Source organism: Hypomesus nipponensis, chromosome 19 (genome assembly GCF_054491055.1).
Source record: "Hypomesus nipponensis isolate SF chromosome 19, ASM5449105v1, whole genome shotgun sequence".
NCBI classification, from domain to species: domain Eukaryota; kingdom Metazoa; phylum Chordata; class Actinopteri; order Osmeriformes; family Osmeridae; genus Hypomesus; species Hypomesus nipponensis.
Genome location: NC_140379.1, coordinates 14,479,904 through 14,764,448, shown reverse-complemented (window position 1 = coordinate 14,764,448; position 284,545 = coordinate 14,479,904). Strand labels below are relative to the sequence as shown.

Below are 284,545 nucleotides of genomic sequence, written 5' to 3'. Positions count from 1 at the left end.
ACATGGAGGTTGGGATGGAGGAGGTGCCAGGGAAATATGACAGTTCTCACTTGCTCTGATGTCTGCCCCCACGCCTGAGCCCTGAGAGAGATAGAGAGATCACTCTGCCACAGACAGAGTGGGCTGGACGCTCCTAGACAGAGCTCTGTTAAAACGTGATTAGGGTGACTGTCAGCAGTGAGGAGTGCTCAAAAAGATTCCCTGAACAGAAAGGAGAAAGAGAGAGAGAAGGGAGAGGGAGAGAGGAGATGGGAGAGATAACGAGAGAACACTAAAGACAGTAAGTTGTGGGCGGTCAGGTAGGTCCTGTAAGTGTTGGGGTGAAAGGTGACGCTGGTCGGACTGCAAGTTGCACCTGACCGCATGTGAAGAAAAATCCTGACATGACTGTGCTCAATTTGAGTGAGTGTAAAAGGGTCCAGATGGTCTTGGGGCATTTACAGAAGCAGGCAAGTTCTCCTGTGACAGGCAATGTACGTGTGTACGTGTGTTTGTGTGTGTGTGTGTGTGTGTGTGTGTAGAGAGAGAGAGTGAAGTGAGAGTTGTGTGGATTTCAAGATAAAAGGGGTGAAAAGAAATCCAGACAGTATCATACAATGACTACGTTTCTGTACAGGGAATAAATCTTCGTTTTTATTATAAAAAATGTTTTGAAGAAAAACAGAAAGGTATTAAATATTACATCGTCATCTATAATACAAGCAGATTCCACAATCTCCAAAGACAGAACAACATTCTAAACCATGTGCCTGGGAGATGAGAAATGATACACGTACACATATCTACCTCTAAGTTAAAGAGATGGACAGGAGAGATGGGCATGCAGGAAGATCACAGGACATGAGAGGTCTGACTGAGACCTGACCAACTGGACTAACCTCTCATCTTCTCCACTGACTCCCCCGCCTCCACATCTCCAAGTTCTCCACGCACGCTTAGATAACAGCCCCTACCCCAGCCCTCCTGACTAGACTGCAGGCATTGGTTCCTGGAAAGGACTTCTGATGACGCATGTCTGCCTAAGGTTACTTCCTGGTGTCTAATCTGTAAGATCTGGTACAGGGTCAGTCCCACAGGCCAAGCAGGCCTTCTCTCTGTACATCCTGACAGATAGACAGGTCCAGGGGAGGGATACAATCTCCTAACTAGCCCCAGCCATCACCACAGCACAGCACGGAGATGCACAAGACACATGGAGCACACGCTATGACGAGTCAGAGAGTGAAAAACACATGAAGCATTTTACAAAGAGGGTAAACATGACGTTTTTTTTCATTCCATGCAGATATTCAGGATTATACTCACAATAACAGTTTTAGAATACGAGGGAGTCCCTCTATCCACACCCACGAGAGCACCAACAATCATAGAGATCACAGAACACAGAGAAGAGGGTGATTACAAACATCAAGGGATCTGAGGTGGACTAGACACCTCCTTCTTTGTCTCTCACTGAGGGGACATCTGTGCACTCTGACACACAATGGACTGTACACCCAACAACATACAAAACCGGAATCGAACCACAATAACTTAAAGTCATTTCAAACCGACAAATGCTTTGAGATTTAGGAATGAGTGGAGAGCATCCTGTTCATGGCTTGTTGACCAATACAAAAACATGTAAACAAATAACATTGCAATGAATATCTGAAGTTCTGCTAGAGTAGGGATTGTTGTCTGGATGTTTGCAGTTCTGAGATGCTGGAGATTGCTTTGGCTAGTGGAGCCTTCAAGTGCTCCTCACCCCTGATATATCGTTCTTTTTAGGATGAGAATGAGATCCTTCTCTTCTGCTCACGTAGATCATCCAAATGAGACTGCATCTGTCAAGTAGTCCAGGAAAAAACAGGACTGACAACAGACCCACAGTTCTCCTGTGCATCTAAATGACCGAGAATCAGTTCAAAACCAACAGTTTCCTCATTGGTCCAGCAGAGCATCTGTATTACTGTAACATCCATACAAAATGTACAGGGTGGCTGCTGGGAAATGCAGTCCTCTAACTTCAGGGCTTGTTGCCAGTGCAGGACTTGCAACACTGCTGTCCGTAGAACTTGTGGTTACAAACTCCATGCTGAGGGACCAGGTGACACCAGCTGAAGAGGTCAACACAAGACGTCTCATCTGGGGGAGTAAACACATCCAGGTTGGCAGTTAGTAACAGGGTGAGTAACAGGGTGAGTAACAGGGTGAGTAACAGGGTGAGTAGCAGGGTGAGTAGCAGGGTGAGTAACAGGGTGAGTAACAGGGTGAGTAACAGGGTGAGTAGCAGGGTGAGTAGCAGGGTGAGTAACAGGGTGAGTAGCAGGGTAAGTAACAGTGTGAGTAGCAGGGTGAGTAACAGGGTGAGTAACAGTGTGAGTAACAGGGTGAGTAGCAGGGTGAGTAGCAGGGTGAGTAGCAGGGTGAGTAACAGGGTGAGTAACAGTGTGAGTAACAGGGTGAGTAACAGTGTGAGTAGCAGGGTGAGTAGCAGGGTGAGTAGCAGGGTGAGTAGCGGGTGAATAGCAGGGTGAATAGCAGGGTGAAGTTGGCATAGTACCAGGGACCAAGCCAACAGAGCCAGGCCAAACCTGGGGGCTGTCACCACCAACTCTATGCTGACCTTGTGCATGTTCATTTTTAAACCAACACTCTATTTGGTCAAATAAACAATTTCTAATCCTAAATGCTGTTTATGCTCATACAAAAGAGAAAACTGTCACTCTAATTTCACTTGTAAAGAAGTTTACCTTTACGTGTTGGGCCAAGGCCGGGGCCAGGAGCCAGTGCAGAGCCAGGGCGAGGGCCAGGACCAGGGACCAGACCAGAGCCAGAGCGAGGGCCCGGGATGGGGCCAGGGGCTGGGCAGAAGTGTGTGTTGCAGGCCCTGGAGGTGACTGGTCTCTGGTGGGGTAGACATCCTGCCGATGGACGACCCTGACGCAGACACTGGATAGAGCGAGCTTGCACCCCTCCACCACACGACACAGAACACTGAGACAGAGAGAGAGAGACACAGAGAGAGACAGAGAGAGAGAGAGAGAGAGACACAGAGAGAGACACAGAGAGAGACAGAGAGAGAGAGAGAGAGAGAGAGAGAGAGAGACACAGAGAGAGAGAGAGAGAGAGAGAGAGAGAGAGAGAGAGAGAGAGAGACAGAGAGAGAGAGAGAGAGAGAGAGAGAGAGAGAGAGAGAGAGAGAGAGAGAGAGAGAGAGAGAGAGAAAATAAGGACGAAAAAATGGAGAATGAGGGATAGTTAGAGAGAGGTAGCGAGTGATAGTGAGAGATATGAAGGAATGAAGGGAACGGATGGAAAGGGGGGGTGGCGAGGGGGGAGGGGCGGTGGAAAATATCAAAGATTAAACAAAGACTCCATCATGAGGGCACATAGCATGTCAACTGCCTCTAGCCATGTCTATATGCATACCAATATCACAGAGGGCATATCAAGAGGATTCAGACATCAGACTTTAAGAGTCTGCCTTTATACACTCATACATTAGACATCGACAAGGATACGGTGCCTCTAGGCCTGAAAACACACAGACAAGCTGTTAGCCCACATCTACTTCAAACTGCTGTTGAACTAACTCAAATACGAAAGAGATCGATCCTGGGCAAAATGACTCCTTTCCGTGTTTTCCCCCTTGTGTTTGAAATAAGACTGACATGATGGACACATGACGTAGACATGAGGAATAGAATTAGAGCCACCCCAAAGCCCCTGACAACACTGTGTTGGTTAGATGTGTGCAAGTGGTTGTCCAGCAGCTAGAGAGGTCTACCTGTTGCCAGGGGGATGAGTACCAGCCCAGGACCACGGTGGAGGGGGTTCTCCCAGGCAGGAGCCTCGGATCTGGGCAGGCTCCCCTGGAGCACGACTGCTGGAGCTCCAGCGGGGGCTTGGCCAGGTTTCTGCATCTCCGCATGGGGAACTCCACGTGCCCCCCCTGGGGGTCTTGCTCCCCGCAGCGCAGCTCCCGACGCTGCACCCCCGATCCACAGGACCTGGAGCACTGGGGGGAGGGGGGGGGCGGTTAAACTGGGTTAGACTGGGTCACTCCCAAAATGACAACATTTTACATTAAGGTAACATTAACAACCATGAAGCTGCATGGTAAAAAACATTGAAGTTACATAAGAACGGCTATATGGCTGAATGCTGTGAACGCAAGCATGACAGGTACCTATTTGCATCAGTAATCCAGTCTTTCCAGACAAGACAAAACCTTCTTGTTGATGCATGACAGGAAGAGGTCACACTTCAGTCATCCCAGCCCCGACAAACATCACACTGCTTAATACTACAGTGCCAGTACTAGACTTGAGTTTCAACCAGAGTTTTCTCTGAGACAGTATCCAGGGAATGTTTCTGTATGTGCTTCCACTGTTCCCCAGGCCATTAGAGAAAAGGAACAACGTGACAACATCAAGGGTCGCCACCGTGCTGAACGCCGCAAGGTCACCCCGTGTCTATCTCCATGGCAACAGGGATGAAGTGCAAAACGAATGAAGCTTCTCATCTGTAGTCATGTATTTGGTATTCAGACGTCGCATTAGCACTCTGAAGGCTGCATGTGTGCGAGTGGGTGCGTGTGTGAATGAGACAGAGAGAAACCGAGTGAGAGATGGAAAAAGAGAGAGTCTGTCAATTTCAAAAGCATCGACTGAGTATGTGAGCGTGCGTGTGTGTGCATATGGGCGTTTGTGTGTGCATTTGTGTTATGTGCTTTTGGGCTTGTGTGTGTGTGTGTGTGTGTGTATTTAGGTGCATGTGTGTGTGGCTCCTACCTCTCCCCAGGCGGTGGTGACCCACTGCAGACGGTCGTTCCGGGGACAGCGTCTGAGGACACAGGTCTCCTGAGCCTTGGGCCTCTGGTGGAGTCTGCACATGCTGTCTGGAACCACCACAGCCTTGGCCCCTGGGTCAGTACTTCTGCAGAACACACTCCGCTTCCTCATGCCACGACCACACGACTTGGAGCACTGACAACAGCAGGCATGAGAGGAGGATTGGAATGTTGTGTTAAGTTTGTTCTTGAGATACTTTTGGGGCTTTTTTGAATGGATATTAGTCTGATTGTGATTTGAAATATTTGACCGTCAACTGTAGAGCCTTTAGTGATTGGCCTTTTATGAAAAGGATTAGAGTGAACGTGTGAGAGGAAGCTGTGACACTCCTCCTGAGACTACGTGGTCAGTGTGACTAATCTCTCTGTCTCTGAGGACGTTGGTCTAAATTTATGAACAACTGTAACTGTGAATTTTTCATTACTGAGTGGATCATGATATTCCGTCATCATACATTATACAAATGTCTTCGTGTCTATGTGTGGGCAGGGATTTTGCAGATCCCTACATTTCCAAAAGAGGGCAGCAAAGTTTTTTTTGGAATTCAACAACCCTTCGACAACAAAGTGTTTTTTAAATGAGTCTCCAAAAACACTCTGGTCCTATTAGTGTACTTGTGAGTGTGTGCACCAACGTATGTCTACATTTATGTGTGTGCATGTGCATGTGTGTGCATGTGTGGATGTGAGTCCACATGCGTGCGTGAGACCCACCTGTGACCAGGCCCCCGTGCTCCACTCTGGGGGGCAGGTGTGGGTGTGGCAGGGCTGGACCTGGGCGGGAGCAATCACCGGGCACAGGGACAGAGCCACGGGCTCCTCCCGCTGGTAGGTGACCTTCCTCAGGCAGCGCAGGTGACGCGTCTGCTGCCCGCCTCCACAGGTGCGGCTGCACGGGCCCCATTCCTCCGTCGTCCAGCTGTGGAGGTAGAAGAGAAGGACTAAAGGAAACCTGCGTTGACACACACATTACATTTAGTCATTTAGCAGACGCTCTTATCCAGAGCGACTTACAGTAAGTACAGGGACATTCCCCCCGAGGCAAGTAGGGTGAAGTGCCTTGCCCAAGGACACAAAGTCATTTGGCACAGCGGGGAATCGATCCAGCAACCTTCTGATTACTAACCCGACTCCCTCACCGCTCAGCCATCTGACTCCCCCTGACATTCACACACTCACACACTCAAACACTGTCATTACGGAGGGGACTCCATGGGAGACTGAAGCGTGAACCTGCTTTTCCGAGCGGAGACGCGTGCGTGAGTTTGACACGCACGCCCATGCGCACGCACACCCAAAATGCACACTCGGTGAGTCTGGAGTGCGGAGTCAGCAGGAAGCCGGGGCCAATCAGTGGTGAGATGCAGCAGCTGTGTATTTAGCAGACCTCTCTCATCAGCGTATGAACCACATGACAGAGCCCCTCATCAGTACCTAAACCACACGTCTCCAGAAGCTCCTCCGTGGATTCTTGGAAACAAACACACACCCATCAGTCCTAAACACACCCCTGGCACTGGGTCTTCAGGACTGCCAGCTTATGATGTATACACACACTTATGCAAACACAAAAACACACACATATGTATTCATGCATATAAAGGCAAACAGTGTATTTTCCGCAAGTGTTCTCCAAGGTTACTTTCCACCTTGAACAAAGTGCATGTGAGAATAGACACATCCAAACCATAGAATAACCCACACATACCATAGTCTAACAAGGGCTCCAGATTTACCGTTTCTACACATGCTTCAGCCAACCCTAACGCACACACACACACACACACACCCTCAAGGTGAGCAGATGTGAGCTGGCTAGACAAGGCGGTCTACTGTGATGTCATTGTAGCCTTAAGGACCGGTCCAACCCGGATGAGCCTATGACCCGGGCTATGACCTTGCTCCTGACCTTCACCCTGAGCCCTGCTCTACTGGCCTGCTCTGGTCTGCCTGTGGGGAGAGAGATTTCTCCTCTCTCCTCTCCTTTTGTCTTGTCTTCTCCGTCACCTCTCTCCTCTCATTTCTTTTCCTTTCCAATCTTCTCCTCACCTCTCTCCTCCCTCCTCTCATCGCCACTCCTCTTCACCTCTCCTCTCTCCTCTCTCCTCTACCCTGGCCTGGTTGGGACTGCAGCTCTTGTATCTCTGAATCACTTTTCCCCTCTGATGAAAGCAGGCTGGGTCTGAAATAGCTCCTGTCCCTGCCTGTGGACCACAAAGAGATTACTGCAAATGACTGGTCTGGTAACCACACGTCCCCAAGGATGGACAAGAGGCCCGGTCCAGTTCCAAAAGGTCGGTACCGCCCATCCATTCCATTTGCCCTTCTCCTCAACCTGGGTCGGGATGAAAACCAAACACACTCATTCTCCATCAGACCAGCAGACAAATGACTGAGGAGACTAAACTGCAATTAGGGTGGGGAGAGACATGACCCATCGAGCTAAAGCACCGGTTTGAATTACTGTGCCACATTTCTTCTCTGCCACTGTATAAATAACAATATGTCATTGGAGAGAGGCTGAGCTGCTACTGTGCTTGACCGCAAACCAATGTTGAGCATTGCTGTTATTTGTATCTCTGCAATCTTTCAATAACTTGCATATTTCTAGACATGTAATTAAGGAAAAAATGTTTTGGGATATTGAGAAACTTAAGATATGTTTTCCATTCTTTGCAACAGTTGTTTGTTTTGGGGTAGAAACTGTGAAAATGTCAACAAACTTGTGAAAATTGTTTTTTTTTAGTTGGTTGACCAACACTAACTCTATCTCTATCTGTATGTCTCTCTCTTACTCTTACTCTCTGTCTCTCTCTGTCTCTCTGTCTCTCTGTCTCTCTGTCTCTCTGTCTCTCTCTCTTTCTCTTTCTCTCTCTCTCTCTCTCTCTCTCTCTCTCTCTCTCTCTCTCTCTCTCTCTCTCTCTCTCTCTCTTTGCAGGCACTTCTAAGTGACTACACAGATGTAGTCTACCTAGAGGACACAGCCACTCAATTCAACAAAAAAAAAGCTAGGATGGACCGAGAGAGACAGAAAAAAGATGAATAGAAAGAGATAGACAAATGATACATCCTTTTAACACTGTTTTGTTAACTCTAAAACATCCCCCAAAGGTAAAGCTACAAACGAACAAAGACACCATCTATAAACATTTTCAAACTAAGTCAATGAAGGTTTTAGTTCTGTAATGTTCCTATGAACGCATCTAAACTGCCCAATGGAATAGTATATGTTCTCTTTCTGTTTCACTTTTTTTCCTGCTTCGACCAAGACATGAAGAAGATTTCAAAATCTTTGAGTTACAGCTCTTTCCAACATACATATCTAAACATCAATAACTCAAACAAATAATATACCATAGGCACTCCGTTTATGATCCCCCCCCAAAATGCATCATTTTAGGAAGATACATCGGAAGCCATGTACTTAGAGTAATGTTTCATGTTGTTGTAAGTTGGAATATGATTTTGTGGTCTGAGTGACACCAGGACAATAGGAGGGTGAGAAACCACCACATTTCTCCACGTGGTGACTTTCAGGACTGGCAGACAGGGAAGGCTGTTGTGGTGGGTCTGAGTTGGATGTCTCTGGACTAGGTCTCCGAATCTGTCTCAGGGTGTGGATCAGGGTCTAAAGCTGGGACTGAGGCTGGGACTGAGGCTGGGACTGAGAGGGGATTCCTGGCTGGCTAGACTGATCTAGCCCCTTGGGGATCCAGACTCCCTCGATAATAAAACATGGAGAGACCTGTCAGCACTGCAGATATTTGCTGGAAAGATAAGCAGAAGCCTTTTTACATTACCCCCCCCCCCTCTCTTCCCTCTCCTCCCTTTCCCTGTTCTGGTTTTTGAAAGCCTGCCGAGGTACATTCTGGAAGTCTTTGTAAAAACGATTTTTTACTCCCTTGACTCTCTTTTCTTTCCTTCTGAACATCCATAAATCCACACAGTTAATCAGTTGGGGAAACAGGCTTGACTATTTTCAGCAGCCTGCTCCAAATGAACCAGGGTTCTTCTCAAAATCTAATGTCTGTGATGTCATCAACCTGGACTATACCACTTCCTCGACAGCACACAGGGGAGGTCATTACCCGCCCTGATGCTTAAACCTTTCACTCAGATAACAGATATGGTACAACCCACACTAGCCTTCTCAGATGGTGGGAACCTGTCAAAGCTCCGATGTCACTAAGTCTGTGGGGGTGGGGGGAGGGGGAGCTGATGGTATCTAGACTGGGGGAGGGGGGGGGGTCTGATGGTATCTAGACTGGGGGAGGGGGGGTGTGAGGGTGTTACCTCATCCTCACAGAGGAGGCCCAGTCTGGGTCTGGGCTCCTAGTTCACTCTGCCGTATCTAAGCCCTGTCGTGGGGTGTGATGTCATTAGCGTGGGGCAAGGGTAGCCTAGCGTGGAGGAGGACCACGTCAGCTGTGGTTAGTCCCCTGAGCCAAAGGGTTCAGATCAACGCGCACCAGCTCTTGGTTTACGTACCTGAGGGACGCGAGGAGTGACAAACACCAACACAGCTTACAGTAAACAACGACATCCGCAACACAGAGAGTGAACAACATCAACGCATTATGACACACGACAACGGGACTAGCGGTAACTAAAGAAACAAGGTGACCCCCTACGCCCTGCAGACCTTGTGTGCTTTCTAGGTTTGTTATCGAACAACCAGTCAAGAGAGAGTGAGAAGGGGGAGGGCTGGGAACAAGGGAGCAAACTTCAAAGGAGCTGTCATGCTGTCCTCAGAGTCCAGCTTCCTCCCCTGCTGCCATCAGTCACCAGCTCTGATTTCCTGAAGACGTGGGGGCTCAGACAGTGTAGACAGACACCAACAAGGAGAGGGTGACAGGCAGACAGGGAGAGAGAGACATTTGTCAAATCTGTGTCGCTGTGTGTGTGTGTGTGTGTGTGTGTGTGTCTGGGAACCCCCAGCGCCTGGTTCCTGGCTGTCCCTTTGTAACCGGCAGCCTCGTAAATCAGACTGGCTCTCTCTGAGGAGCAGAATGCTCAGCCACAGGAGCAGAACTCCCTCTCGGCTCAAGCCTTGCTCTGACAGGCTCCCTGCCTGTCCCCTGCTCGGTGACTGATACAAGTCTGATTGGACTGTTCTGACTGTGGGTCACAGTTGACATTGTTGACAGATAGAGGAAAGAATGGCTCCTGCTTGATAGCCCACCACAGAAAGAGTAGGAGAGGAGACTGTGTTGTGTGCTGGCCCAGTTGAAGCTGTGGGTTTGAGCTGGGGCCAGGGTTGGGAATACCCCATCTGCCTGGCTGTGTGGACTGGGTCTGGGCCTGGGCCTGGCTGGGCTTGGCTGGGTCTGGCCGGGCCTGTCTGGAGGTCATGCTAATCCTGTTTGTTTTGGGAGATGGAGGGAGTGTAGTGAGAGACATGGGGCATTGGAGAGGGTGGGGGTCTGAGTGGCAAATAACCCCCTCAAACGCACACACAAACACACACACACACAAACACACATATAGTGACTTACTAGGCCGGGCAAGGCTGTGTGTTGCAGAGGTGAGAGCCAAGCACTGGTCTGATCTGGGGGTTACAAAGTGTTGAGTTGACCTGTGTCTTCTGGTCCTGCAAACAGATGGCCTTGGTCGATATACGACCTGAGGAGAGAAAGAAAGAAAGAGAGAGAGAGAGAGACAGAGAGAGAGAGAGAGAGAGAGAGAGAGAGACAGAGAGAGAGAGAGAGAGAGAGAGAGAGAGAGAGAGAGAGAGAGAGAGAGAAAACATTCTTATCAGTTTAGCATATCTCGCAAGCAGTGAAAAGGTTGTACAAAGCCTGCAGTCTTGTCCTGTGTTCCTGTGTGAGCCACATGGGAGGTCAGAGGGCTGGGCTGTGGTCTGAATGAAACAGTGCAAGTCTGCAGATACTGATCTCTGCTGTGAGAGTCTGTCATAGCCCGCTCTGGTCTGTCTACTGGCTACTGTCGCCAGACCCTACTGAGACAGGGAGGGGAAACACTGATCAGACACACACGTAGAGACACAGACACACACACACACACACACACACACACACAGGGAGAGGTTCATTCAGTGACACACACTGCTGAGTGAATAGGATGGAGAACTCAGTGGGAACGGTCAGGACCAAAGAACACTGTGCTAGCCTTTCACTGCCTCTGACAAAGGTGCTTTTGATTAACCTCAACACACTTCCCTCCCTCCCACCCACCCACCCAGACCCCGCCCCCCCCCCCCATACACACACACACACACACACAGATGCAAACGGATGGACGTGCAGCCGTCCGCACACACAGGCAAACATACACACACCCACACACTGAACAAACTGAGGCTCCAGGTGGACTCCCCCTGTGCCTCGATCTCTGCCATGTGAACAGATACACACGCACACTCCTTCACCTTGTTACCCCCCCTCCCCCTGCCCCCTCCCCCTGCCCCCTCCCCCCTCACTCACCTCCGGCGCAGGGGGCGGAGCAGTCGGAGCGCACCACCCCCCAGGTGTAGTTGGGCTTCCTCTCGCTGCGGGTCAGGGTGTACTCCCACACCACGCCCGGATTCTTCCCCTGCAGCAGGATCTGGAGGGCAGAGGAAGGACCTCGTCAGCATGTGTGCTTGTGTGTGTGTGTGTGTGTGTGTGTGTGTGGGGGTGGGGGTACGGATGTCTCTGTGTGTGTGCTTGCATGTTCATGTTCTTGAGGACATGAGCACGTCTCCTGTGAGAAGGGAGTGGGAAACCGGATGTGCTTGACTGAGCACATGAAATCAGGAGGTTGGGATTGGGGGTGAGGGCGGTGGAGGCGGGGTGAGGGCGGTGGAGGTGGGGGGACAGCAGTAGCTTGGTCCTGGTGCCCCCTGCGTTGTGTTGGCAGCCTGGGTCCTGGGTCAGGGAACACAGGCTGGACTGACTGGACTCTAATGGAGAGGAACTCTGTGGCCACATGAAGCACCTCTTTGTTCTCGTTCAGACTTGGCCTGAATGAGCCATGCCACTTTTTCGGGTCACTTTATAAACTGCCAAAACCCCAAAGGGTTTGTTTTGACAATTGAGGAGAGCAGGGACAATAAATGAATAGATGTAGTCTAAGCATAGAAACCGTTGGAAAGTTGTTAGTCCGTTCAGGGCTGCCTTTCACGGTTTCTCTTTTCCACATCCTCTTTGACTAAACTGTTCCCTTCACTTCCAGGGGCAGTGCTGGCAGCGGTTGACCATGTACGTAAATCGTTCAAAAGTAAACACATCAAAGACACTCTGGTCACTGGAGGCTTTGCTATTGAATCTGTCCGGGATCCAGGGCTGGACCACATCAGCCCTGAGCGAACTGCAGGTGAGGTCATCCATGCTGTAGTCCCAGAAACCAGGCCTGAGGCCTGGGACACACAGAGACATCAGCTGGGATGGGTCACCAGTCTAGATCAGGTCAGAGGAACCCAGCAGGAAGGGGAGTCCTAGACCATATATATATATATATATATATATATATATATCTGTCTGTCCCACCAGCACCCACAATGCAATGGCCTGTCATGTTCTTGTACAGTTTGGAAAGCTTTGAGTGGCGCTGCGGCTCAGAGGAGCAGATGGTGTGGATGTGAGAGCCTGCTGTGTGGAGGATGGAACTCCCAGACACAGCTGGACCAGAGAATTACTAGAATACGACTACTTAAGAGACGACGGAGAGAAATAGACAGACGCACTGACAGATCAGACAGATAGGTAAAGAGAGAGAGAGAGACCGAGAGAGAGAGAGACAGAGAGAGAGCGAGATCATGTAATTTGTGATAGTTATAAACGCCAGTCCTCAGTTAAACTCCAGAGTTTCCATGTAGATCTACAGCCTGCTGGAAGTGAGCCACGAGCCGCTGTGCCGTGCTGCACGCTAGCCTGAACCTGTCCACGGCACAGCCCACATCTCCTGGCTCCGCTCCAGGAGGGGGCTCCACAGACTAACCCAGCCATCTGGAGGCCAGCAGCCCGCATCAGCCCCGACGAGACCTCCCTTATGGGGATTGCCCTCAGAAGCCCTGGCCTCCCCCAGACCTCCTCCCACCTCCCAGCCGGTGCGTGGCCAGACCAACCTCCCTGACCCTGATTCAGCCAGCACCGCACCCACCCCGGGACAGCCACTGATTGTGCTCGGATGATGGTGCCTGGAAATCCAGGGCTGTTGATGTATTCATGGTGAGCCTGGTTACGACCGTCATCAGGCCAAGCGACGCTATCAAAATAAATCACCCCTGTTGCACCAGTCCAACATGGTACTGTCTCCGGTTGAGGATGCTGTAGCACCCCTCCTTTCTTCTCAACACTTCCAGGGCTCAGGGATGATGAATGACGGCGTTTGCAGACGGGCCCGCAGACCTGCGGCATCACCTGCCGCTGCACGCCACGAGCGGCAGCTCTGGACTGGACTGACCCTGGCCAGCGTCGCCACAAGAATGTCAACACGGAGGAATAATCCCCAGCTCTTTCTCCTCAGAAACCCACAGAGGTTAGCGCCCTGTGTTATGTCTGGTCTCTCCCCCCAGGCCCTCTCCTCCGATTTGTCTCTCCACCTCCCTCTCCCCCTGTTCTCCTCCTCTCTGCTCCCAGCCCCCCCTCGAGCTGCAGCGCAGACGCCCGGTCACAATGTGTCCTTCCACTCTTCAACGTTTGCTTTCCTAAAGCCTTCCAGCTCGAGACGGTAGATGGGTTGAGCTTCCTCCCCCGGTCTCTACCACAGTGTGGGGATCTTTCCACAGACTCAAGGGGAGCACCAGGCTGCTTCACGCCCTTCTGCTGCTTGTTTTAATTTGGAAGGAACTGCTTTCTATCGAGCTAAGTCTCTGTGTTCCCCTGATCCCAGCCTCTCTCAGACCCATAGAGTTCAATGGCAGAATTCTTAATCTTTTAATCCGCCCCCCCCCTTCTCTCTCTCTCTCTCTCTCTCTCTCTCTCTCCCTCTCTCTCTCTCTGTTTGTCTTTCTCTATCTTTCTCTTCTTTTTGTAATTACGTGGCATACTTAGAGAGATTAGGCCATCTCATCTGTGAATCATGGTCGTGCAACAGCTGAGTGCTGGAGAGCAGGCTTGTGACTCTGAGACTGGCAGGCAGGGTCAGGATCCAGTATGTTTCAGAATAGAGCCCAAGCACAATGACAACACAGTGCACAGAAATATGAAAAGCATGCCGAGACTATAGGGCCATGTCGGGGTACTCTAACACGACTGGGTTTAGTCGAAAAAGTTCCAGAAAAAGTGGTTTGGTACACTAAACCTCCAATCATGCAAGACAGTTAAAGCTTATAGCAACCACAAACAATACTCGAACCAATCATTTGTACATCATGAGAAAAAGACGACCTATAAACAACAACATTTTTTGGGGGGGGATAACTCGGAAACTCTCGTTTGGTAGATGGCTAACAGAAAGAGTGGTGACTGAGGAGGCATTCCACAGCTTCCTGTGTGACACCCCACCGTATTTATGCTCCTCAGCCCTGCTTCAGCTGCTCTCTGTAGTTCAGGTGTGGCTTGAGGGCTGGGAGGGGGGGGGGGGGGCAAACTTAGCTTTGAAACACCCCCCTCCCCCCCCTCCATCCTAAGTGGATGTTCTTTGTGCGACCTTCACCTGGCGAACCTCTGTTTTCCTCACATGGGGGTCGGAGGTCAAGTGGAAAAACAGAGCTACTCTTCACACAGCTATGCTGCAGGGGACATGGAACACCAAGGGAGACGTTTGTACACACTAAAGACGGACGCTGATGTTTGGAACGAGTCGTTTTCCAAATGTGTGAGGTACAGTATGTGAGATTCTGGCAGTCCAACAAGCTGAAACGCTCGTGCATTATGTGTTACATTACATCGTTTCTTGCATTAGTGTGCCTCCGTTTAAATCATGTAAGGACTTGCCTTCACCTCAAAGCTTTGACTTCTAACACACTAACAGTAATGAAGAGGTGTGTGCATCCAATGCTTACAGTATATCATGTCTTTATGTATTCTGGCCCTTACAAACACTGTTTACAGACCAGACTGAATGGGAAACATAAAGGACTGGGAACAGTACACTTCCCATATAGCCCACAGATACTGAGTGAGCTGTGTCTGTTCACGGTAAGTTGTTTGGGATAAAAGTGTCGGTTAAGTCTTTGTTATTACACATGCAAAACACCCGTAGAGGGGAAAAGTGGGACACCCTAGCATCTCTCTCTCTTTCATTCATCCCCTAAACTAACATCTCACTGAGCTTTTGCTCTCTCTCTCCCCCCCTCTCTCTCTCTCTCTCTCTCTCTCTCTCTGTCTCTCTCTCTCCCCCTCTCTCTCCCCCTCTCTCTCCCTCTATTGAAGTTAAAGCCGCTGGCCCAGTTTCAGATAAACCACCGGTATGTGCAGAATCCTGTTCTTTCCTCACATGAAGTGCACAGATCTGGAAGTTCAAAGCGCACGGCGAGCCGTTTGAACCCCCCGAACCTCTTTATTATGGAGATGAAAGCTACCACCCGACAACACCAGAACCAGAACACAATTAATCCTCTACTGCGGAGTTAGCCTCCGCTCTGTTCTAGCCCTCATAGGTGCCGTTCCACAGTTTATTCCTCTCCCCTCCTCTCCCCTGGACTAGGAGGAAGGGAGGGAGGGAGAGAGGGAGAGAGGGAGAGAACAGGGGTGGCAGTGAATGAAAAAAGGAGGGGCGGTCGAGAGGTCGGAAAAGAGAAAAAGAGGGTGGTGGAGTGAGGTAGTGAGTGAGAGGGGAAGAGAGGGAGGAGGACAGGGACAGATGCAGGGAGCCTCGTGGTGGAGTGCGGTGCCTTGCCAGGGCCATGTCACGGCCTGGAGCGCACGTCAGCGCACAGCGGCTTACTTCAAACACCAGGCTCTCATTAGTGGGACCAGCGGCGTACAAGCTCTCTGGGCGGTTGAACGTGCGTTGGTAGTCGAACACTGTCCCGCCAAAGTGGAACTTTCCGGGCCAGTCCACAGTCCAGTCGCCGGTCAGGAAGTACTTCCTCTTGAGCGAGCGCACAGCCAGGTAGGAGGTGGAGATCTCCATTTCCTGGATGTGGATGCTGCGTGCCCCAGCTGGGATGGTCACCATGGGGTAGTACTCTGTGGGGGAGGAGGGGAGGGGGGGGTGGGGGGGGGGGGTACATCAGTCAACTTCAGAGGAGTGATGACTTAGCTTTTTTGAGTCAATGTCGACACTCACATTTCAGTAGCACCTGCTTCACAGAACAGGGGTTCATTAGAGAGAACAGTACCTTTTGAAGGACACGTTTTTGAAAACATCCTGTATAGCTATGTACATACACACACACACACACGCGCACACCTCATACACATGCACTCCTCTGAGCCTCCATCTGTGCAGTGCCCCAGTGTTTGCTCGTGTTTGTGCCTGTGTGTGTGTGTGTGTGTGTGTGTGTGTGTGTGTGTGTGTGTGTGTGTGAACGAGACATGGGACATGGTGAATTCTCTAGCAGATGCCACAGAGGAACAGACTGACCCTCCCTCTAGACAACTGATTCACTATCACAACCTGTCTGGAGCTACTTTTCCAGATTACAGGCTGTGTGTGTGTGTGTGTGTGTGTGTGTGTGTGTGTGTGTGTGTGTGTGTGTGTGTGTGTGTGTGTGTGTGTGTGTGTGTGTGTGCGTGTGCGCGTGTGTGTGTGCGTCGCAAATGTGCCGTGCCCTACCGTTGGCCCTATGCTGGAGGATGTAATGTCCCTTATAGAACTTGCAGGTGGAGTTGTCTCCCTTGCACACGCCACAGGCATCCAGAGAGGCCCTGGAGCCCAGCACCTGGTCACAGCCCACAGACTGCAGGAGGAGAACAGCAGCTTCAACATGGTCCTGGACTGGCTCTCACAGAGTGAGACGAAGAGAGCAGGGAGGCTAAGCCCTAAGACTGGGGTTTCCTTATATACGGGTTCTGTGTGCCCTCGATTTGATTCAAATCATTTCAATTCAATTCACTTTAATAAACTCAAAGGAAATTGTTCAGGTAATTTTGTGTACACAGTTATCAAATACGTTTTTTTTTTTTTTTACACAGATAAAAGAATATACACATCAGCAGCACTTAAATATCAAAACAATGTAAAGCTATTTACTCTGGAATCTATTCTCAGATAGAATAAATGTACCCGTTAAGATATGGAAAACACAAAAGCTTTGACCACTGAGACACTGGGAACCCTCTGTTGAGATAAGCTTACCTCACACACTCCCTCAATGCACACACCCTCCCTGTGGTTGGAACAGGAAGTGCCGTCCTTGACCTTACTGGACATGGCAAAGAAGAAGTCAAAGTCCTCAGCGATGCAGTAGAGCTTGCACACGTCCTCTTCTGGAGGGAGAGAACAGACCAGAGGGAGAGTCAACATGGAACATGGAACTATCCCAACTGTCACCAACAGTAATATCTACCTGATGGAGCATTGTGGGATTTGCATCCAGTATTAAATAATGAACCATGTGATCATATGCCAGCCCTCTTCTTTGATCTTTTTTTTTTGTTGAGACTTGAAACGGCACAAAAGCATTTGGTTTTCTTTGCCCATGATTGAGACCCATATTCATACATCAGATCCGATCATTTCTGTCAATGTCTAAGGGCATTGTTGGAATGACAAGTTGAAGTGATTGAAACCCAGAGGGTTTTCTCCAAAAACGGCTGTAAGTTTGTAGTTTTCTATCTGCTCCCCCCCCAGACGGAGGGGTTAAGCCTACTCTTCACCTCCAGGTACCTCCTACTGGTCTCATAAACGGTGCCATGACCTCACACATTCACTGGCCTGTGTGTGACCTGCAGCCTCCCCACGCTCAAGGTCTGAGGGAGAGAGGACGGTTGTGGAAAGAGAACAGAGATCCCAAGGTAGAAAGACACAGAGAGTGAGAGAGAGGGAGAGAGAGAGAGAGAGAGAGAGAGAGAGAGAGAGAGAGAGAGAGAGAGAGAGAGAGAGAGAGAGAGAGTGTAGGAGGAAGAAAGAGAGATGGACATGGCCCAGAGGAAATACAAGTTTCTGCAATCCTCTTATGAAGGGAGGTGAGATAGCGTTGGCCCTCTGCCACAGAAGACTGGCCAAGATCTGTACTATGTATCCTCATTAATCAGAGGATTAACACACGTACAAACTCTTTCACACAAACGCATACACAAATCTCTCCCTCTCTTTCTCCACCCTCTCTCTTTCTTTAACGGACTCCCCCCCCCCTCTCTCTGGCTCCCCCCTCCACCATTAACACCACCACCCCCCCCATCTGTCTTAATCCAGCCCTGAGGGCTTGCTTTATAATCTGTATCTGTTCTGAGGAAGAGTGCAGGTGGCGACATGTCTCTACATTAGACTGGCTCAATTCATTCACAGTTCTCCCAGCAGCAAAGAGATCTGCCAACTGCGCAGGCACACACACACACACACATTCACACATTCACGGGCACTCACATACACACTCACGCACCCACCCACACAAAAGTGAGCCGTTTAACAACACAGGCAAAACACTGTTTCCAAACCAATCTAAAGGTGAGTTAGCAGAGAGAACATATTAGAGCAGTGTGAGTTCAAACGGGACTAAATCTCGTTATCCTTCTGATTAATCTGCAGTGTTAATCACATGCACCTTTTAACGAGCTGAAGAACCTGGAGTGCTTTAATACAGGTTCAACTTTATAAAGTTACTCTTAAACTTTGGAATGTGCCAGAAACGTTCCTGTTGAGGCCAAAAAGCATGCAGAGGCGAAGCACCAACCGCACTCTAACACATCAAGGCCTGCACATATTTAAGGGTGCCCTGTCCCCCTATTCATCCTTGGCATGGTCTTCCCCTGTCTCTGCCCCGCGATTTCTTATGACGGCGAGCGATAGAAAGAGCTGAGTCCATCCTGTACCTTCTACTTTGGTGTAGGGCTTCCACTTGTAGTACCATCCTCTGAAGGGTTTACTGTTGTACTCGGCACACTGCTGGGTCCGGAAGTCCACGGCTCCGGAGGGGCACGGCCTGCTGTTGCACAGCTGGTTCAGACGAGGCGAGCCCTGGCAGAACCTGCCGTTGTGCTGAGGCCTGGAGGGAGGAAGAACAGCCAGTTAGCACATGGTGAGGGCTGGCAGGCTGATGCAGAGTCATAACCAAACTCAAACAGATTGCAAACTCACGACTAATATCGTGAACTTGTAAAATAAAAGTATGCATTTGTATAATTAAATTAGAGAGTGAGGAGAGCAACTGACCCATTTTCTTGTGTCATATAACCTGTCTTTCGAAAGAAAATCATTATTTACATAACTAGTTATAGTGATTTGTGCACATTGCTCTATTTTAGTTTTTTTACAAGATTTTCTTTAAACAGTGAAGGCAACGAATACAAACAGATAGAATGAAAAACTGAGGGGAGAGCCAGTCCACTGCCATTAAAACATGGACCACAGCTTTTTCCATCACAGCCACATGAAGAGTGGACCTATGTTCTAAGGGTAAAACTACACTACCCACGTGCCCCTGCTGTGAGCCTCCAGTCCAGCCTACAGCAAAGCCCAGTCAGAGGGTCTGTGTAAAGAGGAACTTTTACTGCTGCCTAACCACAGAACAAATTATGCTCTGCTAGACTCTTCCTGCTGCCTGGATGTGTGTGTGTGTGTGTGTGTGTGTGCAAATGTAGGTGCGTGTGTGTATACGTGTGTGTGTGTGTGTGTTAGAATGAGATATCTAAATGCCTTCATGATACATTCCAGTAACCTTGAATCCTGCAAAACAAGCCCATTAGTAAAAACCTGATCTAAACGTGTCATCAAGTAAGATACAACACTCACAAACGCTAGTGACAAATGTTTGGCAAGCTCCCAGTCTAAGCATACATAGCAATGTTGCCCTAGACACTGTAGAGTATGCGGGGTGGCCTAACAAACTCATACCAGTGATTCCTAAACAGCCACCCACTGAGAAAATGGACTGAAGCTATTTACGATGTTAACCACCACCATACTACTTGTGTATTGTGTGTCAACTGCAAAGCATTGTTTTGTGCGTTCCTTGTGTGGTACCCTGTGAATTAACCCTGTGTGTCACCCTGTGAATTATCCCTGTGTTACCCTGTGAATTAACCCTGTGTTACCCTGTGAATTAACCCTGTGTGTTACCCTGTGAATTAACCCTGTTACCCTGTGAATTAACCCTGTGTTACCCTGTGAATTAACCCTGTGTTACCCTGTGAATTAACCCTGTGTTACCCTGTGAATTAACCCTGTGTGTTACCCTGTGAATTAACCCTGTGTGTTACCCTGTGAATTAACCCTGTTACCCTGTGAATTAACTCTGTGTGTTACCCTAGGAACCCTATTTGTCTATTACTATTACCCTATTACTATTTGTCTCCAGTCCTGTGGTCAACCTTATGTGTTAACCGGTTTTATTTTTATTGTCATTTTGATTTAGTTTTGCCTGCTGTAAGGCTTCAATTTCCCCAAGGGGATAAAAAAAAAGCACATATTGTATTCAAAGCAGCACACACATTCCATATCTGGGACTGTTAATTAGGATGTGAACCATCATAGAAACCTACTATAGATGCTGAGTCACAGGGTTAATTATATTTATTGTTGATGTTTTTGTTTTGTTTTTGTCTTTTAGATTATTGTGTTTGGTTTAGGTTAAGATGATCATTTTTATTATATCTTCTCTCTGAAATAAACACAAAAATGTGTTTAGTTTAGCGTTAAAGAAAATAACATGATCATTTGGGATGATTTTGTTTTTTTTTAACACGGCGAAAAGTGCCTTCGCCCAGAGAAGTAGTCTAAGCCCTCAGCACTCCTGGTGAATGGAAGTGACCCGGGGACTCCAAGTAAAGGTGCCTGTCTGAAGCTGTTGTTTGGAGATGGACATGCCTTTGTGTGGAGGGATCTGTCCCTGAGTCTCCGGACAGATCCTATTAGTGCTGGGGTCTGGAGAGATGCTGGCGCATATGTTAGACTGCTTACAGAGACAGCAGGGGAGCTGGCGCAGGGACCCAGCAGGCTTCAGCTCCTCTGTCCCAGCAGACAGAACCTGCACCAGCCCACCCCCTGACTCAGCTGGCTGCTCGCTTCTATGCCGAGAGACCTTCTACCGTGAAAGGTCACATGGTCGGAGTGAAAAAGCCAGGAGGAGTGTGTGTGTCCTCGTTGAGAAATGTGTAAAAGGCAAGTTCAGTTCTTTTCTCGGATTCTTGTCCGTTTTAGTTCTGTTGAAGCAGAACTAAACGCCTCGTCTCTCTAGGCAGATCTTGTGTAGGGCCGATCCCAGAGGCAAGGTAAATCTGCCAGGACAGAGATGAGGCCAAACTTCAGCAGGCTAGGGGTCAGGCTGGAGGTCATCCTGTCTGGATTGTCCTCTTAGTCACTTGTCGTCGTCCCCCTCACCCCCCCCTCCATGGACTCCCATGCGCCACCATTGCATGCAACCTTCTGATTTCTTTGTTTTCCCCTTCATCTTTCCTTACCTCACCCAAAGGCTCTCATCAGCCCCCTATCCCATTTTCTTTCTTAAACACACACACGCATGCACGCACGCACACACACACGCACACACACACACACACACACACACACAATGAGCCTTCTTTGCTGACCTTCCAGGTGCCCCAGACCTCCCTGTAGTCAGGCTAGCGTTACTGCCTGTGTCTGATAGCAAACCTGATAGCGTGGCAGGCACTCACACTGCTGCGCCCTCACCTATAATTCTTTTAGAGTACCTCCATGGGTCTCAACCCCCATATACCAGCTTTATGGCCTGTCAGGGGCAGCCTGGGACGGGCTAGCTCGTCTGGTCATCCCCCCTCCATCCCAGAGTGGCTTCTCTTCACTCTACTAGTCAGTCAACACGACGAAGGCACCTGTCTTGTTTGTGTTGTGATTGTTGCTCCTGTTGTCAATAGAGAACATGGACGGAAGAGGACGTACTTATCACTGAAAAATAAATGTCCTTCATAATCTGTCCTGTTTTGTTTAGTGTTTTTTTGCGGGGGTTTAGAGAGGACACCCTCCACTCTCCTCTTCACCCTACGGGAGTGTGAGCCTGAGAGTTTAAACAAGAGGCCAGATTAAGGGTAATCCATCCTCAGAACCTCAGATTACAGCAAGAGGGGGCCAGCCAAAATAATCTGACAGATTGTGAGGAGAAAAAAAACACCGTTCTATTCACACGCATCTGACCTAAAAAGTGGAGCATGGAGAAATTGAGGGAGTTCACTAGAAACACCATGTGTTGGAAGAGAACAGCGATCGAATCCAGTAGAATCCAGGAATCTGTCTGCAGTGTATAATCATGTCTCTAAATATGGGTCATCTCCAATATCCTGTCGTGCTGAAATCTTAGCTTTGGAGGTAAGGAGGTAGGCAGGTGAGGAACCTCACCCTGTCTTGGACAAGGATCGTAGAGATAACCAGGAGATCTTGTGTAATCCAGACAGTTCCTTGGCCCTAACCACTGTAATACTGTTTGAACTAATGTATTGAGCAATCCTACAGGGCAAGGCGTGCAACGGTTCCCCAAAGTCTCTGAGAGCGTTTCGACGAGGGCTTATTCAATACCTTTAATGCAATCAAAGTCAGCTGACTGGTCTTGGTTGAGATCCAGGAGTCTAATCCTATGTTGTTGTACTCTGGCCTGAGCCCCAGCCAGAGGCTAGAGCTGCTAGCTCCTGGCTAAGTCACCTGTCTGTCAGTCCCACTCCCTCTATTGTCTGGCTCCCTGTGTGAAGCTCCAGGGCTTGTCCTTGAAGACATTAACCTCCCCCACTCCCTCTGCCTCTTAATCTCTCATTAATCCACAGGTGAGGGGGTCGATCCCATCTGACCGCCAGCGAGCACTCAGATCAATCACACTTGCTGTGTAAACACCTGAAGGCTACCTCCCTCACTTCTCAATCCCATTTTTGAAAAGCCCTGCGAGGATCGACCTCCACAGTCGTCCAGGCAACGCGAGACGTGGCTCTCGGTGTTCTGGGATGGTGTGCAGAGCTGGTGTCTGCTTGTCAGACAGACTGGCTGGCTGACCAGCTGAATGATGAGAGTGGTTAACAGGCTGACAGCTCGTTGGCCAGCAGCACGCTCAGGTGCTTCCACACAACAGGGACCTCTTGTGTGTGTGTGTGTGTTTGTATGTGTGTGTGTGTGTGTGTGTAGGTGTATGTGCGTGTGCTTACCTGGGGCTGGAGCAGGAGCGCTCTCTGTGCATAACCCCTCCTCCACAGGTCCTAGAGCAGGCTGACCACTCGGACCATCCAGACCACTGACCGTGGACCGCCCTGGGGCCGTGGTCCCCATGCTGCACACACTGGCCCCGACGACACCACTGGAGCAGGAAGGGGGGACAGGAGCGAGAGAGGCGCAGAGAGAGAGAGAGAGAGAGAGAGAGAGAGAGAGAGAGAGAGAGAGAGAGAGAGAGAGAGACATTGAGACAAACAGAAAGACAGAAAGACAGAGAGAAAGAGGCACACGCCAATACATGAAGACACCCACAGAGGAGGAGAGGGGCAGAGAGAATGGAGCAACATTAGTATCTGTGGTGAGATCCTTGGCTGGGGCCAGCCTTCAGGTTCCTGAGGTTCCTGGTTTGGGTGAATGCCTGAAACACACACCTGGGAAATGAAACCCACACTCACACACTGCAGCACACCTGGAGGACTAGGCTCATCTGGGATAAACCACACTCACACACACACACTCACACACTCACACACACACACACACACACTAACTCGCACACACACACGTGAGCAAGCTGCAGCACACCTGGGCCAAAACCACAAACATCACCACCTTTCTCTCTCACTCAATATCATCTTACACAGCGGAAAAAGAATAGGAGCCTTGTCTTCTCGCGGGACATTCAACAATGCACGAAACACTCTGCAGGTGTGTGTGTGTTTCTTTGAGTGTTTTGGTGGGTGAACCTGTCTTATATATGTAACTGTTTGCAAGTGTGTTTTGGATGTTTCACAGAACTACTGTTTCAACCACATGTATGAGTCAATTTATAACTCCCAAAAAAGGACAATGCATGGTCAACAGTACGAATATTGGATTCACTAATGAATCAATAAAGCCGTCAAACTGGGGACATGTCACTCACCGTGTCTGGCCCACAGCTCGTGCCCTCGGCGGCGGGCATGAACTTGGTCTCACACCTGTGCCCTGTCCGGTGACACCACAGGGACTTGCAGATGTCCTGCACAAAACCAAACACAGCACACCAACATGTCACCAACACAGGCTTGGCAGAGGCCCTTGACACAAACAAAGCCATTTAGGTCTAATGGACGACGCCTGGTACGAGCCAGATACACAGCGACAGGCTGTACAACAAGAACCTGGCACCCGGTGCCTCTCTCCCCGTCCTCACACCCCGCCGCCATGGTTACAGACAATAAGCTCCGCCTATCTACCCTGTCAGACCTAATCACTGGATTCTCCCAATGAACCGGGCTATTTTTGCATCTTTTCTTTCCCCCTCACAATGCAGTGGTGAGAGAGCGGCGGGGGCGAGGGGTGGGGGGGCGAGGGGTGCGGGGGCGAGGGGCTGGGTGCCTGGCAGAGAGGATGGAGCGCTGCCACTGTGGCACACTGCCCGGCTGCATCTGGCAGACGCACACCGAGCGGCAGAGACAGAGAAGGGGTGGCAAGCGATGCCGCGGCCCCTGTGCTAATCTGCCTCTCCCGGACCGGGCCAGCGGGCCACCGTCGTACGAGCCGACGGCTAATTAGCTCCGACCCCCCCACCCGCACTCCTCCTCCACTCCGTGTGAAACGGCTCTCTACAGAGGCCCGCCAGGGACAAAATAACACGACTGCACAAAACAGCCCCAAATCCTTGTTAATGAACATGTGACGTAAATCTGCTATAGAGGTCGATGGTAAAGGGATTGAACAAGAACTTCAAGAGTTCAGGAGCAGACAAATAGCACATAGGGGCATGTACAATGGAGTTGGCTACAGCATGAACATCCTACAGACTCCGCTGATTTCCCAGCACAACCGCCATTCCACGAGCTCAGTCCTTCATTCACAGATGATTTACATGTGAATGCCTGTTGCGTTGAATGTGCTTATAGCACAGGCTTACAGAGGCCCACATAATTAGCTAAGCTTTGCTCAGGTCACTTCATTCTCTAGGTGGGACGGGTTTATATTTGGTTAATGTGAGGTTAAATATGGCGGTAAGAGATGTAGAATCTCGACAAAGATTGTGTAGATTAAATCCCTGAATTAACGATGTCCTGATTGTAATTTGACTTGCACCCTGCCAAGCTACATGCAGTGTGTTGGTAGACTAAGTGGAGTTATTTAGAGGGATTAGGCCTTGCTATGCCATGGACTTCTCTCTATAGACCTCTCTCTCTCTCTTCATGCACCCGTCTCTCTCTCTCTCTCTCTCTCTCTCTCTCTCTCTCTCTCTCTCTCTCTCTCTCTCTCTCTGAAAACCTTACATCTTGGTGGTTAAGAAATATTCTGAGGAACCTGACCAAACAACAACAAGGAAGAGCCCACCCGACGTGGTTGCTGTGTGTAGAACCTACCTTGACAAAGTCCAGGTTGCAGAGTTTGGCCTTGGAGCCAAACTGCCACTTGCACTGTGTGTCTGCGTTGTAGAGCTGGCCGGGTAACTGCTCAGGGTACTTGTACTGGCCCATCTGCCTGGGCTCATCCACCAGACAGGACGCCTGGGCAGTCCTGATGGAGAACACACACACACACACACACAGAGCCATTGTTATAGCTAGGACTATCTAGAAACTGAACCCAGATGAACAGTCTGTTAAGTCATCCTTCGCCGACATTGCAGTCTGTTGTTAGAATTCAACTTGTATTAATTCATCCGTTGTCAATTTCCAACTGCCAGAAAGCCGAGTTACTGAAATGCCTTTGGCGTTTGGGCATATTATGACAGTGTGGGAAGAACAACAACAAGAGTAACTGAATCTGTAGTATGCCAGTCTAGATGTGCGTGCGTGTGTGTCCTACCCCAGGAAGCGGCTGAGGTACTGGCGGCTGCAGGGGGACCAGGAAAACACCCCGTTGTTTCCTGCCAGGGTGGGGGACATGATGTTCCCCTCAGCCTTCCGACAAGGGTTACCCTCCCCATCGTGGATCATTCCAAAACTGGGGGGGTCAAAACAATTGTGAGAGGAGTGGTGGAGAGACGTGAGGGGAGGAAAGAGGCAGTTTAACCATTAGTTAATGTTTTGCTTCAGGTGGGAAGTTGTAAAAAGAAAATGATGCTAAGACAGGCACTGGAGTGTGATGAACTGAACTCTCTGTAGAATGGATTTCTAATTGTCTCTGTCTTTCTCACTATGTCTTTCTCTAAACAGTAGGGCAATTGCCATGCTTAAGTTAACAGGGAGAGGCTGAATCCTTCTATAGTACAACACTGAGTATCAGCAGTTCAGTAAGGCTACGTCATCTGTTTTCAAACGCTATCTCCCTAATTTGTGATGATGAATGGTTTTTGGCCCAAAAGCAATTTTAAGCCATTTTAGAACAACAAAACTGTTCTGGGCACGCTTTGTATGAATTTGACAAAACTGATTAAGCTATTAAACATGGCAGGTATTCTGACATCTACCCAGCTCAAAGACAGGTTGTTTCCAGTTTGTGTTGAGAGAGTGCCAGACATACAAAGAACTCTACCACAACATTCAGTTGACACCATCTCTTATCTCGATGGAAACGTGTAAACATAAACACCGCCTCTGGCCATTATTTCTATGCTTTCTCACACAAACTGTCACGAAGCGCACGAGGTTTGGGGGTTCGCGTAATGCTATTGTTTCAACCCTATGATGTATTTCTTTGTCTTTGTTATGGAACCCATCGTTGTTTCTCCGGGCTCTACGCTGGTATACAAGATCCAGAACTGGTAGCAGCAGAGACGCTGATGAAGCTGTACTTGTCGAGCATGTACTACCACCGTCTTACTAGTTGTACACTACTTGCGTACTATTCGTTGTGACGTTAGTGTGCTACTTGGGAACGGCCGTACTTGTGTCCTGACTCGTGGGCGATGGTGAAGGCCAGACCCAGGCCTGTGTCCTCGTTGATGGTACAGCTGCGGTATTTACTACACATCCCACTGATAGGAGCGAAACCTGCAGCCGGAGAGGAAGAGACAGAGACGGGAGGGAGGGAGGGAGGGAGGGAGGGAGGGAGGGAGGGAGGGAGGGAGGGAGGGAGGGAGGGAGGGAGGGAGGGAGGGAGGGAGGGAGGGAGGGAGGGAGGGAGGGAGGGAGGGAGGGAGGGAGGGAGGGAGGGAGGGAGGGAGGGAGGGAGGGAGGGAGGGAGGGAGGGAGGGAGGGAATGGGGGAAGACAGAGGGAGGCAAAAGGGATGGAGGGAGAAGGGAGGACAGAGTTAGAGATTGATAAAAGGGGAGAAATAGATAGGGAAGAATAGAGAGAAACAGAGAGAGAGAAAGAGAAAGAAAGAGAGAGAGAGAGAGAGAGAGAGAGAGAGAGAGAGAGAGAGAGAGAGAAAGAGAGAGAGAGAGAAATACATAAATAGATTGATCAGAGTTTCTAAATGGTGTGGGACATGCACAGCCACAGGCAGAACCAAAGCATATGAATGTATTTTCGTTTCAGTGCAGTCTAATACGAACAACCTTAGACATGCAAAATCGTCCCAGCGAGAGTGCAGTGAAACTGCTGTTACATCGCTGTTAATGCACTCTTTACTGTTCAAATACTCCTCTGAGAGCATGAAAGCTATGGAGCTGAGTTACAAAGAGCATATTGACATCAAGGCTTCTCTCTTTCATATCCCAGCCCACACATCCCTAAAGCTCATAGCTGTGGTTTGGCAGCTTTCTGATGAATTAATTACAGTTGGCTTAAGCAGTTGCAGTTTCAAGTGCTCTGACAATTCTGACAATCCTAAGTGTGTGTGTGTGTGTTTGTGTGTGGGCACCAGCGTGCGCTAGAGGGGGATTTCCCCCTTGATGAAGTTCCCTGCTCCAGGGTAAAGCCTTGCCCACCCTAGAAGTGACCTCGTGATCAGTGGTCCACTCGAATCACCTGACCCCCTCCCCACCTCCCTGCTTTCCCTGAACATCCTACCCCCTGCCTCCTCTCCCAACCCCCCCCTCCCATCCCCCTCTGCCAGTTCCCATCTGTCTCCCCTTCTCCATCACCTGAGGGAGTTCATCTCTTCTCTGCAGGTACGGATACCTGAGGCTTAACCTTAGAGGAGTGAGTTCTAAATAATACCGACGCTGCCACCACCGTGAGTTATTTTTTCAAAACGAAAGCTAGCTAGCTTTAGTTAGCTTCCGTTACCTAGCAACCTAGCATAATACTTGTAGCAATGCTACTACCTGCTAGTGTTACTTGTTAGCCTCCTAATTGTACATTTTGAAGCCATACTATAGCGTTTGTCATATCGTTTTTGTCTATCGGAAAATAGTCGGTTGGAATGTTCAGAATCGCATATGTGTGACGGTACTCTGTGGGGCCCGCTTTCGAACGATCACATATACGTGACGCTACTAATCAACGGGTTAAACTGTCATGGCCGTCGTGAGGGCCCTCCTTCACCGTGGTCCCCAGTGAGGACTCACCCAGGGTGTCGCAGGGCTCATTCTTCCAGGAGCAGATGTCCAGGCCGGTCAGCAGCACGGCGTGGTCGTGGCGCTTTCCGTTTTTTCCCATCAGCCCCGACTGCCACTGGCAGAAACTGTTCAATGACTGGTCAGCGTGGTGGTTGATGGACAGACCGATCTGGGGAGAGAGAGAAAGAGAGAGAGAGATCAGACACACATTGAGATGTGAGGTAAAGGACGCTTCACTTCTGGAGTGGCACTCACCGGGTCTTGTTCCAGGAGCAGCAGGCTCACGACCACAATGTTGATGTCCGACCCGATGGTGCCGTCTTTGAAGAGGCTGGATACCTGAAACAGCAGGAAGCACATGACATCCACGTTCCTGTTCTTCATTTACTGACTTCCTCCTCCCCCTCTCCTCCCCCTCTCCTCCCCTCCTCCCCTCCCCTCTCCTAGCCTAACCTCCTCCTCCCCCTCTCCTCCCCCTCTCCTCCTCTCCTCCCCTCCCCTCTCCTAGCCTCCTCCTCCCCCTCTCCTCCCCTCCTCCCCTCCCCTCTCCTAGCCTAACCTCCTCCTCCCCCTCTCCTCCCCCTCTCCTCCCCTCCTCCCCTCCCCTCTCCTAGCCTAACCTCCTCCTCCCCCTCTCCTCCCCCTCTCCTCCCCCCCTCCTCCCAGCCCATCTCCTCTGCTCACCATGTTCATGACGGTCAGGACATAGGTGGTGACGTTCTCTCTGCCGTGTTTCTCCAGCATCTTCCTGTCGGCGACCACCAGAGTCTCCACGTTCAGCCCCCCCGGCTGGCTGCTGCCGCTGGACGGGATGGGCGATCGCTTCGTCCTGCCTGCCGGCCCAAACTCATCAGGCATGAGCAGCTGATCGTCAGCAGGGGGCTTGGGAGTGTCTGTAGATCGAGACAGGAGAATAGGGAAAGGGCGATGGGAGAAAGAAAAATAGATAAAATGACAGAGAAAGAGAGAGGGGGGGGGACAGGGAGAGAGAGACAGAAAGAGAAAACAGACATTATTATTTTGGTTTGAGGCTGAAATGACCTCTGGTTTTCCTGGGTTGTGGGCCTGATAAGAGCACAGGCAGGGCAGTCGATGACAGATCAGGAAGCACTCCTTCTCATCCACTCTGCAGGTGGCTGTGCAGGCCTGGGAGCAGAGGACCCAGAGGCTACAGTACTATCTCCACATGAACACAACAACACATGAAGTACATCACCACAAGAGCTTTGGACGTCATTCTCATTTTACAGTACAAGGGTCAACAAGTTATTCTCAGGTACAATGTAATACGTCTCTGTAGAAGGTATGTTTACTGTTAAGTAAATAGTGCCTTTAAAGCAAAAGTGGTTTATGAACAGTGACTTACAGCTAGGTAAAGAGGAAGTTTCCTTACATACATTGCTTGCGGCGCCCACAGAAGTGTTGCCTCTGCAGTTTCCCGTGCTGGTAGTCATGGTGACGGTGGTGATGATGGTGCTGGTGCTGGTACGGGTTGCCAGGTTTGGAGCTGTGCTGGGAAGGGTTGCCACCATGGACTAGGTGTTCAGCAGAGCGCTTGTAGATGACGTGCGGGTGGTGGCCACTGGGGGCGCTGTAGTTGTGCTCTGCTGCCATGTGCTGAGGCAGAGGAGCGATGAAGAACTCCTCATCAGATAGACGGATCAGACCGGACTGGAAAACACATAAATGACAAATCGTAAAAAATCATCCTGCAGTTATATATGTTTCCCAACAATCTGTCATGACCAGAGAACACACAAAGCACTTATTGGACTGCACAAGTGACAAAATGAGTCGTCTTTCAATTTCTGTTGCAGACCTCCACTGTTCAGTTGCAAGACAGACCCACTTCCCTAGTACTGGGACTGAACAGCGTTGTCTTGGAGGGCCTGGTTGTGTCTGCTGAGTATGAAAGCTATGCTGAGGCAGCTGTTATGGAGGGCTGAATTCCTGACCAGTGGTTCACCTCATCACCAACACCTAGCCGCACACAACTCTCCGCACCCCCCCCCTCCCGTAAAAAAAAAGAAAACAACAAAAAAACAGATGTACCCCAGGCTGCACAGGGAACCAGCCAGTAACCACACACATAGGGCCTCAAAGTAGCGTAGAGAGTAGCTCGACCAACTAAGACTAGCATAGCTCCTGTTGTACTTAAATCCGTTTATAAAATTATTGCTTTTTTTGTTTTCATTGTGAACTGTGAGTACCCTGAGGTCTTGTGTGGCATGTTCAGCCTCAACCTGTTTTATTAGAGGCAATAAAACAACGGAGAATGAGAAGCAATCAAGATGATTACCACGTACTGTGTACAAGGCACACCCTAAGCCGGACGACTCGAAACGTCCTCTCGGTGGGTTCAACCAACGCATTTCTGAGCCATCTGTCACCACGTCTTAGACCCTCTCATGACATTAGCAGACATACGGTACAGCATTAAGCCACAGCCCTCTTGTCCAGAACTCATCAGGGTTAACATGATCCGAACGCAGAGTGCGGACACTGCGAGCGCCATTCTCGAGCGGCTGAACCACCTATGTGTCACCATGTTGTTTCTCCACCTTTCTCAGCCTGGTTCTCCCATGGTTGAGTGAGCCTTCCCTCCAGTCTCAGACCCTGTGTGTGATGCTAGCCTGGACTGCTGAACTTTACACATTCCGTCTGCCCATGGAATTCACCCTAATCAACCACGTCCCCCTCTAAAGCCATCCCAAATAGCTGTGCATTCAATCATATATACATACACACAGTCATGACATGCACACACACGCGCGGGCACAAACACACACATATCCACACACACTCACAAGGCCCCCGCATGCCATTCTTTCTGTATGACACCCACCTTCATAACTGTGAAACACTGTCTGTATATATGTGTATGTGTGTGTGTGTGTGTGTGTGTGTGTGTGTGTGTGTGTGTGTGTATGTATGTGTGTATGCATGTGTGCATCCCAGCTCCTCCCTTCCCGCCCCTGCCCACACCACTCTCTCCCTGAGAGTAGCAGGTGGCAAAGTAAACACAGGCAGCACAAAGGCTGGGCCAGGCTGAGGCTCTTGTTGTGAAAACAGTAGCAGCGCCTGGCCGACTGCCATCAACCTCCACCAGGACCAGCCAGCCCACCATCCATCCCCCCATCCAGCCCTCCCCCAGCCCGACCCTGGACCCCCAGCCTCCCTCACTCAGGACTAGCAGAGGGGGGAGAGGGTTGATGTCTTGGTGTGGACACTGGTATCGGGTGATGCTGGTGATCTTCCCACTCATTAATGTTAAGGACTAAAGACATGACCTGGCACAGAAAACACTTGCTCGGCAACCCTCTCTCCTTCTCAAGGCCCTCCATCTCTATACACCTCCCCACAACAACTCTCTCTTTCACCTCCATCTCCCTCCCTTTCTCTATCCCCTTCCCACCCCTCCATCTCTCTCCATCTAATTTCATTTCTCACAAACCTCTTTCAACTCTCCAACTCTCTCTGTCTTCTCCTATGCCTTCATCTCCCACCCACCCACCCTCCCTCCATTTCGCTCTCTCTTTCTCTCTTTGTCTTTCTCTCTCTCTCTCTCTCTCTCTCTCTCTCTCTCTCTCTCTTCTCTCTCTCTCTCTATCTCTCTCTCTCTCTCTCTCTCTCTCTCTCTCTCTCTCTCCCTCTCTCCCTCTCTCCTTCTCTCCTGTCCGTCGGTCTACCTCGTATCGTCCGCTCCCTCCCAGGGTGGATCAAAGTCCCTGCTCCAGCCCAGCAGCTCCTGTCAGAGCCGGCCCTTCCTCCATCCAGCAGCCCTCCCTCCCTCCCTCCCCACAGTGATAGTAATGGGCTGTAATGGGCTGAGCCTGGGTCCGTGTCAGCCTTCCTCGGTCACCGTGGGGCGCGGAGGAGCTGCTGTGGTGAGGCGCTGGATGGCTTGTTTTGTTTTCTTCCTTCTCATTACAGTCTCAATACATACAGAGTTTCCCACTTTGAGATGGGGATATCTAGTTTAGCTGAGTAGTAGGGCGCAAACACTCTCACACACACACACACATGTACACGTACACACCATCTACTGAATCTCTTTTTCTCACTCTCGACATACTGTATATTACACTTCATTTGCCCACATGTGTTCCATTTGTCCCGGCGACAAACCAACCTTTACTATAAAATCTGAACTGTTCTTTCCCAGCCAGCAAGTCAGCCAGCAAGTCAGCCAGACAGCCAGCCAGCCAGCTGGGAGCAGATGGAGCTGCCTTTGCTTGATAATGGGAGGAAATGGATTCCATGTGCAGGGAAGTGGGGTGTCTCTCTATCCTCTCCACAGTGTGGATGTCTGTGAGAGAATGGGTGAAAAATGGCCAGACTGCTGAATTGAAGTGCTGTACTGTACTGCAGCCTCATGTTCTGTCCTCACAACACCAGACACATACTACATAAAGATCCTCCATAGTCCTAGCCTAATGATGTTCTGATGTGTGTGGTTGGATTCATTTTCAAAGGCCATTTAACACCACATCACCATGATCAAACAGCAGACGTTCTTTCATTAGATGTTCAGTGCAAAGGTGCTGTTGATGTCTGACACCTTCAGTTGAAAGAGATTCAGGGTTGTTGAAGTGCATTTATTATCAGTTCTCATGTTAACATGGTGGATGTTTCAAAGGGAGGTCCTCTCGGGTCTCCACTCTGATTGGCTCAGGTGGCAGACCTTTAGTTATCTCCTCAGATTTGCACTTGGCGTTGTCTAGATTAAAGGGACGTGTTTTCTCTTAAACACCAGTTGGTTTCCAAACACACTGCCAACCGCACACCCATACGCACGTGATCAAACCATCTCACACACATGCACATGCAAAGTCTCATTTTCAAATACACCAACGCCATTATCATTAGCAAATGCCAGGACATTGTGAGTCTCAGTCTGCAATTTCCAAGCCCAGTATTCTGCGTGTCTGGATGCTAGTGAGCTAATTCACAAACTACTCACCGCAGTCTTTCCTACACAGGCCTCAACCTCATGCTAACTGCTTTCATGTGGTTCCTTGGTCCTGAGAACACATAACTACAAAAGTCAACCAAGCATGTATGTGAGCACTGTGGCTATAAGGGAAACAATTTATTGCTTGTTCCTTGGGATTTGTAGAAAAGGAAAAACATAATTAACTTGTCTTTGTGTAAACTGTAGCTCTTTTCTCTTCCTTTTAAGGCTCCCAACCATCATATTATATTCTAAATTAGTAAGTGCTTACATGCTGTTAAGGGTAGGAGAGACTTGTGAGAAACCCCAAGCTGGTGATTACAAAGCTCTAAAACACATCTGCACTTCTGCTCAGCAGACAGACAGTTCTGTTACCACAGTGTGAAAGAGAGAGGAGAGGAGTGGAGAGGAGAGGAGAGGGGTATCACGTATTGCTTTAGGTCTCAGACTCTTTAATAGAGAGAGAAAACAGCAGCAGAAATGACAATACTGGACAGTGCTGACTGGGTGCCATGTCTCCCATCCAGCTGGCCTGTACACACAGAGAAAAATGACACAAAAAAGTGTCCATACATCATAGTGTCATCGTCACCCACCAAGCCATTATTTAATTCCTAAAGAGAGCATTCAGTCTGGAAGGTCTCTGAACGCCTCCACATCCCTGACACCGGCAGGTCAACTAATATGTATGGGTTCTCCTCCGCAAAGCGACGACCACTTCAGCTTCTCAACGCCCCCCCATTAGTCTGGAGTGAAAACGGCCCAGCATAGTTCTAGGGGAGAGCAGTGGGAGTCTAGTCCCCCCCCCTCCCCCCCAACCCCCTCTCCCACTGGCACCTAGCAGAGGGTACTATATCACTGTCACCGCTCAGACCACCAGGGAATTGCCGGCGGCGGGGGGCGATTGTGAAGCTCCCCCCCCCTTGGTTCCTATGTGGCATACCGGGAGGGAGCAACGCTGAGGGGAAGAAGAGGTGGCAGCGTATCTGCTGAGGGACGCACAGCACAGCCATTCCAATCTGTCTGCCTCGGCTGGAAGCAGACAGGTACAAATGGTCCAGGAGTTGGCTGAGGATCCCTCATCCGTGTCATTTCTGCCCCCGGTGTTCACTAAAGTAAGCCCTTCCTGCACTGTGTCTACCGTCTGCACTGTTCATAGGCCGTGCAGAGGCCTGGTCACCCTTCTAGCCTGGTTTAGACTGCAGGAGTTAAAGCTCCGCAAGGTGCCAGGGTGTTATGGTACCAGGGTGTTAGGGTACCAGGGTGTTAGGGTACCAGGGTGTTAGGGTACCAGGGTGTTATGGTACCAGGGTGTTAGGGTACCAGGGTGTTATGGTACCAGGGTGTTAGGGTACCAGGGTGTTAGGGTACCAGGGTGTTATGGTACCAGGGTGTTAGGGTACCCGGGTGTTAAGGGACAATGGTGTTAGGGTACCAGAGTTTTAGGGGAGCAGGGTGTTAGGGTAACAAGGTGTTCGGGGACCAGGCTGTTAGGGTACCAGGGTGTTAGGCTGGAAGGGTGTTAGAGTACGAGGGTGTTAGGGTACCAAGGTGTTAGAGTACCAGGGTGTTAAAGTGTCCCAGGACGTTGGGTGGTTTTAGGGTCCAGGAGAGAGTCCATGTCTACATGTCTCAGACTGGGCAGGTAATCAAAGCCTGGTCACTACAGTCACTCATTAAGCTGTAAAACATCCCATCCAACACCAAGACAGGAAATGGATGAGGGCCGTTTTTTTCACACACAGAGCAGCATTGGCAGATAGTGTCATTAGACCAGTGTGAGTCAGTGATAGAGTATGGCTGTGTGTGAATGTGTATTACAACTGCTGCCCCACGGTGCTACTCCGCACACCACTGTGTCAACGACGGCAGTCAGACAACAGTCAAGGCCAACAGCTCGCTGTGAGGTGTCTGGAGGGCAGAGACCGGGGGGACAGACGGAGCTGGGGGGTATCTTCACACAGACACATTCGTATGTGGGGGGAGGGGTCATTAAAAGACCCCTACTACACATCCAAACAAAGTGAATTACCCCTCTAATTATGAGGTCTGGTAAAGTGCATGACAGGAGTGGTGGGAAGGAGCTCCGCTCAGCACTCTCAGCCTCTCAGCCTCTCAGCCTCTCAGCCTTTCAGCCTCTCAGCCTCTCAGTCTCTCAGTCTCTCAGCCTCTCAGCCTCTCAGCCTTTCAGCCTCTCAGCCTCTCAGCCTCCCAGTCTCTCAGCCTCTCAGTCTCTCAGCCTTTCAGCCTCTCAGCCTCTCAGCCTCCCAGTCTCTCAGCCTCTCAGTCTCTCAGTCTCTCAGTCTCTCAGCCTCTCAGCCTCTCAGCCTCTCAGCCTTTCAGCCTCTCAGCCTCTCAGTCTCTCAGTCTCTCAGTCTCTCAGCCTCTCAGCCTCTCAGCCTCTCAGTCTCTCAGCCTCTCAGTCTCTCAGCCTCTCAGCCTCTCAGCCTCTCAGTCTCTCAGCCTCTCAGCCTCTCAGCCTCTCAGTCTCTCAGCCTCTCAGTCTCTCAGCCTCTCAGCCTCTCAGTCTCTCAGTCTCAAACAACAACCAAGAACACCTTGACCAAACTCTATGTGAAGCCTTGGTAGAAATGGACATGATTGATGGTCCTCGTGTAGTTTCTAGAATCCTTCACAGACCACTACCCTTCTTCTACTCATTGGTTATCTAAACCATTGGAACTTATAACATTGATTGATGGCTGAAGCTGACCAGTTGATCTTGGATCAAACGTATTTTTCCCCTGGGTATTACGTCAACACAGAGAAGTGTCACTGTGACTCAACACTGGGTGAGGTCCAGGGTGCAGGTCATGGTCAGCCTGGCTGGTCATGACTGGACACACTGAGGTACTCTTCGACAGATCAATAAGAAAGACCCTCTGGACAGGCAGGCCAACAGTAGTGGTTACCACTATTCACATGCAAACAATGCACCAGGCCAGGGAGGGAATGTGAGATTGTAAGAAGAAGGAAGGAATGAAGTACATATAGGCCAGTCTTATGGAGGTGGAGGATAGTCATCTCAGTTTGTGAGTGGATTCAAACTATATGTATTTGTGTGTGTATATATGTGTGTCTGTGTGTATGCAGGTTGTCTTGCCCTGTGTACAGTATGTCTTTGGTAAATCTTCCCCTTGAACCATGGGGAACTGTGGGAGGTCAAGGTGAGCTCCATCATCTTCTCTTGTGTCTCTGAAAGTCTGAGAGATCAGCTCTGGACTTGCCCTGCAGGGCAGTTGCCAGAGAGGTGCTTGACTCCTGTGACCCCTGGGCAGAAGAATGCAGAGAAACAAGTCGTTTCGAGTCGGTCGAATACAAAAGGGAGGGTTCAAAGTGATGGGCCTTCAGTGGTTTTTTGTAAACACCTTGTTGTTCTACACAGTAGGTGTTCATGGACCCTCAGACTCCCTTTCCAGATGATCTGAAATGTAGTTTATTCAAGGCTTTTGAAAGCTATGAAACGTTCCCTCCCTTTCCGTGCCTCTCCGCCTTTCATACCAGATGACTGAATTAAATGAGAGTCCGATCCATGCAGAACGACAGTCCTCATTACTGAAGCTCTGTAATTACAGAAATACCACGTTAAATTATTCAGGATTTGCAGAGCAAATCCGGCCTTGTCCCCTGCTCTTAATACACCCTCCGCCTGTTCTTGTTTTAAACACCAGAATCCCCTTCCATCTGTCAGGCCATGATACTTTCTAACTATAGTGAAGATGGCTGGAGGTCTGGGGTCTTACCACAGGGTGTTGGATCAGACTTTAATAAAGTGTTAATTGATTTCTAGTAAATTAAATCAATTCATGGGTTGAAAGGAAAGGCCCTGTAATGATGTCCTGGTGCTTCTCTAATCCCTGGCCCTCCGTGGCTCTCTATCTGTTCGTTAAAAAAATAAAATAAAAACGGTGTAAATCAAACGTCCTCATGCAAGAAGAGAGGCAGACAGGAAGACGACTATGGCCAACTGTGTGTATGTGTGTGTTGTTTTAGAATTTTTGGAGTGTGTGTGTCTGTGTATGTGTGTGTGTGTGTGAAAGAGAGAGAGACGCAGCAGAAAGGTCCTCTGCACTTTCACAAAGACAGACTCCATCTTCTAGAGGCCTCCTTAAAGAGCACCTACCTCCCTCTGGCCTGCCACTCCAAACTGTGAATTAACATTCTTCCTGTGGGACAAAACCTCTGCTCTCACCCAGATACACTGGCCAGGCTGCCCTGCTCTCCCCTGGCCCCTCTGGCTCTCCCCTGGCCCCTCTGGCTCTCCCCTGGCCCCTCTGGCTCTCCCCTGGCCCCTCTGGCTCTCCCCTGGCCCCTCTGGCTCTCCCCTGGCCCCTCTGGCTCTCCCCTGGCCCCCTGGTTGTCCCCTAGTCTTCTAGGTCTACCCAACCCCTCCAGCCCTCAAGCTATTCCGGTGGCCTTGTGGCCATCCCCTATCTGGTATACCCCTATGTGGTTCCCCGAGGACTCCCACAGAACCCTGTCTCTCATTCGATGTCACTCCTTCTATCGCCCTCGCTTCTGTTACTTCAACCATCCCCCTCCTCATCGCTCCAGAAACTAGAGTGTGTTTGGGATCACGGGATGAATGGCCTCTCATATGTACTTAATCCAAATCTCCTACTCAAGACCCAGATGACAAGTCGGGGTTAAAATCCGGGTTGCTAGCTTTACACAGTAATACACCACTCTGTCTGTCACGGACAGACAGGGAAGGAAAGAGGGAATAAGAGAGGAAAGATCCATTTTCAAACAAACAAAAAATTCTTCTTTTGATCTCGTTGAAGGGTTAAACGTTTGCTTCGCGGTGTTTCCACCCCCCCATCTGAGATCCCAAAACACAGCCCACTCCCCCCGTGGACTCTAGCGGGGCAAGCAAGCCTCTGCCTACGGCCCTCAGGTCATCCGCAGAAAAAAAAGAAAAGGAAAATGAACAAAATGAGTGGGAGGGGGAAAACACAGATCAAAGGCCTCCCCGGTCTATTCAAATGCAATTGCCCCCCAATCACATTGTGCTGCCGCTGCGTTTGAAAGAATGGGTCAGTGGTGCTGCATTGTTAGGAAGCTACCTCTAATGAATGGAACAATGCAGAGATTAGTCCTGCCGGCCGAGCGGCTGAAACTTCACCGCAGGTTTAATTGCAGGGAACAAGAGAGACGAAGAAGCAGGGCAAACAAGGGACAAAAGAGCAAGAGAAGGTGCACGGTGTCAGTGCCATCAACCTGCTCCAACACTGTTACGTCCACACTTCCAGAAGAAGAGAGGACGTTGGCTGTATGATAGTGCATCGTGAAGCAGACCGTGTCTGAGACTCACCAGACCCGAGCAGGTGGATATAGCTGCAGAGGAGGCTGACAGGTTGCGTATGAATCCCTGGTAGAGGCAGCCGTGGATGTCTGCGTCCTGCGTCACCGTGGCGATGCCCTCTGACCCCAGGGTCTGTACCGTGAAGCCCTCGGCCACCACCTTGGAGGGCTGCAGGTCCAGGTGCATGTCCCTGCCCCAGGCTGTCAGGCGGTAGTGGACGGGACCCTCCGGCAGCTGAAGCGACCTGCGACGGCGCCCCCGTCTGGCCACGTCATGGGTCACGTAGGCTCCCCCGGCATCCACCTCGATGGGAGTCACAAACACGAAGTCTGGTCGTCGTCAGAGAGGACAAGGTTGAATTAACCAAACGCATGCATTGGAGACCTGGAGGTTTACTTGTTTACATTTCTGTTTACATTTCTGTTGGCTGAGCATGTATAAACAAGCACGTTGAGGTGTCTTTTTTGTTTGTAGGTTTTTCAGCTCTACAATGTGGACCTGTAAGTCAGACAACTGCATGAGATTTGTTTTTATCATGCTATTATTATGGATTTATAGGCTATGGCTATGGGGCCCTTCACTGCCATTTCTATAATGTTTCAACTCTTGTCTTTCTTATAATATAGGCATTGCTTTCGTTTCCATCAAAACTGCCATTCAATCATTTGAAAACACCCATACTCATAAACAGTATGAGGCGCCACGTAATAGGAACGCCTAGAAATAAATCGGGATATTTTCCCACTCTGTCCCATCCCCTTTCCCACCGGTAAATCAAAGCGTGTAAGCTAAATCATAGGCTCGCCCCCGTTCAGTCTGGGAAGCTACAATAGGGAATCCCTCCCTACCGGCAGTGTGTGCGCGTGGCTGATATTCTAGCCCCAGATGGGAGACCCGACGGTACGGTAGAGCAGGCGCACTGGTGACCGGTCCGAAATTCTGACCTAACCCAAAGACCTTCTTTCCAGTATTCCCTACTTAATATAACATGGACATTTTGGCACTGAGAGTTGGACTCAACATGTTTGGATTATAAAGTTGGAAGGCATGTTAACTATCTAAACCATATCCCTGGATATCAGGGATATGTTTAAAGATAGGATGTCGTATACTGACCTTGATTCAGTCCATTGAGGTCGCTAAAAGTGGCCGAAACAGAGTGCTTGGAATGTGAGCAGTAAATGTGCAGCGTCTGAAAAAAAAATTACAGGTAGCAACAAGTTAACGCCACACATGCATAGGAAGAAGATGCAGAGCTAGGCTAACAAAATGAATCAAAACCAGACGAAATTGGCACCTACCTTAAGGGTATTCCAGACCCATAACGTGGAAAGCAATTTCACTGACGTGCAGCTGACGAGTGGGATAGGCAAAGTCCATATCAAGAGAAAGAGGCAATCCATGCTGGCAAGTTACCTCCACCGTTACCTCCTGAGAAAGCGCAAAAGCAATAACCTGTTGCGGCAACGCATAATGCAATTGACAGTCATTGCTAGCTGCTTGCTGTGCTTTTATTTTGAGTTTGGATGCAAGTGTAGTCCTTCGGGGCCATGGGTCGGTGACTGCACGGACAAAGCGCACTCAAGCGTCTGTCTGCAGGTAGCAGACCGGCGGATTGCAGCGCGCACTCTGCCGCTCTGCGAGTGGCGAGCAGACAGAGGGGCTGGAGTGGCACCGCGGTGCCGACGAGAAACCGGCCAATGAGCTGACAGCATCAGATGAGCGCAGAGACTCTCTCAATACTTCGTCCCAATACTGGCTTTTAGTGAGTCACAAACAATCCTGCACTACCTCCTCAGCGTTGTTTTTTTTTTTAACGAACGAAAATCGATCGTATTTTAAATTGTATGGATACGACATGAGTTTTAAAAGCGTAGTATTACAACAGTTGCACAAACGAATCATATTTCAAAGCTATTTAGTACCAGTGTGGCGGTACGGTTAAATTATAGGATGTCCAGTTGAACTGCACCCACCAATATCATGCCTTGGAATAAGAATAAATCTATAACATAGAGATGAACAGCACTTTTTGCTTGAACACCTTGCCTGCACTTGATACCTACCTCAAACGTCCTAACTTCACTGTACAGTCCAAGGCTCCCCCTCCACACACACACAAACACACACACACACACACACACCTAAAAGTGTCCAATCCACCCGTCCACACTCATATAAACACACACACACGTTCAAGCCTGCAAACTCCCACTATGTCGAGCAGAAGAAAGAGGAGAGTGTGACACAACCGTTGGTTCCAAACATCAAACTGCTTGTGCTTCAGAGCTCTAATGGGCTCTGTCTTATAGACTGCTTCTGTATACAAGTGCTGAGGAATACGTTTGGACATTAGCTCAACCCTGTAGTTTGAAGGTTTGCCAATAACATATCAGTTGCATATAATTGTGTATTTGTACAATACATTTGAACAAACTGCGTCAAACAATAAGCAAGTGAAAACAAAGTTTGAGCTAATTGTCTAGATTTCGGTATCTCACGTTCGTTAAAGCCTGATTTGCGTGACAACATGGTATTTGCTTTTGCTGTAGGCTCAGTATAAATGTGTCTTCACCAGGTAGCTACCCCCCTCCCCCTCCCGGACCCAAGTCAGTCAGGAAGGAGGACAGCATGTAGGCACATCAGTGTGTTTGTTTACCAGATGGTTCTTGTTTACCAATATTAACCTTCTCTCTCTCCCTGTCTCTCTCTCTCTCTCTCTTTGTATCTCTCATCTCATTTTCCCCCCTTTCTATTTAGACATGACAATGCCGCAGATGGTAAAAAACTAAAAGAACAGTACACCGCACCACTCAGCTCTGTTGACAGATATCGAGTTTATATATACGACATGCTAAGCCAACTGTCCTAAACGTCGCCGGGAAACATTGACCATCCTGACTTTGTTCACTGGTGCTTGTCGGTTTGGGGCTTGGCTGTTTGTTAGTTCTGTTGTTTGTTTCTAGACAGCCATACCCAGGCTTCCTGTAGATGCTTGTGAGTAGGGTGGTCTGACCAAGAGGAACGGGTGAAATCCCGGCAGGATCATAGCACGATCTTTTGAGATGCGATTTGACAAGTGTCAAAGTGACAACGTTGGATGTGGTTCGAATTCAACCCTGAAACCTTAAGGTGGGAGTGTGTTCAACAATTTAACACCTTGATTCAAATTTGAACCCAAGGCGTCACCCTAACCTGAACCACGATTCATCTACCACAATCCCTTCCATTCCTAACATCCCACCTCCCTTTCTCTTCTCTTTCTCTCCCTCCCTTTCATTTTCCTCTCCCATTTCCTTCCTTTCCGTTTTCTGACTCTATCTTTCTTTCCTCTCCCTCCTTCTCCCACTGTCTGGTCCTGATTTGTAGGCCACGGTTCCTTGTAATTTTCCTGCTGGTCATATCTGCAGGGTTTTTGAGGTGGATTGTAGCTATTTTGTTTGAGATTATTTTGGGCGATGTTGGTTGCCACTGTGGCAGGCACATGTTAGCCTGTCACTCACTGCTCGTCCTTTCGTCCATGGAAGCGTTTATCATCCCAAGCTGTTTGTCCCAGACGCATGTCTCTATTGCTGTCTCACAATACCAAGCTCATACCTTTAACCTGTCTTTCTTTTACAAGGATTGACACCATCATCATGACACAAAACGGAAATGGATTCCAACCATGGGTGAGAATGAAAATACTATCTTCAACTTAAAAGCACAGAAGGTGGAGGGAGAGAAGGAACTAAGTACATTGTCGTCGTCCCCCACCTCCCATACACACACACACCTCTCCATCCTGCACTGCCATTCTTTAACTTTGATCTCCATGTGATTATAGCCTTTCACCAACGTCATCATTCTCCAAGCAGATGTCTGGAGAGAGAAATGGACCATTTCCTTCTGAATCAGCAGCTGATGTGAGTGTCTCTGTCTTCTGTGATTTCAAACAGCTCTGGTCTGATGTGCTGACCGCCCACTCAGGGCTTTGTCACTTACCAATAACATCATGACAGGTCTGGATAAACAAAACAGACTTACCCAACTTCAAGTTAAAGTAAATCATAGATCACACTGAAGTACAAGGAACCGAGGGCTTTCTGAAGGCATGGTGCAGCCAGTTCCTATGTGGGATGTAATGGGGTCAGATGGCTGAGCGGGTAGGGAGTTGGGCTATTAATCAAAAGGTTGCCGGTTTGATTCCAGGCCATGCAAAATTACGTTGTGTCCTTGGGCAAGGCACTTCACTCTACTCGCCTCGGGGAGAATGTCCCTGTATTTACTGTAAGTCGCTCTGGATGAAAACGTCTACTAAATGTCTGCATCATGAAAGATGAGCAGTGAATGGGGACAGGGACCCTACTGTAGTTCTTAACATAACCTCTGGATGAACATTACTGAGTCTGTTCAACAGATCAAGTGTACCTTTTCACCTTTTGGTTACTCATGATCCTTTTCAAACTGTGACCCTGTCTCCTACCTCCTGTTAGAATGCTCGATCTCAGGAGGAGAGGTAAGAAACAGCAGGAGATCGAGGAGATGTATGGGGTTCAAGAGAGCTGGCTTTAGTGGGACAGCTTTTTAAGGCTAGTTCACTCTTTCTGTCTGTCTCTAATTTTCCTCTCTCTGGACTATGGCAAGCTTGTGGCTTCAGTGGTCACAGTAGCTCAACTATGGACGTTTTCTACTTCTGTGAACTTGACAGGGAGATAACTGCCCAATGTTTTAATACACTGTTTAATTCCCATTAGCTACGGTCTGGTGGTAGGGCTTTGCCCTGGATCTTACTGCTCATGTGGCTGACCCCCCCCCCCTCACACACACACACACGCACACACATACACACAGTCACAAACACACATACACTGATCCCCACTGGCAGGCATGTCTCTTCCCACAAACCTTACAATTCCCTCTCCACTCTGTCAGCCTTGGTTGGAAAACGTACCTATGAGCACGTATGAAGACATCTTTCCTATGCTTCTGTAGTGAATTTGAAACTGGCAGCAATGGGTTATAGGATTTTCTCTCTCCATAGGATTTTCTATGATGATTCTGTGAGATAGGCGGTGTGGTTTAGGTCCTGAAACCACAGTCATGGTCTATTGTTAATTCCTGGCTGAGAAGAATGAAATATTTACACTGAGGCATGTCACCATTTCGAAACTAATCCCATCATAACCATGATTTAAAGATGGTTTATTGATGACTCAGAAACATACTGTAGTGCTTCTGTTCAGTTGTTGGCCTCAGTGAGATTCCCTGTACTCCAATGACGCACACATGCATTGAAAAGCACACTAAAACTCCCATGCACACACAAACGTTTGATGCTGCAATCCCATTTGCGATTGAGGCTTTCTACTGCTGTTTGAACCTTCACTGCTCTGTGAAAAAAAACTCAATAACAGGGTTTAAATAGATAATGAATGTTTAACTTCTATTGATAGCTTGATAAATGGAATACAGTGTGAAAACATGATTGAACTTGTCCAGACAGACATAAGAGGAGACATTCAACTGGGAAAGAGTAAAATAACTAACATGTCTTTAAACATCAACCAGCCAATCAGTCAGTCATCCAGTCAGCCAGCCAGCCAGCCAGCTAGCCAGCTTGATAGCTAGCCGTCTGACCAGCCTGCGTGCACTGACCACAACTTGCCTTTAAAGCCCATTTATTAACTCTTTTCTTTTTTTTAAAGGAGGAAGTTGGCAGGCACATGGTTACCCTAGCCGCTCCAATTACCCATAGTACAATAGGATTTTTTGACCCAGTTCAGTTGAGCTGTGGAGCACCTTTTCTACTTCCTGAATAGAGCAGCATTACCTCAGTGTTTGCCCTGAGTGCGGCAGAGAATGACAGTGTGTGTGTTTGTTGCTGTCAACCGGGCGCCCGACTGCCCCAGAGACCTGCTGACTCTGGTTCTCTCTAACTCTCATGCTCACTTTCTTATTCTCATTCTTTCTATGTCTTTCTGTCTTTTTCTCTCCCTCTCCCCTCTCTTTCTATCTCACTCTGTCTTTTTGATTGCTGTCTTACTCTCACTCTCTTGCTCTCGCTCTCTCTCTTACTCCCTCAAGCGTACTGTGCTACGTCATCTGAACAGCCGTGGCTGAGGGATGGTGGGCGAGACAGTTCTGTTGTGGACCAGAGGCAAGCCACTGCACCTGAAAAAGCTGCTCCACTCGTTACTCTAACAGACATACTGAAGGAAGGAAATACACCGGGTTTTAAAAACAGTGAAAAACTTATTTTTTGTATCACTCAGTCTCAACATTTCTCCACACAAGTCCTCCCCTTGGCTCAGTCACCGTCCCACGCTTTATTTATTTACTTTTATGCACTATTATACCCTGGAAGCAGCCGCGTTAATGTACTTTCAGATGATGTATTTTTTTCACCTCCTCTGTTAATGCAGAGAGGTCGGAGAAGACAAATGCTGTGGTGACAACAGAGTGAACAAGACTGGTGGAAATGTTTAAGGGAGGAGGGTAAATGTTTAAGGGAGGAGGGTGATGGAGAGACTGGTAAAGGAGTGAATGAGGAGGAGATCATGGTGAGTAAAAGATGGGATGTTAGCCTTAACCCAGGGTCCCCTCTGATGTCTAGCCCAGTCTAGCTCCTCCCTGGCCTGCCCTAAAGGGCACTGTGTTTTACTGCGGTGCCTGGAGAGCAGTCTCCCAGCTATGTCCTGCTCTGTGGACATGTATGCATTATATATATATATATATATATATATATATATATATATTATATATATATATATATATATCTATAGCATCTACATCTATACTTCCCTCGTCTATAAAGCAGGGGCTGGACGTTTATTTGCTTTTAACAAGAGTCCCTTTGACCTGCCGTGTTTGTATATACAGCGAGATAAGAGGATATAACATTTAAAAAAAGGCCATGAAAAGGCCATGATTCAGCGCTACAGACCGTTCCAGTGTCAGGCTTCAGTCGTTACATTATTGAGAGGAGAGGAGGGGAAGGAGACAGAAGGACTTAAGATAAAAGTGAGAGAGGAACGCGTGGGTGACAGTCTGCGAAACAGAGAGAATAAGAGGGGAAGAGAGAGAGACAGGAGGGAGAGATAAATAGAGGGGAGAAGAAAAGAAGAAGTTTCCCTCAGTGAGTCACTTCAGAACTAATTGAATAATGAGGGCCATGAGTTCCAGACTGGTCTCTGCTCTGCAACGACGTGCCAACATGCACCTCTCACCCACCGTCATAACCGCCTGTGCCACATGGCTGTGCCTACTGTTGGGTCCCACAGGCCCTGACCACACTGCCTGCCCAGGGAGGGCACTCCTGCCTGCCCAGGGACGGCACTCCTGCCTGCCCAGGGAGGGCACTCCTGCCTGGGGGACGTGACTGGGCAGAGGCCCCTCTCAGGCTAGCGGAGGAGGTGAATGTTAGTCTGTCACTGTCCATCATAATCTTTTCTGAATGGTACAAGTACAATTATGGAAATGATACGATTAAAGGTATGAGCTACTGTATGTAAGTGATTTACGTCAATGAGAGACTCTCTATGAAGATAGCTTAATGCTATCACTTTGGACATTCAGGACTCATTGACACTGCTTAAACTGACATGGGAATGTTGATATTCATCTGACGTGGGAATGTTAAGATTCAACTGACATTGGAATGCCTGTTTCCATGATGCGTGTTACCAGAGTAAGAGGACAAGCAGAAAGCAGCTCTGATCAGAAACCATCTTGAGGAGGACAGAGGGAGGGAACCTGGTCAGTCAGTGACCACAGCTTCTCCACCACTATCCTCTCTGTCTTCCCTCCTCTCTCTCTCTCTCTCTCTCTCTCTCTCTCTCTCTCTCTCTCTCTCTCTCTCTCTCTCTCTCTCTCTCTCTCTCTCTCTCTCTCTCTCTCTCTCTCTCTCTCTCTCTGTCTGTCTATTTCTCTCTCTCTCTCTCTCTCTGTCTGTCTCTCTGTCTCTCTGTCTCTGTCTGTCGTTCTGTCTCTCTGTCTCTCTCTCTCTCCCGCTCAAGCCAGATGGACAGAATAAATTACAGCACAGCGACATGGTAAACATCTCCTGTATAAATACAGAAGGAGAGGAAAAACACAAGGTTTCGAGACCAAGGAAGACATATTGGCTCTTCATATTGGTCTCTTCTGTATTTTTAGCCACGTCTCATCCACTGATCTCAGTCAATCTGTGGCTTCTCTCCTCAGATGACGTTGTGGAAAGATTGCCTGTGATGTATTTATAACTGTACATCGCTTGTGCGTAAAGCTCTTTGTAAAACATAGAAGGGAAGGGAATGCATATTCTAAGTAACACTATGGATGGAACGCTGCAAACTGGAAGGTAGCAGCTAGAAAAAGGCTCAGCAGTGGGACGAGTCTTGCTGTGTTGCCGGTTGATCCCGGTGCAGACTGTTGGTCCACCCTACGGCAGAGAGAGAGAGGGTCTGTGAGGCCACGATCAAGTCCTGTCATTCCGGTTCTTTCCACTTGAGTGTGAGGGCCTGTTTGATGGTCAGTATCAAAGCCCCAGTTCTCCTAGGTGTGAAGTTCACTGACCTCTCCAGCATAAAGCAGGGGCCCTGTGCAGAGGCTTTCCTTCCTGGCCCCTCAGGACCCTATTGTTTGGGGGCAAAGCCTGGAAAGACTGCCTTGTCTCTGGGCTCCACAGCAACACAATGGGGGAAGACCAACTCCTGACCCTGACTCGACAAGGGCACTACACTCCATTAATGTGTTGTTGGTTTCCTGGCTTTTCACATTGTATTGACTCATTAAGCTTACACAGACATTGTTTGTGTGTGTGTGTCTGCATGGGTGTCCCTGTGTGTGTGTGTGTGTCTGCATGGGTGTCCCTGTGTGTGTGTGTGTGTGTGTGTGTGTGTGTGTGTGTGTGTGTGTGTGTGTGTGTGTGTGTGTGTGTGATTAATGTATGTAGATCAACAGACAAGAAAGAAAGATAAACAGCAGGGGCCCACTTATGAAGTGATCTGAAGTAGTGAGATCATTAGGTTCCAGATTTTAGTAGCCTCATCATCTCTCTCTCTCTCTCTCTCTCTCTCTCTCTCTCTCTCTCTCTCTCTCTCTCTCTCTCTCTCTCTCTCTCTCTCTCTCTCTCTCTCTCTCTCTCTCTCTCTCTCTCTCTCTCTCTCTCTCTCTCTCTCTCTCTCTCTCTCTCTCTCTCTCTCTCTCTCTCTCTCTCTCTCTCTCTCTCTCTCTCTCTCTCTCTCTCTCGGTTTATTGTTAGACTGAGGTTCACTCAGGACTGGCACAACGAACTAGGAAGATCATGACAGACTGCATCGACATGCAACAAGTTATATCAATCAATACTGATTTAATCAGTGGAGGGGGGGGGGAGCAGAGGGGTATAACCTATTCTCCTGTGTTCATCATGGCATGTGTCTCAGGGCTTCAATGTGTGACAGAAATAAACAGTGTTCTCCACTTGCACCGTGACACCCCTATCAAACAAGGAGTCTACTGGCAGAGCTGGCATGGAAATTCTAAGTCATTGAAAACACCAACAGTACTAGGTTCCAGATCAGTGGTTCTTAACCCTGTTCTCAGGGAAGCCCTGTCCTGCATGTTATAGATGTTTCTTGGCTCCAACACACCTGATTCAAATGCATGCTCGTTACCAGGCTTCTACAGAGCTAGATAATGGCCTATTTATTTGAATCAGGTATGTTGCAGGACAGGGTTTCCCTGAGGACAGGATGAAGAACCACTGTTCTATATGGTGTCTTTCTGAGATCTAGACTGATGTAAATAGCACCTGTCAGTGAAGGAAAAAAGCAGCTTACAATACTGCACTGCTGACTGCCTCAGACAGGTATCCCATTAAAAAGGCAAGGGCAAGGGCAAGACAAAGACTGGACACAAAACAGGAACCTAAATACATAGGACCAAACAAGACACAGGTGGACACGATAACACTAACGAGAGCATAACACCACAGCAATCAACAAGACAGGTGAAGACAATGACACAGGGATGCAGGGCAAAACAACACAAAACAAGGGGGCAAGGCTGTGGCCATGACAGTCGTCAAATAATACTAATGTTGGGGACACACCACAAGATGAGAATCCCCATGTCACCATAGGAGACTATTGACAGAAAGTTAGTTAAGCGACACAGCAGTTAAATCAGCTTTTGCTGAAGAAGAGGTAACACAACTCTACAATAGCTGTTTGGGGGGTGACTAAACTTCCTGTAAAAATGCAACTATTCTTTTGCTACATTAAACCACAGAGCTTCAATCCAAACCCAGGGTAACATTTCCTCAGGGAGACTCTGTGTCACAACGTGCAGGTAAATAGATGAGACAGTGAAGCAGCATAGTAGCCTCTCTCTCTCTCTCTCTCTCTCTCTCTCTCTCTCTCTCTCTCTCTCTCTCTCTCTCTCTCTCTTCCCTCTCCCCCCCCCCGCCCACCCTCCTTTTGAAGTCTTGCATCTAAACACAGTGAAAAACCACAACAACAACAGCATCAACAACACCATCTATGACCTCATCAAGATCCTCCCTCTTGCATGAGTCATCCTCCTGGGTCTGACACTGGTTTCCCAGTGATCCGTCACAATGAGGACAATTGGTTCAGATCCCACCGACAGGACACTCTGACCCGCTGCCAAGTTGTCATCACGTGGGCTCCCTGGTCGCTCGTGGCTGAAGCCCTGGAAGTCCAAAGCAGGGCTCTTGTTTGCGATTTTCCGCCCTGATTGGTGAGAATGAGCGTCCACTTTGTTGAATTCTGTCAGCTGGCCTGGGAGCTCTCTCTCTCACTTGTTTTTCTCTCTCTCTCACTCCCTCTCTTTCCCCCTCTCTCTCTCTCTGTGTCTCTCTCTCTCTCTTTCAAACCCTCTTTCTCTCTTTTCCTCTCTCTCATTTGGGTGTCACTGAAGTTTTCTTAGGAGACAATTCATACTACACACTGAAATGTAGACAAGACATCACTTCCCTCTGAAGTCTTGTTTACAAGCTGAGGACACACACGTCCCAGTGGGATGATCAGATACAGTACCATCACACCTCTGACCAACCAGTCATCAGAAATATCTTGCTATCAGAGCCAAATAGATGGCTCCATTAGACCAAGAAGGTGTTCTGGGGGGCCAGTGGATGGTTGTAGTGACATACAACGACATGGTGATATTTATTGTCACCTTTGAACTGGTCTCGGGTGTGTTGTGATTGGTCGATGGCAGGTGTGTAGAAGAAGTGATGGGCCAACACTCGTTCAGTGTTTGGTTTTGAAGAGAAATGTGCATTGTGGTGTGTTCTACATCTCCTGAACCTCAGTTACATCAAACTCCACTACTCTAACCCTAACCAAGATGGAGGACTACTGGGACGACCACCTCCTCTGACCAAATTTGTCATGGTGCTTGAACAGGGAGTATTTACCAACCAGGAGGCTTGCCTTTCCATCCGAGTCCTTCCTGTCTACAAAACCAGAGACTGCAGCAAGCCTCATATCATTCATGTTTCACAACATGTCCAGTCTTGATGTGTATGAAGATAATCAACACATAAAGGCTTAGGGGAACACAGTTATTTTTTAAGAAAACCGTGAAGGTTTGAGTCTCACTGTAACCTAAGTATTTTTTGACTTGGTTAGCATGACAGATTATTTAATGTAAAACTAGAAACCAATTGTTTACCTATTTCTACCTGTGTATTGTTAATAGAATGTATTGTTTCTGGTTTATGGGAGAATACCATTGTGCTGCAATACCTTGACCTCAGGTTGCAAAGTAAATTGATTTTCAAAGTATAATAATCTTTTAATCCACAATGTCTTTGGCCTCTAATTACAATACACAACCTTCCAAAACTGGTATCAAATGGTATTAGAGTGGATTCTAATAAGTCAGGGTTGCTCTGCAGAATACAGACACTCTCTCATACACTGAAACACAAATAGCTGACATGCATATTGTGAAACAGACACCAAATAAATCTTTCTCTCTCTCTCACATACACACACTAATACACTGTTCAGTACTTTTATTTCCTCTTTGTTGTTTCTCAGGAGAGTAAGGTCCTCCCAGACACTGTACATACAGTATAATGGCTCCTATTGTTTGAAGTCAGCTCTGCATTTTGTGTATGTTTCCAAGTGCATGTCAGCTTTGCGTGTTTACACGTATGGGAGAGTTTCTAAATTCATGAAAAAGAAACATGAACTCCACAAACCATCCATTGAATGTGTGAATTTCGATGGCTGCCAGGACACTCTTTGATAAGACAATCCTGTGTTTTGGTATCAATATCTCCATGTTCCAACACAGCCCAAAATATACCCTCCAAGGTAAGACTACTCTGCAGGTCAAAGGTCAAGCATCTCTCTAGAAGTATCCACGTTCAACCCAATCATCCCAATGAATCCTCATAAAATGCCAGATGAATTTGAAGAGAGACGGTAATGAGAGATCAACTTTGACCAGACCGGAGTAGACGATCTTCACTTAATCATTTCCCAGAAGGTTCCTCCACAGACAGCCTCCTAAAGAGGCCTTGGTCCTCATAAATGACTTAGCATTCTCAGACAGGATCTGATAGCAGATCCACACATCACACATTAACTCTCACACACATCCACACAAGCAGGAGCATGAGAACAATTTGAGAGGGTTTGAAGATCAGTTGAAGATGGGAATGTCTGGCCTGCTGGGTTTGAAAATGCAGTGGAGAGGATGGATATCGAGAGAAAGTGAGGACATAAAGAGCGAGAGAGATATATTTCAAGACATATTAAAGGGCAGTAATCCACTGAGCCTGCTGTCAGTCAACAGATAACAACTGGAGAGATTCGGAATTGATTCCCTCTGACTCCGGGTGTGTGTGTGTGTGTGTGTTTCTGTGTGCATATGTGAGTGTCTGTGATGAGAGGACTTAGATTTCTGCCTCCATCTTCAGTTCCTGTGAAAGCATGACTACTTGCTAGCCAATGCCACCCTGTGGCAAAGACGAAGTACTGCAGTAACAACACAGATGCAACAGGGATTGTGATGAGGGAAGAGCTGCTCATTTGCATACCGTGTTTCACCTTTATCAGCTCAGAAGGAAGCATTCACTGATGCCCACCATGCCAGACCCTGTGGTTAGCTCAGACTAGCCAGTCAGCCAGACAGACACCCAGACAAGACAGGCAACCAGATAGGCAGGCAGACATAGAGACAGGCAGGCATAGAGACAGGCAGCCAGGCAGACATAGAGACAGGCAGGCATAGAGACAGGCAGGCAGGCAGGCATAGAGACAGGCAGGCATAGAGACAGGCAGGCATAGAGACAGGCAGGCATAGAGACAGGCAGGCAGGGAATCCCTCAGCCCCCTGCTGACCTCACAGTGCTCCTGCCACAGTAAATCAGACAGGGCAGCTTGACTGCTACACTCCCACTAGGAGGTTCAGAATGCTACTTCAAAGGCCTCCACATCTGCTACCATGGGAAGGTCGTGCTGGTCAAAGTGGTCGGTGTTTCCTCTCTCTCTCTCTCTCTCTCTCTCTCTCTCTCTCTCTCTCTCTCTCTCTCTCTCTCTCTCTCTCTCTCTCTCTCTCTCTCTCTCTCTCTCTCTCTCTCTCTCTCTCTCTCTCTCTCTCTCTCTCTCTCTCTCTCTCTCTCTCTCTCTCTCTCTCTCTCTCTCTCTCTCTCTCTCTCTCTCTCTCTCTCTCTCTCTCTCTCTCTCTCTCTCTCTCTCTCTCTCTCTCTCTCTCTCTCTCTCTCTCTCTCTCTCTCTCTCTCTCTCTCTCTCTCTCTCTCTGTGGACACAAAGGTATCTGATTCCTTGCTGTATGGTGGAACACAAACCCGAGCAGACTCCCAGGTGAACTGGGGCCACAGGCAGCAGCTGAGCGGCCGCTCCACTGCCAGCAACATCCCATCAGCCAGCACCTCAGCTCATCTGACCGAGCAGGGTCTGGGCTCCAGGCTCAAATCTAACAGCAGTTCTCGTGCTGTGGAATTGCACTGGGGAGCTCCGACCACAACAGTACCTTTAGGGTCGTCGGGAGTATTTCAGGAGAGGCTGTGTCAGCTGCGTTGGTGATGTTGGGCTCTGGCCACCACAGTCATGCTTTAGAGGTCCACGTTGTCCAACGTGTGTCCTTCCCACCCCGGTCCCACATCCTCCCAGCCTCAGCTCAGACACAGGAGGGTAGCACGTGTCCCTCCCTGGGCTCTGCTCTCTGTCTGGCCCAGCTCCGGCCCTGCCCTTCCCCTCCAGCTCCCCCTGCCGTGTCCCCTGGTGTGTGAACAGGGTTTCTCTCTGACAGGCCCAGGGGCCTTGGTGGGCCACTGCCTGAACCTCCTCCTTCGCTGCTGAAACCATCCCAAACTCCACAGGATGTTGAGGAGCTGCTTCCTTCCTCACCCTTCCTCTGCACATGTGCAGAAAGCATTACCCATATTTCCCTTCTCCCGGGCTCAGGAGGAGGGAGGATGGGGTTTTACCTCGGAAAGGTGGCTGGGGGCTGTCTGGGACGAGGCCAGAGAAGGAACGAAGGGAGAGTGAGAAGGAGAGTGAGAGAGAGCGATTAAGGGGGGGCGGACTTGTCAGGATTCAGCATGGTGGGAAGGGAGGGAGGGAGGGAGGGAGGGAGGGAGGGAGGGAGGGAGGGAGGGAGGGAGGGAGGGAGGGAGGGAGGGAGGGAGGGAGGGAGGGAGGGAGGGAGGGAGGGAGGGAGGGAGGGAGGGAGGGAGGGAGGGAGGGAGGGAGGGAGGGAGGGAGGGAGGGATCATGTTCTAGTATATTCATCTCCGTCCACCTAAATCTCTTAAATGTCTGGGAGTCTGGGGAGTGTGAATGAGAGTATGTGTTAACCTTGTCATTAATCTCGCACACTCCCTTCACAAACGCTGACCGTTCAGCACGCATGCACGCACACACACACACTCCCTTCTCTTCTAGACTCCTTCCTTGCTATTGCTGCCGGCAGTGTTCCTCTCTGCTGGTTCAGGGTGAGTCTGATTCAGAGAGACATCAGAGAAGACACCATGTCCCGTGAGTGACATGTCTGCCTGGAAAAAGAGCTCCCCTTCACAGGTTGCCAACCAGGAGGGCTGCTCAGGAACCAGGTTCCCGCAGCGCCAACCAGGAACAGCAAGGTAGCAGAGACGGTTCAGGCACAACGCCGGCTTCTGACAACATCAAGGCCCTTGAGAAGTCCAGCAAACAATGCAGTCATTGTACCCCCACATTTTCTCTGCGTGAGGTACGCCACTTTACAGCGCCTGTCAATGAGTGTGCTGGGAGAGGAAAGTGTTGATAGTCATTTGGATATTAGGATTAGGAGTGGTGAGTGAGGGCGTTACAAGCTCTGTGCACCTTGGGTTGGGCTCCGCCCTCTCTTGACAGGAGACACTGAGCTGAGTCGGGACTTGTTCAGCATCCCGCACGGGCGGAGAGTCACTTCTTTCCCAAACGTCAGGGATTGTTAACCCCCTGAAAGGGCCCTACTGTTGTGTTCCTCAGTGTTGCCACAGCCAGCGCAGGCTGTGCCCAGTGGGATGGGACTAATCACGGCTCATATGTGTAACAGAGGCCTAACGTTATCTTTCAGGGTGGGTGTTTTGGGAACTTGTTCAAATGGACTGAAATGGACTAGTCTATGCATCATCTCACCTCAAACGAAACGTTGCTGCTTGAGGACCAAGCTTTTGATCAGAAGACGTTCTCAGAAATTGTTTTCTTGTTACGCTCGCTGTGTTTGTTCATGAATCATGCTCCCTCGGTCCTGGAGGAGTTGGATTACACTGTCAGGTCAGGACAGCCAAAGAAGCAGAAGAGACAGGGAGACAAAAAGAAAGTGCTGGAAGGGGGGACAGAGAGAAAGAGGAGAGGGAGAGAGACCAGGAGAAAGAGAGAGAGAGAGAGAGAGAGACTGAGAGACCGAGAGACCAAAATAGAAAGAAAAGAGAGAAAAGGAGAAAAAGACAGTTAGAAAAAGAAAAAAATAGATAGTTTCATGGCCACATATCCCACATCCACAACACACTTGTCAGCACAACAATACATCTGGCAGAATTCCCTCAGGCTTTGAGCAGCTTCTGTCTCAGCCCCAGCCCCAGGCTTGGCCACGCCAAGAACAGCCTGCCGCCAGCTCTTTCACATCCAACATCCTGGATTATATCCTGGAAAAGCAGACGACAAATCAGTCCGGACAAGGAGGCAAACATTATAATTTTAATCTTAACGTCTCACTGGTAGTTTATCTTTATTGTTTGACGTGTGTGTCTGAAGAGAAGTAATTGGCTACTATGAATTGGAGTCATGTTTTGTGGAATGATGTTGCCACTCAATGGAAGGTTCTGGTATTGCTTCTTTTAATGGGTATGTTCTGGGACCATATCAAACAAAGAAAGCCTCACCCAAACCAACTAGCCTTAAGGCAGAAGCCCATCTTCTGTCCCCATAGAAGATGGGGGTGTCATCGTTCAAATTCTACAAAGCACCACCAGGTGGTAGCATTGAGCCAAACAGCAAAACCAGAGACATCTGGATTCATCCGTAGGAAAATAAGTAGTTCTTTACTTTCTTATTGTTAGAAAAACATCTTGATCATCGACTCAGACTTATTTGTGTTAGAATGTGAAATGTAAAAATAGGTTAGCTTTACCATCATGCTTTTATCTCCATAACGCCCACCTTCTTTTACCACACAAACGCCCACATCCCCCCACTGGTCTAATAACAAAACCAAACAGCTCTAGCTGTCATTCTAGACTGTAATGACACTCTTAACAAGATGACAATGGAGCAGCTCAACAACTTCACTTCCCCCTTCAAGCCTTCCACCCCCACCACCTCCAGGAAGCCCTCAGACATGGCGGCGGCCGCTCCCTTGTCCCTGTGCTCTCTGCTGGGCATCCCTGAGAACACGGCCGTGCTCCTGGGCTCCCCAGCCAACTGGAGAAGCACGACTTCACCAGAGGCTGATACTGAACCGTGGCCGGCACGGCTGGCACCTGGGCAGCTGACTCTGCCCACAGGTGGGGGAGAGGGGGGAGAGGGGTCTGCTGGCTGGGGTCTGGGCGCTGGCAGCAGTCATGACCGCCCCCTCTCTCTCTCTCCGCCTGGGATGCTTTCAAGAGAGACGGGGCCCACCGCTGCAGAAGACAAGCGGAGATAGACCGCAACGGTTGCTGGTGACCATTTTGTACGAGATATCGGTGCTCTTCTTGGTGTCTCTCTAAGTCATCGCCACCTCCTACTCCTGCCTGAGGAGGAAGCTGAAGAGGAAGGTGAGGAGGAAGCTGAAGAGGAAGGTGAGGAGGAAGGTGAGGAGGAAGGTGAGGAGGAAGGTGAGGAGGAAGGTGAGGAGGAAGGCTCGGTTCTGCGGGACAGGATGACGAGGATTGTCAAAAGAATCGTCCTCGTCTTCATGTTGATCTGGGCTCCTGTGCACGTGGGTGAGTGTGCTGAAGGTGGGCATCACCCTTCTCAAGGACTCGAGCCCCAATCTGGCAGCTACCCTGGAGGGCATCAAGAACAGGGTGGAGCTCTTTACCTACAGTAACACGTTCATCAGCGCAGGTGCTGACCCCTTTCTGTATGCGTTGGCTTTCCAGAGTACCTGGCTCAACCTGGCTCCAGACAGAAGCCATCTGTGGAGCGTCCTGTGCCAGCCACCCCTGTGCCAGCCACCCCTGTGCTGGTCTCTGGAGTTAAGTCGAATGTCAGAAGCAGAAATATTGTTGGTGGCTCAAACACATCAGAGCAGTAAACCATGATAGTAAAAAAAGGTAACGGTTGTGTTACATAGGGTTCACCTACAAATGTACACAATTTCAATCGTTTGTTAAATAAACATTGCATTCAAGTTTGATGTTACAGACACCAACTTTGATGAGTTAATATTACTGTCATGTGTACATGGACATGGGGAGTCAGGTGGCTGAGCGGTTAGGGAATCGGGCTTGTTATCTGAAGGTTGCCAGTTTGATTCCCGGCCGTGCAAAATGACGTTGTGTCCTTGGGTATGCACTTCACCCTACTTGCCTCGGAGAAATGTCCCTGTACTCACTGTAAGTCGCTCTGGATAAGAGTGTCTACTAAATGTGAATGTAATGTAGTCTACACAGCATTGAACTCCTGAGCAAGAGTTGTGGCTGTGGCGACGTTGAGTTGGTAGGCAGGGTAACAATCAACACTGACGTGTTTTAGGTTCATAGGAAACAAGAACAATGATTATCAGCAAAGGCAATGAGGAAAGAAATATTTAGTGAATCAAAAAGGGTGCGAGACATTATCAGTTGTTTGGAAGCATGTGCTGAGGAATCAATGTTTGGACTTGACAATGGACAACTTGGATTTAATTCCAGAACTAAAACAATGACCTATTGGTCTAATGGTTACTCATGGCTCTTTTAAACACCAAATGAATCCACTGCTCTTTAACCCAGTGGCCCAGATCCAGCTGACGGTCCAGAGCACCCAGGTTGTCTGTAAACACAACAGTCCAGTTGGGACTTTAAGCATATTGGCCATTAAACAAGTCTTTATGACCGCCTACAAAAAAGACACACTCTGGCTTGAATGCACTGTTAAGTTTTATGTGTGTTCTTTAAGAGAAAACATTACAGGTTTTACAGAGAAGCAGGGGTGGAGAAGGTTGGGGGGAGGGGGGGGGGGGCAGTCAGATTTGATTTATACTTTGGACAGTGCATTCCAGAGGACGCTGGCTTTGCTGTCTGGTCAGTGCATCAAATAAAACAAGATCCCAGCCTCTCCGGTGAAGCAGTAAGCTACATCCTTCACAGACTCTTTCTCTCTTCCCTAAAGGATGTGTGTGTGTGTGTGTGTGTGTGTGTGTGTGTGTGTGTGTGTGTGTGTGTGTGTGTGTAGACATATCAATATACATCTATAAGTAATGTATAGACATATATTCACCCTGAGGGTCGACACACACACGCACACCTTAAAAAGTGTAGCGAAGAAACTACCAATACTACTGCTGGTCTTGACGTCTCCTGCATATTCTGAACATGATACAATGATTAGATCATCATAAGTCATTCAACAGTTTTCATCTCTCGACTTTATTTCTGTTGAAGTGCTGAGTTTACAAAATAGAACGCCTTGCTAAATGAAACATAGTGTACACTGTCGAGGCAGCCATCACAGTAAGAGTAATGAGGGCCAGGCACGCTCAGATAAACCGCCAACAAACACATCAGCAACACCAAGTCATCTGGTAATGCTACCATAAGCGTTCTGAAGTTTCAATGCAAGTCCTATATTATTACATTAGGAAGTTGGATGCTAATGTATGCAAGCTTACGGGAAGTAAAGTTATGAACGTACACTCACAGCAACATAAGGTAAGAGGAATAATAGGATGGACTCGGAACTCCATGTTTGAACTTTCCACAGTTACACATAGGTGTGATGCAAGTCTGCTCACTTACTGCATGATTCTGAAAACGTGTCTGAGGAAATTGTAGATAACACTTTTATGCCTAACACCTCTTATTTTTTTCATAAAACACTTTTGACACAAACAAAAAGGTTCTAACAATGCCCACAAAACCAATCTTTGCTAGCTGTTATTGTCATGCTGTATAATCTCCATGCAAGGACCCTGGGCCCAGTTCAAAGGACACATTAGCACTAAGGATTACATGTACAACAGTACAGGGGCTACTGCTGATTGTACTCTTCGTCAAAGCTAACTAGACTAGTTCGACTAGTTCAAGACAAGGCATTATTTCCCAGGTCAAGTTGCCACAGATCTATGATCAGCTGGTTCCCTAAAATCATTGTTGGACAATGGATGATTGACTACTTTGGGTCGAGTAGGTGGTAAGAGATTTGTGCTCAGAGGTTGTCCAGATATTGTCCTGGGGTCATTCTATGGTCGCAAGGTGGTTGTTCTGGAGTCACTGTCCTGGGTGGGGTTTAGCTGACGGAGCAGGGGGTCACTGTCCTGGGTGGGGTTTAACTGACAGAGCAGGGGTCACTGCCCTGGGTGGGGTTTATCTGACGGAGCGCGGGTCACTATCCTGGGTGGGGTTTAGCTGACGGAGCACGGGTCACTATCCTGGGTGGGGTTTAGCTGACGGAGCAGGGGTCATCCTTGCTGGGCTTGACGTCTCCCTGCAGCAGCTGGATCATGACAGCCTTGGTCAGGTAGCTGGATGTGCCGCGCTTCCCCACCGCTGGAGTCTTGTAGAAGGCCTCCATGTCCGCCTGCACACAGCAACATGTCAGCAACACTGACCACACTTGAAAGGGGATCCTGGTTTCCCAGACAACACATTGAGACGGAATGGGAGAAGGAACATGTTGTGAAGATCAGCTCGTCATTTCACCTTAAGGCATGGAAATACTGATGGAAATCCAGATTGATGGAAATTATAAGCTTCCATCTAAAAATGCTCTTTGAAAATTAGCTATAGACAGAAATATGAGCTTCACATGTTGCCTCAACATGTATGTATTAAGTATTATTTTTGTAAGTAATATAATGAATGTCAAAACCTGCAAATAGAGAAGGTTCTATCGGTCAGTTCTAACGATTGATGTGAAGCTCAGTATATCTGAAGGAGACCGACAAACAGACAGACATCTTCCTGTTTCACCGCGGACCAGATAAGATCACCTGTATCTCCTTCGCATCCAGGCGGTTGCTGTCCTTCTGAAAATCGCTGAAGGCATCCTTCACCAGGGAGTCCAGGACCACCTCCTCCTGGAACTCCAGCTCGGGGTTCCTCTCCAGCACGATGGACACCACCATGAGAAGCTGTCCCAGAGGAGACACGGTGACACACGCTCGTCACAGAGCAGACTACGTTTTCTCCATGTCCCTCACACGCAAACACGCAGATGCCAGTGAAGGTGTCCCCTGGGTGTCCCCCTACCTCGACGATGATCTGCCTGTACTCGGGCAGCACGATGTTCTTCAGCGTGTCCTCCACCAGGAGAGAGAAGTTCATCTCATACATGGTCATGTCAGACAGGGTGGGCTGCTGCAGAACACAAACACCAAAGCAGACGGCAGGAACTAAATAAGGCTTGTCGATACACTTCCCAGAGACACGCCGTGATTTACAGAACAGTACGTATTTCACATCTTGGATATGAGAACACTCAATAACTCAACATCCATCCCCCGCCCGTGTCAAACCCCCCTGAGAGGTTGAACGAGCTCAGACCAGTTCCGAGGGGGTCGGCACAGCTGGAGGTTGGGATGGCTGAGTGGGGGTCCAGGTGGCGGGGTCAGCTGACCTGAGGCAGGTGAAGGCCGGCCACCAGGATGCCGTTGGGAGTCCTCTCCAGGATCTGCCACACGCGGTCGTAGAAGCCCAGGGGGGTCCTGTTCAGAGAGCCGTCGATCTGACGTCTGTGCAGCCAGCACCTGACTCACACACCAGGGGGACGCCACGGAGGTGAGGAACACACACTGCCACAACGCACCACACCGTGCCAGCGAGAGCGTGTGTGTGACCGTTTGTGTGTGATTGAGTAGGTGTGTGTGAGGATGTGGGTATGAGTGATTGCGTATGTGTATGCATGTGAGAATGCTTGTGTGTATGACTGGGTATGTGTATGAATCTGTGTGTGTGTGTATGATTGGGTATGTGTATGAATCTGTGTGTGTGTGTGTGTGTGTGTATGACTGGGTATGTGTATGAATCTCTGTGTGTGTATGACTGGGTATGTGTATGAATCTGTGTGTGTGTGTGTGTGTGTGTGTAAGACTGGGTATGTGTATAAATCTGTGTGTGTGTGTGTACCTTCTTGTGTGTTGCGGCTGCAGGACATCCAGCAGCAGTTGTTTGATGTCGCTGGGGGACATCTGGTAGATGTCCTGGGGGGCATGTCCCCTGCTCGGATCTCCAGCTCGTGCTTCATGGCTTGGACGATCCAACTGACGCCAGGAACACACACAGTTGTAATCATGAGGGGTTCATTGAGCAAACCCTTTTGAATCCGAAATGAAACGTACAGAGCCGGAATTGAACCTGCAACCTCTGTTGATATATTTCAATACCACACTGAGGACCACTTGCTCCACCCTGTACCATCAAAAACACAACTCACCCCTCCTTCTATCCCCCCCCCCCCACCACCCTCCCAAGGACTCCCTGCTCCCTCCACCCGTGTTCCCAGGGAGTCCCCATCACCCCCCACTCCCGGCCCTGCATACCCGATGCGGATCTTGAGCATGCCGCTGAAGAGCTCGGGGTTGTTGGAGATGATCCAGCCGATGTGGATGACCAGCTCCTGCTGCAGCACGGCCTCCCGCTCCCCCCCGGAGGGCAGCACCTGCTGTAGATGATGCCCTTGATCACTCCCGGGGACAGGGGGTTGGAGATCACCTCCTCCTCGTGGCCAAACAGACCCAGCGTCACCTGGCGCACACGCGTGCGCACGCACACACACACACACACACGCACACACACACACACACGAGAAAAAAGACCCACCCCCCATGTGCCATCAGATTTAGCTCAGTGCTCTGTGTGTGTGTGTTTGTGGGTTTTTTACTTGAATTGTTGAGGGAAGTGACTAGCATCTGATCATGAGTGTACTTGTAAGTCTCTAACCCAACACAAACATGAAACTACTTTTACAACTCCTTCATGTAATAAATACTTTTATATGATCTAAATAAAATGTTGGTGCTTTTATTTTCCCCAAACACAAGATACTCAGGCCTTCTACACTATACTGTAAATAGTTCCCCCTCTCTATATCTGCAGATGAACGAGTTGGGCAGTAGAAAATGTAGTTCACCGATAAGAATAGGAGGACTGCATATATTAACAACAGTGCTACATTTCCTGAGAAAGATACTGTCATGCTAATAATTCAAACTAAACAAAATCTAAGTTAGATCTTCTACCCATATTCCTATTGTATGCACTAGGACACCGTACTTCTTAAAAAATATATATATAAAAAAAAAAACTACATTTTTTCATCTTGTCTGAGTCAGAGGTCCCTCCAGAATGCAATATATATGCAGATTCACACATAGAGCCACTCCAGAGGAATGAATAGCCTCAAACTTGCCAGAAGGGAGAGATGTGGATATGTGTTTTTATATTTCCTCTTCTTCTTTCACTGCCCCTTTCTTCTTTTCAAAGTCCTTCTCTTAAGGGAAAACCCCTCTCTTTATGAAACTCTGACGACATATACAAAACCTATTTCCACTTAAGCATAGCTTAGGTAATGTGAGCATGAATACATGTGTAGGTGTGTACAGTGGTCAGTGTGTTGGAGGGTCAGTCCACACCACAACAACTGGCACAAGGAGTCAGAGGATGGAGGTTACCATGGCAATGCATTTAGAAGCCTTGCTACAGAAATGGCTAGCCACACACACAGGGATGTTAGCATGACACAAGTCATACACAACACACCTGACAAAGCTGCACTCACAGGACTAACAAAAGAGCTCATTTAACGTTTTTCAAGTTCTAAATTCCTCCAAATATTTCCACCTGATTCATTGATAATCACTAAAATAAATCATTCGAATGCAGTTCGAAATGTGTCAGATACTGAATCAAGAAAACCAACATGGATGGTGGAAACTATGATTTAGGCCCCCAACTTGCGTGTTGACTTACCTGCTTGCCATGCACTAACACACTAGTTATGCTTGGGGCCAAGCTGTCCACTAGCTTTGTTAAGACACTGGCAGTGAGGCGCACAACAGACCTGGTGGACAAAAACACACATAGATCTTTAATTAAGTCACAGCTGTGAACTTCCTGTTATGGTGAGATGATTGCCTATGAGCCTTCATGGACTCAAGACCTTTAAAAGGAGCTCGTCCAGAGTAGACCATTAACCAACACGCTACTATTTCTGCTGCGGAACCCAGAGTGGCTTGCAGTGCTGACAGTGTGACTGGTGGAACTGAAAAGGGTTTATGACAGGGACAGTGCATGCCACTGTCATGTCCTTATACATTATTATACCCAGCAAAACTATGAGTACTGTGAGTGCAGTGTTAATGAGTGTTTACGAGGGACTGCACTGAAGGTGCCATAAAAACGGGCAGACTGATAAAACCTGCAGATGCTGCCTCTCTGTGGAATCTAAACACGGTATTAGCATTCAAGAGGGCCAGCCAGCCTATCAGGAATAAAGCCCACGTAAACATTCTGTCTTTAAGAATTCGGCTCTCGCTCCACACATTGTTTCCAGACTTGGGCAATTCATTATAAGTATTAGGTGTCTGTTTGGTTGGATTAGGGGGAGAGGGAATTGGAAAGGGAATGGGAGGGTAAAGGGTTTGTGTGGTGGAGACTTTATTGAGCAGAAATATTTGAATGTTAATGATTCTGGGGTATAATATGATTTGGAGCAGGTGTACATGAACTATCTCTGCTTGTTGGGATCCTTTGAGTTCTGGAATCCTGTCACCAACTTGGCGGCACAACCTAAACATAACACATGGACTAGGTCACCATGGAAATAATCGTAACCTATATCATGACGCAGACTGGCCTAAACTATATCATAAGTACTGTTTATACAACTGCTACTCACACGGCTCCAGTAAATAACCATAGTTATGAAAATCAGGAGAGGTATTTGTAATAGCTACAATTTTAATCTGACAACCTGCCAACAACAATGTTCTGTTAACCAACCACCATCACAACAGCAACCAACACCAAGGAGGACAAGGACAACAGGAAGTGAGGTCAAGGAGCGTGTGTGACTCAGAGCAGCCTTAGAGAACAGTCAACAGGGCTGTCAATGAAGCACCACTCAGGATTAAGGGAGAAAACGCTGGAAGACCAGGCTGTACATACAGTCCACCTCGCCAGCCTGGCTGCCCCGCGTGCCTGCCTGCCTGACTGGCTGACTATCTGGCCAGCTGCTCTCCTGACTGCCTGGCTACCTTACTGGTTGACAGGCTGGCTACTTTGCTGGCTGGCAGACTGGCAGCCAGGCTGACAGGCTGGCTAGCTCTACTCATGCAGAGGCCTGGGCCTTTTCAAGCCTGTTACCTGCTTGCCATGGACCAACGTAGTGGTGATATGGGGGGCAATAGAACTGGCAACCTTCTTGATGATGGCCGCAGTATAGCGCACTGCCATCCTATGAGACCAGCAGTGTGAGCGAGGATGCACGTTTCATGTCACAGTACAGTGTTAGCAGTGTGGGAGGTTGTGGTAAATGTGAGTACAGGACAAACAGGAGAGAACAGGTAGGAGACCGTTAGAATATAGGACTGTTAGACCACTGGGGATACAGAACTACTGTGAGTCTGGAGTGAGAGGAGGGCTTTGTGGAGTAAGAGGCATGCGGGTCGGTGAGGTGTCTGACCAAAGCTTTCTGCTTCCTGCTCTTCTGTAGATCCTCTCCAGCTCATCCCTCAGGTTCTCTGGAAACACACACAAACACAAATACATTAATCATTGGAATAAATCAATAATTCACTGATGTTTCTGAAGAGAATCATCTATGATGTGTGTGTGTGTGTATATGTGTGTATATGTGTGTGTGCGCATCAATGTTTGTCCATTTTATTTACCGTCCTTGGTAAAGAAGTCAGGCCCCTCCTTGCTCAGGAGAATACTGGCCAGCTGAGCCTGACTGGCAAGGCAATCACACTCCTGTAAGAGCACAGCAACGTGGTTACACACACACACACACACACACACACACACACATTTACATATGTACACACCCACACACACGCACACAACCCACACACACACCCGTCATTGGGCTGGACTCACGTAGAACTTCTTGAGGACCTCGGAGGTGGGCTTGTTCTGCCACTCGGGCACGTCTATCTCGGGCTGCTGCTCCAGGTCTGAGGCGTTGGGCGTGCTCATCTGACGCTTCACCTTGGAGTGCTTGGGCAGCTCCAGCTCCTCGAAGCTCTTGAACTCTGGGATCCTGAGAAGCAGAGAGAAGCAGAGCAGCTCCTTTAACCGGGTCCAGGATAGATCTCCAATGAGCGATCTGAAGAAGGCCTTGTGACAGGGACCCTTAGACACAGATGGAAATGGTCTGGGCTCTTGGTCTAGCTGGCCCTGGGGGGAGGCAGGTCTTACTCAGACTCGTTGACCCTCAGGAAGTCCAGCTGCTCCACCACGGCTCCTGATATCAGCGTCTGGTGGGACCGGGCGACAGGTCACACATTAACATTGGGTTCACTTAGCAGACCAAAGATGTCCAAACATACAGCAGAGGAGGTATCCCTTTCACCTAGGATCGTGCATCGTACAGTGCAGCAAAACTGACAACATATCTTTAGTCCAACATCAATCAATTTGTGGGTGCAGTTTTTCGCCAGACAGTGGACCAAGGAATACAGATTAGGATAGATGAAATAAATAAAAAAAATAAGTAAAAAAAAGACGCACGACACAAATAGAGACAGGAAACTGAAGAACCCGGTCCAGGTATGTAACACACAGCAGACCAGTGGAGCTGTATGACTGCTGGTGTCGTTTAGAAGACCTAGGGAGGCATTCTGGGTATCAAGGTGTTAAAAACAGGTGATGTGGTTTTCCCAGGAAAGCTCCCTGGGGGAGATGTAGTCAGAAGAATGTGCTGGGCAGGACACTTCACCAATATCAATGAGACCATGAAAGGGTTTCTCCTGCTTCCATACTGCTCGTGAGCTGAATACTGACAATTCAAATCTGGAAATGTCACTGCTTCACATTACCCTGCAGAGACCATCGGAAGATATATTCAAATGGAATAGTGTGCTAGTGTAAAGTGATGCTCCCAACCTGCAGTCTGTCCACGTGAACTTTGACCCCTCCGATGTTGCCCTTCTTGAAGGAGGCCAGCATGTCCAGCACTGGGTTGAAACGGCTCCCTCTAGTGGTGGGAGGCAGAGGGCATTTTTACTGACTGCAATCATTAATCCACACAATAAGGCCCCTTACAGGTATTGAACAGTTTAATATGTAATTCTATTGAATTCTCCGGTAAGTTGAAAGGTAAGTGATTGGAATGCATTTAAAACGTGTTCTTTAGGAACGGATCAATACTGGTGTGCTGAAGCTAACTGCAAGGACAGAGTGATATAAATGAGCCTTATTAAATTGGCATCAGCACACACAACACTTGCATTGATGAGCAATACACTCTACTACAACAAGAGAGAGAGAGATTAAGAAAGACAGAGAGTGACAGTGAGAGAGAGAGGCTTGCACGGTGCTGTCTGAACACAACCCTCTCCGTGATATCATGAGAGCTGCTGTAAAGAGTCTGACCTCACACAGGACACCTCAAGTGTATATTGTTTGTCACAGTGTGTTAAGTGTGTTAATGAGTGTGGGTCTGCGTGTTTGTGTGTGATAAAGAGTGTGTGTGTGTGTGTGTGTGCGCAAGAGATCTTGTGCTTGTAGGCGTGAGGGACAGCAGCAGACGTTACTTGATGTTGTCCTCTCGGATGAGAACCAGGAAGAGGGGACGTCCCTGCATCTTCCAGCACTGCTTGATGAACTGCAGGGCGTTCTACACTCCAGAGAGGCCAAAACACTCCGTTAGCAACGCTCCGTTGGCAACACTCCGTTGGCAACACTCCGTTAGCAACACTCCGTTAGCAACACTCCTGCTTGCGTGGCCTTTTCACCGTGAGGCCGTATAACGTAGACGTTACGCGATACGACATTTAGGCAGTTTGAAAGGAACAAACGGTATCAGGAGAGGGGGGGAGGAGGAGTGGACAAACAGAGCCGCAGCAGGATGTGAGGTCACCGGCTCACCTTGATGTCATCGATAAGCAGCATGACGTCCTGAGACAGGTAGAAGTCACTGAGATCAAAGACGATTGGGTAGCACACAACTGTCTTCCCTAGGATACGATAGATCTGCAGGTAGACACACACACACACACACAGAGAGCGTTACCTGAGCGGCAGAGCTGAGATGGATGGCCTTGAGGTAGCCACGTATACATTATCCTGGGCAGGACATAAAACATCCCATCGATCCTGAGAGGGCAGCAACGGGCATCTCACACACTCCTGAAGAGACACACACACACGACACTACTACACACTCTCTCCACCTCTCATCTTACACACAAGCACACACTCTGCTACTGCACTCAACCCCCCCCCCCCCCTCCCTCTCTCTCTCATCTCAAACAGAAACACACATTCGGTTACTACACTCAAACGCTCTCCATCTCTCCCTCTTCACTTACACAAACACACAGACACACACACACACACACACACACGGGATCATAATGCCCCCTGGCAGTTCACCTTATTCCATCAGGGCACATAAATCTCTCATCCCAATAGCGTTTCAGCATTGGGTTCGGACAAGTGATTGATTTATCTGCGGACGATGTGGCTTTTGTTTGAGAGCACGCTGGGCCTCGTCTCCCGTGTGGGGACGAGTCATCCTGAGGAGACCCACAAGGGAAGGAACGGCCCGTCGGGTCTTGGTCCGGCTCCGGGCCAGACTCCAGCAGTGCCCTTGAACAGCTGCCGCCCGCCTCTCACATTCCCAGAGTTGGGCCGGGAGATATGCTAATGAGCGGGTGGGCGCCGTTGTACGATTGGCCCACTTGACCCTGTAGGGGTGGAGAGAGGGGAGCCCTCACCTTGCAGGTCCCAATGCAGCCCACCGGTCTCTCCGGACGCCCACTCAAACCCAGCTTGTTGTTGATGGCCAGGAAACGGTAGGCCTGGGGGAGACACACACACGCACCAACATTCAAATATATATCAGGTTTGGGTTTTTTATGTTTATCCAAGCCGGATAAATAAACAAACATGTATGGAGTTTTTGTTTACATACACAATATCCTTCCGGGCTCTGGTTAACACACAGATACACACTCTCAAGACGGAATGTTAGAGCAGTTAGCGATCAGGTGGCATGGTATAGAGGAGTCCTGGTCCAGGCCGGGTGAGTTCTGTGTCGGGGCTGGAACACCCTGCACCTGCTGGAACACCCTGCACCTGCTGGAACACCCTGCACCTGCTGGAACACCCTGCACCTGCTCTCGCGGCTCCCTCTGGTGATCCACATCCACGGCACCACAGTCAGGGGATGCGCCAGTCATGAACCTGCTCTGTACCGCCATCTGAAAACACCCTGGAGCGTCATGCTTATTACACTGGCAAAATGTACTGGCTGTTGTGTGGGTAGCAACCCCCCCCCCCCCCACACACACACACACACACCCTCCCTCCCCCTCCTCTCTCCAGAGTAACTGTGGATGGACTCAGAGAGGTTTGAACTCAGTACACCTCCCTACTCTCACCAGCAAACACACCACCAGCCTGCGAGCCTCTCCAGCAGCAGCGAAGCTGTGGAAAACCACTCAGTGCAGTGCCCGCCTCAGTGTGTTTGTGTGTGCACACCCGTACCATTCCACCAATCTATCCAATCAGAAGTTCCGGATGAATAAAACAGCAGACAAGATGGTCTCTGCAGGGACTCTGCCTACTGGCTGCTCTGTCTCACCACCCCCCTGTCAGCCCCCCTGCCACCACTAGGTGGAGCTCTGCCACTCCAGAGAACTCCGTCTCCCCGTGGAAAGAAACATAATATATTGACATAAACAGAAAACTTCCAAATGATAGAGGATACACCAATTAAATGAATATTATGGTAATAGCTTAAAATACAGAGTTGACATAAAAGAGGGACATTAATTCTGAATTAAGTAGCGTAGCAAATCCTGGGGCCCCTGGCCAGTCTGTGTGTATGGTGAGAGCTGTTGGGTGGACCTCTGTGCCTACATCTCCGCACCACCAGAATACCAATGAAGAAGAACACAAGTGGCCGTCCTAAAAGGCTCCCATTCAGCCGATGCCAGCGTGTCCGCCGAGGGGACCGGCCCCAGGGACGCCTGCACCCCCCCACTTCCTGAATGAAACTGAGCTGAGCTGCCCGCCCCGTCCTCCTGGGCAGTCCAGTCACGGCCTGCGCTCAAACCGCCAGGACCGCTCTGAGTCCGGTTGGCTTGCGTGGCTCTGCGCCAAAGAAAGAGCGAGGAGACTGAGGAGAAGAGTGGGGCAGGAGGCCGAGAAGGAGGCGAAGATCCACAAGAATGGGATGGAAGGAGAAGGGAGGAGAGAGAGAAGAGGAAAAATGTGGAGGAGAAAGTGGAGGAGAGGGAAAGGATGAACATAAAGCGTAGGACAGAGAGAGAAACAAAGAGAGAGCTGGATCAAATGTAGGCGAGAGAGTGAGTGAATGCGTAGGAGAGAGAGTGAGGAGGAGGAGAGTCATCAGTTGTCATTGCCTGGTAGAGGCTAATGGAACCTATTTTTGTGTTGCGGTGCAGCGCCACCCGGGTGGAGTTAAATAACAGGTTGCTGGACGTAATTGCCACTCTCCTGTTGTTGAGTAGCTGCTGCAAACACAATCACGAGGAGGAGAGGGATGAGGCGAGAAAACAAACGCAGCCCATATCCAAACCCTCTCAACCATAAAAAGTGCACTCTTCTGCCTGTTTTGCTGTGTACAATCTCAGAGACACAGTCATCTCAACACACACACACACACACATAAATACATACCATCCACAGAATAGGACACAGACATACACTCAACCCATGTTCATGAGCGGTGTTTTCAGTGGAGATGGAGCTTCACGTGGTTCGACAGCGCGGAACAGAGCTAGCTCTCCTCTGAATCACCTCACATCTGAACAGAGCACCGGAACATGGAAACACTGCACGCTATACGTACTATGGATACCATGCAGTACACATCTACCGTTTGCCAGAGGAATTGATTTGTTTGGGCTCGCGGTCGATCGATCAATTGATCAGTTTGACGGGTCAGTTCATCAATCACATGGCACGAAGCACAAACTCACTCGGACTGACTGACTCCAGATGGATGTGGTCATGGATCTGGGATATCTTGCAGGGCTGACAGGTAGACCAGCAGAACAGGACACAGGTCATCAACCTGATTGCCCAGTGTTTTGGTGGGCTCCTCTGTCTGGTGTGCATGCAGGTCCTTGGTACAGGGTCTGCTTTCAACTGGAACATTCCTCATCTACTGCACGTGCTCTCTGGACCCAATGTAGGATGTTGTGGTGTGTTAACCAAGCTCAACAGCCAACACAAATCCCTAACCTAACTGATGTGTGTAAGCGTGTGTGTCAGGGTCCATCTCATAGCCTTACTGGTGTGTGTGTGTTAGGGTGTGGTTGTGTGTGTGTGTGTGTGTGTGTGTTAGGGTGTATGTTAGAGGGTGTGTGTGTTAGGGTGTGTGTGTGTGTGTTAGGGTGTGTGTGTGTGTTAGAGTATGTGTGTTAGAGTGTGTGTGTGTGTGTGTGTTAGGGTGTGTGTGTGTTAGAGTGTGTGTGTGTGTGTTAGGGTGTGTGTGTGTTAGAGTGTGATTGTTAGGGTGTGTGTGTGTGTGTGTGTGTGTGTGTTATGGTGTGTGTGTATGTGTGTGTTATGGTCCACTCCTCACCTTGACCAGCTCTTTCTGGGGCCAGATCTGAATTGGCTCCACCTGCTGAGGGGTCTGGGTCTGGATCCCATAGGTGTTGAGAAACACCTGCAGTCTGAGACACACACACACACAGAACATCCGTTACAGCCACACACAAACACAGCCATTCGAAAACATACATTTATCGAGGAGAGCATGTCATGGTTCTTAAGGAACCCCTGTATGACCTGTCTGTCTGGGAGGGTTCCTGCTGCCAGGTGAAGCAGAGGCTACAGTAGCAGTACAGCCATGGGTTAACGGCTAGGGATGACCTGCCATATGCACTGATCACACACGCAGGCTAACAATGTTCAGCAGGCCAGTTGACCTGCTTAACCTATCCACACACACATACACACAAGCATATTTCCAGTCATCTCTCTCCATTTTCCTCTGTCTACCCCCTTTTGCCCTCTCCCTCCCAAACACAGGCATGGTGTCAGGGGGAAATGAGGCCACTGAGTGATAATGTCTGTGCTCTGGCCCAACACTTAATGTGCACGCTGCAATTACACCACAGACAAGCACAGAAGAGAAGGATGAAAATAACTGGCTTCATTGCCTGCAACAGTGACACACACACCCGCATGTACTTATGTACAAACACACACATGCATCAGTTTTCTCGGAGAGACAAACAGCTGCCGGTAATCATTGAGCGTCTCATATTTCCGGGAACATACATACCTCTGACTCTCTGCAACCAGAGCCACGTGGATCACCACATCGTTCTCTATGGGACCCTGAAAGCCAGAGAGAAACAGACAGAGGGTGCGTGAAGGAGAGGAAACAACACTGGAAAATGCAGTCGACTGCTGAGAGAACTGAGAAAGAAGCAGGTGGAGATACATGATTGTTCATCCAGCTTCGTTGCTGCAATATCTCGCAGTTACAATGGTTCCACTTGTAAATGACAGCTTTGAATACGTGATGAAGGACAGGGATACAGGGATAGAAGGTAGAGTCAGTGCTGTGAGGGAGAAGGGACAGAAGGAGAGAGACACAGAGAGAGAAAGATGCAAGGGAGAGAGTGAGTCAAAGAGAGAGAAAATGAAAGAGAGACAAATAAACAGGGAGAGAGATGGAGAGAAAGTTAGAGAGAGAGAGAGAGAGAGAGAGAGAGAGACAGACACAGAGACAGAGAGACAGAGAGAGAGAGAGAGAGAGAGAGAGAGAGAGACAGACACAGAGACAGAGAGACAGAGAGAGAGAGAGAGAGAATTAAGAGGGGAGAATTGGAGAGGAACTATAGGCGTTACACAAAGAGTAATGAATGTATGAGTATGAAGTCAGCCTCACCCTAGCCTGTCATTACAGCAGAGGAGTGATGGAGTACAGGAGTGATGTTGGACTGCTTCTAACGGTCTGTACGGGGCAGCAGGAGCAGAACCCCTGCCTGCTCTAACAGCATCCAGCAAGCCTTCCCCATGCTCAGCACAACATATATAAGGAGCATGTGTGCGCGACAATGACACGCCCGCTATTAAAGCCATTATTCCCTTCTCATCAGGGAAAGCTCGGTGGTAAGAAAGGTCAACAGGTGAGCGCTTTCAGATGATCTTCTTTGAGTGTGCATCTGCGCTGATCTGATTAGCACCACCGGCGGGGTCCAGGGCGCACTCTCGGCTGGCATCTGGTTTGTTGGGGGCGGGGAGAGCGCCCCTGGGGGGGAACCGTCGAGAGATAAGTGATTTGTAAACAGAGCGAATCCCATCCTGGGAGTGTCTATGACAGAACTGCTGCACATGGACGGGGAGCAAGAACATCTCCCACACAGAGAGAGATAGAGGTAGAGAGAGCGAGCAGTTTGAGCGTGTAGTAGCAGAACTGACAAGAAGAAGATACATATTTATTATGGAGATGGGGGGGGGGGGCAAACAGAGTGGGGGTGCAAAAACAAGAGAGAGAAAAAGTAAGCGAGCGTGAGGGGGGGGGGGGTGGCGGCGGGGCATAAGGAGGGAGAGAGGCAGAGATGGGGGGAGCTGTTCATCAGAGGACGAGCTGTTTCTTTCCTATAGCTCCACAGGAAGCCAGACGGTGAAGGCAGAGCCGAGCGGGCCGGGAGCCATTTTGTTTTGAGAGAAAAGAGCGGATTTAATGCAGCACTCTCATTATCATCAATCAGACGAGATGAGGGAGGAAGAAGAGGGGAGAGGGAGAGGGGGACAAAGAGGCCAATGAAGAAAGAAAAAGAGAGGGAGGGTGAGAGGGCGAGACAGCCAGTAAGAGAGATATCTGAAGAGAGGAAGAGAAGAGAGAGAGAGAGAGAGAGAGAGAGAGAGAGAGAGAGAGAGAGAGAGAGAGAGAGAGAGAGAGAGAGAGAGAGAGAGAGAGAGAGAGAGAGAGAGAGAGAGGACTTCTGATTAATTATGAGCAGAAGCTTCCAAATCACTGCGCCGGAAATCAGCAATTAGCATACCGCTACAAAAATACAAAGGAGTCATTTAAAAAGGGAAAGGCATACATCTGGAGATGACTCCCATGTTTGATCTTCCTCTATCTAACACTCTCTATCTCTCTCATTCCCCAGCTCACCACTATTTTTCCCTCTCCCTATAGACAGAAGGACAGGTGCTTTTTTAATCAGTAGAATAAAAATGTCCTTATCCTTCTATGCAGAATGTATGGTGGAACCTTCTAGACTGGTCTTTGTAGATGTTACGGTGTTCTGCTGGCCCACCACCAGAGAGGATATATCATCCACTCCTCGACCCTGCCCCAGACCCCCTGCCTGATCTCTCACACACACACACACACACAGAGAGAGAGAGAGAGAGAACATCTATTCTACAGTATGTGCCTCGGCTACAGTCTCTCTATATTTCCTATCTGGCTAATGACAGTGTCTGTGCTTTGATAGTGTGTGTACAGACCTGAGGCTCTACTCTGTGAAGGAGGGCTGAAATATCAATATTGACTTCCTCCTCTGTTATGCTACAGAGGACGGAACAACATGTATAAATAGACAACAGCCCAAGCTGTCACACACTACCTCCCGAATGATAATACATTCTCTCGAGGCCTCCTCAAGTCAGACAGGAACGATGCATATAACGAATGAGTCTAAAGAGCAAAGGAAGGCGAAAAGGAGAAAGGAAGTAGATTGCATCACATATCTCTCATACTTAAGCGAGGTAGGATAAGCAATTTGCATCTCAGGCACGGCTTGCGTGCCTACTTGTAGAAATAGCTTAGCTAAATTTGACAAACTGGAAACCTATTTGCAAAACAAGCTTAGTCAGGGAGTCCCAGGCTACACGACGGAGAAATGAATTGCATCTCCGCTTCATTTGAGACTCTCTCAAATTAAATGCGGTGGAATGTGACACAGTATTGCAAATGAAAGAAACAGTATTCTCCCCCCATTTTCTCCCCTTCTCCTTCCCTCTCTCTCTCTCTGTCTCTTCTGTTTCCCTCATGTGTCTCTCTCTCTCTGTCTGTTCCTCAGTCTCATCACATCAACCCAAGCATCATCTGCATACAGATTGGGACATACCCTCCAAGCTGTAGAGAGAGCAGGAGACCTTAACCAGACAACAGGCCTAATGCTCCACCGACTAACGGCAGCAGACATATAGAAACCTGCAGGAAGAGTGAACACAGTGGAAGACAACATGACAACAGGGTTCAGAACATCCTGTACACTACAGCCCACTCAGGTGAAGGAATCGCCTCAACATTTCTGGCACAGCTGTGATGTTTAAAAGACAGACTTACAAAACATCAGCAACTTACCATCTTTAAGGTACAATAACTATTGTAGAGCGTATGGAAGCTTGTTTATAATTTTGTACAACCACACTTCCAGAACCATCCATTCAACAACCAATCATGGGGAACTGCAAACAATGAAACTGTCTGCAAATGTTCGGCTTGCGACAGGCCCCGCCTCACAATATTAATCGCTTGTCTTTAACGATGGGGGGGAATAAATAATAACGTGAAATGTTTATGTCTCCAAATAAAACACAAATGTCGGAGTGGTACCGCAGGTCCTTCCTTCCTGCTGCTGTGAGCCTATATAACCAGCACTGCTCTACACACACAAACACACAGGACTCAACCACTCTAAATAACTCATGACACTTAAAGTGCAAACTACTGTGCCATATTTATATTTGGTCTCCATATGCAACTGGTGTTATCTTTTTGTAGATTTTTTTTATAACATCTCATACTTACTTGAAAATTGTATTTCCCCATTGTGGGACGAATAAAGGTATACCTTATCTTATCTTATACGAAAAAACAACTGGTAGATCTAACTACATTCAGTACAACAGTAGCAGTACATTTAATGCAGTCACAAAGTAAGAATGCAAGAATAACACTCAATGTTTTTTTTCCTCTGACGCACAGCGATTCCTGAGGACATGAGTGTGTGTGTGTGTGTGTTTGTGTTAGCAGTGACCCAGTCCTGGTTCCTGCTGTGTGTCTGTCTTCTCCTGTCTGCTGACCTGGGATAACACACTCAAGGTTACACCCACCCACTGGGGGGCAGGACACAAGCCCACAGCTCACAGACACACACACACACACACAGACACACACGGACACACACTCTGTCCGTCTCTCTCTTTCTCCCCTCTACTAAATTATCGCCGCAAAAAAACCAAACAAAAACCAAACGTCAAGACAGAGTATGTCAAAGCAGAACACACATGGCCATCCTAGCACTCACACACACACACCACATTATGATACGAGATAGTCTAGATTGCGAAATGAGTTACACATCCTGGGAACACGTAACCGCTGACTTGGTTTGGTGGCCCTGCACCCCTCCAGACCCCAGACCCTCAGAGAGGCAGAGAAGATTGGCAGAGTGGTCATTGAGCGAGTGGAGTAAGGGCTCCCGAGGAGACTGTTGGGTGAAATTGGGATCCTGACTGAGAGGATACACTTCAGCCAGAAATCCTTCCAACACACACGTCTCTCACAATGAAAAAAGAAATCAATTGATATAGTACGCTGAGCCCTATGAAACCTGCAGCAGCCTCTGGATTGTCAAACCTGCTCTGTTTGATATAATTCCCATAGAGGTTGGGCAGGGGGAGACAGGAGGGGGGACTGGGGACTGGGAGAGATAAGCAGGGAGATTACGGAGAGCAGTGGAGCCAGCCAGCCCCCTCCCCCCCCCCCCCCCCCCCCCCCCCTCTTGCTCACCGTCTCTCTCTCCCTCCCTCTCGTGAGACACCGAGGCTGAGTCACGAAGCAGACCAGACCAGGCCAGGACAGACCAGACCACGGAAGACACACACACACACAATCTACGTGAATACATGACCACACATACACACAAAGGGCGCCCTCTGAACATAAACATGATGCTAGATCAGATTAAAACATTCAGGTGTTAACTACATAAACACTAATATATGCACACCAGTGCGCCCTTGTCACCAACAACACAGCATGGATCTCTGTGTGTGTGTGTGTATATGTTTCTATCTAGCAGGAGGTGAACCTAGCGAGCACCTGACTTTGGATACAGAATACCAATGACAACCAAGCCGGGCGATCAGCATACAGGTTCGTCTCTCTCTCTCTCTCTCTCTCTCTCTCTCTCTCTCTCTCTCTCTCTCTCTCGCTCTCTCGCTCTCTCGCTCTCTCGCTCTCTCGCTCTCTAGCTCTCTCTCTGAGACTGGAGGAGAGGCAGGGATGCGCACAAACACACATACGACACATACACACACAACCTTTCCCTCTCATCAGAGGTTGTTAATGTGGCTTTGGCTCAGGGGAGCAGTCTACGGAGATTGTTTTTGAAATGCATTTTTTAAGTGGCTAGATGGTCTATTCCTGTCGTGGGGGAGCGGGCGGGAGGGGCGGGGAGGGAAAGGAGAGAGAGAGGCGCCTGGCCCCTGGGGGGATCAGGTCACCGCTCGCCCGTTTCAGGGCTCTTCCTGTCAGGCTGGCCAGGGCCTCAGAGCCGGCCTGTCACCAGACCTGGCCAGACGATGATGATTATTTATCAGTGGATGCAGGACAGGCAATCTGAATAAAGCCTCCCATCTGTGAGGAAGACAGGGTGACTCAGGAAACAAACATGGCTTCCTCACTCCCTCCTCTCCAAACCTCTCTCCTCTCCCTTTTCACTTTATCTCTTCTAATTACCCTCCCTCCGGACTGTCTGTCGCTGCTACTGTGCTAGCCATTTGAAGTCCTCTCACCCAAAGACCTTATCGGGGCTGCTTGGATGATTGACAGCTCGTTGTAGGCGTTGCACTGGGAAGAGTTTACATTAACCTTGTTTTTTTGCATACTTACATACACTGCGCGCACGCACATACACACAAACCTGATTGTAAAGACTGTTGGCTTTCTGCTGCTAGATGGATGTCTATGCTGAGGAACTACAGTCTGACCATGGACATTTAGCCCCTGAATTAATGCGTGTGTGAGTGAGTGAGTGTAAGGACAGCTTGTATTGGTAGCCAATTTAGTCAAGTGTAGCAAGACATCTTGCGTGTATGCAACTGTAAATCGCTCTGGATAAGAGCGTCTGCTAAAAAATGACTAAATGTAACTGCATGCATAATGCATCCATGTGCATTGATGCTGTAACCATATGGCCACTGCCTCCTCCTGTGTGTCTTCAGTTGGGTTTGTGTATGAAGTGTGTTCTGAAGCTCCCCCGGGTGTGTTTGATATGACTCGCAATGCCAGCCCCCTGCTGTTCGGAGCCTAGCCAGCGCATCGCCTCTCATGTGGAACGAACCGACGTCGAGGAAGCATTCAATCCCCTCTCTGATAATGGCTGCCTAATAGATGGGTGCTGTAAGCCTGCCTGGTAAACACAGTCAGCTGGATCTAATGTCAAGTTAATGTATTTATCCACACACACATTCACACAGCGCATCAGTGCGTCAGTGGAGCGACGTTTTGAATGAGGAACACGTGAGCTTAGCGGTTGTTCCTGGAATGATGCACGACCCTGTGCAATACGATGATCGTATTCATTGACAGGGCAGGTTAACTCTTCCAGGAATACCATCAGCCCAGCATGGTGACATTCTTCACCACACAGAACAGTACCATGTATCAGTTGAATTGTATATTATTCAAAGTTTGTCCCCGGGCCACCACTGCACTTTGTCACATTGAACACACACCATAGAAAATGTAGGCCAAATCCTACCATTCCTGCTCAATTCTGCGGAATATTCTATATAATCTAATAATCTAAACAGAGCCTAAAGCCATTATTGGCTTTTTTACGAGCTCAGCGTTCTAACGCTGGAACGCACACACAGACTACAGTGCGCGGGACTAAAGCAGAGGGTCATCCCCGTAGTGTGGAGACGGGGGCTCCGTGTGTTGGGCTCTATGTGCCGGCGCTGGGAGCAGCCAGGAGGACACAGGGCAGAGCAGCCGCCTGCAGGAGGCTGCAGGGAGCAGCCAGGAGGACACAGGGCAGAGCAGCCGCCTGCAGGAGGCTGCAGGGAGCAGCCAGGAGGACACAGGGCAGAGCAGCCGCCTGCAGGAAGCTGCAGGGAGCAGCCAGGAGAGACGTGGGCAGGGCAGGCGTCAAGCCTTAATGCAATGTGAAGTCTAAACATGCCCCCCCCACACACACACAGACCTGCAGGAGCAGTGCTGACACACAGCCAGCCAGGCAGACAGACCCGAGGCTGCACAGACCATCCTGGTGACCCTCTGTTTCATACACGCCTCGCCCCCCCTCCTCATACACTCTCCATCCTCCCCTCCTTTCCCCTGTCCTCCCCTACACTCTCCCTCCTCCCCCTCCTCTCTCCCTCCTCCTGCCCCCCTCGTGTATGTTATGCAAGTCTCTTCCCATCTCTGCTGTGCTCCACAACTACCATCTCCTGGCACAGGGAGCAGAGGAAGAGAGAGTGAAAAATAGAAATATATATATATATTAAAAGAGAGAGAGAGAGAGAGAGAGAGAGAGAGAGAGAGAGAGAGAGAGAGAGAGAGAGAGAGAGAGAGAGAGAGAGAGAGAGAGAGAGAGAGAGAGAGAGAGAGAGAGAGAGAGAGAGAGAGAGAGAGAGAGAGAGAGAGAGAGAGAGAGAGAGAGAGAGAGAGAGAGAGAGAGAGAGAGACAGAGAGACAGAGAGACAGAGAGACAGAGAGACAGAGAGACAGAGAGAGACAGAGAGTAAGAGTAAGAGAGAGACATACAGACAGACAGACAGACAGACATGAGTAAGGTTCAACCAGTGAACAGAGCGGGATCATCATGAATAAAGCAGTGAGCCAGTGTTTTCACTTAGATGATTCACACAGGACAAGAGCAAAACCGAAGGTAAATTATGTACATTCATGATCTCTCTGTCTTTGCTTCACAATACACTACGCCTCTCTTCCTCTCTGCCACCCCCCTCATTCATTTTTTGTTTCATGACCCGAAGATTCTCAGTTGCAGGTAATAACAATGCATTGCCAAAAATCACTCTTATTCACGCGTGAATGGACCAAAGAGGGTCAGGTGGTGGTGGATGTGTCACCTGATTGGAGTATCTCATGCTGACATTGCGCTGGTCCTGGCGAGGGACGTAGCGGTGGATGGGGTCAATGTCCTTAGGGCTGATCAGCTCATCCACTGGACACACAGACACAGAGAGCTCAGGTCAGTTTACAAACACAGTCATGTGACAGACAAGACGGAGAGACAGACAGTAGGGTGGTAGACAGACAGACAGACAGACATACATACAGACAGTAGGGTGGTAGACAGACAGACAGACAGACAGACAGACAGACAGACAGTAGGGTGGTAGACAGACAGACAGACAGACAGACAGACAGTAGGGTAGTAGACAGACAGACAGACAGACAGACAGGCAGGCCTGCAGAGGAAGACAGACAGACAGAGAGTGGGTTGGCGTGGGGTACCCAGCAGTCTGGCGATGTTGTAGAGCGCCTGGCCCCACAGGAACAGCATCCCGTCACGGCCCGAGTTGCTAGGGAAACGCTTCTGGCTCCCGTGCTTCTTCTGCTCCGCCTCCACAAAGTCAGCGGGAACGTGGTAGTACTTAGGGATCACCGCATGGCCTGCCATCACACACACACAACACCAGGAATCATGTGGGGGGATCACAGTCGAGCCCTAGCTAGATAACGAGTGGACACGGCAAGTCCACACACACACCACCAACACACACACACAAAGAGAGACCACGCGGCCAACCAAGGAGCTGTGCCTTCTGTTCACTGAAAGTGAACCGTTACCCAGAGCTACCCACTGGCTTCAGACAACACAGGCTGAGCAGACCTGGAGAGGTTTACAAAGCAGCCTGGACGGCCGGGCCGCTCCACACAGCTCTGTCATGAGACAGCTATGCTGCTCAGGATGTACGGGCGTCAGTGGAGCTGCCACACAGTGTGGGGATTGCTATTCTAAGAGTAATGAGATAATAACAGTTGTCACCATTCACCTGAGAAACAAGCTGTAAAGGAGCCTGATGTGACACACTGAGTGCGTTTGAGGAGAACAGTAGGTAGTCATTAAGTGGTTTGTCAGTGTGACTGTGTGTCTTTGTGTGGGGGAACGTTTTTGTAGGCGTGTGGCGGTATAGTGCGTATTTTGTAATACACACATAATACATTGTGTGTGTGTGTGTTTGTATAATTAACATACATCAGATAAGGAGGAGAGGAACTAACCCTCATGACTCTGGAAGACGATTGGCTCCAGCAGATCTTGATACTCCTTCACCTGGGCTTTATTTCCTCTGAACACACCTAGAGATCAAACACACACACAAACATCAACAGCACACACACACACGTCAAAGGAAAGATTGAAACAGCTATCTAAAAAAAATTGAGAAAAGGAGGTCAAAGCGTTTTAATGATGTCATTTGCTGCATTATTGATGGGGGGACTCACCATCGATCATCATGTAGATGAAGAATATGGGAAACTCGCATTCAATCCCGTCAAAAAGCTGGAAGAGAAAACAAGATTCGATTTTCATAAAGTCATCTCTGCCGGAAAAAAAAAACTGCCTTGACAAGCCAATTATCTGCCTGCTTGCAAGTTGATCTAGCAGTTGATCTAGCTAATGTCTTCAGATCCCCAAATGTATTTTCCTTTGGTGTCAATGAGTAGGCATTCTGTTAATATTCACTGTACGATGTCCAGTCATGTGAGGAATCACATAGTCCATATGTTATGTATAATGGAATGTCTCATCACACTAATAACAAAGACAAATCCATTTTATGACTGTTAAGGCTGATATTCAATTCAAGGAGTTTAACTGATGTACAGAATTCATCCAACCGGAAACTCTATTATACACTGTAATATAACAAACACACACACACACACACACCTCTGGAGCCCTCCAATCAGAAACCATAAATCATCAGGGTTTGAAATGAGAAAAACAACCCACATGAGGAGATGTTTCGAAAGTGAAACATCTTCAATCCAATCATTCAATTGGGAATTGTTGTCATCTAGGGAGCTTGACAAATCCAGGTGAATATGCTAATGTCTGATCTCTAGGACTCTAAGTGTGAACACCATATACAGCCTGTTCAGGTGATGATCACATGAGTGGTCCTCACTCATCACGCACTTCATCAGGGACGTGGAACCTCCGTTAACTGTTTCTATAATGCGCGCATGCACGCACACACACACACACACACACAAACAAGGATGTGTCTTCATTAGAGGATGTTATATCTCAACGTGGATAGATGAACACTGACTGAAAGAACCAAGGGTTATTCTCCAATCTCAAATTGCTATACTGGAAGAATCACTAGCTCTGGTTTGTCCACCCACAACGACCCAATGTTACTCTCAGGTTAACCTGAGGCCAAGCTGTGTTAGTCTCTCTATAATAATGGCTCTCTCTAAACCCTCCTGAAAATGTAATTAAGATCTAGCTATCTCTGTCCCCCCATCTCTGCCGTCCATAATCTCCATGGCAATGAGAGATAAGAGAGAGATTACAGTTTAATGAAATAAAGGCAGTTAATTGGAATGGTCACACCATCTCTCCCTCAGCTGCAGTTAGGGGTTTATATGGCGGAAAGTCAGACCCCAAATCACAGCTTTCATATCATTCAGCAGTCAGCATCAGTATGTATCATAATTTTTATCTGTTCATATGTTTCACTGTACTTCATCAAGGTTTCATACAAGTGATTGCTTCACTATTAAACCCAGCGTACAGTAAATGCTGCTACTCATGTACTGTATGTCTGTTAACGCAGCATGGGCCTGTGTGTGTGTGTGTGTGTAGGACTAGCATTGTTTATGGAGTGTGAAAGTGCACAGGCTTATGGTCTGCCCCAGTAGAGATAAGGCCCAAAATGTTGTTCTTGAGAGGTGTTGAGGTGGAGAGAGAGAGACAGAGATAGAGAGGTAGAGAGAGAGAGAGAGATCCCAGGAGACCTATGCCTCAGCTGCCCCATAGATTGGTGAAACTGGTCATCATACGCCAGCTTGCTCTCTGTCTCTTTATTTATTTTTTCTCTTTCTCTCTCTGTCTTTAACAGGTATAGAAAATAGAAAAAAAAACTGTAAAGTACTATGTTCCTAAATGGTGTAAACCTGAAATCAATACTCTCTTGTGTGGAAGTGTGTCTATTGTAGCTTGGTGCAGCATGACGGAAGGAGAAGGAAGAGCGTTCCTGTCTGCTGGCATCTATACTGGCCTCACAGTGCCATACTTAAGGACTGGGGACAGCTAACTGGGCTGGAATTTGTGTGTAGAAGCCATGATAAATGAATTTTTACATGCAGTCTATTTTGACAAAAACACGTCAGAAAGGCAGGCTGGGGGATGTTACGCAACTGCATGTGTAATACTAAGTAATGTAACACGGCTTACTGAATGTCCAAAAACACCAGGAATTATTCATCATTTGAAGCTCCCACATCTTCATAGCTCTTACTAGAGGGGAGCCACATTTGAACTGCTGACGTAGGGCCTTACATGTTCGGATGACGAATGTTGAAGTGAGCGTCTCGGCTTATCTGTCTATGTTACCTGACGGTGCCCTCTGAAACCACCCTCTTCATCTCCCTGTCCTTCTCTCCATCCAGCACCACTGCATGCACCCTCCTTGCTCTCCAGCTCCACCTGTATGTCCATCCCTCATCTCGTCCTCTCTGCCCGTGTTATTCCCGTCACCCTGTCTTTCATTCCTTCCACAGTACAGCGCTCTACTTGCTCATCTGTCCCTCTCTCTATCCCCATCTCTTCTCCTCTCTTTCCCCCCTGCTCTCTCCATCCCCTCCCTCTGTCTCTCCCAGCTCATTCATTCTGGGGGGTCAATCTGAATGAGCAGACTAATGCTGTGGTTTGCCCTGTGTTAAGTAGCTGTGCCCTGCTTCGCAGTCGCTCTCTGAACGCTTCTCTCTGAGAGTTAATAAGCCTTCGGAGGGGAGGAGATGAAGGGTGGGGGAGGAGGCACCTTTTAATGTCACACCCCTCTTGATGCAAGGAGGGGGGATTAGGAGGACGGAGGGCAATAGTTGAGGCAGAGGAACGAGGACGCGTGTCAAACTCATCCTACCCATAATCCACCTAGGCTGCCATTTCGGAACCATGGACCAATCACATCCCTTGTCTTGTCTCTAAATGCACCCAACACAGATGAGGTGAGGGAGTCTGGGGGCTACATGCCAGGTCCCTGCCTGGCCCTGGAAGTCATAACAGACGTGTTCAGACGGATCAGACAGATTCTCCAATGAACAGGGACTACCTATTCGCCTTGGCTCAACCAGGGTTCAAGTACCAGGTGCTTAGATGCCGTCTAATGCCCAAGCTAAGCTACTGTACCATGCCATTCAAGTGACTGGCGGGCCCATACCAGTCAGACCAGTAAAGGAGGGGTGGACAGACACCAGGACAGGGCCGGTCTGGGAGGGGAGACGTCCTACCTTCATCTCAGCCGGTTTGTAGTACCTCCGGTTCTTGTCCTCGTTGGAGGTGCGGTAGCCGTCGCGCAGGAAGCGCTTGAAGCCGTACTTGCCCCGCAGCTTGCGGACCACCTTGTCCAGCGTCTGGCTGTAGAGGGCGTCGTCGTCCACGGCGAAGGCCGGGTAGCTGATGCAGGGCAGGAGGGCTGCGTCTGTGTTCTGGCAGGGGTCAAGGGAGGGATGGGGAGAGGCCGTTGGCTGCGACGCTGCACACATACGGCACATACGACATTGTGCCTCTGTCGGTTTGACATGGTGTTACAGAGGGGGACGTAGGAATTCTATGAACTTCCGGAAAGAGTGGGCACAGGAGAGGCGAAGGGAGCGAGGCAGGGGCAGTAGAGTTGATGACGTGATTAAGAGAACCACTCACAGCTCTAATGGACACTTCGCTTTTCATTCAAATGGCTGACAGTCAATAACATATTCGACTACTGAGACTTCTACATCGTTGACAGGTGCCATGCCCCCCCTCACCACCTCTTCCAACTTCCCCCCATTCCCACCTCTCACTACCATTACAGTCTAGTGGTCTGAACGACACTTACACTAAATGACTCAACTCAAAACTCGTTTGACAGCAGCTATTTTTAGCTCAAGCAGCTATTTATGTTTTGCAACACTCACTCAAAACCGTGTGTGTTGGACAGAAGGTTGGGCAGGTGTGTGTGTGTGTAGACTCACGTGGGACCTGGACTCTCGTGGGAGGAGGGAACACAGGGTCTGTCTGTTCCTGTTGTGGGCATCCAGGTCCACAAAGATAACAGACCAGGAACAGCCCTGTAGGAGACACACAGCCTTAGAACCTTCTGGATGGACTTCTGATGGTGGCGTAAAAGCCTGGTCTGTCTGGGTGTGTCCGTAAGTCAGTGTCTGTGTGTCAGTGTCTGTGTGTCAGTGTGTCAGTGTCTGTGTGTCAGTGTCTGTGTGTCAGTGTCTGTGTGTCAGTGTCTGTGTGTCAGGGTCTGTGTGTCAGTGTCTGTGTGTCAGTGTGTCAGTGTGTCAGTGTGTCAGTGTGTCAGTGTGTCAGTGTGTCAGTGTCTGTGTGTCAGTGTCTGTGTGTCAGTGTCTGTGTGTCAGTGTCTGTGTGTCAGTGTCTGTGTGTCAGTGTCTGTGTGTCAGTGTCTGTGTGTCAGGGTCTGTGTGTCAGGGTCTGTGTGTCAGTGTCTGTGTGTCAGTGTCTGTGTGTCAGTGTCTGTGTGTCAGTGTCTGTGTGTCAGTGTCTGTATGTGTGTGTGTTTGTATTGCTGCTGAGCCTCATGACTCGTGCCAGGCCCAGGCTGGCATTGTTGAAAGCTCCTGGCAGCGCCCAGTGTGGCATGATCCTGGCCTGTCACACGCCAGCTGTCTGTGCCATCTCCACAACCTGCCACTTCAGCAGGTTTGCAAAATGCAAAAGACCCATGACGTCCCCAAACGGATATAGGACACACATACACACACTCACGCACGCACGCACACAATCAAACACACACTTATCCGCACTTACCATACCACGTACACGGAACAACAACCATCCATCTCTATCATCCTCTGATCCTTTGATCATGTTTAAATAGTCGGACCACTCTGAAAAACAGAGATGTGCGCTCTCTGAAAGCCTGCACCCTCACACCTCCACAGATCAAACTGCTTCCACAGAACTGTAAATACAGAGAGACCCCGCCAGCTCTTACACAACCCAAACATCAGGCCACATCCAGGCTGCTGTTCTAGGTAGCAGCCTGAAAAGCACTGCTGGTGGGTTTCTGAGCACAGTGTGGGAGGACTTCAGCCATGAAGAGTCATCCAATCACAACGACACAGGCTATTATCGGTTAGCTTGTCTCTCTATCCATCCACAACGCACTCACCATTCTCTCTCTCACGTACTGTCTCTCTCTTTCTCACACACACACACACACACACACACACACACACACACACACACACACACACACACACACACACACTCTCTGTCACACATGCGCCCCATCCAATTTATCTCTCGCTCTCACTCCTACACACATGCAAACACACAACTCACACACCAACACACTTCCCTCACACACACACCAGCCCCCTCTTAAACACAAACACCTAACACACATGCCCCCCAGCTAATGTTTTCTCTCTTTGCTTCTCTCCAACACACACACACACACACACCTGCCCACTGCCCCCTCACAGAAGATATCAGTTTTCCCAAAGTCATTTGGGGAAACTGATGAGACTGGTACCGTTAGATTAACAGACCTCCGGCTTCAATCTGTCAACAAGACTAACAGGAAGGCTGATTTGAACTCTGACACCCTAAGCTCTTTCTAATGCAGGTGCCATGTATTATGGATGAATAGACCAGGTCCACATCTCAACGAGGCCTACCGACAGCTTTCAGCCTTTGGAGGGTGGATCAACAGTCCTCCCTGTGTGTTTCTGCCTACTGCAGTGGCTTGTGGGATGGGAGTGATTGTGACAGCAGGGCGGCCCTCGCAGGGACCTGTGAGCTCATCTGACAACCAGGCTGGATACGGCAACTACTCCCAACTTGGAGGATCTTCGAGAACAGACTCAGCCATGAGTCAGAGGAGCCACGCTCACGCAGTGCTGACAGGGGGGTTAAATCAAGTGCAAGGGTATAGATAGAGGCCTGTCTTGGGAGGCAAAGTCTGAGGGGAAATCAGGGCTGATACAGATCATTAATAACCTGGGTGACGGTTCACAGCTCTCCCATTTCCACTGAGAGACACAGGGCAGCCCCAGACACACACACGCTAATGTGAGACACCTAAAAACACATCAGCAACAAAACTACCCCACAACAAGCAAGCTCCTCATATACTGAAAGCAACACGCCACCACATCCGCAGCCAGGGATGTTCAACTCTTATTTGGGGAGAAACCTTCTCCAGGAGAATATACAGTAGCCAGTATTCACTGCCAGCAGAATTCTCCACGACTCATAATAAAAGCATGGATACCCATACCTACACAGATGGCAGACCGGTCGAGGGTTTTATCTTGTGTGGTGGTATCGTTTTTGGAAAAGTATCTTGTCATGCAGATGAACGGAGAGAGACCATCGTGTTGGCGGGAGAATAAAACAGCTAAGTGGAAGTCTTCACTTTTCCAATCCATTAGCAGGCGTAATAAATGTTCCCTCCTGGCTTTTCATCCCCCGGCAACCAAACGAAAACAAATGAATCCTGCTAATGGTGGATTCCAGATTGAAGCAAGAAATCTGTGAAATGGGATCTCCAGAAAACTAGCAGGGAGGCTAATGCATAGTCACAGCCTCAGAAAACGACCCAACCAAACTCAATCAAGAGACAAATATATAAACCATAGCAACACGATACTGATCACAAGTCATCTGGATGGCAGTACCTACTGGTGCACTCTATATATTTAGAAGTCATTAAAGTAAGGATCTGCAGCAGCCATAATCAGCTGAAGAATTCTGTTTTAATGGCACATTACATATTTTAATATAAATCAAGTCTCACTATGCATACTGGAGTACCAAGTAGTCTTTTATAGAAGAACTACATAAGTGCAACACGTAAGAGTCCTTAAGCTTTTCTCCTGGGTAGGAGAGGGTTAGGGTTTTTATCAAATCAGAAAACTTTCTTTTTCTTTATTTAAAAACGTTGTTTAGGATGGTGCAGACAGGATGCAGAATGTCCTGTTAGGAAAGGTTGATATCTACCTGGTTTCCAAAGAGGTTAAATCCATTGATGGCTTCCAGTGCAGCTTTGGCCATTCCCACAGAGCTGAAAGAGACATAAAATAGACCAATTTAAGAATGATATGATGGTCATACCCCAGGATTGGTTAGAGACACCATTTAGATACAAATGTCAGCACAACCCGAGAAACGAACCCGCTGAAATTGTCATTATTCCACCGACGGCTCAAAACTGTTCATAGAAAAGATTATGGCATGTCACACATAACGTATAATACATATTTAAAGCGGTAGTTTTATGACCTTCATGATTGCTGACAACACATTTATGATGCACTTGGCCAGGTATATAAGACCTGTAATACAGGAGCTGCTGGGAGCATCCATCAGACCTTTCCAGAATGACAGGTTTCAGGCTGTATAATAGCTTTCTATTGTGGCCACAAGAATGTCTTTCTCACTGGGAGGGCTGTGTACTCTGCATGCATCTGTTCCATGACATTTCTCCTACTCTCCTTGGTACTGCAGCTCCCTGTGTGGGAATCCTGGTCACAGAGGCATGATAATCCTGATATCAAAACCAGTTTGAAACCATGTGATGGATGACTGAAGGAGGGATTCTGAAAAGCTTCCAACCACCATGAGGTACTCCTGCACAATACACAGGAATGATCTCAATCCGACTACATGGAGTTCTGTGAAGGCCTATTGATTTTCAGAGTGCGTCTGCCTGGACATAGTACTACAAGCTGTCAGCCTCTCTGCTTGTGGGAAGAAAAAGATGTGGAAACAGTCAGAAAGAGAATGAGGAAACAGAAACAATCCTGAGGTTGATGCAAATAGGTCAAAAACGAGAAGTTGTTGTTGCAAATGTGTCTGTCTCCAGTTTCAAATGAGAAAAACTATGGTGTTCCGGAAAATTCTGTTGCATAAATGCAACACCATAAGGAAACTGAGTACTGTTTCATAATGCCTGCCATTTTACATTTCACAGGGCTTGTTTGTCCACAGTGTATCCCCGCCTTCCATCTGACACCAAGCCACATTAAGTCAAAACTACCTATTATGGGGCATGAAGTTTATGTCATCTGTTTCCTCAATGCTAGTGTGCATAGATCTGCATGATTTTGCATTTAAATCAATACAAATATGACATGTTAAGCATGAATCCTTCCCACACAATCTTTCTTTAACAATCCTCATATAATATGCATAGTATTTTATCATTCTTAATCAGAACACAATATTACAAGGTCATGGTTTCTGAGCTATGCCTGACCCCAGTAGTGCATATTATGAGGTAATTCATTGTTTTTGCTGTACAGATGTACAACATGTTAACTCTAATTGTATCACTGATGTCGACGGTCTGGGTGGATCTCTGACAGCAGGCCTGGTTACTTCAGGGAAAACAACATTTTCTCAAGATAAGGTTTGGAGGAAATGGAAAATCATTATCAAGATATTGAAGAAGAAACAACGGAACGGTCTGTACAAGTGACAAGCTGTGCACTGGCACGCCAAACAGAACGGTGTGTATGTGAGAGGGAGAGAGATGGAGAAAGAACCATGAAGAGAAGGAAGGAGACACACAGAGAGAGAGACATCATCCTAACCTGGAATGCAGCTCTGTGCTCCCATTGTTGTACTTGCTGCCCCTCTCCCACATCCCAAAGTCAGGCATCCTGTAAGCCCGCTCCACACAAAACACCAGGTTCTGGATGAAAGACACCTAAACACACACACAGACACACACATACACACAGGGGCAGTTACAATACAGACATGGTATAGTACTAAAAGAGTTTAGCACATCCATTCAGACAGATACATGTTGACACATAGTAATGGGCGTAGCTAGTTCTGGCATGGCACTCAGGCTGTGTGTTTATGTCATCAGCTGACGTCACTCACAATCACTGCAGGTGTGTTGACTGACGGTCTAGGCCTTCTACTTTCAGGGACATAAAAACTGTAGGCATCCACGCCCCCGATACACATTCTCACACGTCATGCTTTGCTACGTACATGCACATTGTGCCATTTGTGCCACCCTCCACAACTCCTCCATCATGTATTCGTGTATCGAACTGTATTTTAATCTGTCGGTCTCCAGCTATTGTCTACATCTTTCTCCGTTCCCAACCATCTCTGGAGGAGAGGATCCCTCACTGAACTGCTCCTTATTCCATTTTTCTCTCTGAGTTAATAGTTTTTTTTCCTTGCCTTCTTGGGGGGTTTATATTGGTTATCGATGCTGAGCTGTGGCTCTCTGTGAAGACTTTTGACTTTGCTTCCAAAAAGCACAATACAGTAAGTTTGATTTGATTCCCTCTCCAACAGAGGATTTTTATCCAATGCTCCCAGCCTTGTCATTGTATGTATGAGTGCTATGCTAGCTGCTCCAAGTCAAGGATTTTCCCCAGATAGAATCACTCCGCCAAAGAGAAATCCTGCCATATTTCCATTGCAAAAATGCTTGAATCAATATGTGAGGGTCTTAATAGAACTTTATAAAACCCGCGTTAACACGGCCCCCCTCTCTCCGAACACATAAACACAAGTTCTTACATGTCTGCTCTTTCATTTGTTTAAGACAGACGTGAATAACTTCCATGGCAACCGTATTAGACGACTGCATATGGAAATGAAAACCTGTCAAAACGATGCCAATAAAGAGTCCTTGACAGAGACAGCATTGAGACAAGAGGGTGTATCATGTGACAAATGAGGTTTTTAATCTGAAACCACGGAGAGAGAGAAGGCCCTAAAGCAGGTTCATACCAGACAGAAAGTCCAGGCAGTCCAGAGCCGGCAACAACTCTGTCTCTTCTTACCCAATGAAGAGCTTAATGTGCACACAGCTGTGGAGTATCTTAATAGTATCTTAATGAATGTTACTGCCTAGAAGCAATGCAGCTCTCTATCTTCCTCCACGCTTGTCTCACTGCTCCTGTCTATCTTCCTTCATGCCCACACACTTGCATGCACACATTAATATACACACACAGTAACACACACACTAACACACATTCCGGAGAGAAAAAGACTGCCTCTTTTCATTACATAATGTATTTCAGAGCAAAATACACAGTACATTTCTGGGGAAATTAATCAGGTCAACCATCCATTTCGCAGAAAGCATAGATGAACACTGTAAAAACATAAAGTTGCCGAGTTTGGGGCTAGTTTGAACTGAGCAATAGCACTAATGGAATCCACTTTGATTTTGCTCCTGTTTGTTTTGATGGTGATTAATACAGGAGAAGATTGAATGCTTGCCTATTTCCCGTTCATGCAGGATAATAGTGTTACGCAGTGCCAATAAGCACTGTTTAAACATGCAAATGAAGTCTGCAACGCAAATAGGACTGGACCCATAACAGCTACATCCCCAATTTGTTTGCCTTTGGGAGAGAGGGGGTAATGCTATTGGGGGAGGGGGTGGAGGTTCCTTTATGCAAACAAAGTGAGTGTGGACTGTAATTGCGCTGTGGCGTAATGTAATAAAACAGCTCCACGTTTGAAGATAAGCCCAACAACTCTGTATAAACAAAAGCTTTCCCATCCAAAGGCAACAATTTTACACACATAAGTACATTGCGCACACACACACACGCACGCAAAGCGCCTGTGAGTAAAGCTTTTAATGAACAGACTATAAAGTAAAAGTCAAATTCATTTAGTTCAAGTGCTCCCAATAGCCCTTTTTTAAAGCTGGCATGACTAGACGACAGTGTATCAGTGTTGCAGTGGCCGGATTCCTGAGTGAGGAGTGAAAGGCCACTGGGTGATGAGCTGTGCCTACCTCGTCAGTGTTGTAGATGATCTGAAGTCCAGAGCAGATCATCTCAACCATATAGAGCAGGAACAGAGACACAGCATCAATCTGAGAGAGAGACAAAGACAGAGAGACAGAGAGAAAGAGAGAGAGAGAGAGAGAGAGATTGAGAGAGAGAGAGAGAGAGAGAGAGAAAGAGAGAGACAGAGAGAGACAGAGAGACAGAGAGAGAGAGAGAGAGAGAGAGAGAGAGAGAGAGAGAGAGAGAGAGAGAGAGGTAACACACATAAGCTGGTAGGGGAGAACCTATAACAGAACGTCTGAGCACCATCCAGTATGGGGAGGAGGACTTTTATAAATATTCATTATTGATCGGCAAGACATAACTGATGGGTTTCTGTATACACTGTGAATTTGTCAATAGCATATCGATTAATACATGAAAGCTCTTTGTACACAATTCATCATTGGATTGCCATGAAGATACAGGCCATGTCTGAGATGGAGCGCAGTACAGACGGAGCCCCTATGAGGTCTCTATGAGAGGGATTTCAGAGGATGAATGCAGAGGATGAAGGACGGGCAGGTGGGGAGGGAGGGTGGGGCACCTGGAGATGACTGTAGTCAGAGTAGCTGTGGACCTCGTCTCCTGTGTGGACGTTGAACACTGAGTGGAGGCACTTGGAGGGGCTGGGATCCTGCTTGAACTGCTCCACCTGTGAGCGTGAAGGACACAAGAAACAGGGAGGAATCAGGGAGGGAAACAGCTCCAGAAATAGGGAGGATACAGAGAGGAAACATGGAAAACAGGGAGGATACAGAGAGGAAACATGGAAAACAGGGAGGATACAGAGAGGAAACATGGAAAACGGGGAGGAAAGAGGGGGGGGAACAGGGGGGGGGACAGGGGGAACAGGGGGAACAGGGGGAAACAGGGGGGAAACGGGGAGGAAATGGGGGGGAAACAGGGAGGAAATGGGGGGGAAACGGGGGAATTAGGATAGAAAGTAGATAGTGGAACACAGAGTAGACAGAAGGGAGACATTGAAATAAATAAAAAAGACAAATTGAAGACAGGGAAGTGACAGTATAAAGACAGAGGGAGACATGGGTTAGGGTAGGGAGCATGGGGTAGAGGTGTGTATAGGTAGGTAGGTAGGTAGGTAGGTAGGTAGGTAGGTAGGTAGTGTTGAAGAGAAAGAGAGAGTAAGGGCAAAGAAAAGGTGAATCAGCCCATGAAAGATGTATACCCCCTCAACACATAGCAGGCAGGTGTTTCATTATTAATCCTCTCCTTACAAAGGTAAGTGAGGAGAAAACTGGCATGGAGCATGGATACTCCACAGGGCTCTCGATCTCTCTCTCTCTCTCTCTCTCTCTGTCTGTCTCTATTTTATGTACACGCACGCAAACACACACACAAACACACGTACACACACACGCACATAGCATCACCAAGACCATCAACCCCATTTAAAACTGCCACAGGTATCTCTGCATATTGCAGTCCAACACAATCACATGTATTTTTGAGATATGGTGCATTAGACGATCCTTGATTCATAAACAGTAGGAGACCTAGTCAGGTGTACAGACTCTCAAACTCAGGCCCCCTCAACCAATGGCAGGTTGAGTTTAATGTGAATCATAGGATCCCTGTTCACCCCGGTCCCACGTCCAAACTGCCAACGTCCAAACATCCAACGTCTATAAGAAGAACAATGGATTTTGTTCAGCTTTATAGACGTTAACACTGTATGACTATGTTTAGCTTGAGTTCTGCTCCTCTCTCTTACCAACTGACTCTGGAGGAGGGGATCCCTCTCTGAATTGCTCCATGGAAGGTTTCTTCCATTTTTTCTCCCATTGGAAGTTTTTCCTGGTCTTCCTTGAGGGTTTAGGTTGGTTGAGGGGCAGTTCTATGGGTGTATGTGAAGCCCTCTGTGACATGCTTGCGTGTTAAAAGGGCTATACAATATTTGATTTGATTTGTTCACACACGCCAATAACTGTGTCAATGTTTGAGGCTGCACTGACTGCAATCCAATCACCGAATACCACTCTCCTTCTGGCACATTCATTTATAACACAAGTGTTATAAAAAGGTGGCCCATTTAGCATATTTCATCTTTCATCTCTCCTTTCCCTCTCAACGTGTTTTTTTCTTTCATCGCCTCTCCAACTCTCTCTCCCGCTCTCTTATTCCTTCTCATTCCAGCCATCTCTCTCTTTCCCATCTTTCTCTCCTTTTTGCATTGGTTGTTTTCTCTCTCTTTCCCCTTATCTCTCTATCTCCCCCCTGTCCCCCAGTCCCTCTCTCTTTAGCCATGTCACGGGACACAACCCCCGTCCCAGACCTACTGTACACTGTGGTTTCCCTAGCTGCCACAGCTGCACAATGTGTGTGCTCTGAGAGGTGGACCAGACCACACCCCGTGTGTACCCAGTCCAGGCGCAGCACCCACCACAGGGTTGGAGAGCCACCTCAACCTCACTCCCCAGCTCTACCAGCGCACTGGACAATCCAATCGGTGTCGGTACTAACAAAAAGGAGAAGCAATGCCACTTGAACACGTACAGCTGCTGATCCTCACGGCTTCTGGAATGTAATGGAGGTGGTGTGGAATGACGCTCGTGCGACGAGGCGCTGTTAGCGCTCTCTCAGACCCTACGAGACTCACGTCTCGGTCCGAAGGCTGTCACAAACCCAACGGCGATGCTTCGTCGTAATGAACACATGAAACAAGTCCCTATCGTCCCATCTGGTCTCACAGTCGCTGTGAGCTTCTGTTTATTGCAAGGGTTCTGGTCTACTTTTCAGGCTGCATCTCCGGGGTTAAGTTGAGGGAGACAGTGAGCGCTACTGTATTAGCCTCGCGGTCCCCTCTACCTTAGGTCCATTAAAAACGCCATGTTCTCCGGAAGCGGGAGAGACAGGCCATTAACGAGCGCTGCACTGTGTAATTAACTGTATAAACGCTGCATTATAATTAAGACACGGAAAAGCTTTCCTCTAAATTAGGTCGTCAAGGTCAGGGGTAAATGAAACAGAACAATTTCAAAGGCAAACGAGATCTGCAATTACAGGCCGCAGCGTAAAATACAAATACAGCAGCTTAAGAACTCTTTTTAATTGTTCTACAATGTCAATGCTTTGGAACTACAATAGCATGAATGTCTTTTTTACATTCTACTGTGGTCTACATAACTGCCAGATAGAGGGGCCATTATTCAGCAGACAAATACTTTGATGAATTGAAGGACCATGACAGTTTACAATCCTAATATCAGAATAACCTTATTAGGCTAAGCACATAAGGCTGCTCTCAAAAACACCACACCAGATGTCCCCGGGGCCTGTTATGTTGTGTTCAACCTAGCCAGGTTCCTGGTACCGGCAGATCTTCATAAAAGAGGTTAGAGAGGCTAGGACTTCAAATTATCCTCCGTGGTTTTGATTCTAGAAGTGTTCCTGTTTGTCTTCCACCTTCATCGGTCTGATTCGAGAAATTTCCAGACTCACCTTGTCGGCTTGCCTCATGTAGCAGTAGAGGATCCCTCTCATGCACTTGATGGCCGAGTGCTCCAGCTCGTGGGTCCGGCCCATGTCGTCATCGATACGCCTGCACACAGCGACAGAGGGGATAGGACCGTGAGAGTTCAAATGGTCCAAACCAGCAATGAGAATGTTTCACCTGGAAACAATTCTCTGGATATGACATTCATTTGACTTTTAGTGATGCACTCGTTTTTGGATTATGCTTAAAACCGCTAATATTCTAAGACTCATGGCGCCAGTGGTACTGCATACCTGGATATCTACAGTGTGTGGAATACTGAGTTAAGCAGGATTGGCTTCAATTACATAAGTAGAAGCTGCATCCTTCACTAATGACTGTATTCAAACAGAGAGCATACACAAGGACACCGCAGGTCCACTCTGATGTACCATCAAAGAGGTATTTGAAAAATGATTCAAAGGGGTTCTATAATTATGGAACATGAACAGAGAGTGCATCATTTCCATGAATTATAACAGCATTATTATGATAGCCTCTGGACACCAGAAGATGAAATGATGAGAAAAACAACAGCAGCAGCATTTACAGTATATTGTCACAAAGCGTATTTTCGGTATGCTCTTTTTTCCTCAGGTGTTGGCTCCAGGCTCTGGTTCTCCTTCCCACGTTCTCCATCCCTCCTGTGTAGTGGTAACTTCTGCAGCTCATTCCCTCATCAGCACCACAGTATTTCAACACCGCCTTTCCAGTCACTCAGCACCAGTACATCGCTTCAACTGGACGCGTTCTTGTCGGCTCCTGACTTACCGTACGCCATTGCACTACACCCAGACTAATGGTGCTTTTGTCTCTGCCGGTGTCAGACCTGTGCCACACCCTTCTCGCCTGTTTGTCTGCCTGCCTGCCAACCCCTGCCCGCCCCCCGCAGCTATGCCTCGTTCCCCTCGTCCTTCTCAAAAAATCCGCCAGTCGAACCTTGTGTTTCGAGTCGCGCATTTCGGTCCACCAACCAGTTGGTTAAACCCTACCACTGTGGTTACCTTGGCTACAGTACCCTGGCAAATTTTCTTCCGTCGTTCTCTTCTTTCTTCCCTCCATCCGAGCACCTCACTCATCCCACTTATCCATCCCCTGACTGGTTCAACTGCCTTTCATCCATCAATCCATCCACCCATCAATACCCGGGATCATCCATCCCCTTGATCATCCATCCAACTCCTGCAGTACCACCCTCCCAGACAGTCGGCCACCCAGTTTCTCCCCTTTCACTGGCTCTATACTCGTGGTAAGTATAAGTAAGTAATGTCCTCGGCCGAAGCTGTCCGATTGGAATCATCTTAATTAAATCCGTGTGACAATGCTAATGGCGAGGGGCCGTGACTGATGAACAGGCCCCGCTGGTCATCTCACTTGTGCTATTTTTAGTCCAGCTCTATTCCCCTGGGAAACCGCTCCACAAGCATGACTGTGTGGCTTTAGTGGTGGGGAAGAAACAAACACCCCTTACTTTCAAGGTCTAACAAGAAAGGATGAGGTCCACCTTGGAGGAGTGGATCCCCAGGCAGGGTGATTTGGAGATTTTCAAGATCTCTCCTTGAACCCCGAATGCCCCCGCCCGTGTTTAATGTGAAGGACGGAGAGATGAGATGAAGTGACCTGCTTTACATTCCCAGGAAGAACAGACCTACAGAGTGTGTCAGTAGAGGAGTAGGAAGAGAAGGAGAGACATGAGAGGGGGGAAGTATGGAGCGGTGACTGTAGCTGGACAGAACCTTTCAGGGTGCGTGAAGGGTTCCATCTGTTGACGTTAAGGTGTGGAACACAGTGGTTCTAAAACTGTGGGGCCAAGATTTTGGGTCAGACTTTTGAGATTTTCAGAAGGAAGATTCCATTTTAATGCAATTTATGGGGTTTCATTGTTGATCATTTCCAAAGAAAGACTTGACTCAAACAGTTAGAGAAAGACAGGTGTGACAGTGTGTTGTTACCTGTAAGCCAGAGCCAGGGCCCAGGCACTGGCAGCACAGTAGAGAGAGTCCCGGACCTTGGCCTCCTTGCAGCTGGAGCAGGTCTTGATGGGGAACAGACCAGTGGTGGGGCTCTGGAAGTTCAGGATGGTGCACTTCACTGCATGGACAACATGTTAGTTAACATGTGTCGTGTTAGGGGTGGAGGGAGGGAAAGACAGAGAGGTTGCACGTCAGTCTAAGAAAAACACGGTATGGGAGCTCCAATTGAAACCAGTGAGACACAAACGCCTTTTTATAAATCACAACTAGGAACTATTTCATGATCTGAAATTTAGATGAGTCATGACGTAATGATGAGATGTTGTCTCTCTTTCGGGAACTATTAAGACAACGTGGACTGAAGCTTCTGTTCTTTGCCAGCCAGTTTGCTATTGTGCTGTCAGCTGCTCATGTTTTAGGTAAACAACACAAGACAATGAGACAATGACAATCAGATGAAGAGGTCGGATGCACAGTTGAAAGACAGGAAATCCCTCGGGCTTCAGCACAATCACCAGACTGTGAACAAGGTGACGAGCGGCAGTTCGCAAATAAAAACAATACAAAGAGAAAGCCCTTTGCTCCAGCATCAAATTAAATCTGATAATTAGTGAATTTGTTGGCGAAAGTAGCAGCAATTAATTAATTATCTTGTTAACATATATTGAACTAGGACCTTGAAGTAGCAATGGTATCATGTTCTGTTGTGACAGGGAAAATGTTTCCCAAGTCACAGCTTAAAAATTGGCTTATCGTGCATTCAAAAACACACGCACACAAACACGTAGACACTTCTCTCCAGAGGTCTTCACATGGATGACTAATCTGTCTGAACTGACCACTTCATTTTTCATCAGCACATTATGCCAGCACCAGTGAAGGGAACATCCATTCTGCTCCATCGTTTGTTACAGTGAGAGGTTGAGCCAACTCAGAAAGGCAAAGTCAGCAAGGTTGTGTTACAGAAGATGGGGAAACTTAAACAGAATATTAATAAACCTCTCAGAGGCCTGGCCTCTGGGATTCCCTACTGCCCTTGAGGCTACTGGGAGACAGAAAAGAACGTATTAAGTTCCGACTTCTAACTAGAAAGCACTGGGCACTTTTCTTTTTTTGAATAACTGTCATTAAACAGAGCTGGTCCAAGCAATTTCAGTCCTGAAAGTTTGTTTGAAGAGTAGCCTAACTCAACAGTTGGTAGTCACACAACATTAAGGTTGAGAGTGGTCAATTCTGTTCTCTTCAAGGGAAACAGTTGCAAAATTCAGTATTGTTATAGGGAAATAACAACACACCCTAAGGCCTTGGCTATCTGCGCAGCTGAGCCAAGAAGAGGCTTGGCTGATTGAAAAAGTGAAAGATGGTATGCCTCTACTCTCTTTCACTCTAAGCAACAAAACACATTACGGAACACACACACAAACACACACACACACACACACACATACACACACACACAACCCTCTGGATGCTAATCAAGTGATGTTAGAGTTGGTCCCTTATCATCCATCAAGCTAATGTTCCAGTACATCAACAGCTAATGCCTCAGACATACACAGTCTGTTTCTCACAATGGACCATTTTTCTGCACCGACAGGGAGGGGACAAGAGGAGACAGAGAGAGGGTTGAAGGGAGGGAAAGAAGAATAGAGAGGGGGGAAGTCCAAAGAGAGGGAACGGATGATGGATAAAGAAATGTATCTGAGAGAGAGAGACAGAGACAGAGACAGAGACAGAGACAGAGACAGAGACAGAGAGAGAGAGAGAGAGAGAGAGAGAGAGAGAGAGAGAGAGAGAGAGAGAGAGAGAGAGAGAGAGCGAGAGAGAGAGAGAGAGAGAGAGAGAGAGATAGAGCTTTCATCAAACTTGTTTTCCCATTTCTTAATCTGTGGGAGCCAGGGGGACTGATAGCAGCCCTGAGACTCGTCTATAATCAAGTGAGAGAAATAGCAGAGAACGGAGGCAGTGGCGCGTGGCCGCATTACCACATAAATAAGAAACCACAGAGACACACGGGAGATCCAGAAAATGAACTGCGAGGGACAGTTACGTTCATAATATCCTCATCTCAGGAATTCTTCAAGCATTGTTTGAAGGTTTGCATGCATCAGAGGAATGTAATGCCCCCAATCTCTGCCCATCCCTTTTTGGTAGAAAGGAGTAATAGAATCACCGACATCATCGGAATGGCCGTGTCATTTACACCTGAGGCAGAATTGTCTAGTCACTCTCAGGGTTGTGTGTTGGTGATAACAGCATTCCATCTATTGTCCCCCAGCTCATATGAAGCAACCACATTTTGAGACTGCAGCTCCAAATTATGTGAGTGCATTTCCAGACTTATATCCATTTTTAGACACTGTAAAGGGCTACACCTGCTGTTCCCTCTCTCTTTCCTGCATCTTTTGAAAAGACGCTCACTTAGAGAAACTTGTTTTAGCAGGTGGATACAGTATACTCACACAATGCCTCAAACTGAGGTCAATGAACTGTTCTATAGGCTGACACTAACTGAATTTCACAGTATGAGAAAAAACAAGTTCCTCCTCTGTCTAACTGTGGAAAATAATGCAATTTGTGCTGTATCCACGCCCCCTCCTCACTTTCCCCTGTCATCATCACAACAAACCAATGAGCTGTGACTGGGCTGTCTGCCAAACATGCACTCACCTGTGGAAATAGCATCCGCCAGGCCACCGATACACTCATATTAAGCTGAGAGGAACAGAAAACCTTGAACATAATACTAGAACTATAATGTCTCCTGAAACAGCCATAAACCTTTTCCACCTGTCAACCGAACACTAACAACCAACCCAAGTTGTTTCAAGTTGCAGTTCTTAAACTTGCAAACAATTGGATAGTAAATCATCCAAATGAAGCTTGTTTAAAAGTAGGATTTAAGTACTCATGATGGAAATTGAGATATTGGTTTATTCACATAAGTAGAACGTTAACAGGGAACCTACCAGCATTGTAGTAGCGGTCCAATCTCTCCCAAAGAGGCTCGTCCTCTCGGTGGAGGACAGACAGCTTCAGGGGCTCATAGATGGAGCCTGGGAAGGAACACAAACACAGTTGCACAACATGCCAAGTTCAAACGACACAGGTCATTCCTGTGTGTTTCGTAGGAAAACAAATGGATTAGAGCATGCCGTTTCAAATTCAAAAGCCACAACAAGTCATCTCACTGCAAATATCACAAATATCCCAAACCTCCAGCATCAATTGGCCTAAATCTCAGCAGTGAGCGTTTTAGGATGTAATGGAACTATACATTTCCATTCTTTTTGGTCCTCTTCAAAGCAGAATTCCAGAGGAAACCCCATCTGTGGAGCCTCTCATTCAGACACACATTTAACTTCGGAGCGATTTACATTTTAATGGGATTGACCTCAAGGTCAATACCTCAGGAACAGAAAAATTCACATTTCTAGTCAAATTACCATAATTTTCATCAGGTTTTTAAGTAGTAGGGACAAAGCCGATCCCCTTTTTTTAAGATGACTCAATAGTCCAATATGCAAATGACATGACTTCCTAATTTATATAGAATGGACCAATATGGAAAGACCTACAATATGTAGTTGGATGAAACTATAATAATGAAACCTTAGAGTCAATCAAATATTGGTTTAAATACTTATATTGAAAAGACCATGCTTTTTGGTGATAAAAAAAAGGTTTTAATTCAAAAAGAATTATACTGTTTCAATAATGTTCAAGACCAGAGCTGTATCATTACAAACTAGCTTTCTTGAGGTCAAAACCAAGGACTGTACGTACCTCATAGTTGTCCTACATTTTGTTTCAGGTGCACTTTCAATGATTGCTTAATGTTCAGTGACCATGAACATATTTAGTTGAAAATGCGGAAATGAGTTTCAGCACTTTAATTTAACCACACTTACCATATCTGATGAGTTTCCTTGGAGATCCAGATACCTCACACTGTGAGCTGGCCATTCTCAACAGGTGATGTAAAGGGCAAGCGTCTCAGCTAAATTAGATCAGATCTATGGCAATTCACAATGCAGTTAGTACAGACTTGCACAGCCTGAATTAAATGACAAGTTAATTGTTTGGAGGAGTTACACACATGATCTAACATGCAACAAATTAAAACCCATTCCTCATTACAATGCAACAGCACATTTCCTGTTTTGATAGATGGATATGGATTACACTGAAATCTAAATTATATTAAGATGAAAGTCCCAATAGTATTCAAATGGGTGTCCAGATTTACATAATTAAATACCACAGATTGTATGCAAAGGAAGATGGAATCATTAGAATTAAAGTTGAGACCATTTTGATCAGTCCCGGCCACATGTTGGCCTGCAGCATCTAGATTGATGAAGCTGCACTGTATTCTGTAGACTGTAGTTATTACCAAGAACAGCAAAAGACGAAGATAGTTTGGAGTCAATACCTAATGTCCAAGTCTTAAAATAGCGCTTCAGGACTGCAAACGTCTAACTCTGACCTTTATGCTTGTGACCACCGTTGCAGTGGTTTGACAAACAAAATAACACGGTTATATCGTAACTCTCATTTACATAACAGCAACAACCTGCGTAACGTTACAACGTTTCACAGTGTCATGCATGAAAATGTGTCAAACCTGAACGTTTTGATCTGGCTTTAAATTCCAGGAGCTTCCAGCCGACATCTGCCAAGCTTGCCATGTTTACTATGAACTGTCAGAGCGACACTGCCGTAAACCAGGAAGACCCCGTTTGCAGTGACGTCACTCCCAATATCTTTTAGGGCTCTGATAAATATATTACACACAGAGAATAAGACTGTCATTGCAACCATTGTTAACTGCTGAAACTATAACAAGAGGTTTATTATATTTTACATGCATCACATACACTCCCTGAGAAAGCTAGTGACGTTCCACTCTGCCGTAAAGTGCCCTGCAGTATTTCAGTTTGTGTTGTATGAACTGAACAGCTATGAGGATGTGGACGTTTTCTGTAAATGTTTTGGCATTTATATTATATATATCAGGACAACATTTTGCTAGTGGTCTTCAAGATGTAACAACTGACCTATTTGGGTCGGAAAATTATGGCACTGTGGCTGCGTTTGGTGATTTTAACTCGGATAAACAAACAGACATATTCATCATCAGAGAACGTGAGTGTTGGTACATGTCTAAATGTCAGATGCATATTACGACTTCCTTGTTAATACTGCTGTTTAACATCATCCTTGCCAAATAGAGGTTTGAGGTGTAGATCATTGTTAGTATTGTTATTTACATCACATGACAAAAGACGTTTATCTTGTGCGTTTTTAAGAAGCCTGTGTGTCTTTCAGAGTCTGAATTGGTCATTTTTTTGGCTGATTTGAAAGTACCATACTTCAAGCCCAAGGTACATGTCAAAAAGGAAGATCTCCCAAGGTAAGTTAGAATCAAGGACTAGGTATTATAGTAATCCTTAATAACATATGTATAATAATAATATGAGACTCTTGGGCTGTGGTTGTGTCTGGTCTATCAGTTTGCTGATAAATCCTACTATGTCTGTCCTCCAGTGATGTCATCATCACTAGTGTGGTTCCTGGTGACTATGATGGAGACTCTCAGATGGATTTGCTCCTTACCGCCCATCTTAAATCCAAAACGTCCCTCGAGACCAGGGTCTTCATCTTCTGGGGAAACAACCAGACCCTGGGTAAACAGCCTAGTTCTGGACCACTTATCATTTTCTGGACATGGTTTGCGACAATGTCAATATAATTTTATGCTGAATTTAGATTTGTGAAGCCATGGACTACATTAACAAGTACTGCACAATCCAAGATCTTGAATACTGTTAGGAACCAATTTTGTCTCATGAGCATCACAAGCTAAACTTGATCTTTCATAAATACATTATTGTTGTGTACCAAATTCATCTGTTCTGGCTTTATAGTTAAATATGAAAATGTTCTCTCCACAGACACACATATGCGAGTTGAACTTAACACAACATTTGTGGATCAGCCTCTTGTCATGGAGTAAGTTATACACATGTAAACAGTGCACCTGCCATATTTAATACATTACCTCTATATTTTCTTTTAATAATATACTCTTAAAACATATGTTTTTTTCTAAAGAATACTTGTGCTACTGTTACATAACTGTATGTTAAATCATAACAATACATAACAACATTTTAATAGAAGCCAGCATCAGTGTTGTTAAAGTACATGAAGCAAAGCTAAATCAATACACATTTAATTTGTTTTTAGTTTGTTTTGTAACTACTTTAATCCACTCCCATGAAATCATGTAACTTGACAAAGACTTTCTACACTGCTTTGTTACACTCATTTGCTGATAGTCTCTTCAAATTGCCCCTTGCAGTTTCAATGGAGACATGATTCCAGACATCTTTGGGGTCACTACTGACACCACTCAAGTCTGCGATCTTACTGGAAGGTGAGGGGGAGAGAGGCGGGAAGAGAGAGGCGGGAAGAGAGAATGGGGAAAAGAGAGGGGGGAAGAGAGAGATGGAAGAGAGAGGGGGAAGAGAGAGATGGAAGAGAGAGATGGAAGAGAGAGGGGGGAAGAGAGAGATGGAAGAGAGAGGGGGAAGAGAGAGATGGAAGAGAGAGGGGGGAAGAGAGAGGGGGAAGAGAGAGGGGAAGACCTTCAGGTGAAGTGATATACATAAATGGAATAACAATCTTTATTGTAAGTCAAAACATGATCAAACAAATGCTTGATTAGGAGTTTCTGTCTTCAAAATCAGACTCAAATCCTGTTTTCATGTCCTCTCTTACACCAGGATCACGACGTGCCAGAAAGCTCTGGCTTCACCTGTGAAGATGCGTGTCCCCCATTCCAATGCTTTCATCGACCTGAACAAAGATTTCACAGCTGGTGAGTCAGTCTTTGTAGTTGTAAATGTGGCCAACTGGGTGTTGGAATCTGAGGGAGTCTGTTGTTGAACTTTATCCTGGTAAAAGAAGTGTGCAGTCCTGCGGATCCTCTACCCTCTGACATAAACCTCTTTAGAATACTGTGTGTCATTTTATGTATTTTTTCTCCTTTTTGCAGTGTAAAGACCAACTCCTTAGCTGCAAACAGTAGTGCTGAAAAGTTCACACTGAGAGTCAAAACATGTTCAAGTTGACTAAGGGAGAGAGAAATTCCCATTTTCCTAACCACTGAATTAATTAATCGGTTTCTTCTCGTCGTACTGCCTCCCTTATTATTCACTGACATGCTTGCCACTAAGACTTAGTGTCCTCTTACTTTTCTGCACATTTCCATCTTAATACGATCAGGATTTTGTTATTGTATCTCAGCTGGTAGTTTTTTTGGATTCAGGTATTCTGCTTACTGTAATGCAGTGATTCAACCAGAGAATATTTATTAATATGTATGTTATCGCTCTCTCTCTCTCTCTATCTCTCTCTCTGTCACATTCTCACTCTCTTTCTCTCTCTCTTGTTTGGATTAAGGGATAGTTGGTGTCCGCTTGTCATAATTTATACTGTAGCAGAACGGGGTCCAGTCAGTCAGGATGAGTGACTGGACGGCCAGCTGCCTATCTCTGCTTCTCATCTTGTGTGAGGGGCTGGAGATGCCATGGGCCTGGAGTGTCTGTCTATCTATCCTGAGGGGATTTCAGACCATGTCCATTTATCTACACAAAACCAGAGGCATGAGCTGGAGGCTGAAACACCTGTACTCACTCTCTCTGACACACACACAGTACACACACACACACACAAACACAGGCACACACACACTCCCAGGCACACATTTCTGGGCAGGATCACAGCAGGATGACCCCAGCCTCAACTCTCTGAACCCAAACTGGGAGAGAACGACGCCCAGTCGCCGTGGATATGTGCCTCCACCAATCTGATTGGCACAGGTAAAAAAAAAAAGGAGGAAAAAAAAATTGATGCCACATTTAGAAAGCCTAAGTATGCAGCTGTTGGGGAAAATTGCTGCGCATGAAGAACTGAGACGGAAGCAAAGTAGCTCTGGCTAAATGCTGCTCTACAATTAAAGCTGTCTCTAGCTGCTAGCTGCAGTGCAGGAGTGTAGATGAGGCTCCACACACATGAAACAGCCCTCTGGTGAGTCAGAGCTCAGTGTCTCATCCGGCCACCTGCTTTTCAAAAGATGGCAGGCCTCGGAGAGGCGGGGCCGCGTCTTTCAGGAAACGCATTAGCATGGCAAACTAAAGCCTGGCTCTGAGCTTGAGGAAGAAAAGACCAAGTTCCAAGGGCAGACATTGTGAGCTTGCATAAAAATCCAGATGTCACAGCATAAAAGCGGGTCGGACCTCACCTCACGCCTCAGAACAGTCGAATGTTTACCAGCCTCGGAATGACTGGAGCTCCATGGCATCCGTACCAGCATGCAGAGGTTCCTCTGATGGAAGTCCTCTCTAGCTCAGAGTACTGCCCACTAGCCCAGCGTCAGAGCAGAGGTATTTAATCAGCCAGAATGCCACCGGTTCAAGGATGATCAGAGCAAGGTTGGGCTCATGTCGTGACTTCCAATTTGGCCCTCGTGTTTAAAGCAGTAAACATAAGGTCCCACAGCCTCCTTTCCTGACTTGGGGCTCAAATTGCTTCCTGCTCAGTGTCAAGGCCTCATTTAGGCTGGAGATTGGACTCTCCAGCAGGACACTGTCTCCTAGTCCTGTACATTATCGAGCAGTGCTCTCTCGCTCTTTCGCCCTCTCTCTCTCTCTCTTTCTCTCTCACTCTGGCTCTCTCTCTCTCTATAGCGGCTCTCCTTCAGGAGACGGTCTCCTTGTACTGTAGATCATCGAGCAGTGCTCTCTCGCTCTTTCTTTCTTGTTTTCTCTCTCTCTTTTTTCTCTGTCCTCTCTCCTCTCTCTCCTCTCTCTCTATAGCTGCTATAAGGAAGCAGTCCAAAACAGCAGTGAAGAACTAGACATAGGATAAGACATGGTAATGTGCCTTTTCAAAATACTTCAGTTCAAGGATATGCTTTTCACCATTCATTCTTCCACTTCATAAACACGTAAAAATACAAACTGGTACTAAGTTACCAGGAGTGCGTGAGTACGGTCAACAGCCAATCTTCAGTCCCATGCTCACCCCTCCCTTTGTCAGTGCCATAGAACAGTGAGCAGCTGAATTCAACCACACCATTCCCGCCCAAACCCAAGTGAACTCTCTCACCACTTCAAGTGACAGTGTGGTGACCAATGTAAGACCAAAATACAGGAGACAAGCCTCTGTGGCTGCTACTCTCTCTCTCTCTCTCTCTCTCTCTCTGTACCTCTTTCTCTATCTCTCACTCCCTCTCGAGATGAGCAATACTTGATAACAAGACTCTTAACTGCAGGAATATGCTACTGTAAAGCTTCAAGATTCATAGTCTGATCTAGGTTCTGCTGATCCAGACTGAACCCATATCCAGACCTGTGATGGACTATTCAAACGTGAAATAGTTCCCTACCTCTGAGTTCAGCTTGATTTCACTTTCCAGGTGATATGGAAGCGCCTGGCCTACCTAAATAAACCATAAGCAACCAGCAAGACTTCTTCTGAGGTAGGGGGAGCATTGGTACCATGAGAGGGGCAGAGGGCTGGTGGCCTAGCATGGGAATTACCTTCATCTGGCTCACAGGAGTTTAATAATCATTGATGTGTTTTAGTTAGTCAAGCTCTGGGTCGCTATCAGACTTCCAATTCTTGACGATGCATCGGTTAGAATTGTTGCAATGAGAGATCTTAATATAGAAAAGCTGGTAATGATCAAATAATTCTCATTTTATTACGCACAAAATACATGCCAAGACAACAAACATGTTGCACTGCCTGTTGCTAAGCAACGGGACCTCCAAATATGTTCCGCGCGGCACCTAATTAAGCACCCTTTCTCTGTTGAGAATGACAAGTTGATTGTGGGAGCAATGCAAGGGAAACAGATTTGCCTCATAGCAAGGTAAGAGCAGGGATCCATTCAGCGATTGAGCTCGGAATGATCCTGTATAACTGGGGATACAACATAACTGGACAGATCATGGAGAGAGAATGACTAGAGATAGAATGACTAGAGATAGAATGACTAGAGATAGAATGACTAGAGATAGAATGACTAGAGATAGAATGACTAGAGATAGAATGACTAGAGATAGAATGACCAGAGATAGAATGACTAGAGATAGAATGACTAGAGATAGAATGACTAGAGATAGAATGACTAGAGATAGAATGACTAGAGATAGAATGACTAGAGATAGAATGACTAGAGATAGAATGACTAGGTGTCCTGATTGTTGTGCAGGACACTATATCAGTCAGCATCTTGATGCTAGAAGGCAGTCTCTCCTATGAGTTCTGCACCACTACTCCTGCAATGAAGTGGTGCGAAGTAGGACGTGGCACCTTGCTTCTGTATAGATAATGGATAACCCCCCTGTGGAGAGGCTGAAATAAACACACCCAGATATCTAAATGTAGTTTTCCATTACACTGTAGCTATTTATTTGCGAGTTGAGAACGACCTTAAACGCCAGGCGCCGCAATGTTCCTGGTACCAGGCTTTGGAGACGCAGCCTTTCAACACGACGCCTGCAGGAACAACCTGGCACGGTATCAAACATGTCGTTTAGCTGCAGTTATTTTGGTAAACATGGGTTTTTGTAGATAAATGGATACATGAATAAATCAAGCAGCAGATTTCCTGTCTGATAGTTATGATGGCTGTGGCCTCTCGTTCCGCTGCCTCCCCTCGCAAGACTTGCTCCTCTCAGCGCCAGTGGAACAGCTTAGCTCCATCCCTCTGGGCTTAGGGGAAGAGTGTTAGCGTAACACCCCCCCGACAGACCCCTCTAACCCACCTAACACCTGCCTGTGTCCAGCAGCTGTCGTAGAGACGTGGAGAGCCCTTTCATGATCTGGAGCGCTAGGTCTGTGTCGCGTGTCTGTAGATGTCGAGTTCGATACACACTTAACAGCTTCTTTCAGGAAGTGGCATTGCCGAGCCAGATTTGTACTTGTATGGTTCTGGAGTGGCAGCAGGGTGTGTGTGTGTGTGTGTGACTGGAACAGAGCCAGTTTGATTAGGGCCGTGTAATGGGTTTACAAATACACACGGTCACACTCCTGGGTACACAACCCCCGCTGACACATGGCGGAACACACACCGCACCCCGAGATGACGAACACGCCAATGTGCGCACAGACAAACTGCACATATCTTATGGCATGCGCAAACACACAATGCGCACGAACATACACACACACACACACACACACAGACCTCCAGCTCTACTCTACTCAACTCTATAGCTGATCTTTCCTAAGCTTGTTACGGGAGTTGTGTGAGCCATCTAGCAGTGTTGCGCTGTGTTTGCAACACACACACACACACGGTGGTACAGTAGCAGAGAAATGGGATGGGACCTGTGTGTAGGGTTAGTCCTAATCCCCCATGGTGCACCTACGCTGTTACTTTAATGGTTTTAGGAGATTATTTCCCCTTAGAATTACGTCTATCCATTTCTCCCGCGCTGTTGTTGTGTCATGTTTGTGAATGAGCTGCTTTCAAAACTATTTGGGCCGAGGCCTCTGAGCGCAGGCCCTATATTGGCTTATAGGATTTATTTATGTGGTTTTCTCTCTCTTCTTGCCCTCAATTCCTTGCTCTCGCTCTATTTTCCAGATAGATGCATCTTTTTTTGTTTGTTTTTGCTTCACGCAAGACGCTTAGATCGTGTCCTTTCGATTTGGCTTTGTTCCAACTAACTCTGCACAGTTACATATTTCTCTAGCTTGCCGGAGATGTGTAGCATTCTAAGATACCAAAATGATAATTCCACATAATTAGCCTCAAGGAGATCGCCACCACCAAGAACTCTGACTGGAAAGATGATGTAATCAAAATACAAACAAGTCATTGGTGGCCGCGTATCGGCCTGACCAATGCCATTGCTCCTCCCCAAGCCAATGTTACCCTGCTGTAAGTCCTCTTTGGGTGGTGTGCTCGTTTCACGGTCTGATAGGCCTACTCATTGTAGCTGGACAGCGCTACATTTCACCCAGATTGGCCAGGCAGGGCTTGGTCCACCCGTCGGGGTCACCCCTTTCACAGGTCTCGGTCGTCTGAGCGCTGGGATACGGTTAAGGGGGATGTGTCCTTGAATGTGGCCGTAGTGCTGGTCAGGGGCTGGTGTCAGGAGAGGAGGGGCTGGAGGCCTGATGAGAGCAGAGGTAACCTCAGACTCCATCGCATCCATCATCTAGGAGGACTGAAGGGTGCATTTGATTTGTCTCTATTGAGGATCAGGAACTTGGTTCTGCCTCTCACCACCCAGGAGAAATGATCGTTGGCCCACTTTCTGTTGCTCTCGTGGGGCTGAAATCACCGCCCGTTTGCATGACCTGAAGCAGCTATTGTTTTCTGCAACACTGAGCCACCACCTACTTTTGTAAATTAGATCTTGCGTTCTGTGTAACCAGGTTTCCAGAACCATCTCTGCTGGTGTGTGTCTAACCAAGGATTCAGCAGCCTGTGTCAGTCTGTCGGGCCAGGGCTGCAGCCTCACACACACACACACACACACACACACTGCTGGCTAGCTGGGGTATCCATTTCACTGATGGCTGCCGTGACATTTCCCTGCTAATGTCAGAGGCTGGTCTGTGTGCCAGGCCAGAGCAGAGAGCTGGGCCGGAGCAAGGGAGGTTAAAGACAGGAGAAGAGAATCGATACAACCAGATGAGGACACAATGAGTCACGCGTGGGGGGGTGGTGTGCCCAGACCACGCAGGAAGTGGACACACACGCACATAAACATACACATGTGCACGCACACATACACACACACTCATGAGCACACACATGAGCTCGTAACCTCCAACCTCCATAAAGAGCAATGCGATCAGTCTCCATGATGGCTAATGCGTGAGCCTGTCTCTAGGGTACTGCTGTGTGTGTGTGTGTGTGTGTGTGTTTGTGTGTGTGTGTGTGGAGGGGGGGGGGGGGGGTGAGGGCTCTCTCTCCACTCACTGGTTTCTTGGTCCCTCTTGGTCTGTTAGCTGACCAGACAGCCACTGGACGGGAGAGGAGATGAGCGAGGGGGGAGAGGGGTGCGGGGGAGACGAGCAGTCACAGCTTGTTTGCTGAGTAACAGCCTAACAAATAACCTGCTCTGGGGCATTAATGCCGGGCTTTCTTTCCTGTCGCGCTCGCTCTCTCTATTTCTGTTTCTCCTCGTTTCTCTATTTCTGTCCCTCTCATTATCTCTGTCTCTGTGTCTCTGTGTGTGTATGTACATTTCTGTAGATTTCCCAGTCTCTGTCTTTCCCTTCCTGCCCCCTCTCTTTCTCTCCCTCTCCCTCTCTTTCCCTCCCTCCCTCCCTCCCTCCCTCCCTCCCTCCCTCCCTCCCTCCCTCCCTCCCTCCCTCCCTCCCTCCCTCCCTCCCTCCCTCCCTCCCTCCCTCCCTCCCTCCCTCCCTCCCTCCCTCCCTCCCTCCCTCCCTCCCTCCCTCCCTCCCTCCCTCCCTCCGTCTCCTCTCCTCTGTAATGGAGCTGACGGCCTGTGGCAGGGTGAAGCCTGCAGACAGGTGTGCTGCCAGGGCGTCCTGCTGCCTCTGCTTGCTCTGAGGCCATGAGCGACCCCTGCTTCACAGGGGTCCTTAGAGGGAGGAGAGGAGGAGAGAGGACTCTGGTGCCTACCGGGAGGAGAGGAGATGGAGTGGATGTGTGGAGGTGGAGGGAGCGGGGTCTGGAGTGGCGATGGGTCGGGGTGCGAAGAGGATAGAGGAGGGTGGGGGCGCGAGGGGCAGAACGTGTGAACACCGGAGGAGGAGAAAGGGGAGGGACGGGGCTAGTATGAAGAGGAGGGAGGAGAAGGTGCGTGCGTGCGAGGTCGTGGAAACACCGGACAGCCAGTCACCACGGGAGTCCTCTCCATGGGCAGAGCTGCATCACGGTCTACCTCGGTGAGGGCAGGGCGGTACTGTGTGTGTTGGGGGGGGTAATGAGGGAGAGAGAGGTGTGGAGACAGTCATTACACAGACATCAACACCTCTGCTCTCCCTCGTTCGTCATCCCCCAGCCCGTGGTTTCTCCTGGATTTCCCATCCCTCTCTCCCATCCCTCTCTCCCATCCCTCTCTCCCATCCCTCTCTCCCATCCCTCTCTCCCATCCCTCTCTACCATCCCTCTCTCATATCCCTCTCTCCAATCCATCTCCTATCTCTCTCTACCACTTACCACTCCTCTGTACATGACCCTGAGAGTCACTGCTGCTTCTTAATCAGCGTTGTTAGCAAGGCCATGAGGGATAATTCATCATTTATGAAACGGCACGTTTAATTGCCTGTGTGTGTGTGTGTGCACGCGTGTATTGTGTGTCTGCGTTGGTCAACGCCGTTTTCATTTTGGCTTATGAAAAATTGTTCATTGGTTGCCGTTGTTATGACATGAACACAAATCTAATGGTTCTTGCAGTAACTGTAAATTGGGAGCCTTTGGCCAAATGGAGTTGTGGAGGAACTTTCGGTGCTGACCTATCTCAAACGCTGGCAATCTGAGAGCTGGGTGACTTCTGTGCTCGAGCTAATCTGTATTAGATTGATTGGCATTAGAGCATTAATGATCTTTATCCCATAGTAATCTCTCTCTCACACACACACACAAATCATTCTCGCTTTCTCTCTCTTTCTCTCTCTAGCGCTCTCTCTCTCCCTCTCTATCTCTCTGACACACATATACTGGTATACACACACACACACACACACAGCCTACTATGATATTTGATTCAGGTTAGCTGTTTCTGCCAATACAATGAAGAGGGAGGGAGGGAGGGAGGGAGGGAGGGAGTGAGGGAGTGAGGGAGGGAGGGAGGGAGGGAGGGAGGGAGGGAGGGAGGGAGGGAGGGAGGGAGGGAGGGAGGGAGGGAGGGAGGGAGGGAGGGAGGGAGGGAGGGAGGGAGGGAGGGAGGGAGGGAGGGAGGGAGGGAGGGAGGGAGGGAGGGAGGGAGGGTTGGCAACTGATAGAGAAATAAATACAGAGAAAGGGAGAGTGGCGTGTAAGGATGAGAGAGTGTCTTGGAGGTTGGTGCAGAAAGGGAGAAGGAGGGGTGGGGCACTCTAGATTTTAAGTAATATAATGAAACAGTGAGGGGCCTTAGATTCGTTCCAATTCCCCAACAAATCGGGTTTAGAGGTTATGGATAATACATAAGCTCTGGCCTGTCTCCCTCTTTATCTTCTCCTTTTCTTCCTTCCATCGCTCGTCCCTCTTCTCTCCCATTGCTATCATCCTCCCTCTCTTCTCTCCCCCTCCTGTTCTCTATCCTGGTCCCCAGGTCTAGTCCCTCACTCACTTGCTTTCAACACTTGTTCAGGTGGTGAGGCGTTCATGTTTTGAGGTGACCAGGCCTTAGGATGGCCAATAATGATTCCATCTTCAATAATAATGCCTGGCCTAATATATCTACCACAATTTTTCAGTTACCAGGTATTCAGGAGTTAAAGTGACCAGGTGGCAAGGCGTGTGTGTGTGTGTATTTGTGTTTGTGTGTTATGTGTGTGTGTGTGTGTGAGACCAGGGTAAACCGTGTCGTGCGAGATGTCACCTGGTAGACTGCTCATCCTCTTGGCCCTTCCTCCATACTGCACAGACGTGCTCGTGTGATGTCACTACATCTGGGGATGACACTGAGAGCTGGCTACGACCGATTTTGACACATGGTTCTAAGTCGTGGAGCACTATTGTTTGTTGGGTAACATCACAATAATGGGTTTTGCTATAAAGGTGACATTATGGCACCGCAACATATCTCTAGGCGTAGATACTGGCTGGAAGTAGGTGATTGTTAGCTTGCGATGTACGGGTTGTGGAAAGGGGCTTAACATTCCCTTAACAGTCCTTCGTCTTGTCATGAACATCCTGAATTCCCAACATTGGCTTGATGTTTTCTGGCATTTTTTTGGCCCCAAAGGCAGAGCTTTAATCTTAATGTGCTTGTTAATATTTTAATCCGGGAGTTTCTTTGAAATATTCATGCCATAATGAATGGCGACTTGCCAGACAGCCCATGACAACCGACACACCAACAGCAAACGCAGCGGTTCACACAGATCGAGGAGCACAGAGGCGTTGGCAGCAATGCATCCTGGGAGAATTCCTCCTGGCGGTGAGGAAAGCCAAGACATGCGAGATGCTGGATTGATCTGCATGCGCACGCCTTTCTGGAATCAGAGCATGAAGTGAACATGGCAGTGATCAAGAAGGGGGTTCTTTCAGGCAGACTGTCCCATTCGTCGCACAGCTTGTGGGTCGGTCAAGTGAGCCGGTCAAGTGAGCCATCTGTCAATATGTTGGTCTGTCTATTCATATGTCAATATGTTCTAAGTCATCATCCTGATGAGTTATGACATGAGGCAGGGTTAGTGAGTCAAAGGGGAGGTGTGATTGGTTGTGAGTAGATGGGAGGGTTTGATAGGGATGAACTATGCACAGCCTCTCTCCCACCAGACATGTCGGGTCAGCATGTTTTTCAGGAGAGATGTGAGACTGGGGTCAGCATGTTTCCAGCTTCCAGCTCCTCCAACCGACTCTTCCTCGCCCCCGGCCTGCTCGCTCGTGATCCCTCTCTTCATAGGACGAGAAGTTCGGAACACAAGCGTGGATAATCCGGTCGAGAGAGAGAGAGAGAGAGAGAGAGGAGGCGGGGGGGGGGAGGCAGAGAATAATCAGCCGATTAAAGACTTCCACTTTTGCAATGAAGACGTTAGAGAGGAGCTTTGTTTGAAGATGTGCTTCCTCCTCGCCCTCCGCCAGGCGTGACGCCGACGCCGAGGTCGGATCAATTAAAAGTGCAACTTTTTGACTCGCTGAATTATTGAGGCATCGCTCTAATGAGCTTCCGAGATCGCTCCGCAATCGGAAGGTTTGCGAACTCGTAATTACCCCCGTGACATGACATCTCACTTAGAGACTAAAAGCCCCCCCCCCCCCCCATCACCCGCACCTGAATAATACATCCCTGTTCAGAGGCACGAGTCACTCCGCACCGTCCACCGGGCTGATGGTGAGGGGCCCCCGAGTTTACACCTCGGGTCACGTTGATGTGAAGAACAAAGGAAGAAATCAGTGAGCCCTTAACGTGGGAGCCCGGCCTCCTCCTGTCCCTGCTGTCCCTCCTCGGGCGTTAGCACAGTCCTCCACGATGTGTGTCGGGCGCTCAGCTCACCCACTGTACACCCGCTCTGATGAAACAGCCCAACGTGGAGGGTGGAGGCATGTCGATGGGCTCACCGCGGCGCTGCGGTAAGTGTCCTGTCAGTCAAGAGCAAAGCGGGGCACCCAGTGGTGTTGATGAGCTGTAAACAGGCTGATTAATCGGCCTATCAGCAAGCTCAGCCAGACTCCAGCCTTGATTAGGCGGAAGCTTTCCATGTCACTGAGGCTTCCTGTAAACACTTTGCATTCACTGCGGTATCTCGGCCCTCCCTCCTTTCTCCCTTTCCTCTCCGCCTCTCCTTTCCTTGCCTCCTCTCCTCCCGGTTCTTCCCCCTCTCCTCCTCCGTTCTTGGCCTTTCCTCGACTTCGACATCCACCTCCCCTTTCCTACTGCCGCTCTTGCTGGTGCTTCCCCCCTCTCCTCTCTTCCCCTCTCCCTCTTCTCCCTCTTTCCTTTTGTCCACAGCAGGTCAATATTCGGCGCGGCCTGCCTCCCCTGCACCCAGCCGTCCCACTCCAATCCTCAGACCCGCAGGTTGAATTATCCCTGTCAGATATTGGATTCCGAGGGCTGATATGAAGGGCGCTCGGCAGGTGCAATAGAGGCGAGGGTATTGACTAGAGAAAAGATGACAGCGTTCTACTCCACAAATCATTTTAACAGCTCACTGGAAGTGGAGGCCCAGCCACCATTAGAATGATCATGCCGTCTTTGATCGTGACCAACAGCAGAGTGTTTAAAGACGGACGGTTTGCCTTGGGCCCTGATGGATAACGCAAACACATTTACTAAGTGCATGTCGCATGATTGTGTGTGCGTGCGTGTATGCTGGAAAGATGCCTTTGCCAAGGTTTGTAAAGCGAGCAGGGTGAACAGGGATCTAATCGATGCCATTATTTAATGTACAATTAGCCGTTGTGCAGCTGAGACAGAAGCTTGGTGTTGGAAATGCGGAGTCATGCAGTTTAATGTGCAGTCAAGAAGCAAGGAGCCGTTGTTTAAGAGCACACCCAAAAAAGAAAATAGAAAATATTCACACAAGGAAAGAATGAAACACTTCAAAACAAGGATGAAAAGGTCGAAAGAACAACAACTAATAATTCTTTAATTATTTTGTTTCAGATTTATTCCTCACAACCAAGGACGACAGTGTTCTAGGTTTCGAGACGTGGATTAACAAGGTGAGTTTCCGATCCGTTCTTGTGATTGTGTGTATCTCAGCAGGTCGTTGTCTAATAGTGTGTGTGTGTGTGTGTGTGTGTGTCTAATAGTGTGTGTGTGTGTGTGTGTCTAATAGTGTGTGTGTGTGTGTCTAATAGTGTGTGTGTGTGTGTGTGTGTGTGTGTCTAATAGTGTGTGTGTGTGTCTTCTCTGGCAGTACAAAGACACTACTGGCCTCTGGTGTGTAGCGCGACCCCCTGCTGTTGTTGCTGCAGTTAGCTCACATTTAGACACACTCTCACACACACACACACCATTCTGGAGATCATTGAGGAGGCCCTGAACACGAACCCCGACTACTCCACAAATACTTGAAGGGAGAGATGGAGAGAGGGGAGGAGTGTGTCAAAATGAAGGATAGAGTAGGTAGAGGACTGGCAGAAATGATGAAATGAGGGGCTAAAGGTTGGAAGGGTAGACATGGATGAAAGAGAGAAAGTAATGTGATGGCACACAGGGCTGTGCTGTAGATGGATCTTGGTAAAGGTCACCAAGACATTGCTGTAAAGGCCAGGACCTTTGTGGTACCGTCCAGACAGACACACACACTGTGCACTCACAGTGGGAGAAGCTATGATTGGCGAGGTAATCAGGAGTAATCCTTTCTAATTCTACCCTTTGACCTCCTGCTCTATCTTTCAAGGATCTTGGTATCACCACTGTTGGTAGAATAGCAATGGGACTGGGTTCAAGATGAGGCATACACACACGCATTTCAAATGCAAATACGCAGCCCCATCCAACGCAGCACAAGGCACAATTCCACCCAACCCAGCGTGACACAAACACACAAACGCACGCACGCACAGGGGACTCATTTCCTGGTTCCTTCCAGTGTCAGACCCCCGGTAATCCCCGCCGAGCCGCGTCACCGTGCGCTCTTTCGTTTAGCGGCCTCCGCTCCGCCGGTCACAGGCCAGCGCCCGCGCCCCATTTCAACACTTGATTTTAATTACTTTCTCTCTGCTCTCCTTCTAAGTCTCCCTCGATATCCCCTCTGTCCCTGCTCTCTGATTACACCAGGGGCTGGCTCTGTTTACCGTGGGGGGGAGAGCCCGGTGAGGAGGGCTTCCATTGGCTAGGACGCGGCCCAGCCCCGCGCTGGCTCTGTCCCTCCAGGGGAGATGGGATCAGGCTGTTGAAGCGTTGAGGCCAGGGGGCTGTTCTCTGAGCTAACCAAACAGCCAGGAGAAACACATTAGCCCGACGCGTGATAGCGTCCCTTCAACATCGCGTTCCCCCCCCCCCCCCCCCCCCCCCACTTCCCTCTCTCTTAAATCCATCCCTTCTCTTTCTTTCACCATCTCTCTCTCTCTCTCGTTTGTGCAATCAGGTCTTGCTGTGCTGTATATCTTAACACATCAGTCAACTGCGTCTCAATCACAGTGCGCCAGAGAGGGAAACACAACAGATAGAATCTGGCCAGGCTTCACACTTAATCATCAAAGCAGCACTAGTCCATGACTGAGTTTTAGATCACATTTCCTACTCACTGCACAGGGTTAACACTCTGACCCTAAGTTCTATCGTAAGATCTCTCTCTCTCTTTTGTCTCTCTATTTCTGTCTCCCGCTTTGTCTCTTTAACTCTTTAACTCTTTAACTCTCTTTCTCTCTCTCTGTGTCTCTCTCTCTCTCTCTCTCTCTCTCTCTCTCTCTCTCTCTCTCTCTCTCTCTCTCTCTCTCTCTCTCTCTCTCTCTCTCTCTCTCTCTCTCTCTCTCTCTCTCTCTCTCTCTCTCTCTCTCTCTCTCTCTCTCTCTCTCTTTCCCTCTTGGTTAAAACCATTAGTCAGCACTGTTGTTTAAATCACAAATGGTCAATCAGCCTTCCACATGCTTTTGTGTATGGCCACCTTCAGCCCTACTTCATAATCAGCTGTCTCACATAGACATGGACAGTACCACACACACGCACACATTATTCACTAATCAGAGCATCTCCATATAATCTTCTGATTAAGTGTTCTGTTTTGTTCTCTGATTAAGGCTTACATTGAGAAATTAACTAGAAGTAAGCATGGAGAGTCATGCATTGCTTACGCGGTTGTGTGTGTGTGAGTGAGTGTTTGTGTTTGTGTGTGTGCATGGTTGTGCTCCAGTCCTTTCACGTCACTGTAGCTACACGTGATCTAGCCAGAGCACCCAGCCAGCACTACTGTGGTCCCTCAGCCAGGACACTACTGTGGTCCCTCAGCCAGGACACTACTGTGGTCCCTCAGCCAGGACACTACTGTGGTCCCTCAGCCAGGACACTACTGTGGTCCCTCAGCCAGGACACTACTGTGGTCCCTCAGCCAGGACACTACTGTGGTCCCTCAGCCAGGACACTACTGTGGTCCCTCTGCCAGGACACTACTGTGGTCCCTCAGCCAGGACACTACTGTGGTCCCTCAGCCAGGACACTACTGTGGTCCCTCAGCCAGGACACTACTGTGGTCCCTCAGCCAGGACACTACTGTGGTCCCTCAGCCAGGACACTACTGTGGTCCCTCAGCCAGGACACTACTGTGGTCCCTCAGCCAGGACACTACTGTGGTCCCTCAGCCAGGACACTACTGTGGTCCCTCAGCCAGGACACTACTGTGGTCCCTCTGCCAGGACACTACTGTGGTCCCTCTGCCAGGACACTACTGTGGTCCCTCAGCCAGGACACTACTGTGGTCCCTCAGCCAGGACACTACTGTGGTCCCTCAGCCAGGACACTACTGTGGTCCCTCAGCCAGGACACTAGTGAGTCCAGAGCCATGCAGTCTCACCCCACTGGCCCGGGTTGGGCCTGCAAGGTGATTTGAGGATAACATCTCAGTGCTTGTGAGGGTGGGCGGTAGGGAGGGAGACAGTGGGAGTGCGAGAGAGTTTATGATGAATGTCCCACTTTCAAATCAGAAAGAGCACGTTGACAATGCTGGCAGGAGAGACGCCCTCTCTCTCTCTCTCTCTCTCTCTCTCTCTCTCTCTCTCTCTCTCTCTCTCTCTCTCTCTCTCTCTCTCTCTCTCCCCCCATCCCTTTCTCTCTATATATCCATCTATCTATCTGTGTTAGTCACCACCCCCTTTACCTTTTGTCTGACTTGCAGCCAAATAAATAAGCATGAGTGTGGAGGGACAGTAAAAGGCAGGTTTCTCTGTTTGTCATCATACTCTTTTCTCTGCACTTTATCGGCATGGAATACATTTGTAAAAAACTACATAATCATGATAATAAGGAGTAAAAGAAGAGTGGTCTTTCTCTCTCTCTCTCTCTCTCTCTCTCTCTCTCTCTCTCTCTCTCTCTCTCTCTCTCTCTCTCTCTCTCTCTCTCTCTCCCCCTCTCTCTCTTTGTTTCTCTCTGAGTTTCTCTCGGTGTTTCTCTGTCTGTCTCTTCACTCTTTCTCTCTCTGTCCCTCTCAATTTTAAAGGCCTTATCTCTGATGGTTTCCAATCACATTTTTTGCCCTGGCAGAAAGGAACCTTTGACACATACTAAATCCTCATTCTCTCTCTCTTTTTTCCCTCCCTCCCTCCCTCCCTCCCTCCCTCCCTCCCTCCCTCCCTCCCTCCCTCCCTCCTTCTCTCTCTCTCTCTCTCTCTCTCTCTCTCTCTCTCTCTCTCTCTCTCTCTCTCTCTCTCTCTCTCTCTCTCTCTCTCTCTCCTCACCTACTGCTCATTCAGCCAAGATGCCGTATTTAGATGTTATCACTGAGAAGACTAGACGGTATTCATAAGTCATGTGTAATTATGTGTAAATAAGCCGTGGCTCCAGCTCAGACTTGCAGTCTCCTATCGCCTCACCTTCTCCAGGAACCAGCCAGTCGGTCAGTGTTACAGCACATCTCAGCGCTGACCTTGTGAAACCAGTGAATGGATGACTCTGGAACATATTGATCTATTGCCGCCATTCCTCCCACAGGTTCAGGGTTAATGACGGCACAAAGGGTTTAAATAGCCAGGAGGATAACATATGACCAGTGTGTGTGTGTGTGTGTGTGTGTGTGTGTGTGTGTGTGTGTGTGTGTGTGTGTGTGTGTGTGTGTGTGTGTGTGTGTGTGTGTGTGTGTGTGTGTGTGTGTGTGTGTGTGTGTGTGTGTGTGTGTGTGTGTGTGTGTGTGTGTGTGTGTGGTTTAACATGTTCCTCCTTCCTCCCCAGGATGGGAACTTCACCAGAACGCTGTCAGGAGCTTCTCCCAACAACGCCCATGTGGTCGGACAGTCCACTTTTGTTGATTTCGGTAAGGCTTCTGTGTGTGTGTGTGTGTGTGTGTCTTTCACATGTCTTTCATGTCTTGTCTCCTTCAATGCCCTTGACCAGTACTAGAAGTTAAGGTCTTCAAAGGGTTCTGAATACTGCTGCTTGTGTTCATTTGGCAGTGCCATTTCCCCCCTGCTCTGCTCCAATCCATCTCTCTCTCCCACCCCCCCTAGCGAAAAAACTTTCCCTGCATCTTATCTCGTTATGAAATCTCAGCTTCACTCATTGTTCAGCTGTGTGCTGGATTAGGATTTAGCCCACGTTGGGACTAAATCCCAGTGGTGTAATCTTAAAGATGCACTCCGTCGTCCTTGCGAAAGCTTGCTGCCGCAGAGCTTCTATTTATAGAAAACCGTCTAGATTCAACTCCACACGACACAGGAGGAAGCAGTCTGCATCGCCCTGGCTGGATAAGGGAATGTTCCATTTGGGATTGTGCTTACTCTGGTTTGTGATTACTGTTGTACGAGAGTAGGGCTATCCATGCTGCATCAGTTTTGAGTTGAGTTTTTTAGATTTATACACACAAACACATTCTCCCACTTGCCCACACACACAAACACATGTATAGCCATAGCCATAAACTCAATGTTGAGTTCAATCTTTTATCAGGAACCATCAAATATTCAGAGTACAAATAGTGCTATCCCAAAAGGGCAATTATGCATGAATCCCTGGCAATGGCAGGAGAAATGACCTAGATGTTATTTTGTGTGTGTGTGTGTGTCAGTCCTTATCTTTTGAGGGCCTCTTGTGCTCCAATCTCCGGCTTATCTTAGCAAACAAGAACTTTTCATTTATTTAATCTGTTTCCTCCTTGCCACCATGAAAATGCCACTTCAAGCTGTTGCCGGGCTGTGAGGATGGAATCCTAAGGTCAGTTTTATGCCTGGTGCAGCTAAGGATTCTGGGAAGGTTCCCGAAGAAACCTGCCGGAGATAAAGCCTGTTCCTGCTTCTGAATTCCATTGAAGCTCTTTCATGTAGAAGGTGGAGGGATAGAGATGTTGCTATTTCAAATGGACTTAATTCAATACACTTATGACTGAAGGAAGAGAGGAGCCGTCATGATCACATGACAGATAGAAACACGAACGGCAAAGTCATCATATGTGACAGGAGCTGGTATTTTGGTCCCCAAGTAGTACAAGGTTATGCATCTGTTTTTTTATTGATCATGAAAGTGCAGATCGTAAGCATTCGACTTCTTCAACACTGTTACTGTGGTATTGTGACAGTGGTGCTGTGGGAGTATTGTGTAGTAGATGTCTCTCAGGTTATGGCAGGCAGTGATGCACAGGTCTGTTAGAGGGGCTGTCTTTCCTAGTTAACAATGATTATAGTTAACATTTAGCATTTACATTTGGAACTCTGGCAATGGCTTGGTTGATTTTGGACAGTTTTTGACTCCTTCATAGAATGGGGAAAGACCTGGAGATCTCTCTGTCCCTCTCTCCCTATCTCCTTCTCTCCCTATCTCCCTCTATCTTTCTCCCTCTATTTCACTCTCTGTGTCTCTCTATTTATTTTTCTGTCTATCTCTTTCTCTCTCTCTGTGTCTCTCTCTATTTCACTCTCTGTCTCTGTCTCTCTCTGTCTCTCTCTATTTCACTCTCTGTCTCTGTCTCTCTCTGTCTCTCTCTATTTCACTCTCTGTCTCTGTCTCTCTCTGTCTCTCTCTATTTCACTCTTTGTCTCTCTCTGTCTCTGTCTCTCTATGTCTCTCTGTCTCTCTCTATGTTACTCAAACATACACAGACAAGGGGCTGCATTTGTCGTGCAGAAGCACCATTTTCAGACACAACCAGACGGATGTGACAGCCTTGTCAGAGAGTATGAGGAGCAGGCCTGTCACGTGTGTGTGTGTGTGTGTGTGTGTGTGTGTGCGCGCGCGTGCGCGTGTGTGTGAGACGTCTGCCAGCACCAGTCTAAATGGCTTCATGGCCTCCATCTTCAAAGCTCAGCCGTCCTTGATTCCTCCTGTGTTTTCCGTGTTGCCTGACAGGCCTGCTGGAGATCTGAATACCAGCGGCTAATTAAAAAGCAGATATTGGATTGAGGAAGCACCTGAGCTGCAGAGCCGTGTGCTGCTGACCTGGGGGAAGCAGGCATGAAAGAGAGGAGGAGGACGGGAGGGCTTCAAAGGAGAGGAGGGGATGTGCTCGAAATGTTGAACACAGTGGCATGCTGCATGGCTATGGATTCAAGAAAAGTGGGAGGTGGGGTTATGGTGGAAGGAGGGAGGAAACGAGAAATTGGGTTAGAAAGAAGCAGAGAGAGAGAGAGGGAGAGGGAGAGGGAGAGGGAGGTATGGGAAAGCATGGAGTGTGGCGCTCCAGTTTGATTCGAAGTGGGAATTATTCTGATCACACTCCAAGCTGTCAATTCTCACTTCTCCTCTTCTGTCCTCTCTCGCCCACACCTCAGTGGTAGATCATAGATACAGCAGTGACCTTCCTCTAAAACCTCCACTCACACACGCACTCACACACACTCTAACGCACACAGACACACAATGACACATTCTCTCTCTCTCTCTCTCTCTCTCTCTCTCTCTCTCTCTCTCTCTCTCTTTCTGTCTCCTCTCTATCTCTATCTCTCTCTCTCATACACACATCTGCAACCACACGCCCATTCTGAAAAACACTCTAGTAGGGAGTCTATTTCTAGATAAGTGACCTCTGGTAGTCTGTGTGTTTGAAAGGAGCGGGTCACCCACGGCAGAATAAGGAGACCACCTGGAGAACTCCGTCTGATGGAGGCCCAGCATATGTCACACATACAGGCCTGTCTGTCTTATCAGGGCTGTAATTGCATAGCTCAAAGTGACAGAGTCTGATGCATAATTCATGACCAGGGTAGTGAACGCTATTGGCGAGGATTAGCTGGCATATCAGCACCAGGATGGCATTGTGGAGATTCTAATGAGGACGACAACGATGATGATGATGATGAAGGATTTTGATTAGCGTGATCTTGGTGGTGAGGAGGACGATGATGTTGACAATGTGTTTGTGGTTCTCCCTGATGACTTGACGGCATCATTTGAGGTGCTATGCACAATGTGTTAAACTAAGGGAATTGCTGCTTAAATGAGCCTTTATTGTGAGACACACACACCCCCACATAGCTGTGTTTAGCAGCTGTTTCTGACAGGAAGGCAGGACATTGTTTCGAGGCATTTTTTTTTCGACACAGCAACATAAAGACACTGCCATGAATGTCTTGTGTGAGCAACTACTGTGCTGGGTTGAGTGTTCCTCACAAATCCACACACACACACACACACACACACACTTTTTGCCCATATCAGAGAAAAGCCATATGTGACTGTTTACTGGCTGTTGTGTGTGTCAGGGTGTAATCTCCTTGTCTCTCTCCAGCCTGGCTCTCTGATTTACATTCTTTTTGCTCCAGTGTTGTATCCTATGAATGTCAATGGTGTTCCCCTGAATCCCAGCATGGACAGGAACTGCAGTCCTCTGCTCTCCTGCAGGGTGGCTTTCTTTCTTCTCCTCTATCGCCACCCCTCCATCCCTCCCTGTGAACTGCCACGCTCCCTCGCCTTTCACCTCCCCCCCCCCCTCTCTCTCTCTCTCTCTCTCTCTCTCTCTCTCTCTCTCTGTCTTCTCTCTCTCCCTGCAGCTATCTCTATATGTGTCACGCCCCTCTTCCTGTGCCCCTGTCTCTTGTTACTCTCTGTCTTCTCTCTCTCTCTGTCTGTCTTGTTTTCCACCTCCTGTTGCCGATCACCCACAGCAGAGAGAAGTTTTATCCTGTTCTTATCTCCCTCCCCGCTGCTACATTTCCCTTCCTCTACATCCACCTGCTGCTTCTCCACCTCTGCCTACCTCGATCCTCCCCCTGCTGCTTCTCCACCTCTCCCTTCCTCTACATCCACCTGCTGGCTTCTCTCACTTTATTTGCTTTCCCCTCAGTCTTTGCGCACGCGCTCGAGTGTGTGTCATAACACTGAGCTGTCAACCTCAGCAATGCCGGGAACAAAATAGAGACTGACAGGCATGCTAAGATCACCAAACGACTAAATTATGCTCATCTCTCTCTCTCTCTCTCCTCGTATCTCATCCTCTCTCTCTCCTCATCTCTCATCCTCTCTCCATCCCTCTCTCTCACACACGCGCGCAAACTCCGCTGTGTGCTGTCTGACAACCTTAATGTGATTTCCCCTCCTCCCCCTCAGTTCTTCTGTCTGACTGTGTTCATGTCATTGTCTCAGCCTTCTGGATGCTGCAGGCCTCTCCTCCTCAGCTCCATCTTCGAGTCGACCACCTGGGGGAACTAGGTCATCTATTGTGAGTCTTATCTGGGATGTGTGTGTGTGTGCCCAGATGGTGATGGGTTCCAGGACCACCTCCTTCCAGTGTGTATGGACGACGGCTGCCTGAGGAGTGCCATCTATCTGTCCAGACCAGGAGAGAAGCAGGTACGCTGACCTGACATTGTGACCTCACCATCCTTCTGCTTGTACTCTATGTTTCCACAATGACATCGCCATCAGTCACAACGTCGCCAGCATTCAGAACAGGGCGTGGTGTTCGACGCCTCTCTCACGTCCTCATAATCTAATATTCATCAAGCAGATGTTTTGAAGTCAATTGATGTGCGGTACTGTACTGTACATCAACAATGACATGCCATAGTCATCTGCCCTCTCATATGTACAACAGGTTATAGTACTCCACTGTGACGTCGCCGTCACTCACCGACCACTCCACGCATGATGGTGGAGTGAGCAAGTCCATTTGTGTGTGTGTGTGTGTGTGTATGTTTGTGTGGGTGTGTGTGTGTGTTGTTGCGTTAGTCATATTCTACAGTATGATTGTTTTGTGTTGAAATGTTAACACACAAGCATACAAACACGCTCACATAGTGAGGTATTTTTTTATTTTTACATTTTTTTATCACTCTAATCTGATCATTATTGACAGTGTAAACATGTTCCTCCAACTCATTAGTTTGTATACAGCTGGGCGACAATAGCATCCCACTCACTGACACACTATCCCTATAGCAACCCACCCCCCCCCCCCACACACACACACACACACACAATTGCACCAGTAGTTGTTCATTAGAACACAACAGTATTGTGTCTATAGGAAGGAACACATTTTAACCTCTGTTTTAATGAAAGGACCTCAGTTATCAGACTGGGTCTCAATGGCAGTGACGTGTGTCCACTTTGTCGTACACACCCACTGCAGAAACTGTACATCTAACTGAGTGGGATCATCTCTGGGATCTAGTTTGACCTGTTTCTAGTATAAATGGCTTACCTGGTGACTTCATTTAAGTACACATTATTTTAATACATCTCGTCAAATGTTCTTATTGCACTGGCAGCCAATTGTTCTTGTTTCCAGCCTAAGCGATATCATTATTAGAATTTTTGCACTGAAATGTGATGTGAAGGTATTTTGGGGGGAGTGCGCAGAACACACGCGCATTCCGTCTCCCTAGCATTGAGAGACAGACATGGTCCAGACATGTTAATGGAGCCATTAGCTGTCATGGGCTCACAGCCCCGTGGGGACTGGGGAGATGGGGTGAGGGGGCCGGGGAGGAGAGGCAGGCCAGCCGGGATTTGAATGGCTCTTAATCTGCAGGGAAGGACGACCATCCATAAAACATGGAGAGAGAGTAGAAAAAGAGCGATAACCAAAGAAGCAGGTTTTTTTTTTTTTTTTTTTTTATAGGAATAGGCATGAGAAACAGACACTCACTGGGGTAACATTTCCATACAAAGGGACACGATGATGTGTGTGGTTGTGATGAGGGCTCCGTTCTGCCAGCCTCCAGCATCACAGTTGTTTGTTTCATTTCCATGCAGCCTGTAAAGCAGGCTGTGTCCTCAAATGGACTTGAGCAGCAGTTTGTCAGATCCTTGATGAATTTACAGCTCGTTTCTTCTGAAGGCGATGAATAATATTTACCTTCCTGCCCATTCGTAATTTCTTCTCCACTGCTGCAGTTTGCACTGCCGGCAACATTTCAGAACGGAATGATCCGGAATGAGCTTGTGTGTGTTTGTGTGTATGTGTGTGACCACAAAGAGGCTCCTCTCCTACTGATCACGGCTTTACTAATGATCACACACACACACTCTGCCAAGTCTCCCCAGGTCATCACTCTGAGACACTTACACGGGGAGTGAGGTCATCACTCTGTGACGGAGACACACAGAGGGCGCGGTGGCACGCTGGCAGCAGGTGCCATGGTCCATGCTGCGGAGCCACGCCGGGTCTCTCTGGCATCACACCAACACTGTGCCATACATCCACGCCTACCGTCACACTCCTTCACCGCTACTGCAGAGATGTCCATCCACAATTCAGTAGAGTGCTGCCTTCACAATCCACACAGGTCTACTGGGGTGAAGCAGCTGGCCAGGACAGAGCCGCGTGTGTGTGTGTGTGTGTGTGTGTGTGTGTGCGTGGGGTGTGTGTCTGCGGGCACGCGTGCATGCAAATCAGTTTGTCTCACTGCAGTCATTAGGAGATGAGCGATACACTAGCAGTTGTCCTCTGGATCATAAAGCTGCAGGTTCATTAGAAGCCTGTCTCTATAGCGCGCCGAAGCCACTGCCCGTGTTCTCTATCGACGCTACGGCACCTCAAAGCACGCTCCCCGTCGCTTCTGAAATTTTAATTTCTTGGACTAATGAAGCGTCGTTCCTGCCGAGAGGAATCGATGGGAGCAGGAATCTGCTAACACGCCGGCTTTTTTCGCCTTAGTAAACAAAGGGACTGAGGGCGTGCGTGCGTGTGTGGACGCGGGTGCGGGTGGTGTGTGTTTGCGGGGGCAGCATGGATGGAGCGTGATGTGTGTGGGCTCTGTGCTGCTGTGTTTTACTGACGACTCATGCCGTTTGTATGCCTGGCACCTGCCCTTCTTAACACCAGAGATATTGAATGATCTTGCAGACGAGCACAGCAGCCCCTCTTTCTCTCTCCTTCCATCTCTCTCCCTATATTTATCTCTCTCTATTACCTAGACATCATCCAGTATCATCCATCCCTCCTCCTGGCCTTACACCTCTCCTTGTGATAAGCCTAAGCTACTTAAACATGGATCTCTTGATTGACCGTATTTCTTCGATTAAACGCCGCCCCCGAATGAACGCTGCGCTCGAATAAACGCCGCACCAAAAATGGACATTGTGTAATAAACACCGCCGTAGATTAAACGCTGCAACAACAAAATCTGAAAACTGTTATTTAATTGGTTAAATTAAAACACAGTAGCCTATTTATTACACAAGTAAATCACAAGTGTATTATAATTCCCTCGAAGCACTGGCAGACACAAGTTGCTTTCTTGATACAGGTTTGAAGCTTCTTCTTCAAATCCACCATGAAAACTAAATAACAAGAAAATGAAGACCACATTAGCTTTATATGAACATACAATGACATGCGCAGAATGTAAATAATGTTCACCAAAGAAAAATACAGACACAAAACAACATACTATAAAAGGCGTGTCAAACTGGGTAGTGGAGAATGATTCAAGGTTAATCTGGATCTGGTGATGTTCAGAGGGGGAGGGGGGCGGAGAAGACCCCCTGCCTCCTGGGGCTTCCAGTGAGAAGGGGGGGTTGGATGTCCAAAAGGTAGTCAGACCGGCCGGTCTGCAAAAGCAGAAAAGAGTTTCAGTCCCAGCATCACCTTGTCTCCCAAGTTGACACTCTGCCCATGAACTGAGTAGCTCCATTGTGCTCACACGGTCCCTAAGCATCACAAACTGCCTCCCAGGTCAATTCATCACCTGACCTCGGCATTCTTGCCCACGCACCAAATGTACATTCTAGCCACAATCTTACTCTACAGAGAAACATCCTGTTGCCTGATCCCATCTGTTCTTTGATAAATCAATTGATCACAATTGGATATATGTTTTATTATACTTATTATAAAACAGGTAGATGAAATCAAGCATTCTGATTGGTTGAGAGTGAGTCACAGGGTGTGCTTTATTTAAGCAATAAAGTACGAGAGGCAGTACTGTATCGTCAATAAAGTACAAGAAGTGCGACGTGGTGTATGACGTGGGTGTCAGTTCCTCGTCATACTTTGCGACAACCAGTGACAAAGTATGACGTGTACAGCTAGTTGCAAGCGTGCACGAGTCTTGGAGCTAGGGAAAGAGGTGAGCCACTGTTTAACGCTAGACCGGAAGAGACGGAACTGGAAAGATGGCGCGGTCCAGTTTTGCGCTGTCACTTGCCTCACTGCTCCACTGAGCACTTTTCATAGAAGTGAATGGGGACGCCATCTTGGAAGAAAAATCTAGCTGTGTCTAATATATAAGTCTATGGTTGCTACTGGTGAATGCTTTCTGCACAGCTTTCTGTTTGAAAGCTGGAAGCGCAAGAACGTTTTGGCATGCTGCTTCAGATTTCTACACAATGTAGGCACACGCGCAGCTTCAATTGTATACTAGGCTTTGTGTTTGACCTCTTTGTTGATTCTTTGTTTGTCTATGGCCACACTGCAGCTGCAATTCTCTAAATCTGTCTTACTATGTAAATACTATCATTGTGTAATAAACGCCACAGCGTTTATTCGAAGAAATATGGTAATTATCTGTGTCCAGGTGTTTGGAAATGTAGAATATATGTATGCCTACAGGTGTTCTTGGAGGGATTGTATGTCCTGTGTTGAACGAGGACCCATTCCTAGAATATCCCTCCGTGTTAACATGCACAACCAGTCAAACCTCCCACTGCATATACATCCAGTGAATTGTACATGGACATGAATTAGTGACTCCACTCAGGTAGAGGTAATGTAGTAGTAGTCTGTAACACTCAATAACCAGGAAAGCATAATAAGCATCTAATTATTATCATTTTTTTCTTATTATGATTATCACACATAACTGAATGATGAATAATTAGTCCATTTCCAAGCAGAGCCAGTTAATTACTGGGAGGCTGGGAGACTAGTATGACACTGATTGTCTCATGATGTTTGCTCTCTGCCTGATTAGACAGAGGGTGAGCACGTGTTCTGGCAAGGAGTGTGTGTGGGTGCGTGTTTGTGTGTTTGTGTTTGTATGTGTGTGTCATCCTAGGTTCTCTCCATCCTGATTGGGTTCATCAGTAGCGAGCAGCAGGAGACACATAGGCATAGTTCTGTGCTTCTAGAACCTGACTCTTTGCTCAGGCCCCACACAGCCCAGCCACACACACACACACACACACACACACACACACACACGTATTTCTAGACGAAAACACCCTGAGAATATGAACTCCTCTACTTCTTCACAGCTCCTCTCCCTTGATCCCTCCCCTCTTCTTCTGCTCTCTCTTCCCCTCTCTTCTCCTTTACTCTCCTTGTATTCTCTCTCTCTCCTCCTCCTCCTCTCCTAGCCCCTTTCTCCCCATCTTGTTTCCCCCTCTCCTGTCTCCTTCTCTCTTCTCCCACATGTATTTTCCAGGGTAGTTATGAAAGTACATGAATCCCTCTTAACCCGGGCCGATGATGTATTGAGATAGATGCCATGTTTGTGTGTGTGTGTGTGTGTGTGTGTGTGTTACGTGAAGATAATCCTTTAGAGAGACTGCATCATTGGAATGGAGATGTGGCCCTGGTCTAGTAAAGCAGTCAAGCATGTTACTTTATTTCCATTAGAAGACTACAGCAGGCATTACCCTCGCACACACAAACATAGAGGCATACACACACACACACACAAACGTATACCCAATACAATGATGTGTCCACAAGGCTGGGCATGTTAACAGGATGTATTGAGGTAGGTGAGGCTCAAGGTCCTTGGAGCTTGGTGCTTCCACACAGTCGTGCTGCGGAGCAGCTCCTGCAGTGGACAAGGTGTTTACATGTTGGAAACGGAGATTTTTAAAACGGAGATGATAAAATGATACATGTTGGAAATGTTAAACATTTAAATATTACTAGGTAAAAGGATCTGCACACTACTCTTTACTCAGGTTTTTACTTCTGTACTCTACGCTTCTGGTACATGTATGCAGAGAGAGAGAAATATTCCAAAGAGCAAAGGGTGGGAGAGAGAGACGGAGAAGAGCGGGGGAGAGAGAGAATGAGCATCTATCCTGACCTCTCATCCCCGATGCAGCGGTGTCAGTCCTCCTGGGGCCAACACGGCTCTCTGCCTGTGTGCCTGTGGAGGAACACGTCTCTCTCTCTCTCTGTCTGTCTCTGTCTCTGCGTGTCTCTCTCTTTGTCTCTGTCTATCTCCATCTGTCTCTCCCTCTTTCTCTCTTTTGTCACTATCTCTTGCTCTCTCTTTCTCTTGCGCTCTCTGTCTCTGAATGTCTCTCTTGCTGTCTCCTTCTCTCTCTTGTCTCTCTCTCTCTCTCTTGCTAGCTTGCGCTGTATTTCTCGTTCTATCTCTCTCTCTTTCTCTCTCCCACACCAGCTCTTTAGCATTCATCAATACTTTACACCCTCTGCATCTGTTCCCCCTCCCCCTCTTCCCTTCATATCCCCCTCCGCCTCCCACCATCGTAGTGAGGCCCAGGGGAGAGGGAACCCCACCCCCCACCACCCCCCATCAGAATAACTGCTGTTTATCTCTGTCTTTCTCTGCCTGGAAGTTGCTAGACAACTAGCAAGAGGAAGCTGGTGATGATAATAATAAGAACTGACTCAAACTCTGAAAGTTCTGAAAGTATGCCTTCCAGTTATTACTGGAATGTTCCCCTGTGGTCGTCCAGCCCTTAGCTCCAGCAACATCACCCATAGTAGGCATAAAGATCCCCTATATAACAGTACAGGTGGACCCAAGTCATCAAAGACTCAGTCTCCCGTCTCAGTCGAGACATGATTGGCTGTGCTGTCTGCAGGATGTAGTTTGATTGGACGGCGTCTTGGGTGGCATGACGAGCAGCATCACTCACTGTCAGGATCCCAGAGGGCCGGCGGGCTGCTGTCGACACTGCCGCCGGGCTGACAGGGAGACGGCAAGACGGAGACAACGTTTGTGTTGAGTGGGGGGGGGCAGGGCCCCTGCAGTACGGAGCATGACGGCTGAGTCGTAGCCATGGTTACCTAGATGGACCAGTCGGATGTGTAGTACTGTTGGTGATTTTAAATACCGGGTTCGAAGTAGCAGTTTGTCTCTCAGGATATGTCCAGAACTCTGCACTGCTTTTATAGAGTCCCTGGTGGAATCCACAACATTCCTGTCACACCACAACACTGCACCACAACACCATAATCCCTGCTCGAGAAAATACTGTATGATAACAACCTTTACGGTGATAATGGTGATCATAACTGTGTAGCTCAACCTTCCATGTTCCCTGTGCTGTTGCTGTTGCAGTGGTTCCCCGTGCTGGCGGACTTCCAGAACAGGGACACACTGTGGGGCTTTGTGCCCCCTGCACAGGCCTCCGCTCCTGGAGAAATAAGCCAGCCCATCACCCTTCACCTTGGGGACTACAATCTGGACGGCTTCCCGGACGCTCTGGTCATCCTGCGCAACACCAGCGGCAGGTTAGTTGTGTCTCTGTGTCTCTCTCCCTATCTCTCTCTCTCTCTCTCCCTCCCTCTCTCTCTCTCTCTCTCTCTCTCTCTCTCTCTCTCTCTCTCTCTCTCTCTCTCTCTCTCTCTCTCTCTCTCTCTCTCTCACACGCATACAGGCACACACACACACTCAAACACATACAGGCACACACACGCACAAGTACAGTACACACATAAACACCAAAACGACTTACATGCGCACGGATAGATACACATACCCAGACACGCATGTCCTTGAACTCACCTGCATGCAGACCACGCACACACATACACACGTGCATATATCAGCACTTTCAGCTCTCTGTGCCTTGAGTGAATTGGTTTGTTGTCTGTTTCATTTCAATTGGAGCCCGAGGATTCCAATACCACTTCACCATCTTGGATAGTTTGGCTCTATGTGATGTTCATCTCTTCTTGATGATGTTTTTGATTAGATTAGTGTGTGTGTGTTTGAATATCTTTATCCGACACCTCTATGTGACATGCGAGGTTCACCAGGAATTATGTTGTAAACACGGCTTTCAGTAGTCACTTCCCATCCATCTCATCAGTGTTGACGTCCCTGCAAATGCAGTCATGACAGGATTACTGTTCTGTAAATCCTGTGGTTGTATTCTCAATATTCCTACATAACACACAATTGATGCTTTCACTATTGATGAGGGCATCTTTGAAATAACTGGATTATTTATACATTAGATGCGTGTGTGTGTTTGCAAAGTCAAATCGATTTCTAAAGCACATTTAACCAAGGTTGACCTAAGTGTTGTAATCCAAATAACAAAATCCATAAAACAGCACAATACCAACACCAACAGCTCTTCAACAGACACTAAATAAAACAAAAACATTTCTCATACAGAGTTAGAAGTCCAGCAATAATGATGTGTCTTTAAGGTGGGATTTAAAAACAGGCAGAGTAGGGGTCTGTACACGCAGCGGCAATTCATTCCAAAGTTTGGGTGCTCCAAAACCGCAAAGTCTCCATCTCCCCTGTGCTCCAGCCTGGATCTGGAGACAACTAGGAGCAACTGGTCGATGGACCTAACTGACCTTGAAAGGATGTGTGGATGTCAGGATGTCAATTATCAGAGAGCTAGTTTGGGGCTAGCCTTTTTAATGTTCTTTTGGCAAACTGTGTTAAACCGTACAATGAATTCAGAAATGTAGGGAGGCAGTGAAAGAAGGTCAGTATGGGAGAGATGTGCTCTCGTTTGCTTGTTGCTGTTCAAAGACGCGCTGCAGCCTTCTGGACCAGTGGCAAGTGTGAGGGGGCGTAATGCTCCGGACGACAGAGGAGAAGACTGTGGTTTACAGTGTGAATGCAGCTGTGTTGAAGAAAAGCATATAAAATAGCGGAATCCCTGGAATATGTAGTTGTGAATCAAATATGTTTACAAATATTTGTGTTTAATTGCAGATTCAGTGCTGTGCAGGGTTTTAAACCTGGACTGGAACACCTCAAGAATGCCATGTATGTCTAAAAAAGATGGCATTTGTGTGAGTACAACGTTCACCAAAAAGAGAGAAAGAAACACAGGTTTTGAACTTCAGATGGGAATTGTTTTCCCTTATTCTCAAAATCAACAGTTTCACTTCTGCACGCATAAGGTTAGCTTGAACACCTGCAGCAAGACTGCTGTGCATACTGTTGTTATTTGGATGTTTGATACCATAGTCTTTCAAATCTGTCTTAAAAGGCAAGAAATGATAACATCTTTGGGCCAGGCAGATGAAATATGATTTAGTTTAGGGGAAAGTGTGACAGGACAAAATGGAGTATTCTTCCTCAGATGAGATGAGGGACCGCAGAGGTCAAGACTGGAGTGCCTGGGACACCATCATTATTTTAGTTTGATTTAATGCCATGAATCTGATCAGTTGGGGACTCTCTTCACTTACTGATGGAGTTTCATATGATGGCAGTTTAGGGGATGTTGAGCGTCTTCATGAATCAGATCATTGTTTTCTTTACTTTTACCTCCACTTCCATCTCAGTCTCGTGAATTGAGATTGTTACACCAACAAAAAATCCTCGCTATTTGTACCATCAGACATCTGATTGGTTACAGGTACCAGCCACTTACTCAATGACGCAATTATTCCACCCAGATAGTGGAACCGGTCTCACCGACTTACAAATGAATTGCATGAGCAAGATACCAAATTGTTGCCATGTTGCGAGTGTTAAACAATAGCACAGGACTGGACACCAGAGCTTCAGCTGGTAGTGGGCTGGTGCTCCTGTGGAGCCTTAACTGTTCCACGCCACAACCACTCACAGTGGATGGAAACAGCATAGCAAGTGGCAGTGATGGAAAGGTCCAAAACAGGAGATGAGATGTGCGCTCTAATGATTGCAATCTTGTCAACATAAATCTTCTTTCACAGGTTTCTGAGGAAACATCAAGACAAGCTGATGTGCGTGTGTGTTTGTGTGTGCGCATGTGTACCCTCTGCAAAGGGAACACTGATAACAGATAATGTCTTTCAGATGTTCCTCAACCCGTGGTCAGAGGGGATGGACGTGTGTGTGTGTGTGTGTGTGTGTGTGTGTGTGTGTGTGTCTGCGTCTGCGTACATCATGAAGGGCATGTGTGGATTATCAGCCCGCCATCAATGGAGATCAGATAGACACGGGTCAGGACTGCTGGTGTTGAGAGGAATACTGATTTGTCCCCCGGAATCGTTTCAGAGGAGGGGAACAACCACACAACCACACGAACGCACACTCGGTCACAACCCTTGACACGCGCGCACACCTCTGCACTCGAGATGGCACCCAGCGTGCGTGGCTGAATGAGCAGGCAGGCACGCTCTCCAGCCCGTGCCTTCTGTGCATTTGAACTCCGGAGCCGGCGCAATCTTGAAGTCTCAGGGAGCTTAGCTTCTCCCTCTCCGAGGGTCACACTCTCATCCGGAGACCCGGAGCTTCCCCCGGGCCCTCTCCCTTAATCGCCCCCGGCCGGGGGCTGCTGCCGGGGCTTAAGCAGGGGACGTAATCACCCTCCCTAAGCTCCAGCGCCGTGCTGCATACAGCGCTGCATGGCCCCTAGGCATCACCACGGTGGCCCGGGGTGACAGTTTAAGACCCGATCAGCAGCATCAGCAAAGCCCGAGGTGAGGGGGGAGGGGGGAGGTTGGAGGGGATGGTGGCGGAGGGGGGCGCGGGGTGGAGGTGGAGTGTGAGGGGGGGTGGGGCGGAAGTGATGGAAGTCATGATGAGAGAGGCTAGAAGATGATGATGACTCCCAGCCTAGGAGAGCCCAGGGTCGGGTTGTGTTGTACAGGCTTCAACCCCAGTCCAGATGGTGGGGTTAGTACCAGTGGTTACTGTATTGATCCCCAAGGGGGGATTGCAGCGTTGAAGTGGAAATAAGTGGACTGCTTGACGGCTTGAATAGGGCAAATAATTGTTTGTATAAAAATATACAAAATACCAAAAATACACAGGGCTGTATATGGGGTAAAACACGGGGTGTAATAAGAGTCATACACACATGGACAAACCAATGTAATGTTGGTGACACACACTGGTACATCTGCACAAAACAATTCAACACACAACTCGGGTGACACCGAGAAGGACACCGTAAGCAGCTAATACTGCTTACAGTGAATAGCATGGACCAGCAAACTTTACAAATGACTGTTGTACAGATTGCTGAAATCAATTGCCAGAAGCCCTGATATAGAGGTGTACCAATGACTGGGAGATGTGCTATACGATGCAAACAGAACAGTGCAAACAATGCAGTTCATTACATATGCTCCAACAACAGTGCCAGTGTTGCTGCTCACAGTGAGTTATTAGGGTCTGATGTGCACTGGCAAGAACAACTACTGATGGTGTTCCTTGGTGTGATCAGTCTCATGGACCTGGGGGCTGGTGTGGGGCCTTCTGAGGGCTGGTGTGGGGCCCTCTGGGGGCTGGTGTGGGGCCCTCTGGGGGCTGGTGTGGGGCCCTCTGGGGGCTGGTGTGGGGCCTTCTGAGGGCTGGTGTGGGGCCCTCTGGGGGCTGGTGTGGGGCCCTCTGGGGGCTGGTGTGGGGCCCTCTGAGGGCTGGTGTGGGGCCTTCTGAGGGCTGGTGTGGGGCCCTCTGAGGGCTGGTGTGGGGCCTTCTGAGGGCTGGTGTGGGGCCCTCTGGGGGCTGGTGTGGGGCCTTCTGAGGGCTGGTGTGGGGCCTTCTGAGGGCTGGTGTGGGGCCCTCTGAGGGCTGGTGTGGGGCCCTCTGGGGGCTGGTGTGGGGCCCTCTGAGGGCTGGTGTGGGGCCCTCTGAGGGCTGGTGTGGGGCCTTCTGAGGGCTGGTGTGGGGCCCTCTGAGGGCTGGTGTGGGGCCTTCTGAGGGCTGGTGTGGGGCCCTCTGGGGGCTGGTGTGGGGCCCTCTGGGGGCTGGTGTGGGGCCCTCTGAGGGCTGGTGTGGGGCCCTCTGGGGGCTGGTGTGGGGCCTTCTGAGGGCTGGTGTGGGGCCCTTGCTCCTTGTGTATGTTTCCGTACACTCTGTTTGGGTGGCTTGTCGTGCTCTGCGGCGTTCTGTCATGGAGGCCTGCGCGGCCCACAGCTCTGCCAGGGTTTCGATTGTGTGCAGAATGAATGCCTTCTGCTTCTAAAGTATCTGGCCGGCGGGCAGCCATCCTCCACACACACACACACACACACACACTTGGTGTCCATCTAGCCTGTCTCTTTGTCTCTCCTTGTCTCTATTTCTCTCTCTTGTCTTTTTCTCTCTCGTACGCTCTCTGCGTCTCTCTCTCGTCTCTCTCACTCTCTCTTTCTCTCTCTGTCACTCCACATCTCAAGCTATTTATAGCAAGTTTGGGTTGACCACTATTGGCTGCCCCCTCTCAATCCTTCTTAACAGAATGTACATTTAAATGCTAGATGTTTAAGAGGGGCGGAGGGAGGGCGCGAGGGATGGGCAGAGGGAGGGCGCGAGGGATGGGCAGAGGGAGGGAGCGAGGGATGGGCAGAGGGAGGGAGCGAGGGATGGGCAGAGGGAGGGAGCGAGGGATGGGCAGAGGGAGGGAGGGAGGGATGGGCAGAGGAATGGAGCGAGGGATGGGCAGAGGGAGGGAGTGAGGGATGGGCAGAGGGAGGGAGCGAGGGATGGGCAGAGGGAGGGAGGGAGGGATGGGCAGAGGGAGGGAGCGAGGGATGGGCAGAGGGAGGGAGGGAGGGATGGGCAGAGGGAGGGCGCGAGGGATGGGCAGAGGGAGGGAGGGAGGGATGGGCAGAGGGAGGGAGCGAGGGATGGGCAAAGGGAGGGAGCGAGGGATGGGCAGAGGGAGGGAGGGAGGGATGGGCAGAGGAAGGGAGCGAGGGATGGGCAGAGGGAGGGAGCGAGGGATGGGCAGAGGGAGGGAGGGAGGGATGGGCAGAGGGAGGGAGCGAGGGAGTTTTTAGTTTGCCAAGCTGTTTATGAGTACGACTGGTATCGCTTCGGCCTCAAAGAGATTTTTGAGTTTGAGTGTGTGTGTGCGTGCATGCATATACGTGGGGTTGGGTGCATGTGGGTCTCTAAAGCCCTCTGCATCTCCAGGGCCAGCTTAACAGGTGTTCTGGTACACCGTGTTTTAGCACAGCAGCCTCCCTCCTCTCCCCTGCCCGCCTTGGAGATTGACACCTGACCTTTCCGACGCTCCCGCTGTTTTAATTGGCTGAACAAGGCTCCCGCGTTCCAGGCCTCGTGTCCACCTGCAGCTCGCTGCGGTTAACATCGCTAATGGAACCTGTGCCGTCAGACTCTGTGGCTCGGCGTTTGGCTGGGGGGGGGCTGCTGTGCTGTGTGCTGTGTGGGTGCTGTGTGGGTTCTGTGTGGGTACTGTGCTGGGTGCTGTGTGGGTGCTGTGTGCTGTGTGGGTGCTGTGTGGGTTCTGTGTGGGTACTGTGCTGGGTTCTGTGTGGGTACTGTGCTGGGTGCTGTGTGGGTACTGTGCTGGGTGCTGTGTGGGTACTGTGCTGGGTACTGTGTTGGGTGCTGTGTGTGTGCTGTGTGGGTTCTGTGTGGGTACTGTGCTGGGTACTGTGTTGGGTGCTGTGCTGGGTGCTGTGTTGGGTGCTGTGTGGGTACTGTGTGGGTGCTGTGCTGGGTGCTGTGTGGGTGCTGTGTGGGTACTGTGCTGGGTACTGTGTTGGGTGCTGTGTGGGTGCTGTGTGGGTACTGTGTTGGGTGCTGTGCTGGGTGCTGTGTGGGTGCTGTGTGGGTACTGTGCTGGGTTCTGTGTGGGTGCTGTGTGGGTGCTGTGTGGGTGCTGTGTGGGTGCTGTGCTGGGTACTGTGTTGGGTGCTGTGTGAGTGGTGTGCTGGGTACTATGTTGGTGGGTGTCCTGTTGGGATTCCATCACAAGTCTCCCAGATGGATCTCACTCGTTTTGTTGTTGTTTTTGTTGTTCTCCTCCTGTCTTCCCCCCCCCCCTGGCCTCCATCTCTCTCTCACGGTCTCTTCACGCTTGTCTCTCTCTCACGCACGCCGTCTCACTACTTCTCTCACTTTGTTTTGATCTCACCCTCTTTGTTTCAACGCCCCCTTCTTCTTCTCTTGTCTGTGAAGAGTGCTTGTGTTGGATGGCCTCCGTCGCTATGGGGTCGTATAGGTCTCCGTCTCGTACACGGGCAAGTACACACACACACGCAGATTGTCCTAGGTGCTTCGGCAAGGGGAGTAGCAATGGCACGTGCTCCTCACACCCACGTAAGCACACACACACACGCTCACGCACGCACACTCAGCATGTGAGTCAGGGCAAATGGCCCCGGGAGCAGCGGCACCGTTCTGAAGAGCACCATCAGGAGTTGACAGTGCAGCTCTCATGTTGTGAAGTAATGTATGTGTGTGAGTGTGTGTGCGTGTGTGTGTGTGTGTGTGTGCTCGCTCACGTGTGTGGTTGTGGCACGTGGCGTTCTTACTTGGTCCATCCACCTTGCTGAATCCTGTAAGGAGGTGTGCGTGTGTGTGTGTGTGTGTGCGTGCGTGTGTGTGTCTCTCCAGAGGCCTGGTACATGCTCTGACCTGGAACAGAACATGCCCATGAAGCAGCCTGTCAGAGGACCTCAGGCAGACTCAGCACTGACAGAAATCACCCCCCCCCCCCCCCCCCCCCCTCAAAAAGAAATGAACATAGAAACTCGAGTTCCTGTCGTCAGTGGGCCTTGCCTGTTCCTGTAGAGCTGTAAAGTGGCAGGTTGTCACGTTGTGGTTTCTCTGGTCAGGCCTATTCCTCTCCCCACCCTCATTTGAGAGCATGTTTGTAGTAAGATGCTGACCTTTTGTAATGTGACTGACTGGTGTGTCTGTCTGACTGTCTGGAGAAAAGTTCCAGAAGAAGGGTGGTATTTGTCGTCAAGCCCTCGTGGCTTTTTATATTATAGACATTATAAACTTTTCATATTCTGTTGTGGAGGGGTTGAACGTGCTTTCCCAGAAAGAAGCAAACACGTAGGCTATACTTCAAAAGATAGCATTTAAAGATGTCCGGTAGCACTCACCGTCTTTGAGAAAAAGAACATGAGACAGTGCCTCAGTTTCACCAATTTATTAGGCCCGTGAAACAAAGCTATGCTAACGACAGGGTGCGGCCTGCCTTCATCCCAACATGAAAGTGAGCTGTCATGTGAGCTGTGTAGGACTTCAGAGTGGTCGAATCATGCGCCACGTGTGCATGCTTTGTTTGATGGCCCGAAAAGAATACCAAGAAAATAATTTGGTGAAACTGAAGCACTTTGTCACTGTTGGTGAATGCTGCCAGACATCTTTGGATGTTGGTTTTTGACCTTTTCATATTTGGGCTTGTTAGACTGGCCCATCCTCTCCCCTCACCCGCCCTAAACACACCTCTGAAAAACCAATTTTCCCACATCACTCTTCTAAAGGTTTACAAGCAGGTCTGTGTGAATGTGTGTGTGCCACACCGGTTTGGTTCAGATGAGGTGAACACTAGTCAGCAGTCAATCAGTAGTCTGGGCTGAGGTTAAGGATGAGGGTGGGGCTGGGGCTGGGGCAGGGGGGAGACAGGGGGAGGCTGGGGGAGGCTGGGGGGAGGCTGGGGGGGAGGGCAGAGGCTGGCTGAGAGAGATCAGAGGGAAGGAGGACTGTGTCGCCACCAGGCCTTTTAAGAGCTACTTCACCTGCAGACTGAACTCAATCACTGCAGCCCCCACCTGTTCTCTCTCTGTGTGTCTCTCCTGTGGGAGCCAGAGAAACTCCATCAATCACTCTCTTTGTGTTTGTGTCTCCCGTCCTCCGCCTGCCTCCTGTCTCTCTCTCTCTCTCTCTCTCTCTCTCTCTCTCTCTCTCTCTCTCTTTCTGTCTGTCGCTCTCTCTCTCTCTCTCTCTCTCTCTCTCTCTCTCTCTCTCTCTCGGCCTGACCTCATCCATGTTTCTGACTGCGCCGCTCGCTCTTTCACTCTTTTCAATTCAACACCCTTTCAGTTCTCTGTCTTATTGGGTTCTCGTCCATCCCGCCCTGTCTCTCTCCATCTCTCTCAATCTCGCTCGCTGTCTCGCTCGCTCGCTGCTGGGATGGCGAAGGGGGGCTTTGCCAGGTCACGTTGGCTGCTGGTAACAGGGACATATGGCTGGCATAGTGTAACCCTGGCGGCCGCCACATGCCCGTGTGTTTGCTTTAACCCTCGGTGTCACCCCCGCCAAGGCCCACGGGGGTGACACCTGTCCTGGCCGGAGCGCAGCCTGGGCCACGTCCCCACGGTCCCCTCCACTGGGACTGGGAGTCACACACGCCTCATCAGGAAAGGCGACTGGGTCCGCCGTCACGTTCTGTGAGGTGGGGCAGAGACGGCTTGAGCTCTCAGAGCTGGTGTGCTTTGACTTGATTAAAAGGGAGCGGTGGGGGGAGGGGGTGGGGTCATATACGGTGCCCATACTGAGCTGCCTCCTACAGCGTGATCCCGTCCACTAATGACTGAGCCGTCACATGTGATTAAACGCTGGTGAACATGTGGCTGGGGGGCCCTCGTCACCCCCCGCAGACGCGCCCCGCCCCGAGAGACCAGCCCCGTGTAAACACCGGGACGGTCACCACCCGGCCCTCGCCTCACCTTACAGTTCCAGTGGGGTCTGAATCGTTGGACGTCGTGGAAACACTGAGTTTGTGTTTGTTGTTGGCAACGGATCTGAGCAGCTTAAATGTGTGATGAGTCTCTAAGGCTTGTGTGTGTGTGTGTGTGTGTGTGTGTGTGTGTTGTAGGTGGGTGTTTGAGTGTGTGTTGACAAGACTATATGGATATGTGTATGTTTATGGTGGGTGTGTGTAGGGAGGGGAGGGGGCTATGTATTATGTGTGTGTGTCAGAGCATATATAATCACAGTGAACAGATTGCCAGAGGATGTAGAGGATTCCTAGACAGCAGCCCTCATCACGACCCCTGACCCCTGTCCGACACATGGTCTGATGAGGGCCACAGATTACAATAAGATGTCAACCACCAGTGTTCCCATCACGCCTAATCCGCTCGTCACTCATTTGTCCCGCAGGACCGTGTGTGTGTGTGTACACAGTACTTACAGAGTCACACACACACATAAGTTTGGCCCCTCTGTAAATACTGTACGATGACATCTCTTTGATGTGTCTGTGGACACAGTGAGCCACTGTCAGGAAGGAGATTCCTGTCGGACATCTCAATGCTTCAGGAAGCTAGACAGACTGTCATGTCTGTCTATATTTAATTAAAGCTGATTAGACCTGTCATGTTTTTTAAATTTAATTATCCCCATTTTTTTGTCTTGCTCATCCTCCCCCCCCCCCCGCCAAGTATGCTTCAGAAATAGACATGTGAGCAGGAGGGTGAAGTGATCATTTTGAGCACTTACTGAAACAAGCTCTCAGCCACACCAGCGTTCTACGGAGACTTCCAGAAGACTCACTCAGGAACTGCCAGCAGAGAACGCGTACCGAAGGCGTATACGTGTCAGGCCTAGTTTGGGGGACACTTTCATCCCACTGGGCTGAAGATTCTACTGCTTGAGATGTCAATCAAACATCACATGGAAACATCCCCTCGATCACATCCCTCACCCAATGTACAGTAGTGGCCAAAAGTACCATGCAGAGTCAAGGAAAACGATAGAAACAACCAAAAACGTTTTTTTTGTGTTGTTCACCTCAGCCCCCCAGCCAGGACCCTCACCCTACTGCCCCTGTTCAGGCTCACACCTCGCACCTTCACAACGGTCAACACACACACACACACGCCTGTACACACACATAAACACATGCATGTGCACGCATATATAACTGTCTCCATGCACACAAACCTACACACAAGACCTCCCCCCCCAACAAAAAAAACCACACAGCCTGTAGGCACCCTCCAGGTTCAGCAGGGTTGATCGGGGAATGTTTCACGGTGAACACAAGCACCCAACCCCCCTGAGAATCACCTGTGAACGCGCTCCAGACCACGCTGACCTTCACTGTTAGTCTCTGCTGGAGGACTACAACCACTCTGCACCCACGTCCTGTTCCCTCACACTCTTTAGTTTGCCTTCTTTAGCACTTGCACGCACACACACACACACACACACACACACACACACGGGCGCATGTACTGTACACACACACACACACACTCCCACAGAAGAGCCTTTAGCTTGGAGCCTTTCTCCTCCCTCCGCAGCACCCGTCCTCAACGTTTTCCAGATCAAAGGTGTTTTCCTGCCGAGAGAGAGAGAGAGAGGTGGTGGGGGGGGGGAGAGAGAGAGAGAGAGAGAGAGAGAGGGGTGGGGGGGGGGGAGGAGAGAGAGGGAGAGGGAGGGGGAGGGGGAGGGGGGGAGGGAGGGGTTCTCAACGGGCCCACCACTGCTTTCAGCCTAGAGATAATCACCCTGCCGTTCTCGCTCCGTTTACCAAGAACATTAATTAACAATCAGCAACAAGGATTCGGTTCCCATATGGACACAATGAATGGGAGGGGGGCACAGTGACATATTGATTTATAGATTGGATGTTTGGACAAAGAGAGATTGGATGGTTGGTGAAAGAGAGGTGCAAAACACAGGCTTCACATAGTCATTCAGCAGGGAAGTGTCAATGGGTGTGGAAAAACACCAAAATCCAGTGTTCAACTTGGGTCAGAGAGTTGGTAAATGTCAGTTTAAGCAGAGGTAGCCACAGGGCTGGGGACTGTGATCGGTGCAGCATCACAGGCAGTGCAGCATCACAGGCAGGGGGATGAGGAAATGGACCAGGAACTCGCTGTTGTCCGTAAGGGAGACCTATGTCCACTTGGCAACTAGATCCAGCTTTGGCAGACTTTCAGATTGATGTCCACTGGTCGTTGGCAGACCGATGACCAGGCAGGTGCTGACAGCTCAAACCCCCCACACCAAAGGGAGGTGTGGAAGGGGGATAGAGGAGAGCAGGAATTAGAGAATGCAAGGAGCAACTAACAGTTACAGTAATATTAGAACAAGGTCCCCACCAGTCAAGTGTGGACTGGTGCAGCAATTTAGCCCACCAAAAAGGGGTATTTGATGGATTCATTCTTTTTCTCTCTTTGTCATTGAGGGCACCGATCTTGCATTCCTTCTAAGCTGTTTTAAATCATGTTAAAACGGTACATTCTCTTCATATAAATGTACCAGAGGACTGAAGTTAGAAGTTCAAGAAGATTATATGTGTCCTGTTCAGCAGTAGGAAGGAAAGGGACAATTAGAAGGACAGAAAAAATGGATGGATGGGAGGACTGATTCAGGTACACGACCAGGGCCTCGGAATTTCAGCACATATTGCAGATCAGCAGGTATCTTCCCTGCTGTCACTCCCCTTGATAGCCGACCTTCCCTCACCCCACCAATCACGTCAAGGCACATCTGCGTTCCCCGCAGGCTAACCAATCCCGTGGCATGGTGGAAGCGGGGGCAAATAATGGGCTGACGGAGCTGGATGGAGAACTGTCAGCAGGGACAGACTGATGCTCGGCCTCCCCTGGTGGCCCCTCAGGATGAACAGAGCCTAAGAACCCATTCATTCCCACCTTTGTTTGTTTGTATTCCCATCGCTGGTGTGGGGTCTCCCACCGTCATCACGTGGGCATGCTGGAGACTACCAAGGTAGGCTACGCGGAGATCCGAGCAGCATTGCACCCGTCACTCTGTGTCTTGTTCCGCCACAAACGGCTAATGTTTCCGTGTGAGTGATGAAAAAGCAATGTTTTCTCTGTGTGTTGGGGGGTATTTCCAGAGTGTCTCCAGGACTATTTCTGTGTGTGTGATTGTCTTTCCGCCCAGGCAGTCCGCCCACCCACCCACCCACTCTGTCACACACTCACACACAGAGCCGCCATGCCTCCCCGCAGGCTTACACCCTTTCATGTGAAATGGTATCCACACCTAAACAGAACTCCTGTCGTCGGAGAGGTGTTGTAAATGTCAGGCTCACACACACACACACACACGCACACACACACATGCTCGAACACACTTGATCATATAAGTGGAGGAGTTTGTGGTGGCGGTGGCGGTAGTTATTTTTGGCACTAGGAAATAAGGTCACGGACGAGAAGGCTGATCCTGGAACAGTTATTCATACATCTGTGTATACTGTATATACACACACACACTTGCATATGTAGAAGAGGTCTCTTCTAAGTAGCCGAGGGAGGTCTGTTATCTAGTAGGACCCTCTCTGTGCACCATCTAATAAGATCCTCTGTGTGTACTATCTAGTAGGATCCTCTGTGTGTACTATCTAGTAGGATCCTCTCTCTGTGTGTACTATCTAGTAGGATCCTCTCTCTGTGTGTACTATCTAGTAGGATCCTCTCTCTGTGTGTACTATCTGGTAGGATCCTCTCTCTGTGTGTACTATCTAGTAGGATCCTCTCTCTGTGTGTACTATCTAGTAGGATCCTCTCTCTGTGTGTACTATCTAGTAGGATCCTCTCTCTGTGTGTGCAGCTCAATCAGTGTGCACCCCAGCCGTGAGCATCGCCGCTAGCTACGCTGTTGCTAGGCAATAGCCTCCCAGGGCTGTACTGAGGGATGGGTAGACAGAAGGAGCTGGAGCCTGCAGCCTGGTATACTCAGAACACAGTCCAAATGAAGTACTGGGAAGCCACTACAATGCCTGGTTGTTACTACAGAGATCCATTCCTTTTGGTGCTGTCAGACAGGATGATGAAGTTTCTAAAGCAGGCCTGGGAGGCATCGGGGCCTGGGTTAGGGGGTCTAGGATAGGAGTTCAGAGACCCATGGAAGAGAAGAGAGCACGTTTTTTTCAAACTTGGAAGGTGGGGGGGGGTTGTCCCATGCTATTACTGTTACCCACCATCCACCTTGGATGGAGTTGAACATAAGACCCCTGGCACAGTCGCAACACGGCTGTGACCAGACCCAGAGGGCATACTGCACGCGAGCAAAGCCCTTCGTGTTCCAAGAGGCGGTTATGTGGTTATGTAGCTGTGGTGCATAATGACCTGTTGACTTTTGAAAGGCAGGCAGGTGTTGTACACAGAGAGATAAACCCCTTCCCCTGTACATCTGTGTGTCGTCTCCCCCCCCCCCCCCCCCGCCCAACAGCTGTGGCAGGATGACCCCCCAGCCTCACAAAGCTCATTTATCAGCTACAGATTTGAGGATTTATAACACACACACACACACTCCCCCCACGCACACACACACTTCCTTTTCCACCCCCGCAACTTCTCTCTCTCTCGGTGGTGGATGGGGTTGGAAGCAGGAGCTGTCCCATCCTGCCTCTGTGTTCTGGTGTGTCAGCAGGCTGTCTGGAACAGAGGGAGAGGAGAGAGGGAGAGACAGAGAGAGAAAGAGAGAGAGGGGGGGGGAGGGGGAGGAGGAGGGGGAGAGACAGGCAGTCGGAGGATGTACTGATGGTGTAGGAGGTGTCGTGTCTGAAGCAGTGCTGTAGGAGACAGGAGGAGCACTGGCCCTGGCTGTGACAGGCCCTCACGTCTCTCCCTCCGTCTTCACCTCCTCCTCGGTCGCTTTCACTGTTCACTCTCACTCTCTCCCTCTCTCCTTCTCTTTATTTCTCTGTTCTATCTATCTTTCTCTTTCTGTTTTCCCAGAGAGAGAGAGAGAGAGAGAGAGAGAGAGAGAGAGAGAGAGGGAGGGAGGGGAGGGGGGGGGGGTGGAGGGAGGGAGGGAGGGAGAGGGAGAGAGATGGGGAGTGCGTCAGAGGGGTCAGCCAGTAGGCTCCTCATCAGTCTGACTGGGTCCAAGGCCTCCCCGACTTCCTGGTCCACAGGGACCAATTAGAGAGCAGCTACAGAGGATCTGGCACTGCGAGCTCCACCCCTAGCCCTCCCTCCCTCTCACTCCCATCCCCTACCATGACACCTCACCCTGGGCTCACCCAAACAGGCAAGCACCCCTCCACAAAGTCTGCTGTGGAGGTGCTGGCTGATGGATGGCTAATGGTATGTGTGGGGGGCGTGTATTGCTGTTGGACTTCAGATTGTTTTGGTGGGCTGGTCCTGTGTGTTCAGAGTGGTAATGATGAGTCCAGACTGCAGGCCCACTGCTGAAGCAGGCTGAGGTGAGGAGGGCTGTGCGCAGCATACTAGTGAGGGGAAACACTGCAGCTTAATCACTCAGCCGCAGTGGAACCTTCTGGAAGAGATCGAGTTCTGGACCGGGTTGTTTGGTCTTTTTATTTTTTGTGTTCCCGTTCTTCGGTCTCTTCTTCTTCCCTGTCTTTATTTCTTCCTCCTCCTTTCTCTCTCCGAGAGAGAGACAGAGAGAGACAGAGAGAGAGACAGGGAGAGACAGAGGGGGAGTTTGTGTAGGGGAGGGAGGTCGAGAGAAAGTAAGTGTTGGAGAGATTCAGCGGATGGGAGAGAGAGAGTTGATGACCCTGTCCTTTTGCTTGCCGTTGCGTCTCCTGTGGTGTCCCATCAGCTCTTTGAAGAGACGATGGCTGAAAGAGAATGCACCTACGCACACACACACACACACACACACACAAGTACACAGACACGCGTTCCCTTTCTCTCGTGGAAACACACAATCACACAAGTGGCCTCTGAAGTCTAAAAGTCTGAAATGGCTGTCTCCCTCTTCACTCACACACGCTCACACATACACACACACACAACGACACACCTTACAGACTGCGGCAATCTATATCTGGTGAAAGCAGATTGATGTTTCTCAGTCTGGCAGGTGATTGAGATGTGGGGCTGATTATAGGATTGGGGGGGCCAATCAGGGCAGGTTATTAGAGGATTCTAGACAATAGGCAACAGTTATGATTGGCTGGCCATGTCCCTGGGGAGGCTCTTCATCTGCAGCTGAAGGCTGCAGCCTTTCTTTTAATACGCCTGCATTTCTTTATTATTTATTCGTCTATGGATTGATTTATTTTGCTGAGCATCTGGAGCTAGCATGAGGGGAGCGGGCTCCTCTTCCCCCTCCAGTCCCCCTGGACTCTGCCCAGAAGGCCATGTTCTCAGGTTATCTGTGGGACCATTCGCACGGGACACGTTCCAAACCATTGTCTGCGAGATGAGGGCTGAGGCCAAGGCTGTGTTCCTTTTCCATTGTGCGCGAAGGTGTTGACAGGCAGACGGTGCCCAGGCATGAGATGGCCGGCCCATTGTTCAGCACCGCGCTGTGGCTCCCCCCAGGCTCCAGTCTGAGGGGCCGGCCCCTCCGGGGAGGCCGTTGTCTGCGTCGTCTTGTGGGAGAGAGGCCTGCTGGATGGAGCCCTCCACGCCTTCCACAGGACTGCAGTCCTGGTCCTACCCATGGTCAAGCGGTGTGAGATGGAGTATACGGCGAACCACCGGAGGTTTCTCACAGGTCTTTCTAAAACGTCCAAAGCGTTGCCTGGCAACCGGCAAAAAGTCCAGACGAAGTAGGGATGAAATGTTTACTGAGCGAGTAGATGTGAAGCAGGAACAAGTCCGAAGGCGTCCGCTTTGAACCCGGGCTACTGCCTGGCTCACCTGGCAGGGTGTGAGCCGGCCGTTGCCACGGTCACAAAGCGGCCACACAGTAGCCCCGCCCCCTTGGGCTCCTCCGACGCTCCGTCTGAAGACGGGCAGACAGGAAGCAGCTCATCCCAGCGCTCTCCATAAACGCTGCATTAGATCAGAGCCGCCAGGCAGGCTGAGATAGGTGGATTAGATGGAGCTGACCTTTAAACAGAGGCGTTTCGACAGTACACGTGTAATCACGCCGTCCCATCGCTGTAATCCACGCAGGCACGGAGCGGTGCCCGGGCAGACGGGAGAGCGAGGCTCGCCGTCGCAGACCCTGCTGGAGCGCTCAGGCCCACTTGTCAGTCAGGAAATGTCATCCGACCTGATGTTATTCTGATTCCACCGCCGTCAGCCACGACTTCACCCATCTGGGGGTAATTGGACGAGAGAGTTTGCGGTGTTCCGTGGTGTTCTGGTGTGTGCACGTGTGTGTGTATGTGTGTGTGTGTGTGTGTGTGTGTTTGCACGTGTGTGGTGGACGTGTGTACCACTGAGTGACAGGTTTGAAGGGTTTTAGTCCCAAGGTCGTCTTTAAGGTTGTGTGTGTGTGTGTGTGTTAGTGGAGTCTCCATCCTCTCCCACTTCATCTCCTTCTATCAGCGCTGTGTTCAGTGTGATAACAGCGTTTCCACGCAGTGGCTCATTTCTCATCTCTCCGTCGGGACGCACGAAAATGGAAACACACTTTTAGCACTTATTGTCTCCTCACAAACACACACGTGCGTGCACACACACACACACACACCTAGGCACGCACTCACACAACACACGTACAGAAACATACACCCCTGAGCACACACACACTGAGTTTCTATCAGTTTCATAGCCGGCGGTCCTCTCCAAACAGAACGCTCCCCTCGATGCGCAAGACATCTGCAGTCTGGAAAAAAACTGAAAGCGAGGGATGAAAAGACAGACAGGGAGAGAAAGAGCATTTTCACGCTGATTCTATTTATAGGCTGGCTCCTTTTCAGGTCGTCGTTCCCAGGGAGATCTGTGCAGGTATAGGGAGCTGTCTGGAACCCAAGCAGGTTTGCTTAGGGGAGTGAGGGACAGAGAGAGAGGAGGACAGAGGGAGAGAGAGGAAGACAGAGGGAGAGGGAGGGAGGGAGGGAGAGAGAGAAGGAGAGAGAGGGAGAGAGAGAGAGGGAGGGAGAGAGAGAGAGAGAGAGAGGTAGAAAAACACCTCTTCCCAGTGTTAGATTAGGAAATGGAAATTAATGTTTCACTCCTTGGCACCCAAGACTGTTGCGACCAGCCACAGCCCATGATCTCACCCACAGAACACATCCTCATCCATAGCCCACATCTTCATCCTCAGCACAGCCTCATCCTTGAGTCTCAGCCTCCTCCACAGCCTACAGCTCTTGTCTAATTGAACTGCAGTCAAACTGATATTAGTCTTTTCCTCTGGACCAGAATTACACAGCTGCTAATCGTCTGTGAGTGAAGTATCTTCATCAGCGCTCGCAAGCATCGCTATCCTCCCCTGATTGTTTGCGTGTGTCAGTGCTCTATGCGTTTGTGTGCCTTTGTTTACACCAGTGCAGTGTGCGTGAGGGTACTGCCTTCATAATTGAAGGTGTGTTATACACTGATGCAGAGCATTGTCCTCTGGGTAATGTAGTGTTTCAACAGACACTGGGTCTATTGTCTCAAGCTAATTATCAACTCTCATTCTCCCTCAGTAAGGTGTGTGTGTGTTCATCTTCTAACTCGCTCCTCCTCTTCTGTGTAGCGGCCAGCAGGCCTTCCTCCTGGAGAACATTCCGTGTAACAACGCCAGCTGCCAGGACGTGGGGCGGATGTTCCGGGTGCACTGGGACCAGTCAGACCTGGGGGCCATCCCCAAGGCTGCCGTGGCAACCTTCTTTGACATCTACGAGGATGTGAGTACCTTCTCCTCCCTGATCCTGTGTGTGCCTCCTCTCTCCTGGGTGTGTGTGTGTGCCTGTGTGTGAGAAAGAGAAAAAGACAGCAAGAGACTAGGTAGTCTGGCTGTAAATGGTCCTGTCACGATGCCCTCCCTCAGCTTCCCCTCCTCCAGATTACTGCGGCCGTCCTCTCTCCTAATCTAATCCCACCAGGGCCTCGAGGGAGGCATGCCAAGACGGCCGTGTCACTCTGGGGCACGGTGAGAGCAGGACGTCAGCCCTGCCCAGGCCCGCGTCCCGGACGCAGCACAGAGACGCAACAGGCTCTGACAGCCACAGCCCCGCTGTCTGTCCCCAAAAGACGCCCAATCAGTTTACATCTCTGCGTGTGTGTGTGTGCGTGATGTGCAGTGAGGATTGGAGTGCCTGGTGGTCTCCCCTACAGCTCTGCTGTAGAATCAAAGCTGGTTAGGGTGCGTCTCAAATGTCCTTTTTAATCTTTAAACAGACACACAGCCGTCAGCCCGCTCGAGACTCCCCATCTAGGACAGCTTACATCTAATTCCCAGTGCTCCTCCTCTCCCTGCCTCCTTTCTTCCTTCCCTCCCTGCTCTCCTTGCGTCCCTCCCTCCCTTCCATTCTCTCTCCCCCTCCATCCCTCCCTACCCACCCTCCCTCCATTCCTTCCCTCCTTCCATCCATCTGGCCCTCCATTCCTCCCTTCTCTCCATCCCTCCCTTTCACCCCTCCATCTCTCCATCCCTCCCTTCATTCCATCCTTCTTCCCTTCTCCTCCTCCCTGAGCATCCCTCCATCTCAGCCCCAGCATGTCTGGATGCCCTCCCCCCCCCACCTCTACACAGCCGAGTCTGCGTGTCGACACCCCACAGTTACACAGCCAATCAATGTGTTTGTTCTGCTCTGATTTATTCATGGTGTGGATTCCGGGGCCAATATGGCCTGCCTTTTTGTGTCGGCGAGTGAGTTATCCATCTCCCTATCTCTAAAGTTAGCTCATCTTCTCTAGAATTCCCTAACAGAAAGATGGAAAAAGAGAGAGAGTGACAGTGAGAGAGAGAGAGAGAGAGAGAGAGAGGAGATGGAAATGGAGACAGAGACAGAGACAGATAGATGTAGAGATGCTATAGATAGATACAATGACTGAAAGGGTGTGCGAGAGAGAGGCGGAGGGAGAAAGAGTGATAGAGAGATGAAAGAGCGGGGGAGAGGGGGATGGGGGGGGGGGGGGAGCGTTGAGGCCGGGTAATGGCGGATCAGTCCTCAGCCCATTAGCAGAATGAAATGCTACATCAGTAAGAGACAGCTCCGGAATGATCTTCCCCAGACACTGTCTTTTGTCCCTCATCTGTTTCCATTGCTCTTTGCAGGGCATATTAGACATGATGGTGCTGAGCCGGGCTGAGGGGACGGACGAGTTCCTCATCCACGCTCTGAAGAACAACTTTGAAGCCGACGCATACTTTGTGAAAGTGATTGGTGAGTTTGTTACTTGCGGGAGGGAATGTATGCATTTTGATGTTTTATGAAAGTGTGGACATTGCATTTGAAATTGTGTGTGTGTGTGTGGGGGGGGGGGGGGGGGGTGTTTAGAGGGGAAACAAGGTGTGTGTTTGTGTGTGTCTAATGTGTGTGTGTGTTCGCTTGTTATTTTTTTTGTTTGAATCACGCTCTTTGGCTGCTGCTGGCATTTGCTGCGTCAGCTAGCAAAAGTTAGCATGTCACCAAGCAAATTGGAGCAAGTGGGTTAGACAGACACTCACGCAATGGCACAAACATGAGAAAGAACTGTAAGGCATCCAACTCCCACAATCCTCCAGGTTCTCTGTTGGACTATTTTTCCATTGGTCCTGTGCGCCTCCCTATCTGCTCCCCCTTCTCACTGCAAACACTAGCTGGGGGGTCCTAGTGACAGGATGACATTTGGAAAAGCTGACATTTGCAAAGCGAAGTGTGTCCAGTAGAAAGCTGCTTTAATGCAGCCTAATCTCTCCTGCTGGGCCTTTAATTAAAGAGGAAGAAATAGCTCTCCCTCGCTCCCTCCTTCTCTCTCTCTTTCTCTCTCTGTCTCCCTCGATTTTTCCTGTTTCTCACTCTCTCTCTATGCCTGACAGCCCCAATAGTGGCAGGCTTTTATTTTCTCTCGTTAGTGAGCTTGAGTTGCAACTGCTTTGCAAAACACACACACACTTACACACTAACTCTCAAAGCCATGCATATCTTTATTCATATATCTCCACACACACACACACATCTTCATTGTCTCACACAAAAACACTCTCCACTCCTCGGACACTCGGGTATAGTACTGTAATTTTCAGACTATAAGGCGCACACTTATATAAGCCGCTGCAGCTAAATGTCTGTTGTTAGCTTAGCTGCTATCACAAAGAGATCAGCATAGAGATGTGGCAACGCGTAGCAATCATTTAACCACTTAACTGTGGTTATTTTTGAAAAACCTTGAAAAAGTGTGCACCGCTTGTGGCCGTTAGCTGTAAAAATCCATAGATTTTTCCATAGAATCCATAGATTAGCCGCACCGTTATATAAGCCGCAGGGTCGAAAAATGGGAACAAAGGTGCGTCTTATAGTCCGGAAATTACGGTAAGTTTGTCCCCTCCTGGTTTGTCAAATTTCACTCTCCCCACTAACGTTCTGATAGATAATGAGTGTTCTGATGCATGCACACACACACACGCTCACCCTCACTCACAGCCTGATGTTGTCAAGTGGGTGGAGAGGGAGGAAGCAGTCTGGGTAATTTACTGTGGATCTGAAAGTGCTGTGCGACCGCCTCTGCCCTCTCTCCTCCCTGCTGTGTCTTTCTACACATCCACGGGCGCCGTGCGCGCGTGCGTGCGTGTGTGTCTTCCAGAACACACCGTGTAAACCCACAGACATGCTTCCACTCAAAGCCATTTCCTCCTGATCTTCAGAGGCGCTCTGAGCTGGATGGATCTCCTCCTCTCACAGACTTGCCTCAGACCGTCACTCAGGCAACACGGCGCCGAACACGCTCTCTGACACCCACGTGCACGCTGAAACGCACGCGTACCTTTCATACTCTTACACACACACACTCAAACACACCTTCCTACGCACACACACAAAGAATATGAGGTACATTAGACACTCCCTTACTTACACACTCGAGCACTCACATCAACACACTGACTCACACACACGCTCACACACACACACACACCGTCAGATGTGTAACTGTTCCCAGCAGTGGCCGGAGCAGCTTCTTCCTTTCCAGCTGTTTCCCTCTTCCTCTTCCTCCTCACCCTCTTCCTCAAGCCTCCAGCATCAACACTGTAGACTCCCGAAAAGGATTATGGGAAATGTGTGGACAGACAGACAGTGAAGCACACAAGCTCCTGTCGGCAGTCATGGAGCAGAGGGCCGGCGACACAGGAGAGAGAGGTTGTCCATCTGAACATTTGAATCTATGGGGAGGAAAGAAAAATAACAATAATCACAAAATGCAAAAGGGTAAATCTCCATTCCTTCTCGGTGTACGGGGTGTGTTGATTGGACGCGTGTGGATGGAGGAGGAGCCAGCCTCCTGACCTCTCAGTTGTTAGTGACTGACATGGGAGAGGGCTGACAGGTCGACCCCCACCCTCCCCCCACCACCTCTGACCCCTAACAACCCCTCCCTGCCCCACCCTGTCACGTCGCTATCCTTCCCCGGAGCAGCCAAAGTAAGAGTTCCCCCGCGCCCAGTCCCTCCTGGGTGTGTATCGACCGCGGCCGTGCCGGTATTGACTTTGCGTCTGGCGCTTCGGCAGATGAAATCATAGAGCCGCCGTCCACAGAGAGGCGGGGCGGGGGGCTTCATGGCCGCGTTTGGCGCGGAGATCCGGCCCCCGACATCGATCTTCAGAAACTCATCTTCGAAAGGCGCCCCAGAGTTGCTACCGGATAACGGTTAACTTGCCTGTAACACGGCTAAGCCGTTGATGCGCCGCAGAGCTGACTCGGGGGTCAATATGTTTGATTGAGCCCGTCTGATGAGAGGGAACACACGGAGTCCCTGAAGTGGCAGCCCCGCCCCCGCGGCCGCCTGGGTACACCCAAGGCAAGGCTGGGTGCGTGTGAGGGGGCGGGGCTGCCGGGGGGAGGCGGAGCCTGACACACAGGGACAGCTCAGTTTACAGGAAGGAGTTTGTTTGTTTGTTTGCGTGCGGGTGTGGATGTGAGTGTGTGTGTGTGAGGGAGGGAGTGTATGTGTACCATTTGCTTGGTTTCATTAAATGTGTGTGTGTGTGTGTTTGTGTGGGTGCATGAGTGACAGAAAGAACTATATGAGCTGATTAGGCTCTTGCTCATTTATTAACATGCAGATTAGCTGCACAGAGAAGCATCTGCAGGCTTTGTTTCGTTCAGTCATTCACCACCTCTTCCTCTCCTTTCCTCTCTTCTCCCCTCCTCTCCTCTCCTTTTTCCCCCTCAGCATCCAACAATTTAATCCAGTTTTTAGAACCTATTGTTGTACTACATGGCTGCCCATGGTAACAACGTTATAGTTACATAGGAACTTTGATGGAGTTACACTTCATTATGTTTTAGCGGTAAAGTAACATTGGTCTTGGCTCTGGTGTGTGTGTAGTGTGTATGTGGTGTGTGTATTTGCTGTGTGTATGTGCTGTGTGTGGTGTGTGTGTGATGTGTGTGTGTATGTGCTGTGTGTTGTGTGTGTGTGGGCGCATGTGTGTTTGATGTTTGAGCAGAATGAAGGACAGCTCACAGCTTAATGACATTCATCCGATGCGACTCAAGACTTCCAACACTGTCTGAAAAGAGAGTGAGAAGACACACACACATCCGGCCGTCACACACACAGAACGGCATACACGATCTGTGCATACAGTCAAAGGCCATCTTTCAAGGACTTACTGCTGAATTGCTGCGGGCTTAAGTATGAAAAAGAGAACATGGAATTGTGTTTGCGATCTGTGTGTTCACCTGTGTGTGCGTGTGTGTGTGTGTGTGCACGCGCGCGTGTGTGTGTGTTATCTGTCAGCCATCCAGCCGGAGGTCAGCCGTGTAGCCGACTGGTTCAGCAGACCAGATTAGGCCCTTAAGAGTCAATGTCGAGGCGTTGCCCCCGGCGACCACTTAGCTGTCAGAGCACTCGGACCAGCCGACACCCCATTGGCTGTGTCGTTCTGAGCTCGAGGGCATGTTGACACGCTGACATGACATGTGCCGTCGTCATCACCCACCACCCCACTTTTGACATGCGCGCACACACACACACACACACACACTCACCCTGACTGTGACGTCACCGTCTGGCCTTGATGTTCCGTCATTGCGTGTGACGTGGCTGCCGTTTCCATGGTCCCCTGCGGGCGCCAGTCTTTTTATAGCTGATGAAGATGGGGAGAGACAGGCAGACGGGCCAGCGCACAGACAGCCAGGCAGAGAGACGGGCAGACGGGCCAGCGCACAGACAGCCGGGCAGAGAGACGGGCAGACGGGCCAGACGCAGCGACACAAAGACGCGCACATGCACACAGACAGGCAGACCAGGCGTTCTCCCTGTGCGTCCTCTCAGGAAGGGCTGAGGCTGCTCTCGCTGCATGTGTGTTCACGGAGAACGAGTGTCAAGAGTTCGCAGGTTGTTATTCTGCTCTGATGAGCAGGCCTGTTGCTACAAGGGAACATCTCTCATACACCCACACACACACACGCCAGTCCACACACACACACACACACACACACACATCAGCACGCAGGCGCACACACTCAGGAGGAAACGGCTTACTGTACCAGTTTACCAGATGCCCGGTGCCTTGGTTGGGAGTGTTTACCAACGGCCTGTTGACATCTACGTAAAGCCCAGACAAGCTCCGCCACTTCGCTGGCTCTCCGCGTTAGCGGCGTGTGAGCGTGTGTGAAGCCTGAGTTTATTCCTACACATTAGGCACACTGTAGGCCACCATGGGGATGCTTAGGGGGGAATTAGCAGAGCTGGAATGTGGTCGGACACCTGCTAACGCACACCCTCTGGGCCACTTAGTGCGGTCTGATGCACAGACCCCGTCTCGCACATACACTCACACACACACACACACACTGCGCGTGGTTGTGTGATGTATACAACCCGACAGATGCACACTCCAATCACACACACACACACACACACACGCTGACAGACATGAGGGACTGAGGAGCACATCAAGTGTATACTGACAGCCTTTCAGCAGGTCAGTGCAGGAGAGAGCTGGATAGCTGACGTCAGGCATCAGCCTCATCTCACCTCAGCCTGGCAAATATTTGCCGTGTGTGTGCGTGTGATGTGAGAGTGTGTGAGGGAGTTGGTCTTGTTCTCCTGGACTTGTAGCTATGTGAAGGTGAGAAGTAGGAAACATGAGGATGGGTGCAGCAGTCTGGGTTCTCAGAAATAAAACAAGGCTGGGATTAGTCTTTGAGAAGCAATGTCTTTTCATTTTTGAGCTACACCTTCAGACACACACACACACACACTGAGACACACACACACTGACTCACACACTCCCAGCCTCATCTACTTCCTGAAGCGGTGGCATAACAAGTGAGCTGTGAAGGACGCGCTATGCATGGCACAGTAGCGCGCGCTCTCTCTCTCTCTCTCTCTCTCTCTCTCTCTATGCCTCTCTCCCTCTCTTCCATCACATTATCTCTGTCTCTCTCTCTTCCCTCCCTTTCTGTCTGTCTCTCTCCCGTCGCTTCCTCTCTGCCTCTCTCTCTCTCCCCTCGCTTCCTTTCTCTCTTTATCTTTCGGACCCCTCTCCTCCACCATCCCTCACTCTCTCCCTTTTCGTTTCTCCCTCCCTCTCTCTCCCTCTCTCTCTCTCTCTCTCTCTCTCTCTCTCTCTCTCTCTCTCTCTCTCTCCCTCTCCCTCTCCCTCTCCCTCTCTCTCTCTCTCTCTCTCTCTCTCTCTCTCTCTCTCTCTCTCTCTCTCTCTCTCTCTCTCTCTCTCTCTCTCTCTCTCTCTCTCTCTCTCTCTCTCTCTGTGTCTCTCTCTCTCCCTCTCTCTCTCTCCCTCTCTCCCTCTCTCTTTCTCTCTCTCTCTCTCTCTCTCTCTCTCTCTCTCTCTCTCTCTCTCTCTCTCTCTCTCTCGACACCACCACCGCACTACACTACCCTGTACACCAGGGACAAGTTTATAAAGTGCCTGTGTCACCCCATTGATTGGATAGACTCATTTTTCTAACAATTGAACTACATATCCCAGCTCCCCCAGGTCCAATAACACCCCGCCTGCAGATCAGCTCTTGTGCAGTACAGTGGACCTATGGGACATGAACCGTGTCTGTTGCAATGGATTGTGATGGAACTGTACGCTGTTAGCTTTCTCAACCCCCTATGAAGGAACACATGACTCAGCTGTTACAGCACTACAGAGGGGAAATGGAATGGAATTTTAGGGTGTGTGTAAAACGAATGTGTCTGAAATAAGGTTTGAATTATAAGCTTCTATGTTTGTTTTTTAAGATACAGTTGTCGCTGTTCCAGGAAGGGGAAATAATTAAGTTGAGTTCAAAAGATTGTAAAGTGATAGCAGTGTTGGGGGATTGTTTATAGTAGGTCATCTGGAGGCATGAGTCAGCTGTGACTTGAGGGTGAATGCGTTTAATGATGCCCTGACTTGTTGCAGGAGAATCCTTGTCGCCTGAGAGGAAGGAGCTTGGGGACATTGGGTCATGGGGCTTGTTTCAGCTGTCACTGTATTGTGTTAGAAGAATGCCAAGGACTTGGAAGTTGGTCCTCCAGTATGACTGGTCCCAGAGCATTCTGTTTTGTAATGTACTGTACAGAATAAAGAATTAGTATTAATCCGGCATCTTGACTCTGATCCGCCGTGACCCCTCTGCTTGGCAAAGACACATCCAGATCCTAGCTCAACCCCATCTTCCAACACGAGGCATGTGGTCTAATCCCTATGACGTATCGATCTAGTCTCCTTCCTCCCCGCAGCCAACGTGTTAGCTCTGATCCTGCCGTTAGGCCAACCTCACTACCTCCAGGCCCCTCCCTGTGACTTATTGATCTACAGTGTCCTCGGTTTGTTGATGATATAAGTTTGGAGCTGGTTCTAAGTCGGCTCTAGCATCAGTATTCTCCTCCACTGCTCTCTCCAGTGATGAAAGCGAGCCCTTTTTAACACGGCCCACAGTGATTGTATCGACCAATCAGACAAAAGAGACATGGGATCAAAAAAACTGACTGTTGGAGGTCAGGTGGCACACACACCCACTCGCACGTCATCCCCCTTCTTCAACTTGTACGTCAATGTTTTTCTCCTTTTCTTTTTTCCCCTCATCCTTTCGGCATTTATCTTTAAAGAGTGAGCCTGTAGCAGAGGTCTGTAAAGCCTGAAATAGATGATCAAGTGATCTCTATTAATACTGAAAACAAGGCCATTTGGCTGGGCAAAGGTATATTGTGTGTATAAGGTCACAGTAACCAAACTCTTCTCCCTTCCTCCTCCACAGTACTCAGCGGCCTCTGCTTAGGTTCCAACGACTGTCCTCAGAAAGTCAAGGTACGAAACTGAGTCATCCCTCTCTCTCTCTCTCTCTCTCTCTCTCTCTCTCTCTGTGTCTCTCTCCCTCTCTCGCTCTATATCTCTTCTCTCTGTCTTTACCTCTCTCTTTCTGTCTACCTCTCTCTCTCTCTCTCTACCTCTCTCTTTCTCCCTACCTCTCTGTCTCTCTCCCTTTTTCTCTTCCTTCCTCAATCTCTCTCTTTCTCTCTATATATCCTTCCCTCTCTTCTCTCTCTCTCTGTGTGGCTCTGTGATCATCAGAGCCAGTGACAGACTGGGTATTGGAGCTGTCGCTGCGGTGACAGCCGCGCTAGTAGTCCTATTGTCATAGTGACAGGACCGGCTGTGGTCCTGTTGTCATAGTGACAGGTGTGGTTCTTGGCCTGTTGTCATAGTGACAGACGTGGTTCTCGTCCTGGTGTACAGCTACCTTGTTAGTGAGTCCTGGTGGTTGTTTTCCAAGTTGTTAATGTTGTTGTTGTGGTTCATAAGTGTGTGTGTGTGTGCGTGCGTGCGTGTGTGTGTGTGATGGATGAAAGCAACTTTTAGAACTGGGACTTTGTTTTTTTTTCTGTCCTCCTCCTTAAACGTCTCAAATCTATCACTCCTCGCTACCTCTTACCTCTGCCCCCATCTCTCTGCCCTCCTTTATCAAGCTCTTCCATCATCCCTGCCCTCCTGTCTTCCCTTGTTTTTGTTTTATTCTTGTCACTTGAAGTCAATTCCTCAATCACAATGTATATATTTTCTCTATCTAACTGTGTCCTGTATCTAACCGGGTCCTGTATCTAACTGGGTCGTGTATCTAACTGTGTCCTTTATCTAACCGGGTCCTGTATCTAACTGTGTCCTGTATCTAACTGTGTCTTGTATCTAACCGGGTCCTGTATCTAACCGGGTCCTGTATCTAACTGGGTCCTGTATCTAACTGTGTCCTGTATCTAACCGGGTCCTGTATCTCTAACTGTGTCCTGTATCTGCCTGTCTCCTCCTGCAGCCATTCGGGGTGAACCAGCCAGGCCCCTACGTCATGTACACCTCTGTGGACTCAAACGGCTACCTGAAGAATGCCTCTGGTGAGTTCACTGATGTACCAAGTAGCACACAGTACTGGGGAGTACCAGGGAGTGCTGGAGAGTAGGCTACTGTCTAAAGTGCTATATCAGCTGTATAGCATCAACACTCAGTTCTTTAGAGATCTGTGTGCTCTTGTATCAGAGTGGTTGGACTGTGGAACCGGTTCTACACAGACTCTGTGTCTTCTCGTCACTTATTATTGCAATACCAGATGTGTGTTAGTGCCCCTGGCCTGTTCCTGTCCCAGAGATGTCATTGAAGGCAGCCTGCAGGATCTTCCTGTCCCCCATCACCCCTCTACCACCCCCCCCACACACACACACACACACACACAATCCTCTCCAACACACACTTGAAAACACACACACATACACTGATCGTGTCGACAGATCACTTCCTGCTGGACAAGTGCATCATAGGTAGTGGATGGTGGTGATCTGGATTGGTTTCTGCAGAATGGGAGAGTTTGGAGCCATGTACTTCTCATCAGAGCTCAGAGAAAAGAGAGTGAGATCGAGAGAAGAGACGCCGTGTATTGGCTTGTTTTCTCGGTGCAAGTAAAGAGGCTGGATGAAAAGAACTGTCCGTCCACAGAAAGGTTACTGTGCGAGGGCTTAGTGAAGAGGAGGGAGAAAGAATGAGCTTCTTTCAAAGATGTGTGTGCGCACGGCTGACAACCTTTGTGTGTGCGCGCGTGTGTCTGATGTGTGCAACTCCGTAACCCTTAAGGTCTCCTAATCCAACAGGACAGTCCTGTGTGCTTCTAAAGCCCCCAACACAAAGAGCAGCTCTAATGACAGCAGCACCTGTGGAGTGGGGCGCCGCCAGCCTGGGGCTCCACACTGGGCCCTCATGGACCCTCCAACAGCCCCCCTGCTCAATAAGCTGCTCCCGCTAGGTCACCGCCTGCCCCCCGTCTGAAGACAAGCTCTCCAAATGAAGTTCACTTGCTCAAGACACGTCTTTTGACATTTGTGTGGTGAGAAATGTAAGCATGTTCTCGTGAACTGAAACAAAATTCAACCACACCTGATTCAGTGAGTCAACTGGGAAGCAGAGGGTTGGCGTGATGAGGTGGAGGGGGTAGGTTTTTGGCAGAGGACAGGACAGATGGGTGGAGTTAATGCCTGTGCTCCCACTGGCAGACTGCAGGCTGCTAGAGGTGGCAGGCCCATCTCCCAATATCATTACTGAAACGCACCGCCGGGTTGAAATGACTGAAGGCAGATAACTGAGAGTAATGAGGTCCGACATTCCCAGATGAAATAGCGGAATTCTGTCTCGAAGAAAACTCCTTCCTCTTGCAAACGAGCTCTTCTGCTGAGTGGAGTGGAGAGAATAGATGAGGGAGGGGATGAGAAGAGAAGAGTGGAGAGTAGAAGATGGGGGAGGTTAGGCGAGGGCGATGGCGAGAGACCCCCTGGCGGGCTGCTCCAGGACCACCTCCACACACCTCGCCCCTGAGACAGGAGGTCGGGACCAGGAGAGGCAGGGGGAGATCCGGCCCTGGACCTGCCCCTGGACCTACCCCCTACCAGCGGCCCTGTGGACAGCACCTGGCCAGTATGGAGCCCAGGGATCTCCGGGTAGAGGCTGGAAGGAGACAGGTAGCTCTCTGTCTGGGGGAATAGAGGCCCGCCATTGGGTCTGCCAGTGAAATTCCCCTGACCGCTCATTTAGCTGCTGTAAAGGGTGCTGAGGGAGCGGTGTGTGGCGCGTGGCGTGTGCCGGCTGATTTAGAGTGTATTTATGCTGTGGCTGGGGGGTGGGGGGGGCGAGAGGGGAGACAGCTAGACTGCCACAGATGAACGAGTGAGCACACTGTCTCTCCCTCTCTCTCTATCTCCCTCTCTCTCTCTCTCTCCGTCTCTCTCCTTCTCCCCCTATTGGGATTTCAACGATCTTCACTTACCCTTCACACACCGCACACACAATCCGTGCACACACATACTCACACGCACATCCTTCATGCACAAGAAGAGAAGATGATTTGAAATGATGGAGGTTTGAAAGAAAGTGGGTTAATGTACATACATGTGGAAGAGAGAGAGAGAGAGAGAGAGAGAGAGAGAGAGAGAGAAAGAGAGAAAGAGAGAGGGGGGAGAGAGAGGGGGGGGAGAGGGAGAGAGAGGGGTGGACTGAACATACAGGCGACAGGGTTAGGATCAACATTGCGAAGAAGAACTGGGTCAGAGAAGCACGCACAACCATTTCTCCTGACACACACACACACACTTGGACCCTCATTCTGGATGAGTGATGTCCCTGTCACAGGGCTGTGTGCTGGCAGTTGATGGTGCCCTGGGTGGGTCTCCCAGGTACAGGTCAGTGATGATGATGGTGCCCTGGGTGGGTCTCCCAGGTACAGGTCAGTGATGATGATGGTGCCCTGGGTGGGTCTCCCAGCTACAGGTCAGTGATGATGATGGTGCCCTGGGTGGGTCTCCCAGCTACAGGTCAGTGATGATGATGGTGCCCTGGGTGGGTCTCCCAGCTACAGGTCAGTGATGATGATGGTGCCCTGGGTGGGTCTCCTAGGTACAGGTCAGTGATGATGATGGTGCCCTGGGTGGGTCTCCCAGCTACAGGTCAGTGATGATGATGGTGCCCTGGGTGGGTCTCCCAGCTACAGGTCAGTGATGATGATGGTGCCCTGGGTGGGTCTCCCAGCTACAGGTCAGTGATGATGATGGTGCCCTGGGTGGGTCTCCCAGCTACAGGTCAGTGATGATGATGGTGCCCTGGGTGGGTCTCCCAGGTACAGGTCAGTGATGATGATGGTGCCCTGGGTGGGTCTCCCAGGTACAGGTCAGTGATGATGATGGTGCCCTGGGTGGGTCTCCCAGGTACACGTCAGTGATGATGATGGTGCCCTGGGTGGGTCTCCCAGGTACAGGTCAGTGATGATGATGGTGCCCTGGGTGGGTCTCCCAGGTACAGGTCAGTGATGATGATGGTGCCCTGGGTGGGTCTCCCAGGTACAGGTCAGTGATGATGATGGTGCCCTGGGTGGGTCTCCCAGGTACAGGTCAGTGATGATGATGGTGCCCTGGGTGGGTCTCCCAGGTACAGGTCAGTGATGATGATGGTGCCCTGGGTGGGTCTCCCAGGTACAGGTCAGTGATGATGATGGTGCCCTGGGTGGGTCTCCACACCAACAGTGTCCACCAGCCCCACCAGTGGTGTCAAACCTGCTGGACATGGTGAAGGACACACACACACACACACACACACACAGATAGACAAACTCAGATATGATAGACACACACAAACACACAAACAGACAGACACCCACAGATAGACAGACCTACACACGCCCAGACAGACTCAGGAAAACAGACCCTCACATACACACAGGTAGGCAGACACCGTACAGACAGAATGGCAGCCAGCCAAGCAGCAGGCTGACATCTGGTGTTGTGTAGAGATGCAAGAAGGCAGCATCAGCCATCGTGGAAGCAAGCATGTGTGGATCGATTCCAGGACCCAGGCGATCTCCATCACACTCTCTCCTGCTGGAAACCCCTGAACCATCCAACAGAATATTAATGTGTGTGTGTGCGTGTGTGTGTTTGTGTGCGCGTGTGTGTGTGTGACAACAATGGAGAACGTGTGAGAGTGCAGTTGATCTCTGTTGCTATTCCTGTGCTTGTCCATCTGAACCTCTCACCCCCTACTCTCACCTTTATTCACCCCCCCACCCCTCTTCTCCTCTCCTTCCCCCTCCTCTTCCCCCTCCTATACCCTCTGGAGGGGTGTGGAAGAGTAGTTTTAGCCTGTATGATTAGATTAGCATGTATGTGTTTGCATGTGTGGAACAGTAGTTTTACAGTACAGCGTGTGTGTGTAACAGTAGTTTTACGGTGTGTGTGTGTGTGTGTGTGTGTGTGTGCGTGTGTGTGTGTGTGTGTGTGTAACAGTAGTTTTACAGTGTGTCCCGGAGGTGGTTCAGGCTTACTAAGCAGGTGAGATTGATCACCCTGGCCCGTGGTACTGACAGAACAGAACCTCATTATGGACTACTATTCAGTACTGTGGGAGACACATACCACACACACACATGCACACACACTAGGGAGCTGAAGACAGAGGGCTTTGGGGGGGGGGGGGGACTGGGAGAAGAGAGAGACAAACAGACTGGTATCTTCCATCTCACAGATACTCATAGAAACATGCTGAATGGTATCTTATGTCCTTGGCACTCATCAACCCTGTTCATGAGATCTCCCTTATTGTTCTGTTGACTCCAATTACACCATGTTAGTTCTTTCAGCATTTACTCTGCCTTGACAATCCTCCAGTGTCCTCTCTCTCTCTCTCTCTCTCCCCCTTTCCTTTCTCCCTCTCTCTCTCACTCCCCCCTCTCTCTCTCTCTCTCTCTCTCTCTCTCTCTCTCTCTCTATCTCTCTCTGTCTCACCCTCCCTCTCTCTCTCTCTCTCTCTCTCTCTCTCTCTCTCTCTCTCTCTCTCTCTCTCTCTGTCCCTCTGTTTACCTACCCTCCTCTGTCTGTCTGTCTCTGGTGGTGAGGTCTTTGGCAGGGAGGAGAGGTGAAGGAAGGATCAAACACAAGCAGCTACAGTCTGGAACATGGATCTTCTGCATACCTTTTAGACAAATGTGCAGAGGTTTGTCATCGACTTTGTCCAGCGCGCACACACACACACATACACATACTCAATCACTCACAAGGAGCCTGACAACTAGACAGATGTGTCTGTCTGGAATTTTATATACATATATATATATATATGTTATATATTTTTAGCCCCTCTTTCACACAATCTCAACACACACACACACACCCTGTGCTCGTTGCATGTAGACGTTAAAGGGCTGAGGTTGTGTCAGTAGTGTCAGGCGCAGGTGTAATCAGAGCAGAGCCGACCAGCTGGAGATACAGGCAGGCTTATTATTGATCACAGCTTTGTTTAGTCCCTAAGCCTTCCGTCCTCCTCACCTTCTCCCTGCCTCCCTGCCTCCCTGCCTCCCTGCCTCCCTGCCTCCCCACACCCAGAAGGGGAAACAAGGCTCGTCTGTGGAGGAGAGACCAGAGCAGACAGGGATCACTGCTGCTCTGGCTCCACTCAACGTCCGTCTATCTGTGGGCCCGTCTGTCTGCTTCCGCCTACGTCTACACTCCTCCTGCCCTCTTCTCTCCCTTTCCCGCTCTTCTCCTCCCCTGCTCTCTCTTTTCGTCTCCCCCCCCATCCCCTGTCTCCCCCTCTCCTCTCCAGGTGACAGACAGAGGATGTCCACACCTCTGTAGAGTTGTGTTTGTATTCTGTCCTCCTCCTGATAAGACCACAAGAGGGATAGAGCCCTCTGGGTCTGTCACTTATCTCCCCCTCTACACACACACCCACACACACATGCACACACATGCAGACACACACCTTTCCCCACCAATCAATGTCTGGAGCTGACACCATTGTGTGGCTGTTGATGGCACCTCTTCCGAGTTTAGCTGTGCCACAATATATTTGTGTGTATGTGTTTTTTTACGGGTTATCATCTGTGTTTACCGCCGTTGTTGGGTGTGTCTGTGTGTATGTGCGCGCCTCCATGCGACCTCGCCTTCACGGCCACATTAATTCCTTTTATCGCCGTGGTAATACTTGGTCAGGACAGAGGACGGTTTCTATAGCGACGGATGCTAAGCTTCTCACAGCCGACAGGTTTGTGAGACGTTCTGCCAGGGAGAAAGATGGAGGTGGAGAGAGGGACGGGAGGGAGAGGGATGGAGAGAGATATGGAAAGCCTGAAAGAGCATTGCAGAGTGAGGGAATTTGAAAGAGGAACAGAGAGCAATAGAGAGATGGAGAGGGAGGGAGCGAGAGAGGGTGAGAGAGATGCAGGCAGAGGGAGAGAAAGAGAGTGAGGGAGAAATAGAGATAATGTTTTCCTTGTTTTCCTGACTATGTGAAGCTAATTGAGATTTTGTAAAGCTTGTGTGTGTGTGTGTGTGTGTGTGTGTGTGTGTGTGTGTGTGTGTGTGTGCTTCAGGCCAGCACATTGCTGCTACACAGCTCTGGCTGACCGTTGCAGATAATGTTGTGTTTAGCATAATTGAGCTGTAAAGGGAAATGACTGGATTGTTAAGATTCTCACCAGCCGTTTCCCTGAATGTTTTCCGTTAATTCAACCCCGTGTGTCCATGGACAGTCTGATAATGCCCCATTAGCAGACCAGGTATGTTTTAACCGTGTGGAGCACCCTGTTTCTCTCCAGCCATTGTGAGCCAGCCATGAATGCTAGTCTGAGTGTGTGAGTGGAGCGTGGTGGTAGATCCACACGGGAGGGCCAGTTTCCTCTGGTCTCCCCCGAGGACAGTGGCGTGAAGAGCATCTGGGACTCCATTATGGCTCTGCAACATCACCAGGAGCCCTGGTCTGTCCCCCTACTTTCTACAGGGAAGTGTCGAGTCAGTCTCAGAGCCACACTCTAGTATGCACACACACACACATGCACACCCGCACACAGTCACACATCCTAGGTCTGGAGTGTGCCTGGGAGAGACTCTCCTGTGTTTCTTGGCTGGAGCTGTGCTTTTGGGTTAGTCATGGGGGTTAAACCATAGTTCTCCACTGTTGGAAAGAAATGAGGTTCCTCTCCTCTCTGCTCCACCACTTCTCCACTCACTCTCTCTATCCCTCCGTCCATCCAGCCCTGCATCTCTCACTCTCTCACGCAGTGGAGCAAACACTGCTAGTTTGATGTTCTGACTCAGGCTTTTGCTGTGTGTGTGTGTGTGTGTTTTGGTTCTTGGGAGTTAAAGGTTGCTGACTCTCTGGCTGTGATCACTGAACTCTGTTCCTGGTGTTGCCACACAGCCAATACTACAATACATGCTGAATGTGTGTGTGTGTTCATGACCACATACTGCACAAACAGTGACACATGGCGACGCGTGTGTGTGTGTGTGTGTGTGTGCATATGCCCAATTCTCCTGGATCTGTTGGGCTGCTTTGCTGGCTCCCTGTTTGGAATCCTCTTTGTCTTCTAAGAGAGGGATTGTGCGTTTGTGGGGGGGGGGGGGTGAATTTTTTTATGTGTTTAATGTGTGGTATGCAAGTGTGTACATGTATTGTGTGTGTGTGTGTGCTCTAAGAAGGGGATTGGAGGCTCTCAGTGCTGTGTGCTGAATGGAGGATTCTGCCAGGGTTTATCTGCTGCTGGACTGGACAATGGCCACACACACACACACACACACACACAAGATATGGCCACGCACACTCACAACACATCACACCATTTTGCATTAGCCAGCCTCCCGACCTAGTGTGTGGCAATGTGGCAGTTTTCCAACCATGCAGCCAACCTGCAGAGTAACCCTGTAACCCCCCCCCCCCACCACCACCACCACCACCACTCATCCCACCCCTTGCAACACTTCCAGAACCAGCCAGCCTCTAGCAATCGACAGCTAGTCCACTATGAGGATATGGTTAGAGGAGACCAGAGAATCTGAGGCAGAGGAAGAGGAAAAGTGAGAGGGGGAGAGAATAAAATAAGAGAGAGGAGACAGGAGTGTGTGTGTGTGTTTGTCTTTACTTCATACATTATTACCTTGATACGACAGAGATGACCTTTTAAATCATGCTCTGGCCTTTACACTGAGGGAGGTGTTTGTGTTTCTCTGGGTTCATCATTTGTTTATATTATGCACATGCAATGTAATTGTTTCTGTGTGTGTGTGTATGCGTCCCTGTGGATGTGTGTGGATGTGCATGCGTGAGAGAGAGAGAGTCAGAGAGAGAGAGAGAGAGTCAGAGAGAGAGAGAGAGAGAGAAGAGAAAGAGAGAGAGAGAGAGAGTCAGAGAGAGAGAGAGAGAGAGAGAGAGAAAGAGAGAGAGAGAGATGTGGAGGTGTGCAGAGTCAGGCTGACCCAGTTTAAATGACCTGACTTGAACTGCCTAAAACCCAGAGGACTAGCAGGCCTCTGGTCCTGTTCTCTCCCTCCCTCCTTCTTTATTCTCCATCTCCTTCTTTATGTCCTCTATCTCCCTCTTCATCCCCCTCTCCTTCTGGCTCTCTCTCTCTCTTAATCTGTACCCCTCTCTCTTCTTCCATCCTCTTGTCCTCCCTCTTCATCCCCCTCTCCTTCTGGCTCTCTCCATCGCTCTCTCCTTCTCTACATTATTCCATCCCTCTCCATCTCATCTCTCCTTCTCCATCTCTCTCATCTTTCTCCCCTCCATCTCCGTCTGCCCCTTCTTCTCCTCGGCCCCTGTGTATCTCGGAGGATCATTACAATACACCATTACATGGTTTTACCTGAAATTACAGTCTGTGAAGGTTCTTTCTGCTCCTTTGTCCAAGTCCCTGGGAGTCGATCCCAGCGAGAGGCCTTATTTAGACGAGCGAGCATCTTTCACTGATTGACGCAATTACCAAGATTACAGGCACCGCTATTATGAAGCTTCGGAGTGACACACAGTGCCGCAGTAATATGATACTGGGAAAGGTAGTATCAGGACTAGGTTTGGTTACTTTAACAGCAGAGCTCCTTCAAGAACATTCTGTAACATATGGCTTTGTGTGGCCATGATAGGAAAGAGAGCTGGTTTTCATTCTCATCCAGCTTCCACAGTGAACCCTCCCAAGATGGAGGCTCCTGTCCATTACTCTGTGGATCAACGTGTAACCTTTCAGACCTGGTTTCATGATGGGATTGACCGTCAGTTGGCTCTCTCATCTGTGATTCAAGAGACTGACATAGATCAATGTCTCTGGTTACCAGCAGACACCCGAAAGGCCCAGGGTTAACATGCTGTGTAATGTAGAGTTCATCCATCTGTAGCATGTTGTGCTTGTTTGGTTTTGTATCTGTATTTTTTTGTATCGGTATGGACTCCGTATCCCAACAATCCCTTCGTGTTCCTGTGTAAATAGAGAAGAGATGAGTGGTTCCGGGAGATGCAGTCCGTTCGTATTTATCCTGATGTGTTGCCGTGAGGCTGGTCTTTGTTGACCGTAAAGCAGTTGATTTACATTGGCTGCGCTTGGCAGGAGTCTGAGCGTGGGAGGGGGGAGGAGAGTGACTCAGGCCTGGGGAGAAAGTGAGGGATGGAAAGGAAGGACTGAGAGGGCTTATCTGGATCATGGTGTGATGGTCTGATTTGTGTCTTTTTACGGGGGTTGTTTATGACGATGGATGTCTAATGGCACCGTTGTTGTTGTGTTGTGTCCCACTACCCCACCCTCTCTCTATCATTCTATCTCTCTCTCCCTCTCTCTCTCCCTCTCTCTCTCTCCCTCTCTCACTTGCTCTCTTTATACATGCTTTCCCCCCCATCCTTCCCCTCTTCCTCACTCTCCATCCCCCTCTTCCCGCCTCTCATCATTCCTCCCCTCTCTCTCTCTCTCTCTCTCTCTCTCTCTCTCTCTCTCTCTCTCTCTCTCTCTCTCTCTCTCTCTCTCTCTCTCTCCCTCCCCCTCCCCCTCTCTCCGTGCAGCGGGCCAGCTGAGCCAGTCGGCCCACCTCTCCCTACAGCTGCCCTACACCGTGCTGGGCCTGGGACGCAGCGCCAACTTCCTGGACCACCTGTACGTGGGCATCCCCCGCCCTCCCGGACACAAGGTGAGGGCAGGGGGGACTTAGTAGGGAGGGGTGTAATACAAGCTGGAGGAGGGTATGGATGCTAGATGGGGGGGGGGGGGGGTTTATGGAGGGGGGGGGCCGGACACAGAGGAGCAGGTCAGGAGGGGGGGGGGGGTTGGTGTGACACCATGTCTGGCAGGGAGAGACACCACGAGACCGTCTCCACTTACCAGTCTGTGGGACCAGGAGCCCCTGAGACCTCCCCTCCCGTAAGCTCCCTCCCAAGACCATCTTTTCTCCCGTAAGCTCCCTCCCAAGACCATCCTCCCTCCCGTAAGCTCCCTCCCGAGACCATCCTCCCTCCCGTAAGCATGACAACGGCTACATGGTACAGCCCCTTCCTCTCCAATCCCATCGTTTCAGAACAACATTTGAAACTGCTTCACTAAAAAAGACACAAAAAAAAAGAAAAAAATACATCCTAAAAAAGCAATCCACATCTGAACGCAGTGTTGGGCTTGTGACCCCTGTCACGTGATTGAAGGTAGGTGTGTGTGTGTCCCCGGTAGCTAGAGTGACGCCTAGCTCCCATGGCACACTGTCAATAATTCATCCGTCTTCATCTCTCTCTGTGTGGCAGCGTCAGTACCTAGAGCCTCAGTCTCAGCGAGGAGCCACAGCTGTCTGTCGCCCCCGCTGTCTGTGCCACGGGGACCAACGTGCGTTTGAGAGGAAGCGTTTTGCCTGCTTCCTCCACGGTGCTCCCCCGCCGCGTTTTTTTTGTGGTTGTTACTGAACCGGACTGGCGGATTCCCTCCCACCCGTCGGTGTACACGGTGGAAGCGAGGTCTTCATCCAAGCAGATTAGACTTGCAGATTAGATTGCCGCACTTCTGCACTCTGCGAGGGTGCACACTCTTTTTCTATCTTTTCATTCTCTCTCTGTCTCTGTCTCTCTCTCTGTCTTTCTCTCTCCTGCTCTCTCTCTACCTCCCCCCTTGTCATGTTGTCCCACTGTGCCCCTTTGTGTTACGCCAGGAAATATTTTCCCCTCACAAAGCCTTGCGTTGCTCTACAAAGAGCCCGCTGAAACCTTTATGATCCTTCTCATTATGCTGAGACGCTCCGTCCTCCAGGGGCCTGAGGACGGCTGCTGTAGCAGCCCAGTTACTAAAGGAACCTGGAATTACTGGCAGAAGTGGCAGAGTCTCCACTGGGGACAGTAGGCGAGGCTTCACAGAGACTAGTGCCAGATACTCATTTCCTGCTTAAGCTCCCAGCCTCCAGTTTACATTTAGTCCATTTAGGTTTGAACCCCTCCCTCGTCTACCAGGGTGAAGTTTAAGATGAGTCCTAGTCCCCCAAGCCTAGCCCCAGCCCCAGTCCTAGCCGTAGCCCTAGCCTCTCTGTCCTCTAGTGCTGGCCCCTGTTCAACCCACCCAGATAAGGCTAAGGAGGTATTGAAGGTGAAAAGAGAAGACTGCATTGTGCGCCATTTCTCTGTCCTTCGCCTCACTTATCACGCTCCCAGGAGAAGGCACTGCTGCTCTCAAGGCTTACTTCACTAATCAAGCTCCCTCTCTTCTCTCCTTGTCTTACTCGCACGCTCGCTTCTCTCCGCTCACAGTCTACTGCTCGCCTGAGAGAAACCTTGCTTCCCTCTGCCAGACTTCTTCAAACCTTGCTCATCTCTCTTTTTTTCTCTCTTTCCCCCTCTCTTTCTTCCTCTTATGTTTCCCCTCCCTCCCTCGGTCTCTTTCCCTCTCTTCTCCCTTTCTCCTTCGATCTTTCTCATCTACCTTTCTCCCTGCCTCTCTCTTTCTCTCCGTCTTTCTCTCTGAGTCTCTGGGCTTGGAAACAAAGATGCTCTCCGAAGAAAACACTTTTCTCGTCCTAACAACCAATCTGCTCCCAGCCTATAGCTCTCAGTGTCACCAACCCTCCCTGTCAGTCATGGAGTCTGCACAAGTCTGAACCTAGGAGGGCAAACCGGCGCTAATCAACAAACTGATGGGGCTGTACCGGTACTGTATCAGCAACAGTGGAATGTTCTACATCTCACATTTCATTCCCCTCCCATGTCAGCCTAACTATCCTGGGATACCTGACAGTTCTCAGTGCCTATAGGTTCCATATGCACAACACACGCATACACACACCAGGGGAACCCTCTCAGCGAATGGGGTGGGGCTAGACCGAACATTGTGTGAGCGAGCCAGTCGCGCTAGAAGGTGTGGTGGTCTCCTTATTACTGCTCATTTGTCTACCACAGCCGCCTGCCTCCTGTCTTAAACACAGCCCTTAAAATAGCTCCTCCACCATCCAGAGCCCGCCTCGACCGCGGGAGCTCGTTAGACTGCCGCTCTGCTCCAGGAAAATACTAAGTAAAGTGTGTGTGTGTGTGTGCGCTGATTTTTCTGGGTGTGTCGTCTTCTTCTAAATGTTGTCAAATGATAGATGGTTTGTCGGAAATTAGCTTGTCAGTCCCAAAAGGACTCCCTGGCTCGGAAAGATGAATTCTTGCGTTTGGTGCTAATTGCCGCCCAGAAACAACTTGAGGAGGAGAAAATTACCTTTTGTAATTGATCCGGGGAGGCTTAGGAAAGCTCGAAGGCTTCCCGTGAGGTCTGGGAGCCGTGTGTGCTGTGGACTGACAGCCCCGTGGAGAAGGGATGCGTCTCCCTGGAGAGAGGTTCAGACCTGTGGCCTGGCCTCGTGTGTCGCCGTCCCCGTCTCTCTCCTGACTTGTGCAGCATGTTCTTCCTCCCTTTCCGCTCCCCAGCCCCAGTGACCTTGTACTGACACTGGTACTTCTTGATGTCCCTCTTCCCTCTCTCGGCGCGTCTCTGTAGGACGTGAGGAAGCAGGAGTGGACTGCTATCATCCCCAACTCTCAGCTCATCGTCATCCCGTACCCTCACAATGAGCCCCGCAGGTACGTGCTCACGCACACACGCACGCACATGGTGACATACACACTGACCCACACACACACACATATGGTTGTATACACAATGACCCCATTGACCTGGCGCACGCACACGCATGGACACATTCAAACAATGTTAAATGTGACTTGAACTGTGCAGGCTGGGACACGCAGGTGATAGTTTGCAGTGCTGCTATAGCAGACCGATAGAACAGCACGTTAGAGCAGCGACGAGGAGAGGCAGACCCTCTCGGTGTGTTCCTCAGCTCCTTCTAGAATGATCTCCATGTGGTTTCCATGGTGTTGTGGAGCATACATGTGTGATTCACATGTAGCCACCCCTCAGGAGGGCTGGCAGATGGAGGAGTCTCTCCATCCGTATGGCCAGCTAACACGCGCACATACACACACACACAAACAACATATGAACGCACACGTTCAAATGATTTGCTGCCGTGAAATGTAGTGCAGTAAAGCGTAAAGGAAGGAAAAAAAACAAATGCAAATCCATACGCTATAACTACATGTAAATTGCCACACGTGTTCCATTGATGGTTTCTCGCACATTCCGAAAGCACGGTGAACCTAAGGGATGCGAAGCTAGAGAAGGTGTCTACCGTGTCACTGTGTGGCAGATGCCCAGGTCAGCATGTTATCGCTGACACTCTGTCAACTGTGCCGATGCTGGTGCTCACCATTAATATTTAATGTGTTTACCAACTTTGGCGAAAACCTGCTCAAATGAAGGCATCTACCCAACAAATTTGTGTCTGCTTTTGTAGCTACAGCACTTAAACATCCTGTAAAGTGGAACGGGAAATGAGTTTTAAGTTCATCACACCACAGAAGAATGTGTTGTTAACTACCCATCCAAATTAGAAGAAAAAAAAACGCGTAAATAATGTACTGAGAAGCAAATCATGGAATTTCTTTACAGGATCTTACTTTAACCGTTTAGCGACAGAATCGAAAATTCTGCGGTATTTCATCATGCTCGATGAGTGGCGTAAAAAGTATTCACATTTCGTTTTTACGTTCTTCTACCTACATTGTCAAAATATTTGTCATGTTTAGTCAATATCCTGTCGTTAAGGAGTTTCAGGAGGTCAAATGTGTTCCCAAGACACTAACGTAGCCCCTCCCCCCCCCCCTCGGTGCCCGTACAGCTGGAGTGCCAAGCTGTACCTCACCCCCAGCAACATCGTCCTGCTCACGGCCATCGCTCTCATCGGGGTGTGTGTCTTCATCCTCGTCATCATCGGAATACTCCACTGGAAGGAGAAGGTAAACAACCCGTGCTTCATCAACATCCATCCATTCTGTGTTGTTTTTCTTCACCTCCATTTTTCAGTTTACCCCCCGTCTTCCATGCGTTCTGCTCCTTGGTATTGAGGGCCGATCAGACAGACAGACGCGCTGGGAACAGGGCGACGTCCCTCTCCCTATTAACAGACTCGGCTGGTGATCCTGTCGATATGCAGAGCTGTGGAGGTCTTGGAGCCTGTCTCCTAATTGCATGTTGGGGGAATCAAACCTAGACCTCATCACTGTGACAGCACATTGATTGATTTGTGGATGGAACCCGTAATAACTGGGTGTGTGTGTGTGTACATACTGATTGACAATCTCAATCCTGATTGGACGCGACACCATTGGCGTGTCAGCAGCAGTGCCGTGTCTAAACAAGCAGCCCCCCTCCCCCAGCGCCAGGCTCTGTGAAGGCTTGTGGAGACTGATGGAGAAGGGCAGGGCCTGGCCCCCTCTCCCTCCCCAGGGCCCTGGTTCCGGTCCAGGGCCCAGTGGGCTGGTGGGCTGCTGGGCTGGGACTGACACCATCAGCCCCCTGGTGGGGTGATGCTTCTCCCAGGGAGAGCAGCAGATGGGTCAGAACAGCAGCAGATGGAGCCCAGTATCCCTGTCCTCCAGTCCTCTCGCTCCCTGGTGAGACTCAGAGGTTGACACACACACACACACACACATTGATATAGATGCGTACATTCTTTGTCTCTCTCTCTCATCGCTTTCTCTCTGTCACCTACACACACGTACACACACCTCACACACACATAGACGGCAGAGGGCCACAACCTGGGCTGACGGTCTGCTGTAATTGCTTTGTTCTGTCCTTTCAGCATGGCAAATCTGTTGTTCATTATCCATGTGAATATGCCCTCTGGGGACTATACACCCTCTGTGTGTGTGTGTGTGTGTGTGTGTGTCTGTGTGTGTGGGGGGGGGGGGGAGAGAGAGAGAGACATAGAGAAGAGTGAAAGAGAAAAGAGAAACTCCCATAGTGACCTCCTGAAAGCCCCTGCTCCACACAGCCCCTCCTCCACACAGCCCCTCCTCCACACAGCCCCCTCCTCCACACAGCCCCCTCCTCCACACAGCCCCTGCTCCACACAGCCCCCTGCTCCACACAGCCCCCTCCTCCACACAGCCCCCTCCTCTACACAGCCCCCTCCTCCACACAGCCCCCTCCTCCACACAGCCCCTCCTCCACACAGCCCCCTGCTTCACACAGCCCCCTGCTCCACACAGCCCCTCCTCCACACAGCCCCCTCCTCCACACAGCCCCTGCTCCACACAGCCCCCTCCTCCACACAGCCCCCTGCTCCACACAGCCCCCTCCTCCACACAGCCCTCCTCCAGACAGCCTCCTGCTCCACACAGCCCCCTGCTCCACACAGCCCCCTGCTTCACACAGCCCCCTGCTTCACACAGCCCCCTGCTCCACACAGCCCCTCCTCCACACAGCCCCTCCTCCACACAGCCCCCTCCTCCACACAGCCCCCTGCTCCACACAGCCCCTGCTCCACACAGCCCCCTGCTCCACACAGCCCCTCCTCCACACAGCCCCCTCCTCCACACAGCCCCTGCTCCACACAGCCCCCTCCTCCACACAGCCCCCTGCTCCACACAGCCCCCTCCTCCACACAGCCCTCCTCCAGACAGCCTCCTGCTCCACACAGCCCCCTGCTCCACACAGCCCCCTGCTTCACACAGCCCCCTGCTTCACACAGCCCCCTGCTCCACACAGCCCCCTGCTCCACACAGCCCCTCCTCCACACAGCCCCCTCCTCCACACAGCCCCCTGCTCCACACAGCCCCTGCTCCACACAGCCCCCTGCTCCACACAGCCCCTGCTCCACACAGCCCCTCCTCCACACAGCCCCCTGCTCCACACAGCCCCTGCTCCACACAGCCCCCTGCTCCACACAGCCCCTCCTCCAGACAGCCTCCTGCTCCACACAGCCCCCTCCTCCACACAGCCCCTGCCCCTGTTGGCTGTCTGCGGCGCGGGCTGGCGTCTCCAGGAACAGGGGCCTCGCAGCTCGGAGCTGACACACTCTGCATTAAAATAGCACGTCTGGCTCCACATCTTAGGCCTTGCTTCTACCACAGCACACTAATGAGACATGGGGAGACGGTGGGGGGGCGGGTGGTGGGGGCGGGGGTCATGGAGAGGGAGCGGCCAGGACAGGGCTTTGCGGAGAGTTGGCGTCGATTAGGGAGCGATTGAGCGATCTCGGGCGTGATGGCGCTGGTAATGAACGCGCAGGTAATAACTGAAAATCTCTACGACTTGTCTTCGGCAGTACAACTCACCCCCCCAGGCTCCCCTCCTCTCCCTCCACACAGCAAAATGTTCAGCGCCAGCACGCCTGTCTCCGCTGACTAACTGATGCGTTTTTGGACGTCTTCAGCCGTAGCTGTATACAGACTGTACGCGGTCGACAGCTCCCCTTAGCACAGCGCCCCTGTCTGAGGCGGGTGGGGGGGGGGGGGGGGTGACCCGACGCAGGGACGAGGGGCAGCAAGGAACACTACAGCAGACAGACAAGCAGACAGACAAGCAGACACACAAGCAGACACACAAGCAGACACACAAGCAGACAGCGCGGCGGCCAGACAGACGAGCCCTGCCATAGGTCAGCATGGGACTGACGGCTGACTGACATTTGGCAGGTGATATTTAACCTGGCCTTCTGCTGTTTGTTCCACCAGCCTCAATGTCATATAGAGGGCAGAGAGGGGCGGGGGGTGGGGGGGGGCAGAGAAAGAGAGGGGGGGGGGGGCAGGAAGAAGGTACAGTGGGGTAGAAGATGGAGGAGAGAGAGGAGGAGGAGAAGCGAGGAAGGAAGAGGCAGAGATGGGTGATGGGGAGAGGGAGGCAAGGGGAGGGGAGAGACAGGGAGGGAGAGATGGGGAGAGGGAGGCGAGGTGAGGGGAGAGACAGGGAGGGAGAGATGGGGAGAGGGAGGCGAGGGGAGGGGAGGGGAGGGGAGAGACAGGGAGGGAGAGATGGGTAGAGGGAGGGGAGAGACAGAGATGGGTGATGGGGAGAGGGAGGCGAGGGGAGAGACAGAGAGGGAGAGACAGTGAGGGAGAGATGGGGGAGAGATGGAGGAATGTTATCTCAAGCAGCAGACATGGGTGTGCTCAGTACAGGCTCAGATGGAAACTGGATGGAGCGCTTCACCTGGTTAAAACACACTTCACATTTCAACGAGTCAAAAAACGCATTTCATGGGGTTAAAACCCCTTTCACGTTTTGTGAAGATAAAAGATGCAGGTGTTGAGTCAGTCTCAGTCTTGCTGCCCAGCAGTCACGAAAGACAATCATGGAATATCGTTGAAAATTGACACTTAGGCCTTTAAAATGGGTCAAGTAATCCACTTACAACCGCTTGACACTCAGTCGGCAGAAGATTATTTCCTACACCTCTCAATCTCGCACACATGCACACACCATTGAAATACATACACACACACACACACACCACATGCTTTTACTGTCTCATCTCTCTGCTGTTCTTCCCTTGACCAAATCATTACAGGATTGAGCTTCAGACCAATCAGTGGCTGTCGTAGTGGTGGTGTAGGTCTCAGAACGGTGACTAGGTTCTATTCCCTCAACATGCAATTAGGAGACCAGAGCTCGCATATTGACAGGATCGCTAGCCAAGTCTTTTAATAGGGAGAGTGAGAATGTTTCCATCTGTTTCCTCTGCACTCAATAACAACATTAGTTTATCTAAGTGTGCACGTCTTATGCAAGTCCCAGACGTGAGTTTCACGTCTGGTGAGAGTCTGGTGTTTTAGTATCTGTAGAGAGAGTCTTGTGTCCTGTACTGGTTGATAGTCTTGTCTCAGAATCCTCCTATGAATTTAGAAAATACCTTCCGACAATGTCATGACATCACATTTATATTCATAACGGATCCAAACTCGATCCAAACAACAGTTCTAAGACTCATTCTCAAAACTAGTCATCTTTAAAAGTTTCGGAAACATCTGAAAAACTGTGATATCACTCTGGTCAGATCAGATGTGTGTTTAACCCTGGACTGTTCTAGAAGGAGTGATCCTGCCGTAAATCTGACAGCTTCATCTCCGCCCTGTTTGAAGTTCCTCTTTTCATCCTCCTTATGTGGAGCCTTTGTGTCCTGTTGCCGGGGGAGACATAAAGGAGCAAAACCTAAAAATATACTCTTGAATTATCTCCGTAAAACAAGCCACAGAAAGCCTGTTCCCTAGTGCTCAACAATAGGATTTCGAACATTGTTACGTTACCGATAAGGATTCTTCTCAAACGCTCGCACGCAGCCAAGCACACTCACATTTGAACGGTTGCCCACATATTCATAGATACAGAGTGTGCAGTGTCACTCCTCTCACAGAGATACACACACACACACACACAGAGAGGTGCTGGTCCTTGAGTACAGTGCAGACATGTCAAGGTCAGACCCTGTGTGCTCATCACCATCTGAAAGGTCACAATGACAACAGTGGTTTATCAGGTGATTGTCGTGACCTTCGATCTTGTGCCCCCCCCCCCTCCCGCTGTGTTTCAGAAAGCGGATGACCGGGAGAAGAGACAGGAAGCGCACCGCTTTCATTTCGACGCCATGTGAAGGAGCTGCCGCCCAGACAGGCACTGCGGGAGAAGTTAAACGCATGAACACACATCACATACGCACCCACAATACACATCCATCACACACATACCACATAATCCACACACACTTCTATACACTTCTTGCACATGTGCTCATGCCCCCAGACAAGTCATCATTGTGTGGATTAGTAGGCGTGGAAAAAAAGTTCAATGTTTTCTTTCTTGGACTGTCAGTTGGCTGGCCTCCTTCAGGGCTCATTGTGTTGACTCAGTTGAAAACTGAATGTTTATATTGTTATTTGTTCACCCTCATGTATTCCAAATGCCAAAATGTAGTCATCAAACTGGACCATGGAGTTGGATGGCTCTGACTGGAGAGAAGGACGTTTTCTTGTGTTCCACTGTAGCTCAGTTTAGGAGTGGGTAGCACATGGACACAGAGCGATGCTTCTCCAATATTTTGCAACATTTTTTTAATGTCTCGACCAAATGTCAAAATTCAGATCAGTGAGATTCCGCAACGTTTTGTTTTTGTTTGATTGTTCATCTGTTGGTGTGTTTGCATTGCTGCTGTATCTGAGATGTTACTTGAAACTCCGCTGACCTTCCTGTCAACCCTAACTTCCTGTCCGCCCTACTCATATCACTGGAATTTACTCCTCTCCTGTCTTAACCTTGAATCCTTTCATCCCAGTTGACCGTCCCCACCCCTGACAGGGACTTGTGAAAGGCTGCTACTGCTGCCCTCCCTATCTTGATCCTGCTAGCTAGGCCTCGGGGCAAACACTGTCTCTGCTCATAGTCATATTCCACTTAACAGGGTCCACTTGGTCCATTTTGGAGAACCAAATGGTCTATATGTGTACAACAAAAAAACAGTTATGAGTCAACAATGCTAACTAAAGCATTACTGCGGTTCTGACTTTTATTTGACCTTTATCCAAGAGTAGGAGGCATAACCCATGACTAATCTGAAGCCAAGGCTTTCGCATGTTTCCATTTCAAACTAATGGACAAAGTGTGTTGGAATACCGCTGTCCCACCTTCAGCCATGTTTTTATGGTTTGCACTTTTGTACTAATGATCTTCAGCGTACATGTCTAATTTATTGCATTTTGGAGTCTGTTAATTCGGTTTACGATGTTGAATTTATGAAGTGTTCATTTGTGTTGATTAACAACTGTGTTGGGGTTGCAAATTAAAATAAGTTATGCTGAAATAAAATAAAAGTCTTATTACTTTATTCCAAATTAGAAGAATCTCAGTGATCCTGTTCATGTTGTATGAAAGTGTGAAATCCTCCCACGGAGATATTGCAGAAGCTGGAGCAGATGGTTTGGAGCTCTTGTGAACTCTTGCAGCGAAATTCATGGCGTGTAATCTGGAATCCATGGTGCCCTCGGTAATGAATTCCGCTGCCATACAGCAGAGCGCCTGATGAATGTGTTACTATGTATGATTCTGGGCTCCTGTGCGTGATCTTCAACAGGGATAGCCCCTGGGCCATGCCTAATGAGCAGGGACTGGCCTGCTTATAGTTTTCAGGAAGACATCTCTCTCTCTCTCTCTCTCTCTCCTTGTGTTCATGTCCACATATAACCTAATTAAGATTTAAGTACGTAAAGACATTGGTACACAATGCTTTTTGGGGGCATGGCGCGCATCTGCCCTTTATTGTCAGCGTTAAACCTCGGCACAACTAGAGGGAAAGAGAGAGCGTGATGAACGCCAGGGATTTTACACTCGGCGCTGAGGTACATGCGTACAAGCTGCTCATTCAAGCAAACAGCGCCCACGGCTTAAATGAGCCTCGTTTAGTGCCATTACTTCAGTTGAACCGCGGATAGACCGCCTCCTCGTCTCCGCTCTCCCTCTTCTCCGCTCTTTTTATCGCCAGACAGTCTCTTGCCAAATACACGCTTGTGGTAAAACTGGACGGGCTGGCATTAGAGTCTGAAACCTCGTGGAAATATGTCTCATTCATCTAAATGGAATTAACGGCGGCTCTTCTATATACTATCGGGAGTGGTTGAAGAAATCGTTTTACGCGGAGGGAAAGACGCGCAAGATAGTTTTCTTATAGGCCTATAGGCGATGGGATTAAGGACATCGGAGAAAAGTTGTATTTTTGTGAAGAGCATATCGTTGCCTTCCTGGATCCGTAACATGGAAAGATAAAGTGTGTTTTGCAGAGAAGCTTCAGGAGACGCAGCCTACTTGGTACCGCCAACCCCAGGAGAGGAGATGCACACGGGTGAGTTAATGTGGTAGAGCTAACGAGAGTTGGATAGGTTCTGTGTTTTAGAGATTAGAAATCGATTCTTAAACTTGACTGCGGTGGCATTACAACATTTATGCATGTATGTGCGGTTTTTTTTCAGTTGAGAATTGTGTTTTCTTTAGTAGCCACGAAGCTGTTTTAATGTGATTTAAGGAACACCATGAATTCCATAAGTGCACCATAGTCTACAGGTTTAAGATTCATGTCCAAATCCAAACGTCTCCAGACTCGAACTATTCCGAAATATTCCGAAAACAAAACTGCCTCTGAAGATGTTAATAGGTCTGATAAAATAATTGCATATTATTAATAATAATAATACTAATAATAATAGGATCTGCAATTAACACTACGTATGCAGTGCTTAAACTTCGCTTATTTTTTTTGCTCTTTTCGCCTGTGAACTTCACTGCGCTTCAGCAGATCAGCGTTCGAACTCGTGGTGCTGAAGTGACAGCTCCCGCTGATTCGCACCACATCTGTGGCACAAGCCACACCAGTGATTTTGCGGCTCCTTTTAAGCCGCCACAATCTGTTTTAAATCTCTGACTATTTTACGTCTTTGCCCCCTTGTGACCGATCGGGAAACGCCAATATGTAGTGGTCTACCCTAATTTATGTCGGCTACACAACCCATGACTGCACCAACTGATTGAAACGGCTCAGTCGCCGTGGAGCCTAAAGTAGTCAAGCTATGTGAGGAAAACATGGTTGAAAGCAAACCTACAACAAAACGCTGTTCAATCCTTCTCGTGTCGAGCATGCGTTATTTAAAACGCAACAGTGAGGACAGGCTTTCAAACATTCTCATGTGGAATTCATAGAAACCTCATATTGAGATGTATTATACATAGCATAGTACCTTGTGTGAGGCATGTCCTGTGAGGACATATTCTACTTCGGAAACAACACAGAAAGCAGCAACTAAACTGTATGCAGCCTTTAGAACCTTCTTCAACTAACCTTGGAACCCATACAATGACAAGTAACAAGATGCAATTAATCTCCATTCAGTGCGACTTGTGTCTACTGTGCTGTCCTGTCCACAGTGAGAGGAAAGGATCTTCAAAGGTGTCTATCATGGTTTATATGTGCTCCCCTACCTTCAAGCCCTATTCCATGATTAATGGAGATGGATTGGCTGAGAGTCGATGTGTCTTGGCGACTAGTTGTGTCCGTGTCTGTCTGTGTGTGTGCGTGTGTGTGTGTGGGGGTGGGTGGGTGCGCTTGGGAAATCGAGTGTGTGCAGACGTGTGTACTTGCTGCCGTATGTGTGGGCTTACCTTCAGCGTTTCCTCATTTGGGGCATGGGGTGCATATCTGTGTGTGTGTGTGTGTGTGTGTGTGTACATGTCTGTGTGCGTTTGTGCACGCATGGGTGCGTGTGATTCTCGGGAGAAGTGCTAAATGCACTCCCTGATTCCCCCTCTGCTCCCCTTGACGTCTGCAGTCTACCTGTGTTTCATTATGCAATCTGTCATCCCCACACTCCTTCTCTAATGCGAGAGCAGCGAGCCAGCCTATTATGGAGCCAGTAGGGATAAACCTACATCGTCTTATCAGCTGAAAACAGCGTTGTGGTCTGCAACATGCACAGGGGTAGTATGGCTGGTGTTCTAACTGATTTGGTCATGCTCAGTACAATACCAGCCCTGTTGCGTCTGTTGCCTGTGCCTGAATGCTTTCATCCCAACCCCACTAAGGCCCGTCTCGTCTGCAGGTGGTTGCCTGGACTTTAGCTCATCGGGCGAACACAGTCGTAAGGTGACCAGAGCAGCTGCGTACTAGTCTGAGGCGTTGCTGTAGATGTATTTGCGAGACATGTTGCCTCTGCTGCTGACGTAAGCCACGCAGCGCGGGTGCAGATCTGTTCTTCACACGTTCTCTTCAGGGTCCCTACTGCTGGTCCAGTCCTGCTGTGGGGGTTGAGAAATCAGGCCAGCTCAACTCCACTCAGTTCAGTCTTGTGGAAATGGTATTAATAGCATCCCATCTGACACCATCTCAGCAAATGTATATAACGGTAGAAATCTATCTAGCTTCCTTTTATTCTGCTTTAGGTTGCAGAAATACACAAGTCTGTCTCTGTCTACAGCCGTGAAGGAGAAAGGTTATAATGTATTGACTGGGTGGGTTTCGGTCATGATTACCATGAGTGGAAGATGGTCTTGAGTATGTGTGTGCGTGCGTGTGTTTACGTTCATGTATGTTTATTGCCTCTCGCAAGACTACATCTTTTCTGCTATATCATTGCACCTGTTTCTTTGATGTATAGGTTACCACCAACTGGTAATATGCCTGGTCCTTTCATGAAAGAAAATGCATTTGTAAACACAAGCTAACTGATTCCTGCTGTTTGTCCTCTACAGCCTGGATACTTTTAATTCTGGTAGAAGAGGGATTTGCTCTGGCACAGAGAACTAAAGGTACCTCCTCACCTTCTACTACTAAGATGAAACTATATCTGATAATGGTTAATACTGTTTTAAGTGTTATACCTTTTGAATAACTGCATATGTATCACTAAATAAACATTGTGGATGGATGCCAGGACACAGATTAAACCCCACTTCTGGTCCAGAAAATCCTTTAAAAATAGATTATTCAGAAAGCAATCCTTGTATGATGGCATTATATGTATGCATCTTATTTTCAATGAGGTTTGCGAAATGATTATTTATTCATCCTTTCATTATTTCATGCATTCATCCCTTCATCCATCCAATCACTCATTCTGTTTGCAGAGTCTCTGAGTGATGAGGGCCCCCCTCAGAGTCCTAATGACTGCGGTACCTGGGTCCGCAACATCAATGGGGGGGTTTTCACCTCTCCCAACTATCCTGGCACCTACCCCGCCAACAAGGAATGCACCTACATCCTTGAAGGTAAGGAGGGGGGCGTTATGGTCGATTTATCACTGTTATGTCTGTTAGTGTTATACGTTTTCTGCTGGTCACTGGTGGCTTGAGTATGGAGGGAAAACCAGAGATCTTATGCATTAAAGAAACAGAGATATCTAACCATCCAGCAAACTATTAGAGGTCTCTCGTTAGTGTTGGGAGGTCTGTTTAGGAACATAACTGCCTCCATCTGTCTTTATGATTCACGTACGGCCTCTGTGGTGTTTTGGAAAGCAGAAAGCTGGTTGTTGGTTGATGGGGCGTATATTTGGCTGTTTGCCAGGGCTGTAGACAGCAACTGTTTGAGCTGTCTGTCGATGCTTTTTATCTTTTTGGATAGGGAAGAGCTGTTTTACTCTGTGCATGTGTGTGTGTGTGTGTGTGCGTGTGTGTGTGCGTATGTGTGTGCGTGTGTGTGTGTGAAGTAAGAAGAGAGCATCGGAGCACCTGGTGTGGATCTGTAGAGGGAGATCTGTAGTAGCTCAAGGGCTCCCCCTGTGGGTGAAGCTAACCAACTCCCTTGTTTAAACGGCAGACGAACAAGCTGTACATTTATACATTCTGTCTTCTGACATATTATTAAAACAGAAAACTGTCCCTCAGTGTCAGTCTGTAAACCATGATTGTGCTACACCAGTCAAATACATGACTCAAATCCAGGGATGCCCTGTACCACTCATCTGTCACCTACGCAAGATTATTATTCATATTTATTCAGAAACATTCATTCACCATCTTACATAGTAATTCAAATTCACACAAAGGCAGTTGGAAATGAAAGTTGTGATGCTGTCTGTGGTTTAAAAAAAAGTTTTAATTGTAGTTGTGTCAGTTGCTTGTGAGATTGTACTGCTTCAGGATGTTAGGTTTTGTCTTGCTCCAATAAGCAGAGTAGCCTCTGCTTATTGAAACAGTTCTCGCTTTGACACAGGGCATAGGCAATCTGGGTCATTCATAGGCTCAGAGGATTATTTACATGACAAGTGAACTTGTGACTGCTGTTGCATGGCTGAGGCAGTATTTTGTTCATGGTTCTGGAACAGAAAGGCAACATGCTGCCTTGTCAGGACATTTCTCTTCATTGGACAGTGTTCCCTTTGGTACATTTGAGTAAACATTATTTCATGGATGCTGTTGTTGCACATACTGGATTTGTAGAGGAAAGGTATCTTGCTTGTGCAGTGCTTCAAGTGTGTCTCTCCCATCTCTGCCTCCCCTTCCTCCTTCTGTCTCCCCTCCTCCCACCCCCAGCGCTCCCCAGACAAAGAGTCCAGCTGGCTTTCGATAAGAACTATTACATCGAGCCCTCCTTCGAGTGCCGCTTCGACCACATCGAGGTCCGGGACGGGCCGTTCGGCTTCTCTCCACTCATCGACCGGTTCTGCGGGCAGAAGAACCCAGGCCTGGTCACCTCCACAGGTCGTTTCATGTGGATCAAGTTCACCAGCGATGAGGAGCTGGAGGGGCTTGGCTTCCGCATCAAATACACATTTATAGCAGGTACTATTGATTTATGACACGCACCTGCAAAGCCCTCCTCAAATATGAATTCATGGAAATACAAGTTTGTAATATACACCCACATGGGATCATCAAATACACATGCGGATACACAGCCAGCAGGAAATACATATTCAGAACACGTGCCTTCATAGTTTGATTGCATACACAATCATAGCAGGTAATACATATTTGTAACCTTTTTAGCTTCACGTTCAGATTTAGTGTTATGAGAGGAGGTAAGATGATTTAGTGATCGAAGAATACTCACACGATAATTGTGTCTAGAGTGGAGAAGATGATTCTAGTGTCTCACACAGGAACAATACTCCATATGTTGTTCCCTCTCTGCTGCGTTAAAACAGAGAGCTGTAATCAGCAACTCCCATCAGGCTGCTGATATTTCCCCCGGCGTGGTCCTTCACACGATCTGCTCGGCTTTAATGGGATCTTATCACCTGTTCTCAGCTCCCACATTTCTGCTGTGTGAACCGAAAGTTCAAAAGAGTTTTCCTCCTTATCATTCCAGACCCTGATTTTCATCTTCACGTGGGAGGACTGTTAAATCCCATCCCAGGTAAGTTGTGCGAAATGTTTACCAGTTTGGTCCAATCCAGTCTCCTTGCTTCCTGTATATTTGATTCTATCTCTTCATCTTTCCCTTTATGTTCCCACGTCGGCTTTTCCTATTCTTATAATCCCCCCTCTCCCCCTTTCCCCCTGTCCGGTCTCCTTCTCAGATTGCCAGTTTGAGATTGGGGGTTATGATGGCATTATCCGCTCCAGTCAGGTCGAAGAGGAGGACAAGATAAAGGCTGGCGATGCTGTGGATTGCATCTGGACTATCCGCGCCCCACCTCGGTCCAAGGTCAGCAGCTTTCTCTTTCCTCTTCTTTCCCTCAGTTCTTCATCTCCTGGGGCTCAATAGATCCTCATGAGGCCACTCGCTGCAGAGGTACAGCCAAGGAAGACAACAAACACAAAACGCATGTATGAGTGCGCACACGTGCACACACACACTCAAACACACGTACACACAGTGACGAGGCAACAAGACACTAGCACTGGGACACCCTCTGTTCTCTGGCCTCGTTCTCTCAGCTGAAACAGTGCAGCAGAGGACCTAGAATTAGCAGAAAGTCAAGCAGGGAGCAGCAGGTATTAGGCCAATGAAGCGGAAATCGCTGAAAAGCAGATTCAGCAGTACAGGGAGGAGGCTAAAAGCAGCCACTTAGCCAGTGCAGACTCAGGCCCTCACTTGTGCTAAATAGGCTGGATTTCTCTGAGATTAATTCACAAGGTTGGCAAGAGCAAGGCTGAGAGAAGGATCTGTTATTGACAGACTAGATGGAACAAGCAGAAATCAATGGACTAATCTGGGATCATAACATCTCCAGGCTGTTCAGCTTTAGAATGGGCACACGTCTGCTCCGAGGATATTTGACAACTGTTGCGTACCTTCTTTACAGCTTGAATACGACATACATCTCATCACAGTATCATGTCAATAGATGGTGTATGGTTTGAAAATGCACCCTCCCTCCCTCCCCCCCCCCTCCAAGTTCATGGTTCTCTACACAGCTACCACCACTCCCACTCCAGTCACTCCAGATCAGGGATTATCATAACACTAGTAGGGAGAAGTGCAAGAATCGAATCATTCATACTGTACTTTTTCTGCTCTCCATTTTCACCCATGGTTTTGTGTTCTGGGTCTATAGATCTATCTGCGCTTCATGGACTACCAGATGGAACACTCCAACGAGTGCAAGAAGAACTTTGTGGCAGTGTACGATGGGAGCAGCGCCATAGAGAACCTGAAGGCCAAGTTCTGCAGCACCGTTGCCAACGACGTCATGCTCGACAACGGCGTGGGTGTGATCAGGATGTGGGCGGATGAGAAGAGTCGTCTCAGCCGGTTCCGAATGCTCTTCACCTCGTTTGTAGACCGTGAGTAGTTACTGGTGCCATCATCCTAATAGAACCCTCACAAAGGGTTCACTATCTTTCTTGCTGAAGTAAAGCAGATAGTGAACAGTCATGTTAATCACATATAACCACAGATACATCTTTTAAAATATGAATACAGTACATATAAAATAACAAGACTTTCTATGCAAAACTCCTATCTTTTTTACCATCTACAGTATAATCCTATTAGCACTCAATGTTGTCTGAGGTGCTAGTCATTGTAGTAACATTAATCATTGTCGGCCATATACTGTATTTCCCCGGAGTAATACGGACGCAAATAGGTATGAAATGCATTAATATAGGAAGAGACAGTGGATTAATCAAGGTACATTGGAAGTAGCTAAGTACCCCCAAAAATGATGGAGAATGGAAGTTCTCTCCTGGTTTAGTTCATTAAGCCCTCACTAATCTTCCAGGCACACACAATACATTTGTGACAGGCAATGTTTAGAGTGCTATTGATGAATACGCCAGATACTCTGCTATGAACAGGGCCTGAATGGCTAACTCACATTCAAGGCTTAATTCTTGTAGAAGTATACACTCTTGTTGTGTTCAAAGCATTAATACTGGGAAGCCAAATGCTAATCACCCACAGTTTTCACTGTGTGACTTATGGAAGCTAACAGGTTCTTGGTATTCTAGTCACAGTCTGACACAGTCACTGTAATTACAGGTCACTCAAATAAGAAAAGTGGAAATTCATCTCCTATTGATGAAGTGAAAAGCTTGAATTGGGTTTCAAAGGGTAATTTTTTTATTTGTAGCCAAGCACAAAGCTTTGCCATTTTGTATGCCAGTTTTCGACACATGCAGTTAAAGGTTGTATGTAAATTTATAGAAAAAGCTAGATAAGAAATCATTCTTTCAGCACTTTCATTAAATGCCTGAATATGTTAGATGTTAATTGCTGCTTTCCTTTCTTGACTCTGGTTGAATGCTAATGCAGTCATAGTCAGCCAACTCATCATTATTGCAGCCTCTTAATGGCTCTGTAAATTCAAAAGTGTAATTTATTTTCCTTATTTTGGGAGGGCAGAAGTGCTTTGCAAACAACTTTTGTGTCAGAATTCACTGCGTATATTCCCTCTCTATCTGAGCCAAGCTTTGACTGATAAGCATGCACAGACCTCAGTTTGGGATGAGAAGACACAAACAGATCCATTCGTCTTCATTAGTCAGTAAACAAGAGACCTCTAGGCCCATTTATCTACCATCTACCACCCCTGTTCTCATCAAACTGTATGATCTCAAAATAAAACCAGTTGACACACGCTCACACATTCTAGCACATTCTAACATGCATTCAGACTGTCTCGGGCTGGCCTGTTCCATCATTCTGGTTACCCCTGCAACCCTGGGTGCCCTTAGGGGGGAAAAGGGAGGAAATGGGGTACGTGGAGCAGGTCTGACACCACTGTGAAGGGGCTGTTTGAAGGCGAGAGCCGCTTAATCGGTTTGGAAGTGAGCGCAGAGTGAGGAGAGTAGATCTGCATAGTCGACGGGAGAAGAAGGGGTGGTACGATCCCCCTCGTCCCACTGTCAGGACCATTTAACCCTGCCGCACAAGATGGGAATGAGGGCTAACGTGTGTGTGTGTGTGTGTGGGGGGGGTCCGCTGTACCAGAACCAGTCTACAACCAGTCCCAGCCTCTGTGTATCTCCTAGCCCTCCTGAACAAAGGCCTGCCAGCCACGTTCAATTACCATGCCTCGCCAGCACATCACCACTCGAATCCTAACAGCCAGTTTAGTCTGGAGGCAAACACACACACAAACACAATATAGACACCTGTCACACAAACACACACACACGCAAACATGCATCGTGAAAGGCAATTAAGTCGAGAGGCAAACACACATGCACACAGTACGTCTGTATTGTCACACCCGTCATACACACACAGAGACACACAGACACACACACGCATCCTAACAGCCAGTTTAGTCAGGAGTCTCATGGCGCCCAGCCATCTGTGCCTCGTGATGGCCGTCGGAATTGATTTACTGCCTTTCACCTCCTCCCCTCTCCACCCTCTCCTCCTCACGCCTCCACATAGACACTGCTGCCACAGCCGTGAAGGTAGCAGTCGTCTCCTCTTCTGATCCTGTGCCGTCGCTGCAGATGAAGATATATGGCTCTGCACGCCGTCTATTACTGAGCCTCCATGGTCGCCGTGGTAAATGCTGTTATCGCTGATCGCCAGTAATCTGTAAAAGTAATCTGTAAAATCTTCTTCGTCTCACATCTCCAGCCCCCTGCTCCAGCAATACGTTCTTCTGCCACAGCAACATGTGCATCAACAACTCGCTGGTGTGCAACGGGGTTCAGAATTGTGTCTACCCCTGGGATGAAAACCACTGTAAAGGTCAGTGGAAGGACATCTTCAATCATGCGTGTGCTTTCGGGATTAGAGGTGGGGGACCGGCCTTTTACAAAAAACAGTTTCTATTTTCTCCTGTCCTTTCATCTCAACTTATCTTTTATCTTTTCTCCCGCCCTCTTCTCCTCTCCTCTCCTCCTCCTCCTCCTCTACCGCTCTCTTTTCATATCCTCTCTTTCTTTTCCTCTCCCACTCTCCTACCCATAGAAAAGAGGTCTAAGGGTCTGTTCCACCAGATCACTAAGACCCATGGCACAGTGATTGGTGTGTCTTCTGGAGTGGTTTTGGTTCTGTTAATCATCTCCATCCTGGTCCAAATGAAACAGCCCAGGAAGAAGGTGGGCATATATATTTCTTTGCTTTTTAAGTCTGCCCAATTCTCTCTCTGAAACTCGGGTTTCTTTATTTCCTGATCTTGTCTGTATCAACAGGTGGTGGCCCGCCGGCCGGTCTTCAACAAGGCGGGCTTCCAGGAAGTGTTCGACCCTCCCCACTATGAGCTCTTCTCCCTGCGTGACAAGGAGATCTCCTCCGATCTGGCGGACCTATCAGAGGAGCTGGAGAGCTACCACAAGCTGCGGCGCTCGTCCACCATGTCGCGCTGTGTCCACGAGCACCACTGCGGCTCGCAGGCCTCCGTCGGAGGCAGCATCAAACACAGCCGCACCACCCTCAGCTCCATGGAGCTGTCCTACCACAACGACTTCTCCAAGCCCCCACCCATGAAAACCTTCAACAGCACCAGCAGCTACAAGAAGGGCTGCTACGGCTACAAACAGACTCACGACTGTGCCGAGCAGGTGATCGAGGACCGCGTCATGGAGGAGATCCCCTGCGAGATCTACGTCCGCGGCGGAGCCGGGGCAGGAGTCGGGAGCGGAGTGGGAGGGGCGAGCGGCATTGCCGGGGGACACTGTGGGACCCTCAGCGTCCGCGGCAACGGTGCCCGTAACAACACCAGCGTGGTCGACCCCCAGCAGCGTTCCATGTCAATGGACTTCTAGTGGAGATGAGAAGATTGGAGGACATACAACATCCCACCTTGCCTCACACTCATTCAGTATGTCCTCCAATCAGAAAGGAAGGACTCTCGCATGCAGGTGTCTCTGATTTGCTCTGAAGAACAGGACACTAACACTCAGAGAAGTGCCAACACAATAGACATTCTTATCTAGAGTTTTTACATCCATTTACACGTAATGCACAGATATAATAATGCTTCTACTTATAATAACTTATTTGAATCTTAATTTCTGTCTCTTGTACTGTGTATTAAAACAATTGTCAATTTCCATGCTGTTGCTTGGCTTTTAACTCCTTCATTTTGCATAGTTTGATTTTAGTAAAGATGAAGCCTAGATGATGATGTGATGCTGATGATGAGGAAAAGCAGGCTTAGTAGAGAGATCTCCACCAAACAGGTGTCTGGAGGAGGAAACACTGGGAGAAAGAGAGATTGATTTGCTGTATGTGTTCTCTTACACACCCTGCAATTTGATGTCCATTTAGATAATTTTTTAACTATAACTAAATGATGTGGACTCAACAGGAGCTGTCACGAGGACAATCCAGGATAACACAAAACATCTAATGTCCAGAGAAAAATAAGGGAATGTAAAATACTTAGATAACAATATTTAACTGATGGGGAAAGTAAACTACTATATAACCAATAGGTTGAATATAGTAATACCTTAAAGTGGTATGAATAAGTGTATGCTTGAATCCAAAATAAATGAGACCAATGCCGAGCATTTCTGATATCCATATCCTATTAAATATCTGACCAGTTAGTTTTATGAATGAAAGATCTTCGTAAAAAGACGGTTGGCAAGTTGCAATAGTTACCTGAGACTGTTCACCAGTTTGGATAAAAATGAATTATGTGATTCACGTGAAATCCAGTGTATAAACAAGCACAACCTGTTTCTTGAGAGACAGAGACAGACAACGCCAATACTCTTATTTTACTGCTGGTTGTACAGTTTTATTCTGTTGGATTAAAATAGAATTTACTCATCGACCTTTGTCTGCCTCTCAATTCAGTTTTAAAGACAGTATTGACGTGGAAGGTAGAAAATACATTTTCTTAGTTCCCTTCCACCTCCCAAATTGCTGTCATGTTGAATAAGACATCTGAAAGAGCTGAGCATTTGACTTAAACGAATTAATTAAATGAATAAATATTAGGCACAGTTGTGACACATTTTATTATAATTAGTTGGGAATGTCAGTAGTGAAGTACTTTTTTTAAAACACAAATACATATGAGTTTATTTAATTTTCGTTACGGAGCCTACCTTTAATGACGTTAGATACAAGTGAACTCCAACCGATGAGCGGCAGCATTACCAACATAGCGCACACTGCCGGAAATCTTCAGAGAACTGGAAGAAGACGAAATCTACCGGCTTCTCTTTCTCTTCTCTGCCTCTCGTGTTGAAGGACCTTACCGAGCTACTGTACATAATGGCTAACGTTGTTGATACTAAATTATACGACATTCTTGGAGTTTCCCCAACTGCCACCGAGAATGAGCTGAAAAAGGTAGATATTTTCGAAATACGTTTTTATTTGATTTTAAAATTGAATTATGTACATTGAGATTCTAACTCCTTGTTTCAGGAAATTGCATTAGCTTGTTAGCAATGCATAAACCATAATCGAGCGAGCTAGCAGCTAGTCTAGTGCTAGGTAGCTCCAAATAGCGAGCTATTCAAATTGGAATAGGTGTATTTGCTGGAAGTACTGTACTTATGTTCGTAAATGTGTCCACTACTATGGAAGAGTTAGCTGTTATGTAACGTGAAGCGTTTGAGTTTTGGATGGTTAGCATTGTTCGTGTGTTAGTTTGGTTTTTACATGTTTACTTTTTTGTTCGGTCTGTAACACCAACTGGCAACACTCTAGCTAGGCTAATGCAAGCTAGCAATACTCTAGCTATGCTAATGCAAGCTAGCGTTTTAGCTACCGTAAGCTACCCGTACATCGTTGCTGGGTAACTACTAGACTAGCCCAACATGTTAATAGCACCTGTAGCAGGGGCGTTAATTCTAGACAGAAGTGTTTCGCAATGTAGCGCCAAATATCAATTCAAGTATTTGCGACATACGTTGTAGTCAGGAACGGCTATTTAGGTTCCCACAAAAACAAACGCTAGACTGTCCATGGAACGTTAATTCCAGGAAATAGTCGAGACATGTATTACAAGGCGACATGCGTACAGTAGCTACTCAAGTTTAGCGCTGGTGTAGCTCGCTACAGTAGCTACCCAACATTGGTTACTTCTTAGTTTATTTCAGCCAGAAACGCTTCCACAAAATCCACTGCAACATGGTGCTAGGGAGAGATGAGCTAATGACCTATTTTAAATGGTAAAACTGAAATGTTGACACCAACTCCGTGTTTCCCCAACTTGACTCATAGCGTTGAAAATATTCTAGCACTTTCTAGAGCGCTAACGTAAGTAGCTAGTTACTCAACTCACGTGCTTGGAAATTGGTTAGCTCACAAGCCAGTTTCATGTAAATTCGCATGGTTTTGTCTACCGTCATTGGGCGAATTTAAGCATAATCTACTGAATTAATGTAGTAGTTTAATTGCATGTAGATATACTGGAGCTGTCAAATACGGTCAGTTTACTAGCTAGGTTTTTATACGGGCCGTAAGGCTAACTTAAGTAAGGCTACTGCCCAGGCCCATGTTATTGCGCACAACCGTCTGCTGTAGGTAGATCGGTTTAACCCCGGTAAACAACTCGCAAAATTGTTTTCTTTTAATTCATGGGGATGTGGTATTAATGTACTTGTATTTTCCAATCTGTTGGATGAAATATGCTTGTGATTTATTGTAGGCATACAGGAAACTGGCAAAAGAATACCACCCTGACAAAAACCCAAATGCAGGAGACAAGGTAAGAATAAAGTGCTTTACTCTTCCAGACCCGACTAAGTCTAAGAACACACAATTACATTCAGACTCAGCTACAAGAGGGAAAGGGGATGGTTGTAGTTGATGATGCTACATGGGAGCTTGTGAAGATGCATCATTAAAATCTTACTCTTCGTCTAGTTCAAGGAGATCAGCTTTGCCTATGAGGTCCTGACCAACCCAGAGAAGAAGGAACTGTATGACCGGTATGGGGAGCAGGGCTTGCGGGAAGGAGGTGGTGGAGGTGGGGGGATGGACGACATCTTCTCCCACATTTTTGGAGGAGGTCTGTTTGGCTTCATGGGCGGACAGGGACGCAGCCGGAACGGAGGAAGACGACGAGGAGAAGACATGGTTCACCCACTCAAGTTAGTAGGCCTTCCAACCCCACCCGGTAACCATGACAACCCCTAATTGCCCAGTCAGTCAATGACACTTGGCTGTCAGCTTTAGGGTGAAGACTTATTTACAAGTATGTTTAGTCAGTAGAGGAATGTAGGTTTAGTCATGTTTGTGACTGATGCAGGGGCTAGATGTTATCACTGGACATGTATTCATGGTGTTTGATTGATGGCATGTGCTGCAGGAGCTGCCAGTAGAGATGTATGGAGTCTTGTGATTCAGGAAATCAAGGCCAGGAGACTGTGCCCATCTCTTTTTATAATAGCCTGAAATCACCAGAGAACCCTCGTCCCTTGTAGAGGCACCTTCAGTACTAATAATAGCTGATTATGAGTGTTTTTCTGATCAAGCACAAGTCTCCTTGACTTTATTCACTGTTATACAGCAACAATACTGTTTCACTTATCTTTACAGCCTGACTAGCATATGAACATGTTTGCATGCCCTTTGTTTTGACAGGGTGACACTGGAAGACCTGTACAATGGTAAAACAACCAAACTACAGCTTAGCAAGAATGTCCTGTGTAGCACTTGTAATGGGTAAGTGTTTCTGTTCACTGTGCATTCACTTCTCTTCTTACCTAAATCTAGGCTTAACAGTTTAGAGTCTTGTTTTTTCTTTCTGATCACATTGTGAATATACAGTATGCACTCAGCTAGTCTCCATGGCGCTTGTAGCCACTGTTACTGTCTGGAGAGGCTGGTGTTTGGTCTCCTCAACCAAATCATAGGCCAGATTGTAAGACAGTCCCTGTTAATAACTGTATGGCTTGAGTTAGTAATACATTTATAAATTACTAAATGGACAAGCTCGATCCAAGCCACACTGTGATTGGTCCACATACTCTGACCTAACATTCCCACCATTTTTCGTCTTCCTTTCCAGTCTAATTTCCTCTGGCGTAGTCACATGCAGTGTGTTGGTGGTGGTTAAGTGGGGGTTGTGCTCAGTGATTGATTGCTCTTGTCTGTGCCTATCCCCAGCCAGGGGGGGAAGACAGGAGCTGTACAGAAGTGTGTGGCGTGCAGGGGGCGTGGCATGCGCATCATGATCAGACAGCTGGCTCCTGGGATGGTCCAGCAGATGCAGTCTGTCTGTACCGACTGCAACGGAGAAGGTGAGGGGCTCGCCTGCTGCAGGAACAGCCTGGTCTGGGTCTGTCTCCCTGGGATGTCCTCTCCACCGCCTGATGGGAGTGGAGTGGGGAACAGAAGGAGGCAAAGGCTGGCTTTTTTATGATGGATTCTGCCCACGGTGTATTAGTGGTGCAGTCAGTGTTATACTGACATACACCCATCTGCCTCTTGCACCAGCCCCGCTTCACCAGGCAGGAGGTAATCCTATCTCTTTCTTCCTCCAGGTGAGGTGATCAGTGAGAAGGATCGCTGTAAAAAGTGTGAGGGGAAGAAGGTGGTGAAGGAGGTGAAGATCCTGGAGGTCCACGTGGACAAGGGCATGAAGCACGGGCAGAAGATCACCTTCGGGGGAGAGGCTGACCAGGCGCCGGGGGTAGAGCCTGGAGACATAGTCCTGGTCCTGCAGGAGAAAGAACACGAGGTACGCAACCACCACTGACATACCAGTACTGTCTACCTTCTGTCTCAGAATAGAGCACAAGATATCGATAGCACTACTGCTGACATCAGCGGCTTTCGGTATCATAACAGTACTGTGATGTACTAGCCTGACGTTGTCATACTCATAATTCTATTCAGAATGAGTCTGAAAACCCTCCGTTGGGCTGTGACTGTGGGGCGTGTTTCAACCAAACCTGTAAAACAAATGCCTCTTCGCTCAATTGGATAGACCTACAACCAATCAGAGCAACGTAATATGTTGTTTGTTGAAAACAAGTGCAACCCAAGGGCTCTTTCGTGACGTTGTTGATTACGTTACTGTTGATCATCTGTCCATCATCGTATTAAGCCTGCCCTGGCAATTTCATTTCTCCACCCAGATCCTGGTTTTATATAATTGTTCACAATACGAGACCCTCCAGACCCAACTTCCCGATCAAATTTTTTTGTGGGAGGGGAGAAGTTGGGCTGGCAGCCAGGCTAGTGATGTACAGGACAACCTGTTGAAACAACCTATCTCCCTGTCCCGGAGAGTCTGAATGGCCTCAGACTAAGGCAGGCTGGGTAACACTGCTAAACCACATGCCATGCCTTTTCTTACCTATAGAAAAAGGATATCTTGCTTGGTTGCAAATGTTTTAAATGTACTTTTTCTACTAGTGTATATGTAACCAAGTTGAATTGGTTAAACTCATGCCCAATAATAAATACAGCCCACCTGTGCCAGCAGAGCTAGTGTTATGGTGGTGTAGCAGGCTACCGTGGTGTTGACAGGTGGTTGTTGAGTTTGTAAGGCAGAGGACTTGGAGCCCAGCAGTGTTCTTTAATACTGACAAATGACACCTTTGACATGTGTAATTGACTTAATAGTGTGTGCCTAACTGCCTATCAATACAAATGTTCAAATTGACCAATGATTGTCAAATGTTGCCTTCCCCCCCCCTGCCCTCTGGAATGAGGTTTAGGGTTAGATGAAACTCCTTGTTGGATCAGAATGTGTTGGTCCTTGACAGTAAGGGTGGTGTGTGTGTGCATGTGTGCACGTACAGCACTGTGTGTGTGGTCTGAGGCTAGTGGTGACTGTTGAGTGGAAGTTGATTGGTGGAACAAAAGGCACCAGCTGTCTGGGGGGGGAGGTCATCCACACTGTCAGGAAGTAGCAGGTTTCTTTGTCAGCACTTATAGACTGTAGTACACAGAACTGGCTTAGTGTCTGGCTTGTTGTGTTGATATCACATTCATGGGCTGCATGACCAATGCTTTAGATGTTTTGACTTGGTAGTCTGTAGGGAGAAAGATCATTGAAGAGCCACAATCTAATCCACTGGAGTGCGTAAATATGGATGGATGGATGGAATACTCCCGACATGGTAACACAGTGGAGTCATGACCTACCTTGATCCGTGGCACATGATTGGGATGCTGTTCAGTGTGTCCAAATACTTGGTAATCCAGTTTCCAGTCCCATCCTGCCCCCCCCCCGACCCCGCCGAGCCCTGTGGCATGTGTGTCAATACTCTAGACTAATACTAGTCACAAGTGGAGAGGCTGGCCCAGTGGGATTTAATCCTGTAGCCAGCCGTGGCTGGGCCTAGCCTGCTCTAGTACTGGGCTGGTCCCCTCAGCCCTTGGTGTCGAAAAGGTGTGTTTATTGACCGAGGTGAAGTTAGTTTCATATACAACATTTCTCACATTCGGAAGATGATACTTTGCGGCTTCGCGTTAGAGACCGGGTGAAAACAACCCATACCATTTTTATGAATGTAAAACCTCAATGTATTATAATATTTTTTGGAATATAAAACCTCAAACAGATACCAGAGTATCTTAACAATGTCTTGTATACTTCCACAGCCTTTTACTTTTGCAATGAAGTTTCAAATAAAATCATAGAAAATCACTTACCTTTGAAAATAGCTTAATCCTGGCAAATGGCAAAATTTTCTTTTTTCAAAATTGTCAGATGTTGCATATACACAAAATGTTTCTAAAAGTCTGGCCTATTTCCACAACCTTTCAATTTTCACAAATGTTTAAAAAAAAACTCAAATAAATTGCTCATCTCTGAAAATAGCATTAAATCCACGCTAATATTATTAACTTTCAAAATTGTGTGCCTGTTTGTGCACATTCTAAAGATTTTTTGCACTGTGAATTTGAACTGTCAGTTCTGTTTTTGAATAAACGGTTCGAAATCAAAGCTTTTGTTTTTTTTTATCCGATTCATCGATTAATCTGAAAAAATTTGAGTCACATTAAAGAGACAGATTTGAGACAGATTAAACGATTACTAAAATAATCGTTCGTTCATCCCTAATTCTCATTTAGAGATGAATGGTCAAACGTTTATTGGAATAGAACATGGATGAGGGTAAAAAGGTGTGTGTGTGTGTGTGTGTGTGATTGAGTTTTGGGCTGTTCTATGACATCTGACTGTGTAACCCTGTTCTTCTCAGACTTACAGACGAGACGCCCACGACCTCCACATGACCCACAAGATCGGACTGGTGGAAGCTCTCTGTGGGTTCCAGTTCACACTGAAACACTTAGACGCCAGACAGATCGTAGTCAAGTATCCCGCTGGCAAAGTAATCGAGCCAGGTAAGTGTGTCTGCTGAGGGGAACTAGAGAAATACTGGAGATCCTGGCCAGAGGTTATTCAGATCACGGTCTGCAGATCAATAAATTAGCAGGGCAGGTTGAACATGTGTAAATCATGTGCGTAGTAGTTGTAATAATGATCGCTGTTTGGTGTCCCAGGCTCCATCAGGGTGGTGAGAGGCGAGGGCATGCCCCAGTACCGTAACCCCTTTGAGAAAGGAGACCTCTACATCAAGTTTGATGTCCAGTTCCCAGACAACAACTGGATCAGCTCAGAGAAGCTCACGGTAAGGCCTCATGGCTGGGAGTGTCCTGCAATCAATCTGTTGTTGTATTTATTATCTAGGAGGGTCTTGGTTGACTGTGATTACTGGTACTGGCTGTAGCGTCCAGGATGTAGGGGGGTTATTAACACCACTAATGCTAGTCCTTGCATAAATCAAGAGGCTTTATGCACCAGGTCTTATTTAGGGGTGAATCTCAGTCTTTGTATGATAATCCCTGATTCTGAGATTAGATGTGGCCCTGGGTATAATTTAAACACTTAGGGATGGTGGAACAAAGGAACCTGGCCCAGCCCCCTGCTCCAGTACCCATGCTGCTGTGCTCTGTGTAACCCTTCCCCAGGAGCTGGAGGACCTGCTGCCCACGCGCTCTGAAGCTCCCATCGTGTCTGGGGACGCTGAAGAGGTGGACCTGCAGGACTACGACAACAGCCAGGGCACGTCCGGAGGCGGCCGGCGCGAGGCCTACAACGATAGCTCGGACGAGGAAGGGGGCCACCACGGCCCTGGGGTCCAGTGTGCGCACCAGTAACAGCTCTTCTCGCCCCCCCCCCACACACACACACACACAGGGGAGTGTGTATGAGTTGCACAGGAGATAACACGGATGTGGTTCAGGCTTTATCTGGTTTGCCTTTTATGATAAAAGAAACATGCCCAGCCTCCCATCACCAACCCCTCCCTCCTCCCCTTCCACTCATTCCCTTGTAATAAATGCACATCATCCCCTCCCTTCCTCCTCCCCTTGTCTCCTGCTTTCTCTGTGGTGACACCAGATTAGATGGGAAGAGGTTGGTTCTTTGCTCGTTGTGTAATTTGCATTTTTGTTCTTGTAGTACTTTTACGTTAATTTAAACTAACCACACATCCGTTTGTATAAATGCAGTTTTGGAAACAGCCTCAGAACTCAAAGTTGTGGAGCTGGAAAGTGCAGGACTGACTTGAGCCCAGCTTACAAAACTCACATTTACCCACACTTTTAGGGTTTGTATGTATCTGTGCTTGATTTTTACTGCTTTACGTTTAGTAGGTTTTTACTTTTTTGGTTTCCATTTTTAATTGGAACAAGACAATATTGTGTATAAGAACTGATTGTCAGTAAGCTTTATATCAGCTGCTGTGCTACAAAGTGGTGTGTCAAAACAAGATTGACAATAAATGATTTCATTAGTAAATGGCCTGTATCTGTGCATAGCCCAGGTGCATGTAGAAGCCCACTTTAGCTCCTGCGCTGACTAAACATCCAATCAAATGAGTGAATAAATAGCATCATACTTACGTGAAAAGGTCATGAAGCTGTTCAATAAAATGTTCTTTAAAATCTGAAACCATTGCTCTGAGTGTTTGGAAGTACCAACATTGTCTTGCAAGAATTAAGTGGTTATTCTGTATTGCATTGACAGGTTAGTATACAAACAAGGTGAACAACTGCTATCATGTTGCAGCAGGATTGAGGGAACACTAGAACAGGGGTGGGCAATCCTCAAGTGCCACTGTCCTTCATGTTTTAGATGTTTCCCTGCAACACACCTGATTCAAATGAATCGTCATCAGCAGGCTACTGCAGAGATGGATATCGACCCACTCATTTGAATCAGGTGTGTTGGAGCATGGAAACATCTAAAAAAGGCAGGACGGGGCCCTGAGGACCAGGGTTGGGAACCACTGGCCGAGGAGACACCTCACCTCTCTTGGTTGTGGTTGAGGCACATCATGCGATTTTTTGTTGTTGATAGCCTTCTGAAACGAGAACAAATATACCATAGTGTACATTCCTGAAATCAGTGCACTACCACAAAATTGGGATTTCTTGGTACTAAACTCTCAAAACCGACAAAGGAATGCCAATGATGCTGGTTAAAACCATAACCGGTTCTGCCGCTGGATGGATAGTCACTGATATCTGCAGACTAACAGTTGGACATTTACAATGGTTTCAATTTTTAATTCAAGCGTTTAGGGGCACGCATGTTTGTGTGCAGTAACTGATAACATGAGTTATAATACGATACAGATTTGTTAAGAGAACGTTTACCTCCTTTCCCACTGGGCGTCGTGGAGAATGGCTGACATTTCAGGGAGACATTGTTACATTACATGGCAGAATTGAGCGAGGTGAAGTACGTTACTTTCATGTTCGACATTCGTCTCACATTCGATAAACGCTAGTTTGCAGCGTCGCGTTAGGGACCGTGTTTAAACTACCCATACAATTTTGAAGAATTATGACTTCTATTTTTTTATGAAAAACCTCAAACGGACACTAACGTATTCTAACAATGTCTGGTATGCCCACAGCCTTTACTTTTTCAATTACATTTCAAACAAAATGATAAAAAATCTATAAAAATAGTTTAATCCTCAAAAAATCTCAAAGATACACCAGATTCTAATTTAGTCTGGCCTACTTCCACAACCTTAACATTTCCAATTAAATTACAAACAATTCAAATAAATCGCTAATTTCTTAATACCACAAAAAATCCACGATAGCTAACCTTTTCAAAATTGTGTGTATATCTGAGATGTTTCAGTACAGTAGTAAGGTTATTAAGATTATCAGGGATTTTGTGATATTTTCAGATGAGTAATTTTCTATCATTTTGTTTGAAGCTTAATTGAAAATGTAAAGGTTGTGGAAGTAGACCAGACTATTAGAATAATCCGGTGTATATTTTAGATTTTGACACCATTTTGAAAGTTATTTTTCAGAGATCTGATAAGATTTCAAAGAAGGCTGGGGAAGTAGCCTATAACAGACATTGTTAGAATTCTTTGGTGTCAATTCGAGGTTTTATATTCATAAAATCATTATAAGACTCAATTTATCTTGTATGGGTACTTTTCAACCGGTCCCTAACGCGACGCTTTAAAGTCGCGTGAGACGAATGTCGAATATGAAACAAACTTCACCTGGGTAGGATGTTGATGTTACAGTGAATGTCCACTAAATGGCAGTGTTTCACCATGAATAATATTCCTAAAAATTATTTTTTACCGTAATGGCGATTACTTTTCCAGCCAACATCTCATCCAAATAGATAATAATCATCTATAAACTTAAAGATGTAGGAATTAGCCTACAAAACTGATTAGGAGTACATTTAACAATGCAATAATAGTAGTAATGCATTCCATCAGTTCCCCTGTCTACCACGTTTGTTGACACCATCTCACCATCTGCGGCCTTGTGCTGTGGGATAATAAGGTGACTGTTCAGTAAATTTCACACGACTTGCTTGATTAAAGCTCAAATTTGCCGTCAATGTGTGCAATTGTGCCACATTTCTCACTGCTCATTTGCTCCATGCCATGGAATGCTCCTTCGCCCTCACTTGCCGCATTCTTCTCGGTTCTATTGCTTGTCCAAGTTCCATAATACCTCCAGAAAGATTTCACTAGAAATGTACTGAACTTAAATCCCGGTCAGGCGTTTTGCTCTACATTGATTGGCATAATTGATTGCACCTTGTGTGTCCTGGAGGAAGGGCGAGTGAAGCCTTTCACCGCCCCATGGACACTACTGAGACACTGGTCAGTTTAATGTGGGTTTCCCAAAAAAACATGAAAGTTTGGTCATTACGTAAACAGAATTAGGAATGGACCGCAAACTTGTTTTTATTCATAGAAAAAAAATCGACTACAAATTACATCAACAAAAATGGGCAAATGTTAATTGTATCGAAGACAACATATCAAAAAGGTATAGTCAAAGTCTAGAGAAAGTTGTAGTCAGTCGCTCACTTTAAAAAGAAGGCTAGTTAACTCATATTCATCACCAACCCAAACCCCCACTTGTCAGTTTCTTTACTCAGTTCATAACAGATACAGATGATTTAGTATAAACCAGGCATACAAAATCAAAAGATACATATTCAATACAAAGAGATACTGCAAGCAATACATATGTACAACACATTCAAGTAATTCTCCAAAGTAAAGAGATGGATTGATGCCAATAAAGGCAACTTGTCTTTGTTGAATGGTCCAAAACGATATTTTCTTAAATTAGAATTGATTAATGTTCTAAAAATGCCAATGTATACATAACTCTGCACCGTCTTCAGTGTCAGTATGATGAACTGCATACAAAAATAGATACAATATGAATGCGTATGATTTTACACAAAATAAAGCACCTCTATTCATTTGTATTGGAGAATATGCAAGACTGAGTTTTCTACATTAATGTGTGGCATTAGCATGTACCATCGCAAATACAGTATTAGTTATGTACATTCCTGTACTACAAGAGAAGAACTTAGTAAACGTATGTGTGCGTGGTGCGAATGAGTCAAAAGATTTGATTGCACCAAGAAAGCAGAATCAGGTTAAGCTTAGGTTTCTGGATCAGATGAATATTCAACTTCAACATTCAACAAACATTTGTTAAAGGCTTATGCTGCAGGACCACAGGTCGTTAAATGAATGAATAAGGAAACCATTTTACCACTGCCTTTAAAGTGAGGGATATCAGCAAGGACAATGTCTTGCAGCTAGGCTACCTGATAGACGAGTCTTCCCTTTCTAAAGTGCACAGTATCACAAACAAGATTACCGGTTTAAGTCACCATCAGTTTGGAGTGTAAACAAACGTCAGGAACAATATGCACATTATGACGTAATACTGTAGGTCTAGAAACCCAGAGAATCTTAGAGAACCCCACCTTATGTTCTAGAACCTTCTCGTGCCCAGGGTGAATCCTGGGGATCCAGCCATGTAAATACTGAACAGATGCCAGCGAGACACAGTTAAAAGCAACACCAGTTCATATCAAGTTTAGACTCGTTCCACCCGTAGATTTGAAATCCCAGGACTCACTGAGACATTGAGTTGTGATCCCCGCATCGGGAAGCCCACAGACCTGGTGTTGTGGACACTATACCAGACCACATACCACCCAGACCTTCTAAGGCCCGACAGAGAGATACTGTTCTGAGTCTGGAAAGAACATTATGTTCTAAGTGGTTATTATTTTGGCCCTCAGCAAGGCCAGGGGTCTCACAAGGTCGTCCCTGACCTTCTGTATAAACCACCTCTTGTTTCCCACTCCTGTTTGACAAAGGGAGTGGGAGGGGTTAGCAGTTGGCCGGATTTTGGGTCATATTTGTACTCACTGTGGCTGTGTTGTTATATCTCCAACATGCAACACTCTGGTTAGCGTGAGATGACACAATCCTTGAGGTTGACAGATATGTAATTGTAAAAATATCCAAGTAATATAATGGTAATAATAATAATACTAACAATAATTTGGGTTATTCCTCGTTTAGGAGAGCAGCTTTTAGTGAACAACAACATTGTTTGTCATGTCGTTGACATCTCAAGACAGTAGTTTGTCCTTAATGTTTGACCACAAATCAGACATTAAAGGCACAGCATCTGTAACAAGGTCCTCTAAACAGATTCATCTTCAAGCAAAGAGATTCAGAATAGGAAATAAACGTTGTAATCATTTTCACTCCACACAACTAATTATGTCAAGCTGACTTGGTGTTAGTACCGAGCATTGTCAAGTTAGGGTTCTACTTGAGGGTTCTGCTGTGGTTCTCCTCAGTGTATTTATCTCTGAGGGTCATCCTGTGATGTTGAGTACTCCTTGAGGAACTTGATATGGAACTCTCGTACCTTCTCCAGGAGAATCTTGAGCTTCTCAGTGCTGGGCAGGATGGTCATTCTTGAGAAAGACAAATGCACAAATCTTTATAGTTCTCTACTGGGCATGTGTGTGTCATCACCCAAGTCATTCTACCTCAACTATAACATGTAACATGCAACTGGATATGGCAAAATAGCTCAGCTGTTGTGGTGATGCACCAGTTACACAGAAAGAACAACAACTTCTGAAACACTTGGACGTTTTGAGTGTGTACGGGGCGAGGCAAGTTAGAAGTGGGCTGTGAGGAGGGTGAAGGGGAGGATTATCAGTCAAGATGGATACCTGAAGTGATAGGTCCCTTCTCTCTGTCCAAAACCACTTCCTGGTACGACACAGATGCCGGTCGTCTCTAGCAGTCTCAGACAGTACAGCATGTCAGCTGGCATCCCCCGATTCTGATGGACCAACACACACACACACACACACACACACACACACACACAACAACAACACACGGCCGTTGTAATACACAGTGATATCAACACTAAAAGGCTCCGGGGGCTAACACTTGATATGGCATGATGAGTTGACAGCTTTAGAATAAGACAGAGACTGTTTCACTGGGGGCTATGGGCTGAGGCTGAGCTCTCCAGACCTTGGCCTCGTCCACGGCGCGCGGGGGGATGAAGATCTGAGGGAAGGCGTACATGGCTCCCTGGACCGGATTACACTGCATCCCCGGGACCGAGTTCAGGATCTGCTCCGTCATCTTGGCCTTCTCAGCCAGGACCCCTAGCACTGCACTCTTCTCCTGGAACACACACAGCATATTTTTTGTATTGATCTGAAATTGGCATTTTAGGCCTGGAATGATCTCATCAGTTAATCCTACAAACACACACACACACACACAAACACACCTTGAGGAAGCGGGGGTAGGAGGGTTCTTCTGGGCGTGGGGGGTTGACGATGACGTCCATGGCTGCCTGCCCAGAGACTGGAGGACACAGACGCACAGACAGCAGCTTCACCATTTGGGCCCTGACCTCCGGATCCAGATTCATCACCTCCATATAACCCCCTCGGAAACCACACCTGGATACGTGAGTGAATGAACAAGACACAAGGGACAGCAGATGTTTGGGTCAGCACTGGGGACAGACGCACGCCAGGCCTTTCAACAGAACCTTATTCAAGCAGAGGTTAAAAACACTGAGTGGAAGATCTGCCCTCTCTCTTCCTTACATGTCCTGTCACTCTAAAAACGAAACTGTCTCTATCCCAATGAAGCAGAAATGCCCTGAATATATATTTCAATACAAAGACAGGGAGTGTGTGTGGCGCTAGAGGTCCAGGCCCTGCCTACTCACTCCCCAGTGTAGCCCTTGGACGTGGAGTGGAAGGAGGCCAGTTCCACACTGTTGTAGTACTCTGGGCCCATCTCATATAGCACCTTCTTAAAGGAGTGGAACTGATGATCTGGAGAGTACACGTTGTCCTGATACACCTGCAAATAGAAGAAGAAGAATAACACCGGGCTAGGGAACTAATAACCTTCTCACGGAACCAGGTTGCATGTGTGCGTGTGTGTGTCAACAAGATTAGAGTGTCAGTTACCTCATCAGACATGACAAACAGATTCTCCTCGTAGGCAAAGTGCAGGACCTCCTCTATGCACTTCCTACTCTGGACCTGGCCTTGAGGTTGAGAGACAGAGAGAGTGAGAGAGAGAGTGTGAGGGAGAATGAGAGAGAGAGGGAGAGGAAGAGTGTTGTTAGACATTTTTCCTATGGTCAAGCTTTGAAGAGGGAATGGAGGGTGAAGTTCACGTTGGTGTTACGGCCACGGCCTGGTTCCTGTCCCTTTTACACCCCCTGCTGGTTCACCTGGATTATCCTGCCAAGACTCTACACACCTGCTGCCCATTACCTCATCATCCTGCCTACTTCAACCCGGCTTTCCAACCACTCCTCGTCAGATCGTTGTCACAGCTACTGTGGTAGTATGCGCTTTTGACCCGCAAGCATTGCTTGATTCACTTGCCTTCTGTAAACCTGTTTTCTTTGTGCCCAGGATCGTCATCCGAGAACCCAATCCCTGTCTGCCTGCCGACCCGCTGATTCACCAAACAAGACCACAACTCAGGACTACACCGAATAAACTAACTAAATCGTATCTGTACTGTGTTTGGGTCCACTCTGTACCACACCGTAACAGTTGGAGAGACACAAACATGTATAGTGAAACCTGAGAAGAGTAAATCACAACTAGTCAGAATGTGTAACTATGGACACCTTTGCCCTCCTCGGTGTCACTCTACCCTGGCCAGCTCCACTTACTGTCTCACCTTGCCAGACCTCTAAGATTCCTCTTTCCCAACGACAGCAGACCAGGCTGGATCCACATGTTGTGCCAAGCTGTAAGACCTTTGGCCCACTAACAGCTCATGCACCCTTACTCATCAGTGGCACATGCCACTGACGTGCAAGTCATGTGCTCAATGTTCTAGTCCTACAGTACATAATATCATCCTCTCTTGACATCCTTTCTCCTGCATATTGTATGTTCAATGAAACAAAGCCTGGATTGGTGCAGGAAACTAGTTGACATCCTAGCCAGGTTAAATAATGTATTCTAATTGAGGACCTACCTGTGGTTGCCAGGTTTGACCATAATACAGACTGTTATTGGGGTTTTTGATCGTTCTTGACAAATTCCCACCAATGGGAGTATGAGTATATAGTCTAGATCAGGGGTCCACAAACTACGCCCCGCAGGCCAAATACGGCCTACCCCGCATTTGGACCGGCCCTCTGAACAATGCCAGACATTTTTATATGCATAAGTACGTAAATGTTTTGATTTCGATAGCAGTGAATATGAAAAAAGGTTATTACGATAGTAATAATGCTCTTTTAATAGGCTATATAACCCCTTGATATGTACGGATGTATGGTACATAACACAAATAATAATCGAGCATAATAAATACATTTTAAATCATAATGAAATCTCCACAATAATACTTGTAGTCACTCCGGCCCATGTCATTTTCTGTTACAGACCAACCCGACCTCACATTAAAGAAAGGAAAAATGATCTGGCCCTCGCAGAAAAAGGTTTGGGGACCCCTGGTCGAGATAGTAACCCATTAGTGGGGTTGTCAGATTTGAATGTAGCACAGACTTTTACCCACCGGTGGGGTTGCCAGGATTGATGATACAGATGACCCTGGGCTGGCAGTGCTTCTTGGCAGCCTTGTAGGCCCTGTGCAGCTCGTTGATGTCCAGAGCCCAGCAGTTGGCCTCGTCCAGGTAGTAGTTCACCTGGACAGCCTCCATCTCTGTGAGGGCTGCAGAGTACAGGGGGTACTGGGGGATGGGGATCAGCACACCTGTACGGGACCGGCCCTGGCCAGACACCAGCATCTTCAGGATGCTCTGCAGACAGGGGGGGGGGGGGGGGGGGGGGGGGGGGGGGGGAGAGACATGTGGCATTCAGGAAGCACGTTCCACTAGTCAGAGAGGCCTGTTCTGCCGTGGGATACAGAACCGCACAGCTGTCTGATGAGACTCTCTACTCCTCTTCCTCCTGAACACAACCATGCATCGGTGTTCTGACAGCTGACTCCTTGGTTTGTATTCTCAAAATACATTTAAAAATACGACATCAACAACAACTACATAGATAGAGCTATTAGAACAAATGCACTGCGAGGATCCACAATCTCATCAAGTGTTTCTCCTGCTGCTCACCACAATGCCGTCACTGGCCCCCGTGGTGAGGTAGATGTTCTCCCAGTTGGCTGGGACCCCCTGGTCCCTCTGCTCGATGTAGGCAGCAATGTCCTGGCGGATGCAGTCCACCCCCTGGCTGGCTGTGTAGGACCCTGCAGTACAGAAACACTCACATGAACCCTGGGTGCCAGGTCGCACAGCAACCAACACACAAGCACAGACCTTCTCTTTGAAAGCCTGCATCTTCTCCAACTCAACTATTTGTGTTTAACTACATAGTTATAGTTCTTGTTATCGTCCTGTGGGCCAGCCACACGCACTGCGTATGTGACTATTTTTTCACTATGCATTTATTTGCAGGACAGTAAAAGCGGGTCTTCGGAGAGCTGTGTCTGATGCACTGCTGACTCAGCATGTCTTAACACCCAGAATATCACTGAGGCTGACACGCAACATCCTGTTCTTTGTCAAAGGAACCAGGCTGAGCACAACATAACCAGAACGCTAGGTCACAGATCCTACAAGCTCAGCATTCTGGGCACAGGCTACAGCTGTGGGGCTCCATAATATGAACACCGGAATGGGAATGCAAGCAATTTGCAAGCCCACACACACACATACCAGAACAACTTGTTCAAGTGCATGCAAATAGACTCCACACTTTTGACCTAGATGGACGCACACAATCCACATGTTGGGATCCATGACCACATGTACACTTGCACAAATACACACATGCTCACACACCCACTCTCTCTCACACACACACACACACACACACACACACACCAAGGCTCTGTCCCCCACAGCCCTGCAGGATGCGTCTGGCGCGTTGCTTGGCGTCCTCTGGGAAGCTGGGGCTGTCCAGCAGCTCAGGGAAGGAACAGAGAGCCACCACCTGGAGACACAAACACAGACACACTTAGACCTGCCTTCGCACAGCACTAACCTCACATAGCAACCTGTGCTAAGCAGAGTGTAATAGAGGGAAGGGGCTTCACGAGGAAGAACAACTTTTCTACAAATTTTAAAAATTGGTTTTCCTCTTGCAACTCAATTTGAATGCTTTCCTCCTTTAATAAATGTCCTTATTGCACCTAATTTTCCTAGTATTGCTCTGGTACTAAGGATGACGGGATGAAGGGGAAGGGATAAATGGTCGTGGAGGGGGAGCAATGAAGGTTGACGGGGAGGGATGAAGTTTGGCACGGAAAAATAGAGTTGTGGAGGGGGAGGGATGGGGGAGGGATGGGGGAGGGATAGAGGGTGGAGGAGAGATGGAAGGTTGGTGAAGGGGGAAGGGAAGTAGGGTTGTTTGGAGAGGAGGTATGTGTGCCTGCCAGTGAGAGTGCCAGGGTCAAGATGTTTGGTGTTCTAGACCAGTTACACTACAGCCCCCGCCTGTTACAATCCTTCACCAAGCTCACTTGAAGGCTTGAATAACAAATCTTAAATTCCAAAATTGTGTGTACTGGAGATTGCCTCAAGCAAATGGCAAAGTACAGTACCTATTCAAACCAGTTTTAATTTAGGTGGGGTGATGTGGGTGTAGTAGGGCAAGAGCCTGACTCATACAAACAATAACTCAATTTTAGAAAGGCTGCCTGGCAAGTTTACCGATCACAGGGAAACTGAAACATACTGCATTTGTTTCAATGACTGGCGTGTTGACCAGTTTTGTTCTGTGTTGATGGGAACTTGCAGCTGGGGGAGGCCTCAGAAACACAGGCTGTTGTTATGCCCTGGTGGGGTAGTTGCTATGGCAACCTGGCGCACAACGCTGATACATAATAGTAACCTCGCTCTCTGGAATGTTCGCTTGAAGATACCAACTGACTGGCAGTAAGACTGAAAAGCAGACCTCTTTTGCCAATATCGAAATTGTTCAAATGTTATCCTAATCAATACACAAGTTGCACAGTGTCCCAGTAAATCGAATACAGACATTCAAATGAACCTTGAATTGTAATTTATTAATTCTAAGTCAATGAACAAGATAATATGATTACTGTTACAGACTTTCATACAGGAGAGACAACTACTAAAAACAAAAAGTTCTTTAGGAATTCAACCCTGGCCCCCCACCAAATCATTAGCCGTTTGTTTTCTGTAGCTAGACAGGGCATTAGCTGGACAAGTTGGATCTGGAAGCAGGTCAGTTGGATGTGTTTAGAGCTGCTCTGTGACAGTTGTCATGACAGCACTACCAGTTCTGTGTTATCCCACACCTTACCTGGCGGAGGAAGGTAATTGGTTTCTGACCCATGGCGTGTGCATCTCCAATATTTGCCTTGATGACTTCCTGGAAGGGTTGCTTCACACCCTGGTAGGAGCAAAAGAAAGGGTTTGTTACACACAGCGTCTGACCATTTTAAACACAAATACCAGTTATAAATATAAATACTAATTTGTGTATATCAAGGTTATACAAGTGTCTGTACAGTCCATCAGTAACATATTATTCTCCTTGTGGTAGAACCGTATCCTACATATCATATGATGGGGAAGGGGAAGCTATTTTTGAACCTAGGCCAATTGACCAGAGGGCACATTACAAAGACAAATAAAACCATGTACATTGGCACATACACACATCAAACCCATTTGCCATGATCAAATGTATAATTTCATGTCCCCAGACCACCAGCAAGGCACCTGTTTCAAATCGATCATCAAGGTCCCTGAAAAAGCAGACTTCATTGAGCCATGCATTCATCAGCTGGGGTTTCTCATGAAGTGTCTGACTGAGAACTATAAGGGAAGACCTTCAGAGGAGAGCTTAGGTTGGCTCCAGTGTTATTCTACAGGTAGAGGCAAAGGATTTGTGGCAAGGACCACAAAAAGGTCACTTCGATCTGTGATGGTGCTTTTTTTTAGGCCAGTTTAGGATGAGATAAATCTGCATGATAGACTTGTGAGGGTGAACTCACTATAGAACTCTAATGTGAGCAGAAGGAATGCTAGTTGGCTGAATGCCAATTTGCCAAACCAGTTCACCAGTTCATCGTCTTTTCTGGTTCATCTCCATGACCTAGGGATAGGAGATGGCTGAATCACATCTTTCACACACAACAAAAAAACAATTTGTCTGGGGTGACGGGGTAACTGACTTAGTAAACTGTCGAAATGGACAGTACACAGTTGTAACGCAAAGATTCAGCTCGTGAGTCATATTGGGGATCTAGCTAGCTGCGTATTATCTCTTTGTAATTTACTCACAGTAGACAATGTAGGAAGTAACTAGCTTGCTACATATAACTGCATTAACTATCGCGGTATCTTGCATCATCCTATGCTAGTACACTCAGATGAGAACCCATGAGGAAAAGGAAGGATGCAGCGCAAAGAGGATGATGCAACACGGAACTCTTTAAGCTCCATCTCTATCACTCCAGTCCTCACAGTATTGTCCTGGAACAGGTTTAAATAACGTATACAAATGCCCCTAGCTAGTGTGAGCTAGATATCTTGAAACCAATACTTCTCATTCGCTGCCTTTAAAAAACAACAACCATGAAGCTATTCCGTTTCTGTCAAATCTGAAATCATGACGAATTGAGTGTTCATCACCTGCTGTAAACCTCTCTCGATGTCCCGAGCCTTGATGACAATTGGTCCTCTCACAGCGTACTCCACCGCTTTCACATGCGGGTTCAGGGTCTCCATAGTCAAGGTCTTCTCCCGAATCTTGCCTCTGTGTTGTGCTTCCACGGTAGCCTCAGCTGTGCTGAATCGCTTCAAGCCATACTGCTCTACCGGCCCCTGAGTTATCAATCGAATCAAGCTGACTACACCTGATGATTCCAGTGACTTTGACCGTAAAAGAACAGACGACTGATTAACTGCACCTGCGACAAACAACCGAAAGTCAACGTTGTGAAGCCGATACATGTTAAGATGTTGCCGGTGTTGAATTAATATGCCACTGAACATAAAACAGGCCAACGACACGATGCTCAATCACAGCTAAAGGTAAGAATGTACTATTGTAATCAAAATTTTACTGTAGATAATTTTTTCAAATGAAATCCGTGAGTGTAAATCGTTAGCATCTGATTCTGTGATAGACCGGTTAGCTTTCAACAGCGTCTCACTCATAACATCGGAATCAAGTGACAATCTGAAAGTAAATGCCGCGACTCCCTGAATACATTTTCGATGAGGATTCTGGGTATTGTGTTTTTGTTGCATTGGCATTACGTGTCGTAACGACATACGATCATTTTGCAACTACAGTACCCAGTGAGGTGTTTGAACTGGATTGTTGATATTTCACCAAGCGATCATTAGAATACGGTGGCCCTGAAGTGCAAAACACAACGGCAAATAGGAAAACACAACGGTAAATAGGAAAACACAACGGTAAATAGTAAAACACAACGGTAAATAGGAAAAGACAACGGAAAATAGGAAAACACAACGGCGAATAGGAAAACACCACGGCAAATTAGAAAACACAACGGCGAATAGGAAAAAACAACGGCAAATAGGAAAACGCAATGGCAAATAGGAAAACACAACGACATTTAATTCTGACGGAAAAGGTAGGGCCTATCTAGCAGAAGACGGACCCTCCTGATTGGACAGACGGACTATCTGTCTTTTAACAGGAAGAAGACCGCCTATTTTGAAAACATGAACCCCTTGAAGATACTTTCGCTATTTTTAAGAATGATTTTGATGCAAGGCATAGGCTACATACCACGTGATAGTTGATATTGTCAAATGCAGTTATCGGTTTTCGTTGGCATACAAAGTTAGTCTTCTCTTATTAGCGTAGTTAGTGATTAGAGCTAGCAATGAATTGCAGATCAAGGGTTCCTATCGTCCAGCTGGCTCTCAACGCTTGGCAGATATTTCAGGTCCATGCACTAAAAACAATGACCCTCTCACTGGACATATTGTATAATAAAATGTTTTAAGGAATGCAATTGGTTGCCTTGCATATTCTGTTCTATTTACCAAACTCCTTTCTTGTCTTAAATTGAGCAGTTGCTGGTGTGATTGCTATCTATATTAGATTCAACTTGCACCAAGTAGGCTACTACAAATATGAATCCTTAAATTCAAGTCTTTTATTGTCAGGTGCACAGAACAACACAGGGTCTAACTGAGCACGGAAATTCTTAGGACAAGAAGCAAAGCAACCATATAACATAACATGGCATATAACATAGGTAGCTACACAGAACATAACATGTTGTTAATGTGGTAAATTGTAAGTGGGCTGATGAATAAAACTAAAGAGTCCCATTTACTTCAACAGTTGAAAGTTAAATATTCAGTAGAACTATAGTCCTCAATGTGCTGTTCGTGTTTTTCACCGCACCTTCCTGTTAACTCTTGTATTGTCTTACATTATACACACCACAAAAAAAAACGAAATTGACACACATACACACACATACACCCAAACGCATACAATAAGATAATTACATTATTTGTGCTTCTGATTGAACTCAGACAAAGCTAAAACTTATGTGTGCACTGTGCATGTGCAGCATCTCCCCTCCCTACATGACTCAAGCTCACAGACAAAATAAAAACAATTTCAGACAAACTAAACCAAATTTCAGATTAAATAAAAATGTCTTCAAAGCATTGTTTACTAATGGGGAATGCAGTCAGAGGCTACAAAGGTCCTGCAAATGACAGTACCCCCAGTGTTCTTTGCTGAAGCCATGACTGCATATTTCAGTGCCCAACAGGGTTAGGGTCTCAGCTCTCAGATCTAAAGGTTGTAGATCTGATACTTTCAGATGACCAGAAGAAACAAGAGTACAATGATTTAGAAGAGGAGGTATCTGCAGAAGAACACGGGAATTACACAACCCGGAGCATGAAGCAATAATACACCTCTACTTTAAAGAAAACAGTTATGACAGGTCTGCTGTAATAAAAACAAATAGTTGTCCACTGATTAAATGTAGCCTTTCTGCAATGTGAAGAGGTAAAACCTGCATATTCACAAATGTTGTGATGAAGTACAGGTTGTTTCTTCATGCAAAAAAGATTAGAAGTTTAAAATTCAATTGAGCTGCTTTATTTTAGGGGTTTGGTAAAGGTGGGTCATTTTAGACCTTTGGGACAAGGGGAGTGTACAGATTGTAAAGACAACACAAGGGTTAAAAGACAGACAGTCCGTATGTCCAATCAGGAGGGTCCGTCTTCTGCTAGATAGGCCCAACCTTTTCCGTCATAAGTTAATGTCATTGTGTTTTCTATTAGCCGTTGTGTTTTCCTATTTGCCGTTGCGTTTTCCTATTTGCTGTTATGTTTTCGTATTTGCCATTGTGTTTTCCTATTCGCCGTTGTGTTTTCCTATTTGCCGTTGTGTTTTCCTATTTGCCGTTGTGTTTTCCTATTCGCCGTTGTGTTTTACTATTTGCCGTTTTGTTTTACTATTAAACTTTCAAATTATCAAGACAGTGGTAGACAGTGCCATCTGTTGGATAATGGTTAACATTGTTCATTCATTTATTCCACTGTCCGAATTGCCTTTTGATCCCAGTATCAGTGCTCTTTTCCTCAGAAATGCAAATGTTGACTATGTATTTGATTGCATCATATTTTATTCAAGCTCCTTTAAAATGCAAATTCATTAAATTGAACTATGGGAGTAATTTATTAAAAAAATCATAATTCTTTGTGGGTATTTTATAATTAGGGACACACAGGCATTTGAAGGTTGCTATATCAATGCTATAGAACATGCCCGGCCAGTAAGCAAAATAGGTGAGTGATGAGATAATAAGTCTGTAATAAATCAGATCATGTAAAAAGAACAACTAATTGTGTACTCTCAACCTGTATGAACTATTAAAACAAATTGTACCATATACACATTGAATTTCAGTGCCCAGTCTGACCTTGTGTTGTTCTGTGTACCTGACATTAAAACACTTGAACTTGAACACATGTTGTTTCAGACACACTATTATTACATTATGACTATTTGAAGATAGACTATTAGACATTTTAATTAAAAAAGTAAAACTTGCTGTTAGCTGTTGGTAGTGAGGGGTACAAAGGTATGACTCATATCATGAGTATTTGGAAATAATTGAAAATACACAACTCCAATTGAGTAGGGACACCTTTCTAAACATACATCATTTGTATTATGATGCTTATCCCACATTAGTGTTTGGTCGACCACACTATAGGCAGCTTTAGTCTGTCCACGATACACAGTTTCCAAGTAATGACCCATCTGGGGGGGAAAGGATGCATGGAAACAGGGAACACAGAAGAGAGAGGTACAAGGTGAGGGTAAACCTTATCTGATATATTCAGTCATGCTCCTGAAACAAATACTGTTCTTTATTTGGTGATTTGGTTTCTAGACTAACATAATTACATAAGCCACATGACTGTCAATGGGAGGTAAAGTAGCATAAGTACTGTGTTCCATGAAGGGTGGGGTGGAAAAAGGGTTTTTCCATATTAGTAGGTTTTTGCCTTCTAAAAGAGCATTTTTCATAAGCTCATTGTTCTTGAATCATAGACCATAGGCTATGTTACATGTAATTCATAGAGTTTTCTTTGTCATCTATTGTATTAATAAACACCACATTTAACATAATATTACAATTCACACACACACACACACACACACACACACATGTGTACACCCTACATATACACACACCATATACATACATACAGTTGGCTTAGAGAAGCTATATTTGGATTTAACCTATTGCATTATTTTCAGCAAATGCATTGTGTCCTCTTAGCATAGTTATTCAACCGTGTGATGCCTATACCGAGTTAGCACGCATGCTCAGTAGCCTAATGGACGTTAAAAAAAAATGCAAGCATTACCATGGCTCTAAATTCCATCTACTGTAGACTATTTAGGCTGAGTTGCATGTGGATACAGCGCATGTCATACTAAAGAAAATCAGAATGAGGTATTTCTCCTTAATGACCAAGTGCGCATGGTCAGTGTTCTGGTGTGATTGCAGTCGGTTTGGTTTGTATGTGTGTGAGGTCGATCAGCTGCCGTTCATGTAGCCTATTGCAGAAAGAAGTTTTACAGCAAGACTTGGTCGAAGTGTATTTCGTAAAGAAACATTGCATCTTAAATCAGAATATGTCGGCAAATAAAGCAAAGAAAGTAAAAATGGCTACTAAATCATGTCCGGAATGTGACCAACAGGTGAGAATACAAATATTTTGTTTGCATTATTAATTATTGACTTAGTTGTATATGATGTTTAGCTAATCCTAAACCGAAATCTCTAATAATATGACGTCGAATCAAAATAATAAATGATATGATCATTTGAATGATAGCCTATAGCCTACGCTAAACCATACAAATAGATTCAGCATACAAATTCGTCTATATTTAATCATTTCATTTGGCAACACGGCGACGCTATATCGTTATTAGACGATGGCTGACTAGTAGCCTACTGTTGGCTATTAAAGAGATCGTATTGTTCAGAAAATGTACCACATAATTTTGCAATGTTTTGATACTCTAGCCAGCCTGAAAATGTGGTAGGCTATCGTTCACTTCCTACCTCAAAATGTTACAATAATGCATTAGTGATCTACAATCGCTTGTTTATAATGCGGATATCGAGAAAGTTGTACAAATCGCAATAAAATTGCCTATTGAAATGGCGACATGTGCTGCTTTCTGCTGATCATTTCCTGATATTTTTTTTGCAATATAACAGACTAGGTTACCATTTATTTTGATAAAGTAGTCTTTTGGATCAAGCAGCATAGCCAAACTGCTCGAGTGCTTTAAAACGTTTTAATGTCACGGCAGCAGGCACGTGTCCTTAGCCAACTGTATGTGGTGCGAGGACTTTTTCATGAATCAAAGGACATTGGTTTTGATTAGGAGGTTTAGCCTCACATTTGAAAGAGGGTTTCACACTGACTACGCCCTTTATTGAAATATTAGCATGGTAAACAAGTTTATGTAGCAAAATCAGGTTTAGATTTGCATGGCAGCCTTCCATTTTAACAGCAGCAATCCATAATGTTAAATAATCTATATAACCTTGTTCCTCCCTGTTTTTGTCTAGATCCCAGTTGCTTGCAAGTCCTGTCCTTGTGGCTATGTGTTCATAAGCAGAAAGCTTTTAAATGCCAAACTGAATGAGAGGTCATCACCAATAGGTAAATAAATGGCCTTCTATATATAGTTGAATGCCCTTCTTTTTTATTTTAAATTTGTAATAATGGTATATAAGATATATATTATTAAAATGCATGATGATGATGATTATTATTATTCATGTATTACATAATGTTTTTGAAATCGTAAAGAGTTGATCTGCCTATTATTTTAAAATACCATGGTTGTCATTATTATTGTTTTGTGTTGAGGGTGTTTAAAATCAGAGTTAGCATTTTGAACTAGGATTCCTTGTTTGAAAATAATTCACAAACTGTGTGATAATATGTAAGGTATTTTTTGAAGAAACATTGTGACTTGTAAAGCTTTCAGTGGAGGGCATTCAGATGTTAAGTTTCTGGTCAGAGTTGTAAGCAGGATTTGTCAGTGGTGCAGTGGTAGCTTGGTTTAAAAAGCTGTTTGCCTGAATTGGAAGCCTACTGGAGGTGGGGGATGGGAGCTCTGGCTGACTGAATAGCTTGTTCCCTTCCTGCACTTCTCGCTAGAAGGCCACTACAGCACATAAAGTAGGCTACTACTTTAGGTTGTTGTTGATAAGAGAGGCCTGCATAGTTTCTGTGTGAATATGAACTTGTGTTTTTAGGTATTTGTTCTCACAAGTCTTGAAAGAAGGTTCCTTTGTGTAAAATATATTAAGTTTCTATTTGAGGTTTTGCTGCCTCTCTTTGAAGCAGGCTGTTGTAAGACATGGGGATGATTGAAAAGAGAAGTCCTTGTTTCGTCTCACTTTTCATTGGCATTTAAATTGTTTAGTTTAGTTTTCTGTGTTGGATATTTTGGGGAGTATTTTGTTTGTACAATTTGTTTATTTTAAAGTTTTAAGTATATTTGATGATATACTCATCCTACTCATTATTTTGATATCAAATGAATACCATTGTGTATTGTTTCAAGTACAAAATAATCTGTTCCCCAGCACAATAGGATGTCACATGCCTAGCGGCTCATTATTTAATTTCAGTTGAACTCTGACACAATAACATGTTTGTAATCTAGCTCAGAAATCAAACACGATGTAGTATTAACGGGACAACGAAACAAATGTATTTAGAACAGAATTTGGTAACGTTTCATGTGATCACTGCAATCACTTGACAGGTCTGGACGTTATGTTTTTGTGTGTCTATCAGATAAGTTTGATCCAAAGAGGAGGAGAACTGAGAGGATTCGCAGAGATAAGATTGACTCTCCCACAACCAATGACATGGAGAACAGCAGGCAGTCCCGCTCCAACAGCCAATCGGAACAGATCCGACGCGGACGAGGACGACCAAAGACGACAGGGCTGAAGAAGCAGGAGGAGGAGAAAGGTAACATCGCAGACCTGCTTAAATACTCATCCAATCCATCCTTCCTCCTTACCTTCCCTGAGCTAATCTTCACCCTCGTAATAGGATAGGAGAAAGCCTCTACTCCTCGATGGTTAACTGGCTGTTACCTATGATCTCAGAGCAGACGTATCGCTACAGTGAATTAAAAAAAAAACAACTTTAATTATTTGGTGTTAATTGTTGAGCGTTTGCCGCATTTGGTCATTTAGAGAGCGGATGCTTTATTGTTTCTGCACATGAAAATGTGTCATGTTGCCCAGACACATGAAGGAGGGTGTTGATTATGTAGGGGTTGTCAGAGCTGTAAAGATTAATCATTTACAAACAGTCTCTCTCTCTCTCTCTCTCTCTCTCTCTCTCTCTCTCTCTCTCTCTCTCTCTCTCTCTCTCTCTCTCTCTCTCTCTCTCTCTCTCTCTCACACTCTCTCTCTCTCGCTCGCTCGCTCGCTCGCTCAATAAATAAATCATGCCGTCCTTGGTTTCAGCCCAGCTTTGTCAGCCCATCTATAAGGGCAGAGCCTCCTCTCTATTCTGTGTCTTTCCTTAAAATCCCCATTTCCACTGACTTTGAAGCACTAGTGTTGAGCTCTAAAATGGTGGGATACATTTAGATGACACATGGTAAGGAATAACGTGTGTTAAGCCTGTCTGATCATGTTAAATCGAAAGGAATGCAAAGGCTATAAGGCACAGGGGAATCCAATTTTACAATGCCCAGCCATACATGCAGATACAGTTCATGAATACTATTTTTGTTTTCTTTTGCTGCAGAAAAACAAGAGAAGGAAGTGGACATTTATGCCAATCTCTCAGATGAGAAGGCTTTTGTTTTTTCTGTGGCCCTGGCAGAGATCAACAGGAAGATCTTGGGCCAGAGACTGATCCTGTAGACTCTGTGGATCAAACAGAAGGAACAGCCACCAGAGACTGTCTGTGGTGAGAGAAGGACTCATTAACCACCACAGACATGTGTCTCTGCTCCAATGGGAAAGTTAACTCTGACCTGGAAGGGCTTTGTCTGCAAATAACCTTGGTGTCAGACGATTGGACATGGCCTGGGGTGCTGAGGGAAGCAGCAGAGATGCAAGCCAACAGGAAGCGTTCAGTAGAGTGAAATATTTACAGCAGTACAGGCCGATATGTAGTGCTTAGATCTGACACATGCTGAGCACTTCTATAGGAACTACTCTATAAAATACATTTCTAGCTGATTGTAATGTAGTGTTGAAGCCTGAACAGACTCTCGTGCCACTGAATGGGAAAACAGGAACCAATTGATTACAATTTTTCTTAGGAGTCGTTCTGAATATTTATCTTTTATTTCAATTTTATATAATATGTTGTAGATTATCATGTCAAAGTCATAATATTGTGAGGCTCAGCTTTGTTGAAACAGCGTTTTAAAACTTAAAGGGCATATGTGTTGCAAGGTAATGTTGCATGGCAACAGCATTGCAACTGACTTCTGTGGTGTTCTTGGCGCCTCCTTGATATTTGTTTGTGAGTCTAAAGGCTCTTTTTATACCATGCAAAACACTTTGTGAGTATGTTCTCGGCTATACTGTTTATTTATAATGCCTATACTACCTTAAATTAATATCTTATCCTTTGTTTTTATGTTATTGAATGATATATTGTATGAGCTACTGTGACTGTCCCAAAGTTAAAGATTCAGCATAGATCCAATATCTAGTTAGGTGGAGAATCACAGCTCATTGAGCTCTAATTCTGGAGTCCTTGTCTGGAGATTTAATGTGGATGTCAGCATATGTACAAATGTAAATCAAAACCTTCTAAAGACCAATCAGATCAGTGGCTCCTTTATTTCACAAACACTGACATTGTCAAGGAATACTGTAATCAATAATTTGAATAAAGTTTGTTGGTACAGGTGGATGACATGACTCCTTTTTTTAACAATGTATTTTCTTTGCCGCCATGTATAAAACTCCATTACCCAGCTAGCAATGAGCAAAGGTCCTCTTATACACCTGTTTGTGACCCGACTGCTTCCCTTGGATACAGCTGGTGCTCTTTCACAACAGGCACATACAAACACAAACGACAGACTCTCCTGTTAGAGGCTCAGACACCTGGAACTCTGCCCAGTTTCCATGGAACCTCTATGCACACCTCACACTGATGCTAAACAATTGAAATCCGAATGTGTTTGCAGCGTAGGAAAATAATTTGAGGGTGGAGGCAGGTTTGGGACTCAAACAGACAAAAAAATGTTGTCTGTGTAATATGTTGTAGCTTTTTTGTACTGACCTCAGTACTTGTAAAGTTGTAAAAGACAACACCATGTAGAGTGGCTTGAGGTAGTTTGATTTGCATAAGGAGGGCTGATTGGAGGATTCTAGCTGTGATGCAAAAAACAACTTGAACCTTTCCAACCCACTGATTCTTTTGTTCTTCACAGTTATTTAAACACACTGCCTACCACACACAAGATCACCATATCTGTGTACAACCCTTCATGACACATTTTTTAACATTTGAAAAAAATTAATGGCTTAGCGTGTTCCCACATTTTCACAAGGCTTCATAGTAAGATTGTCTGTGATCTGAAATGTAGAGCATGAGGGGAATGAATGTTGGTTGCCAAGGGAAATCTCCCAGTTCCTCTGTCCTTATTAGGTCTCTGAACAAGTAGGGAGTCAGAGAGAATGGAAAGGAAAATGTGATTGTGTGTGTTTGTGAGGGGGGGAGGGGAGAAGAGCAGAGGGGAGAAATATATACCAAATCAGATGGATCTTCTTCATGTGGCTCTGTGGCTGATGTTGAGCAATACACTAATGCACTCATTTTGAATAGACCAGCCTATTAGAGAATTCTACAGGGGAACAATAAATGTATCTTCTCTTTCTCTCCTGCATCTCTCTCTCTCTCTCCATATTTTTAACACACACTTCACCTTAGCCTTCTTTCCTTTTCAAGTGCAAGTGCAGTGTACTCCAACTGTTTTAAATAGCTAGTTGAACTAGGTCAGGAATATTTTCCAATCCAGTGATGCAGTTCCCTCTGTCAGCCACTAGAGAGCAGTCCAATGACGCGAAGGAGCAGCTGCGGCTCACAAGTGTATTATTCATCAACCCAGTCACAGGCTTGCAGCCACCAGTGGATTACCTTTTGGTGCATCATGACTCAGTAAAGCACTGGCATTGTCCTTTCTCCTCTTCTTCAGTATGTCGTCATGAGGAACAAACCATACAACCGTGCACCTCCAAAAAACAAACCCATTGACTTAAAAAATGATCCATATCAATCGCATTTAATTTAAAAAAATGAAGGAAAAGACTGAGGGATTCATATTCTGTTTGGGTTTTTCTCTGACAAAGTGGATTAACACGTGGAATAATCAGTTACCAGTAGAACAAAGAGACATTTGAAAAATATGTTTGCAGCTGTGAGGGAGATATCAGACCTGGGTGGACATGTTTGAGAAAGGATGGGTACAGGATATGTGAACAGACAGTATACACACGTGTAACCCCCCTTCTCCCCGACACACACACACACATACACTCACACACACACACATAAACACACTGCATGAATGGCAGGGTCAGTCATTCAAACGTGATGACAGTAATAAATAAGCTTTGGGTGATGCTGATGTATAATAGTCCTTTACAGTCAATGTCCAGCTGCAAATTGAGTCATGGACCACACAGTGAGGAAGTGAAGGTATTAAAATGCTCATCAGTTCTTCCTCCTCCTCCTCCTCCTCCTCCTCCTCCTCCTCCTCCTCTTCCTCCTCCTCCTCCTCCTCCTCCTCCTCCTCCTCCTCCTTCTCCTCACCTGAACCCTGACCCTCATCACCAACATCCTATCTCAGTGTTTTCTTCTCACCTACATTTAGGTTCAGCAGCACTGCCACCGCATGCTGAAGGTCTGCACACTGTCATTTACCTCAGAGAAGCGGACCAATCACCTGTGGATGATCCTGTTTGGTGAAAATCCTCCAGAGGGGGTGTGGAGTCCCTGCTGCCCCTCTGCTTTGATAAACAAGGTGATGTGATGAGGGGGAAACTGCAATGGGAAAACAGTCTGTCTGTGAGAGGGGTGGTAAGGTGAGAAGGGGTAGACCTTTCCACTCCATCCATAGATGCACCTCATCTATCCTTGTGTTTAAGATGTGTGTACGTGTGTGTCTATGTGTGTGTGTGTCTTTTCCTTTGCCTTGTTTGTGTGTGCGCAGAGGGCGTTTCTGAGGTTTAGACAAGCAACACGATGCCCCTTCATTTAAGTGTTGGTGACGCACTCTGCAGCCCTGCACTCAGCTCAGCAGAGGCGTGTGGGATCAGTTCCCTGACAAGTTCCTGCACACACACACACACACACACACACACACTAAGGAAGGCACACTCAGGCAGACACACGCACAGAATTTGGGACACATGCACAGATGGACACACACACATTCACTCAGGCACACACGTACACACACAGACAAACACACACACGGGTACGCACAAACGCGCACACACAGTGGTGTGACGGGGGGACTTGGTGAGTTAGCTGAGAGGGGAGGTTCTCTTCACCTCAGATCAGCAATCTTCTTGGCCATCATCACGGAGGTGGCACGTAGGAGGAGTAGAGATGGAGAACGCCATCCCATCCCAACACACACACAAGCATGTACACCCACACACACACACACACACACACACACACAGCGTCCAAAACAAAACAACCAATCTGAACCCCTATTAATAAAACAGGACACTCGCATTTCCTGCATACCCTGTTTAATCTCAGGCAGCTGCTATCTCTCAGCAGGAAGTGGTTTCAGACTCTGGGTCGGCAGTGGTTGGAAGGGTGGGCTGGAGGGGGGAGCGGGTGGGGGGCAGGCGTACAGATAGCAGGATGGGATGGGTTGGGGACTGGGACCCCTGAAATGACGCCCAGCCCAGGGCTATCAGAGAGAGGTGGGCAGGGAGAGGGGGGTGATGAGATAGAGTTGTCTCTGTCAACAAAAGTGTCTCTTTCTTCTCTCTCAGCATTTCCACCATGTTTCAGCTTCCTGGAGGCCTGTCTTCGCTTGTCTCTTCCTCCTCCAGACACAGAGCCCAGAGTCTGAGGAGCACACGTACAGCTGACTCCTAGCCCTGGATGAATGGACCGTGATGGGGACCTTTGTCCAGAGATCTCTACAGCTCAGGACCAGAGGGTTCAGTGTTTCTGACTACATACGGAAGTTTACGGTAAGAGACACTCCACAGCTCTGCTAATAGGCAGGAGAGAGTAACACTTGATTTGGAGTTTGAGAGTTTAGTTTGGTTATAGGTGCTCATCTGTGGGCATCTGTGACGTCTTCTGTGACATTGCGTGTGAACAGGGCCATACAAATACAATTTCCCCCAGTAGCAAATTAGTCTTCCTCATGAACTTTCTTTAACTGCATCTTAAAATTAGTACATGTTAAAATGTGATTAAACATCTGGGAAAGTTAATTTATAGAAAATATTCTTCTAAATCAATTATGCATAAGGAGTAAGGCACTGACAGACACATCATTATATAATAAATTAGAATATTAAATTAAATAATTTTTTTCTTAATTGGCACAGCAGAGACATTTCTATTTCCGAAGCGTAATTAACTGCAAAAGGAATAGGTAACACTTTGTAACAAAGTTATTTTATAATATATTTCTAATCCATTGCTGACCATACGTTTGAGAATGTTTGTGTTAACAATTGTTTAAGGTTGGCACATTTATTTATGGAGATGAATATATTTATGTCAATGGATATATGAATATACACAAGTATATTGATACAAATTAATGTTGTACTAAATGATTTGCAAACATTTACATATCACTTGAGATTTTGTTTGAGTATATTATTTGAATGATCAAATCTCATGTTTAAAATAGTACAATGATAGTGATGACAATTTAAGCTTTTTCTTTAATTTACATATAATTTGCTACTTTTGCTAATCATTGGGCAAAAGACAGAGAGAGAAAGAGAGAACGAAAGAGAGAGAGAGACAAAGAGAGAGGTGTTATTCAGAGAGCAAACCCCCGTCTGGGTATCACATCTCAAGCTCCAGGTCATAGAGCCCTGTGGAAACATCACATTGTTAAAACTCCACTCATTTCAGCCACCTCTGTCCACCTCTGTCCACCTCTGTCCACCTGTGCACACCTGTGCACACCTGTGCACACCTGTGCACACCCCACGGGCCATAACAAAGGCCACCCATGTAGTGCTGACTTTATCGCTCTACGATTTACTAGAAGAAGAGCAACGAGGACTTTTGAGTGAAGAGTTTCTCACTCTGTCGCACAGTGCTACATTACCAGTAGTGCTGTTGAAAGCCACTCGAAGAGTCATCGCATGGAGAGTGGCCGTTTTGTACAAAATATCAGGGGTCGGACAGAAAAGGTGGGCTACTAAGTGTTATAAACACTGTCCAGCTTTAGATCTCCAGAGCTTGCCAGCCCTCTGCAGAGCAGGAGGTAAACACTTCCTTGTGTTTTACACTCTTCATCTGATCACCGTCCCCTTCAACTCTCTATCAGCCTGCCCAGCATGTTCCACTCACAGTGACCTCACTTTCTCTGGGGTAGGGCTTGTCATTCTCTCCTCGGGGGTGGGAGAACCTGTGAGTAAAACCATGGAGGGTGATTAAGATGGAGAAGTTGGCTATAACGTGATGTCCCTGTCTGAGGCTGAGAGATTTCTATGGTATTGGATTACTGAGGAGCACACCTGTCAGGGGCGATGGAATTAGCTTTTAGGGCTACACCGGCAAACCTCTGACCAACCTTCACCCTCAACCTCTTTCAACCTAGCCCTCGTAACTCTGTCACTCAGGGGGGCAGCTACCACAAGCTAGGGTAGCAGCATGGAAACTATGCAGTTATCTTTCAGAAACATTCCACAATGTATTATCTTTCGCCAGGAAAAGGAGTTAACAAGACTTGTGAAAACCTATCCATGCTGTAGCCTAAATGGTGTCCTTGCACTGACAGGTTTAATGATGAAAGCTTGGAATAGGCAAGAAGTACACAGGTGTTTAATCCCAGTTTGAGTAGTCTGTACCAGGGAGGTCATTAGTGCCTGGACATGTTCACACATTGCATCTTCTGCCTCATGTCTATCTTATTATCTCATGCAATGTTCTGAACAGGAATGATATCCCCCCCCCCAGACAACAGTTTTATATGATCCCTCTTTCTAATGATTGAAGTTAGGAATTGGAAAGATTTAACTGGTTGGAGATCTGCTCTTAAGGTTACCTGTTCTTAAAGGGGACTGTTATGAGGACGGCACTTCTGCCAAGACTGTTGTCATGCTAGGATTCCAACTAGTCTGGCCCTGGGGTTTATTGGTGGAGACAGTAAATAGAGATGTTTAACTTCATAACATAGCCCCTCCCACCTCTTACTTGGTTAGAGACCCGCCCTTTGGTGGAAAACCACCTTGGTGCTCTATTCCTGTTGTTTGACACTGTTCTTTCAAGAGGTTTCAATCGTGTATGGCTGGTAGGCATGGTTGCGTAACACGGTTATGTATCAGCGGGTCGGCTCCTGGCCAACGGCCAAAGCTGGGGGGCTATATTCTTATGAGGAGGGACTTTATGAAAGTCCCTGGCTTACATTCTGGCCATTTCCACAAGCCTAAAGGACTGTCCTCTACCTTCCAGCTATGTAGCTCAGCTGAGATGGTGTTTAGTAGCACAGTGTGTGAAAAGGTAGAGAGCTGCGAGGTCCTACCCCCACCTGAAAGAATGTCAACTTACTAAGCCGAAGCCTGGGCATGTGGAGTGAATGTGTATGAGGCTTTGAGGCCAGTGATTGGTGATTGAGCCAGCTCTGCCTGTGTTACCAGACAGAGCCAATGCTTTTGGAGGTGTATGAGGGTTTAGTGTTCCACCTCTGGAATATTTGATTCTGAGATTGGGATCTGTTCATGGCTTCCCAGCCTCCCTGTGGTCTCGAATGCTCCATCATCTTTGGTAGACTTCGATGAATCAATGGAACTTTTACTTGTATTTACATGTGGTGTATAAAAACGATCGGATGACACGTTTAAAATTATGGCCGGGATTAACACATACTACTGTATGACCTGCTCTATATCAATAGAATTCATGATATCATTATGGTTCTTTAGTTGTGGTCCTTGTTTTGCTCTGCTCCAACATACCAGGAAATCTTTTTCTCTATGAAAAGATTAGGCACTGGAAGGCTGCTCTTTATGATCTGTCAGGGGTTTCCTCAGGGGAAGACGATGAACATGTAATGCACTGTGTCTATTCAGAATTGTAAGTCGTATCACAGAAATCCTGTATATTTACTCAACCACTCCAGGTAAGTGTTTGAGGTGAGACTTTTAGTTGAACAACAAACCTTCCAAACAGCTGAGAGAGGGGATCGACCAAGGTGTTGTTGGTTTTCGAAAGAAAAGTATATTGTCTCTAATAAACAAGGTGCATTAAGGATCCTGAGTGAGATCGCAGGTCAACTGCCAAGGTTCCTGACTGCAATTCATCATCGTCCTACTGTCCGCCCCCGGTTTATTTTTACAAGAGAGTGCCAGCCAATGTCAAGTCACGTTCCTCTCTGCCACGCAGGGCATTGTGAGACAACTAGGGCAGCTGCACTGAGGAGGAGGACAAGCTGAGAGCAAGCCAGAATGTTGAAGCCACCCACTCTGTTGGGGCCCTGTCACCCCCCCCCTCCCACCCCCCTCTAAAACTCTTCAAAGACACACAAAACAAAACAAACAAACAAACACGTTTGTTGGGTGCAGCCGCAACCAAACAACCTTCCCAAAGCTCTTGGTAACATTTCCGACCAACTTAGCAGGGGGAGGACTGTATTGGAAAATGTCATTCCCGACATGCCAACTAGTCAACAACATCGTTCGAGGTGAATTTAAATGTTTCTGTGACGTCAAGCTGCCATTGGAATCTTGGCAGTGACCAGTCGCCTGCTTTATTAAAAAAAAAACATTTGCACAGGGGCACAGGGGTGAGGAGGGGGAGGGGGGAGGAGGGCAGACAAGTGGAGAGATAAGATAGCGAGGAGGAGGTGTTTATTCAAGTGGTGTCATGTCTCTGGCACATTTAGACAACAGAGTTCCACAGAGCTGCCTATCTACATCTACAGAGAGAGAGAGAGAGAGAGAGAGAGAGAGAGAGAGAGAGAGAGAGAGAGAGAGAGAGAGAGAGAGAGAGAGAGAGAGAGAGAGAGAGAGAGAGAGAGAGAGAGAGAGAGAGAGAGAGAGAGAGAGAGAGAGAGAGAGAGAGAGAGAGAGAGAGAGAGAGAGAGAGAGAGAGAGAGAGAGAGAGAGAAAGAGTGTATGGGAGGGAGAAAGGCAAATAGCAGTAGAGAGAGGGCGAGAGATTGAGAGGGAGAATAAGGGTGGAATAGCCACCAGGACACCTTGAAAGGTCTTCCAAACCAAACACCAGTCCATGAGGACCCAAGTGGATTAGCAGGACCGCTCCTCTCCTCTCTCTTTCAACCTCTCCTCACACGGACACGATGAGTAAATCAGCCTCTCTGACCACCTGCATAGCCAAGATGTACGAGGGGGGGGAAACTGGATGGTTCAGGGGCTCCTGTCATTCCAATCAAGAAGCCCCCCAACTCCAACAGCCTCCTGAGCACTCTGGGAGGAATGGAGGTCAAACTGAGTCAGCTGGAAGGGAAGGTGGAGCGGATCGCCTCCAGCCAGACTGAGGTCCTGCAGAGGCTGGATGCCGTGTGCCAGGGCTTGGGCTCTCTGGCGAAGGATCCGGGCCAGTTCAGGAAAGACAGAGAGCCAGACAGGGACAGGGCGTGTCAAGAGGGAGAGCACAACAAAGGCTCTGCTGGCGGAGACCCTGCCTTGTTTTCGGAGGTCAGGGCCTTGTGTGGGGAGACTGTGGCCATGCTCAAGAGTCTCCAGCAGGACGGTAGGTGGCAGAGAGAGAAAATGGAGGGAATTGAGTGCTCGGTCTCGGCCGTGGACAAGATGCTAGGATACGTTGGGGAGGTGTTCAGAAGCTCCAAGGTGGTGGAGTTCATCTTGAAAGGCGTTGTTCCCTGGAGACTGAAAGGGCTGCTAGGCAGCACTGAGGAACAGGTCAGTCTGGGCTATCTTCATTCCTGACTTGTTTGGTGTGTTAACGTCACTCTCAACTGTTCCATCGCAATAACCACCGATGGGTCGAGGTTCTAACTATATATAGGGTAAACTTGATATTCCCTGGTGCTTTTCCTAGCAAGCTGACAGCATTAGCGTTAACTCCCACCGGAAACAATGAGTTGCTTTTAAAGTCTCAGTGTATAATTACAACGTTAGTGTGTTAGTCAGTCCTGGTGAGGGTCTGTGGTTCACCTTCTTACTCTAAGCCGAGGGAAGAATGGCAGGGGATGTTCTGACTAAACTATAATTGTGTTATGGTCACTCAGTGAAATTCCAACACCAAATTGCTTTAGTGGAGGAAACTATAATTATATAAACCATAATTAAATAATGAAATAGAGCAGACCATGTTCCAAGGTCTAGTAAATGTAAAAGGATTGTGGTTGTGACAATAATTTAAAGTTTTGATGTTGATACTTCTTGATCTATGTCTGGGCCTTTTTGTTAATTGCTGCCATGTCATTGTCATTTCTGTTTGCACACGTCTTGACCTTCTCAAAACAATGAGGTTGGGTGTTCTGAAGGCATGGGGTCTTGTCCAAAAAAACATGTTCAATCAATCAAATTCCATCACGAGGTCTGGTTGATGCCAGGTAACATTATAAGACTACAATTGAAAACGATGTACTTTGTTGCAGAATTATGATATTTTAGCTGAGATTATGATTGCATGATAACACAAATTCAGCTAGCAGTAGCTAGCAATAGCACTAACTAACCCAATAGATCAAACCATTTAAGAAAGCCCTATTTATAGTCTACATATGCTCAGCAACCATGTAACAACTGGTTGGATTTAAAGGCAGGGTAGGCAATGTTGTTGAGTAGCACTTTGTCTGATATTTGCCTAAATAAACGTAACATATTGACAGCAACAAATACATATACATTTACATTTAGTCATTTAGCAGACGCTCTTATCCAGAGTGACTTACAGTAAGTACAAGGACATTCCCCCCGAGGCAAGTAGGATGAAGTGCCTTGCCCAAGGACACAACATCATTTGGCACGGCCAGGAATTGAACCAGCGACCATATAAAGGTTTGACGGTAATATTAAATTAATCCGACATCTGTGGGCATCGCAAGACTGTAATAAACACAACCAATCATTAAGCCTTACCCTGACTCATGATTGGACGTGCTATCTGTCTGTCTACCTACCTACCTGCGCGTGGATACTATGGGTTGAAACGTTTGGAATTCAAGCTAAAATAGCTAGCTTCGCACAACAAGATGGTTGATTGTTGAACTGATAGTGATATGTATTTTTAGAACGCCTTATACTGTATATGGAGCCTCCCAAAATGTAGTGTTACCCCAAATGATACAAAGGGATACTACAGAAATAAATAGAAATAAAAACATATGGTTGCCTTTAGTCACCAAAACCTTTCCACTGACCCCAAAATCTAAATGCTCTTTAAAAAAAATTGTGGGTCAAAGGTCAAATACTTTACCCAGTAACAACCACCTGACCCTTCTACCCCATATACACAGATCCCAGACATACATACACACTCACACTTTAACCTTCCAGGCACCCCTACAGGCTGTATCTACTTACATTTGGTATCTCCCCGTAAGCATTGGCTTATGGGGAACAAATGAGTGAGGCCAGCTACTTGGCCACACTGTGGCACTTGGCCTCATGTACTGCCATCTGGGGAATGCAACAGCAGCCCATTACAAACACTTGACATGGTAATACAAACCTTAGTCTTGTTCCTGAGACCAAGCTGCAAATTGATGAAGAGGTTTGTTGACAGAAACAACAATCCAGAGTCCCATGTTGAGGAAAATATATCGACATGTTTCTTGCAGTATTTCAAATAGTCCTGTGTTAAACCTACTGTTTAATCATTTTAATGTAAATTAATGTTACTTATTTTATGAACGGTTAGTTCAGTTCAAGGTCATGGGTCAGAATGAAGAATGAAGACATCCCAGATGGCTTTACCACCAGCATTGTGGTGGACTATTCTATCTGACATGAATCATTATGGTTGATTTTTTTACCCTCCAGAAAAGGGACAAATCAGAGGAGAGCAATGCCAAACCCAAAGCCTGCGTCTGTGACCAGGAAACCCAGGTGGAGGAGCAGGGGTTGGGTCCTGAAGAGGAGGTGAAAGCTCCAGACCCAGTCCCACCAGGCCACTTGGAGTCTCCAAAGAACAAGGCTGAGCTCCCCGCCAAGCACGAGAAGGCCCTGTGCCCCACTACCGGTGAGGATGGGGTCAGCAAAGGTCCTCGCAAGCCCAAAGAAGTCACCCTCAGGAGCAGAGAGGCCAGCCGGGTCCAGACCTTTGCCCCTGACAGCCAGGAGGGGCTTGCTGGGCCGGAGGGGGCTGCTGCTGTGGAGGAGGAGCTGGACAGGTAGGAAACTGACTATATACAATACTGTAGCCTTTATACTAGGTGGGTGCAGTTATAAATAGTGTACACTATATATGGCTTGTGTGATATACTATATACCAGGTGTGGGTTAGGGCTAGTGAAAATAGGTGCGCTGCTCTACTCTTCTACCTATTCAGTGGGAACTTATCCTCATGAATCCTCTATCTTCACTGGCTTCACCTATTTTGGTAGAACATTAAAAAACGACCATCTCAAAAGGTTACCCAACAGTGGGAAGCGATCAGTTGTCTTCTCCAGGGAAATGCAATACACAGAATGTGCAGACACACATATACACACTCACACACACACACACATACACACACGCATATACAGCACACACAATGTGCAGACACACGTATACACATGTATACACGCACGAACATACACACACACACACGCATACATGCAAGATTCAAACACAAAGGCGACAACATGGGAGTGGCGATATTGAGAGAAACAGGCTTTTCATCTCACTAATGAAAGGTTCAGCTGAGATCAAAGAGGATGCCATGGAGGGCCACATTAACATCAAAGTGTTGTGAGACTCGTGACTGTGGAGATTTTCGCACATGGAGTGCTACTTTCAGGGGCAGTAGTACACAGTAATGGAAGCTTGCTTCCCTATGAGAGTTTGAGTGATTCAAATAATGCATAGACTTTGTAAAAGAGTAATTAGCTGAGGCCTACATGCAGGAGGTCACTTTGAAGTTGGGTTTAAATAAGTGAAAGCCCTCAGTGGTGTTTTATTGAGTGTACATTGATACTCATAGTCAATAGTCAAACTATCCATGAGTTTCTAATGCAAATGCTTTAGCTTTTATTATCATAGGATGTGAAACTACATTGGTCATAATAAGACGGTCTGCTGATGAATCTGATGTTACTGTATTTAGAGCCCCAGAACCGACCGAGAGATCTGTGGTTGCTGAGGGGGTTGCCATGGAGACGGAGGTTCCCAAAGCACCAGGGTCTGCAGTGTCACCGCAGCCCACCAGCCCCCCTGAGGAGCCAGAGCCAGAGCCAGAGGAGAAAGCCCCTGACACTGCCACCCTCCCTCCCAGGCCAGTGGACACCGTTCCCAACCCCAGCCAAGACTCCACCATGACTCCACCAGACTCCACCATGGCAGCTGGACCAGAGAACAGACAGGACTGCAGTGAGACAAAAGTCTGTGTGGATGTAGAGTTCAAACCAGAGACTGGGCCAGTGCCTGTTAGCCCTGAGGTCCAGCCAAAGCCTAAAGAGCTGGTGGAGGCTCAGTCCATGGCTGGGACAGAGGATGAATGTGTGAAGCCAAGCCCTCAGGTAGCATCTTCCCTGCAGGGCAGAATATCCACAGAAAACAGCCTGGTGCCTACCCTTGAAGCACAGTTTGTGGTTGTTGGTAAGTTTACAGCTTTCTATCCCTGCACCAAAATAAACACCAATGTTGCTAGAAGAACACAGATAGAACATGCATGCAATGATCCTTCAGGCTTCATCAAAAGCACTGTAATCACTATATCCTTTTTTTTTCTCTATATCCTCTCTGTATTTCTCATTCCATCTGTCAATCTGGCTTTCTCTACCCTCTGTCCTTTTCCCTCCCTCCTCAGATGACTGTCCTTCTCTTCCTGCTCCTTTTGAACACCGTATCGTGAGTGCCAAGCAGGTCCCAATGGGCTCCTACTACGCTGTGAAGCCCAATGAAGTCCTGGGAGGGTGAGCCTGGTTCTCTTCTGTACTGGAGGTCTATTTGTAGTCTCCTCGAATCTCAGGAGTGCAATTCAATATCATTCTGTGGAGTAAATGAACGTTCAGTGAGTTCTCCTTTTGCAGTACAATGTTTGGTTCGAGCTGAAATCAAATCTTCGTGTTTTGGGTCAAAACAATGAAATGAAAAAGGTCAACACCAATTTAAACTTTATGAGGGGCCATGCCTGACAGACACATGAATACTTGTTCTAACCAGAGATAGGTGTTATATACAGCCCCCCCTCATCCCAACCCCTCTGCTACAAACACACTCTCCATTGTTCTCCCCTCCACACAAAATTAGACCTTTTCTCAGCTGGCTACTTCTGTTCTGTGGGGCTATCTTGTCACAACGTAGTCACACTGGCATCTGGCCAGGTCTAGCCCAGGTCCTCCAGGCTATGTGGAGCAGGTCAGATAACACCAAGAGCAGCGTCTGGCTGGTGCAGAAATGTGCCTCCCCGTTCACAGATAATCAGCACAGGACTGACTGACTGAGCCGGTCCATGATAGCGTGTGATGGCCTGACGGAGCGAAAGAGCGAGGGAGGGATGGAGGGAGAGAAGGAGGAGGAAGAGAGGGGAGGGGGAGATAGATAGCACATATCAGCAAGGCTGAACAACTGGCAATACAGACATGTCTAATCCCCCTCACAAGCCAGGAATAAGCACAGCCTGGATCTCTCTCACTCTGGCAGGGACTGGGGTTATTTTGGTCAGGTGTTGAGAAGGGTCCTTTTGCATAGCCCCTCTCTTTTCTCCTTTTAAACGGCCCTGGCCATGTTGGTGGGGCTTGAGAAGCTCTCCGTTCGTCTGATGTAGGCAGTGTACACCCTTAGTGAAATTAGAGGAGAAAAGTACGACAGGTTGGCAGGTGTTTCCAGCTCGACTGGGGTCAAGGCAAATGTGAAGGTTGTGTGTGTGTGTGTGTGTGTGTGTGTACTTGTCTGTTTCTGGGTAGGTGTGTGTGTGTATGTGTATTTGCATGTGACGCACTGTGTTGTGTTGTACTGCACTTTAAAGAGCCTTCAACTTTCAACTCAAAGGTTGAACATCATTTCCCACTAGATATATATTCACTTTTGGAGGTATATAAACATAATTTACAGATCGGTATGTAAAAATGTATTATGAACATAGTTCATAAATTCATGAAATTGTTTTATGATGTGTATGTACAGTTACGTATAATGCAATATGTTTAAGATATAACGATATCCTTTCCATTCTGCCTGTCTGACTTTAACAGAGGCCGGTTTGGTCAAGTCCACAAGTGTGCAGAGCTGTCATCAGGTCTGACTTTGGCTGCAAAGATTATCAAAGTCAAAGGAATGAGGGAGAGGGTGAGTGGACATGCTAAACAAGAACAGAGCGATGCTTATATAGCCCCCACCCAAACCCATCTCTGTTCCTGTGAAGTTTATTTATGAGGTTCTATGTGAGTAACTCACTAGCAGTGGCCTTAAGTGTGACACAAACAGACACACACATACACACAAAAACACTCACTCACATTCTGTATCTATCTATCTCTCTCTCTCCCTCTCTCTCTGTCTCTCTCTCTCTTTCTCTCTCTCTCTCTCTCTCTCTCTCTCTCTCTCTCTCTCCCTCTCTGTCTCTCTCTCTCTCGCTCTCTCTCTCTCTCTCTCTCTCTCTCTCTCTCTCTCTCTCTCTCTCTCACACACACACTCACTCTTTCCTTCTCTTCCTTTTCCTCCCTCATTTGCCTGCCTCTCACAATCCATGATTGCAGTGACATCAAATTACACATTTACATAATAATCACTATAGTTGTGATGCACAATACATCTATACACAGGACTGTGATGCTTTTCCATGACTCACTTTTAAAATGACGTCTTCCGATTAAATAAAAACACACTTCTGAAAAGGACACTCATTTCACACAAGGACAGTCGTTCTCATCCCCTTCCAAACTTTATGCAAATGATATTGCAATTCTGGTGTCTGGTGGTTTGAGAAAACAAGACAAGATTTTGACATTGTAGATGTCTGTACAGACATTTTTAATTGAATAAACATCTCCTTTTTGCCAATTTTCTCTCTCTCTCTTCTTACTTACTGACTTACTCCATTTTTGGCTCTGTTTCTTTCTCTCTCTTTTTCCTTTTGCCCCCCCTTCCCAATGGAATCAAAGGATGAAGTGAAAAATGAAATCGGGGTAATGAATCAACTGAACCATGTGAATTTGATTCAACTTTATGACGCCTTTGAATCCAGGACGAATCTTACACTTATCATGGAGTAGTAAGTGATTTGTATGAAAAGTCACAAAAACAAACGACAATATCGACATAACTGGAGAGAATGAGCCAGGATTCTCTGAGTCATGATCATCTGTATCTGTACTTGAAAGGGCCTCCCTGTGTTTGCAGTGTGGAAGGTGGAGAGCTGTTTGACCGCATCGTTGACGAGAGCTACCAGCTGACAGAGCTGGATGCTATAGTGTTTTCCAGACAGATCTGTGAAGGAGTGCAGTACCTCCACCAGCAATACATCCTCCATTTGGACCTCAAGGTACTCTACGACACTTTAATACAGTACTCTCACTATACAAATCACAATTACATTCTCCATCTAGACCTCAAGGTACAGTACTCTAGATGCCCACCAGACAATACATCTAAACTGGTTGTGAATTGAGTTTTTGAGAGTGTTTTGTTGAGTCATCTCATCTTTTATTCTCTTTCAGCCAGAGAACATCCTGTGTGTCAGCTCAACAGGAAACCAGATCAAAATTATAGACTTTGGTCTGGCCAGAAAGTAAGTCACTAAACTTGTTGGAGGTCAGCACAATATGATATTTCAATATTTAATATGCTGCTTAAAGTAATATCACAGTAGCCTCACCAACATTAATAATCATTGTATATGTAACCCAGTGTTTGTTTAGGTGTTAAATTAACATACAACGTGCAACATTTTGAATGAAGGGACTTGTGTGTGTGTGTCCACCAGGTACAGGCCCAGGGAGAAGCTTAAGGTGAATTTTGGCACCCCTGAATTCTTGGCACCTGAGGTTGTGAATTACGATTTTGTCTCCTTCCCGACAGACATGTGGAGCGTGGGAGTCATAACATACATGCTGTAAGTGTCACACACACATCCATTACACACACACCCGCACACACACACACACATCCATTACACACACACACACACACACACACACAGTGATTGGTTTCTGTTGTCCATGAAGAGCTCCAAATTGTCTATGTTTGACACTGAGCCATTCTTCTCTGTGTTCCCCAGAGCTTATTCAGAAATATGAAGGGCTCATTAACTGGGTCTTTTTTCAGGGTCTACCCTTTTCATATTTCCATTTGAGGGTTGAAGCGTGGGAGTTCAGATATATAATACATGAGCTGCGGCTCACACGCACTGACACACACACACACAAAGACACACGCTCACACACAAAGACACACACACATGCACAGACACATGGTCAGTCTCTCTCTCTTTCTCTCTCTCTCTCTCTCTCTCTCTCTCTCTCTCTCTCTCTCTCTCTCTCTCTCTCTCTCTCTCTCTCTCTCTCTCTCTGTCTCTGTATTGTCCACTACTGCCCCCCTGCTGCCATGCCTCTCAGCCTAGGCTGTGGCTCCAGATCAACCACAGGCCTGACAGTGTGACAGCGACAGGGGTTCTCTCAGGGCTGATTCAATTAAGGCTAATAACCTGACAGCTGTTGCAGGAGATTAAGGAAGGTCTCACCCAACAGAAGAATGTGTGTGTGTGTGTGTGTGTGTGTGTGTGAGAGAGAGAGAGAGTATGTGTCTTTCCGTGTGGATGTGTGTTTGTGTGCACAAACATACATACATAGGTGTGTGCGTGTGTGTTAGCTTTGCTTTCTCCATGTTGCCAGTTTGGCTACTCTAGCACTACCCTACCCTAGCACTAATGCTAATCCTATTATTATTGTTTTCTATTTTCGTGGTTCAAATGAGTGTTTTGCTTCAGTCATGCGGGGGATTGTACCTCCCAATAGCTTGTTAGTAACAACATGACCATACTTTGATTGTCCATCACGTGAGGCAGCAGTGCACCAGCTACAGCATAGAGACATGCTTTACATAAAAACTACAAGCTGTATCAATCCATGGTCAGACAAATCCATGATGTTGGTAAATTATTCAATATATTTGATATATCAAAAATGTTTAAACAAGTTCTTTATGACAAGATAGAACAAACTGCAGGAAGGAAACTTTTTTTTAGCGTCAAAGATGTACACCTACTCTGAATGGTTCTAAGGAAATGTTTATTGAGGTACAACTATGTGTGTGTGTGTGTGTTTGTGTGTGTGTGTGTGTGCGTGCGTGTTTGTGTTTGTCAGACTGAGTGGCCTCTCTCCATTCCTGGGTGATAATGACACAGAGACCATGAACAACATTCTCCATGCCAACTGGGACTTCGACTCGGAGGCCTTCGAGAATGTTTCTGAGGAGGCTAAGGACTTCATCTCCAGACTGCTCATCCCATCCAAATGGTACCTTCTCTATCATTTCTCTATTTCTTGATCTCAAGTCCCGCCTTCTATCTACCCTGTCATTATGTCGTGTTCATCTCTAAATTCCACCAATCTCTCACCTTCATCCCCCACTCTCGCTCTCTCTTTTTCTGCCTCATCTGGGTAAACAATTGGAACAACTGTGATGATTCATGCAATGCAGCTGGTGGCTCCATTCTAACTGAATGTGACACTTTTAGCAAAAATCTTTCATACAAGTACATACAAGTGCAGTGTTGCATTCGCACCCCATTCGCCACTGAATCACAGTCAGATTTCCTAGCTGGAACCCTTCTGGACTTGAGTGATGGTGTTGGTCTGCCAGGCCGGGCTCTGACGACAATTGTTAGCTTTCACGCCCGGTGACTCTGGGCAGGACTCAGGCCCGCAGCTTGGCAGTCTGGCAAACAGGTGGCATCTGGGAGAACAATGACTGTGCGCTACAGAGGCATCACATGCTCATTTGGACGTAATTGGTGCCTGAGAGGAGTAGGCTGTGTACCCTGACAAGGGTGATAAAGAGAATTAGTCATAGGAACGAGTCATTGTTATTTTATTATTTATCTCGTCTTCCTGTCTCCCTCTGCCCCCTTCTCTTTTTTAGCTCCCCTTCTCTCTTTTTTTCTCTGTTTCTACCATCCTTTTTATCTCTTGGAGCTTTTAGCAAGTGCGTAATGATAGCTTCTCGTTATGACATGTTGCCAGGGTCAGTCTAGCTGTGACCTACACACTATGCTTCATCCCTAATGGTTATGGGTACTTCTGAGGTCGAGGTTACAAAATATTGTTCTGTAGCTAAAAGCTATGGGATAAATGAGCATATCATACTAAATGGTATTCCTTGTTTCTGACTGCCTGTAACGCATTTGTATCTTTCACAATTTCACTGCCCTCTAACTCCTTTCTGACAGCTTCATTGTCCTTTCTTTCTCTTTTCCATCTATTTAGCTCTTACTCTCCCTGGTTCTCTCTCTAATTCTCTGTCTTGTTCTCTTGTACTGCAGCAGTCGGCTAAGTGCCTCTGGGTGTATGAAACATAGCTGGTTGAATAACCTAGAAGAGAAAGCTAAGCTCCACAGCGTACGGCTCAAGTCCCAAGTCAAGCTTCAGCGCTACTTGACAGTTCATCGTCAGTGGAAGGTAATCTTTAGACTCAATCCAAATATTTCAATACATATGTATTGATACATATGTATTGAATACAGGCAAGAATACAGGCTGGTGGAATACATATAAAGTCTTACTAGTCTAGGGACTCACTAACCAAATCTACAACACCAGCAGTAGCATCTTGCACAGTAAAAATACAAAAGGGCCAAGCTCTATATTTCTATTGGAGTGTTCTTTTTTCTCTCTGGATTAACTGTCTTCTGGCTGATTGCCTTGCAGAAGCACTTTTATGTGGTTGCAGCAGCTAACCGTCTGAAGAGGTTTCACCAGAATCGCACCTTCAACCCAGCGTAACAACTCTGTCAGTCTGGCCATCACCTGGCTGTGAGGACATCCCTCCTTCACATGTACGGCTGCCTGCCTGGACAGCATCCATAGGACTACCATTAGTGAGGAGAAAACTCTTTGCAGCATATTTCATGTAGAAATGTATTGAGATCAAGCCACCCCTCCCCATCTTGTAGCGCAAAGTACAAGTTTTGGTTGAAACTACAACCCCAGCGCTAATTATTTGAGGGGATGTTTCAATGGGCTCAACATTAGTAGGGATGTGTCCCTACTGTGCGCCCCTATCCCTTCGCCTTTTACCTAGAGGTCTGTCTGGGAGGCTGATCCTTCTGGATCAGAGACTTTTGGTTTGGCAGACGTGGACTTATCAGACAGATTACAGTATGTTGTTCTCAATTTATCTTTACAGTGCAGCTACAGTGTTGTTCTGGAGAGTTGAAATATGTTCCTTCCTACTTTTCATTTGACATTATTTATGCGCTGATCGAAGACAAACCTTTGGTATGTACTGTATGTTTAAAGTGGAGCTTTGGTGACAAATGTTTTCTTTGATACTATATATTGAAATCAATGGCACATTAGTCACGTGATCTACTAGATGGTACGCACTAGAGTTGTATCAATCTGTCGAATTTGAAAATTATGTATTACCTTCTGTGAAGGCTTATGGAGCAATGAGGCCCAGATATACCAAGCATTTAATCAACAGTGAATAAAAGCATGTTACAAATAAGAGCTCCATTACTTGGGTTGATACCCATCATCATTGACATTATAACTGATTGTTTCCATTATAAAGACAGTAAAGAAAAACAAAAAGTAAATATGGGTCTTAAGTGACTATAAGCTTGCATATTACTCCACAATATCCTATTATGTCCTTGTGAATGTGTAGCCCAACCTCCTCATCCAATAATTTATGTGAATTTACAAGGAACAAAAAGGAAATAATTTATTAAAACATTGGCAGAGACTATTTATTCCACTGTCTTTTGGGAATATGTCAGTGGATCCATTGAACTGTAGCTATGCAACTGGGGGTAAACTAAATTAAAAACAAAACACACGGACAATAAAACCATGACAGTACTTAAACCAATCACTTCATGGAAAAAAAAAAAAAAAACATTAACCATCCCCAAAATAACAGATTTTCCAGCACATCAAGGGAAACTGGACCATATTATAGCTGGTCTATTATAGAACTATTTGACCAGAGTTGACCCTCTCTCAACTGGACCATATTATAGCTGGTCTATTATATAACTATTTGACCAGAGTTGACCCTCTCTCATCTCCTCTCCCTGGATACAAGGACCTCTGTTCTCAACTCCTTATTGTCCTGAAGACCACCAAATGGATGTCTTCTTCGTCGTCATGAGTGTACATTTTTGGCTTTCAGGGCATTTTCTAAAATCTTCCTCTTCCATGCCTCGTAGTCTTGTGTGACACTTTCCTCTGACTCCTCCCTCTGTTGCTTTGGCGACGTACGCAGCTCATCCTCTGAAGAAGGAAAAAGAAAAAACAACTTTTTGATAAACAGTGGTGACGGTTAAGCACAATTAACAGTCTCCAAGCAGATCTGTTTTTTTACTGAGATAATTGGGTGGCCATGAACAGTTTTTACATGGTTGGAATAAAATGTGTTCACACTGATGCCAACGTGCTCGTCAATATATTGGCCATGCAATCAATGATGATGAAGATTCCATCAGAGTTACACAATAGTACTTCATGTGCTTATCGTTCTACAAGGACACTACGAATACAAGATCCCTCACCATGCTCTGCCAGTTCAATGCTCTCCATCAGGGTCTTCTGTCGTTTTAGATGTGCCTTTATTGGGGGCTTCAATGGAGTGGTTTCTTCTGAGGGAGGGGAAACCAAAATTGACTCAACTATCACATTTGAACATCAAACTATTAAACAGAGTGTGGGGTAAGCGCATGCCAGCACTCACATTCAATCTATTTCTCACAGGCTAATGTGTGGTCTACATCATAACAAGGTTGGGTGTGTGTGCGCGTTTCACTACAGGAGGGCAAGGACACATTCAGCCTGCAGCGCTACACTGTCGCCATGACAACATGAAGACATGGAACACCATCAGGCAGTTAGCCAAAGCATTAGCTCGCCTGATCTAAAAGAAAGGAGGGCCAATCCAAACGATGGTTGTGAATAAAGGGTTTAAACCAGAAAAGTATGAAACTCTGGATTCAAAATAAAAGTTTAGTGCTCTTTCCAAAGCAATCCCTTTAATATAACTTTTTATTTTTACTATTGAAATACTTACTGCCCATCTCCTGGCCCAGCCTCAGTAGCAGGGTGCACAGCCTGTCAAAAATCCCCTTCTTAGCACCAGATGACAAAGCTAGCTTCCTGTCCACTTTCATCTTCAGACACCTGGAGCATGAAGCAAACTCTCATGGTAAGTGGAAATGTTAAGTTGTTGAGCAGCTTAACCATAACAAAACTGATATAGATAAACTGGTCGAAAGAACACTGGAAAATGCAGCATGGATCTCTCCACTGTACCATAGAACTACTTACTTGCAAGCAATGTACAAGGCGGCTGTTGTAAAGAGGGGTTTAGACAGGTCCAGGTCTTGATGCTGGGCAGCTGGTAGACTAGCCTCATACCTGAAAGAGTCATAGTATAAAACAGATACATCTTTATTTTAGTAAAAATAAGTCAAACAAAATTAAATCGTTAATAAGCGTGGAAAGTGCCCTGATAATATCCAGAGTAGTGAGCTAGATTGTAAACCCCAAACTCCAAGGATCACTACAAGTCTCACCTTTCAAGTATCTGTGCAGCAAGTTTGACAGCGTCCATGCACCCGTACTGCACAGCCAGATCTCTCAAGCCCAGGTGAGACTCAAGACCCAGCAGACACTCAATGGACTTCAGATCACTCTGATACAGCTTCTTATTTAATCCGGATAATTGTATGGCATATACCTATTAAATGGAGAAAGTTGAGGTCCTCCTCTTAGACATCATTTAAATGTTAGTTTTTGTCAACCAAGACATGTTTTATTCTTTCTTACTTTATCAATAGGTAGCTTCATACAAGTTGCGGCCAGCTCCAGGCAGATCACAGCTTTGCTTGTGGCCGTGCTGTTGCAAAGTCCTGTGCATTTCACCTGAGATAACCGAAGATATTCTTCTGCTTGGCTTTATGGACAGACAATTGATGATTAATGCACTTTTACCAACAAGATTCATTTTCACTGATATTTTTAAGTACCCTAAGCTAGCCTCGAACCACGTTAGCATAAAGCTAGCTAGCTCAGATACCACACCAGTCCCCAAAAATAAGTTAGCTGCATGCAACAACCAGTTGTTCGACGAATTTTAAAAGACTCACCTTATAACTCTCAAGGAGCTTATACCCATTCTTGATGCAAGTTTAATAAACATGTCTTTGTCCATTTTTAGCAGTAACTAATTATTCGTACTGACAACCAGACTGGAATGCTTATTTCACGTTACAATTGAAGTCGGGTTCCGCGGGAAATTTGACGGTAATCACGCCCATCAGCCAGATTTCGGCTTTTGATTGGCTAGAGCCACACACGCGTTCACGCATGGACGTACGTGCATCCTGCCTTGTGCTGGGTTGTGTATTTACTTTATTCCATTTAATTTTGTTTACTAACCGCAATGATCACTGCAAGACATGTGATCTAAGTATAAATCACTATCACGATACAGCAGTGACAACCCTTTATTTCCATACAACAAGCATCATTATTTTGAGAAGTTTGGAAAACATTTTGTCGTAACAGGGATGGAGTACTGTCAAAATGCAGCAGCGGCTACGCTATTGACGAAACACACATTTCTTAAGACATTTGAGAGAAACGGATATTACACTCTTGTAATTTGATGTGATACTGTGCAGCATTTGTGTCCAGTCTTGTACAATTTCGTTACGGTAATACACACTGGACGGGCTGCATCACAAACTTGTCGGCTCAGCCAATGCAGACGGACAGGGGTCACTGGATGAATTCGAAGGAGTCACATGACTGGGAAATTATTCAGGGTTGAGGGTTCCCGTTTCCTGATACAGACTTGATCATCATGGTAAGTAAATCCGATATAAAACAGTTTCTAATCATTTATATATCAGATTTGTTCGTGTTTTATGCTTGTTTTGTACCAGGAACTGATTTAATGAATGTGGAATTCGGCAGTCGTTAGCTGGCTTTGAAGCCAGCAAGCTTTATGGAATGTTGGGTGGCGCTGTGCTAAATGGGCCTGGCTAGTTGCTAGCTAACGTTAGCAAGCCATGTCCTCACTCCTTAAGGAACGTGTGATTTTATTTGAGTTTCGGGTGTGCATCCCTTCCTAAGGAAATGTATTGTCCGAGGTGTTGCTTTGTTTTAAAAAAACGCACTTTCACCTGCAAGTGCAACCTCTGCGAGCTGTCAAAATTGGCCTTGTGCTAGTTGGACGCTTGCTGAGTCGGCTAGTTAGCAGCTAGTCTAGCGATGTAGCTCCTGTTTTGTAGTGGGGGTGATGCAAATGATCATATCATCACAATACATATTTGTAGAATTGCCTAATCATCAATTGCGTGATTGCAGCCAGTCTTCTTTTTGATATTGAGCATATTATATTATACATTTTGTTCTTGCATGTACAGGCTAGTTTAGCTAGCACTAGTTTGTCCGCTTTAGACTATTACCGGTAGCTAGCCTAATACGTTAGCCAACTGGAAAGCAAGTGAACGTCATCTGACAGCTGCCAATAATTGTATGCAAACTAGCTTGTTGTAAACATTTCGCTAAATAGCATACCGGTTCGTCTGCCAATATATTTCATCCCTAGATTACGGTCTGGGCCCACGTAGCTAACGTTACACTCTCAAGCCACAAGAGTATGAGATTACTGTGTTGGTGGAGTTGTTTGGGTACGGTGCTGTGTGTCCTCTGAGCTCCTGTGGGCTGTGTTTCAGCCTACCATGCAGCAGTCGCCCCAGGACGAGCAGGAGAAGCTTCTGGATGAAGCTGTTCAGGCTGTCAAGGTGCAGTCATTTCAGATGAAGCGATGCCTGGTAAGACCACAAAGGAGAAGATTCTTATGCAGCCACAGATGACTGTGCTAAATTGTGTCACATCTTGTACATAGGTACTAGCAATGCTGTAGCTTACCTTTTAAATTGAATGTGATTAAACCTTGCATTCATTTTATTATAATGCTCAGTCCTCCCTTTGCAATCTACAGATGTAACATTATCCTCATCCAGATATATCACTCTGTTCTTGTAATTAACTTACTTCCCATGTACTTCGTACATCCCATGAAGAAGAAGAAATAGCATGATTTTTGCCCTCTGACCTGCTTGTGTAGGACAAGAACAAACTGATGGATGCCCTGAAACATGCCTCCAACATGCTGGGGGAACTCAGGACCTCCATGCTGTCTCCAAAAAGCTACTATGAACTCTGTATCCTTTAACGTGCACCCCATTTTACTCTGAGACCCTGCAATATTGCTGTAAAGAAGACCAAGAAAAACTGGCATAATGCTGCCCCATGTAGGCTATGCTTTTTGATGGTATGCCGGCATTCAACAGTGACCCCCCCCCCCCCCCACACTCTGTGTCTGTTCCTTTTACACAGAACTGTGAGGCGGCATAAACGCACAACATTCCCGGCTTGAACAGCCGGCGTAAAAGGGGCCTGTGACTCCAGCCAGTGGAGCCTTTGTGGTCGAGATCTGGTGTAGACTTACATTAATACATAGATTATTTGCATTCTTCTCATTCTCTGGGGTGTGTGCTTTTTATATTCTCATTACAATATTAAGGACTGGGTGGTTGGGGGAGGGGAGGGTAGGTAGAGCATTTTCTTTTATAAATTTGAAACAATTTTTATAGACATGTGTAATCTTAACTTCAGTCTTCTGCTTTGCTTTCATTTGAATGCAATGGAAACACACAGGAAAACTAGTAGTGTTCTAACTCAGGGCCCAGTTTGAATTCAGTGTCATGCTTTTGCAATTTGCAAGTTTGCTGTTGAGTCCATATGAACATCAGAATATACAGTTTGAGTGCGTCCCTAACTCTGGGTGCAGACATGGCCATCTCTGACGAGCTCCACTACCTGGAGGTGTACCTGACGGATGAATTTGCTAAGGGCAGAAAGGTGGCTGACCTGTACGAGTTGGTCCAGTATGCAGGCAACATCATCCCCAGACTGTGAGCTTCCTTACTCACTCCAAGCCTCCTAGTCACACCTGAGTCACGTATCTACGGCAGATGTTGAATTTCCAGAGCTCTGCTTTCATTAGTGTGTCAAGTTAACTTGAACCAACTCGTGTAAAATGTATTCCAGAAACCAATAAGTAGCTTTGACTTCACAACCCAAATCCACATGCCACTGGAAATAAATACATCCACATCTCCTCTTATTCCTCCTGCTCCTTCTAGGTACCTGCTGATAACCGTGGGGGTGGTGTACGTGCGCTCCTTCCCTCAGTCCCGCAAGGACATCCTGAAGGACCTGGTGGAGATGTGTCGCGGGGTCCAGCACCCTCTGCGCGGCCTGTTCCTCCGAAACTACCTGCTGCAGTGCACCCGCAACATCCTGCCGGACGACGGGGAGCAGACAGAGTATGTAGCGCAAACGTCTGTCCCTCCACAGCCAGTCTGAGCGCCTCAGCCTGCCGAGCTGAGGATTAGCCATTGACTAAAGGCTCCTGAATCCGACCTACCCCTCTGACTGTTTAAATAGCATACCTGTTCTCCATATTCCTTACTCTGGATTGGTTTTTTTTCAGAACTTCACAAGTATACTACAGCAAAGGGCGAGGGGTTGACCTGGCGTTTAGTCTGCATGATTGTTTGGCCCTAGATGAACAGTCCTTTTATTAGATGAACATTCAGAAAGGACATTAGTTCAAAGATTACCATGGGAAAAGAGGGATGCTTTTATGGAGTTGTGAAAACAATGTAACCCCCGTGACTTGCTCTTCCTACCTCTCCAGGGGAGGGGAGGAGATGACGGGAGACATTAACGACTCCATCGACTTTGTCCTGCTCAACTTTGCTGAGATGAACAAGCTGTGGGTGCGCATGCAGCACCAGGGCCACAGCCGCGACCGGGAGAAGAGGGAGAAGGAGAGGCAGGAGCTCCGCATCCTGGTGGGCACCAACCTCGTTCGTCTCAGCCAGCTGGAGGGGGTCAACGTGGAGAAGTACAAACAGGTGGGTAGCCGGACGGTGTGTGTGCGGTGTGTGTGCGTGTATCTTTGTTGAGAGGGAGAAATGTGTGTGTTTCTGTGAGGCTCAAATTCTATTTGATCGGATGTGCGTCGCTTAAACCACTTATTAGATATTAACTTGCAAATGAAGTGCTACTTGAGCCAAGCTCAGTGTGTAACAGTAAAGGAGAGCAGGGTAAGACCAAGGGCAGAACGTGCAGGATGCCGTGTAGATAGCACCTGGTCAGAAGACAGAGGCCTAATTATTGAGTGGGTTTTAATGGAGGGCACTATTGTCTCAGTAGGGCTCTGTAGTGTGGGCTGAGAATAACCTATAAGGAACAATCCTATTCATACTTTTATACAGAGTGAATCGTCTGAATATGTAAATCAATTACCATCTGCCTCATGTATGCCCGATGAGCCTATTGGAATTGCAAATGAAAAGAAAAACACATTTCCATAAAGAATGTTGGCATCTTGAAGGGCTCACTCCAGCATTTATGTGTTTTATATTAGAGATTTATTCCCATTTACAATATACAGATCGCACACAAGGAGGCACACCTTTATTTGTGATTTATCTTTTGTGTTTATGTTACCATGACATTTGAATTGAGTTATGATTCCATTCATGCACATCTAGATTCTTTCCCCTCTTCCTGTGTTCTGCCGTCAGTGTTTACCTGTGCTCTAATTGGATTAACACCAGTCTGCTGAACCAACAAGCCCTGTGTTGGTTTTCCCCATGTTTTGTCTGTGTTGAATACGTGTTTGTTTGTGATGATCTAGATTGTGCTGTCAGGTGTGCTGGAGCAGGTTGTGAACTGCAGGGATCCCTTGGCCCAGGAGTACCTGATGGAGTGCATTATCCAGGTACAGTCAACCAGTCTCATTCCAGACAGTATTGGAAGCCGGCACCGTTGCACAGTTCCTGGCACGTGCTCGCCACCTGACGTGTGAATCAGTGTGAAACTCATTCCAACTCAATAGTATCTAGCAGATTCTATCTCCAGGGTGCTTTTTCTGGGCCTCGAGCCACAGTCTCTGAGAAGTGGTGCTAGTGGAAGGAAGCCTGTTGCTCGTTTCACACCTCTTAAACGGAACGCACACCTGGAAATGGGCAAAGTCAAAGCAGCTTTCCCCAGTACCGTGCGACACACGGAGGACCACGCTGCTAACTCCGCGCTCCCCCTGTCCTCCAGGTCTTCCCCGATGAGTTCCACCTGCAGACGCTCAACCCCTTCCTGCGCTCCTGCGCAGAGCTGCACCAGCACGTCAACGTCAAGAACATCATTATCGCTCTCATTGACAGGTACAGGACGGCAGCACACTGACAGTTCCCCTGGCAAGGGATCCAGCCTGGAGGAGCCATTAGAAGCCCTTTCCTGCATGCCTACTTGTTTGAGTTAACCAAAGCACTAGGCTTGGTCTGTTTCGTGGACATTGTGCACCGTGTACTGGTCTTTGTACAAATGGGGGTGGAAAAAAAGAAAAATAGGACTACATTTATGCATTATGCAGGACTACACTATAAATCGTACAATCTGTTTAAAGTTCAAACATGGAAACTCCACACCTGAAATCTATTTATCTCTGCATATTAACGTCCTCTGGTTTCTGATGTTATTATTTGTTTGATCCGGTCCAGACTGGCGCTGTTTGCTCACAGAGAAGACGGACCGGGAATCCCTGCTGAGATCAAGCTGTTTGACATTTTCTCCCAACAAGTGGCCACAGTCATCCAGGTATGAGCTACTCACCACGGTGCCTTATCCTCCCCCTCCCCCCAGGTCTAAGTGCTTGTGCATCCAACTGAAAGGTCTGCCGCTTTCCTTTTAAAAAGAGCCGTGTTGGTCATGCTTGTGTGGCTTTCCGCCCTCTCAGTCTCGCCAGGACATGCCGTCGGAGGATGTGGTGTCCCTCCAGGTGTCTCTCATCAACCTGGCTATGAAGTGCTATCCTGACAGGGTGGACTACGTAGACAAGGTGCTGGAGAGCACCGTGGACATCTTTAATAAGCTCAACCTGGAACAGTGAGTACCAGAGTGCCGTCGCTCAGCAGGTGCTGCTGTACCCGGCGCGCATCAAACTGGAGTTTGATGCAGTGTTGATGGGCGCTTCTCAGCACACCAAATGTGCACAAGCTTGATTTCAGTCACACACGTACCCAGGAACAGAGTGTACTGACACTTCACAGGGTGTCTTCTGTCACTGATAAGTTTTGGTTGACTATGTAGGATAGTTCCCTGTTCATGCAGGACATTGTTAGAAAGTTAACTCCAAAGAAAGACCAAGGAAGAGCAATGCTTTCTAGTCGTTAGATGGAGAAGTAGAAAAAACACCACTTTGCACCAGAGTGCATTGCTTTTTGTTCCAAAAAATGGGAGCACGAGGAACGGTAAGGTATTCGTTTGTCTGAATTGGAGTACTGTAGTTTTCCAGACACACCGAGACATAAAAGCACAAAAGAGAAAGGGAAAGAAAGGTTATCCTAATTATCTGGATTGAGCTGCCCTTTTCAGCCCATCTCAACTCTATATTGGACTGTTCCTATAGGTAGAGCCATCAGTGAAAAGCCTTAATTATCTTTTGAAGCAGACTATTATAGAACTTAATACATCTTGTTTTGATCTCCTAGGTCACATAATAATAGAAAATCACTAATTCCCATTATTCTTTTCTGTTTCTTCATCTTCACACTCGAACAAATCCATGTGAGGCCACATCTGTCAAACAGATGTTACACATTAATGAGATGTCAGAATGGTTGAATGATATGAGCTGTTTGACTGCAGTGTAAGGCTGGATCCATACTGGGTGTACAGTTGCTCTGCATTGCAGACATGTTCTTCACTTGGACACACACAGAGAAATGGCTCTGGGGCCCATGTAGCATGCTGTCAATACTGTTTATACCATCTGTTGTATAATGTCAAACAATATCATATATAATTCAGTATGGACCATATGTTTTCAAAATTGCACTTAGTCCCAGTGTTCCATGACCTGAGGTACAAGGTACCTGAGGTAACTCAAGCCTGTTTCCTGACATAAATCAATCCAGCCTGGCTTAGCCTGAACTGATCTGGCCCGACCCTGTCCGCAGCATCGCCACCAGCAGTGCGGTGTCCAAGGAGCTGACGCGTCTTCTGAAGATCCCGGTGGACACCTACAACAACATCCTGACGGTGCTGCAGCTCAAGCACTTCCCCCCGCTGTTTGAGTACTTCGACTACGAGTCGCGCAAGAGCATGAGCTGCTACGTGCTTAGCAACACCCTGGACTACAGCACCGTCATCATCTCCCAGGAACAGGTCAGGACTAACGGACGTGCATTCACTTGTACACCGAGGTACTTGCAAACGCGTGTTTTATGTCGAGCACAGAGTTACAGCAGGCCTACTCTCAATTGATCTTCTGTGCTACGCTGAGCCACATCTGGCTTGGCCATCACTTGGCTTGTATACATTTCCACTTTCTTTTAAGGGATGTCTGCGAGTTCAGGTTTAAAACCTTCACCGGCTTTTAATAGAGAAATCCAACATGACTCACACATCCTTTATGTCCATTAAGCGATGGCAGGTAACAAAAAGAGGAGATTGATTTTGAAGTAATGCCAGGAGAGCACTGCCCTTTTAAAACAACCTTCAACCAAATGAGAGCCACCCACTCACTGTTTGTTTCCACGACGACTCTCGTGGTGCAATTGTGCAGGTCAAACAAGTCCTGATTATTCCTGATTATGACCGTTGGTCAGGACCTCCGTAGGTTAACAAAGTCACCAATTGATTCGTAATCAAGCTCTCTTTAGGGGTTAATGAAGTTGCCAATTGATTTGTAATCAAGCTCTCTTTAGGGGCCAGGCTAGGGGTTGATTTAGGAATCAAAGCACAGACCAGTATAGCTCCACTCACACTGTTCACTTCCCTCTTTCGATCTCTCCTTTTCCCCATCACTTCTTCCAGGTTGATGCTATCCTCAGCTTGGTGTCAACGCTGATCCAGGACCAGCCAGACCAGCCGGCTGAGGACCCCGACCCTGAGGACTTTGCAGAGGAGCAAAGCCTTGTGGGTCGTTTCATCCACCTCCTCCACTCCGATGACCCCGACCAACAATACCTGGTACACAATGGCCCAGAACATACCACAATACAGTGGCCTTCATACCCAGTTGAACACCTCAGCCCTGAAGAGAGATAAAACAATAGCCCTGCTCATGGTGTGAAGTAATGTGTGTGTGTGTGTGTGTGTGTACACACCGTTTGTGTGTCCTTTTCTTTCAGATTCTGAACACAGCCAGGAAGCACTTTGGCGCAGGAGGCAACCAGAGGATTCGCTACACTCTCCCGCCTCTGGTCTTTGCTGCCTACCAGCTGGCCTTCCGCTACAAAGACAACTCCTCCTCTGTACGCCTCCGCCACTCTCCCACTCTCCCACTCTCCTCCGTTTTCATACCATTTACATTTTAGTCAGTTAGCAGGTGCTTTCATCCAAAGTAACGGGCAAATTACACACAAGGTTGGGGTTAAAGAACAGTAGGAAACCAACAGTTCCAGTGGCTAGTCCCAAGGAACTGTGTGCCTCACCATCCCAGGTGGCTGTTAATGCATTATGTTCCTCTGGAACGGAGATGCTGACCTTCTTTCTGTGTGTCGGCCGCCCCCTCCCTCAGGACGACAAGTGGGAGAAGAAATGTCAGAAGATCTTCTCGTTTGCCCACCACACCATCAGCGCCCTGATCAAGGCCGAGCTGGCCGAGCTGCCCCTCAGGCTGTTCCTGCAGGGCGCGCTGGCGGCCGGCGAGGTCGGCTTTGAGAACCACGAGACAGTGGCCTACGAGTTCATGTCCCAGGTAGGCGACCAGGGGCTGACCCAGGAGATGGTATAGCTGCTGAATGGGTTCCTCAATGTTTTAGATGAGGGATCGCACAAGCATCAGCAATACACAAAGGAACTCCGAACTCCTCTTAATGAACTTATGAATAGATGGATAGTTAGATACTGGTAAGACGGATAGTTCAATCCTGATGTCTCTCTCTGTCTCCTCCAGGCGTTCTCTCTGTACGAGGATGAGATCAGCGACTCCAAGGCCCAGCTGGCGGCCATCACCCTCATCATCGGCACGTTTGAGCGGACGCGCTGCTTCAGCGAGGAGAACCACGAGCCGCTCCGCACGCAGTGCGCCCTCGCCGCCTCCAAGCTGCTCAAGAAGCCCGACCAGTGTCGCGCCGTCAGCATCTGCGCTCACCTCTTCTGGTCCGGACGCAACACGGACAAGAGCGGCGACGAGGTGCGCGTTGGGTGTGGAGGAAGTGTGTGTCTGTGTGTGTATAACAGTGCTGTATTCATTCAAGGACCACTGAAGGACTGTACTCAGTCGAACAAAACCGTAACGACTGTTATGGAATAATAATGACATTCCATCAAACAATTTTGCACTCCTCGTGCATAAATGATGAAATCACTCGTAGTTGCGACGGGGGCCTGCTGTTTCTCAAGCCTCTTAGGCAGAATGTGTTTTTCACAGTGCCTGGTGGGATTCATAGCTAGCTTGATTGGCAGAACCCTCCTTCCGCCTGCTGTAGTGAAGGGAGATGATTGTGACGGTGCATACTGGATAACGAGTGATCAGCAGGAGCGGAGCTGAGAACCATCTCACAGCAGATGTTATCACACTAACTCCTTTCCGTTTTTTTCGGGTTGCCACGCTCCGTCTTGTTGATTGACAGCTTCTGTGGTTAAAGATAGCCCGAGTAAAATATGAAGCGAATTGATCCGTCCAAATGGGTCGACATGCTGTGTGTGTGCCTGCGCTTGCGTCTGCGTCAACGTCGACCGTGGGCCGTGTGTGGGCTGGAGTCCTGAACTCGACAGTGTCCCTCTCTCTCTCTCTCATCAGACATGATGTCATGATGGGTGTTTTGTGTGTCCTCATGCCTCCACAGATCAGGGATGGGAAGAGGGTAATGGAGTGTCTGAAGAAGGCCTTGAAGATTGCCAACCAGTGCATGGACCCTTCGTTGCAAGTGCAGCTGTTCATCGAGATCCTCAACAGATACGTCTGCTTCTACGAGCGAGAGAACGACGCGGTAGGAAAACTCTACCTGTCTGTAGAGCCCGTCTGTTTGTCCTCTCTGTTTCACTCATCGCTCATGCTGTTTCAGATAGACCCAGGTGCTGCAAACTCGATTGCCAGTAAAAAACAAACAAAACAAAAAAACAACGATGTGCTATCTCCTAGATTGCTACCAGCTCCCATGTGCGTCCATGAGGGGGTTAATGAAACTTCCCTGGAAATACTTGCCTCAATAGTATCTGGCAGGGGGAGGTTTTCTATTTTTGAGTTATTTACAGCTCAGCAGGAAGAGTGGGATGTGAGAGAGGAGAATGACCTGAGAGGGCATTGAGACCAGCATGAGGCTGCAGTCCCGTCCCCCCCCCCCCCGTATCTTGATCTCAGGAAAATACACTTTTCATTCTTTTCCTCCTCTCTCTCTCTCTCTCTCTCTCTCTCTCTCTCATTCTTTTGACTTCACCGATCAATCTTTTACTCCTCTCCTTTCTCTCTCCTTCTTTTGCCGTCTCCCTCTCCGTCTGTCCTCGGCGCAGGTCACAGTGCAGGTTCTAAACCAGCTGATCCAGAAGATCCGGGAGGACCTTCCCAACCTGGAGGCCAGCGAGGAGACGGAGCAGATTAACAAACACTTCCACAACACACTGGAGCACCTGCGCCTGCAGAGAGAGTCCCCCGAATCTGAGGGCCCAGCGTACGAGGGCCTGGTTCTGTAGGGGCCTCACACCCAGAGATAGATACCTTTATATAAATATATATATATACACACACACACCAGGTTATTCCATCCAAGATGTCAACCCCAACGACACCTACCGTTCATCTGCGCTCCTTTTGTGTGTGTGTGTGTGTGTGTGTGTGTGTCTCCTCCTGTCCATTTCTCTTTATTCTCCTTCGCTGTACTCCCGTCTACACAAAGAACTTGATTTAGTGTTACTACTGTGACAGAAGGTGTTGCTTAAGAGACGTGAATGCACAGTGTGCTAGTAGGCTGTACTCGCCTTGCACTTCCAGAGTGGTACTGTATCATTCCTGCGTCTTTGACCACGTTATTGTCAGACTCGTCATGCTTAGGAAGAGGGGTGTAGCCGGTCGCAGCTGCGTGTGTCTTTTTCATGCTCACCTCCTCGCCCATAACCTACCATCTGGTCCTGTCTCCCCTCATACACTGTCCTGATTATGCACCCGCCTCCCCAAAATTGCCCATATCCACTCCCTCCTCTTCACAGCGACTGCTATGAGATATGGCGGGTACTAATCAGTGCTTTGAGCCATCAGTGATCGTGAGTGACCGGAGAGGAGTATATGAGTGCATGCTTAGGGGACGAGTGGCGCTCTTGCCGTGTCGAGGAGATTAAGGTAGCCTGCTGTAGAGCTGTCTTGTTTTCACGCTCATACTATACGTCATATTCAGCTCTGTGTTGTATATGGATCCCACGATGCACCTGGTGCTGTGACCCCCCCCCCCCCCCTCACCCACCATCCCATCCACTCCTCTAACTGGGCGGCCATTGTAGATTTCCCATTGCCTGCTCATTTTCATTTCCTTTTCATTCCCCTCTCTTTTTCTGAATCTCATGTTTGCTTCTAAGCCGTTTTTTTTTTTTTTTGTATTTTATTTGATTCTGGTTGTTGCTGTATCCTGTGGCTGCTAGCCATGCGCTTCTAGAAAGCCCTGCCTATGAATCTGCGAGTGCTAGGGGACGTGTGTGTGTGTGTGCGACGGTCTTTTGTCAGGGGAGCTCTGATGGATGTGACTGCTAGTTTCTCTCTTCTTTGGATGAACTGCATTGATTGCCTAGAATATTTGTCTGAGGAGGGTTCTGTTCATCTTCTTGTCTCTCTTCTGGATATTGAACCCTTATGTATTGTATGTATAACCTACTTGTAAATCAGAAAAAAAACAAAAGCAGAATAAATATCATCGATTATCATCAATGTCATTTGCACAAATAAACTAATTCATATTAATCCTACCTTTTTTTATTTTTACTTCCCCCCCCCCCCCCCCCCCATCACCTTGTTTACCAGATTTTGATTTAAACTGTTAGTGTCTTTTTTCCACTCGACTCCCCAAATTTAATATCTGCCTGTCAGTTGTGAATAATCAAATTGCCTTGTATTAACAAGCTGAATACACAGAAGGCTGTTGAGGGCTCCTTTAATTAACAAACCGCTTACTCCGTGGAGAAGCAGAAATTGTAATTAAATAGGTTTTATTTACAGAAATTGCTGTGTCTGTCATAGTATATCATGGAGAGATTTTATAGTTGAGCGACCTTGACTGAAACATACTATTGCAAATCCCAAGAATACACCAGAAAGGTATTGTCTATCAAGGATGACTCACTCAGGCATTATAACCTGTTGCTGGGTACATAAACTAGACTACTGGACACAACAAAGGTGTAGAAATATAATATGAAACTATGACTACCATTTTGATAGGATGAACTATAGAGTTGCTGGGGGCACTTCAATTGTTTGGAATTAAATTTGACAGTGTCTTCCGGTGACACTAACCATATGGTATTATTGTACCTTTGGAAACTAATTGGAATAGTCTAAACCTTTTCATTTGTTTTTGAGTAATAACAAAAGCACCTGATAAAATACATTGCACTTGTTTGTCTAGACTTCTAGGCTTGATATCTAGTAAATACATGCAGACTCACTTAACAGCTGTTGGATATCAAGCTGTAAGCATCTGAGACATAATGATCGGAGGCTCTGAAAGTGAAGTGCTTTTATTGATGATTTCTTGAGACAAAGAAAACGGCACTGTACGACATTTATTCCAATATTGTAGAAAACAAGATCAGGTTCACAACACAAAGTCCATTATGCAATAACACGGGTATGCGGTACCATTTTTGCAAAGTCCTGACGTTTGAAAGCCTTCGCTCCAACATCTATACCTGTCCTGGTAACTGCTGAAAATGCTGCCAGAGAAGAGTCTTCTTGTTCCCCCAAACTTTGTGGTTTTAACAACTTATTCATCATGATTCGGCACATCTAGCCCAATCTATCACTCTGCTTTTGGAATGTCAGTTAATACTTCTGTTCCATGTACTGAGGTTGAATCTTAACCTTGGTTGGACAGAGCAGTTTGCTGAAAGCCCTTCGAAAACTGGTGTGACACAGTGGATAGAGGATTGGGTTGATGGAGGAGTTAATCCACAGCAGCCAGAAGGAGATCTCATACAGATAATGCTGGACACACTGGGCATGGCATGCTGCTCTGATGATCATCAACAGGGTGTATGGCGCCCAGCAGAGGCCGAACACGCACACGATCACAGCCAGCGATTTGGCCACCTTCTTGTCCCTGGACAGACGGAAGCGGCTGGCGGCCACGTCGGAGCGGCTCCGCTGGGGGTGGGAGGCGTTCTCCGAGGGGTGCTGGACCACCATCTCGGCCATCTGCAGTGGAGGGAGGTCCAGCAGGGCGCTGTCTTTCCCCCTCCCCACGCTGCTGTTGCCTCTCACCACCGACACTTTAGCACTGGGCAGTGTGAAGTTTCTTGGCTTGGCTCTGACTAGACGAGTATGGTTCCTCCGGCCCTCGGCCTCCAACGACCTCACGAAGAACACCTGCTGTAGCCCCCTTCCTCTTCCTCCACCGGCCAACCCCAGCTCCTCCATCTCGCAGCTCCCCCCCGCCGCCACGGTGTCGGCCGGAGGCTCGTCCCTCATCAGCTTCCTCCGACGGATGTTCATGTAGATGCTGACGTTCAGGTAGGTCACTGTGACGAAGGGCGTGAAGAACTCGAAGGTGGAGGCCGTCATCAGGAAGTACCAGTTAAAGTAGAACTCAGCATGGCACTCCTGGTCGGGCACCACGCTGCTGCCTGTCGCATACTCCCAGCTGATGATGGCTGGACCGTAGAGGAGGAAGGCTGCCATCCACACGCTCAGCATCTTCATCACAGCCCCCCGGTTCACGCCCTTCTGACATCTGTAGCTCACCTGTTGCAGGAGGAAACAGTTTGGGCTTCATAGTGTGTCATGAAAATATAGACTTATGCATGAATGCAATTAATTGAATCTGTCTTATTCAAGCTGCATGCTTGAATGGCATGTCTGAATGAAAATGTCAGTTATTAGTATTGATCAATTCAAAGGTTGTGTGATTTTTTTGTATTCGAAGAAGTGTTTGCTCAAATGTTATGTTGACATGATAAATGCTGATTTGTTTAACTCGAAAAAGGTTATCCAATCAACTGAGTTATTTGTGCTAGCAGACAAACTCACGACGTACTGCGTAAACGAAGGAAAATTGTATTTACAGTAAGTCCGGTCGTGTGTTCATCAACTGCGCTTTGCCGTGCGTAAATGTTCTCTTACCGCTCTAGTGACGGATAGGAACCGGTCGAAGCTGATCAGGACGATGTTGAAGACTGATGCTGTGCACAGCGTATAGTCCACCACGAGCCACAGTTTGCACAGACCTCTCCCCAGTCTCCACTCGCCCGTCAGGACATAAGGGATGTACACTGGAATGCAAAATCCGCCTGGGGTGGAATGACAACCATCAACCACGTTTCACAATAAAGTTTCAGGACTGAAAAATATTTAGATTCTATCAATTGTAATTGACCATACACAACCAACTCACCGACAAGAAAATCTGCTATGGCCAGATTCAAAAAGAAAAAGTTGCCCTGAGTGCGTAAACCTTTTTCCACAACGAAAGCTAGAATTACGAGCGCGTTTCCTAGCACTGTTGCAAAGACAAGGAGCGTCATGAGTACCGCCAGAAACACCGAGGTGGAAGGAGAAAACTGTCCATACTGTGTGCGCCGGTTACCTGGCATCTCCATCTCACCTACGGTCGTTCCATTTCCATGGGAAGCGAAGGACAAGTTGCTTAGAATATCTTCCGATTTCCATTGGGAGGTGACGGGTGTGGAAGATCCGACGCCCAACGAAATCGATGGGTATTCGGATTGCATTGTAGCCAATAGCTTAACTGTCACGAAGCTAAACCACCCGAGACAAAGTGGATCATGTTGAGTGTTCAACCAAAAGTATCCTATTGTGGCTCTTAACTGTGAGGCATCGTGTTTTATCACACGAGATCTGCATGTCTATTGGTTCTGGTGGGGCGCACGTAAAGACGCCCCAAACCAACCTACCAAGTCTAGAATTTGTGTGTGACTGGGGTGCAACGCACATGTTTGATGCTATGACAGTGATTTTGTGGATATAATAACATTTTAGGCATTTTAGGCAGAATGGTTACAGTATGGTTAAAATTCACATACCTGGTTTATTTCATGTTGCTGTATAAATCGTATACATCACCACCTTCTGAATGTTACCAGTCTGTTTGTTTCAAGTCCATCTTAGCATCCACTTCAGTTTCCGATTGTTTATTTCAATGGCCCTTGAACATAATCCGTTTGAACTCACCAGGTGCGTGCTAAAATATAAGTGCCCTAAGCTCTAATTAGCTTACTATCCTCCCTCCATATCGTGCAGACATGTAGGCTGTAGTATAAATAATGGGACATTTTGACCTCATCCAGATATTCTCCAAACGTTATGTTGTGTGAACAATGTTACTTTTCTCAGGTACAGTCTCACTTACTGTAGGCATTTTGGTGAAGCTCACACCATCTGACAGTCCATCTGTCTGGACGCCTACTAGACATGTGCTCAACACACACACTCCACACACTTTAGACATACCACAGTATTGCTGAGTGATGCTGGAGCTGGTATCATAGCTGTGCACCCTATTTTATTAATTGCGCAGTAAACTGAAATGCTCATATTGATTGTCATCGACAAATACATTAATCTCTTAAATCAGAGGCTTGCCCAAATATTTCCCGTACATTCTACAATAGAAGGAGAATTACAGTTGAGCAATACAACATGACACTGACAGACAGACAGAAAAAGATTGCCCTCTGCTGACATCTTCTGGTGTATTGGAAGAAGTTTTAATGTTTAGTTAAAGTCTTTTATTTGTCAGGTACACAGAACAACACAAGGTCAGACTGGGCACTGAAATTCTGGCATCTGGCATAACACAACATATAAGTACACAGAACATAATTTACATCTATGCTAAGCTTAAATAAGTGAAACTTCCTAAGTATACAATAAATAATTGACTATTCTAACCCTAATACTAAAACTTCCTAAATTACAGATACCAATAAATAATACACTATACTAACCCTAAATGCACATAAAACCTATTTAAACCCTATGGAGTACAGTACTGTGGAGTACAGTACAATAGTGCACAATTGCAGATCAGTGAATGACTATTAGTTATTCTACTTTATTGTATATTCTATTTTATTTTAATTGTATTCCACTTAGTACTGCTAGTTTATGTATCCTTAGTATAGTTAGACCACATATTTAAATTTAAGATTCCTAAATGTTTACTGGATGCACCTTCCTGCCAAAGCAAATTCCTTGTCTGTGCAAACTTTCATGGCGAATAAATCCCATTCTGATTCTGATTCTGATTATTTAGTTAGTTATTCTAAATGATCCCCCATAGTGGTTGAGTCGTTCTACCTACGTTCAAACAATCTTGATGAATGGGATTCTAACGACAGGTCACGGAAATCTACGTGTAGTCTAGTATTATGCACCAGCAGGACCATGGACTGTGGCATGGATGGACTGTAACGTTTAGTCAGAGCCTCTTTATAAGACATTCTCTGGTTTAGTTAGGAACCGCCCAAGACGTCGGGAAACACACAACGTCCCTGTTCATTGGCTGAAGTTAAATGAACCGGGGGAAATTTGAATGTTTGAAACAGAGACAAGCTAGTTACAGCCACCAATACTGGCAACAAACGGGTCGTGTCTTGTTTCAACGATTTGATCGATTCTAGTGCCGTGTTTTTCAATTTAAGATTCGTTAAAAGTTAACTAGCTACACAGCTAGCTATCTTATGGCCGACAAAGTATTTTGTCCAACTATGGATACACAAGAATCAGGGGAAAGCAGGGAGGCAGCTGGTATAATAATCCCGACAATCATTTCTTCGAGTGAAAGTGGACTAAAGACAGACGAATGTTTGAATTTGGAGTCAGACTTGGAAATTGAAGAGAGTGTCAAGGATGGTGATTTCAGACAAAATATTGGTATAACAGGTTCGTTGATGAAACATTATACGTACTCCAGTTTGTTATTGTCTGTATTAGCCAGCAAGTGAATAGCTAAACTGTTAGCAAATAACATAGTAGCTAGCTGGCTAACTAACTAAATCAATCAGTTATCACCTGCCTTTTAGCTAGACTAAATATAGTAGAGCTCATAAGTAACCATGTAAAAGGTTAATATCTCTATATATTCCATTGCTGATCATCAGACGTTATCTAGGCTGATAGTTGTTCAATGTTCAGGACTCCTTCAAAACGAAGACAATGGCGATGGCGAGGATGAAGATGATGACGACAGTGGCACAGACTACTTCAACACAGACCAAGCTGGTACTCGGCTTCTGCGAGCAGAGCGTCCAGGGAAATCATCCCTTCCAGACACCTTTCAGACCAGTCAACTCCTCTACTATGAGCGATTCAAGGTGTATCAAGACTACATGCTAGGTATACAATTAAGAAGTTGAGAGTGAGTGATTAGCTTGTCCTAAGATTTGCTAATTAATTAAACATAAATGTCCTTCAGCTTATTCATTTTGATTTGCAGATTTTGGCACACATTGAAAAGAGAAGTGTGATTGTTTGAGTTGAGCATGAAGCCTAATGGGTCAGACGTGTGGTCATGTGTCTGGACAGGGGACTGTAAGATGTCAGAAGTAAAGTCGTTCACAGCTGACTACCTGGAGAAGGCTCTTGAGCCTTGTGACTGGCAAGCTCTCTGGTGCACAGAAGTGTTTGATGTGCTGGTGGAGGTAGGTGTCCTGAGAAGACAAAATGTGGAAGAGCTAACAACCTAGAAATACTCAAATATATCGAGTCAATATTCCCCAGCAAGCAATGCTTACGGAACTCTTTTATTCTGAAGCAGTATTGTGAGAAACTCCAGTGTGACCATACTTGAAAATCTAAAATCCTTCCGACTCTTTGCCGTTCATCGAAGGTTCCCCTGATATCTCTCCATGTCCTACCTTCCCAGGTGGCTGATGTGGACTTTAAGGAGCTCAAGGCTAAGGTGAAGCTGGTGGTGCCCATGAAGTGTGAGACCAGGGGCTGTCAGCTGACAGAGGAGGCCATGAGCGTCCTGCTGGAGGCCTCCCTCCACAGAGCCCCTCTGCAGGAGCTCCAGGTGGTCTACGATGAGTCTGGGGACTTTGACCAGACTGCTCTGGCATTGGAGCACCTCAGGTAAGTCTCTCTCTTGCAGATTTCATTCTCATGGTAATACAGTGGCTTTGAGGTGACAATAGACCTGTTTGTAGATGCCAGGAGGGGTGTGGTTCAGGTGTTTCAGTTTGGGAGGGAGCCTGAGGGGCTGGTACTAGACGATCTGGTTCTTCTGTCTTTTTGTATTACGACATTTTCTTTTGTTGTTCTTTCTTTTTCTCGATTGCTCTCAGGTTTTTCCACAAGCACATTTGGAGGCAGTGGGATGAGGAGGATGAAGATGATGACTTTGACTACTTTGTCAGATGTGTGGAGCCTCGTCTCAGACTGTAGGTCTACATGTGGGGGATGTCACAGGGGCGTGGTGGAGGGTAGTAGATGGTAAACACGCCGCACGGATCAGCCTGTTTTGGACTGGCTGCCGTTCCGTCATCTCAGCTGACTTTGTTCAAATCAGCCAATCACAAGGCCTGAATAGCATTCCGTGCGCCATTCTTTCTTCCGCGTTTAGCAGAAGGTCCATGTTTCTGCCCGTGGTGCAGCACCTCAGAGTGGGCGCCGCACGCCTCTGTGAGCCTCGTGTAATGGCTGCGGCTGATACTGGAGGCTCGGGGGGGGCATTACCAGACATGGACACTAGATGGCGCTGTGGGATAGGGGGACGTCCAGTTGTCCGTTCTCCCAAGTACTTAGCTACGGTTTGATTATTTCTGGGGGCATTCAAGCCTTCTTTAGGACAGAAAGGAAGAGACGGCTCAACCGCTTGGTATTTGACAGATACAGGATTAGTTTTTTGACACCTGTGGTGACATTTTGGGGAAACTGTTCCCTTAACGTGTGTGTGTGTGTGCGGGGGGGGTGACAGGGAGCTATTACTTAAGGGTTGAGATCTATTGGTGGAGAAAGATGCTACTAGGCCAGGCACTCAAGCTTTTTTGACATTTCTACTTTTGCATGTAGAAAAGAGACAAACTTTGTTAGCTGCATTCTTTATATGCTTTATATAAGTCGTCTTATAATATTATATGTAACGGTTTCCATCAATATAAAAGCATCTCACACAATAAGTGATTTTACTTATGTCAAAAAATGGCCCCTGGCGTTGAATACTGTTGCATGTCAAAAAAGTTTCTTCTCTTACTCTACTTTTCATATTGTGATGGTGGAGGTGTTTATTAGATTCTAGAATTTCTAAAGCCATGGAAACATTTGCCTTTCTTGCTTCTCTGTCTCTTTCTGGATCTCTTTGTCTGTCTCTCTTCCTGTCTGTCTCTCTTCCTGCCTGTCTCTCTTCCTGCCTGTCTCTCTTCCTGTCTGTCTCTCCCTGTGTGTTCCTCAGGTACTACGACATCCTGGAGGACCGCGTGCCCGCCGGCCTGGTATCTGAGTACGGCTCTCTGCTGCAGCGCTGCTCAGCGAGGTACCAGGAGTTCTCCAGCCTGAGGAACGGCCTGAGCAGTGATTCTGAGTCGGAGCTGGACAACGTCTCCATGGTGGAGGGCCTCAAGCTGTACGAGCAGATGGAGGGCCTGAAGCGCAAGCTCCGCATCATGGAGAACCCCCTGCTCAGGTGAGGCGGAGGGGGGGGCGAGAGGAAGGAGGATGGGGGGTGAGGGGAGCTGGAGACTGATTTATTCCATGGGGCGTATTGATGAACCTGCTGAATGTTTACTACATTCCTCAGACTCTTCTCTGTGAAGTTATGTTAGAGAAATGCGTCTCGCGTGCTTCGTGATGTGAAGAATGTGTTGCTGACTGTAGCTCAGTCCGTTTTGCTCCTTGCTACCACCCCCGTGTATGATAACAACATTTTAGTGCTTCAGAAAATGGTGACCTGGTCAAGGTTCAACTCAATCTGACCCCTCCTCCCCCTCATCCTCCCTCTCATCCTCCCTCTCATCCTCCCTCTCTCTCTTTATGCCTTCTCTCCTCTCTCTTTTATCCCTCCCCTGTTTCCCCCAGGTATGTTCTGGGATACAAGGTGAATTCGGGTCTGCAGTCGTGCAGCGCCCGCGGGGTGAGGGAGGGTGGGGGCCGGCTGGTTCACGTGGTGTCGGCCCCCACCCAGGTGAGCCAGCTGCACAGCCTGATGGTGAACAAGCTGCAGCCTGAGTTCTCTGGAGAAGACTACCAGGTCCAGGTAAACATCACCCCAGAATGCGCACGGTTCACTGGCAGTTTGACATTCAATTCCACATTCCAAAATGCAGCAATACTTCAAGTGAGATTCTAATCAGCTCGTGTGACTGAGTTGAAATCAGCAACGTGACATTTATGTTTTCAAGCTCCCACTTGTTCTTTGTTGCCAGTCTCATTTGAGGAGCGGGTTGTGTGAAATGGTTACTCACAAAGACTTCTGCAACCCTGCTGGGTTTAAGCAGAGCTGAGAACAGGTTTGATGTGCATTTGAATTTCAGTTCCAGCCAGACAGTTCTGTCTTCCAGCAATCCAATTCAGTTAGCTTTTAATCTGTCAAACGGGTGGATGGACGTCCTGTTATGAACCCCAATGCCCTTGGTTCTGAAACCACAGAGCCACTGCGGTCAGAGCTAGAGCTACCTCTCTGCATTTGGTTCACCTCAATGTAGTTCTCTGCTGTGTCTCCACGGCTAGCTAAGCAGCTTCTAGCACCACCAGGAACCGTACGCTAATGTAGCTACTGGTCTACAACACACACTGGGATTTGCAAGGGCAGCTGAAGTACTTTCCTTATATTACTTTTTGATCTCACTTGTTCATGTATTGTTGTACTCCCCAGGAAGACGTGTGTGCGTGCGTGTGTGTGTACAAAGCTCAGTGTGTGCTCACGCAGCGCAGAGTGCCTCTTGTTTCTGTGTATTCCTCCGAGACCCAGTGTGTCTGTCTGTCTCTCTTCAGTTGTGTGACAAGAACACGCTGGGAAACAGTAGGGACACGACGATAAACACTGTAAAGGGAACAATGTATCCTCCCGCTTCCGTCACGCGTCTCTGCCAACTCTGCAGACGACCAATCGGGGAGAGAGAGAGAAGTATGCGAGTGCTCAGCTGTTGGGGTGTCTGTGTTTTAGTTCCACAGTGACCCGGTGCAGGCCGTGGGCAGCTGCTACGAAGGTGACGTGGTCCTCATCCTGCCTGGACACTATAGCATCCCCAGTTCCATCACCATCCCAGACTCCATCGTGGTGGAAGGTAAGAGGTCTCCGTTTGGCTCCTTTCAGCCGACGCTTCGAAGATGGAAAAATCTCAAGTGGCGTTAGGACCGGTGCAAATTGAATGTACAGCAGGCGGTGCGAGACACACACACACGCGCGCACACCAGGAACGCCGCTCGCCGCTGTCATCCTAACACAGTTCACCGCCACACCTGCTGCCCCTTTCGTACATTAGCACGTGTACACAGTGCCCTCATAAAGCAGGGCCGTCCTCCCATGTAACCTGGGCTTCCAGATAAGACACGTCGGAGGGGTGTGTGTGAGAATCTATTCCTACGCTCGCAGCACAGCAATCTGCGGTTTGTATTGGTCTGGTCGCCCCCCTGCTTCCACTTGAAATATCCTCGTTTGCAACGGCGAGCGGAGCGGAGGGGAAGAGTCAATATTGGACCATCCGTGACCGTTTTATTGCTGCTCGTTTCCCCGTCTCTGCGTGGCCGTCTCACCTGCAGATGAGTATCCCTGGCGGCGGCGCTAGCTAGCATGCTAATTCGTGCTGACGGCCAGAGCCGCCTCGCACAGGAGCAGCCCGCCAGAGCGGCTAGGACAGAGCAGCCAGATTACAGCCCTGGCTCGGCTAAATTGGGCTTGATGGCGCAGCGAGGACCCGGTAATGATAATGAATGAGCCGAGCTGAGGGGCAGCGCCAGGCCAGCCCGGGGGAGAGTGGGGGAGAGCGGGGCGCCTGGCGTAGGAGGGAGGTCACAGCCCAGAAGGCGCGGCGCGGCGCGGCAAGGAGGGAGGGAGCTGGGGGAAACGAAACAGGAAGGCTGCTTAATACTTGTGTAATGGTATATAAACAGACAAGAGAACCTGCTTAATGCTTGCACGGCATATGTGCGTGAGTGTGTGTGCTCGTCAATGATCCCCTGAGGGGAGCGGTCTGCATGATGCAGGCAGAAGAGCAACTCAATTAGAGCTCATTCAAATCCAGTTCTCCCTCGAAGCATAGACACAGTCAATTGTCTAGATGGTTGTGGCGTACACACAGAGCTTTGTCTTACTTACTGTACAGCCACAATATGAAAGAAGCCAAGCGGAGGGCTGGAAGGGATCTGAGGGCTCGGGGTGGGGGGTGGGAGGGGTTGCTGTAGGGGCCAGGGGCCAGGGGCAGAGACTGATCTGGCCAAGGCTAGTGTTGATAATGGCTGTGAGTGTAACGAGTGTGGAGCACCTGGAGTCAAAGAGCTAATGACACCTGGCTGACAGAAGGATCCTTCAGCCTGCCCTGTGGTCCAGCCCTGCCACCCAGGGGAGGGAGGAGCTCTGCAGCCCAGCTCTCTGTCTCTGACATCATGACTGGGCTGGGCCACTGCCCTCGGTGAAGGTGCTTGTCCTCTTCCTGGCCCTTATGTAGTCCCCACCATCCTAAAAGAAGGGCTTGGAGACTGTTTCCCCCTGGTGAAGACACCAGACGGAGAGCCAGAGCGTTGCAGTCAGCGACCCATTCACCAGGGCTCGACTTCAGCTGGCTCCAAGGAGCGTTGCAGCACTCCCAGCCTCGTTGCACGACCCAGAAATGTGTTTTTTATTTCTCTCAGAGACCACTGATTCTCCGTGCCTTGAGCCTAGGGTGGGGGGTGTAGGGTGGCGGGGCGGTTTACAGCCCGACCCTATCTGAAAGCATTTCTGAAAAGGTTTACATGACATGTTGTGTCATATCTTTGCCGATCCCTGCCCCTGTCAAGGTGATTCTTCAAAGGATAGTGGGGTAGAGCCTGGGAAAGTGCAATGGCCCGTTTATCCACAATTCAACCTCAGACTGTTTGATGTGTTAGAGACTGCTCCCGGTGCTGCGCCCTCCTGGGGATTGTGCTTCCCCCCGGCTATGCGGTGTCGTCATGGCTGCTGTGTATCCGGGCAGGGTTCGGTCTTCCTGACGAGGTGGTGATCGAGAAGCAGAGCAAAGGAGACTCGTTTTTGGAGTCCACGGGAGCCAGCGTGAAGATCTCCAACGTCAAGTTCATCCAGCACGACGCCATCGAGGGCATTCTCTGTGAGTAGCTGACCAATACTGAGCCTTCACCACCACTAGCTTCCTGCTGTGGACGCCAGCACTGAGACTAAACGGTCCGCTGGGCATGACCAAGATGGTGGGGGGCGGGGCTTTTTGAGGTCCAGCCACTCTCGATGACCAACCTCCCTCCCTTCCTCTCCTCCTCTGCAGGTGTCCGTCAGGGCAAGCTGGAGATGGAGAACTGTGTGCTGCAGTGTGAGACCACTGGGGTTGTTGTGCGCACCTCTGCCCAGCTCACCATGAACATGTGTGATCTCTACGGCTCAAAGGTACACGTGTGTGTTTGTGTGTGCGCGCATGAAATTGTGTAAGAATGTATGCATCGATAATGTGTGAATGGGTGAAATCTTGTTTGTGTGCGTCACAGCTGTGTTTGTGTGCCCTCCATCCCCACCTGCCTGTGCTGGGTCCTCTAGGGAGCGGGCGTGGAGATCTATCCTGGCAGTGTGTGTAGTCTGGTGGGCAATGGCATCCATCACTGTAAAGAAGGCATTCTCATTAAGGTGAGGTCCACTGGCAGGCTCAGATTGTGTTGATGTGCTCACTGTACACTTCCTGTACTCTGCAGAGTAGATGTGACTCAACTGGGCTGTCTCCATCCAGAGAAGTGGTGTTTTGTTATAGAAAGTTCATCTTGCCACTTATTCCACCCACTTGGTGTAAGTGTAGAGCTTTGAAACCTGAAGGAGGACAATCTCCACAACACTTAACTGTTTTCTCTTCTCCGCCATCTGTTCCTTCCATCCTCTTTCCCTCTCTCCCTTCCATCTCGTCTTTCACCTTTCATTCTTTCCTTTCCTTCCTCCTGGTCCTTCTCTGACGTGTGTTCCTCCTGGTCCTTCTCTGACGTGTGTTCCTCCTGGTCCTTCTCTGACGTGTGTTCCTCCTGGTCCTTCTCTGTTGTGTGTTCCTCCTGGTCCTTCTCTGACGTGTGTTCCTCCTGGTCCTTCTCTGACGTGTGTTCCTCCTGGTCCTTCTCTGTCGTGTGTTCCTCCTGGTCCTTCTCTGTCTTGTGTTCCTCCCTCCAGGACTTTGCAGATGAGATGGACACCATGCCCCAGATCACCATGGTGAACAACGTGATCCACAACAACGAAGGCTACGGTGTGATCCTGGTCAAACCTGGAGCAGACGAGGATCAGGACCAGTTTGCTGCTGCAGGTACACACGCTGGGCCACACACACACAAACATACACACACCCTTTAAGCTAACATGTATTCTGGTCATTCTTTCCAAGGAGAGCCAGTGGAGGAGGAGGAGGAGGGGAAGGGGTTGAGCGAGGAGGCCGAGGCCCAGGGAGGAGAGGGGGTTGGCGGAGTGGCAAAAGCAGACGTTCCCCTCATCGGGCTAGACGTCACGGAGACATCTGCCCCTCATTGCTATGACACCGCACCAGAGGTCACCGAGGGTAACGGGGCCATCGAGAGGGAGCTGGTGGCGACGTCAGCCAAGAAGCTGTGTCGTCAGAGGAGCAGGATTAGGGAGCTGGGCACCCAGGCTGTGGACAACCTGCTCTCCCAAAAGATGTTCGTCTCCATCCAGGGGAACCAGTTCAGACGGAATGGCAAAGGCAGCTTTGGAACTTTCCTCTACTGAGCCCTCTTTGGTTTCATTAACACAGAAAGCATGCACAAACCACAGACACTTTGACCTTTTATTTATTTCTTTAGCCATTCCTCTATGCTGCACTGGTTTGTGAGTGAGCACAAAATGAAAGGGGTCATTTAAAAAAAATGGTTTTAACAGGCCTTTTAGCTACAATCTCCATTTTTGATGGATTGTTGTTTGTCTTGAGTTTATCAAATGAAAGTTGGTAATGCTTCAGACTGGAGTCTTATTTTTTATGTCTACACATTGAATGTATTTACGAAGCACTCACTAAAAAGTTTCCCCCCCACGGTGTCATGAATATTGTATCAGTTTTACACATTATCTAGTTTTGTAATTCAGTGATGTACATTTCTAAATTAGGGTGATGTCAATTCTTTGGTTGAGGTAAATGCACAGTGTATGTTTCAGAGTGTACGTTTGTTTTTCACCTTGGTGGCTTAATTCAGCCCATTTGTATTATGCTGAAAGCATACTCAACATTGCAACACCAAATGCGAATAAAATGAGAAATTGTGTTTACATTTTTCTATTCATTTACGGAAAATGTACTTTTACGAAGCGTGCAAAATGTAGTTGGCACCACTGCAGTGTGAAGAGAGAGAGGTTATGTTTTGTGGGTTTAAAGCATAACCTTTTATAAAATACTCACAATTGTTTAATTCCAGATGATTAATTTCCAGGGGATTAAAAGGGGGTTGGTAAAACCTCATTACACCAAGGGCAGTTTGATTAATTACGTAATCTGGCGTGTCTCGCTGAAAATTTGACAGGTTTTACTGACTCACTCTGAACTTAGCAGAACAATTTATTCCACAAATCCAAAACTGAATTAAATGGTGCAGGTCATAATTAAAGTGGATATGAGTGTGCTGGATGGTAAGGAACCAGAGAATAGCTGCTGAACAGGATCTTCAGACCGCACTGCAGTGACAATGGCTTCTCACTTGACAATGAGAGAAGATAGTGTGTATGATGTTCTATTGTGTTCTGTAGTTATCAAGTGGAATAAAATTGCTGAAATACGTAATGGTCATTGTATCATCATAGTGCTACCAGTCACCTATCCATGGGTAGGGCCCAGACACTGACATGTCTGACACAGTCCTGAAATCAGTCCTCTTCTAATATGATATCATTTTTTTGCTTTGACCCATTTAACTCCACCACATGGAATGGAAACACTGAACATCCACTAACTGTTCTATACCATCAGAACAGGGGAGGCAGCCATTGCTTGGGTCACTCTGTCTGATCCCAAATGACCAGTTGTTTTTGAAAGGCGTTTGAGAGGACGTTTATTGATTTTGTGCCAAACAGAGTAGAGGCGTGCAGATGTCAGGAGGAGAGAGGGAGGAGAGGATGGAGGAGTGGCAGGCCAGATCCTCTACTCACCAGCGTTTCATCTTCACTGAGTGTCAGGCTCCCGGAGGACCAAAGCTGGGCTGGAGGGGACAGAGGACAGACAGGAAATGAGACTGACAGGAAGTCTGTCAGATGGGGGGGGGGGGAACTACCTTCACACAAATAACCTGACATCACACCCGTCTCTGATGTGTGTGTGTGTGTGTGTGTGAGACTGTGGACTATGGATTTGGGAATGTGCTAGACAGGGGGATGTGGTGTGTGTGTGTGTGTGTGTGTGGGGGGGGGGGGGGGGTTGTACTGAATCCTCAAAGCAACCCCATTACTGCTGCCATATCACATGACATAAAAGGCATATTTCCGCCTAGCTCCAGGCCAGGAATAATTCAACTACATTTTTGTCCAAATTCATCTTTATCAGCCCCCCTACTACTCTCCAGCCTCCATGCTCACATGACCTTCAGTGTCGGAGACCTACTGTTAGAAAACAAAGAGCTGTCATAGTATGTTTCGTATATGAGGTTCGGTCATAAATAATGCAGGTCTGTCATCATGTGGAAGTTTTGGAAAAAGTGCATATTATAATTAAGAATTACTTCCAGTTGAATGTTGATGAGCTTTGTCTGGAAACGTCTAGTTCACCCCATGACTCATGTCTCACTCTCCTCTTACCACTGAATTGATAGCGCAGTAGAAAATGCTTATGAGATTATGTGTGTGTGTGTGTGTGTGGGGGGGGGGGGGGCAGAGCCTCAAAATTGATTTTTGACAGAAATTGGAAATCTATGTCGGCAACGAATGGCGCCTAAAACAACTTGGTCTGGTCCGAACATGGACGCTAGTTGGAAACTAATCGAAGAGAAGGCTGTTAAAAGATAATAAACTGGTCAGATAAAACAAAAAGGAAACAACAAAAAAAGCAAAACAGATGTTGCGTACTGCTGTTCTGTCTGATTGTGCCTGTCCTTGTATGACCTCACTTCTCTACAAACCAACTGTTTTATTTTTATTTTTACTCCTGACGGAACGAATGTGTCTTATTGAACTCCCTGCTGTGTGTGAGTGTATTTGTGTGTTTGACCTGTCTTTTATCATCTTGGCCTGGGGAGTTTTGAAACCAATTGTAAGTCATGTTCATAGATTAACGGTTCTCTATGGTAAAGAGTTCAACATGGACAATTTTATACTGTAAATTGTACAGAAGAGAGTAACTTTCAAAGGGCAACTCATCTTAACGAATCAAATACATAATGTAAAACGTTTGTTTCAAAACTTTTGGTTTGCTGTCAAAGAAAAGTCCAGGCAGGGCTATCTGGAGGATATTCTTAAAGCTTCAGTTTAGAAGAAGAAGAAGCACAACTGATCGGAACTCAACATACTGCACCCTGCCAGTCAGGCTCCTGGCTTCAGATTATCATTATGTGCTCAAACACAATCATCATCCAAATGAGGACCAGACGCTTTGTTTTACCACACACAGTCAGTCCACCACTGATCCTACACCATCTGTGGGGTATTTGGCTGTCACTGAACCCCCACATTTACGCTTGGCACGATGCTATACTGCCAGGCGCAGCCAGCGGCTTCGACATGTGAGCTAGATTTAACTGGGAAAAAAAGATGTCGCAGCTATTCAAATGGCAACACAAAGGCCCCGTTCCATTCTCTTTTACCTGATCAGTAAAAAGTAAGTAAAGTTGTTAAGAGTCGGCTCCGTTTGAGGGGAGATGAGTGTTAGAACTGTCACAGATGGGGTGCAATTATCCCAGGCACCAGGATGGATTCAGCCTTTTAAAACTTCCTCCTCTCCTAAAAGCTTTGTTTGAAATCCCTTTATTGGCAAACTGGCTGGAGTGCAGCCCATATTTGACGCTCCCCACTAGAGATCATTGCAAATTCCACCCATATTTTGTCATTTTAGTCTCCATCTCTGTAAATAAATACAGACAGTGATTGCTTTCTGGTGAAATCTCTTCTTTCTCCTGCAACCAGATTAGTAGAGAGACTACTGAACTACTGTTCATCTTGTCTTGCAAGTTTTGTGAACTCTAATGATGCAAGTTAAATACAGACGTAGTTTTCGTGGCAATTATAATTGACACACTCGACCTACTTGACTAAAGTAACTGATAATATCAGTTCAAACTGTTCCAGACCGTAATCTGCCAATATTAGAGAGAGGCTCTCATTTCCCTCTCAAGTAAACATTTATGGCTCTAAAAGCAGTAGAATACATTTCTACTGCTGTTAAACGTTGTGCAGATGTAAGAGGGAGAAAGGTTCTCACTCGTAGATGGTCCGGTTTTTATTTATTGGCCAAGCGGTCCTTGCTCTGAAAAAGTTTGAGAAACACTGAACTACATAATGTTCAGTCCCCTTTGCTAAAACTCACACAACCTTCTCCTTTTATGTCTCCAGCCAGTGTCCAGGGAGCAGAGTCTGTGATCACGCGTGTGCGCACGTGTTTGTGTCTGCGTGTGTGTGTTCACCCAGACAGCGTGTAGCAGTGTTGGATCGATGGACTACAATTGAGTCTTGGTGGGTCATTCACTGCAGTTTGCCTGTTTTAATGACTGCAATATCTCCGTCCATCTGTCATACTCAACAGGGCCTGGTAGGGGGGCTTAGCAGGGGCTGGGGGCTCTTCTGTGCTGGATTAAACACGGTAATTGTCAGCTCTCACTATGGTGCTCCCACCAGAATCTCAACTGATGCCCGTGATAGGAGAGACAGACTTAATCCTCTCTCTCTACCTCTCTCTCTCTCTCTCTCTCTCTCTCTCTCTCTCTCTCTCTCTCTCTCTCTCTCTCTCTCTCTCTCTCTCTCTCTCTAACTCTCTCTCTCTCTCTCTCTCTCTCTCTCTCTCTCTGTGTCTCTCTTTCTCTCCCTCTCTCCATCCTTTTCTCCCCCCCCCCCCTCGGTTGAATATGATGTCAGGGGAGATCATTCTAACGAGCAGTTTAACTCCTCATTCACAGTGCAAACAGCCAACCAGGTACAGCAGACCTGGTGGTGATTCTGATTTGAGTAACACACCAGATCTTAACGAGACTTTGAAGTATTGCCAGTATCTTGAATGGTGTTGAAGTATGCAGAAATAGACATTGCTACATGGGATAGGATCTACATGGGGAATGGAGATGCAACAAGGTGGGGGAAAAGACCTGACAATCTGGACAACATCGACCCTCAAAGTGGAAGAACCATACAGAGTGGGTCGAGCATGAGAAGCAGGTGGAACCACATCTGTGTCTATGAGTGGTAATGATACCCTGGCTCATACTGTAGCCTCCCTGGCTGAATGTTAGCAGTGTGTGTGAGTGTGTGCGTGTGTGTGTGTGTGTGTGAGAGAGTCTGTGCGTGCATGCGTGTGCGCAGGAGAGAAACACAGCACCATCTATCAGCAGCTTGCTGCTGCCCTGCAGGGGACAGAAGTGGGTTATCTCAAGTCCAGCTCCTCACGTCCTCGGGTACGCAGCGCGTCTAGTTCACCAGGCGCACACCATGTCGCGTCATCTCTGTCTGCTGTTCCCTCCTGCTGCGCCCCGTCGCTCTCTCTCTCTCTCTCTCTCTCTCTCTCTCTCTCTCTCTCTCTCTTTCTCTACTTCGCCAACTCTTTTCACAACTTTTATAGACCGGTTGCTGGTCTTGGAGGAGTACCATTTTGTCTGTTGTGTTGGCTCTCCAGAAGCCAAGGTAGTCAAAGTAGAGAAAGAAATTGGTGGCCATTATTTCTATAATGAGGATCAAAGTACAGAGCTTTCATCCCAGCCTGGTGACCCTCATCATGTCTCTGATGGTTGTATTGTCAACAGACTTGATATGCATGCTAATGTACCCCCCCCTCTCTCTCTCTCTCTCTCTCTCTCTCTCTCTCTCTCTCCCTCTCTTTTGTTCTCTATCCCTCTTTACTTGTCTCTCTCACTCAGTCTCCTATCTGTTCTCTATCCTTCTCCACTTCTCTCTCTCCTTCTCTCTCTCCTTCTCTCTCTCTCTCTCTCTCTCTCTCTTTCTCCTCCCCACGCCCTCTGAGACTGGCTGATAGTCCTCTCTATTCAGCTCAGTCAGGTCCCCTCATTGTTACATTATTAGGTGGTTGGTACTCACTATCTTTTACTATGTAAATTGGCCAGGCAATTAATGGCTTAAGATAGATCATCTTACAAATAGTGTCCAGAAGAGATAGTTATTTCTGTGGGAGGCAGGGTAACTGCTTGCAGTGATGAGAAAAGATTGGAGTGATTGTGTGTGTGTGTGTCCTTGTGGCCTGTCTCATTAGGGCTGAAGAAGGATGCAGACTGAGAGACAGGTTTGCTTCTAGGGTCCTGCAGACTCAAGTCAGACAGTGAACAAGCTGAAATGTGGAGTGCCGCTCATTTTAAAACGGAAAGCGCCCTGCCAATTACGTAATGTCCTTCCACGTGAGATGGCCATGTGGGGGCCGAGGGAAAGGCGGGTGAGGTGTGGGTGTTGGAGGAGAGGCGGGGGAGCGACGAGCGAGGCAGGTTGGAAGGAGGAGAATTGGGTGAGGAGGGGAAAGGTGGGAGAGGAGTGTGAGAGAGGAAGAAGGGGAGGAGTGTGAAGAGGGAGAAGAGGGTGAGGTAGGACCAGGTCTGGCACCTCATTTATCATCCCACCTGTTCCGCCCTCTCCTCCTGGCTGCAGGTGCATCAGAGCAGACAGACCGGTGGTCCTGCTGAGCTTATTAAAGGGCTGACAAGACCTTCACCCTGAGGATGTCTCTGTGTGTCTGTGTGTTTGTGTGTGTGGGGGTACATGTGTGTGTGAGCGCATGCACAAGTTTTAAGCCATGTTTCTTGTTTCTTTTTTCATCTGTAAAATCTGCTTTCATCTATGAAAGGAGCCAGCATGCCACAGCTTTCCTAAGTGGCCGTCTTCATCCTTCCTGTGATTGGGCCCGTGAAGAAATGCAGTGGCCAATCAGTCACCTCTCTCTCCATCTCAACATGGGTCACAGAGCTGAGATAGGAGATAATAACAGGGAAGTGAAGCTGATGATGTCATAATAACAGAGTGGCCAGAAATAGGTCTGCATCTGCACCTGCTCAGCACACGGTTCAGAGGAGGAGGAGGAGGAGTTGGTTGGGGTGGAGGAAGAGGAAGGGGAGAGAGAAGGAGGAAGGGGAGGAGAGAGGAGGAGGACAAGAGGGAGGTGGAGGAGGTAGAAGAAAGGGAGGAGGGGTTCGGAGGAGCAGGAAGATGAAGAAGAGGAGGAGGATGGATGAGTAGGAAGTGGAAATGGAGGGAGGAGGAGGAGGAAGAGGAGGAGGAAGAGGCTGAGGTAAGATGTTAACGAAGTGGGCCTTTAAATCATTCATCTCCGTTCTGTGTCTTTTAAAAGCAGAGTGCACAAGAAAGACAGAACCAGAGAAACAAAAAACCAAAGAAACAGAGAAAAACAGAGAGAACAAAGTAAAGAGAAGAAGAATGAGAAAAAGGCAGTCAGACAGACAGACAGACAGACAGACAGACAGACAGACACTCCTCTTCCTCCACTCCCACAGCCCTTCCTTCCATTCGCCCTCCAAGACTGTGGCTCTGTCTTCTGTTTGACGTAGCGTGTGCTGCAGGGTGCCTGTTTCTATGGTACTGGGGAAACAAGGAGCTCCATGTGCATATTGAAGAACACGACACAGAGGTGGGAGACAACGAGAAGAAATGCAATAAAAAAAAAATATGGGAGGATAGGAAAGTAAATCAATACAAAAGGCAGCATCATAATCCATCTGTTTTTTTAAAGACGTTTGTCCCTGCTTTCCTCAGTCTGTAAAAATGCTAGAGGAATATTTTTTGTGGGTTGTGGAAAAAAGAGGGAGGGGGGCGTTTCCCCCCTCTATCGTCGTCTCTACAGAGGCTGCTCACAGCGGGGGCAAAGTCACTTTGAATTTGGAATTTGGAGAGCTTTTTAATCACAACCAAATCTAAAATGACATTGGCTGCCAGACAAAACAGCACTGGAACAGATTTGCCCTCAAGAGACGTGTGAGAGTGCGACAAAATGTGAACGCTTGACAAAATACCCAATTTGTGTTTTCTTTCCTCTATGTGAAAAATAATAAAGTCCACAGATTCCATTGAACACTGCGTTTAATTAACAAAAGCTCCTTGTTATTGTTACCTTTCAGTCAATGAGATTTATTAATGTATTCAAGCCCCTTGAGACATGAGCCAATATAGCTTCTTTCAATTCCAATATGTTCTTATTTGATTGCTTCAACGCTTTAGAAATGCATGGAGTGTTCTACCTCAGTGTTACTGTAATATAGTCCAATATCTCAAGTCAGACGGATGCATATACTAACACAGAGTGACTTTAAACAGGGATCTCCCATACATTACAGCACACAGTCATCCATCTCAGGCCTCTGTGGACCTGGTCGAAAACACTGGGATGAATTGACTGTCGGTGAGGTAATAGTTGGGGAGAAAAAAAAAAAGCAAACCGATTGTGTTGATCCCCACCCCATCCTTACTCCCTGTCCTTCCACTGAGCTGATCTGTCTCACTGTGTCACAGGGTTCACTCACTCACTCTTACCAGTGTGTCTGAGCAGAGAACATGTTGAGATTTTGCATTGGAGAATCACAGGAAACACACATTTATTTTTCCCTTTGCTGAACACAGTGAATAATACACACAAGATAGTACAATCAGAGACTTAGAAGAAGAACATCAGAAAAAACGTGAAATATTACTTTCTTGCATTATTGTTATTGTTTTATTTCAGAGCTGTTGAGAAACACAGCGACGTAGTTAGAGGGAGAAAACTGGGTTTTATCAAGACGTCTTTCACCAACCTCATGATAGTAGGCTGTTTTTTACTTGAAGCGAGGCAGAAAGCCAGGACCCATTTTAAAGTGTTGTATTGGGGGGTTTGTTAGCACAGCGAGTGTTCCCTCCTCAGGTCTGTGGATGCCTCTGCTCTCCCTGTAATTAACATGGCTGTGAGTAATGAGTCTTAGAAGATTACACATCTTTATCCCCCTCACACACACTGAAGAGTAATTATCTAAGCCCATGAACGATATGTTATCTTTGGAGGGGGATGAGACAACAAACACTGCCAACGCCAACCTGAGGAAACACACACACACGCACACACACACACACACACACACACACACACACGCACACACACACACACACACACACACACACACACACACACACACCCAAAGCTGAAGAAGGAGGAGCAGGAAAAGGACGATGAGGAGAAGGAAGGGCAGGGGGAGGAGGGCTGGGAGTATAGGGGAGGAGCTGAGAGTGTAGTATTACAAAGTTTTCCCCAAGGAGTAACTAATGAATTCATTATATATTAGAATAACTGAACAAAGGGAGAGAGAGAGAGAGAGAGAGAGAGAGAGAGAGAGAGAGAGAGAGAGAGAGAGAGAGAGAGAGAGAGAGAGAGAGAGTGAGAGAGACAGAGTGAGAGGTAGAGACAGAGACAGACAGAGGCAAACAGAGAGAGGCAAAAACCAGAGAGGACACAAAGAGAGAGGTAGAGACAGAGAGAAAGAGAAGAAAAGACAGTCAGAGAAACCAAGTTTCTCATATTAATAGGTGTTTTTTAGTCAAGCAGAGTTTTAGAAGTGCTGAATGTGTGTGAAATGAAAGCACAAGATATTCACCTGTGTGCTGCAGGTGTGAGCAGACCAGCACCAGGTGCTGTTAGAGTGCTGAGGGGAAACCCAGTTTGATGCATGCTTTGGGGGAGAACAGGGCACAGACGTGTCAGTAACTTCCCAAACACTCCAGTGAAGATGAAGAGCTATCCAAGCCAGATTGGGCTGTTACGCTTTCATACCAATTCATCTTTTAGGACGAGCTTTTAGAAACCCAGTCCCTAGAAGTGTATCCGCACCAAGTCCAAGCTGTTGCTGTCATCTAATCTATTGGGTAGTACATTCTTACAGTGAGATGTCCCTTTTCTCTCTCTCACTCTTCCACTCAGTTGATCCCAAGTCTAAGCCAGACTATTATTTACTCTCCTTCCACCTCCGACACACAAGGAGTTAGCCCAGTCTAGACCCATGCTCTCAGAGAAGGTTGTTCTCGCCCCGTCTCTCTCTCTCTCTCTCTCTCTCTCTCTCTCTCTCTCTCTCTCTCTCTCTCTCTCTCTCTCTCTCTCTCTCTCTCTCTGTCTCTCTCTCTCTCTCTCCAGGTCTCCCCTCTCCCCTCTCAGCCAGTCGTCTCTCAGAGTGAAGGATGGCATCTGTTTTCGTTCTCCATCTGTTCATCACTTTCTTCCTCCGCAGGGAGTACGCTCAGTACACCCTGGGCCCACAGGAGCTCCTGATCATCCAGCCGTCCAGATCTCAACATGCTTCTCTTCAGCGCGCCACACAAACACACACACACACACACACACACAGACACACACACATACAAACACACACTAACACAAGCACGTATTCACAAGTGCATCTACACATCCCACGCCAATCCCCCCGTGGGTATAACTCTGATTGCCATGGCGACACAACAGCACGAGAGGGAGGTGATTGGCTGTTCCGCACCTGTTGGACAGGTTTGCCTCCATTTTGATGGCAGCCCATGAGGGGAGCGCTGATTCTTGTGTTGTGATGAATCGTCCGTCTGGCCAATTGGCCAGTCCATCAGGCCCTCAGTGATGTGGTGCTAAGCAACACAGGGGCCACTGGCTGCTTACTGTAAGGAGCTCCAGATTAATCCAACCTGTCACGAAACATATTGGGTTTATTTTCCTCTGAATCTTGTTTGCTCTCCTGATTCTGCCCATTCATAACAATTACAGTGCTTTCATACCTCCTGTTTGTCGTTCGAGGCGCCGCTGTGAAAATTACAGACGGGTGGTTAGTTACCGCTTTGTGCGTGTTGAGAAACAATGCATGGAGGAAGAGGAAATAGCTCCCAGAGGAAGGAGGATGCAAAACGATGCTGGAGAGTAAACAAGAAGCGCTCGCTTGGCTCTGAACAGAGCTGTGGATCTGGGGTTTTGTACAGTAGCATCAGTTGAAAACAAATACAAGCTTTTTGTGTGCTTTTACTGTAACAGGAAGGTTGACCCAGGACGTGTTTTGCATTTAAACGAAGGACCAAGGGACACGATGACTCAACTTGTCACAAGCCCTTTGGTCACGCTTACCCCCCCCCACACACACCCCCACACACACACATGCCCGCACACACACACACACACACACATGCCCGCACACACACACATACACACACACACACACACACACACACACACACACACACACACACACAGGATGCTGCCACTAGAGTGATCCCTACTGACAGGAAGACAGAGGTACGGAAATGGAAGAGGGAGGGAAATGTTTTGACATCACACATAACATCTCAATGGATGTGACTGGAGTAAATTCATTCTGATTGTACCAGGCATGCTGTGTTTGGGTTGAAGGACAACACAGCACAAAGCGGTGACCGCTCACTCTCTACTGCTCTCTAACCTGAGCTCATGAATCGACTGGGTATTTGGTGTTCTATTGATGACAGCCAAACTAAGACTTGACCTCCATGCACGGAATTTGGATTCAAATGTAAACCGCCACGCTGGAGTCCCAGAATTCCATTAGATTGGTGAAGACTAGACCCCAGTTTAAACCAAAAGAGATAGAGATGACCTGACCTCCACAATGCTTGCTGCAGTTAAAACTCAGGAACTGTTATCTCGCTCTTCCTTTCCCTCTCTCTCTCTCTTTATTTACATTTATTCATTTAGCAGATGCTTTTATCTCTCACCCTCTCACTCTTTCTCTATGTCTCTCTCTCTTTTGTCTCCCTCTTTCTCATTCTCTCTTTCTTTTGTTCTCTCTGTCTCTCTCTCTCGATGTCTTCCTCTCTTTTTCTCTCTTTCTCTCTCCCTCCCTCTCTTAGCCTGGCTGCCAGCCCAACTTCTCCCGCCCACAAAAAAATGTGTTCGGGAAGTTGGGTCTGGAGGGTCTCGTATTGGGCACAACTACAGAAAACCCAGAATCGGAATGAATGAAATTCCAATGAAATTGCCAGGGCGGGCTTTATACGATGATGGACAGATGATCAACAGTAACGTAATCAACAACGTCACGAAAGAGCCCTTGGGTTGAATTTGTTTTCAACAAATAACATAATACGCTGCTCTGATTGGTTGTAGGTCTATCCAATTGAGCGTAGAGGCATTTGTTTTACGAGTTCGGTTGAAACACGCTCCATACTCAAAGCCCAACGGAGAGTTTTCAGACTCATATTCTGACTAGAATTATGAGTATGACAACGTCGGGCTATCCCTCTCTATCTCCCTCTGTTAATTCAATACAGTTCAAAGTCTTTTCTTGGCATGAATGTTCAGGTTAAATCGTGTTGTCAAAGCAGTCCACGGAGAAGGGACAACACGTAATTATTACTGTAGCACACATGAGAGATTTTAATCATAATAAATCATTGTATAGTTAATTATAATAATGCCATGTAACAGATAATATATTATTATAATGATTAAACATTTCTCTCGCTCTCTCTCTCTCTCTCTCTCTCTCTCTCTCTCTCTCTCTCTCTCTCTCTCTCTCTCTCTCTCTCTCTCTCTCTCCCATGATCTCACCTCTGTCTCTATTCTGATGATGCGGCCTGTTGACAGTGGATAGTGAGCGGCCACGTAGAGACAAGGCATGAGGCGTTGTGTCAGTCGTGTGCCCGTCAGTCCACAGGAACGCACTAGAGAACAGAGCATGTGGAAGTTTTATGTCACTCCTGAGGCGATTGCTCTTCTCTTTTGTGAGTCAACCAACTTGTCCAGGAACAAATGCTTTCTAGGTTTTCTGCTCTGAAAAAAAAAAAATCTTCTGTTTTAGAATACCCGGCTGAAGGCTGGAAGGCTTTTCACATTTGAAAACATTTCTCAATTCCATGGTAAGGTTTCCTAGATAGTCCCACATCCGACAGCTCTCTGTCAACAGTCACTGACGGCATGAGAGGATGTGTGGTCTGTAACTGATGCTGAAATTAGGAAGGAATTGCTACCAAGGATACTAAAAGGGTTTGGTGATTGATGGTCCGCTGCTAAAATCTATTTTGGCAAACAGCGTGCACTCTCCTGCTTATCATCATTCTCCCTTCCTGTTCTCTATGCACCTCAACATGTAAGAAGAGATTGTTGTTGGGGAATCTGAGACAGTATGACTAGAAGCCTTCCTAGACCACATGAGGAAACATAATATTCGGTTATCCACCGGCATGGAGTTGCATATCAGGATGAAATGGACATATTGAGCAGACAGTTCATTCCAGATACCGTATTCACACAGGCTGTCTCACTTGAGGAAGACTACCACATTAAAACAGCTCCTGTCAAATGACTTCCTTTCTGCTTCTTCTCTCAACCTTTGTCTGGGGATGGCTTCAAACCTCGAATCCATTGCTTTAATAACGTCTCAACAGAATAGGTTTGCTTTCATTTCAGTGATCACGTCCTCCCCTCACTCTTTATCCCCCTCCCTCATCTCTTTTCCTCACTTTCTTTCTCGCTTTCTTCCTCTCCCTTTTGCTCCTCTTCTCTCTCTCTCCATTACTTCCTCCACATTGTCTGTCTGCGTAGTATAATTTTCGTGATTTATTTCTCTCTCAGTCGGGGCGAAAACTGTCCGAGGGTCATTCACAGCAGATGAAATCAAAATACTTGACAACTGTCACAGCCATGTAGGTAGTACTTCGCCACAGGTGGGTGAATCCATGAGTAAATGTCTAGACAGGACAGAGAGAAAAACAAACACACACACGCACACACACGCACACACACACACATACACACACACACACTCGCATACACGTACACACACAAGCTGCCTTTTCACCCAACACATGGGGCTTGTTCAGAGGTAATGGAATGGAAGTCTCTGTAGAAGGTAGTAGTTTGTATTCAAGGATTTGACTTCATCTGGATTGAGATAACCTTCTCTCCAAGTGGGTGATTATTGGTCCATCTCAAAGGCTATTATCAGACTGGTAGTACTTAACAGTTTGTCTGCCTCCGCAAAACAAGAAGTGACTTAACAATTAAACCACAGGTGGCAGCTGTTACACACAAACTTGGTAGTTTAGACAGAAAAATGAAACTCTGAAACAACAGTGATTCTCTGGCTGGGGCCACACCCGCAAGGCAGGGAGCATCTGGAGTTCTGCTCCTTGAACAAGTGGCTAATCTGTCTGTGAACAGAAGTGACCTCTGAAGTCCTCTGATCTGTGTCAATCAACCAGAGAACTGCTTCATAACTGGAGGAGAGGAGAAAACCGAGCAGAGGAGAGAAGAGAGGTGAGGAAGGGAGAAGGGAAAGGAGAAAAGTGGAGTGGAGATAAGAAGAGAAGAGAGGAGAGGGAAGGGGAGAAGAGAGAAGCGAAGAGAGGAAATTAGAAGACAGGACAGGAAAGAGACATGACAGCCTAAAGAGAGGGGCATGTATTAGTTATTAGGCAAACACTCCATTGAGACTGCATTCAGCTCTGAGCCATCACCATTTTAACTGTTTGGATCTGTCTGAGAGCGCTTTCTTCAGTAAAATGCTGTAATTGCGCGACAGGATGGTTCAGAGACAACGATGCAGGTCATGTTTTGTCATTTGGCTCCTTTTGGAGCCATTATCCCATAAATGTGAAGGGTGAGGGTCAGGCTCTCCTGAGTCTCAGCAACACTTACACAATCTCTAAACATCAACCTGTCTACCTCTACCTATTACTGTAAATACGACACCCCCTTTCCACCTCTTCCTCGCTTGCTCTCTATCGCTCTCCACCCCCCTTTTGCTCTCTCTCCTCCCTGGTTGTCGGAGTGTCTCTACCCCGGTCCCTGGTCCCTGTGTCTGGAGCTAAGTCCTGCATGATAATGATCTGGATCAATAGCAGGGGATCAGACCTTGGCATACACACTTTCACACACAAACCCCTCATATCTTTCAAATGCCTCCAAGGTAGCCTCCTAATAGGCAGGTTAATGAACAACACAACCTCCTGTATCCCCCCCCCCCCACACACACACACACGCCACACACACACACATACATAAACACACAGCCTCAAAGCTCTGATTTCTTGCAATTAACACAGTTTGGTCTCCATCATCCTTATTTCTATTCCTTCCTTCCTTCCTTCCTTCCTTCCTTCCTTCCTTCCTTCCTTCCTTCCTTCCTTCCTTCCTTCCTTCCTTCCTTCCTTCCTTCCTTCCTTCCTTCCTTCCTTCCTTCCTTCCTTCCTTCCTTCCTTCCTTCCTTCCTTCCTTCCTTCTTTCCTTCCTTCCTTCCTTCCTTCCTTCCTTCCTTCCTTCCTTCCTTCCTTCCTTCCTCCTTCCCTCCCTCCCTCCCTCCCTCCCTCCCTCCCTCCCTCCCTCCCTCCCTCCCTCCCTCCCTCCCTCCCTCCCTCCCTCCCTTCCTTCCTTCCTTCCTTCCTTCCTCCCTCCCTTCCTTCCTTCCTTCCTTCCTTCTTTCTTTCCTTCTTTCCTTCTTTCCTTCTTTCCTTCCTTCCTTCCTTCCTTCCTTCCTTCCTTCCTTCCTTCCTTCCTTCCTTCTTTTCTTCCTTCCTTCCTTCCTTCCTTCCTTCCTTCCTTCCTTCCTTCCTTCCTGCCTGCCTGTCTGCCTGTCTTCCACCCCGGCTCCCCTCATCAACCTGTAAAAACCTATACAGGCCCACAGGGCCAATATCTCTTCTTCCTCCATAGCCCACTGAACAAACTAAATTGAAAGCATCCTCTCGTCCTCTGTCTTCTACTCTGTCCTTCCCTCCTTCCCGCTCTCCCTCAAAACATCCCTCTTCGACTCCCCTGCCCTTCATCCCTCTCTTCCGTGCCTCCGACCCCCCTGTCTTCTTCACAGAGTGGAGCACGGCCCAAATTGAATCAATCCATACGGTGCGCCTGTTGAGGATGTTGTTATCTCTGCTGCGGCGTGTAGCCCAGCCGGGTCCAAGGACGAGGGCTGTTTGCATCCGTCTCTGCATCACACCTCTGTGTCTTCGGGGAGCCCCGGACCTGCTGGCACAGGAAGACTGGGAGAGCAGACGCGAGTCCTCAGCCTTCAGTGGCGGCACAGTGTCTCTGCGTTGCTCTGTTTCACAAACACACGCAGCGGGAGAGAGCCATGGAGGTACTGCCTCACTTCAACTCAGGACTTCTCAGCACCACACTCCTCTGTTTCCTTCTCCCTGCTGACTCGCTCCCTTTTTTCGCTCACACGCACCTACACCTACACACACAAACAGACACACACACACACATCTCTTCCGTGTTGCCCCCCCCCTGCTCACCCCCCCTAGCTCCTGGCTGGATAGCTTCCTGTCTCCTAGCCCTCCCCATGGCCAGCTGTTTCCCAGGTGTAACGAGACATGTTGGCCCTGCTGGAGGTGCACCACTGAAACACCCAGCACTCATGCATAATCCAGGCCTCCTGGCCTCCTGCTAGGATGGGCCGACACGCCGCTGACACGCTAAACAATGGCAACATATCCCCATGTTTATTTATCGGATAGGCGCTGCGGTGTGCCAAAAAGAGATGGATCGAGAGAGAGAGACAGAAATTCAGCGGGGGAGAGAGAGAAAGAGAGAAAGAGGGGGAGAAAGAGTCACAGTGTGACAGATCATTTATCTCTTGCATCTGTATGTACCCTGTCTGCTCTATTGGTCTACCACCCAAGCCTGTCTTCAGAGGAAACAAGGAAGACAGCTCCAGCTCCAGCCTCATCCCCAGCCCCAGCCACAGACAGCCTCTTCCTCAGCCATAACCTCAGTCCCGGCAGCCTTTGCCTCAGCCTCAACCCGCCTAGTCAGCTCCAGCCACAGTCCCAACCACACACAAAACACCCACACACAGGCAGCCAATAGTAAACCTTTTGTAACAGACTGTTTCAGCCCTGGGGAGAAGGTTTCACGTTCCTTTTGTAACTTATTTTCAGTTCCAGATAACTTCAGCTTCACTCATCTCATCCTGAACCATCTGTCATTACCGTTAAGATTTCATATTTTCTAGCATTTCTAACAGACACACACATGAACGCACACACCACCGCCTCCACAAAGACGTTTTCACAGAGTCCAGCATTGACCTGTGGGTTATTGCGCAGATTTCTCTCACCAAGCCCTCAGTGAAGACACAAAGAGGGTGACATTGAGAAGCAGAAAGAGCAGGAGGAGGAGAAAAAGAAAAAAAGAAAGAACTGGAGAAAGAGCTCCATCAGACCAGATAAAACACAGACATACGTGTATTTCTGAGTGAGTGAAAGAGATGATCCTGTGTGTGTTGACAAACTCCCTCACAGTCTCTGAAGATATTTATGTCATTTTCCGCCTAGTTATTTATCTTCATCTCTCCCTCTCTCCTTCTCCCCTTCTCCTCCTCTCTCCCTCTCTCTCCCTATCTCTTTTTCTGTTTTGCTAACTCTCTTTTCTCATCAGCAAAAAGGCTTGGGCAATTCTGTAATATTGTTGTGCAGACATGCTCTCTCTCTCCTTTTCAATACCGCTAAATGCTCCAAAGGAGATTGTATTTCTGTAGCAGAAGAGTAATTTAGAGTGTGTGACACAGGCTTACTGCTCCCAGAGTTGTATCTCTGTGCGGCTGGCTCAAATGACCTATTGTATCACTTAATACACTGTGGTGGCTATGTTTTCAACTCTCCTCTTCTTGCCTCTCTTCACCTCACCTCACCTCTCTTCACCTCACCTCTCTTTCCCTCACCTTTCCTTACCTCTCCTTTTCTCCTCTTTCCTCTCCTGTCCTCTCTTCTCCTCACCTGCACCATCCAATATCTTCATGTGTAACTGAATGTGCAGGTACTATTCAGTTTTTTTCCTCCCAGCTGCCCTTGGTAGCTTCCTGACTGCTTAGACTGCCACTAGGCGGCAATCTTGTCACTAGATAGATCCCCAGGGGTGGGGGGTGGGGGCGGGGTGGGGGGGTGAGGGGGGTGAGGGGGGGGACAACAACCAATAAAGACAAACAATCAACACAGATTGTGTGTGTGTGTGTGTGTGTGTGTACGTGCGTGTGGGTGTTCCATATTTGTGTACAGCTGTGTGTGTCCTTCTCTCATTCTCTTGTGTGTCTCACAGATAAGGGTTCTCTCTCTGATTAGGCTGCAGTGTTACATGCAGGGCTAGCATTCCGCTCAGCCTCTCAGCATACTGAATGATGCTTCTCCGTCAGAAATAGATCAAATAGGGAACGCTCAGATGAACAGGGAAGTCAGAAGCATGCTTAGCATAACGAATGCGTACACTGCCACACACATGAATACTGTGATTGTGCGGGACAAGCTGTCAATTGGTTTCCATATGAATAGAGTGAGTGCAGTGGGGTGTTTCCATTTTGATTTCAGTAGTTGTGTTTCACGAGTTGTTGAGATACTTCACATCTTAACAACATATCTGGAATGAAAAGTTAGAGGAAGATGAAGAAGAAGAAATGAAGACTATTAGTGGGACCTCTGGACCCAGACCAACCCTTTGACCCTGAGACTCTTCTATGTGCTGTGTAGTACGGAACACATCACAGATCTATCAGATCACACAAACATCTTCCAAGAGGAAACAGATACGAGTGCCAACTGAATCAGAACGTCAGCTGTCAAAGGATCAGATCCACACATCACCCATGCAGTGGCTCTGTGCAGACTGTGAATCAGCACTGCCTCGAGGTAACATGCTAGTTAATTCTCCTCCCTGCCAAGCCAAAGCCTTCCCAGCCTTGCGAACGGATAGCAATAAACGTTAGGTAGCCTCGTTAATGGGAGATTCTTCCCCGGTCTTCCCGTGTCTCTCTAGACGGGGGCCCTCGACGAGGACCGTGAATGTTTTTATGATGCGTCTGCCGATAGGAGTGATGCATCGTGGGGGATGGAGGCTGTAATGAGATGCAGCATGCAGCGCCTTGCCTCTCTGTTCTCCACTTACCTCGTGAGAGGCAGGCGGGCCTCGCGGCGGGGGGCTCAAACCTGAGCAAAGAAGGCCAACACATGCCCGCACGCTCCCTAACGCATGCAACGCACTCTCTCTCGCACACTCGGCCGTGTGAATTAATGATGCGTCACAACGGCAACGGTGATCTTCGCCGTTTCACGACTGCAGTCTTCCAAGGGATGGAGTCAGTGAGAACAGGTACGCATGTGTCAGGGAGAGAGAGGGAGGGCGGGAGGGGAGAGAGGAAGTGTGCACGTCCGCGTGTGCTCTGTGTGAAAGTGAAAGAGGGGCGGCGGAGAGACAGAGAGAGAGACATGGGGAAAGAAGGGGTAAGAGAGTGAGCGAGAGAGCGATAGAAAAACTGAGAAAAAGAGGAGGGACCTGGACGGAGGGAGGGATGGACGGATGGGGAGAGAGCGAGCGCTGTGCGTCTCATCATATTAGCCCCGCAGAGGGAGTGCGGGAGAGAGGACCGCTGGGAGATACAGAGGATGTCATTTTCAAGTGTTGATCGACCCCGTCCGCTCCGTGCCGCTCCCTCTGTTCAGCGTCCCCTCCCCACGCGCCTCATCGCTGCTCTGCGTCCTGTTTTGCACGTCTCTCGCCGACTACATCTGACTCAGTCCACAACCGTGTCTGTGAGACGGACATGCTGAGTGACAAAGAGCACGAGGGGGTCGTTCCCAAGAAGGACCAGAAGCCATTTCATACAACAAACACTTCAGATTCAGTGCGCGCCTGCGCACTTGGATGGGACTCGCTGTGGAGAGACCACCTTTTTAGAAAACCTGGCAGCGCATCCTGCACTACCATTTCTATAATTGGTCGTCCTAGAACTGATGCTTCTGATGCCAAGAACAGAGATTCATTATAATTGTACAATAAAGACACAGCCAAAGCACGCTTATGATGACAGTGTTTGAACAAGCCCATGGAGATGCATGGAGATGGACGGCGTTAAGCCCTCCCCCCAAAGTCATCTCTATGTGATTGCGACTCCGCGACCGAGCTCTGTCTGTCTGTGCCAGCCTAAAGAAAAGCAACAGGGAGAAAGCTGCCAATTGACAGGTGCTCAAACACACAGATTCCTCCCATTAGAGACCATGAAACTGCCAAAATAGGAAAGACCAAGGGCAAATATCCTGCCCTAGATATGCAGTACTGGATATCACTGTGTGTGTGTGTGTGTGTGTCCGCGGAGAGGTTGCATCCCCTTGGGAGGTTAGATGGAAAAATGGAGATAGAAAAAGAGGTAGAGAGAGCTTGAGAGAGAGGGATGGAGAGAGAGAGAAGCTGAAATTGTGTGTGTAGTGTGACCCCTGACGTCTTGGATGTCCATGGCAGTGTCCGTCTATAAATCAATTTGACGGACAGCACCAACATGTCCCATGGATTGAGCTGGCATCTGTGTTACTGCCCGTGGGCACTGCCCTCTCCTTCACACACACACATGCACACGCACGCGCACACAGTTGCAGTCAATGAATCATATTAGAGGGATAATGAACCATTTAATAACCTGTGTGTTGATTTATCAGTCACGCTGGAGAAGCCAATTTTAAAAATATAACGCCATAAGTCACCGGTTGCCGGTTCACTGTCGTGGGTGAGGTGGGACTCACCACATCTCAGCCGTCACACCGTTAATCAGGACGCCATTGGGGAGCGGTGTTGGCATGGCAGTGCTAGGCAACGCCTACCGGTCAGCCACTGAGACTGTCTATTGGCCGATCTGAGGAGATAGAAGCTTGTTCCATTGGACGATGGCTCACCAACAACCAACCTGGTCCCATCCATTGCCCAATCCCAGCGCTCCTAAGCTGGAGCGACAGGCGGGAGACACACGAGGGAGGAGGTAGTGAATCCTAAGGAAGACTTTCACCTCTAGATTCACTGATAAAAACTGAAAAGAACA

General features: G+C 47.7%; 12 protein-coding genes and 1 long non-coding RNA gene across 18 annotated transcripts; 8 read left to right on the top strand and 5 right to left on the bottom strand.

Moving 5' to 3' along the window:
- Positions 1-669: 669 nt before the first annotated feature.
- On the bottom strand, positions 670-40,052 carry adamts18 (ADAM metallopeptidase with thrombospondin type 1 motif, 18). Of its 3 annotated transcripts, none has more exons than XM_084682216.1 (23): positions 39,951-40,052; positions 39,766-39,841; positions 38,659-38,978; positions 29,788-30,061; positions 29,075-29,283; positions 28,646-28,729; positions 28,400-28,559; positions 26,829-26,934; positions 25,808-25,945; positions 25,363-25,516; positions 23,919-24,014; positions 22,990-23,138; positions 18,700-18,872; positions 17,024-17,154; positions 16,502-16,625; positions 15,668-15,912; positions 11,281-11,401; positions 10,333-10,459; positions 5,552-5,756; positions 4,779-4,973; positions 3,773-4,003; positions 2,736-2,979; positions 670-2,127 (listed from the first exon to the last, which is right to left on the bottom strand). In XM_084682216.1, the coding sequence occupies exons 1-23, from the start codon at positions 40,050-40,052 to the stop codon at positions 2,009-2,011; spliced, it is 3,783 nt and encodes a 1,260-aa protein (XP_084538342.1). In that variant the 3' UTR covers positions 670-2,008. The 3 variants fall into 3 exon arrangements, with proteins under 3 accessions (XP_084538342.1, XP_084538343.1, XP_084538344.1); XM_084682217.1 differs by having other exon boundaries at positions 2,751-2,979; XM_084682218.1 differs by having other exon boundaries at positions 2,787-2,979.
- Positions 40,053-57,646: 17,594 nt separating this feature from the next.
- Positions 57,647-100,650, bottom strand: phkb (phosphorylase kinase, beta). The gene is given in 33 exon segments (XM_084681584.1): positions 57,647-58,820; positions 59,233-59,373; positions 59,492-59,599; positions 59,859-59,988; positions 60,368-60,443; positions 60,446-60,501; positions 60,781-60,895; positions 60,898-60,985; positions 63,605-63,695; positions 63,924-63,981; positions 64,132-64,213; positions 64,340-64,502; positions 64,661-64,719; positions 65,348-65,438; positions 65,998-66,080; positions 66,332-66,436; positions 67,183-67,266; positions 70,023-70,116; positions 70,731-70,786; positions 78,518-78,612; positions 78,906-79,064; positions 79,677-79,754; positions 79,902-79,959; positions 82,920-83,117; positions 83,643-83,738; positions 86,647-86,710; positions 88,242-88,357; positions 90,434-90,514; positions 91,015-91,122; positions 93,930-94,029; positions 95,916-96,054; positions 98,906-98,992; positions 100,564-100,650. Coding segments are annotated over 33 exon segments (3,261 nt in total). The 5' UTR covers positions 100,628-100,650; the 3' UTR covers positions 57,647-58,682.
- A 204-nt stretch (positions 100,651-100,854) lies between these two features.
- Positions 100,855-176,642, top strand: itfg1 (integrin alpha FG-GAP repeat containing 1). Of its 2 annotated transcripts, XM_084681585.1 has the most exons (18): positions 100,855-101,084; positions 101,268-101,352; positions 101,487-101,626; positions 101,894-101,951; positions 102,304-102,378; positions 102,728-102,822; positions 114,260-114,318; positions 118,484-118,565; positions 122,934-123,028; positions 129,919-130,091; positions 147,826-147,976; positions 149,350-149,458; positions 156,473-156,522; positions 157,523-157,601; positions 167,059-167,183; positions 169,997-170,079; positions 171,240-171,357; positions 175,935-176,642. In XM_084681585.1, exons 1-18 carry the CDS (start codon positions 100,901-100,903, stop codon positions 175,992-175,994), a joined length of 1,821 nt encoding a protein of 606 aa, XP_084537711.1. In that variant the 5' UTR covers positions 100,855-100,900; the 3' UTR covers positions 175,995-176,642. The 2 variants fall into 2 exon arrangements, with proteins under 2 accessions (XP_084537711.1, XP_084537712.1); XM_084681586.1 differs by lacking the exons at positions 167,059-167,183; positions 169,997-170,079; positions 171,240-171,357; positions 175,935-176,642 and adding an exon at positions 158,349-159,243.
- Positions 176,643-178,115: 1,473 nt separating this feature from the next.
- On the top strand, positions 178,116-188,296 carry neto2a (neuropilin (NRP) and tolloid (TLL)-like 2a). The gene is made up of 10 exons (XM_084682268.1): positions 178,116-178,232; positions 180,629-180,685; positions 181,004-181,144; positions 182,411-182,659; positions 183,189-183,236; positions 183,400-183,527; positions 184,381-184,609; positions 186,888-187,001; positions 187,224-187,354; positions 187,448-188,296. The coding sequence occupies exons 1-10, from the start codon at positions 178,223-178,225 to the stop codon at positions 188,018-188,020; spliced, it is 1,680 nt and encodes a 559-aa protein (XP_084538394.1). The 5' UTR covers positions 178,116-178,222; the 3' UTR covers positions 188,021-188,296.
- Positions 188,297-189,389: 1,093 nt separating this feature from the next.
- Positions 189,390-197,139, top strand: dnaja2a (DnaJ heat shock protein family (Hsp40) member A2a). The gene is made up of 9 exons (XM_084682515.1): positions 189,390-189,563; positions 190,870-190,929; positions 191,088-191,314; positions 191,808-191,888; positions 192,333-192,466; positions 192,710-192,906; positions 195,383-195,527; positions 195,687-195,814; positions 196,155-197,139. Exons 1-9 carry the CDS (start codon positions 189,486-189,488, stop codon positions 196,341-196,343), a joined length of 1,239 nt encoding a protein of 412 aa, XP_084538641.1. The 5' UTR covers positions 189,390-189,485; the 3' UTR covers positions 196,344-197,139.
- A 2,274-nt stretch (positions 197,140-199,413) lies between these two features.
- Positions 199,414-209,279, bottom strand: gpt2 (glutamic pyruvate transaminase (alanine aminotransferase) 2). Its single transcript, XM_084681898.1, has 11 exons — positions 208,719-209,279; positions 207,382-207,471; positions 205,938-206,046; positions 205,167-205,300; positions 204,608-204,851; positions 203,029-203,108; positions 202,782-202,918; positions 202,332-202,506; positions 202,067-202,222; positions 201,754-201,866; positions 199,414-201,489 (listed from the first exon to the last, which is right to left on the bottom strand). The coding sequence occupies exons 1-11, from the start codon at positions 209,079-209,081 to the stop codon at positions 201,375-201,377; spliced, it is 1,716 nt and encodes a 571-aa protein (XP_084538024.1). The 5' UTR covers positions 209,082-209,279; the 3' UTR covers positions 199,414-201,374.
- Positions 202,306-203,586, top strand: LOC146247178 (uncharacterized). The gene is made up of 2 exons (XR_014732223.1): positions 202,306-203,410; positions 203,485-203,586. It is a non-coding gene; the product is annotated as an uncharacterized LOC146247178 (long non-coding RNA).
- A 3,690-nt stretch (positions 209,280-212,969) lies between the features above and the next one.
- c19h16orf87 (chromosome 19 C16orf87 homolog) lies at positions 212,970-217,538 on the top strand. The gene is made up of 4 exons (XM_084681900.1): positions 212,970-213,312; positions 214,199-214,292; positions 215,442-215,621; positions 216,414-217,538. Exons 1-4 carry the CDS (start codon positions 213,133-213,135, stop codon positions 216,530-216,532), a joined length of 573 nt encoding a protein of 190 aa, XP_084538026.1. The 5' UTR covers positions 212,970-213,132; the 3' UTR covers positions 216,533-217,538.
- A 3,049-nt stretch (positions 217,539-220,587) lies between these two features.
- mylk3 (myosin light chain kinase 3) lies at positions 220,588-236,653 on the top strand. 2 transcript variants are annotated; one of them, XM_084682776.1, is made up of 12 exons: positions 220,588-220,852; positions 227,825-228,174; positions 229,092-229,582; positions 229,794-229,899; positions 231,181-231,274; positions 232,090-232,199; positions 232,328-232,469; positions 232,645-232,715; positions 232,911-233,039; positions 234,289-234,441; positions 235,467-235,602; positions 235,852-236,653. In XM_084682776.1, exons 1-12 carry the CDS (start codon positions 220,775-220,777, stop codon positions 235,924-235,926), a joined length of 1,935 nt encoding a protein of 644 aa, XP_084538902.1. In that variant the 5' UTR covers positions 220,588-220,774; the 3' UTR covers positions 235,927-236,653. The 2 variants fall into 2 exon arrangements, with proteins under 2 accessions (XP_084538902.1, XP_084538901.1); XM_084682775.1 differs by lacking the exon at positions 220,588-220,852 and adding an exon at positions 224,971-225,736.
- A 193-nt stretch (positions 236,654-236,846) lies between these two features.
- orc6 (origin recognition complex, subunit 6) lies at positions 236,847-239,437 on the bottom strand. The gene is made up of 7 exons (XM_084682778.1): positions 239,292-239,437; positions 238,972-239,098; positions 238,719-238,882; positions 238,471-238,560; positions 238,214-238,323; positions 237,702-237,788; positions 236,847-237,423 (listed from the first exon to the last, which is right to left on the bottom strand). The coding sequence occupies exons 1-7, from the start codon at positions 239,354-239,356 to the stop codon at positions 237,296-237,298; spliced, it is 771 nt and encodes a 256-aa protein (XP_084538904.1). The 5' UTR covers positions 239,357-239,437; the 3' UTR covers positions 236,847-237,295.
- Positions 239,438-239,887: 450 nt separating this feature from the next.
- vps35 (VPS35 retromer complex component) lies at positions 239,888-251,440 on the top strand. Of its 2 annotated transcripts, none has more exons than XM_084682559.1 (17): positions 239,888-240,013; positions 240,900-240,986; positions 241,283-241,379; positions 242,009-242,132; positions 242,364-242,546; positions 242,921-243,140; positions 243,929-244,012; positions 244,342-244,451; positions 244,788-244,884; positions 245,024-245,172; positions 246,246-246,453; positions 247,105-247,260; positions 247,422-247,544; positions 247,811-247,990; positions 248,189-248,428; positions 249,084-249,227; positions 249,748-251,440. In XM_084682559.1, exons 1-17 carry the CDS (start codon positions 240,011-240,013, stop codon positions 249,925-249,927), a joined length of 2,385 nt encoding a protein of 794 aa, XP_084538685.1. In that variant the 5' UTR covers positions 239,888-240,010; the 3' UTR covers positions 249,928-251,440. The 2 variants fall into 2 exon arrangements, with proteins under 2 accessions (XP_084538685.1, XP_084538684.1); XM_084682558.1 differs by having other exon boundaries at positions 239,894-240,013; positions 240,888-240,986.
- A 558-nt stretch (positions 251,441-251,998) lies between these two features.
- Positions 251,999-254,347, bottom strand: hrh3 (histamine receptor H3). Its single transcript, XM_084682637.1, has 3 exons — positions 253,830-254,347; positions 253,559-253,725; positions 251,999-253,180 (listed from the first exon to the last, which is right to left on the bottom strand). The coding sequence occupies exons 1-3, from the start codon at positions 254,164-254,166 to the stop codon at positions 252,263-252,265; spliced, it is 1,422 nt and encodes a 473-aa protein (XP_084538763.1). The 5' UTR covers positions 254,167-254,347; the 3' UTR covers positions 251,999-252,262.
- A 1,487-nt stretch (positions 254,348-255,834) lies between these two features.
- Positions 255,835-264,851, top strand: shcbp1 (SHC SH2-domain binding protein 1). The gene is made up of 13 exons (XM_084683042.1): positions 255,835-256,339; positions 256,592-256,792; positions 256,982-257,097; positions 257,322-257,530; positions 257,743-257,838; positions 258,849-259,079; positions 259,472-259,649; positions 260,559-260,679; positions 262,567-262,698; positions 262,870-262,988; positions 263,136-263,222; positions 263,748-263,880; positions 263,959-264,851. The coding sequence occupies exons 1-13, from the start codon at positions 256,138-256,140 to the stop codon at positions 264,315-264,317; spliced, it is 2,184 nt and encodes a 727-aa protein (XP_084539168.1). The 5' UTR covers positions 255,835-256,137; the 3' UTR covers positions 264,318-264,851.
- Positions 264,852-284,545: the final 19,694 nt, after the last annotated feature.

Excerpts from the sequence above, each read along its gene's own strand:
- adamts18 (XM_084682216.1), bottom strand. The coding sequence starts at position 40,052 with ATGGATTGCCTCTTTCTCTTGATATGGACTTTGCCTATCCCACTCGTC. Across the intron at positions 30,062-38,658 it reads TATCCACCTGCTCGGGTCTG|TCCGGTCTGATCCGTCTATC; the intron begins GTGAGTCTCAGA and ends TGTGTTTTCCAG. Across the intron at positions 28,560-28,645 it reads TGCTCCTGGAACAAGACCCG|ATCGGTCTGTCCATCAACCA; the intron begins GTGAGTGCCACT and ends CTCTCTCCCCAG.
- itfg1 (XM_084681585.1), top strand. The coding sequence starts at position 100,901 with ATGAGGATGTGGACGTTTTCTGTAAATGTTTTGGCATTTATATTATAT. Across the intron at positions 101,952-102,303 it reads GATCAGCCTCTTGTCATGGA|TTTCAATGGAGACATGATTC; the intron begins GTAAGTTATACA and ends TGCCCCTTGCAG. Across the intron at positions 118,566-122,933 it reads GTCCACTTTTGTTGATTTCG|ATGGTGATGGGTTCCAGGAC; the intron begins GTAAGGCTTCTG and ends GTGTGTGCCCAG.
- neto2a (XM_084682268.1), top strand. Across the intron at positions 182,660-183,188 it reads CAAATACACATTTATAGCAG|ACCCTGATTTTCATCTTCAC; the intron begins GTACTATTGATT and ends TTATCATTCCAG. Across the intron at positions 183,237-183,399 it reads ACTGTTAAATCCCATCCCAG|ATTGCCAGTTTGAGATTGGG; the intron begins GTAAGTTGTGCG and ends TCTCCTTCTCAG.
- dnaja2a (XM_084682515.1), top strand. The coding sequence starts at position 189,486 with ATGGCTAACGTTGTTGATACTAAATTATACGACATTCTTGGAGTTTCC. Across the intron at positions 191,889-192,332 it reads CTGTGTAGCACTTGTAATGG|CCAGGGGGGGAAGACAGGAG; the intron begins GTAAGTGTTTCT and ends GCCTATCCCCAG. Across the intron at positions 195,815-196,154 it reads TCAGCTCAGAGAAGCTCACG|GAGCTGGAGGACCTGCTGCC; the intron begins GTAAGGCCTCAT and ends ACCCTTCCCCAG.
- gpt2 (XM_084681898.1), bottom strand. The coding sequence starts at position 209,081 with ATGTTCAGTGGCATATTAATTCAACACCGGCAACATCTTAACATGTAT. Across the intron at positions 206,047-207,381 it reads CAATTACCTTCCTCCGCCAG|GTGGTGGCTCTCTGTTCCTT; the intron begins GTAAGGTGTGGG and ends TTGTGTCTCCAG. Across the intron at positions 201,490-201,753 it reads GAAGGGACCTATCACTTCAG|AATGACCATCCTGCCCAGCA; the intron begins GTATCCATCTTG and ends GTCTTTCTCAAG.
- c19h16orf87 (XM_084681900.1), top strand. The coding sequence starts at position 213,133 with ATGTGTGTGAGGTCGATCAGCTGCCGTTCATGTAGCCTATTGCAGAAA. Across the intron at positions 213,313-214,198 it reads GTCCGGAATGTGACCAACAG|ATCCCAGTTGCTTGCAAGTC; the intron begins GTGAGAATACAA and ends GTTTTTGTCTAG. Across the intron at positions 215,622-216,413 it reads GAAGCAGGAGGAGGAGAAAG|AAAAACAAGAGAAGGAAGTG; the intron begins GTAACATCGCAG and ends CTTTTGCTGCAG.
- mylk3 (XM_084682775.1), top strand. The coding sequence starts at position 225,290 with ATGGAGGTCAAACTGAGTCAGCTGGAAGGGAAGGTGGAGCGGATCGCC. Across the intron at positions 225,737-227,824 it reads TAGGCAGCACTGAGGAACAG|AAAAGGGACAAATCAGAGGA; the intron begins GTCAGTCTGGGC and ends TTTACCCTCCAG. Across the intron at positions 229,900-231,180 it reads CCCAATGAAGTCCTGGGAGG|AGGCCGGTTTGGTCAAGTCC; the intron begins GTGAGCCTGGTT and ends TGACTTTAACAG.
- orc6 (XM_084682778.1), bottom strand. The coding sequence starts at position 239,356 with ATGGACAAAGACATGTTTATTAAACTTGCATCAAGAATGGGTATAAGC. Across the intron at positions 238,561-238,718 it reads GCTGCACAGATACTTGAAAG|GTATGAGGCTAGTCTACCAG; the intron begins GTGAGACTTGTA and ends TGACTCTTTCAG. Across the intron at positions 237,789-238,213 it reads GCTGGGCCAGGAGATGGGCA|AAGAAACCACTCCATTGAAG; the intron begins GTAAGTATTTCA and ends CCCCTCCCTCAG.
- vps35 (XM_084682558.1), top strand. Across the intron at positions 241,380-242,008 it reads AAAAAGCTACTATGAACTCT|ACATGGCCATCTCTGACGAG; the intron begins GTATCCTTTAAC and ends CTCTGGGTGCAG. Across the intron at positions 247,991-248,188 it reads CCTACGAGTTCATGTCCCAG|GCGTTCTCTCTGTACGAGGA; the intron begins GTAGGCGACCAG and ends TGTCTCCTCCAG.
- hrh3 (XM_084682637.1), bottom strand. The coding sequence starts at position 254,166 with ATGCAATCCGAATACCCATCGATTTCGTTGGGCGTCGGATCTTCCACA. Across the intron at positions 253,726-253,829 it reads CATAGCAGATTTTCTTGTCG|GCGGATTTTGCATTCCAGTG; the intron begins GTGAGTTGGTTG and ends ATTCCACCCCAG. Across the intron at positions 253,181-253,558 it reads TCCTATCCGTCACTAGAGCG|GTGAGCTACAGATGTCAGAA; the intron begins GTAAGAGAACAT and ends CTCCTGCAACAG.
- shcbp1 (XM_084683042.1), top strand. The coding sequence starts at position 256,138 with ATGGCCGACAAAGTATTTTGTCCAACTATGGATACACAAGAATCAGGG. Across the intron at positions 257,531-257,742 it reads CTGGCATTGGAGCACCTCAG|GTTTTTCCACAAGCACATTT; the intron begins GTAAGTCTCTCT and ends GATTGCTCTCAG. Across the intron at positions 263,881-263,958 it reads GGACCAGTTTGCTGCTGCAG|GAGAGCCAGTGGAGGAGGAG; the intron begins GTACACACGCTG and ends ATTCTTTCCAAG.